Source organism: Lepus europaeus, chromosome 6 (assembly GCF_033115175.1).
Source record: "Lepus europaeus isolate LE1 chromosome 6, mLepTim1.pri, whole genome shotgun sequence".
Lineage (NCBI taxonomy): Eukaryota > Metazoa > Chordata > Mammalia > Lagomorpha > Leporidae > Lepus > Lepus europaeus.
This window is the reverse complement of record NC_084832.1, coordinates 127,493,391-127,781,748: the sequence shown is the minus strand read 5'-3', so window position 1 is coordinate 127,781,748 and position 288,358 is coordinate 127,493,391. Positions and strand designations below refer to the sequence as shown.

Here is a 288,358-nt window from a genome sequence, read left to right as displayed (position 1 = left end):
AACTATCGAAATCAGGTGGCTGTGGTTCTAAGGGTTTAGTTATACATTCCATTGGCCTGTATGGATTTTTTTATGCCAGTAGCATGCTATTTTGATTATTATAGCTTTGTTGTATAATTTAAATATTTTATTTATTTCTTTGAAAGAGAGAGAGAGAGAGAGAGAGAGAGAAGTAGAAAGAGATCTTCCATCTGCTGGTTCATTCCCCAAGTTGCTACAACAGCTGGGGCTGTGCTAGGCTGAAGCCAGGAGCTTCTTCCAGGTCTCTCAGGTGGGTGCAGGGACCCAAGCACTTGAGCCATCTTCTGTTGCTTTCCCAAGTGCATCAGCAGGGAGATGGATTGGAAGTGGAGCAGCAAACTGGCACCCATATGGGATGCTTGCACCACAGGCAGTGGCTTAACTTGCTATGCCACAGTGCCTGCCCCTGTAGTACATTTTTTAAAGTTTTTATTTATTTATTTGAGAGGTAGAGTAACACAGAGAGGGGGAGACCAAGAATAAAGGTCTTTCATCCGCTGGTTCACTCCCCAAATATCCTCAATGGCTGGACCTGGGCCAATCCGAAATAAGGAGCCAGGAGCTTCTTCCTGGTCTCCCACATGGGTGCAGGGACCCAACACTTGGGCCATTTTCTACTGCTTTCCCAGGTCATGGCAGAGAGATGGATCAGAAGAGGTGTGGCTGGGACATGAACCAGCACCCTTATAAAGGGATGCTGGCGCCACAGGCAGACATGTAGCCTTCTGCGCACAGCGCCCCGTCCCCCGCCCTAGTACATTCTGAAGTAGGTTAGTGTAGTGGCTCCTGTTGGGTTCTTTCTGTTTAAGATTGCCTTGACAATTGCTTGACAATAGACTTTGGTAAGTTAAGAAAGTGTACTGTGAATCCCAGCACAATCACTAAGGTGACACAGGAGTTCTCGCACTAAGCCAAGGGAAATAAAATAGAATCACAAGATTACTTATTCCAAAATATAGGCAAGTGAAGAGGGAAAGGGGCAAAGAACAGGTGGGATCAGTGAAAAACAGATACTAAAATGACATATTTAAATGTACCCCTTATGGGTAATACAGCCGAATACAAACTACTTATCTCAGTAAAAACAGAGAAAATGACAGGTTGGACAAAAATAGAAGACTCAGTTTTGTGCTGCTTGCAAGAAATGTTTGTTCTTACAAAGACACAGTAGACTACAGTAAGAGAATGAAAATGTTGCATGCATTTCAACACTCCCTTGAAGAAAGCTGGAGTGGTGATATTTATATTACTCTCAGACAAAGTAGATGTCAAGATCCATGCATTACAGGATATAGACTTTCTGGAAAATGATAAAAAGATCAGTTCATTATGAGAATGTAGAGATCTTGCATGCCACATACCTCACAACAGAGCTTGAAAACACACGATGAAAACAGAGAACTGCAAAGAGAAAGACAAGTTTATATTTATAGCTGGAAATTTCAGCATCCAATAATTGACCAAACAACTAAACAGAAAATTAGTTCAGATACTGAAGATTTAAACAGTGTTAACAACCAATTGGGCCTGTGTTTATAAGACTTTGCAGCACTAACAGTGGAATGCACATTTTTTTGAGTATGTTTAAAACATTTACCAAAAGACACAGAATTCTGGGCCACCAAGCAACTTATCTCAGAATCTAAAAGGGTTCAGATTGCACAGAGAGTGTCATCTAATGACAGGGAATTAATGAGAAATCAGTGATAGGGAATACTGTATAACCTCCAGATATTTGGAACATAAATGTAGAATTCTAAATAGCACATTGGACAAGAAAGAGGTTAAAACTGAAATCAGAGGGTGGATGTTGTGGTGTGGTGGGTGAAGCTGCCACGTTGGATGCTGACATCTCATAGTGCAGTGCCAGGGACTCTGTCTTCGCTCTGCCTTTGCAGCCAGCTTCATGCTAAGGCTCCTGGGAGGGAGAACACGCTGATGCAATTCTGTAATTGCTGCCATGCACATGGGAGACCCAGGTGGAGTTCCTGGCTGTCGGTTCAGGCTTAGCCCCGTCCTTCTCTTGCGGGCATTTGGGGAATAAACCAATGGGTGGAAAATTTCTCTATCACACTCTCTTCCTCTCTCTGTCACTCTCCATTTTGAATGAATGAGTCAATAAATTAGTCATTCAACATTTAAAAGTGATATAGCATTTTAACAAAAGAGAATGAAAATGCAGCCACCACTTGGGATGGAGGCAGTCCCAGTTCCTCTCATAGTTACGTGTCCCACCCCGAGAACCCACAAAGATATCACCTTACACGGCAGAGGAACCTTGTATGGGAATCGCACTTGCTGCTCCTGCTGCCCAGTGTGCAGTTGCACCAGTCTGCTATTCTCTGGCTTTTTTATTGGGATATTTAGACCATTTACATTCAGAATCGAAGCTTCAGAATAGCTGCTCGAGATTGAAGGCTCCTGAGCTAGGGAGATTCTCCTCGATTACCTGAATGCACCCCGAGTTTGTGCTGTGGTCATTGACCCTGTGTGTCTCATCTTTGGCTGCATTTGTTCGACTGTGTCCCACTTTGTATTGAATTGTTTGTATTCTCAGCAAAATTCACGAGTTCTTGCATGTTTTGTACGTATGTCCTTTGGACTCACTGTGCAGATAGTTCTCATGAGTAGACATAAAGTGATGCCCAACATCGTGCGTCATCAGGGATGTATATTAGCCTCCCGAGGCTGACATAGCAAAGGGCCACAGGCTGTGTGGCCTACACAACATCAGGCGATTCTCTCACGTTCTGGGTAGCAGGAGGTGAGTTGAAGAGAGGATTTAGCGGAGCGAGGTCTCCCCCTCCCCCTGTTCTGAATGACGGGGTGGGGAGGAGAGGGAGAGGGGAAGTGAGCTCTCTGCGAGCTCTGCCTTCACAGAGCACCAGTCCTGTCCAGTGTCCTGAAGGTCCTGTCCCTAGATAGAGGCACATGAAGCGTTAGGACTTAAACGTGATTTTTGGTGACCCCAATATGAATAAGATCATGTATACCACTATACTTATTAGAATATTAATTTTAAATAAAACGAGTATTTGTACCAAATGTTGGTGAGGGCGGAGAACTGGAACTCTGATACCAGTGTGAGAATGTAGACTTACACTTCCTTTGTGGACAGTGTGGCAGTTTAGTTAAATACGTATCTACCTTGTCCAGCCATTCTACACCTGGTTATTAATACTTGAGAGAAGTGAGAGTGTATGTGTGTACAGTCCTTTATGTCAGGAGACTTATTTGTTAAATCAAAACTTGAAGACAGCCTCGATGTCTATCATTAGGTGATGGGGTCAACCCCTGTGGTACATCCATACATGGAATATTACTCAAACAGAGAAGAAATGAAATATGACAGAATGAACAGCGGACAACTCTGAGAGTAACTGTGGTGAGTGGGGCAGACAGACTACAGTGCAGGCTACTGTGCTTTTGCTAAGAATTTAGGAAAATGAGGCTCCTCCACAGGAACAGAAAGCGGCTCCCTGGACGAGAGGTCAGGCTGCGGCCGAGGGAGGCGTGATGAAGGGGAGCAAGGACATTGTTGTGGACGTGTACTGCTATTTTAAAAGATGTAGTTACTTATTTGAAAGGCAAAGTTATGGAGAGAGGAGGAGAAAGAGAGAGAAGGAGAAATAGCTTCCATCCATTGGTTCACTTGCCAAAAGGCTGCAACAGCTAGGGCTGGGCCAGGCTCAAGCCAGGAGCTTCTTCCGGGTCTCCCACATGGGTGCAGGGGCCCAAGCAGTTGGGCCGTCTGTCCCAGGCACATTACCAGGGAGCTGAATCAGAAGTGGAGCCACCAGGATTTGAACCGGCCCCCATGTGGGATGCTGGTGTCTCAGGTGGCCTGTTGAGCTGCTATGGCACAGTGCTGGCCCCTGCTGGGTTGCTTTCATAAAGATTTCCAGCAGATCTGGGGCTCCGAGAGGGCAGGATTGGAGGAGAGGGTCTGGGAAGTGACTGCTAGCACCATAGTTCAAAGGTGGCGAGCGCTCAGACTGCACTGGGGATAAAATGCCCAGAGCCCAGTGCGAGGATAGTGCAAGGGCAGGCAGCCGCTACCAGGGGCAGCAGAGAGCAGGAGGGAAGGAAGAGGGAACCGAGACCAGAGGAGTCAGCAGGGTGTGTTAATACACTTGGCCAAGACGATTTGATGGGAAAGCTGTACAACACATGAACTTGATGTTCAGAAAGATGTTATTGTAAGTTAAACTGGTTATTTTCATGTGAATGGGGAGCATGGGCGCTCTGCTTAGGGAATGAGGTTTTCAGCATTGTGATTCGCAGTGTTTATACTTTCCAACTGAGGAAAGGCTTCAGGTAGACAGGGACTCATGTCCGAGAGTGTGTGGCCAACCTCAGAACACACACACACACACACACACTAAATCTTTTATCAGAGTGAAAAAAAAAAGTGCCGTATTATTAAGAGATAATTATCTGGTCCATAACATTTTGATTCGTGATTATAAATGGAGGTTGCAATTAAAGCCGTGGTCTCGAAGGTAGAAGTACCCTCTAATGATGGAACTCTTTGCTGATTCAGGCCTTGGCGCGGGCAGTGTGCGTGTGAGCCTCCCGCCGTGCTGTTCCCTTGGAGCAGATAGTAATTTCAGACGTGAACGCTGTGTCATCAGATGTTCTTATTCACACGCTGTGACCCCGTTAGCTCGCAGCCCACACTTATCAGTGCCATTCATCATCGGGCGCCTGTTGGTCACACACAGCTTTCTTGCCTCGCTGATCTGCTGTTACCTTCGTGGGTGGTTTCACCTGAGCTCTAGAAATATCCCTCCCCGAGACGACTGGAGATGAAGTGTGATGAAACTTCTGTGTATCAGAAGGCTTTCGGATCGAATCTGTTCGTGTCTTACCCGTGCAGTCACCCCCAGACACTGGTAAGTACCATTTGCCTGTCCTGGTACTAAGGTGGAGGAGGCAGATTCCCCACCGGAGGTTTTCCTGCTTTAAAAGTTGGCAGAGTTACCGAATACAGCCATTTGTTTCCCCAAGTTCTCTTTGATGTCAGTCGTGCAGAACTCGAGGTGTGGTTTGTCATACGCACTGGACAGAGAAGGTGGTTGTGGGGCAGCTTGACTGTACTCTCACAGCCGGGACGCGTACTGTCGGGGTCCAGTCCTGGCGTGGCATCGTATTTACGGAGGGGAAATGCACTCAGAGGTGGCTTCCGGACACCAGCGATGGAAACATGCCCTCCCTGGGAGAGCCTGAGAGAAGGACCGGGCTCCAGGGGACGCACGGGGTCCAGCGGGGTGAGGCTGAGTGGCAAGGCTCCGGACAGGAGGACCAGGGGTCCACTCCCGTGGGTTAGTTTCCCTTATTGTAGCAGGCCCAGGGGATCGGACAGTCGGACAGTGGCCTTCCAATGCGGCATGTTCAGATTTATAACATTTATTCTATTCAGGGAAGGTCCTTTCCGTACACCTTACAAAATCCTTACTGGGAACCCTGGTGTGTGAAGTCGGCCCTTGGAGCTGCGGGTCTCTGGCTGCAGCACTGAGTCGCACACACCGCTTGCGTTGGGTAGGGTGTCACTTGACTCACGGAGAAGCGGGTTATTGCCATGGCACAGATCTCCATGGTAACTGGGTTGTCAAGCAGGGATGTTAAAAGCCACACACACACACACAGTGGACCAAAAACCAGCCTCAAACTCAAGAATTAGAGGGAGAGTAGATTACTGTGTCCTTGACTCTTGAACGTGGCAGGGGTGGGGGGGACCGTGAGGGTCACCTTCTTCTCCGTTCCCCTGTGGACGGGCAGCTGGATGGCTCCCGTGTTTTACCTGGGAATAACGCTGCTGTGAACCTGGGTATACAAATGTCTGACAGGGATCCAGCTTTGCGTCTTGTGGGGATATACACAGAAGTGGAGTTGCTGGGTGATGTGATAAATCTCTTTGCAATTTCTTGAGGAACTGTTGTACTGTTTCCATGGTGGCCGTATCACTGTACAGTCCACCGACAGTGTACAGGAGTTCGTTTTTTATGTTGTGGGGCTGAATCTTAACTCCCAGTCTTAGTGAGTAAAGAAAATAGCATTCACTCCTTCTGCATATAGGCTGGTTTGGCTGAAATAAAATAAAATCATTCCTTTACAGAAGTAGAAACAAAGGTGACACAGAAATACTAAAAATAATATACTACTTACTGTCAAATTTAATTATGTGAGAACCTGAGCATGACAAGAAATTATTTAAAAATTAGATTTTTAGAAAAGATTGATTACATTTATTTGAAAGGCAGACTTACAGACAGGGAGGGAGGAAGAGGGTCACTTCCCAGATGGTCCCAAAGGCTAGGGCTGGGCCAGACGGAAGCCAGGAGCCCAGAGTCTCTTCAGGTTTTCCACGCAGGTGCAGGGGCCCAAGGACTTGGGCCATCTTCTGCTTTCCCAGGGGCATTAGCAGGGGGCTGGATTGGAAGTGGAGCAGCCAGGGATGGAACCTGTGCCAATATGGCTACTCCACAATGACAGCCCCTAAACATTGGATTTAAGAAAGTATTTTTCAAGCTGTGTCTAAAACTGATTTCAGTAGTAAAACCCATATTACGACGAAAAGAAGACTTCTCACTGCTGGCAAGCATGCTGAAAGAGAGTTAGAAAACAGGCTTAGAAGCCGGCGCTGTGGTGTAGCAGGTAGAGCGCTGCCTGTAGTGCCGGCAGCCCATAAGGGCACGGGTTCTAGTCCCGGCTGCTCCACTTCCAATCAGCTCTCTGCTGTGGCCTGGGAAAGCAGAGGAAGATGGCCCAAGTGCTTGGAATCCGCATGGGAGACCTGGAAGGAGCTGTAGACTCCTGGCTTCGGATCAGCCTGGCTCTGGCCTTGTCGCCATTTGGAGAGTGAACCAACGGATGGAAGATCAATCTTTCTCTCTGCCTTTCAAATAAATAAAATAAATGCTTTAAAAAAAAAAGAAAGCAGACTTAAAAACTTTTAAAACAAGATTATGGGGCTGGTGCTGTGGTGTAGTTGGTAAAGCCACTTCCTGCAGTACTGGCATCCCATATGGGCACGGGTTCCAGTCCCGGCTGCTCCTCTTCCAATCCAGCTCTCTGCTATGGCCTGGGAAAGCAGTAGAAGATGGCCCAAGTCCTTGAGCCCCTGCATCGACGTGAGAGACCTGGAAGAAGCTCCTGGCTTTTGATCACAGCTCTGGCTGTTGTGGCTGTTGTGGGGAGCGAACCAGTGGATGGAAGACCTCTCTCTTTCTGCTTCTCCTTCTCTCTGTGTGTAATTCTGACTTACAAATAAATAAATAAATATTTAAAAAAAAAACAAGATTATACTTCTTATAATGAAGTAAGTACATTACATTAAAGTTGGAATTATAGAAAATTTAGAGGAAATTATCAATATAAATCAATAAGTTGATTAATTGCAGGTTGCAAAGCTATGAATATCTCATAGCTGAGTTTGTTGGATTAAAATGCACTAATATGAAAATTTAGAAAAGTATATAAATTATGGTCTTCTAAATTCCTGAGTGTTTTGAATGATCTAATAAATACTTGAATCATCATTTGTAGAACTCATCATAGAGAGAAATGTTTGAGAGAGCTTTTTGAGTCTCAGTGGTTTTCTTTTTGGTCTAAAAATCATGGCCTTGGAAGATGTGTCGTCGAGAGCTTTTTCCATGAGAATCCATGGGAGAGAAAGGCGTGACGTTGTCAGAGCTGCTCCCTTCTACCCTGGGAAAGTGAGGTTTCCAAAGAGAGGGAGGGCACCCTGGGCGGCAGCCCTTAGCCAGGAGTAGGTGAGACGGAGGGAGCGTCTAAGGGTGTGTGTCCTCCTGGGTGTGTGATGCCAGGGAGCGTCTGAGGGTGCCTGTCCCCCTGGGTGTGAGACAGAGGGAGCGTCTGAGGGTGCGTGTCCCCCTGGGTGTGAGACAGAGGGAGCGTCTGAGGGTGCCTGTCCCCCTGGGTGTGAGACAGAGGGAGCGTCTGAGGGTGCCTGTCCCCCTGGGTGTGAGACAGAGGGAGCGTCTGAGGGTGCGTGTCCCCCTGGGTGTGAGACAGAGGGAGCGTCTGAGGGTGCGTGTCCCCCTGGGTGTGAGACAGAGGGAGCGTCTGAGGGTGCGTGTCCCCCTGGGTGTGAGACAGAGGGAGCGTCTGAGGGTGCGTGTCCCCCTGGGTGTGAGACAGAGGGAGCGTCTGAGGGTGCGTGTCCCCCTGGGTGTGAGACAGAGGGAGCGTCTGAGGGTGCGTGTCCCCCTGGGTGTGAGACAGAGGGAGCGTCTGAGGGTGCGTGTCCCCCTGGGTGTGAGACAGAGGGAGCGTCTGAGGGTGCCTGTCCCCCTGGGTGTGAGACAGAGGGAGCGTCTGAGGGTGCGTGTCCCCCTGGGTGTGAGACAGAGGGAGCGTCTGAGGGTGCCTGTCCCCCTGGGTGTGAGACAGAGGGAGCGTCTGAGGGTGCCTGTCCCCCTGGGTGTGAGACAGAGGGAGCGTCTGAGGGTGCGTGTCCCCCTGGGTGTGAGACAGAGGGGGCGTCTGAGGCCGCGTGTCCCCCTAGGTGTGAGATGCAAGTGAGCGTCTGAGGGTGCGTGTCCCCCTGGGTGTGAGACAGAGGGAGCATCTGAGGGTGCGTGTCCTCCTGGGTGTGAGATGGGAGGAAGCGTCTGAGGGTGCCTGTCCCTGGGTGTGTGATGCCAGGGAGCATCTGATGGTGCCTGTCCCCCTGGGTGTGAGACAGAGGGAGCGTCTGAGGCCGCGTGTCCCCCTAGGTGTGAGATGCAAGTGAGCGTCTGAGGGTGCGTGTCCCTGGGTGTGTGAGTATTCAGGGGACCTGTGCCACCTAATCTGCACTGTGTGGAGGAGAGCACGGTGCTGCCCTGGCTCTGGGGTCAGTCACCCAGCCACTGAGGTAGGAGGCCTGGCGTGGGGCTCAGCGTTCCCATGCTATTCAGAGATGGTGGATAGCCTGTTGCCTTTGCCTTGGGCCCAGAGGGGTTTGGAGGGGCATCTGAATATTTTCTGGGCTCCAGAGAGAGGGGCAAACCCTGCCCAGCAGCAAATCTGCCTGCGATTCGTGGATAGAGACTGGATGGATGGGGCGTCTTTCAGATCCAGCGACTCCCAGTTCCAGATAGGATGGACAGAGCGGGGGGATATAAGAGCCGTTGTGTCAATCTTTCCCAAATGTGTGCACCAGCACTGGGACTGGAGAGGAAGAAGTATAAACCGACCTTGAGAACGCAGGTTTTTTTTTTTTTTTACTGAGAATTTATAAAGATTAAATGATTGCTATCAGGTAGAATGGAAGTTCAAGACAGAAAGCGAGTGCAAATGAAGAAAATTAAATTGATGTTATTTGCACATTTGAGTTCCTAGTCTGAGAAATCTGTATCCATCTCACGATTTTAACATAAGATCGTAAGGCTTTCGATAACATGTTTGCATGGCAATATTGGAAAGATAAAACACATAAAAGCACTGATTAGCTTTTGGACTGTAACGGAACTGAGCTGACTTAAATTTTAAAATTTTAATTCCTGCCAAATCAAAAGCTAATAGAACTTACTCATGTTTCTGAGGCCTACAGTTGAAGTGCTTTATAAAAATTCAAATCAATTTCAGGGAATAATATTTTTAGAAATGTGAATTTTTCACTGATGCTTGAGAGCCTAAAAATATGATTCTCAAATATAAACGATGCCTTAGTTTGGGGAAAAAACTCAAAATATGTAATAGTTTTATAATCAATTTAAAATGGTTCTAAGTACCATCTTATGCTCATTTATTATTCATTTGCATTCTTATGAATAAAAAGAGGAGTATATTTTCTATTAGTTGCATTGTTTTATCAATGTAAGCATAAGGAATTGCCGTACTTATCTCTGTTTCTGAAATTATGTCCCTGATTTTACATAGCTGATAACATATCCATTTGGGAGCTTAGCTTATTATGATCGTAATTTGAAAAATTCAGTGGGGACTGTCAAACTTGAAATTCAGAACAATATTTATAGATACCATCTGGAAAAACATCGTTTTCCACACTCACCTCCCCCACTTGGTCCTGTGCTTCAGTTTCTGAGGTACTGGCTGGTGCAATTTGCATTATCCTCCGCTTTCTTCCTAAGAAAACTCAATTTTGCCTGTTCTTTAAGTCCACCACAAACAACACGAGGCGCTGACATTTTTAAGCAAACTAATTTGAAGACTGAGGATTGCACAATGGAATTACACAATACGTAACTCGAATTCAGAGTTTGATGGGCAGGAATCATTGTTCCCGGTTCCCATCCATCCTGGTCCTTCTACACTCTCAAGCCTTTTTCTTCGTCTTTGGTTTTCTGAGGTTTGAAGATAATGTGTCTCGGTAAAGATGTCTGGCATTTATTCTGAAGCTCTCTGAGCTTCTTGGATTTCTAGTTGGGTGTCTGATGTTAATTTGGGGAAAAGCTACTCATTATTCTTCCAGTGTTGCTTTGGTCCCTCTCTTTGTCTCCTTTTGTATTTCATTTATGGAGTTATTATATCTTTTGTGCTTGTCCAACAGTTGTTGAATACGCTTTTGTAGTTTGGAAGCTCTTTTGTTTGTATTGTTATGTTCCGAAGCTCCCAGATTCTTGATACAGCTGTGTCCAGTGTACCAATGAGCCTATCAAAGCTCTCTTCCCTTTTTTTTAATAAGATGTTATTTTTACTTACTTTGAAGGCAGAGAGACAGAAGGAGAGGTAGGAAGAGAGATCTTCCACCCTCTGGTTCACTCCCCACTGGCTGCGGTCCAGCTAAAGCCAGGAGCTGGGACCCCTTCCGGGCCTCCCACGTGGGTAGCAAGGGCCCAGCACTTCAGTCATCTGCTGCTGCCTTCACAGGCAGGTTCCCTGGCAGCTGGATCAGAATCAAAGCAGCCAGGACTCAAAGCAGAGCTCTGATACGGATTCCAGCATTGCCTGTGGCTGCTTAACCCACTGTGCCGCAACGCCGGCCCGGCTCGCCTCGGCTCTGTCGCAGTGTTGCTGATCTCTAGCAATTCTGTTTGATTCTTAGAATTTCCGTGTTTCTGTTTACGTTACCTATCTGCTCTTGCAGGTTGTCTACCTCCATTTGAGGTCTTAGCACATCAGCCATAGCGTTTTAAAATGTTTGATCTGATGGTTCCAACGTTCCTGCCATCTCCAAGTCAGGTGCTCACTCAGTTTCTTCTGCTGTGTTGTTTTTCTCGTCCGTATGCCTTGCAGTTTTTTTCCTAACAGGAAAACATGATGTACCCAGTAAGAACTATGGCAAACAGGCCATCAGTCAGGTGGTGGGATGGTGTGGGGGAGGGGAGTGTTCCGTAATCTCAGGATTAGGTCTCTGTGCCCTGGACTGTGAGCCTCAGGATATCCATCACAGTGCCCCTCACCCTTAGGTGAGATGGGATGGCGGAGGGTGCTGGAGTTCACTGTTAACCTTCCCCAGGTAGATGAGGTTCAGATAAAACCCCAGCAGCTTCGGTTTTTAAAACAGCTTCTCCAACCAGCAGAGCAGCGTGCAGGAGCTGGCATAGCAGCACAGTTGGTCAGACGGCTGCCTGGAACACAGGCATCCCATGTCGACATCGGTTCAGGTTTTGGCTGCTCCACTTCTGAACCAGCTCCCTGCTAATGCGCCTGGGAAAGCATCGGAAGAAGGCCCCAGTCCTTGGGATTCTGCACCCATGTGGGAGACCCAGAAGAAACTCCTGGCTCCTGGGCTGCCTAGCTCTGGCTATTGCTGCCATCTGGGAGATGAACCAGAGGATGGAAGATAACCTCTCCCCCTCCCTCCCTCCCTCCCTCCCTCCCTCTCTCTTTCCCTCTCTGTAATTTTGCCTTTCAAATAAGGAAATAAATCTTAAATAAAAAGAACAGACTGCATGGTATAGTTCAGAGTCAGAGTGGTTCTCTTTAGCCCCCATCGAAAGCTAGAGGGTGTTTTTATCTCTGCTGCCCCTGGTGACGCTGACAGGGAGTGGGGGCTTCTAGTGAGCCCGGGAGCCACTGGAGGTTTTACTCTGAGCCTTGTCCGTGCTCAGTGGCCAGCATCTGTCCACTACAGTTCTGTTTCTCTGTTGCTGTGCCCTCGTTGGCCCCTGTGGGGCATTCGGCCTGCAGTTTCTGGTGGAGAGCCCACCCATCCACCCCCTTTGTCGGCCACGTGGTGCCCACTGCTGCGGGCCCTTTAACTGCCCTGGACTTCGTGTCTTGCAGCCAGTCCTGTATCCGGGGGTCTAGGGTCCTGTTCTTCCTGCTCCCAGCACATTGGGCTTCAGGCAGTGAGCATCCGTTTCCGTAAGGGGAACATTCCATTGCATCTGCAGGCTGTGGCCTGCCTCTGTGTATCTCAGACAAAGCAGAGCCCTAGAGCACAGGAGCAAGGTCATAAAATGCCATCCCATGAAGTGGAAACCAGTAAGAGTGTACCTAAGGAGATAAGATACGGAGGTGGTGTTTTTAAATATTAGCAAAAATATCTCCCTCAATAAAGAACATGTCTGAATTATGACCAATTAAGCTTACGTTTTTGAAATTATAATATGGCCCAGTGCTTGAAGATGTAGGTAAGTAATCAGGAACATCAGGGACAGAAATTTGAAAATGAAACCTGGATAATTAACCTTCAAAAATGTGTAGGAGATCGATCCACTGTTGTAACCTCAATCATTGTTTAATCATTGTTTAAAACCCTTTAGCTGGAAACATCCCTAGACAAAGAAGATGAACAGTCAAGTACTTTCTGTTTATGTAAATATCCTTTTGGTATCAGATGGCTTTTTCCTCAAGCTCCTAACTAAGCAGTTCTCTGAAACACAGGTTGATTTGTGGCTCGGCCTTCAAGCACTTTGTGCGACGTTGGGCATCAGTTATTCTTCTACATGGATCTTCCATTAGCAGTGGTAAATGGGACTCGGGGTTTATAAATCAGTCTCAGGAGTTCAGTTACGGTGAACCTGTTTTCCAGAGTCTGATCATCTCTTGGTCAAGTTAGTCAACCTCTTGGAGTCTCTCTGTTCCATCTGTGAGATGTCAATTCACGTTACTCCGTTTATGTCTTGTCTCTTTCAAGAATGCATTGGAAACAGCTTCTAGAAGAACAAATAGAAAAATAATGAAAATAGAAACACTGTAAAAATAGAAGCATTATGCAAAAGTATGCATAGAAAATAAGTGCCCGGGAACGTAGTGATCTGTTGTAGCCTCTGTGTGTTAAAGGACAATGCGGACTCTTCTGGAGGGGCTAAGGGCAGCCTACTTTCCAGGGTTGGTGAGGGGCTTGAATGACGTGACTGGGGTCAGATTTCTGGCACACCACAGGGCTTCTCGGGGGGTAAGTTCCCTTCCTCTTGGGAAATTGAGGAAGTATGCGATTATCCCAGAGCCCTGTCTGGACCTGTGGTGGTGTCAAGCACGGAGCGTGGTGGCGACCTGTGTTACCACTGCGAGGATCAGAGGGGAGAGGAATTTATGACAGCACTGTGTACAGCGTCTGTGAGAACACTGGAACACAGCACTGAGCGAAAGAGCTTGGCATCGGTCTTGAGCCTCTATGGGTTAAACTAGCCCAGGGGGACAAAGCGTTGGAAGGTAAAGTTCAGCTCAACATATGGATTGTTCTGCAACACACTGTGTCCCCCAGTGTGGCGTGTGTTGCGTCAGGGCACAGGGCGTCTCTTAGTGCTGGAGGTGTTCGTGTGTAAGCTAGGCACCCAGTTGGCTGGGATGCTGTTGCGTGGACCCAGGGAGCAGGCGGCTGGGTTGAACTACTTGAAGTACGGATGGCTGGCCGTCATGACTTTGATTTGTCTGAAGAGGCTCATTGAATGAGCCGAATTTCAAACAGTGGTTAATGTCAGGAATGAGAATAGGTCAGTAGAGAGCCGGAAGAGGCGTATTGCTTGCCTCTGCATTCGTCCCTTCGGTCATTTTTCTCTGGTAGGAGACCCCTCAGTGCTCCCATTACTTCAACATGCAGTCTTCCCATTATCTTCGTCCCCTTCAATTACTGTTCCCTCCTCCAATGAATCCAGCTGACAAATTCACGCGTTTCTTTGAACGTGTCTATGATACTATGACATGTGACATTTTGTCTCTGTCCTAGAGAGCTCCTAAAAGCTATGGAATCTCTTCTGTGCTGAGTGTCTTTTGTCTGATGAGATGACTGGTGGCTGGTTGTCTCTGGGTAGCTTTGGGATGGAGTGATCACTTAAAAGACCAAGGTGTGGCTGGAGGGTTTCGAATTCATGTGGCTCCCCAACTCTCTCCATACCTTGGAAGAGGGGACAAGGGCCAACAGTTGAGTTGGTCATCATTGGTCAGAGAGTTACTCAATGATGCTTATGCAATGGAGCCTCTGTAAAAACTTGAAAGGATTAAAATGGAAATGGCATAGAAAATTAATTAATTTGAAAAAAAATTATGTAGGATCTCTGTCTTTAATGTGCTGTACATTGCTATTTAATGCTATAATTAGTAATCCAATGGTAGTTTTTTCACTTTATGTTGCTATATGGGCAAAATGTTGAAATCTTTACCTAATATATACTAAACTGATCTTCTGTATACAAAGCGAATTGAAAATGAATCTTTACATGAATGGAAGGGGAAAGGGAGCGGGAAAGGGGAGGGTTGCGGGTGGGAGGGAAGTTATGGGAGGGGGGAAGCCATTGTAACCCATAAGCTATACTTTGGAAATTTATATTCATTAAATAAAAGTTTAATAAAAAAAAAAACTTGAAAGGATTAGGGTTAGGGAGCTCGTGGACAGCTGAACTAGCACACAGATAATCCTAAAAGGTGTCCCAATGGAGGGGGCATGGAAGCACTGTGTATTTCCCCCTATGCCATACCGTGTGCACCTGTGCAAATAGGTAAACCCAAGTAAATTATTTCCCTAACTTGTGAACAGCAAATTATTCCAGCTTTGAGGAGCAGGGCATGGGAACACTGGTTTACAGGCAATAGGTCAACCTCAAGTCACAGTCTTGGGTTTGCCACTGGCTTATGAAGTGGGGGACAATCTTGGGGACTGAGCCCCTCACCTGTGAGGTTTGACACTGTCTCCAGGTGAACCCCATCAGATGTGAATTGCGTTGCAGGGTGGCCAGCGGGTGCTGGCTGCAGAACTCCTTGGCTTCTGGTGTCATTTGTGTTGGGTAGACAGTCGAGGACAGGTGAACAACCATCGGAGGTTGCTTTTCCTGTCCTCAGAATGTCTGGCTGTATCCTCGATTGGTTTTCTGGCTTCCACGATGGTCTTCTTTTCAGCTGCTTTCTCTCAGATGCATGTGAAATGCCGCTCTGCCAAGCAGCCACTGGGCTGTTTTCTGAAGTAGAGTCTTTGCTTCTGCCTCACTCTCAAGGGTTTCTTCTCCAGCTTACCACAAGAATCAAGCGCTTGGCCAACGCCTTTTCCCTAGACTTTGCACTATTTTCTTTGGTCATGGAAGCTCCTTCTGTGAACTTATTACTCCCTTCTCACCTCTCCTCACCCGTCCACAGGCTTCTCTGGACTCTGAGGTTGGACATAAGTAGATTCAATACGCACAAAGATATCATTGCCCTTTCTTTGAAGTTTCTTCTGGAAGCTTTTACTTATGACTCTATTATTTTCTTTGAGTTTCCTAATGGAGCAATGTAAGTTCAGAGGGATGCCAGGAGCAAAATCAGTCAATCAGTCAGTCAATCAGTATGCTCGCACTAAGTGATGTGATGACTGTCCCGCCAAAGTCTGTAGAGAGGACATGAGGCAGCTACAGTTGCCTGGTCTGCAGCTCTGTATTCACGCTGTGAGCCTTACAATGGAGTCCATGTTGTATCAGTGATGTTTTTGTTTATGGAAGTTATGGAGCTCATGATCTGAATTTTTAATGTCATTAACTTACAGACTATTTAGCATTTTGAACAGTTTTAGGTCTTGTTTTTTATACTGCATAACCTCATATATGTTCAGTAGAAACCAGAAGAGTGAGCAAAGCTGGTGTTATTATTCTCCTTGGACTTATTAATCTGCAGTCTAAGGAACTGAAGGGGTGTTGAGAAGGTGGCGAGACTGTATGATGTATTCAGAACTCAGTTTCAGGTCCTCTGTTTTTTTAGTCCAGGGCTCTTTAAAATTTGAATAGCATTTTGTTTTCACATTCTGGTAGAATCTGTTATTTGTAGTCTTCTGAAGTCTGTTTTAGAATTCATCTCCTCCCAGATCTTTTGGCAAAAACCTGTCATTAATTGTGTGCGTGTAAGTCTTCCATGACAAAAGCCTGAAGAGCTCGCGCTGTGGCCATGTCCAGGTTGTCTGCAGGCACCTCCAGCCCTGCCTTTGGTTGGGACAGAGAGCAAGCAGCAGACATCCCGATGGTCCAGTGCTGAGAGGCGCCGCTCTCACACTGGCTGACTAGGGGGCAGGAACATGGTCTTAGCTGGTGAGTGGTGTCTGGCGCAGCTCCAATCATAATTCTTCCTTCTATTTTAATTTCCATGTCCAAGGGCTGTGGTCTATTTATCACCTGCAGACAAACAGCCTTACTACTTAGAGGCTTTCCAACTTCTTGGAGCCTGATGATCAGTAAATCACGGTGAGCTCTATCCTTACCCAGAAATGCTCCTCCTGCCTCACCTGCAGCGCCTGTGGCTGAGTGCCGGGTTCGTTCCTAATGAAACAACATTCTTCAGTGGGAATAAGAGCAGTAAGTAAACTCTGAATGAAAACCAGAGTTAAAAGTTTATTTATTTCTGCGCTGAGTATTGAAATAAGCACTGCAAACAAATGCATATTCGCTTTTGTCGTGTGAAATAAATGTGCAGTTTTTAAAAAAGAAATTTGTGACTATTACAGCCCTTGTGGAGAAAATCGGGTTTTGTTCTAATATTGTAAGTAAGAGTTTCTGAGAAATAACAGCACAGGAAATGTTTTTCCTGAAAGCTTTTACTCAAGGCTGTTATAATGAAGAGAAAGTGTTCCACCTGTGAGCTAACGAAGTCAAAGTAAGGAATGCTTAATTTGTATAATTTACCAAAGTGGTTTTGGAAATCAGAGCTGCGTTCTTCATAAACACAACGTTCATTAGGCCCGAACGGGAGCTCACATGCAATTACTGTCTCAGGCCTCTGCGGCCCTGCATCCCTGGTGTCTGGTAAAACCCCTCTGAGCATACCTTGAGGGCGAAGAGAGAGCGAGAGAACTAGACCGTTAATGGCTGTGCAGCGGGAGAGCTTGCCTTGAGCAAGGGCCACGCACAGGCTATGCACGACGGGGAGGGAGCCGGTGGCCCGTGCCTGCCCAGAACCAATGTGGCTTCACCCAGTGCCTTCCCCGCTGATAGCCACGTTGTATGGGATGATGAAACAAAAGGCCGAGGTGGCGTGATGACGCGGTAGGACAACTTCCCGTGTTCTCCAGGTGAAAGTGGAGCTGAAAACCTCACTGATAAGGTATTAGATCAAGCGGAGCAGTCTTCCGCTGAAACAAACTTGGGATGTGATAGGAATTTTAACAGGACCGAGGGGAAGCCGGAGCCCCCGACCCTGCACCCCTTGTCTGAGTTCACCGAAGGGAAGAAAGACATTCTTGTTCTCCTGAAGTATGCCTGCTTTTTCTTTCTATTCTTTTATATGAACCCGGTAACCAGTTCACCCAGACATTAAAGGGTCAGGTAAAGTTTACAACTTTTATCTGAGGGAGGTTTTTGAGTTATCCAAAAAGAATCATTTTTTTTTCCTCATGAAAATAAATGCTATTCCAATATTTAGAAATTGGAAAGTTACACTTAAGAAAGTAAATTGGACAAGCGAGGGGCTTGGCGCCGTGGTGCACTAGGTTAAACCTCTACCTACAAAGCTGGCATCCCATAAGGGCGCTGGTTCTAGTCCCGGTTGTTCCTCTTCCAGTCCAGCTCTCTGCTGTGGCCCGGGAGTGCAGTGGAGGATGGCCCAGGTCCTTGGGCCCTGAACCCACATGGGAGACCGGGAGGAAGCACCTGGCTCCTGGCTTCGGATCGACACAGCTCTGTCCATTGCGGCCATTTGGGGAGTACATCAATGGAAGGAAGACCTCTCTCTCTCTCTCACTCACTCACTCACTGTCTGTCACTATCTGTCAAATAAATAAATAAAATCTTTAAAAAAGATTGAACAAATGAGATTGCTCAACCTTGAAAACTCCCTTTGCCCTTTTCCTGGGCTTGATAACATTTCCCTTCAGTCTTGTGGGTCTAATTCAGCAGGGCCCAGGGTCTGTAAGCATCATTCGTAGGTAGTCAAGCCATCATCCCGGATTCCTACGTGGACCTCCAAGGAGGGGCTCAGAGCCTTCCAGAGGGCACAGAGACGGTCCCTGCCGTGGGGAGTGGCCTGGTCATGGGATTCATGATCAGAGAGGAATAGCTCTGTGTGGGAAGCACGGAGAGCTTGGGGATCCAGCGGAGCAACTGAATAATGAACATGGAAAATACGAACACGCCTGCCAAGGATCTCCATGAAACTAGTTCAAGAAAAATGGGAGTGACACATGAGACATTTGATGAATAAGAATGTGCAACCTGCTGCACTTGGCGTGTTGTCCTTCCGTTCCTGGGAGAAAGGTGAATCGCCTTTGCTGCCGGCCCCTGTATCCGGAATCCGTTTCCTCCCCCAGCACTGTCAGTACCCCGAGACGCCCACCTGGAGACACGCGGTGACAGCTGGCAGTCACAGCCCTCGGGGAGCCCCGGCCGGCTGCACTTAGCTCCCGTTCGCGTGAGGAAGACTGTCAGCAGAGTATGTCGGCAATTTTAGGTTATCATTGAAGAACTCTGCTGGCAAGGATCTCTCGTTTAGCTCGTCATTTGGAGAAACAGGCAATGCAAATCCACTCTGGGGCAGGAATAAGCTCATAATTAAGAAGGCCAAAGCGGATGCATTGTGGGACTCTGTCCTGGAGGAGGAATTTGATGAGGCATTAGACTCCACTCAGTAAAAAGGATTATGGAGTTTTAGTGCTTGGGATAAACAAAGAAAGTTTGCCTCTCTTGACTTGGAAAATTAATTGGAAAATAAAGACAACCACCCGAATAACGTGATAGAGCCGCAGCATTTTGTAGAGTGGAAGGGACCTTGAAGAGCTTGCAGCTGCTGAATTGGAGCAGGAAATGTAGCTGGGGACCCCCAGCAGTCAGGTGACCCCACTGGAGCACACAGACGGGGCCCTCTGGAGTTGTACCGTGTGAAGGAGTGAGGTGGCCGCCGCAGGGTGGAGGAGAGGCTGACGCGCAGGGCGGCTGTGGCCGAGCACGGGAAGGAGGCCATTCTCCCTACGCAGTTGCTCGGTTTGGTAGGAGTGGGGGACGTGCACGTGGACTTGACGGGAGCCCTGTCTAATGACAGCAGCAAGAGTGAGAGTCCACTGGAGCAGACTGCACAGGCCTGCCGATGCCGGATGGCAGGGACGCTTGTCACACTGGCTGCTGATGCCAGATGGTGCAGGATACTTGTCACGTTGGCTGCCATTGTTGTATGACTTTTTCTAACAAAACAAAACTTCTTTTTGTAAGATTTAGTTACTTGAAAGGCATAGTTAGAGACAGAAGGAGAGAAAGAGACCTTCCATCTGCTGGTTCACTCCCCAGATGGCCGCAGCGATTGACCAGTGCTTGGCCAAGCATCTTCTAGGTCTCCCACGTGGGTGCAGAGGCCCAAGCGTGTGGGCCATCTTCTGCTGCTTTCCCAGGTGTGTTTGCAGGGAGCTGGATCAGAAGTGGAGCAGCCGGGACTCAGACCAGCATCCATGTGGGATGCCGGCTCAGCAGGCTGTGGTCACGGCCCACCTGGCCGCACCACAGTGCTGGCCTCTAATAGCAGTTAAAGGTAAGAGTGGAGTGATAGGATGTTGGCATCGGCCAAAGCTGCCGTGCTTCTTGGTGGTCTTTCAATACCAAATATCAAGAACTGACACATACGTAGGATGCACAGGAGGGAAAGAAAAATGGCTTTAGGCAAAATGAAGCCATCCTTGGAAGTGGCTGTGACATTTGTGTGTCTTGTCTTCTTGACAGTACTTGGCAGTTTTATGGTCTTGGGCAGCAGCAGACGTCTAAACTGCTCTTACGTGAGGCAGCCGTTTGCTGGGTTCACTGGAAAAGTACCCGGGAAAACATTGGATCAGAAAAATCTCCACTGTGCAAAGATGATCATTTGATTTTACCTTAAAATGTGCTCATTTATTCTGCATGATTTATTTGAAAGGATTTATCTATTTGAAAGACTTAATGATATAGAGAAAGAGAGATCTTCCTTCTGCTTGTCCGGTCTCCAGATGAGCTCAATGGGCAGCAGCTTCATTGGGGTCTCCCACGTGGGTGCAGGGACACAAGCACTTGGGCCATCTTCTGCTGCTTTTCCCAGGACATTAGCAGAGAGCTGGATTGGAAGTGGAGCAGCTGGGTCTTGAACCGGTGCCCATATGGGATGCCAGTACTGCAGGCAGCAGCTTTACCTGCTATGGAACAATGGCGGTCTGTAATTTTGCACTATTTTTAATGTGGAGTGCAGCCCTTGTGTGGGTCACAGTTGGTGGTGTTGTGTAAATATTGGTTTGGGTGCCCCCACGAAGTTCGGTTACCATTAAAGCCTTAGTGCCCATGATGGCACTATTAGGAGGCAGGGAGTGGGGCCTTGGGGAGGTGGTTGGGTCACAGAGAGGCAGCTGGAGGACAGCTCTCTTGTCGCTCCTTGGCGGTTCTCTTGAGATTGTTACGAGAGCCTCTGTCCGGCCTGCATGGGCTCTGCTTCCTGGCCGTCCATGCGATCCTTCCTCAGCACACACTCAGTCAGCCGGCATTCACCACGGACCCTCACCGGAGCCTGCGCCATGCTCTCTGGCTGTCAGCCTCCAGTAGCCAGCTAATAAACCTCTCTCTCTCTAGCACATGTCTCAGGTATTTTGTTGCTGTAACTCTTTTGGAAGACCTCCTGTGAGCTTGGAGTTCTTACCAAATAAGCCTGTGTTGAATTCCCTGGGTCAGGAACTTATTGGAAGGCTGTGCATTCGTTGTGCTGGTGAGAGCTGGGGTGCCTACACAGAGCGGCCCACCCCCAGGTGCCGCCCCCAGCAGTTGCTTGGCCTTGCTTCCTGGCCCCTGCCATTGTGTTGAAAGAGGGGCGAGTAGTCCTGGCTGCGGAGGAACTTGGGATTGATGAGAAATGCCAGTTACTGTATAGGAGGACAGTTTTAATGGCTTTTTTTTTTTTTTTTTTTTTTGCTCAGAATATGTCTGAGAAAGCTAGGGTTTCAGTTCCCAGATGCTCAGGTCAGGTCTCTGTTTCGCTTTATGATGAACCTCTGTAGATACCTGGAAAACCGCATGTGGATTTGCTGTGAATGGTTGGATTTCAAACGCGGTCCTCTGAATTCAGCTAAATGAGCTGCTGCCCTGAGCTGGGTATTTTCAAATGACGCCAGAGAGGACCTGGGAAAGATGAGATATGTCTCCCAGGGAACGATCTTCAACACTTGCCGTTTTCCCGCCGTGGCCCTTGTTTCTGGCGCACAGACTGTCACAGTTGGACATCTAAATGCACTAGGCTTGGGGCCTCCGTGTCCTGTTGAGATTATCAAGTGGAAGCATTCGGTGGCTGATTTGCAGAAAATGGATTGATAATTGGCTGGCGCCGCGGCTCAATAGGCTAATCCTCCACCTTGCAGCGCCGGCACACCGGGTTCTAGTCCCGGTCAGGGCTCCGGATTCTGTCCCGGCTGCCCCTCTTCCAGTCCAGCTCTCTGCTCTGGCCTGGGAGTGCAGTGGAGGATGGCCCAAGTCCTTGGGTCCTGCACCCCATGGGAGACCAGGAGAAGCACCTGGCTTCTGCCTTCGGTTCAGCACAGTGTGCCAGCCGCAGTGGCCATTGGAGGGTGAACCAACGGAAAAGGAAGACCTCTCTCTGTCTCTCTCTCACTGTCCACTCTGCCTGCCCAAAAAAAAAAAAAAAAAAAAAAGAAAAAGAAAATGGATTGATAATCAGTTAACTGTGATTTGGGGGTTGTTTGAGCAAGAATGATGCCGTCTTATAAGGCCAGTGCCTACAGTGCTTGGTTGCTCTTGGGACTTGCTAGGTTTTCAAGGTCAGAACTAGGGAGGTGTGGTGTTAATAGTTCATTCTGTCTTTGGCCTGGCTAAAGGCTTCCCCAGTAGCTGGTGAAATTATTTATGAGTATGTTACTGGGTGTGTGTGTGGGGGGGTTCCAGAAGAGCTGAGCAGTGGAATCTGTGGGCTGGGCACTGAGGAGCTGCCCTGGCTGCAACCCGTCTGTTCAGGGCCCTGCAGAGCACAGAGGCTGAGAAAGGGCAAATTCTCCATCGCTTCCGGAGCTAAGCCATCTGTCGTCTGCTGTCCCTGGGTGCCTGGGCACTGGCTCTGGCCCGCCAGACTCGGGGACTGACCCCGGCGTTCCACCCCTCACCGGAGCACGGCCATCTCAGGGCTCCATCCGTGGACTCGGAGGAGCACTGCGGCCCTTTGGACTCGGACTGCATGCCTCTGTAATTCCTGGTTCCCCAGCTCGTGTGTGGGGCCGGGGGACTTGCTGGCCTCTGTAGTCGTAGGCGCTGTTTCCCACAATGAACCTGCTCTTACGTATCGATGAATCCTACTGGTCCAGCTTCTCTGGAGGACCCAGAAGCCACAGGGAAAGGACAGCTGTCAAAGAACGCAGCTGGGGAATCAGAGCAGGAGAGCCCAGGGAACCCGTGGTCTCTCGTGGCCAAATGGGCTGACTTTGTTTCTGGGACATCTGTGGCTCTTTTGACCAAGCTAAAAAGTGGCTCCCTTCACAGCCTACCTCACAGGCTAACAGTTAGAAAGTACTCAACCTCCAGAGCTCAGAAACAACTAATTTCTATGCGACTCTGGTCTGATAGCTGCCTAAAAATGCCAACTTGTCCTCTGGACATCGTAGTTAAAGTGGATGCCCACTTAGGTGTCTCGGCTTGGACACCGCAGCTCTGCCTGCTGCCTCTGTTCAGCCTCACCTTCCACCCCATGTTGGAAATAAGGAGAAAAAGAGGGCGCTCCAACCTGCAGTCCAGACTTACTTATTTTTAATCTTAAAAATTGGCATGAGCACAGAGACCTTGTGCGTGTTAAAGGGGATGGTGTGAAATTTCAGTGCACGTCTGTGGTGTGGAATGATCAGGTCAGCGTAGCTGACATTTTTCTGTCCCCATCATTTCTTTATGTTTGGAGCCTCTGAGCTCCTCTCTTTAGTTCTGCTCAAGTGTGATAGGTTGTTGTACACTACAGTCACCCCACTGTGCTGTAGAACCCCAGGCTTATTCTTCCTGTGTAACTGTGCTGTGCTACCCATTATCACCACCTCCACCCTTCTCAGCCTCTGATTAACCAGCAATCTATTCTGCTTCAATGTCAGCCCTGTTAACTTCCAGATGTGAGAGAGAACGTGTGCTGTGTGTTGTTCTCTGCCTGCCTTACTTCACTTAACATAATGTTCTCTAGTTCCATCCATTCTGCCACAAAGGTTGAATCGTTTCTCATGTATACACAAACCACATTTTCCTTATCCATTCGTATATCAGTGGACACATTGGTTGATTCTATGTATTAGCTGTTATGAAAAAACTGCAACAATGAACGTGAGAATGAAGATATTTCTATGGTCTGCTGACATCATTTCCTTTGGATCTATACCCAGGAAGGGGGTTGCTGGGTTCCTTAGTAGAGCTACCTTTGTTTCCTGAGGCGCTTCCACCGTGTTGTCCATTATGGCTGTGCTGACGCACATTCACCATGTTCCTTGGCTCTTTTTGATAATAACTCTCTGGCTGGGGTGAGATGACATGACTCGTTGTGGCTTTGATTTTCATTTTTTTCTTTTCCCCCATGACTACTGATGTTAAGTAATTTAAAATACTTATTTATATATTAGAAAGGCAGAGTTACAGACAGAGGAGAGTTGGAGAGACGGAGATACACACACACACACACAAAGGGAGAGAGAGATGGAGACACAGTGTGTGTGTGTGTGAGAGAGAGAGAAAGAGAGGGAGATCCTCCATTAGCTGGTTCATTCTCCAGCTGGCCACACTGGCTGGGCCTGGGCCAGGCATAAGCCAGGAGCCAGTAGCTTCTTCTGGGTCTCTGATGTGGGTGTAGGAACCAAGGATTTGGGCCATGTTCTGCAGGTTTCCTAGGCACATTAGACAGAGCCGGATCAGAAATAGAGTGGCCAGGTCTCGAATTGGCGCCCATATGGGATGCCTCCAATGAAGGTGGTGGCTTAAGCTGCTACACCAAGGACAGACCCCAGTGTTGAGTATTTTTAAAGATATGTGTAGATATTTGTATGTCTTCCTTTGAGAAATGTCTACTCCTATAATTGCTCATTTTAAGTTGGATTATTTGTGGATTTTTTTTTGCATTTCTTACATGTTCTGGGTATTGGATGTTGAGGTGAGCCATTTGTTTCTAAACTCTTGCTTGTCTCCCTCGTTGTGTACAAGCTTCTTAATTTGATGTAATCCCCTGTTCATCTCTCTCCTCTTGATGCCTGTAGTTTTGGGGTGTTACCAGGAAGCTTCTGGAGTGGTCCCACGTTGCACAATCCTTGACAACTTGTTCACTGCATATGGGGTGCCTGTGAGGGCTACAGGATTCCCAGGAGTGAAGCCTCAGTGGTCCGCGGTATCAGAGTGGGCTGTCGGGGCCGCCCACTGGGGGAGGAGATGGGTTCCCGATGGTCCAGTAGGGGTGGAAGGCACCTGTGCCCTCCTTGCAGGCCATTGGAGTCTCCTGGTTCCTCACTTTCTGTGTTTTACTCGCACTGCACTCGCGTTCTCCCCTGAGCCTGTAGCTGGGCAGCAGCTGTCTGTACTGGTTTAGAGCTCTCTTTGTCAAGGGCAACGTGTCTGGTGCTGCTCGCCGGCCATCTTGCTGGAAATCCCACACTTCTGTCTGTGGAAAGTCATACTTTGGAGTTAGGATCGTGGGGCAGAGTTTATCCCAGCTACATAAAAAAGATATATCTGCCTGCGTGTGTGTATTTCTTTGAGTCATCTGTATAATTGCTTTACACTCCTACTTTATTGTGCCAAAATAAATGATAAAACTGGTTTACATTTCCCAACTTACAAAACAGGAGGGATTGAGTATTTCTCCAACTGCTTTAAATCATAGCTAATGACAAGTAATTACAAGTAATCTCTCAAGATGAAAAGCGTCATTTAAGAACATAATTTTTTATTACTTAGTTTTTCATCACTCTAAGGAGGGTGCAAAAATATAACTTACATTGCTGTGAGCAGACTCCTTCCTATAAATCTGTCTGTTGCAAATGAATTTTGTCTCGGGCTGGTTGAGAAAAGTTCAGCTAGGCACGACAGTCTGGGCTGTTACTGCCTTGGTATCTCTTAGGATATAGCAGTTGGAGCACAGTAGTACTTGCTCTGTGTCACAATGCATTCTGGGAGCTTGGTCATTCACCTAATAGCAGATGTAGGTGAGTCTTATTTTAAATGGGCAATAATGTAACAGGGGTTAAGAACCTGGCCTTTGAGGTCAGACTTTATGATCACAGGGCTGTGCGTCCTTTACAATAATGTCTACGCCAAGCACTGGGCCATCTTCCACTGCTTTCCCAGGCCATAGCAGAGAGCTGGATCGGAAGAGGAGCAGCCGGGACTAGAACCGGTGCCCACATGGGATGCCAGTGCCGCAGGTAGAGGATTAACCTAGTGTGCTATAGTTACTTTCTTTGTTACTTTCTGTGATAACTTTCTTTGTCAACCGAGTGTGAGCGGAAATGATAATTTTTAAGATCCGTTCCATAGTCAACCATACATACTCAACCTCTTCTATTTTTAGACCAAGGGTGTGGGTAAAAGTGGCTCCTTTGGTTTGAATCTCAAATGCATGGAGTGTGGAGCAGAAATACACTCCTTTGTAGCCAGCATAACGTAAGTGAGAAATAAAACTGAGATTTGGGGATGTACCTAGCTGTTTCAGAGTGACACAGGAAGCTACCAGAGTGGAGTTTACCACTGTGAAAACACACATGAAATATAGGCTCTGTTTTGGTGATGAACAGAGGGTGAGAAAAACTGGTGTTGGAAGCAGACGGTCGTCGAATGCTGTGGCAAAACTAGCGCTGGCCCCCAGGCCTTGGCTTTGCTTAGAGAAGGAGTTTAGGAGCAAGTCAGAGAATAGCAAAGAGCGGGCAGCAAACACTTCATTGGGACAGCGAGAGACACAGTCCGCAGGCAGAGCAGGCCGTGCTCACAGGAGAGCGGCCCTGGCTCTGAAACGTGTTTAACGTGCTGCGGTCCCTTCATGAAGGAGAGGCACAGTCTAACATCGGGAGGGACAGTCGTGGTGTTTCTGGGAGGTGGGTCTGAGGGTTCCTGTGCTAGCTGCTGGCAGGTGTGTCCTGTAGCATGCCGATGTATGACACTGAGAGAGAGAGAGATGAGCAGCAGGTCAGCCTGGGTCAGCCTTGGCCTCCTAAACCGGTGAGCCTGGCCCGGGCACAGGGTCTGTTTATCTTCAGAGCAGGGAACCAAGCCCGTCTCCTGAGCGTCTCGAGATGGCAGCAGCCACACCGTTACGCCTCCAGGTGGCTGGAGTTAAGGTCCTCGCTTCCTCTCCCAGAGCCCCTGTGGCAAAGCGAACACGGATTCCTCCCCCATGGGGTGGTGGCGATGCCCACAAGAGGTCCCTGTCCTGGACTCCGACTGGAGTTCGTGTGGCCCTGGGGGTGCAGGTGGCGCTGATGTCACTGTTGGACAGGCACTGGGTGCTGAAAACCCCGGAGCCGGGGTGGCCACGCCGGGAGAAGCATTAGCATTCAGGAGAAGCCCCGGGAGAGCTCCTGTTTAATGAAATAATTGTCCATAAAAGCCTCCAGATAATAAACATTTTATCAATATTAAATCTTGACAGAGTCAAAAGACCTGCGCGGGAGCCCGCTATTATCATTTAAAATCCGTGTAACCTTGGGCGAGTGGCTTGACCTTCTTCTGCCTCCGTGGTCCCTTGTGCTAAATGAGCTTTATAACATCTGCCCTTCCCAGCTCAAGGGATCATTATCAAAATAAATGAAATTTCGTCTGAAAGCACCGTGGAAACTGTCAGAAGCTTATGAATACTTTATAACTTATCATCTACTCACTTTTCCCGACATATGTTCTGAGCTTCTTTAAAAAATACCTTTGCATTTCCTGTTTTCCAAAGGAAGAAGCCAGGCAGTCTTGCTGACGGATCAGTTTATGCACGAAAGATGCGACTGGGCTGGGTGAGCTGGAGCCACTGCTTGGAGTTCTCCTGCAGCCGTGGCTCCCTGGGCTGCCAGGTCATTGGCGTGGTGCATGGAGGCGGCCACGGAGGCGGCCACGGAGAGAGGAGGCCAGATAGTTCCCTCTTTCCACCTCGAATGCCTAGTCCAGAGTGGATGGTCCAGTTCTGCAGACTTGGGTGGGGGGGCAGGAGCTGAGTGATGCCAGTGAACCTGGGGAGTGAGAGCTCAGCTTAGGGAAACCCCGTGGGGAAGTGTGCACTGCCCCCCCCCAGGAGGGAGGGGTCTGGTTCTGTGAATGTGAGTGGGAGAAACTGATTGTGCAACCCACGTAAACTGAGGAGGAGTCCTTCCAAGGTTTGCCATGACGTGGTCCACTCTTCATGGGGAGAACAGTGCAGTTATTATGCCAATTTATGTCTACCTTTCAATAGATAACTTTTTCATTTCAGACTATTTGCTATCCAATACTTTTTTTTTAAGATTTTATTTATTTATTTGAGAGGCAGAGTTACAGACAGTGAGAGGGAGAGACAGAGAAAGGTCTTCCATCCACTGGTTCACTCCCCAAATGGCTGCAATGACCAGAACTGTGCCGATCCGAAGCCAGGAGCTTCTACCAGGTCTCCCCTTTGGGTAAAGGGACCCAAGCACTTGGGCCATCTTTTAAAGCCTTCCCAGGCCACAGTAGAGAGTTGGATGGGAAGAGGAGCAGCCAGGACTAGAACTGGCACACATATGGGATGCCAGTGTCACAGGTGGAGGGTTAACCTACTGTGCCACAGCACTGGCCATAACCAATACCTTTTAAGAAGATACTTTATGTTTGAAAATGATTAATTTGAAAGAGTGATGGGGAGAGAGACAGACCGACCTTCCAACTGCTGGTTCACCCTCCAAATGGCTGTAACAGCCAAGTCTGGGTCAGGCTAAAGCCGAGAGCCAGGAACTCCATCTGGGTCTCACACCTGGGTGGCAGGGGCCCAAATGGAGCTGTCTTGCACTGCCTTCCCAAGAGCGTTAGCAGGGAGCTGAATCAGACGTGGGGCAGCTGGGAATCAAAGTGGTGCTGAGAGATGGGGTTCCAGGGTCACAGGTGGCAGCATGACCTGCTGTGCGCACTCAGGCTCCCGTTCATCGTGTGTACACTTTAAGAAACTACGCTCTGCATTTTAAAATGTTTTTTGGAAGAACAGATTTAAACCTGTTATGTCCCTGTCCTATAGATAAGACATCTATAAAAAATTAAATTGAGCAATAAATATACCACTTATGGTAACTTTGACATATGATGCTTTTTTTTTTTTTTTGGACAGGCAGAGTGGATAGTGAGAGAGAGACAGAGAGAAAGGTCTTCCTTGGCCGTTGGTTCACCCTCCAATGGCCGCCGCAGTAGGCGCGCTGCGGCCGGCGCACCACGCTGATCCGATGGCAGGAGCCAGGTGCTTCTCCTGGTCTCCCATGGGGTGCAGGGCCCAAGCACTTGGGCCATCCTCCACTGCACTCCCTGGCCACAGCAGAGAGCTGGCCTGGAAGAGGGGCAACCGGGACAGGATCGGTGCCCCGACCGGGACTAGAACCCGGTGTGCCGGCGTATGATGCTTTTTTAAAAAATATTTATTTATTTGAAGGTCAGAGTTACACAGAGAGAGGAGAGGCAGAGAGAGAGAGAGAGAGAGAGACAGACAGAGAGAGAGAGAGAGAGGTCTTCCATCTGCTGGTTCACTCTCCAACTGGCTGCAATGGCCAGAGCTGTACTGATCTGAAGCCAGGAGCCAGTAGCTTCTTCCTGGCTTCACATGTGAGTGCAGGGGCCCAAGGACTTGGGCCATCTTCTACTGCTTTCCCAGGCCATAGCAAAGAGCTAGATTGGAAGTGGAGCAGCCGGGTCTCGAACCAGTGCCCATTTGGGATGCTGGCACTGCAGGAGGTGGCTTTACCTGCTACACCACAGCACCGGCCCTGAAATATGATGCTTTTAGAGTTTTGAGAAAATTAATAGGTGAATGATCAAAGAGTTTGAAAACATTTTTAAATTCATTGTGAAAATGGCACACACTGCTGCAAAAGTTATTTTTCCCAAATGTTCAGTTGAACAATAGACTATACAGATAACTAATGTGCAGTATAGGGAATGCCTTCATGAAAGTATTTTCTGGAACGAGGTTGTCATTTTATTTTGAGGGATGGGCTATGTTTCACATTGTCAATATTCATAAATAGCTGTCCTAAAAATAGGACGTTGGGTATGTCTGTGCTTGAAGCAGAGTGGAGCCAGTGCGCCTCAGCCAAAGCCGTAGGGTGTCTGTAATGATCTCGGTCGTGGTGTGGATACACACCACTGGGTGGTTCCCAAATAGTATGCTTCGTTCGGTTAGAGATGAAAACGCGGTATAGACCCTTGCTCATGCAAATCACTGGTAAGTGTGTCATAATTGTATGGACTATTCACAAATTTATGAACAAGGACAAGAAAGATTCTGTATGTTTGCTGGGTTTCAAAATAGATACGTGTTTAGCACACCTAAAGTGATGCAGTGAGAACCCATCAGGAGGAAGGAGGTGTAGTGTTCCCGGACCTACTACCAACCGAGGTGATAGCAGATGTGACAGGAGGAGCTGTGTTATTCTCAAAGAGCAAAGACAAAAACAACGTCAAAGCAGACCATATTGTATGAAATCAAGAACAGACTGTTAAAAATATAATGGTACCAGGACCAGCACTCTGACATAGTGGATAAAGCCACCACCTGCAGTGCCAGCATCCCATGTGGGCGCCAGTTCACATCCCTGCTGCTCCACTTCCGATCCAGCTCTCTGATATGGCCTGGGAAAGCAGTGGAAGGTGGCCCAAGTCCTTGGGCCCCTGCACCCATGTGGGTGTGGGTCCCTGCACCCCCCCTCCCCCTCTGTGACTCTTTCAAATAAATAAATAAATCTTATAAGTAAATAATCGTTCCCTTTGAGGCATGGTGCCCCGTTCCACCAAAAGTAGTTGTTGAACAGACCATGAAAGTGAGTGATGTCTGAGGATATCAGATTGTACGGGCCCCACGTCCCGCTTATATATATACACACACATATATATATAGTCATATATATATATATATATATATAGTCCCCAGTGTCCTCCTTAGAGGAAATCTGTATTTTCATTTTTAATGATGACAATAAATGCTGCTTAAGCTGTAGTGTGTGATTTCCAACGTGTTTTAATGCCCTCGTGTAGTTCCGTTGAACACTCGCAGAAGTGAAAACTTAAGCCTTAACGAGTTGAGAAAGCATCTGTGTAAGGCAGGTGGGGAGTCTGAACTGCTCGACTGTGGATTCTTCCTGGGCCCTCAGCAGCCGTGTTGTCCTGTTGCTTTGCTTCTCTGAACTTCAGTCTTCGTGGGAAGAGCAGTGAGGGCAGGATTGCTCCGTGTTCGGGGAGGCTGCTCTTAGGTTTCCCTGGGTTTCTCTGGTTGGTGCTGGTTGCACAGTGGAAGTCTTCCTTTCACAGGTGAAGTGCTGCTTGGCTCTTCTAGCTCCTTCTTCAAAGCAGCCACCTGTTTCTGTTGTTGCTGGGGCGCAGAGCCACTCACTGTGATTCCCACAGGCGGCATCCCTAGTGCGCCTTGTTACACACAGTTCCCGGGGCTCCGCAGGTGTATGGATTTCCAATGTTTTTGCACCACAATAAACTTGTCTTTTAAGGGCGTTTTCCATGAACTTTTAAAAGTACCCTCCTACTCTGACTTGTCTTACTTGTACACTGAAGTGCCCAAACATACACTACTCTCCCACTCCAAGAAGAATTTGTGGGGAATGCATTAGAGAAATTTTCTTTCATTTTTGGAAACTGCTATTCCCTGTTTGTGTCTTCATTTTATAGGTTGCTGTATCTTTATTGTCAATTAAACCCTTAAATTACCACCCAAATTGGGATGAAAGTCAAGTGTCAAAACCATTTACATTTCAAAACTAGATATTCCAGATGTACAATTAATCTCAGAGCATCAAAATTAAAAGAAAACCACATGCGTCTTAAAATCATACTTTTCTTTCACAGTAAGAAAAGTAGCCCATGAAATGAGCTGTGTGTGTGGCAGCCAGCGTTAGCCCAGAGACAAGGCCAGGGAGCCTTGCCCAGAGGAGACTGTTGGGGCTCTCATGTAGAATGAAGGGGGTGTGAGAAAATAAATTATATGGGAGCAAGTAAGAAAATGTAGTGTTTCTGCTCACCTCATTTTCAGGCCGATTATAAATTGTCTTTAATCATAATCTCCAGTCTTAGAAACTCCATCAGTTTATTTTTATCATGTGCAAGCATATTCTTGCTCCTTCCTGAGAATAAATGAGCTGTTTTTGGCCCCAGCCTTTTCATTTTGTAAAATTACCATTCCTTTCGCAATCTCCTGCTGCTCCGTATCACCACAGAATATTTGTTAAGTGCAGGCAAAATTCATGTTTTCGCCCTGCTTGTCAGGTATAATGTGGAAGGAGGACTAATGAAAAACATTCTTCATGCTTATTCAACAGAGACCGTTAAAGCGAAATGAATGAAATGCTCTTTGCCTAAACTGAAACCTGCCCAAATGTTTCTGTAGCCAATCTGCCCCCCACCCCCCACTAAATAAGCTGACCTCCCATTTGTTTATGTACCAGTTCCTCAGATTTCCCCGGGAGCAAGTTATCCGAGGTGGCAAGTTCAGCGTGCTGCGGCAGGATTAACCATCCGGACTGTGAGAGCGTTGGGCCAATCTGGGGCAAAGAACACAGATTCTAATGCAGCTGTCAGCGCAAGTCACTCACCGTCCACCCCAGCTGTCACTGGCTTGGCTCTTGGGTGAGGCAGAGAGCAGCTGGCACCCCGAGTGGAGGAGTGGAGAGGTGGGGTGTGGCCACCCCGCTCCTTCCAGCTGTTTTGTTCCGGTCGTGCTCAGCAGAGCAGGGTTGCTTGTGGTAGGACTCTGCTCACGCCCGTGTTCTGATTGCCCTGAGCCAGGGTGCTGATCAAGGCTGGAAGCTGCGACAGGGTTTACTACGAGGGACGGAGGGGGCCGCTGGAGAGGTGGGAAAGTGGCTCCTAGGCTGCGGCTCGCACACCGGAGAGAGATGGGAACCATGCCTTGCAGGGCACGTGTGAGTAAGACAGAGCGCCCTGCAGGCGGGTGGGTGCTCAGGTTTGGAAGCTGAGCAGCACGAGCCATTGACTCTGGACTGGTGGGAGGGAGGCGGCCTCTTCTGGAGATGGGCCAGCTCAGGATCATCTGTGAGGTAGGAGGCCATTAGAATAGTCAGAGGCATCGGTGGTCCGATCCTGAGCCCTGGGGAGGCCTCTCCAAAGCCAGCATTCTCCCTGTCTCACAGCTGCCTCTGTCCTTGCCTGGTTGACCATCGCCGGAGAAAGAACATCCATGCCCACCGCCCCACCCCCTCCCGAGATGACCGGTCCTCTGTCTCCACGGTCCTCCTGTGGTACCACTCGAGCTGATGAGCCCGATCCTGACTTGACTATCAGGACATCCTGCCACTCTCTACCGTCTCATGTTTGTCCCAGATTGTTGGCTTCCTTTGCTTTCATTGGCTGAAACTTAACACACCCCTGTCTGAGTCCAGGGGCCTCTTGCTCATGGCTCAGCCTCCCTCTCTTGTCACCCTCCTGAGACCTCCCCCAGGAGCTCCCCTGCCTCCGCTCTGTGCTGTACTCTCTCCACGTTGGGTCAGTCCCCGTCAGGACACAGATGTCGGAATTTCTCCCAAATCCCACGCCAGCTGTCTCCCCACATCCTGCTCCCTGGGAACTCCAGTTGTCTTTCGTTTCTGTTCTTCCATAGAGCAGCACCTGTCGACAACATTTGCAGGAAGCTAGACCCAGCGGCCAGCTCTGCCCTCCTCGGCAGGATTGGCCAGTGTAAGTCATTCTCCGCTCTAATGCCGCTGGGTGTTCTGGCTATGTCCTCACTCACCGAGTTATAACACAGGGGGCCCCGGGGTGCAGCCCTTGTACCTGTTCACTTTGCCCTGACGTGTTCTTTACGCATCTCTCCGGTGTGACGTGGCCGTACAGACTATTGCTATGTTGATGACACCTCGCCGTACCTCTCTCCTGATCTCCAGACTCATAGACCCAACCTTCTTCCTCATATCTCAACTTGGGTGTTCCAGGAAGCTTCAGTGGTTCCAAACCAAATTCTAGATACTACCCTTAAAAGTGGTACTTTTGGGGTCTACTCTACCCAGTAAATGTCAAACTCCATCCTTCAGATACACCTCTGTCTGCAATCCCCTGTTCAGTTGATCAGCCGGTCCATGCCTCCTATTTTCAGAGTAGATCTGGTCGCTCACCTCTGCCACCAGCGCTGTGCAGTCAGCGGTCATCCTCCCACTCAGCTGATGGCAGGATCCTGTGTTCTGGCCCTGCTGCCTTTGCTCAGTAGTAGGCGTGGCTGGTGTGCCTTGAAACCTGGTTTTCCTTTTCTCCCGGGAGGATCATGTTTCCTGGGGCTCCAGAGAAGTTGTTGGCAGTATGGCGTGAGTAGAGGTATACGTTCCCCAGGCCCTTCCAGTTCATGTTCCCCTTTGTGCTTTTTGGTTGTCCCCTGTCGCCTCTCTGTCCTTATCTCCCGCTATCCTTGTTAGCAGACGGGGTCCATCTGCTGGGGGCACCACCAGGTAATCAGCAACAGATGCTCAAAGGAAAGCGTTATGTACTTGTGCTACGTAGAGGTGGTGGTGGGAAGAGTTCCCTCGGAAGCTGCCTTCCCCGGGAGCGTTGTGCCAGGGCTTTTAGAGCCAGGGTTAGGGGAGTGTCCAGGAGGGTCCCGGATGCAGCAGGGGGGAGCAGGACGACCCTTCCTGCCCAGCCACACACACCTTTGTACACTGACTTTTCAGAAATGTGACCAAGCCCACTCTTGCAGCTCCTTCTGCTTGTGGCGGTCTGGCCTCCTCTGGGCGCTTGGCTGGTGAGCTAACTGTCCTGGAACATGCTTAGGGAAGCACTCAGGAGATGGGGTGCACCTCCAGCCCCTGTCCCAGTCTGCCCGGGTTGCAGGGATGCCTTCTTGCCGAGATCTATGCTCGTGGTTACAGTGCCGCCCCAGCCTGGCCCCTCACGGTTTGCCTACCCTTGCCACTCTCCACATCCTTCTGGCCTTGACTCTTTTCGCTAGTATATGTTGCCACGTGGGATGTATTGTATTTGTGTGGATATTCTCTCTCCCCTGATTAGAATACTTGGGGTATTTTGTCACTTTTTAAAACAGATCAGTGCCTATAACGGTGCCTGGTATACAAAAGTCAGACAGTGAGTGGGTGCACCTGCAGACTCTGAAAGTGGCCAGTGCTTGTTGTGCTACGAATGGATGTGTAAACCACATGTACTGTGCAGGCAGTACACACAGAACCAGTGCTGGTAGTCAGAGCCAACCAAAAGGCACAGAGCATAAATTCCTAGCTGCTTACAATTAAAATGAGCAGCAGTAGGCGAGGACTTGACTTTTCCCTGTAATTGAATCTATTCATTTCATAAAATACCTACAAGGAAATCTGGAAAGGGTATTACACAGCCCATTAGTATATAATAATCAATGGGTAAAATATACTGCACACTAAATAGACTGGGGGGGGGGAGATGATGTCTGTGGGGTGTGTGTTAAACGGGCGGCCAACAAGCGGTTGTGAATGTCCAGGAGTGTTAACGACCGTCACCAGTTCCCAGTTGTTTGCTGTTTACATACAGCAGCGTTCTCAGATTCACAGTTCAATTAGGGAAGTTCAAGTCTTTAGGGTCAGAAATGCCCAGAACAGTATGATGCTAAAGTGCAAAGTGTCATTAACTAAAGACGTGTAGATACACATACTTACATTCCCATCCATGTATCTGTTTCTGTTTTCTGCAAAATGTTGAATGAAATTAGCCCGATCTACTGGTTTCTCCTATGGGATTTCAGGGGCGCACGCACAGCTATTTGTAATACCACCTGGGAAACCTGCTTGCACATTTTTCTTGGGCGTTGTTCGGGTTGAGACCTGAGCAGTGCACTTTGCCCTTGTGTTGTGTAGAAAGCCAGGCCCAGCAGCGCCAGGAACTTCTGCGTAGAGACACGAGACCAGACTCCTGTAGCCTGCCCAGCCCAGGGTCTGTGTCTGTCCAACACTCCCCAACGCCCAGACACCAACTTGCAGTGTAAGTTTGCAGGTTACCAGGACTGTGAAAGTGGCATCCACCCCTGCGCTTCGTCAGGAGGAGGATTGGCCGAACAAGACAGAGCCTGTTTTGTGAGGCAGTGAGCAAGCAGTGGGACACCTGAGGTCTAGAACTTGCTCTGCAGTGATGACAAAATGCGTCATTTTTCAGAGAACTGTTTTTTTTTTTAATTTATTTATTTGGAAAGCAGAGAAAGAGAGAGAGAGATAGAGATTGAGATCTTTGGTTCTGTGGTTCACTCTCCAAAGAGCCTCAACAGCAAGGGCTGGGCCAAGCTGAAGCCAAGAGCCTGGAATTCCATCTGGGTCTCCCATGAGTGGCAGGTGCTCCAATACCTGGACCTTCACCTGCTGCCTCCCTGGGCACCTAAGAAGGGAGCTGGATCAGAAGTGGAATGGCTGGAATGCGAACAGATGCTCATATGAGTTTGCTGTGTTGCAGGCTGTGGCTTAACCCACTGTGCCACACCTCCAGCCCCTGGAGCACTGTTTTCTATGGTATCTGACTGGCTCCTGAGGATTTTCTAACCTCAATAGAAGACAACGAATATCCAAAGTTCGAGATAGGATAGAAACAGGACTCATTAGCTGAGGTCTCTCCACACCTCAAAGTGTATCTATCACCGGCTCCAAAGCAATCAAGGGGCAGGCAGACCAGGATAGAGCCCCTCGTACCACATCAGGGACTTGCACAGCCTGAACACTGCCCCGAATAACCCAGCAGCGCCCACATTTGACCTGCTTGGGACGTGGTAGTAAGCAAGCCTGCCATGTCGTGTGCACAAGCGCAACTGCTCCTGTTGAGAAACCAAGGTGGGCGCCGGGCAAAGTGCTGAGCCAGAGACTAAGAGGGCATGGCCGTGCCTCCCCAGACGTATAAAACCATCCCTGTTCACCCCTTGGGGAACCAGACAGCAGAACCGCTTACCGCCATGTCCTCCCCCTCATGTTTGACCCCCAGCCTGCGGTAAACCTTGTCTTGGGCTGTGCTTGGGCCTCTTGTCCATCTCCATTGCCTGGGAGTCAGAGAACCCGGGGTGGTATCAGGCTGCAGATGTCCCGTGGCTTGTGTGTATATTGTCGTTTCTAGTTGAGGATCCCATTGACTTATCTGCCCGGAGTGGATTTTTCCATTACGCGAGGGCAGAGCCTGACCAGCTCGGCTCCTCACGCAGAGTTGTGTGCTGAATTTTGGAGAATGCAGGAGGTTGTCTAGGATGTGATGAGAATATCATGTTCACCAACATCCTTTCACTTCATGACAGGTACAATTTTCGAGCACAAATGAAATCCTACGGTTTGTCTATTTACATTAGCAAATTGATCGTTTTTATCTACTGCCTCATTTCTTTTTGGCTCTAATGTGGTCACTTGCTCAGCTATCAACAGGAGCCGGGCTTGGTTGTTCTGAATTCAGGATTGTTTAAAGGCCCCAAATTGTTTCATGCACAGAAACTGTCAATCAAAATGTTCTTAATAAGTAAAGAGAATGTAAGACAAGATTATAGGAGGAAAACACCTGCCCAGTAGCAAGCACTTTAACCTTCTGTATGTTGCATAACAATATTCAAGAGAAGAGTTTCTGTAGTTTGTAATGTACACAAATTCATGGATTTTATCTTATAAGGTCAGATAATTAGTGGTAAGATTTTGTCTACAAATTTTATTTAGACTTGGCTATGTGTCTATTTCCTGAAGTTTTTAGAAGAGGGGAGGCAGAGATCTTCCATCCACTGGTTCATTCCCCAGAGGACTGCAATGGTCAGGGCAGGGCTGGGCCAGGCTGAAGCTAGGAGGCAGGCGCTTTACTCAGACCTGTTGCAGAAGGAGGAGGTGGTAGACGGCACTCCCAGTCACCAACAGCCATCCATCTCCTGGAAGCCAGCGCAGCCACGCCCCTGGCTTTCCCTGGGGAAATGCGACAGGAAGTCCCCCAGCACCTTTGCCTGGGCTGTGGAATGCAGGAAACCACTGTTCTCTTTGCCTGGGTCGGCGGCCATCAGCAGCCACCCTGTGAGGCCAGACCAGAGAGGAGCGGGTGGAAAACTCACACACCCTCAGCAGACGTGACTCCGCCATTGCAGCAGGATTAAGGCTACCTCAACTGATCACTTGTCCCTAAATCACTTCCCCAGTTAATTCTAGAAACTTCTCGATCCTTTCTGCAATTGGAAGCTCTGTCACTCTCCTTCCACCGTCTCTTTCCAAATATCCTTCCCTGGCCATGAGCCCTACCCGTGCTTGCATGGGGAAGCTTCTTGTCTTAGCCTTGATCCAGCTGCCGTTAACTCTTCCCTGGGGACCCCACCCCGGCCCGTCTCTGGGCATTGTGCAGCCAGCCTCCGCCAGTTCACTCTCCAGAGAACACTGCCTGGGGTGTGCATGTTCCCTGCAGGTCCACAGGGGCCCCCTCAGCTCCTTGCACCCCTCTACCCCTCTGTCCACAGCTGGGCTTTCTGCCCCGTGCATCTAATTTCCTCTCCACTCTAGCCACACACATCTCCTCCCCACCAGGGCACTGCACACCGTTAGTTCCAGTGCTGTATTGCAGATGATATTTGCTTACCGTGTTGTGTTTAATCATCATAATTAAAGACCACCCATCGCTGGTGGTATTTCAAATTATGATTGAAAGATCAGGTAAAGATGTCCTCGTTGAACAGTTACTATTTTTGTGGAGGGATGAAAAAGGAGGCAGAGCTGGTGAATGGCTCAAACCCTTCCTGGACTGGGAGCCATTTATCCGCCTTGTGTTTAGATGGCCCTCTCACTCTGTGTGATCACAGCACACAGAGATATGATTCATCAGAGCTGCCACAAATCATTGCTATGCTTAATTTATTCTGAATCTAGGTCTCTATTTATGTATCCAAATGACAAATACTAAACACAGGCAAGGAAAAAAAATCTGTGTTCAATAAATTGAAATATGATTTGTTACATACCTTGTGAAGCTTAGTGGCCTTTAGCTAAAGAGTCTATTTTTGATTGAACAAAGGGCTTAATTATTATAACCAAGACCGTTTCAACATTATCTTCCCTTTGAAATATTAGTTAAATCTTTCAGTCCAAGTAATTACTTATTTGTAAAAAAAAATGGCAACCTTTGAGGCTTGCATTAAAGATGATAAAAATTAGCCATCTAAAACCATTTCAATTTTATGAAAAATAAAGCTGAGTGCCATGTTTCAGCTTGAAAGCTCCGATGATCTTCAGGGGAAATTAGTGATGTTGCTAATAGTGGTTCCCATTTATAAAGCTCCAGAGAGAGGCAATCAGAGAGGGGAAAACAAGATAAATAATCCTTAAAATGGAACAATTAAATAAAGATCAGTCGTGACAAAATCAGAAGATAACGTCCTCAGACTTGGAAAGGCAATGCCTTCCCTTCTGTTCATTAGAGATAGTCTACAGTTTGTGAGCTGTAGCAGCGCACCAGATAGGGCGGTGCTTCTTGTTGATAGTAGATGGATGTGTTTCCAGATGGACTTCTCCTGAAGAGGCAAGGGGGCTAAGGTGGTCATTTCTCATTTCCCCAGGGAAAACTTCAATAATCTCTGGCTCGCCATCATTTTCTTTTTCAAAATTAAACTACATATAGACACCATGAGTATCAAAACTCAGACTGGGGCAGTGCGCATCTATATATTTCAATATATTAAAATACCTGCTTATATACACATCCAGCTGAGTGTAGATATGAAATGAAAAAGTCACCGAGTTTTCTCTCAGTGCACTTATATTCTGCTTCGTGATACTCATGCCTGTATTTCGGAAATTATGAATTGAATATTATATATTGTGAATTTAACAGATGTTGAATGTGTAGCTGTTATCTCATTTACATACACAGATTAGAATGTTCACTTTGTAATGCACTGGCTTGATCTCTTAATTTTGATGATCCGAAACTGTTTTTATTAGATTTACAAGAAAAATAGTCAATTATTTCATAAAGAAATTCGCCCACATAATGCGCATCTATTCATATGTTGAATAAATTTAAAGTGTATATATTGCTTTATTCTCTGTCCCATTACAGAGAGTTGGGATGATAATGTTAGAGCGTTCTTGATTCATATTGCTTTAAAATTCATGCAAATAGGCATAAATACTGGGTTTGCATTTTTGTTTAGCATTTCCATGCATATTTATTTCCACATAAGTAAATATTTCTCACTTTGAAATTCTGTTTCTTTTTCCTGAGGAATTAACAGGCCAGGAAATCAAACTGTAAGCGAAATAAATCCCCCAACTCTGCCACATTTCCTTCCCTGGGAATAAGTAGCTGTGGTGCAGCGTCACCCTTCCTGGGAATACATAGCCGTGGTGCGGCGTCACCCTTCCTGGGAATACATAGCCGTGGTGCGGCGTCACCCTTCCTGGGAATACATAGCCGTGGTGCGGCGTCACCCATCCTGGGAATACATAGACGTGGTGTAGTGTCACCCATCCTGGGAATACATAGACGTGGTGCGGCGTCACCCTCCTGGGAATACATAGCCGTGGTGCGGCGTCACCCATCCTGGGAATACATAGCCGTGGTGTGGCGTCACCCTTCCTGGGAATACATAGCCGTGGTGTGGCATCACCCATCCTGGGAATACATAGCCGTGGTGTGGCGTCACCCTTCCTGGGAATACATAGCCGTGGTGTGGCGTCACCCTTCCTGGGAATACATAGCCGTGGTGTAGCGTCACCCATCCTGGGAATACATAGCCGTGGTGCGGCGTCACCCATCCTGGGAATACATAGCCATGGTGTGGCGTCACCCATCCTGGGAATACATAGCTGTTCTGTACCGTCACCCTTCCTGGGAATACATAGCTGTTCTGTACCGTCACCCTTCCTGGGAATACATAGCTGTTCTGTACCGTCACCCTTCCTGGGAATACATAGCTGTGGTGTGGCGTCACCCATCCTGGGAATACATAGCCATGGTGTACCATCACCCTTCCTGCTCCGGAGTGGAACATCCAGCTCTGGAACCACAGGCTGCGTGCACCTGCTCTGTAGAGGGTTCCTACTGCTCCTGCTCTCCGGGGACTGCCTCCTCCCTGCGTGGCGCCTCCTCCCTGCTCCTTCCCTTCTAGGGGGTCTTGGTGACATACACTCCAACTCTTTCATTCCTGTTCCCCCAGTGCCTGTGTTCTGCACATGCCCAAACCTTGCAGATAGAAGGAATATTTCCAAGTGTGAGAGCTCTTCCAAACAGCCTTGGGTGGCATGGCCCCACAGAAGCCCGGAAGGTATCTCCCCCCACTCCCTCCATCTCCACCCCCCCCAGGTATAACGTCAATCATCTCTTCGCATCTTTGCTCTATTTAAAAGAACGTGTACCAATTCCTCTCCAGAGCTGTGCTGGAGCAGCACAAGCATTCATTTTGTGAATCTACTCTGTATTAGAATATTTTCCTTCTTGGTCATACTGAGGCTGTGGTTAAAATATCCGGACAGTCTGTCCCTTAGTCCCTCCTGATCCTTAAGTAGGCTGTTTTCTGTCTTGTTCTAAGGGGCTCTTTACTTGTCGTCTTTGCTACTTTTTTTTTTTTTTTTTGACAGGCAGAGTGGATAGTGAGAGAGAAACAGAGAGAAAGGTCTTCCTTTTTGCTGTTGGTTTACCCTCCAATGGCCACGGCGCATTGTGCTGATCCAAAGCCAGGAGCCAGGTGCTTCTCCTGGTCTCCCATGCAGCTGCAGGGCCCAAACACTTGGGCCAACCTCCACTGCACTCCTGGGCCATAGCAGAGAGCTGGCCTGGAAGAGGGGCAACCGGGATAGAATCCGGCGCCCCAACCAGGACTAGAACCCGGTGTGCTGGCGCTGCAAGGCAGAGGATTAGCCTGTTAAGCCACGGCGCCGGCCTGTCTTTGCTATTTTTAATGCCATCATTCCAGAGCTCCCTTGCTGCTGCCAGGGATATACGAAGCCCTCTTGTGCATAGGATGGCTGGAAAGATGGTGCAGGACTGATGGGTACCTTATAGCAGCCATCACTTCCGAACTGCACTTTGGAGAATCCTCAGTCACATGCCTTTTAGATTGTCCAATTGTCTGATTCTGTTTTTATCTATTTATTTATTTTAAAGACTTATTTATTTATTTATTTGAAAGTCAGAGTTACACACAGAGAAAAGGAAAGGCAGAGAGAGAGAGGGAGGGAGGGAGGGAGGTTGGTCGGTCTTCCATTCACTGGTTCACTCCCCAGTTGGCTGCAACGGCTGGAGATGCACTGATCTGAAACCAGGAGTTTCTTCCAGGTCTCCCACATGGGTACAGGGACCCAAGCACTTAGGCCATCTTCTACTGCTTTCCCAGGCCACAGCAGAGAGCTGGATCGGAAGTGGAGCAGCCGGGACTCGAACTGGCGCCTTTATGGGATTCCGGCATTGCAGGCTTTACCCGCTACATCACAGCGCTGGCCCCTATTTATTTTACACTGTATTTATTTGAAGGGCATCATGACAGAGAACGTGGGAGATACAGAAAGAGATCTTCCATGTACTGGCTCACTTCCTATATGGCAACAACATCCCGGGGCTGGGCTGGGCCCAAGCTGGAACCTGGAACTCCATCCGGGTCTCCCACATGGATGGCAAGGGCCCAAGCCCTGGAGGCAGCAGCCACAGCCTTGGAGGTGTAGACAGTTGGATCAGGAATGGAGCAGCAGGGAAATCACTTGTATTCCACATGTGTGACACTTCCTGGCCCATTGGATTCATTTTTTTTATTAAACTTTTATTTAATGAATATAAATTTCCAAAGTATAGCTTATGGGTTACAATGGCTTCCCCCCTCCCATAACTTCCCTCCCGCCCGCAACCCTCCCCTTTCCCGCTCCCTTTCCCCTTCCATTCATGTAAAGATTCATTTTCAATTCTCTTTGTATACAGAAGATCAGTTTAGTATATATTAGGTAAAGATTTCAACATTTTGCCCATATAGCAACATAAAGTGAAAAAACTACCATTGGATTACTAATTATAGCATTAAATAGCAATGTACAGCACATTAAAGACAGAGATCCTACATAATTTTTTTTCAAATTAATTAATTTTCTATGCCATTTCCATTTTAACACCAGGTTGTTTTGTTTTTCATTTCCAATTCTCTTTATATACAGAAGATCACTTCAGTATATAACTAGTAAAGACCTCATCAGTTTGTGCCCACACAGAAACGCAAAGTATAAAAATACTGTTTCAGTACTAGTTATAGCATCACTTCGCTTTAGACGACACATTAGGGACAGATCCCACATGGGGTGTAAGTACACAGTGACTCCTGTTGCTGATTTAACAATTTGACACTCCTGTTCATGGCGTCAGTAATCTCCCTAGGCTCTAGTCATGAGTTGCCAGGGCTGTGGAAGCCTTTAGAGTTCGCTGACTTTGATCTTATTCCGATAGGGTCGTAGTCAAAGTGGATTTAAACAGTTTATGAAAATACAGTACACATGCACCAAGAAATTCACTCAGTTGTTGAGATCAGTGTGGTTTTTAGCCATCTGATCACACTCATAACCAGCACCTGAATTAAGAACAAAGCATTGCTAGTGTCCTAAGAGTCCTTTTTAGTCCCCTCTCCTTAGTAACGTGAAATAAGAATATATTGTCGTTTACATGGTGTGAGTCAGTGAAGCCATAGTTGTAACTATCTACCAAATGATCTGACGTAGAATTTTTAAAATTATTTATTTATTTATTTGAGAGGTGGAGGCAAAGAGAGAGGTCTTCCATCCACTGGTTCACTCCCCAAGTGGCCACAGCAGCTGGAGTTGTGCCAATCTGAAGCCAGGAGCCTGGTGATTGTTCCAGGTCTGCAACATGAGTATAGGAGCCCAAGGACTTGGGCCATCTTCTGCTTTCCCAGGCCATAGCAGAGAGCTGGATGGGAAGTGGAGCAGCCCGGACTCAAACAGGCACCCATATGGGATGCCAGCACTGCAGGAGGTGACTTCACCTGCCACACCACAGCACTGGCCCCGACTTCATTGTCTTGGAATATGTTCCCACGATGGGCTGGCTGGGTCGTGTGGTTGATCTATGTTCAGATTTCTGAGGAGTCTCCATACTGTCTTCCATCACGGTTGTAGCAGGTTATATGCCCACCAGCAATGGATTAGGGTTTCTTTTTCTCCACATACTCATTAGCATTTGATGCTTTTTGATTTTTGGATGATAGGCATTCTAACTCATGGAGGGTGAACCCTCATGGTTTTTATTCGCATTTCGCTGATGGCTAGTGTGTTGAGTTTTTTGAGCTCCATATATATTCTGGATATTAATCTTTGATCAGACGTATAGTTTGCAAATATTTTGTCCAATCCTGTTGGGATTCTCTCGTTCTGTTAATTGTCTCCACTGCTGTGCAGAAGCTTCTCAGGCTGATGGAAACCCCTTTGTCTGTCTTTGCTTTTATTGACTGTGGTATAGAAGTCTCACCAAGAAGTCTTTTCCTAGGCTGGTGTCTTAGTGTTTTCTCTTTGGTTTTCTTCTAGTAATTTGATGGTTTCAGGTGCTAGGTTTAGATCATTGTTCCAATGTGCGTTGGTTTTTGTATAAAGTAGGGGTCTTGTTTCATGCTTCTGCATGTGGAAATCCAGTTTTCCCAACACCATTTGTTGAAGAGACTGTCCTTTCTTCAGGGAGTGGTTTTAGCTTGTCTGTCAAAGGTTAGTTGGTTGTAGATGTGTGGAGTAATTTCCGGGGTTTTCTTTTCTGTTCCATTGGCTCACGTGACTCTTGTGCCAGTACCAGGCTGTTCTGGTTTTCACTGCCTGTGGTGTGTACCTTGAAATCTGGTAGTGGGATGCCTCTGGCTTGTTTTTGTTGTTAAGTTTGCTTTGGCTATTCAGGGTCTCCTGAATTTCTGTATGAATTTTAGGATTGTCTTTCCTAGATCTGAGACGGGTGTCCTGGTGTTTCGATCGTGACTACATAGAATCTGTAAGTTGCTTTAGTATGAAGTTCTAATGATATTAATTCTTTGAGTCCACACACATGGAAGATTTTTCTATTCTTTTGGTCTTTTATTTCTTTTTTATAGTGTTTTGTACTTTTAATTGTAGAGATTTTTCACATTCTTGGTTGAATTTATACCAATGTATGTAATTTTTTTGTAACTTTTGTGAATGGTACTGATCTTACAAGTTGTTTCTCACCCAGAGCATTGTTGTGGTATAAGAATTCTTTTGATTTCTCTGCGTTGACTTGATACCCGGCAACGTTGCAGAATTCTCTTTGGAGCTGTGGTAGTCCGTGAGTGGAGTCTTTTGGTTCCCCTATATACGAAATCATGTCAGGGTCATTTGACTTCCTCCTTTCCAATTTATATCCCTTTGATTCAGTTTTCCTGCCTAAGGCCCTGGCCAAAACTTTCAGATCTGTACTGAATAATAAGAGTGAGACTGGGTATGCTCATAGAGTTCTGGATCTTAGTGCAAATGCTGCGGCTTTTCCCCATTCAGTACGATGCTGGCTGTGGGTCTGGCGTTTATTCCACTGGTTGTGTTCAGGTTTATTCCTTGTTTACCCAATTTTTAAAAGTTTTTTTTTTTTTATCATGAAAGGATGTTGTGTGTTAACAAATGTTTCTCTGCATATATTGAGATAATCGCATGATCTTTATCTTTCGTTTTATTGCTGTAATGCATCACGTGTATTGATTTTCGTATGTGGAACCATCCTGCATCCCTGGGATAAATCCCACGTGGTCTGCGTGCATGATCTTTTTGTTGGGTGATTGTATTCAATGTTCTAGTATTTTGCTGAGGATTTTTGCATCTATGTTTATGAGGAATACTGTTCTATTGTTCTCTTTCTTTGTGGTGTCTTGATTTGGAATTAAGATAATACCGGTCTCATAGAATGAGTTTGGAAAAGTTCTTTCCCTTTCGTTTGTTTTGATTAGTTTAAGAAGCATTGGGGGTGGTGGGGTGGGGGAGGCTGGCACTCGCCTGCAAGCCAACATCCCATATGGGTGCCAGTATGAGTCCCAGCGCTCCACATCCAGTCCAGCTCCCTGCTATGGCCTAGGAAAGCAGCAGAGGATGACCAAAGTGCTTGGGTCCCTGCACCCCGTGGGAGACCTGGAAGAAGCTCCTGGTTCCTGACTTGGGACTGGCCCAGATCCAGCCACTGTGGCCATTTGGCAAGTGAACCAGCAAATGGAAGATCTTTATCTCTGACCTCTCTTTTTCTCCCTCTTTCTCTGTGACTGTCTTTTGAATAAATAATTTTTTACAAGAAGAGTTGGGATTCGTTCTTCCTTAAAAGTCTGGTAGAATTCAGCAGTGAAGTGATCAGGTCCCGGGCTTTCCTTTGTTGTGAGACCTTTACTGATTCAGTCTCAGTCTTGGTCTTTTTCTATTCAGGTTTTCTAGATCTTTGTGCTTCAAATTTGGTAAATTATACATGTCCAGAAATCTATCCATTTCTTCTAGATTTTCTATTTTTTGATTATATAACTGTTAGTAATAATTCCTAATTATTGTTTGTATTTATATGGTACCAGTTATAATATCTCCTTTTTCATCTTTTATTTTATTAATTGGGATCATTTCCCCCTTTCTTTTTATGTTAGCTGGGTCAATGGTTTTTTGGTTCTGTATATATATATATATGTATATATATATACATGTATATATATACATATATATATACACACACTTTTTAAAAAAAAAACAGCTCTTCATTTCACTTCTGTGTTTTTTTTTTTTTTTTTTTGACAGGCAGAGTGGACAGTGAGAGAGAGAGACAGAGAGAAAGGTCTTCCTTTTTGCCGTTGGTTCACCCTCCAATGGCCGCCGCGGTAGGCGCGCTGCGGCCGGCGCACCGCGCTGATCCGATGGCAGGAGCCAGGTGCTTCTCCTGGTCTCCCATGGGGTGCAGGGCCCAAGCACTTGGGCCATCCTCCACTGCACTCCCTGGCCACGCAGAGAGCTGGCCTGGAAGAGGGGCAACCGGGACAGGATCGGTGCCCCGACCGGGACTAGAACCCGGTGTGCCGGCACCGCAAGGCGGAGGATTAGCCTAGTGAGCCGCGGCGCCGGCCACTTCTGTGTATTTTTAAAATTTCTGTTGTATTGATTTTATCTCTAATTTCTTGACCACCACAAATTTGAGGCTTGGTTTGTTCCAATTTTTCTAGGTCCTTTAGATGCATTTTTAGATCACTTAGTTGATACCTTTCCAAGTTTGCAAGGTAGGCACTAATTGCTATGGAGTTGACTCTTAACACTGCTTTTTCTGTATCCCATATGTTTGGTTGCGGCGTCATGTTTGTTCACTTCAAGGAGAGTTCTGATCTCCTTTTTTTATGAACCACTGTTCGTTCAGGAGCATGTTGTTCATCCCCATCTGTTTGCATATTTTCTGGAGGCTTTGTTTTTGTTTTTTTTTTGTTGTTGTTGTTGCTGTTGTTGATTTCTAGCATCATTCTATTGTAGTCCAAAAAGATACATTCATGATTTCAATTTTTTGAATTTTTATGGCCTAGTAAATGATGTATTATAGAGAATGTTCCAATGCACTGATTAAAAGAATGTATATGCTGCAGCTGTGGGATATAAGGTTCTATAGATATTTGTAAGTTCCATTTGGTGTATAGTGTGGGTTAGTTCTCTTGTTTCTTTGTTGGTTTTTTTGTCTGATTGATCTTTCCATTGATAAAGTGCAGTGTTGAAATCCCCCATTTTTATTGTATTGGAGTTTATGCCTTCTTTTAGATCCACTAATATTTGTCTTATAAAACTGGGTGTCCTGGCATTGGGTGCATACACATTACTATAATTACATTGTTTTAAACTTTTTAAAAATTTTTTTTATTAAACTTTTATTTAATGAATATAAATTTCCAAAGTATAGCTTATGGGTTACAATGGTTTCCCCCCTCCCATAACTTCCCTCCCGCCCGCAACCCTCCCCCCTCCCGCTCCCTCTCCCCTTCCATTCATGTAAAGATTCATTTTCAATTCTCTTTGTATACAGAAGATCAGTTTAGTATATACTAGGTATAGATTTCAACATTTTGCCCATATAGCAACATAAAGTGAAAAAACTACCATTGGATTACTAATTATAGCATTAAATAGCAATGTACAGCACATTAAAGACAGAGATCCTACATAATTTTTTTTTTCAAAATAATTAATTTTCTATGCCATTTCCATTTTAACACCAGGTTGTTTTGTTTTTTTTTTTTCATTTCCAATTCTCTTTATATACAGAAGATCACTTCAGTATATAATTAGCAAAGACCTCATCAGTCTGCGCCCACACAGAAACGCAAAGTATAAAAATACTGTTTCAGTACCAGTCCTAGCATCACTTGGCTTTAGACGACACATTAGGGACAGATCCCGCATGGGGTGTAAGTACACAGTGACTCCTGTTGCTGACTTAACAATTTGACACTCCTGTTCATGGCGTCAGTAATCTCCCTGGGCTCTAGTCATGAGTTGCCAGGGCTATGGAAGCCTTTAGAGTTCGCTAACTTTGATCTTATTCCGATAGGGTCATAGTCAAAGTGGAGGTTCTCTCCTCCCTTCGGAGAAGGGTACCTCCTTCTTTGAAGGCCCCGTTCTTTCCACTGGGATCTCACTCACAGAGATCATTCATTTAGGTCTTCTTTTTTTTTTTCCCATGATATCTTGGCTTTCCATGCCTGCTATACTCTCATGGGCTCTTCAGCCAGATCTGAATGCCTTGAGGGCTGATTACAAAGTGCAACTTTTGTATTGTTGTGGCTCCTCCCCCCAACCTCCCTCCCGTGGCCCTCCCCTCTCCCACTCCCTCTCCCATCCCACCTTCATCGAGTTTCATTTTCAATTACCTTCATATACAGAAGATCAAATTAGTATATACTAAGCAAGGATTTCAACAGGCTGCACTCACACAACCGCACAAGGTATAGGGTATTGTTCGACTAGTAGTGTTGCTTTTAAGTTTCATAGTAAAACACATTAAGGACAGAGATCCTACGTGGGGAGCATGTACCCAGTGACTCCCCTTGTAGATTTAACAATTGGCACTCTTATTTATGATGTCAGCAATCACCCTAGACTCTTGCTATGAGCTGTCTAGGCTATGGAAGCCCCTTGAGTTCACCAACTCTGAACTTGTTTAGTCAAGGCTGTGTCACAGTGGAGGATCCTTCCTCCCTTCAGAGAAAGGCGCCTCTCTCCTTGATGGTCTGCTCCTTCTGCTGGGGTCTTGTTCACCAGGGTCTTTCATTTAGCTTGTTTTTGCCACCGTGTCATGGCTTTCCATGCCTGTGAGACTGTCATGGACCTTTTAGGCAGATCCGAATGTCCCAAGGGTTGATCCTGAGGCAGGAGTGCTGTTTTGGGCGTTTGCCATTCTATGAGTCTGCTGTGTGTCCTGCTTCCCCCGCAGGATCATTCTCTCCCTTTTAATTCTATCCTTCATTATTGGCTTACACTGGTCTTGTTTGAGAAATCTCTTCGACACTTACCCTATCTTTTTGATCGGTTGTGTACTTATACATCTTATTGTTGAATTGATTGCTTCATCATTACATGATGATCTTATTTGTCTTTTTTAACAGTTTTTGTCTTAAAGTCTATTTTGTGATTTGAGTGTAGCTCTTCCTGCTCATTTTTAACTGCTTGCATAGAATATCTTTTTCCATCCTTTCACTGTGTCATTGTGTCTTTATTAGTTAAGCGTGTTTTTTTGCGGGCAGTATTTAGATTTTTTTAATTCATTCGACCAGTCTGTGTTTTTTTTTTTTTTTTTTTTTTTTGATAGGCAGAGTGGACAGTGAGAGAGAGAGAGACAGAGAGAAAGATGGCCGCTGCAGCCGGCTCATCGTGCTGATCCGAAGCCAGGAGCCAGGTGCTTCTCCTGGTCTCCCATGCAGGTGCAGGGCCCAAACACTTGGGCCATCCTCCACTGCCTTCGCGGGCCATAGCAGGGAGCTGGACTGGAAGAGGGGCAACCGAGATAGAATCGGGCGCCCCAACTGGGACTAGAACCCGGTGTGCCGGCCCCGCAAGGCGGAGGATTAGCCTGTTAAGCCACGGCGCCGGCCCAGTCTGTGTTTTTTAACTGGAAGTTTTAGTCCATTTACATTCAAGGTTATATTGATAAGTAATGACTTGAACTTTGTTTTTCCATAAGTATTCTTTTTGTTTGTTTTGAATTTCCCTTTTTCTTTTACTGGGAGGTTTTCTGCCTTCACATTCCTTCATGATGATTATCTTTCTCTGTGTCTGTGTGTGGTACATCCCTTAGTATTATTTGTAAGGGTTGCTGGGTGGTGACAAATTCTCTTCATGTCTGCTTGTCTTAGAGGGGCTTTATTTCACCTTTGTTTATCAATGAGAGCTTTGCTTGTTAAGGAATTCTGGGTTGGAAGTTTCTTTTTTCTTTTAAGAGTTGGACTGTATCTCGCCTTTGTTTCCTGGCCTGTAGGGTTTCTGCTGGGAAATGTGCTTTTTATTTGATAGCAGCTCCCTAAAGGTTGTCTGGCATTCTCATGCCGATTATAGAATATTCTCTTGATGTTTTACTTTTGAAAGTTTGCTTATAATGTATCTTGGTGAAGATCTTTACTGCTTTTGCCAGTATGGGTTTCTGTGTGCTATCCATATTTTGAATGTCTGTATCTTCCACCAACTTGGGAAAATAGTCTGCTATATTTCTCTGAATAATTTTCTAAGCCATTCTTTGTTCTGTACTCTCAGGAATTCATAAGATTTTTATATTTTGTAATTTGATAGTATTTCATAGCTCCTGTTGTTTTCTTAATTTTTAATGATTTTTTGGCCTAAGATATTTCTGAAGGCCTGGCTTCCAAATCTGCTTTCTTCTGCCTCTCCAGGTCTCTTATTAAGGCTTTCTACTGTATTATTTATCTGACCGATTGAATATTCCATTTTTCATATTTCTCTTTGGCTTCTCTCTTTTTTTTTTTTTTTACTTTATTTTATTTTTTTGACAGGCAGAGTGGACAGTGAGAGAGAGAGACAGAGAGAAAGGTCTTCCTTTGCTGTTGGTTCACCCTCCAATGGCCGCCGCGGCCAGCACGCTGTGGCCGGTGCACCGCGCTGATCCGATGGCAGGAGCCAGGTGCTTCTCCTGGTCTCCCATGGGGTGCAGGGCCCAAGCACTTGGGCCATCCTCCACTGCACTCCCTAGCCACAGCAGAGAGCTGGCCTGGAAGAGGGGCAACCGGGACAGGATCGGTGCCCCGACCGGGACTAGAACCCGGTGTGCCGGCGCCGCAAGGCGGAGGATTAGCCTGTTGAGCCACGGCGCCGGCCTGGTTTCTCTTTAATATCTCAATTTCTTTGCAGAATTTCTTGTCCATGTCAAGTAACTATTTCATTATTTCATTTAGTTGTTTCTCCTTGTGTTGGAGTAACCTTACAGTCATCCTTTTGAATTCCTTTCCAGGCATTTCTTCAGTATCCCCTTCTTCACAGTCACTATCAATGTATTCTGTTCCTGTCTGGGCCTTCCTCGTTCCTATTTTTACATTGCTTTTTAAACACTGGGAGGTCACTTGCTAACTATGTCCTGCAGGGGGGTGTTTTTTTTTTTTTTTTTGGTTGAAAGCTTTATTCTTGGAAATCTGCCTCTGTGGCTTGGTGGAGTGCCCGGGGCTTACATTTCTGTTCCAAGGGTGTATGCTGGGTGGGGTCAGAGAACTCTGGACACCTTTTGTAAGCAGTCAACAGCCTGGAGTGACGTCCAAGTAAAGTAGGGGGAGGGAAGGTCGGAGCCGGCGAATGGGTTCACAGTCCCCGCCTTTCTCTGTGCCCAGGTGCGTGACAATCAGCGGCTTCACAGCCTAGGGTGAGCGCAGGGCACCAGCACCTCCCAGCCACCCAGGCATATGCACTGTGCAGAGCACCAGCCCACTCCACAGCAGGTGCGAGCCCTTCCCCCAGTGTTCAGAGAGCTTCGAGGTTTTGCAACGTGGGCACGTGCCACAGCTTGGGTCCCTCTTCTCTGTGCAGCGTGTGCCCGGAGCCCCCGCCGTCACAGGTGCAGGGTTCCTACTTCCTGCCCTGTGAAACGCCTGTTCCCCTGCACAAGCCGCCTGGTCTGCCCCGAGTCAGGACACAAGCAGCTGTGGCTCCACAGCACAGAGCCTGGTGCTTTGGCTGGGGGAGAGGAGGGAAGCAGTGTGGCCTCTCCACAGAGCAGAATAGTTGCCCGTCCTCCCAGCAGCTCCCCAGGCCATACCTAGAGCCAGCAGGGACCATGCGATCTGCTCAGTGAAAGCTGACAGTGGTGGGGGCTGCAGGAACTTCCTCACACCTTGCCCTGGGAAGATGGCGCTCCCCAGCCAGGCGCCGGCCATGTGTATGCAAGAGCCGTTGGTGGCACGTGCTTAGTAGCTGTCTGTCTGCCTCTCTGGCTCTTCCACAGAGTCTCTGTTCTCTCTGTTCTCCAGTGCAGATTTCTGTTATCTGACCCCCGGGAGCACAGTGCGTGCTTTGTCTGGTATCTGTAGCTGAGGTCCGTGAGGCTTCTCCTTACTCAGCCGTCTCGGAGCTCCCCATGAGTCCCTGTGTCTGAGACCAACGTCCTCAGGATTGGAGAAGCTGCTCCTCACTGCCAGTGTTCTGCACGTGTGTCCCTCTCCTGACTGTGTGAGCAGGTCGAGTGTGGCCGCAGACAGGCAGCCTGTGTTCGCAGAGCTGAGGCTTCCTGAGCGGTGCATCACGGTGGCTCCACCCCTGAGCAGGTGTGCAGGTGCGCTCCCTGCTAGCTCAGGACTGCCCTGCGTCTACACTGACCAAGTCCTGGGGGTGGAGTGAGGTGGTGGCTGTTACTGCTCACTGTCGTGCTCACACACTTCAGGCACTCAGTAGATGACGTGTGTGTGTACCTGTGTGAACATTTACACAAATTCACACGGATAATCTGTGTGTGATTTTAAAAACTGAAAAGTGACCGTCACCACAAAATTAGTCTATAGAATCATAGGTCCTTTTAACCCACCTGGAAAAAATAAGGGTGCTTCCACAGCGGGAGACAGTGTGTGTCACTGGGGGAAGAAGCTGAAGTGAGAGAGGCCAAGTGACTCCATCAAAGCCTGGACTTAGAATGGGGTGGGCATTTGGTCTAGGGGTGAGGCGGCTGCTGGGGGACCCCATCCCACACGGCAGGGCTTGGCTTCGCGTGCCAGCTCCACTTCTGATTCCAGATCCCTGCTAACACCCACACTGGGAGGCAGCAGGTGATGGCTCAGGTCCTTGGGTCTCTACCACCCACGTGAGAGACCCATATGGAGTTCCTGTCTCTTGGTTTCAGCTTAGCCAAGCCCTGGCTATTGTGGGCATTTGCGAGTAAAGCAGCAGACGGAAGATGTCTGTCTGTCCCTCTGCCTTTCAAATAAATAAAATAGGTGAATAAGACTGTAGTTAATAAATGGAGAATTAGTGCTCTGCCGTGGGGACTGGCAAATTACCGTCTACCGGCCAAAGGCAAGCAGCCATCTGCTCTGTAAAGAGCTCTCTTGGAACACACGCCTGGCTGGCATTGTCTGTGGCTGCCTCTGGGCTCCTGTGGCAGAGCCCGGCAGCTGCTGCAAACAGAATGCCCCACAAAGCCCACGCATGTACCATTGGAGCCTTAGGAAAAGTTTGCCAGGCTCTGGTCCAGGGGGACCAGTGTGGGGAGGAGCTGTAGTGGACAGAGTTTGTCATAAGCTTCACCCGACCAGTGTGCAAGACCAAGCGATTGAACCCCCGTGGGCCTGAGCTTCTCGTGTCCGAGAACCTGCGTTTTTCCTGGACTGCCCACTGTGGGTGCAGCTGCAGGCTCAGCTGTGTCCTCAGGAACCAAGCTCGGCCCTGAATACGAGAGCTTATAGCAGGGTTTCCCTGCTGGCTTGCTTCTTCAAAGTTCTCTTGGGTACCAATATAATTCTCGAAGGTGCTCCCCAACACAGCCATTCTTTAGCCCAACATCCCATAAGCTTGAGTCAGAGCCCTCCCTCTCTGTCTGTACCCTTTGTTGAAGACTCCACACCAGTCACAGGGTTAAGTGATCATACAATACATTGTGGCAAAGTCAAGGCAATCCCAAGTCGAAGAGTGAAAGAGATTGACTGGCTCACTGCTTAGACCATGTACTAACCCAGTGATGGGCAGTTTGCATCCAAAGGGGAAAAGTCCTTGATAATTCTGCTGTGGAACATTTACTGTTCTGCCTTCTTCATTTTTTCTGGGCAAATGGGATTGCACGTTACATGCTTGATTTAAGGCTATTTAAAATTCTCTGAATTTGGGACTCTCTCCCCTTCCTTCACAATTCATTATACATAAATTTACACAGAATCAAGAGCAGGTGCAAATCGATTTAGGTCATTTGTTTCTTTGAAATCAAATAAAACCCCTCTTTCACAGAACTTTAGATAAACAAAAGACACCTGCTTGTGATGGTTTTTGCCTGCCTGCCAAACTGGAAAAGAAAAATTGAGTCCTGAGCCATCATTTCCCGACAGCGTGACCTGAGCCGAGTTACTCTCTTCCTCCCCAAATCCTTATATGTAGAACGGAGATGAAAGTAGTAACTTCACTGTGTGCTTGTAAGATTCCATAACTAATGTCTTCCAGGCATCTAGCACGATGTCTAGCACAGAGCACGGGCTCAACAGTTTTAGGCCAGGACACGCTTTCTGGGTTCTTGAAGATGTGCAGTTGCTACGTGACAAAAGCAGTTTCTCTCTTCATATAGAGTAGCCCAGGCAAGGTACCCTTGGTTGATCAGGAAGATTAAGGGGCGAGACCATTATTTACTTTTGCAACCCACAAATCCACATGAAATGACCTTGACCTTCGCCTCACTTTTCCTGCCAGAGACAGACATTTGCTTTCTGCGTCTTTGCTGAGTAAAAGCCTGAACAAGACAAGTGCAGAGTAGCAGAAAACGGACCTGTCTATATAATTTATCAAGAATCCCCCAAACCCTTTACCTGGGAGCTTCTTCACCTGGGGTTCCATAGAGCCGCTCTCTGGGAATCCACAATGCTGCTCAAGTTCTGTGTAACATTCTCTGTTGACGTTCGTTTTCTGGGGAGAAGTTCAATGGCTTTAATGAGATTCTCACTGTGGGCTTTGATCTGGAGATCAAAGGTAAAATTCTAAGCAGTTCCAAGGGCTCGGAAACATTTTATAATTTGGGAGATTTACAGCCATAGCCAAGAAGGCCACACCTTGCCATAGTTCAAACATTTTTCCCAGCTACAACTAATGCAGCAGCACTTAGCGGTGTGTAAAAGACAAGACTGTTGAGTGAAATAAGTAATTACGTGTTCATGGCACTGAGGAGCCAGCCATATGTCTTCAAGTAACACTGTATGGAAGAAAAGTCCACCTGTTAGAAGTAGTAGAACTTCACAATAGATGCTTAACAAGCCAGGTGATGAGGCACCATCAGAAGAGGCCCCGTAGAAGCTGATGCTGAATTTCACAGAGAAAGCTGCTCACATGATTTAACGATGGTGCGTTCTGTCCCATTAACCGCTGCCCCCTCATGGAGCGGCCGCGGCGTTGGAAGTCCTGGTCCGTGACTTCCCTGGGCTGACAGTGTGCTTGTGTTTCCTGCTGTGAAAGATCCTTCCTTTCTGTCCTGCTGATTGAGGTGCCAGTGGAAGGGGCTGGGCAGGACCTGGAAGCCCCCTCTCCCCCACCGCTCCTCCCTCGGCCGCTCTAGTCCTAGGAGGGTGACTGGGGTGCAGCCACCACCCTTTCCGTGTGCAATGGCAGCCCCAGGGCTCATCCCGACCTTGCTGTTTGTGATGGAAATGTGCAAGGTTGTCTTCTTAAGGGCCTGCACAGGCAGAGGTGGGCATCTGATCTAATGTGGTCTTACTCTCCCGCTCTGGGGGAGGGGTGTTTGAGCCCTCTCTGCCCGTCTTTCCTGCCTCCCACTCCCTTCTGGGAAACTCTGTAATGCTGCTAAGGAGAAGTCACTTTCTCTGGGTCCCTCTGGTGTCCTGCAGTGTTGGGTGTGGGTGGTGCAGGCTTCAGTCAGCTGCCTGAAACGACAGCTCATGGCTGCATGTGAAGAAAGAGTGGAACTCTTCCCCCTGACTTGTCCTTCGGCTAAACAAGAATATCCCCATCATCGTGCAACCAGCCCGCTGCTGGGCTCTGTCCCAGTTCATTCTGTCACAGAAGGACCTACTCTCTGAGATCTCAAAACATTTGGAAAACTGCCTCTCACGTGCGAGGGAGTGGAACAGTTGTACACACTTGGTATTTGCTTATCCAGCGTGGGAAGTCCAGAGGCGGCACCTGTTCTAAAGCTGCCTAAGGAGCTTTCTTTTGAGTAAACCTGGTATCAGAAAAATTGAGCGAGTTCATCAGAGATGAGACTTGATGCAAGGCAGTAGGTTATTCAAGAGTTGAGCTATTTGGGAGTGAAAAACGGACATTTTCAAGGTCAGAAGTGCTTTTCCCACCTTGCTAGTTGGAGGCGCATGGTTGAAGTTTGAATGGGGGTGGAGGAAGTCAAGGCAGGGCTTGAGCTCAGTTTGTGGTCTTGGCTTGGATCCCAGGCTTGCTGGATACAACCCTGTCTGTGGCTCCTGGGGGGAGGTCTTTTTTTTAAAAAAAAAAAAAGATTTATTTATTAGAAAGGCAGAGTTACAGAGAGGCAGAGGTCTTCCATCTGCTGGTTCAGTCCCCCAAGTGGCCGCAATGGCCGAAGCTGCGCCCATCTGAAGCCAGGAACTTCCTCCTGGTCTCCCACACAGGTGCAGGGGCCCAAGGACTTGGATCATCTTCTGCTGCTGTCCCAGGCCATAGCAGAGAGCTGGATCAGAAGTGGGGCAGCTGGGATTCAAACTGGTGCCCATATGGGGCGCGGATGGTGCAGGAGGCGGCTTTACCCGCTACACCATAGCACTGGGCCCTTGGTGGGTTCTTCTGATCTGACTCTCCCACCGTCATTGGTTCCTGGGATTCTGAAGCAAATATTTCTTCTCTGTTTAGATGTAACTCTGATTAGTTGCAAGGTCAGCAGTTAGGTTTTTAAAAATCAGAACGTGAAAAAGGAAAAAAAAATGTACTAATTAAGGTTACAGAGCTGTATTTGGAAACATAACAGCAATTATTCCTCTCAACAGGACTTATTTTTTAAAATTCAGAGACCTTGGAAGGAAAGATTGTGGATTAAACGTTTTAATTTATAGGCTAATGATTGAGCACAATAGTATTGCAGGGAGAAGAGGGCACGTTCGGTATCACAGACTTGAGCTTAGGTTGGCTAGATACAAGGGAGGCCAGGGCTGGGTCGGCTGCTCGGTGAGTCTGGGTCTCGGGCAGCCCCACCTGCCAAGCCGATGACACCTGGTGGGAGAGCAGCCCCGGAACAGCTGAAGAAACCCCGCATCACTCTACGTGTGTTCCGTCATTGCCGTGTGGTTGAGTATGGTTTCCATTCTTGTTTTATTAGTGATTTGTTTCTTTGAAAGACAGAGTTACAGAGAGAAAGATGGGGAGTCAGAGAGAGAGACTGATCCATCTTCCACCCACTGGTTCCCCCCGCAGGTGGCCACAACAGTGGCAGCCGGGCCAGGCTGAAGCCTGGAGCCAGGAACTCCATCCGGGTCTCCACTTGGTGGCAGAGGCCCACTCACTTGAGCCTTCTGCTGCTGCTTTCGCAGGTGCGTTAGCAGGGAGCTGGAGTGGAAGTGGAGCAGCCAGGCCGCGGCTCTGTCTGCTGTGCCACAGCGTTGGCCCTGTGGTTCTCGCTCTTAGGGGAAGTCAAGTCCGTCTCCATGGTGGCCGATGTGCTCTGAGACGGAGTCAAGGCCGAGTGGCAGCAGGGACGCTCTCCGGGGCCTTGTCTTAGGAGGGCCAGGGGGCAGCCCCCGCACTGCCTGCAGTCCTACTCCTGGTACTTCCTGCACTGTTGCTCACCAGGCAGCAGTCAGAGCTGGTGCAGCCACTTGGGCACAGGGGGAAGCAGTGGCAAAGATGGCAGAGAGGTAGAGCCGCTCTACCAGGCTGTGCCGTTGGCCGCCTCTGGGCTGCCGTGTCCCAGAGAATCGTCCACCTGCTTAAGTTGCTGTGTTTCCCCTACCTTCTCCCACCTCCCCTCCTCTCTTTGTTTCAGGAGCTTAAGCTATGCTCACCTTAATACAAAGTCCAAACACCAGAAAGTGATACCTGTATTAGAATTCCTGAGAAAAACGGTATCAGTGGAATATGCATATTTGAACCTAAGCATACAGATACACATACACATATAGCTATATAGATGTTTTTATATTCAAAAGGGAAATGAGAAACCCTTAAGCACACACACACAACACACATACACACACACATATATACATATACATACATGTTGATCAACCAATCAATTATAATGTGGCTGTGGAGGCTGGGCAGCCCCATCGCCTGGCACCTGCAGGCTGCTGTCCTGCTGTCGTGGGCAGGTACAGTTTGACGGCCTATGAGCTGGAGGGCTCTGGGAGACTCTGGTCCAAGGCCGACTGGCTGAGAGCAGCAGTGTCAAGGCCAAGAGAAGATGGACGCCCCTTGAAACACCTGGGCAGGAGTAGATCCAAGGTTCCTCCAGCTGTTGGTTCTGTTTGCACCCTCTGTGGGTGAGGTGAGGGTCAATCACACTGGGGAGCGCTGCCGGGCTTTCTCTGTCCACGTCCAGTGCTAATGTCCTGCAGGGCCACCCTGCAGATGGACATACACAGAAGTAACACTTGCTCAGATCACGCGCATCCCATGGCCTACTCACGAGGCTCTGCAAAATTAACCGTACAGCACCCATGGGAGAAAACAAAGTGTTAGAAGGAAAGAGAAGGGGTTTTCAAATGTTCTCAGAAAATGTGGGTCATGAGAACTGTGCCAAAATAAGCTATTTCTTAATTCCATTTTCCCATGAACTTAAAAATTTTTATTCATTTGAAAGGTATACACACACAGAGAGAGAGAGAGAGAGAGATATCTTCTTTCTGTGGTTTATTCCCCAAATGCCCCCAACAGAAGCAGGGAGCCTGAAACTGACCCAGGTGTCTGACATGGGTGGCAGGGGCCCAAGTATTGGGTCATCATCTGCCTCCCAGGGTGCACAGTAGCAGGAAGCTGGTGTTGGGAGTGGAGCCAGGACACACACCCAGGCGCAGTCTAACTTGGGCTGTGTGCACCCCGGCTGGCGTCTCAACTGCTCCACTGAATGCCTGCGCCCCATGAAGTTTTTGTAGTGTACACAGTACAATAAATGCAGTCAGTCGCGTTTGTATTTGAATAATGGCATTAGGCTTTTTGCTCTGTTTTTATTTATTTTTTAGCAGTGGGAAATATTTTAAGTATTTTCTCTAAGGAAGTGGTCTGGTGAGAACATCTTTATAAAGATGTGTGTCATAAACCTGTTTTTAACAAGGAGACATTGGCATCTAACAGTTGGTGTCCGTTACATAGGTGACACGGGGCAGTGTACTAGACCGGGTGGCTTCGGAACCAAAGTTTCCTTCCCACACTTTGGGGGGCTGGGTCCAAGGCCAGGTGTCGGCAGCCTGGGGTTCTCCTGAGGCCTCTTCTTGGCTGGCCCACAGCGACCCTGTTGCTGTCTGTCTATGTAGCCCACATGCCCCTCACCTGGCAACTCTGTATCTTTCCTGTTTTCTAAGGATGGGATCCACAGGGGATCAGGGTTAGGGTTAGGGTGTCAGTGTACTTTAATCATGTCTTTAAAGACCCTGTGTGCACACACAGTCGCGTGCCCGGGCCCTGGGGGCTGAGGCTACAGCATCGGAATTTGAGGAGAGAGGCATAGTTCAGCCCCTGTCAGAGCGTTAAGGATCATGATGGAAGGACGTTTAGTACCATGGGGAGGGGTGGTGCTAAGCCGTAAAGTGCAAAAAACCTCAAGTTCAAAACGACTCACAGGGGCTGGTGTTGTGGTACAGCGGTTAAGGCGTTGCTTATGGCACCAGCATCCCATATCCGAGTCTGGGCTCCCCTGCTTCCAATCCAGCTCCCTGCAAATGTGCCTAGGAAGGAGGCAGGTGACGGCCCCTGAACTTGGGTCCCTGACACCCACGTGGGAGACCCAGGTGGAGTTTCTGGATCCCTGGCCCAGCCCCGGCTGTTGGAGCCGTGTGGGGAATGAATTAGTGCACGCAGGACCTCTGTCTCTGGCTCTTCCTCCGTCTGTGTCCCTCTGCCTTTCCAATAAACACATCTTAAACACAGAGTCCAATCATGAGTGTGTAGGAAGTAATGGATGTTGAACCAGTCACCCCTAGTCTCTCCTAGTATTCAGAAACTGAAAATTCTCAGTAGTGATGAGAGCTGTAGAGCTGAAATCGGCTGGAGAACTCAGAGTGACACATACGTGGCCATTTTAGGAAGAGTAAATTTTCTATATTAAATGATGAAAAAGATGCTCGTATAAAATAAGCATGAAATTTATTCCCATCTTAAATGCACTCCCACTTACTACTAGCTGGCCATTGTTGATGGTGGGCTTATTGTGTAATTTTTTTTTTCTTGTTCCTATAGTTTTCAAACTTGATAATGAGGCAATATTATCTTCATACTGAAAAACCAGTGTTACTTTACAAAAAGACTCTTTGTGGCATGTCCATGTTGGGCAGGGCCACCATTTAAGCATTCAGTGTAAACACTTGCTGACCATCCATAGCCCTAGGCTGGGGGCCACCACCGCAGATACTGAGCAGAGACAGACTTATGTTTCAGGGAGTATCCTTACTTCCTCCCATCTCACCGTGTAGTTGACAAGGTGTGGACACAGGGACAAACAGGCACAGTTGCTCCTATCTGTGAAGGTGTAGCTGACTTTGAACTTGCCCGTGAAGGACAAGTGGGGGTTTGCTTGGTGGGGTGGGGTGGACGTGCCCTACCCAGCAGGGCAAGCTCCTGAGCTGAGGCTCAGCATGTGTTGGGGGTGGGTGAGCTTCACAGTGCGGCTTCGGGTTGGTACCTGGAGCAGGGCTTTGGCAGGGAGGAGGTAAGACAAGAAGTGTGGGCGTGAGTTCTCATTCTGAGCGATGTCACACCACGGCAAGCAGGCTGTGGAGCACTGACGTGTGAAAGAGTGGGGTAGGAGCAGAAACCCACCCCGGGGTCAGACGGGTGACAGCCCAGGGGAACCAGAGTGTCCACTCCAGGTCTGACGGAAGCTGGGGGACCAGTGATGCCATAGCCAAAGGGCGAGGTCAGGAAGAAGCAGAGGTTTGGGGACCCCATGACACCATGTGCCCCAGGCTCTCCACTCCCAACTCTGGCCCCTGGAACACCTTCCGCGTGTGCCTCAAGACCCTGACCCCCACTGTGGCCTGGGCCACTGCATGTGTGCCACGTGGGTCCCAGTGCACAGCAAGCCTGCAGCCTCACTTGCCTCACTGAGCACTTCTCTGGTCTTCGCCAATCCCTGGCACCCACCGGTTCCCTGCCACAGAGTCCTGGAGCCTCCTGGAGAGCAGTGAAGGAAGCCCAGTGTTGCAGGGAGAGACAGAAAATCAGCTGTCACACACACACACACACGGAAGACATCACCTTGGAAAGCCTTGAAAAACCTGCTGTCTGAACTTGGCACAGTTCAGTCTAGTCAAAGTAAACAAGAATCACACTGCCAATTCAAGGCAGTAAGCTCTCGCTGAGAATTACGCATCAGAGAGACCCAGCATTGAATTTCTGGAGGCCAGACCTAGGCGCAGCTCACGACCTGTGAGTGAGAAGAGGCCAGGTAGGAAACAGGCATCTGTGGCGGGGTGCTCCCGCCGTGGGCTGCTGTCGGCACAGACCACACAAACGGCAACAATGCGAACCTGCACAAGCAGCTCCTGACCTTGGCTCCTGGTTCCAGGACCACTCTACAGTGCAGTCAGCTCCTTTGCAATAGGTGACCTCATGTAATCCTCACTGTGATCTGTGAGTTAAGTGTTGGGTCATTTAATCCTTTTATAGACCGTGGTCTAAGCTCTCTGTCTCTGTCTCTGTCTCTGTCTCTCTCTCTCTCTCGCACACACACACACACACACACTCTTGGCCACAAGGTCCCCGGTGGACAGTGCCATGGGAGTGAGCTCCCTTGGGGACAGGGCCATGCAGTTCCTCCTGCACCCAGTGCAATATGTGGCTTGGGTGACAAACGATGAAAAAGGAGTGAATGGTGTCAACAGAAAGTGCCCCCAGTGTGCCTGCGTTATGACCACCTGATGCTCCCTCCTGAAGAGAGTGTACTGTGTTCAGTCGCAGTGTTAACTCTGGATCTCCTCTATGGCCTGAGAAAGAAAAAGGATTCTTGTCATGTGGCGGCACCTTCCCCTTCTCCTGTCAAGGTCACATTTTCCCTCTCCACATCACTCAGTGCTTTTTGGTTTCATTATTAGCTTTGTGCTGAAAATTGAAATTGGAATATTAGAACCCAGTTGGGGAGCACACTAATTTAATTAAATATTAAAAGCCAGCTGGTTTTATGTTATGTGGGCAAATTAGAGAATTAATGATTTGGTACACTTTCTTGTTCCTGTCAAGCTACAAGCGCATGAAGAATAGCTCATTCGAGCTCAGTTACAAAAGGTGAGATTGAAAAATTAGGTGAGCGGTATTGAAGTGTTTCCACCTAGGGTCTTTGGAGACTAGGGTAACTGACTTATTTATAAAATGCTCAGAAGGCACTGGCTCCCGGGCCAGCTCCGGCAGACGTGAGCACCTTAGGATAGGCATCTTGAGAAGAGCCTCCCCGGGGACAACAGACCCACTCCAGAATCCTGGAACCTCATTGCTTTGTGCAAGCAGGTCGGGGGCCTCCTGGCTGCTTGTCACTGTCAGTCGGCTGCTCCAGGCCTGCAGAGAGACCCTAGCCACCCACAGGGTGGACCGAGCTGACAAGGTGCCGTGCCCTGATCAGGCAAGCTCAGAGCTGAAGACGTCCCAGGGCTCGAGGTGTGGTGAGGACACGCACAACAGATGGTGCGGTATGGAGAGAGAGAGAACAGAGGGCACCCGGCGGCCCCGAGGCTGCTGCCCAGCCCTCTGGGCTGCTGGGAGGCCGGTGGCTGCCTTTCCCAGTCTGCTTCTGCCCATTTCCCCTTCACTCCTTTTCTCTGTCACCCTGGAGCCCGGAGACGAGGGCCTGGGAGAGCGTGTGCGTTCAAGGGGCCGGTGCTGTGGAGGCCTGGACGGGGTCACTCAGCTGTCCCTGAGCCTTCTGCGCTGAGACCAAGACTTGGGCACCATCAGCATCGTCTGTGATGTAGTCATGTGTCTGCCTTAGGGAGGACGGTTAAGGCTTCTGTTGCGTGTGCTTAGCCAGCCAGCCCCGAACCAGCGGCTGCACACCACGACTTGTTTGTGCCAGCTCAGTCACAACCTTCTGCAGCTTGTCCCCGTGGGGCTCGAGGAGGTGGGGTTCGCCAGGACGCTAGAGCAGCTGGGCTCCATCTTCCCGTGACCTCAGGGTGTCTAAGTAGAGAAGCTGTCATCATGAGAGGGGTCAGGGCTCCCAGGGTGGTGGGAGCAGAGACTGCCGTGCCAGGCCCTCCGGAGCGGCAGGTGCAGAGCTTGCGCAGTGCACCATGGGCCATGCTCGCTGGTCGCAGACCGGGGTGCCCTGAGATTGGACAGGAGGGGCTGTCCACGGCTGCGTGCTTGGGGATGGGGTGTGTGCCCCTGGGAGCTGTCAGTGTAACTGACTCAGCAGGTTCAGACAACACAGCCTGACTGACTCAGCCCTTCTGCCTGGGGAGCCGCTCGCTCTAACATTGTTCTGGTCGCCGGGTTTTCGATCCTCCGGATGCGGTTTCGTTGTCTTGCACACGTGTTGTTCTCATTCGAGAAGGAAACCCTCGAAGAGCTCCCCACGGCACTGAGGCCCCGGGCTGTCCCGCCAGGCCTGGGCACCCAGCCTGCTGGGGAAGTGAGGCCTGGGACAACTCGGGCATCAGTCTCTCATTTCATCCCGTCTCTAAGGACCAGCCTGTAGTTCCTAGCGTGGTGACCTCACCTGCCCTTCCTCATACATCCTCACGGCTTCAGTGTTGTCTGATTCCTCGTCAATTCTGGCTTAAACACTGCTCACTCCAGGACACCCGCCGGGCTCTGCGTGTCACGGGCTCTGCGCCGTCCTCATGCTAGCCCCGGCCACGCCGTGAGGACGCCGCCGTCTGTGCTTTGGTTTCTGTACTCTTGGCACTGGCGGAGGGACCAGGGCTTGCGCTGACCCTCAGCGCAGGAGTCCCTGCGTTTTGCTGCTGCCTTTATCCCCTCCCCCTCCCGAACCACGCCCCTTCCCAAGCCAGCAGCGAGGCACACACGTGCTTCCTGGCCTTCTGCTTCTCACCGTGGGTGCTTGCTGACTCCCCAGGAAGCTCTGGTTGCTGGGTTTGCACCGTGTGGCTAGAGAGAGTGGAGAAACGCGACTGGGCCCACAAGGGAGCGGGGAGTACTGCAGGGCCCGGGGCTGGGGCTTCTCTGCCCCGGTAGCCCTGTGCTAACAGCTCAGAGTTCCTTAGCTGCCTGGGGTGGCTCGGTCCCACCCAGCACGTGCGTTTTGCACTCACAGCGCCGCTGGGCTGCGGTCACCGTGCGTGTTCTTCACACGGAGCAGCAAGACCGCTTTGTTTCTGGTGGCCTTGGAGACGCGTTCCGGGCAGGGACATCGGTCACAGGTTGTAGTTACGGCAGATGTCCTCACTCCTGCCTCCCATGAACGTCACCAGTCCTTATTCGCGAAGCCTTCTCATGCATCGTCACTCAGCAGGGCGTCTGTAGCAAACCCTCAAGAACAAGGGCCTTCCACAGCCACGCTTTGTCGTCCCACAGTCATGCCTTGTGGAGCCTGTGACACAGCATCCGTCCCAGGCCTCTCCCCGCCTCTGGTGGGTGCTGGCTGTGCTGCTGTTCCCTGGCTTCCTGGTGCGTTATCCTCATCGCGGCCTTCTCCCTGCGTGAACCCATCTCCAGTGTGCATTTTCAGTGGCATGGACGCCAGTTCCGTTGGACCTCATTTTGCTGGATTGCCCTGTACGAGCCCCAAGGGTGAGTGCGATCCCAAGTAGTGAGCCTACGGCCCCCACACAGGTTCCCCCTCCCCCCATATTATTTAAGCTGGTGTTGGGCGGGTTTTCTAGTTACAGCCCGAAGTACTTGATCACACAAAGGAGTTCAGCAACTCCAAACTCAGAGGAAAAATCAAGGGCAAACATGAAAGCGCATGCTGTCTCCTGCGGCCGACGTACTCTCCCTACAATGAGAATTTTTAGGTTGAACCTGAGACAACTGAAATATGCATAGAGTCGGAACACATTGGTCCCCGGGAAAAAATAGGTGGCAGCTTCAGAATTGGCGGCACACGCCTTTGGGCCCAGCCTCTTTGAAATAAGCACAGGAGGAACGCAGGCGGGACACAGGCCGGGTTTTGGGCTCTGGTGTACGTGAGCCCCAGGGCGCCGCACCGTGCTCCAAACAGCTTCGCCGTGCATGTTCGGTCATGATTGATAGCTCACTTCAAAATCTTTGTTTTTTGAAGCAAAGTTGAAACTGTTTTTGCTCTATATGATAAAAAAGACATATTCACTTTTATGTTACCGGCTATAAAGCACAAATCCTCGCCCAAGACAAAGCATGGGTCAGAGAGATATTTCTGCTTTTTTGAGCGTATGACTATATTTTAGGGGTGTCAAAGAAGAGAGTGAACAAGATAAGAGCCCATTTGATGTTTGAAAGACAACGGAACTTAGAAGACGCACAGAAATACGGGAAGTTATAAAGCATGATTGGAAGGTGCTGTCAGATCTAATGAGGTGACAATAAGTTGCTGTGAGGATAACTGGGTGAGCCCTTTCTTGTTAGGCGTGGAGAGTTCAGTTGTGCCGGTCCACATCTCTGGGGATGTCTCTTGGTACTCGGAAGCTCGGGATGTAGCTCCGAGTGCACGCAGCACCAACAGACAGCAGCCCTGGGGGCCCCGTGGAGCCCAGCACAAAGACAGCCGCCCACAAAGCAATGGAGCTCGGCCTTTTGGCCTTGGGGTACATCTGGCAGGGTTCAGCTGAAGTCCGTGCAGAGGGCGTCAGGGAGAGCTCGACTTTAGGGAGGGCCCGGAGCAGCAATCAGACAGAAGGCTCTCAAGGGTTTTGGGAAGTAGGAGTAGGTCGGCTGTCTGTGACACCCCTGGGCACCGCCCACCATGCCAAGGACTCCAGCAAGTCAGAGCCTGGGTGGCTTAGACAGCAGCTTCTGTTGTCACACTTCTGCAGGCCCGGGGTCCAAGGTCACGGTGTTGGCAGATTCGGTGTCTGATGAGGGCCCGGCCCTTGGCTTTAGGTGGCACCTTCCTGTGTCCTCATAGGGTGGAGACAGAGCGGGGACGGCCTCTCCTCGCCTCTACTCAGAGGGGCTCTGACGCCCTTCCCGGGCTCGGCTCTCACGACCTCAGCACTGCCCAAGGCCCCGCCTCCTGGCCCTGTCACCCATGAAGGTTAGGATGCCACATGGCGCTGGCTGGCCACCACCACCCCCTTCCCGTCATGCTCTCGCCTCGGCTCTTTTCCGGGAGGGGGGTCCTCCATCAGCTTCCAGTGATGATGCGTGCATAACGGGAAGGGCAGGGTAGGCTGTCACACGGGCGTCGCTCTGCCTGGCGAGACAGAACTGCTGGGGCAGCGAGAGAGCGTGCTCCGAGAGCCAGCGTCCTCGCGCCTGCGAGGTGTGGAGCTCGCCATGCTGTTGCTGGACTCAGGCCTCCCCACCCCCTGAATCCTGCAGCCATTTGGGAAACAGAGGGGAAGTGCCCCTGTGGTCAATGCATTTGTATCTCAGGTCACCACTGGGCCCCCGACCGTGTGCACTAAAGCAGAAAGCAGGGGTGTGGCCCGCCTAGATGCCAGGAGTCGGGCCAGGGCAGGAGAGCCTGGAGCCAGAGCCGTCCGCGGGCTGCCCGAAACGGCGCTCGCACAATAGCCATTTCTCTCGCACTCCCCTTTGCCCCTCGCTTGGTGTTTCTCCTTCCTCCTCCACCGCGGCCTTCTCTCCTGTTCTCTCCCGTTCTTCAAACGGCAGCAATGCTGCCGCATACTAATGAGGCAGTTCTTGGCCCTACCCCGTGCATTTATTTCCAGACAATTAATTCAACTTTCTAGCATGCAGCCAGAATGTTATGCAGGTAATTTGCGGGCCTGCTTAATTCTGCAGGACCCCGTGGTTCTCAGCCAGCAGGGCTCATTGTGGAGATGAGACCCTCCAGCTGCCGGCCGCGTTTGATTTCCATGGGTAATGCAATCCCTTCGTTACAGCCGCGGAGGCCCGGCCTGGCCAGCGTCCCGCGCTGCACACATCACTTTGTGATTACAAAAGGCTCATGGCTTCTGCATGTTGGCCTCCAGCGCTCGCTGTCTGCCCTGAAGGACACGGGTGCTCATGGCACCATTAGCCGTTGTTCAACGTAACATTTCACAGGGCCGCGCGGGCCCTTTCTGATTCTCGGCTCTTGGAGTCCTGGAGGCTCGTGGAATGCAGCAGAATAGGAGCTGGGGTGCTGGGGAATCGGCTGTGTGGCTCACAGCTAGGCAGCTACTAGGTGTTCCGGAAGCTTCTGTTAATTCTGGGAATGGAATGAATGGGTAGGGGGCGGGAGAAGATAAGCCACCCACACATGCGACGTCTTACCAAGGCAGGCATGATGTCTGTAGCGAAGCGTGGCTTGGGTATGCTGGAGAGAATCGGATGGAGGAAATTGGAGGGACTTCTGCTAATTGAGCAGTGCACAGGACCTGGAGTCCGAGGGACTGGGTTGGCATTCCAGTTGAGCCATTGGCTTAGCTTGTTCTGAGATGGAATGACTTCCGTGGGCCATGTTGTCCTCATCTATAAAGAGGATGTGTTAGGAAATCCTAGGATTTCCATCAGGATTATACAGAAACGGTAACAGGTGACACAGCAGGGAGCCTGGGCTATAAATAACGTCAACAGCAGATGCTGTCCGTACAGTGTTATTGGAAACAAAGGCAGAGTTTTAAGGCATGAAGGTGGAAAAGGGTATACAGGATTAGCAGTCATTTTAAAGCTCTGGGAGGACGTGCTAGAAAATGGGCAACCAGGGCCAGTGCTGTGGCGTGGCGGGTAAAGCTGCCGCCCACGCTGCCGGCATTCCACGTGGGTGCCGGCTGGAATCCCGGCTGCTCCACTTGCATTCCAGCTCCCTGCTCATGTGCTGGGAAATGAGGTGATGATGAAGACAATGATGGTGATGGAGAACATAAGAGAATAAGAGGCAGCCAAGAGCAGCCCGTGAAGATCGAGGACTGGAAGCAGGTGGTGCTGCCTGGACTGCTACAGTAGTGAGGAATTGAAGCTTAAGGGCCATGGAAGTAGGAGATGAAAGTGGAATTCAGACAGCCCAAGACTCCCGGGCTTCATCTGGGTTTTAGGCTGCACAGTGATAGTCATTCTTTTTTTTTTTTTTTTTTTTTAGGTTTATTTATTTTCAAGTCAGAGTTACACACACACAGAGCGAGATCGAGAGAGAGAGAGAGAGAGAGGGAGAGGGAGAGGGAAAGAAAGAGAGGTCTTCCATCTGATGGTTCACTCCCCATTTGGCTGCAATGGCCGGAGCTGAGCTGATCTGAAGCCAGGAGTCAGGAGCTTCCTCCAGGTCTCCCACAAGGGTGCAGAGACCCCAGGACTTGGGCCATCTTCTACTACTTTCCCAGACCATAACGAGAGCTAGATTGGAAGTGGAGCAGCCGGGTCTTGAACCAGCGCCCATATGGGATGCTGGCGCTTCAGGCCAGGGCATTAACCCACTGCACCGTAGCGCCAGCCCCGAGTCATTCTTTTTGACATACCTCTTGTTCTGGACGTTTTGACAAGTGTGTACAGTCACGTAACCATGGTCACTTAGGCTGTCGGCATCTCCCACTCCTAACCTCTGGCAAAACCCCCAAAACTGGCTCCCCGTCCATATTGTTTCGACGTCTGAGAATGGGAACGTGCAACAGGTTGCCTTTTCGGTCTGGTTTCTCACGCGCGTAAGGCACTCGCGATTTACCCGCGTTGTTGCATGAATCATCGTTGAATTCTGTAGAACTGCTGAGCCGTTGATTATTCATCTGTAAGCTGAAGGATTTCGGGGTTATTTGCAGTCATCAATGACCGTGCATCAAGCTGCTACAAACATCTGCACGTGAGCTTTTGGCTGGACACAGCTTTCTCTGGGGCAAACACATAGAATTTCTGGGTCAAGTGGCAGTGAATGTCTAACTTCATGAGATACTATCAGATTCAAAGTGACTTCATCTCTACCCCCGGTGTGGAGAGCTCCCGATGCTAGTGTATCCGAGTCAGCATTTGGCATGGTGTCTGGCTTCTGTTAGCCATTCACATAGACGCACAGTCGTGTTGATTTCATTGTGGTTTTAGACTGCACTTCTCCAGCGACTAATTATTTGGATCAGATTCTCGCTTGCTTGATTAGCACCCCCACGTCTTCGCTGGTGCCATGTCTGTTCGAGTAATTTCCGTTTAAAAGTTTAGTGGATTTGCCTTTTTATTGCTGATTTTGAGAGTTCTTTGTGTGTTCTGGTAGTAAAGCCTTTTTCAGATAGGCAGTGTGCCAGCACTTCCTCTCTGGGACTTGTCTTTTCATTCCCCCATGGTGTCTCACTCAGGGCCTGCTGTGGTCTAGAAGGTTCTGCCCTCTCCAGAATCTCCTATGCTGAGACCTGGTTGCAGAGTCATGGTGTGGTCTGGAAAGCCGGTGCAGTCATGACTGCTGTGTCCTGGTGGTGGGATGCCTGCCCTCATCAGAGAAGTCCCACGGAGGGAGCTTGGCTTCCACGGGAAGGTACGCCCTCCAGAACCGTGGGGATGAGTCTCTGCTGTTCCCAGACAACCTCGCTTGGGGTGTTTTGTTAGACCTGATCTGGAAGGACTTGGCACATCCCATGCTGGGACTTGTGCTACGATGGCCATCCTAGCAAGAATTTCCCTTTAGAGATCGCGATTTTTGGAGCCATATCTAAAAACTCTTTGCTTCATCTATGCAAATGAAAATTTCTACCTTTCTTTCTTGTAAAGGAAAGCATATATTGAAGTGTATTGTTTCATGTTTAGATCCAGGATTCATTTGGATTCTCTGCCTGATGTGTGACGTGTAAACTGTGGTTTCTTTTTTGGCTCCTGTTGTCTGCATGTTCTGACGGTCATTTGAAAAGATGGCTGTAGTCATGGAGTTGTTTTTGCATACTTGTAAAAAATCAGTTGATCATATTTGCATGGATCTATTTCTGGGCTGTTTTTTTCCCATTGATCCATGTGTATATGGTTTCACCAATACCATGCTATTTTGATCATTGTTGCTTTATAACAAATTGTGAAATTAGGTCCTGTGAGTGCTCAAAATTTCAATCTTTGTTTATTTAAGCTTCTCTGTATTTTGATAAAACTTTTTTTTCCTTTTTTTAAAAATTTTTGACAGGCAGAGTGGACAGTGAGAGAGAGACAGAGAGAAAGGTCTTCCTTTTGCCGTTGGTTCACCCTCCAATGGCCGCCGCGGTAGGCGTGCTGCGGCCAGCGCACCGCGCTGTTCCGATGGCAGGAGCCAGGTGCTTCTCCTGGTCTCCCATGGGGTGCAGGGCCCAAGCACTTGGGCCATCCTCCTCTGCACTCCCTGGCCACAGCAGAGAGCTGGCCTGGAAGAGGGGCAACTGGGACAGGATCGGTGCCCCGACCGGGACTAGAACCCGGTGTGCCCGCGCCACAAGGTGGAGGATTAGCCTAGTGAGCCGCAGCGCCGGCCTGATAAAACTTTTAATAACAGCTTATGGACAACTACAAAAAGTCTATTAGAAGATTGAATTGCATTATCTTGAATTTCTAGGACAATTTTGAGAGAATTGACAATGGTACTGAGTTTTCCAATCCATAAACAGACTATATTTTCTATTTATTTTTTCATCAATGTTTTGTAGTTTTTAGGAGACAGATACTGGCTAGGTTTCATTAGACTCATATCTGTATGTTTCATTTTGATTGCAGTTTTGAAGGTTGCTGTGTTTTAATTTTGACTTCCAATTGTTCCTTGCTATATAGTAGTCAACAGAAATATACTAAATTTTTGTATTGACCTTCTATAACTTTGCTAAGTCCATTTTTCAACTCTAATAGACTTTTTTATAGACTATTTGGAATTTTCTACTAAACAATTGAGAAAGTTTTCAAAAATTCTTTTTGAAACAAAGGCTTTTAATCTCTTTTCCTGCCTTATGGTACTGGCTAGCACTTCCAGTTCTGGAGTGAATAGGAGTTGTAAGGGTGGACATCCTTGCCTTGCTCCAATCTTAGAGAGCGAATGCTTAGGCTTCCACACTGAGCAGAATGTTAGATGTGGATTCTATGTAGAACCTCTGTACCAGGATAAGCAAGCACCTGTATTTTAAGTCTACATAGAGTTTTTTTTTTTTTAATCTTGAATGCATGTTGCATTTCTATCAAGTGGTTGTCATTGTACATGCCATAATAATCATTTGACTTTTCTTTGATCTGTTAGTAGCCCAAGTTATATTGATTTTCAAATGTTGAGCCAGACTTGCATTCCCAGAATGCATCCATTTTTATCATACTATGTTACTTATGAACAGGCTGGTGGAGTCAGTTTTCCTATTTTGGTAGATTTTTGTCCCGGTACTCACAAGGGCTATTGGCCTGTACTCTTTTTGTACTGTCTTTGTATGGTTTTTGTATCAGGGTAACCTTGGTCTCACAAAAATAGTGGGAATTGTTCTCTTCTGTTTTCTTGGAAAGATTATATAGCATTTGTAATAATTTTTCTTTCAATGTTTGATAGAATTTTTCAATGAAATGATCTGGGCCTGAGTGTTCTGTGTTAGAAGGCTTTTAAGTACAAATTCAATTTATTTAGTAGATTTAGCATTATTCCACTTGTCTAATCCTCCGTGAGCGAGTTTTGTTAGAAGGTTGTTAGCTAGAAATTGAATTTCCCTACTAGATTTAGGATGTTCATGACACCTAATCCTTGAGTGAAATTTGACTGACTGTGTCGTGTAAGGAATTTGCCCATTTTTACCTGAGTTGTTGAACATTGATGGGTACCGAGTTACTCATTCTAGTTCTTTATTCTCCTCTTAGTGTGGTAGCAACAGTAGAGCTACAGCTCCTTTAGTTCCTGGTATTGCAACATGTGTGTTCCTCCTTTTGTTTCTGGTCACTCCAGACTGAGATTCCTTAAGTTGACTGATCTTTTAAAAGAATCAGCATTTGCTTTCATTTATTTTTGTGTTTTTCTTCCTTTAGTTTTCATTGTCTTGTGCTCTGTATTATTTTCTTCTGCTGCTGGCTTTCAGTTCAGTTTGCTCTTTTTTTACAGTTAAAATTTTTGATTTATTTCTTTGAAAGGCAGAAATGGAGAACAGTGACAGTGAGGAGGAAAATGGGAAGGGAGGAGAGGGAGAGAGAGAGAACACAGAAGAATCAAAGACTGAGAATGAATGACCTTCCATTGGCTGGCTAACTCCTTGAATGGTTGCAACGGCACAACAGCTGGTGCTAGGCCAGGCCAGAGCCAGGAGCCAGGAATCCTTCTGGGTCTCCCCTGTGGTTGCCAGGGACCCGACTACTGAAGCCATTGCCTGCCACGTCCCCGGATGCATTGGCAAGAAGCTGGAATCAGGAGTGAGGCCAGGAGTCGAAGCTAGGCATCCTGTGGCATGTGGGCATACCAAGTAGTATCTTAACTGTTACACCTGTCTCTTCCTAGTTTCTTTTGTTTTTAATTATTCATTTTTAATTTATTTTAAAGGGAGAGAGGAAGGAAGAGAGACCTATCGTTCATTCTCCGTTCTGTCTGCTGGTTCACTCACCAGATGCCTTCAACAGCCAGATCTGGGCCACACTAAAGCCAGGAGCCAGGCACCCCATCCAGGTCTCCCAGGTAAGTGCCTGACACTCAAATCCTTGAGTCTCACCTGCTGCCTCCCAGGTGCAGCAGCAGGAAACTGGATCAGAAGGTGGAGGCAGGACTCCTTCCCAGGTGTCCCCTGGTGTGATTCAGGCATCAGAGCTGCAGCCTAACGCCCGCACTGCAGTGCCTGGCCCTCTGCTTTCTCACGTGTCACTCTAGCTTACTGATTGGAGATCTCTGTCCTCTGTCTCTCCTTTGTAAGCCGTCCGTGCCTGATGAGAATGCTTTGAACTGGCGGTAACCCAGTTAAACATCTAGGCTTGGATTTCATTTAGCTGAGTGGTGCTCCCTTTAGTCGAGTGATTTCCATAGTTTCAATTACACACAAACCAGCAGAGTATCATTTGAATTCTGCTACTAAATTTATTCAAGTGCTGCTTGAACATGAAAAGGAGATTATCATTATGGAAAGAAACAAGTAAAATGAATCCCAGCCACCTTGGTTCTCTCCACTAAACACACAAGGAGCTTCCTAAGGACATTTTCTTGATCACCTGAATCCTGAAAGTGAAAAATTGCAACATACGAAACATAAAAAATGCCACACTTCATCCAGACTGTAGCATCAACAAGAATTTAATAAAGTTAATCAAATAATCGTAGTTCAATTGCACATACATTTAAATTGTTTTCCCATTAAAGAGTGCTTGTGTGTAAATTATCCCAGGGAAAGCCATTTTCAGGTTCACACTTCACCCATTAGAGAGCACAAAGGACATTCTGGGTCCTCAGACAGGGCTCCCTCCTCCCTGGGCGCCTTACCTCGGCTGGGTGGAATCAGGCTAGCACCTGAGTGTATTGACAAGTGAGAGTCAATGATGCCATTTGTTTAGAGCTGTCGTCTAGCTGCTGGAAGGAACTCTTTAGTGCAAATGAATAGTCATGCTGTCATCATGGAAAAGGAGTCGGTGCTGTCTCCGGAGTCGGTGGCACGCGTTTGAGCACAGCTGCATCGGGGCCCAGCTGCGAAGGTGTGATTCGGAAGTGGTCCAGGCTGCTGCCTTCTTCCTGACGTTAGGGGAAAGGATCCAGCCGCCCCTGGAGGGAGGGGGCTGCACACACTTCCTGCCAGAGCTCCGTGGCCCCTGCTGGCTTCGGAGCAAGTATGGCAATGTGGGAAAGCCGCAGATGCCCTGTGGTTTTGTTTGTGATTTTTCTGTTTTCAAGAAGGGGTTGAATTCTCCCTGGTGAGAGGGACCTCTGGGTTCTGGGAGCTGCTCAGTAACCACTGTTGTCCTGAAGCGGATTCTTTTTTCATTTCTCTGCTGTTAAAGGCACCAGGTGAGGACGATTCTCGCTCTGTGTGTGTTGGGAGCCGCAGCCCTGGTTGAACCACGGTGCTAGGATTCCTTTCCTTGCCTAAGGGAGGCGGTGGGTGTCGCCTGCAGGTGTGACCAAGAGTGGAGGGTTCGGGAGAACCTGAAGTTTGGGTCTGGAATCGTCACAGCACCAGTGGCATTCCAGAATCTTGCTTTCTTGCTTTTAACCCCCACAGGGACAGGTGCTAGCATTTCTGGACATGCCTGCTGTATACCAATTAAACTCACGTTGGAGGGGGAGGGCGTTTAGTTGGCACTTCAGTCTCACTTTGGAGTCCATGGCTTGATTGCCATCTCCCGCTCCTGGCTCCAGCTTCCTGCTAATGGAGACCGCAGGAGGCAGCAGGGATGACTCAGTGAACTGGGTTCCTGCTGCCCGTGTAGCTGTGGACTGAGCCTGGCCCACTGAGAGCAGGTGGTGACTGAATCCGAGCGGGGCATGCTCACGCTCTCTGTCTCCATGCCTCTCAACGTTGTCAAAGTGGATGTAAAACGACCAAAAGGAATTATGTCTTAGTGGTGCATGACTCTCTCCCGTCTTCCCAGGATTGCATAGTGGATGAGCCCATTTCATAGTTAGTATCACTGAGGAAATACCCAGGGAGAAAGAAGAGTGAAGTGGTTGGGTCAAGTGCCTTCTTTGTGTTATGTGTCAATCTGCCAGTGTCGGACAACCCCTGGTGAGGGTGTGAGACCACGAGGCCAGAACGAGCTGCAGGGCTGCAGGGCCATCTCCCTTCCCCACCCTGTCCCCTGCCTTTCCCAGTGCCTGGCAGAGCCACCGCTCGTGCTGTAGCACAGAGGGGTCATCAGGCACACGGAGTGCAGTGGGAATGTGGTCTCCGTGTGAAGCTGCATCTGGGTCACAGGTTTTTGAATATTATGCAAAAGCTGCATAGCGTCCCGAGCAAGTGAATGGTGTACGCATTTTGAATACTTGTTAGTAAATATTAAATGATATTTATTCAAATGGTAGTACTTCATTAGGCATAACCAATATCAAACTGGCAATAACTTATGTCTCAAAATGAGAAAAGATCAAGGAAAGGGGAGAGGGAACAGGTTCTGCAGTTTTTCCTTTTATAGAAAGATCACCGTGCAGTGCGAAACCTATTAGCCCTCACTGATGCCTTTTATATTTAAATAAGGGAAGCTCTGAGAAGCCTTCTTGTTTTAATCTTTATTTTTCATATTACTTGAAAGGCAAAGGGGCAGAGAAACATTTGCAGAGAGATTTTGCATCTGCTGGTTCACTCCTCAGATGCTCACAACGTCCAGGGTTGGGCCAGGTGAAGCCGGGAGCCTGGATCTCAACCTGGGTCCCCAGTATGGGCGACAGGGACTCAGGCCCCTGGGCCATCACCTGCAGTCTCCCCGGGTGTGCACTCATAGGCAGCTGGACCAGAAGCAGAGGAGCCAGGACTTGAACCCAGGCTCTCGGATATGGGATAGGGAGGTCCCAGATGACACATTGCTCACTGCCCACGTCCCCTCTGTCCCTTCTCTTGTCTCATTCTCTTCCTCCCTTCCTACTTTCCACTTCTCTGTACTCCCCGTTGCGTCATCTGCTCGCTGTCTCCACACACTCGGGCAGGCTCCTGTCCCTGTCCTCCGTGAACCTTCCCACCATGCTCTCGGCTCCCCTGCCCGGGCGGCACCCACAGCCCTCCTCACTGTGACTGGCCTTGTACTGCCCGCGTCCTGGGCTCAGGGAGTTACCAGTGAGCCTCCTGCCTTCTCAATGCAAGCTCATCATCAGAGTTTCACACTGGCATCTGTGGGAACGCACAGGAGGGAGGAGGAGTGCTCGGTTCTCACCCATTCCTCATGAAAGTGCATGTGGGCTCCCTGTGCTGAGCAGGTGGCAGGGAACGGATGTGAAGAGGCAGGAGCCTCAAGGGCTGTTTGCTTTGTGTTTTCATTTTTCTTTGCGAAATTAGAACAATTCCACAGGAATGAGTATACTCAAGTCAGGTGAGTGCGGGTTTCAAGACGAAATGGCTCCGGGGTGAGTGGAGAAGGGACAGGCCCTCGGCGGCCCATGGCCCGGCCCTCCACGCCCTTCTGTCTGCCACATGGCGACTTCCACGGGGGTGGTGTGGGCAGTGCATGTGCGTGAGTGTCTGATGGCACAGCTGTGGCCTTGGGTCATCACTTCCCCTCTCGTCCTCCGTTTCCTCGTCTGTAAAATCAGACGAGCGAGGCACCACCCCATGGAACATGTGCGCTGGCGGAGGGTGGGCACAGAGAAGGGGCTGGCCAGCCACAGGTCCTGGGCAGGGGTCCCTGCAGGCATTGTGAGGACAAGAGATCCAGGGGAATGACGGAAACTGGCACAGGGCTCTGTGCCTTCCAGGGGGAACTGCGATGTGGACATGAAACACACACAGGTGCATAGAGAAGGACAAATGGCCAATCCTGATGAGTGACAGAGGTGCAGGGGAGGGGAGGGAATGGCTGGATTTTGAGTCAGGGTAGGTGTGGCTGAGGAGTGGGACAGAATGGACCCAGGGTTGTACAGGTGCACACCCTGGGGTGCTGATGAGGCTGCTGCCTGCCCAGCAGGTGTGGGGCCAGTGCAGTGGCAGCACAGGGAGGTGGACAGCGATGGTGTTGGGGTCGAGGTGGCACCGGACCAAGCGTGCCTGTGGCCTGAGACCAGTATTTGCTTCTGTCGTTGGTGCAGTAGGAAGCCCCTGAAAGGCTGTGAGAAGGCACTGATGGAACCCAGCTTATGGGGAGAGGAATTACAGGGGCACAGTGCTGTGAGCTGCTGCCTGTGATGCTGCCATCCCATCTGGGCGCCGGTTCGAGTCCCAGCTGCTCTGCTCCCCCTCTAACTCCCCAGTGATGTACCTGGGAAGGCAGCAGCAGGTGGCCCAAGGGTTTGAGCCCCTGCCTCTCATGTGTGTGACCTGGATGGAGTTTAGCTTGGGCCTGGCTTTCTCCTTGCCCAGCCCTGTCTGTTGTGGCCGTTTGGGGAGTGAACCATCGGATGGAAGATCTGTGTGTTTGTGTCTCCCTCTCTGTCGCTCTGCCTTTGACTAAAAGGGGGTTGATAAGCCACTTACTGAGCATCCTACAAATGCCACTGTCTGGTAGAAGCATGCAGCAGCCATATCATGTCATTCTCAGCACGACTCAGTAACCTCGTGTTTTATTACCTGACCGATGAGTGTGACTCCCGGAGCCACGGCTGGGCGGCACAGGCTCTGCTTCCTGTAGGAAGGTGACAGCAGGTGTTGGGGATCCAGAGCTTCAAGGGAGGTAAGGCCAGCAGGCCCGGAGGATGCCGCATCTCTCCCTGGGGGCTGACACGCGGCCCTTCCTGTAGGGCACCTGCCCCTGGTCCCGTGCAGGAGGGTGCCGGCAGCCACGCTCAGCCATGTCTCAGCACCCAGCTCCTAGCAAATGAACGAGGAGAGCAGTGCCTGGCCTCAGAGCTTGATTAGCAGGGGGCTCCTGGGAAGCCGGAGCCAGCAGGTGTCCTCCCACTGCTGCACGTCCTGGCCGGGCACACTCACACCGCCCTCTCTGCCGAGTCCTGTGGCCCTTACAGGCGTGGCCGACCCCCCGCCCAGGCTGCTATGCCCTTCCTGGCCCGGGCCGCCCGTGGGGGGTGGGGGGAACCTGCGCTCAAGCTTCCTGTAGGGCCCCTCTGTTGTTCACCTCCAGCTGGCCGGAGTCCGTCTGGCCTGGCACACCTTCCTGCTCCTAGAGACACAAATTCCCAGCTCAGGATCTGCTCTCAACAATGTCTGTCTCAGGTACTTGCTCCCCACCCTGCGTCTGCAATGGGTTCTAAGCGCTGCCCGCTGTGTGTGCACGTGTTCACGAGCACGCGAACTGTGCGCATGGCTGTGCTGTGGGTGGCGGGCAGGTCTCCGGCTGTCTTCTCCCACCTGGCAGCTGCTGTCCCTGGGCCACAGCACTGGAGAAACCCGTCTGTGCTCTGCCTCCTTTGCATCTCGCATGCTCGACCACATGCTGCCCAGTGGGAAGGAGGTGGACGTCCTGCACCCTTGGTTTCTTAAGAGAACAGGCCTGCCTCACCCCTGCTCACTTCCTCAGATGGCAGTCTGGGGTGCGCTCTGGGGCCATGGAGAGCCTTCGTCCACTGAGGCCTTGACAGAACAGCCCCCCCCAGGCCTGGAATGCATGGCTCCAGACGTGGCTACGAAGGCACCACGTTCCTCTCTGGTTAAGGTCACCTCTGTTGTTGGTTGCTGTTAGCAGCCTAACAATCATAATTACTGAAACTCTGGTAGGGGATGGGTGCAGGTAAACATTGCTAAAGCTGCATGTTTCTTAATAATTAGTGGGATCTTACAGTACATAAGCATAGGATTCTTATTTGTCTTCATGGAACGTGGTTACCTATTTTTTTTGACAGGCAGAGTGGAAAGTGAGAGAGAGACAGAAAGGTCTTTCTTTTTTTCCGTTGGTTCACCCTCCAGTGGCTGCCGCACCGCGCTGATCCGATGGCAGGAGCCAGGTGCTTCTCCTGGTCTCCCATGCGGTGCAGGGCCCAAGCACCTGGGCCATCCTCCACTGCACTCCTGGCCACAGCAGAGAGCTGGCCTGGAAGAGGGGCAACCGGGACAGAATCCGGCGCCCCGACCGGGACTAGAACCTGGTGTGCCAGCGCTGCAAGGCAGAGGATTAGCCTTTTGAGCCGCGGCGCCGGCCCATGGTTACCTATTTTAAGACCACTTGTATATGATGAAATAATTGTGACTTACAATACCAAACCTAATACAGTATCCACAAAACCAGAGGTGAATGCATGCCGAGGTAGAAAAGGGAAATAGTAAACTTCGGCTTTTGTACAGGAAGTAAATAGTTAATGTGTTCATTTAACATGTGTTCATGGCTTACAGCTTCTTAGTTGCCATAATACATTTGGAAAGAACAACGTTTCATTATTTCTAGTATCGGGGGCTTGTTGATGAGTCACTGATACTTAAGCGTTTGGTATTATCCGGGGTCACAGTTGAGGAAGAGGCTCCTCAGGAGGCCTTCAGTGACCAGACGAGGTTCCTGAGCGGCTTCGCGAGGCTCCTTGCTCGGCCCTGGCCCCTGGAGAAGCCTTGCTCTGTACTTACAGCCAGCTGGAACCTGTCCTCCCACTCGTGTGAATTAGTCGTTTCTGCAACCGAAATACAAGGTATTGCATTTTTATTTGCTTAAACTCACTATGACTCTATATAGGTTAGATACTTGTTTCCAGCTTTTTAAAGATTTATTTATTTTATTTGAGAGGAAGAGATACAGACTGAGAGAGCGCCAGCTTCCACCTGCTGGTTCACTCCTCACATGGCTGCCAGGATAGGCCAAAGCCAGGAGTTTCATCCCGGTCTCCCACGAGGGTGGCAGAGGCTCAAGGACTTGGGCCCTCCTCCACTGCTTTCCTAGGTGCAATATCAGGGAGCTGGATCAGAAGTGGAACAGCCAGGACTCAAACCAGCGCCCATGTGGGATGTTGGCACTGCAGGAAGTGGTTTAACCTGCTGTGCCACAGGGCTCGCCCCTCTAGCATTTTAAAATAGGCAGATATGCAATAATTTTTATAGAATAGACACAGGTATGACAAGGATATTTCAAAAAGTTGGAGCCGAGTGGAATTAAAAGCTATATTGTTGGTGTAAAAAAATTGAAGTATAGTGGCTATGTGGCACACCATACTAACCTGCCATTCTGATACCGGCATCCCATACTGAGTACCAGTTCCCGTCCTGGCTGCTCTGGTTTTGATCCAGCTGCCTCCACAACTCCTGGGAAAGCAGCAGACGATGGATCGACTGCTTGGACCCTTGACACCCATGCAGGAAACTGACCGAGTCCCTGGCTTCCTCCTGGCCCAGTCTCAGCCATCTGGGGGATGAACCAATGGCTCGAAGTTGTCCTTCTCTTAACTCTGCCTTTCAGATAAATTAATTAATTTTAAAAATTGGCATGCATACATATTAGGAAAAAACCACGCATAGATTTAAATAATTGGCATCAAAATGAGCGTATCTTTGAATTCCATGTCCCCATAAACTTCCAAGAGTAGTCTCATTACTTTCAGTAAAAACAGCCCATGGAACCATTTCCAGACAGCCTTTCTCATCATGCCAACATCCTAACACGAGTCTGGTTGGGAACCAGTTCCATTTTCACTTGTCAGATGTGGTGAGATTGCGATGGTTTCTCCCTTGTCACACGGCTAACTGCTTTCATACGCAAGACAAGGCCGAGCACTGCCTTCTTCCCACTCATGGTTGCTTGCATAGTTAACCCTACATCGTGCACACACACTTTTGTTTAGGAATCTTTGTAACCTACTCCTCCATTTGGTGAGGGTTATTTTAATGGAAACAACGTAATTATCACACGTGTTTCCTGAAGTAAGCCTACCACTATTTTGAAAGCCCGCAGTGTGAACAGGTAGGTGCTCCAGGGAGGGAGTGCCCCTGTTGGCTGCTAGAATTGTGGTTCCTCTGCCATGGTTCTGAGTTATAACCTGATGAGCAGAGCAGGTGTGGGTGCAGCAGTCTATCTGGACATTAAATATTAGAAAAGCCGATTCCCTTTCTTGTTTATACATAAAAATTAAATATTAATGATTCTCTTCCTACATCCTAGCGGATTGATTGCCTGTTGCATCCCTTGGAGACAAGACGGTGCACTTCAGAAACTCCGGTGTAGGAGATAAATTCCTTAGCCTTGCATTCACTGCCGCCGTTCCCAAAGTGCTTCCCACCTATGTTTCCACATTGACTCTCCAACCCTCTTTTGAAACCTCCAGAATCCTCTACCTCACCTCCATCTGTCCCAGGAGGCAGTGCACAGTCGCGCAGTGCGTGCCCCGCACCCAGGTGCTGTGTGTGCTCCATCAGCAGCTTGGGTAGGGCCCGAGATGCTGCTTCTCTGGTCTGTGGGTGCCCGGGAGTGGAAGAGACAACAGGATGTCAGCAACATGATCGACGAGAGGCACCTGGCCTGCTCTCCCCAAAGAAAGGGACCACTAGCAAATACCAGTGCCCCGGGGACACAGAGAGCGCTCCTGAGTGCAGTGGGAGGTGACGGAGACATCGTGGACACAGGAACTGAGGAGGGGGCCGTAAGGAACAAGAATGAACACACAGCCTCTGCCATCCCATCTCCGCATTGAGACCAGGAGAGACTTTGCTGGTGAGCAAGTTTGGTTTGGGGAGAGGCTGGGAGCCACACCACTGCATTTCCCCCAGCCCAGCCTGTGTCGTGCCTTCCTCTCTTCACGTTCCTGCTTCACACGGTCATCTTGGGATTCTGCCCTCCTGTGGTTCTGTGACCCAGCCACGTGGTCCACCTCCTACAAATGAGCTGGGTGGCACGGCCAACTCTAGGATGCTGCTTATGGACATGCCCACCCGCTTGTGGCCGCAGTAGGCACCTAGCTGGTCCCACCCAGCTTGGTCTCCAGGAAGCAGCTCCATTTACTGAGGCCCCGCAAAGGCACCAACACAGCCCTTGGACTCAGATGGACACTTCACAGGGGCCTGCTGGTGCAGCCCAGCCACGGTGTGGCCCTCAGACCATACTGTGATGCCTCACTGTCCCGTGTCAACAATGAGTACCTCGCTGCACCTTGCCTGCTCGGGTCTGCAAGCAGCTGTGGAAACTGAGAAGCAATGGCATCCCACAGGACGAGGGGTTCACCACCCAGAGCCCCTCACCTAGGAGAGCTGCATCCCAGCTGGTGGTAGTATCTGCAGACCTTCACAGCCTAGACCACTGAGAGGCTCATCGGCACCGCCTGCGTTGATGGTAGCTGAGGAAGCTGCAGGGACACAGCACTGATGCTCCCAACTGGAGCCAAAGCCAACAGGACCTGCCTCACGGATACCCTGGCATCTGTCAGGACACTGTGAAAGGCACCCTATAAAAACAGTACAGGCAAGTGACTCACCAGATATGCAAATATGAATATGAGAAAAAACACAATAAAACGAGGTAGTACCACGCCTCCAAAACAACACAGTAACTCTGAAGCAACAGACCCTAAGGAAAGGAAATGGATATGTTATGTGGAAAAGAATTCTAATAGAGAGTTTAAGAAGACTCAGTGAAATACAAGAGAATACAGACAATTCAGTGACAAGAAGTTAGGAAAACAATTCATGGTAAGAATAAATTCAGCAAAGCTATGAGATCTTGAAAAAATGAAAAATCTTGCAGCCGAGCAACTCAGATGTGAGAGCCTCTTTGAGTTTGAAAACAGGTCTTTTGAAATAACCCAGTTACTCTCACACTCACACAAAGGGAAAAGAATGAAGAAAGACTATTTCTTTGTGTAATGGCATCTCAAAATTTTTATAAAGAAATATTCACATTGTGGCTATTCTAAAGAAGAGACAAATCTTAGGAGATGAAATAATACGGCAAACTCTCCAAACCTTGGGAAAGAAACCGACAACCAAACCTTGGAAGCTGAAAGGATTCATAGTAGATTCAACCAGTAATGGCTTCTTCAAGGCCTATTATATAGTCAGACTGTCAAAAATACAAGATAAAGGGGGAATTCTAAAAAAAGAAAGAGAAAAATGTCAAGTCACATCTAAGGAATTTCCATAAGACTAACAACAGATTTCCCAGGAGAAACCTTGCATCAAAGGGGAGGACGGTGTGATATATGCAAAGTTCTGAAAGAAAGGAAAGACCTCAACCACAAACATGCCCAGCAAAGCTATTCTGTCCCAACCACACCATTCTTGGAACAAGTGCTTACAGGAATCTACATCTGGAAGGGAAGGAACAACTGCCATCCCCCAAAGATACAACATTATAAAATTCACTATCAAAGCAGGTTCACAAAAGAGAAACAGAAAAGAATCAAAACTTACCAGTATATAATAGTGCCAAGCCACAGACATAAACAAGAGAGGAAGAAAGGAACAGAGGATATAAAAAACAGGAAAAAAAATGAACAAAATTATAGGAAGAAGTTATCATCTATCAATTCTTGTAACGATTTTGAATGTCAATGTATTAAATTCTCCATTGAAAAGTTTTAGACTGGCTGGATGACAAAAGAAGACCCAGTAATATGCTACCTACAAGAAACTCCCTGGGCTAGCAAAGAAAAAGAATCAGGCCGGTGCCGCGGCTCACTAGGCTGATCCTCCGCCTGCAGCGCCGCCGGCACACCGGGTTCTAGTCCTTCCTTCTGTTTGTTGGTTCACCCCCAAATGGCTGCTACGGCCAGCGCACTGCGCAGATCCAAAGCCAGGAGCCAGGCGCTTCCTCCTGGTCTCCCATGCAGGTGCAGGGCCCAAGCACTTGGGCCATCCTCCACTGCCTTCCCAGGCCACAGCAGAGAGCTGGACTGGAAGAGGGGCATTGAAAAAAATCAAAAGATAAATTTAAAAATTTCTTGAAACAAATGAGAATCTATGTATAGCTCTCTCTATAACATACCTGAATGTATGGGATACAGCAAAAGTCCTACTGAGAGGAAGTTAATAGCACTAGGTGACTACATAAAATAAAGACTCCAAATCTCTAACTTAACAATTCAAGTAAAGGAACTGGAAAAGTAGGAATGAACCAGATTCTAAATTAGTAAAATAAAATAAATAACATAATAGATTAGAAATAAAAGAATAGAGGCTAAAAGATTTATAAAAGCATAGCAAAATGAAGGGATTTTTTTTTTAAAAAGATAAAGCAAATAGAAAACCTTTAATTACGCTAACCAAAAAAACAACAAAGACCTAAATCACTGAAATGAGAGATGGGATGAAAAAGGAGACAGTAAAACTAACACCACAAAAATACAGAGGATTATTAGGCGTTAATATGAATGACTATATACCAATGAATTTGAACATTTACAAGGAACAGATGACTTTATGAAAATATATATCTACCAGAATTGGACCATGAAGAAATATAAAACCTGAAAAGACCAGTTATGAGTAATGATACTAAATCAGCAATAAAAAGTCTCCCAACGAAGAAAAGCCCAGGACCAGAGGGCTTTACTGTTGAATATTACCAAACTTTTAAAGAACACTAATTCTTTTTACTTACTTAATTTATTTATTTATCTGACAGGTAGAATTATAGACAGTGAGAGAGAGACAGAGATTAAGGTCTTCTGGTCTTCCTCCCATTAGTTCAGCCGGCACTGTGCCGATCTGAAGACAGGAGCCAGGCGCTTCCTCCTGCTATGTGGGTGCAGGGCTCAAACTCTTGGGCCATCCTCCACTGCCTTCCCGGGCCACAGCAGAAAGCTGGACAGGAAGAGGAGCAGCCAAGACTAGAATCTGGCCCTCATATTGGATGCTGGCATTGCAGGTTGGGGATTAACCAAGTGAGCCATGGCGCTGGCCCTTAACTAACACAGTTAAAGGGAAGTATCTCTTCCGAAAATGATTCTACAATGTCAGCATTATACCAAAGCCAGACAAAGACCTAAAAGAACACAGGCCAAAAATCTCAACAAACTACCAGGAAACTGAATCTAATATCATAGCAAAGAGATCACACAGCATGACCAGGTGGGATTTGTTCCAGGGACGCAAGGACGGTGCAGCATATATAAATCAATAAATGTAACACACTATATCAACCAAAGGACAAAAACAGAGATCATTTCAATAGATGCAAACAATCAACTCGTCTTGATGGAAATGCTCAACAATTCGTTACAGGAGTGTATTTGAAGACAATAAACTATATGACAGTAGCAGACTGGATGGGGAAGAGCTGAAAATTTTTCTCTCAGATTTGGAGCAAGACAAGAATGCCTACTCTATCCAAGCCTTCTCAACATAGTGCCAAAAGTCTTAGGCAAGAGAAACACGAAAGGAGGAAGTCAAATTATCCTTATTTGCAGATGACATTATTTTGTGTACAGAAAAATGTAAATGCAGCAACAACAACAAAGATGACTGTTAAAACTGGTAAATTGCAGGATACAAAATCAACATAAAAATAACATTTTTATATACCAGTAATGAACTTACACAGAAAGAAATCAATAAAGTCATCCCATTCACAACAGCTATCAGGGAAATAAAGGAATAAATTTAACCATGGAAAAGAATGATCTCTAAAAGGAAAATTATAAAACTCTGAAAAAATAAAGTCAAGAGGAACCCCCTACAAATGGAAGGACACCCCATGCTCATGGATTAGAAGCTTTGTTAAAATGCCTAGGAGGGTAGGGTAAGCAGTATCATTAATGTATTTCATATCCACTGTTTTAAGTGTATAAATTTGTTTCCAGGATATATTAAAAAAAAACTGAAAAGAAATAATGCCCAAACTACCAAACGCAATTTACAGAAACAGAGCAAAGAGTCCTGAGGTTCACATGGAAGCAAAGAAAACCTAGAAAGCCAACGTCATCTCCAGTGAAAAGAACAAGGCTAAAGGCATCACGAACTTGTGTCTAAAATGATACTACAAAGCTATCGTAACCAAAACAGCATAGTACTGGCATAAAAACCAGCACAGAGACCAAAAGAATGGATTAGAGAACCCAGGAATAAACCGGTGTATCTTGCCTACTGATCTTTGACAAGTCACCAAAAACATTCATTGGGGAACTCATGGTCTTTAATCGATGGTGTTGGGAAAACAGGATGTCCCTGTACAGCAGAGTGAAACTAGACTTCACGTCTCAATACATGAGGAAATCGACTTTAAATGAACCACAGGCCTTCATCGAAGACCCCAATCTATGAGCTACTGGCAAAAACACAGAGAAACTGCTGCAAGACATCGTGACAGGCAAGGATTGGGGGGGACCCCCAGAAACTTCCATTAGTGAAGAGACACAGAATGGGAGAGAGTACCTGCAAGGTTTCCATCTAAGAAGAGAATAATACCTAGAGTACAGAGGTAGCTGAAAAGCTTCATAGTGCAAGAAATCTGACTAAAAATGGGCCAATGATCTGAGTAGACTCTTCTCAATAAATGATTTGCAAATGGCCAATATGTGTATGAAAAAATTCTCAACACCTCTAATCCTCAGGGAAATGTGTATCAAACTACAATGAGATATCCTCTCGCTCTAGTTGGAATGGCTGTAACTGGAAAGACAAAAACAAACTAGCAAGGATGCTGGGAAAAGGAAGCCCTTTTACACTGATGATGGGATTTTCAGTTGGTACAGACACTATGGAAAGCAGTATGCAGATTCTGCCAAAAACCACAAGTGTGAGTACCATATTATCTAGTCATCCCATTTCTCATTATATTTCTATATCCAAAGGAAATCAAACCAGGCTGTCAAGGAAATCCCACAGTCACCTGTGTATTGCAGCATGATTCACAAAAGCCAAGGTATTTAATCAATCCAGGACTAAATTTATGGATAAACGGATAAAGAAAATATGTGTAATACCATAGGATATTAGTTAGCCATAAAAATAATGGAATTCTGTCATTTGCAGCCACACGGATGGAACTGGAAGATACCACATGAACTAAAATAAGCCAGGCAGGGAAAGACAAGCACCACGGGTTCTCATCCACACATGGAAATTAATAGAGTTGATTTTATACAAGTGGAGAGTGCTTTAGGGTTACTAGAAAGGATAAAGGAAAAGAGCTTGGTTATTGAGTTCAGAAGCATAGTTATGTAAGAGGAATAAGTCCTAGTGTTCGTTAGCACGGTACAGTGACTGTTAGCAATCATTTCCTGCACATTCCCAAACAGCTGCAAGAATTCCGAATATTTCCCATACGAATAAATGAAAACTGTTAGAGGTTGTGGGTATATTAATTGCCTTGATTTGATCCTTACACATTGTACAAATTTATCAAAATATAACACTGTAGCCAGTAATTATGTATAATGATTACATGTCAATTAAAAAATAGAAGAAATACTGATGGGAAAACATTTTGTCAATTCCTTTACCTTGGAGAAGTTCACACAGTGCATATGAGGTTCATAATACTCAACAGTGTGTGTTCAGTAAATACTTACTGAGTGTTTGCTGCGTACCAGGCATTTGCTCACACGGATAGAGGTTCCAGTATCCAGGAACTGAATGTGGGGGAACTTTGGGTCCAGTAGATGACTATGGAAGCCCATGTCAGTACATGTATGAGCATGGTTGCAGTTACAAAGCATGGAGATGCACAATCATGGGTCCGTTTCAGTAACCTGAACACACACATACCTGCTTTCTCTATGTTCTTGCCTCGGGCTCAGGGTTCACACTGATGCTCTAGCCTGCAGTACCACGCTCCTCATCCGTTTGCTGGTGTAATCGTACCCTTTCCTGCAAACTGAGAGGTGCCCATTCTTCTTGGATTTTACACCTGTTATTCTGTGTGCCAGCCATCAGGCACCTAGAAATATTGAGAATGGGATTATTATTATTATTATTTTGACAGGCAGAGTTAGACAATGAGAGAGAGAGACAGAGAGAAAGGTCTTCCTTCCGTTGGTTCACCCTTCAATGGCCACTGCGGCCGGCGCACCGCGCTGATCCGAAGCCAAGAGCCAAGTGCTTCTCCTTGTCTCCTATGCAGGTGCTGAGCCCAAGCACTTGGGCCATCCTCCACTGCACTCCCACAGCAGAGAGCTGGCCTGGAAGAGGAGCAACCGGGACTAGAACCCAGAGTGCTGGCACTGCAGGTAGAGGATTAGCCTAGTGAGCCACAGTACCGGCCGCAATTATTATTTTAAATAGGAGTATTTTTAACAGGTAAGTGTAGTTCATTATGCTTAGAAGAAGTTTAGCAGTATTTATCAACAACTACTATGTGCTACTTTGGATTTTTAATGTTATATAATGTAATATGTAACACTAACTCTGACATACCTTCTTATATTGTCCCCAAGTATTCAATTATATGGTATTTTGCTTACAAATTATAATGTTTATACAATAAAATTTTAAATTGTACTTCCAGAATACTTGCCATTTTTCATGTGTCCTAACAGAGACTTTGAGTAGACGTCGTTTTCGTTCCTTGAAGACAACACATTTTGCACTCTGAATGGTCCACAGTGCTGTCCTTAATCCACTACAAGTGTCCTCTTCAGAGTTCGTGGAAAAGTGCAATCAAATGGAGTTTATTTTGGTGCAGGAAGTTTTTAAAATCCATGTCAAGTTTTTCATACTATGTTTTCGTGTGTTCTTTGAAGGCCACTTGTATGTAGAAATTCCTAATTAGTAATTACATAGGGGCGGGTGTTGTGGCACTGCAGGCTAAGCTGCTGCCTGGGACACTGCCATCCCACCGGAGCACCAGCTCCAGTCCTGGCTGCTCCACTTCCAATCCAGCTCCCTGCTAATGTCCCTGGGGGAGCACCACAAGATGGCCATTTTCTTAGTCATCTCTCACCTGCATGTTGGAGACCCAGATGATGTTGTAATCTCCTGGCTTCATCCTGGTACAGCTGCTGTGGCCATCTGAACCAGTGGATGGAAGATCTCTGTCTTTGTCTCTCTCTCTCTTCAACTCTGCCTTGCAAATAAACAAATAAATCTCAAAAAAAAAAAAATCAGAGGAATTGAAGATGCCTGATTTCAGCTGCAGAAAGATATCAGGAAGACAAAAAGGTCTGTGCTCCCAGGGGTCTGTTTCCAGTGGAGAACTGACAGAACAGACTCTATGGGGCAAGAAGGCAAGGGGACAGACACGGCTCTGCATCCTACCCTGAAGCCAGCCACCCTTGCATTTGCCCAGCTGGCTCCCGGCCGGGAGATGCGATGTTGCTGAGACAAGGTAGGAAAAAGTTCCTGGGGCACCCCGCCAACAGCAGCTTCAACGGAGGGAGGATTCCACAGCCCACTGCTGACTTCAGGTCCAGCCAGGGGAGCTCACTGGGGTCTGAGGGACGACTTTGCTCTGAAGAGGGAAGCCACAGTGCCCCAGGGCTCCTGAGTCAATCAGCTGTGGTAGAGTTGCTGGTAAACTATACTCTGATTGGGCAGACAGCAAGCAGGCCTTGCTGCTGTCAGAGGCCACCAGAGCCAGGCTGGGACAATGTACAGGGCAGAAAGCAGACAGCTCCCCACTCCCTGCTCAGTGACCTGTAACTGCAGGGGTTCGAGCATAAGCCCCGAGGTATACTTCCTCTGTGTGAGCTAGTACCCTCAACTTCTCGGGGCTGGCACCAACAGATTCCCATAAAACATCTGGGCCAGACGGAGGAAGTTCCCTGTGCAGCTCCTGGCTCAGAGTGCTGGGAGCTCTGGGCACAAGCCCTAGCATCACCCTTGCATGCCATGTGAGAACTGGGGTGGAGAGGGGGGAGCCATTCCCTCTGGGCCCTGCAGAGCTGGGGTTGCTAATGCTGCTCTACAATCTTTGGATTAACTTGCACTCACAGTATCTGGAGTGTTCTTGCATCGCTCTGCTTCAGGCAGGTGGCCACTACCATCCCCAACACCTGACTCCCACCCTGGGAGACTGGGTAGTGGCTCCACTGCCTCCTGCAAACCAGGGCTGTAACCATCAGCACTAATACCTGCTGAGACCTAGGGAAGAAGCTGCCTGCATTCCACTTTTCCAGAATTCCAATTTTCCAAAATTTCCTGTTGCTTGTAGCCACCCTGTCAGATGCAAGAGGGTTCAGGTCACAACCCCCTGTCCCGAAACCAGTGCTTGTGCTCCCCCAGCAGGACCAGGGGAAGGTCCTGCCCACATGACACAGTTCTGGGACCAGAGCTTTGGTGCCATGAGTCAGAGATCACTTGAGCTTGCCAGTGGGGCCGGGAGACAGACCCCTCTGTGTCTGTTGGCACCACAGTCCCCCATGTGAGTGACACCCAACTTTCTGGAGACTGAAAACTAGGAAGTCCCAATTCACTCCCCAATTCACTTTTGTACCCCTGGACTGCATCAGTCAGAGACCCAGCTGGCGGTGATTAAAGCCAAAGACACCACTCAGAGCTGACACCTGAAGTCTCACCCGGAGCCGGAGCCGAAGCCACAAGCCAAGTGATTGTTTGCATGACATCTAGACGGTAGATGCTTCTTCTAAATAGAACACAATAGGTCTCTAGAAATAGATGCTGATCTGAAGGAAATAAATGAAATGCTAGAAAACGACTAAATAGAATTCAAAATAAAGATTCTAAGAACTTCAAACCAATGCAAGAGAGTACAGATTGCTTAAAAAAATGAGGAAAACAGGAGAAATGAATGAAAAAAATCACTGAGGACGGACTGGTGCTGTGGCATCATAGGGTAAGTCTGTGCCTGCAGCGCCTGCATCCCATATGGGCACCAGTTTGTGTCCTGGCTGCTCCTCTTCCAATCCAGCTCTCTGCTAATGGCTTGGGAAAGCAGTGGAAGATGCTCCAAGTGCTTGGGCCCCTGCACCCATGTGGGAGACCTGGAAGAAACTCTTAGCTCCTGGCTTCAGAGCAGCCCAGCTCCCACTGTTGTGGGAATTTGGGGAACAAACCAGTGGATGGGAGATCTTGCTCTCTTGCTCCATCTCTATGTCTGTAACTCTCTCTCAAATAAGTAAATAAATCTTTTAAAAAAACACTAAAGAGATAGAGATTAAAAAGAACCAAACAAATTTTGGAGATTAAAACTTCAATCAATGAAATAAAAAATATGATGAGAACTTCAACGGCAGAATAAACAAAGAGGAAAACAATATTTGACCTCATGGGTAAGGCTTTTAAGATAACCCAGACATAGAAAAATAAAGAGAGAATTAAAAACAATACCAAAAGTCTATGTGGAGTATAGGCTGCCAGTAAGTGATCAAGTATTCTTATTATAGGGATTATTGAAGTAGAAGAGAAAGAAAGAGGTGTTGAGAACATGGTAACTGAAGTAACAGTTGAACACTTTCAAGTGTTGAAATAGACATGTACACGTGCATACAGGAAACTTTAAGAACCACCAAGAGGGGCGGCGCTGTGGCTCACTTGGTTGATCCTCTGCCTGTGGTGCCAGCATCCAATATAGGTGCCGGGTTCTGTCCCAGTTGCTCCTCTTCCAGTCCAGCTCTCTGCTGTGGCCCGGGAAGGCAGAGGAGGATGGCCCAGGTGTTTGGGTCCCTGCACCCGCATGGGAGACTAGGATAAGCACCTGGCTCCTGGCTTCAGATTGGCATAGCTCTGGCTGTGGCGGCCATTTGGGGAGTGAACCAACAGAAGGAAGATCTTTGTCTCTGTCTCTCTCTCTGTCTATAACTCTACCTGTAAAATAAATTTTAAAAAAAGAACCACCAAGGAATATTGTAGTTATATTGTCAAAAGTTAAGGATAAAGCGAGAATACTAAGGATAATAAGAGAAAATGTCAAGTTAATATAAAGGAAAACCAATTAGATTAACATCAGATTTCTCGGTGAAAAACCAACAGGCTAGAAGACAGTGAAATGATATATTCAAGGTGTTAAAGAAAAAAATAACTTTGCTGGATACAATATTGTTGATGGAAAAGTTGTTGTTGTTTTTAAAGTGAGGGTGAAACAAGGTATTTCCTAGATAAGGGAACACTGAGAGAACTCACCACTACCAGACCAGTCTTACCGGAAATTCTGCAGGGAATGCTGCATTAGGAGTAACCATCATGAAAACACAGGACAACACCAAATCACTAACTGAGCAGATGTAATCAGTAATCAATCAACAGAATACAGATGGTAGCTCTTATCTGCAAATACTTACCTTGAATGGTAATGGATGGAATTCCCAAGCCAAGAGATTCAGTTTGTCTGAATGGATAAAAAACCAAGGCTCAGCTGTAGACCGCCTACAAAAAATTCAAGTCACAAATAAGCATACTCACAGACTGAAAGTAAAGGGCTGGAAAAAGATACACCAGGCAAATGGAAACCCAAAATGAATGGGAGAAGCTCTCTATCAAATAAAACAGACTTTAAATTAAAAAAAAAAAACTGTGAAAAGAGACAAAGATGGGCATTATACGTTGATAAAATGATTAATTCAACAAGGAGATGTAACAACCATAAATATATGTACACCAAACACAAGATCACCCAGCTATATAAAGCAAATACTATTAAATGTAAAAAAAGACAGATGTCAGTACAATCATAGTGGGTGACTTCAACACCCCACTCTTAAATGGCTGAATCACCTAGGCCAACTCAACAAAGATACACTGGAGTAGAAACATACTATTGTGCCAATGGACCTAACAAACAATTACAGCACTTTGACTCAACAGCAACAGAATATGCAGTCTACTCCCCACCCACAAAACAAATCTCAGTAGATTTTAAAAAAGATTCAAATCATGCAATGTATCTTCTCAGACCACAAAGAAATAAAACTCTAAGTCAACAACAAGAACAGTAGAATGTTTCCAAATAATGACAGTTACATATGAGGCTACTGAACAACCAATGGATCACTGAAGAAATTTAATGGAAAATCTAAAACTTTCTTGAATTAAATGAAAATGAAAACACAGTATATCAAAACCTGTGGGATACAGAGATACAGCAAAAGCAATATGAAGCAGAAATCTTACAGCATTAAGTGCTTACATTAAAAAAAAAAGACTCAAATAAATGATCTAATGATGCATGTCGAGGACTTAGAAAAACAAGAGGAAAACAAACCCCAAATCAGCAGGAGGCAGGAAATAATAAGAATCAGAGCAGAAGCAAACCAAATTGAAACTAGGAAAATCCATGTAAAATATCAGCAAAACAAAAAGCTGGCTTTTCTTTGAGGAGATAAACAAAAACAGACAAAGATCTAGCCAGGGTAACAATGAAAAAAAAAGATAAGCAGATAAATAAAATCAGAGATGCAAAAGGGTACATCACAGCTGACAACACAAACACAAAGGATGGTAAACAGTAAAAAGCAACAATGAACATCTATATGCTATCAAGTTGGAAAACCTTTAAGAAATGCATAAATTCCTGATACATTCAACCTGTGAAGAGTAAATGAAGAATATATAGAAAACATAAACATACCTATAATAAGCAATGAGATTGCAGCAGTAATTAAAGTTTTTCCTTTAAGGAAAAGTCTGGAATCTGATAGCTTTACTACTGAATGCTACAAAACATATAAAGAGGCACTAACTCCAATGCTTTCCATACTATTCCACAATATTTAAAAGGATGGAACTTTGCCAGACTCTCTTTACTGGCCAGTATTACTCTAATAACAAAACTGCCCAAAGACACAACACAGAAAACTACAGACCTCGATGAACACAGATGCAAAAATTCTCAACAAAATACTGGCAAATTCAATCCAAAACCACATCAAAAAGATCATACATCACAATCAAGTGGGACTTACCCCAGAGAAGCAAGGGTGGTTTGACATTCAGAAATCAATAAATGTCATCAATCCTATCATTATTAGAATGGAGTGATGGAAGATGGATGTGGCAAATGAACAAATTTGTGTTAGGCAGAGTATCTCAGAGACCTGTCAGGAGACACAGCTAAACTCACCTTGGAGAAAAATGCACAGTATTTTAAAAGAGAAGATTACATATTACCATTCCACTTGAAAATATAAAAGGAATAATAGTAATTAGAATAAATAAGGATGAAATTAGAAATTAGCAAATTAATGTACAAAAACACTAGCATGCAGAAACAAACATAAGAACTGGCTGTTTACAGTGGTTCAATGAATAACCACCAGAGGGTACCCACACAAACAAAACAAAGCAAGGAGATAAAACACTGGTAGCACATTTCACAACAGCTGAGATACAGAATTAACCCATATGTCCATCAGCTGTTGACTGGATAAAGAAACCATGGTATAGATAAACTATGGAGTACTACTCAGCTCTGAAAACAGAGAAAAATAAAAACAGGAAAAAGTGGACACTAGATATCAGAACCATAGCTATTAGCACTAAATGAATTTATAGATGTTTTAAATTGCATGTGTGATATTATCTTAAAAAACAGGGATGTGGTTTGGGTAAATACATGAAATTATAAATACTAATATTTGATGATACTGCTACAGAAATGACCTGAGTGACCCAGACAGTCCTTTGAGGTTCAGACATACAATTTCAATGTCAAGTCTTGCAGGCCTTCGGGGAACAGGTTATTCTCACACTACCCTATATGTGCAGTATAGAAGTATAGGCTAAGGCATAAGGCAGACACTCCCTTGTGAAGTCTGTCTTGGTGTCAGCTCCATCCCACTGTGGGAAGAAAGCTGTTATGCAAATATGGCACCTTTTGGGGAGTACAGGTCTAGTAGCTGCAATCCAAGCTCATCTTAGGTCAGATTGGGCTTCTGCTCCTATTTCAATCACTGTTGCCTAAAAAATACAATGTATACAAATAGAAGATGACGATACATGGTTTTGAGATGATCAGTGACAGAGGCCGTGGACCACAGGAACAGAGTATGGGGTGTTCAGCCCCTATACCTTGGCTTTGAATTCTACCTCCGCTGCTGTCTGTCTGTGAGGTCTTGGGCAAATCACTTTGCTTTTACACTTCAGTCACTCATTGTAACAATGAGTGCGATAGAAGGAAGGAAGAGAATAAACATGAGACAGAAAAGCTCCAGCCATGGAATGTATCCGGCCGAGTAGTTAGCTGATGAAGAGGATGGCCTTTGAGGTTCAGATCTGCTGGACTCTCCACCACGCCAGGGGAATTCGTGTCATTCAGTGTTCTCTCCATTGCACTTAGAATAATGGTTAATGCACAGTTAACAGTGGTTAACAATGGCTAACACAGATTTAAATATCTGAGGGATGAAGGAATCAATACATTTTGCGTTTTGCAAGCATAGTTTGTTTAGACTGCCTTAAAATAACTCAATAGTTAAGTGCTTCATTATCATACAACCGATGACAGTTCGTTTCTTCTGCTGTTAATAAAAGGATGGCTTCCAAGGAGGGGACAAGAGCACATCTGTCTTTTATATGTGCCATACCTTTAGGTCTCCTGGCAGTGTTTCTCATTTGGTGTCAAAAAGAAAATATGTGTTGGGGAGATTTTTCTATCAATATTTTGCAGTAATAAAAACAGCTGAACAAAATACACTGGAGACCGACAGAGAAGGAAAAAAAAACAGAGCCTAGCATCTGGTTGCATGATTAATTTTTCCTAACACAAATTTGTTCATTTAGTGAGTGCCACATCCATCTTCCATCACTCCATTCTAATAATGAGTTTGCAAGACGAAAATAATTATTTCACCAAAAACATAATGTAGAGCAGGCAGCACACTATATTAGCTTTAAAAAGGCATGAGCCGTCATTTGCTTAAAATTGTCATCAAATTCCTCCAATTTAATGGTCTTAAAAAGCTCCCCCTCCAACCCCCCATTCATTCAAGTGACTGTGGACCTGCACATCCTGGGAGCAGCACTCTGCGGCTTGTGGCTTCCATCTCACAGCGTGCACTTCTTGCACTGTCTCCTGCTGGTATCGTACGAGTTAGAGAAGTCGCCACGCTCAGCCTCGTGGCCTGTGTGAGCACCCCTGTGCTCATTCTTGGTGGCTTCATCTACTCAGAAGCTAACAGAGAAACAACAACTGGAAGCATCTTTCCCCACCCGGTGAGCACAAGAAGTTAACTAGGAACCTGACGCTGTGCACAATGCCAGTACGGCACAAAGGCTGCACCTTCCTTTGCACATGTGTACAGATACGTTTCATATAAATTAATCCTCCATTTCATTATAAGGAAGGAATTATGTCTGCGGTCAAAGGGTGGGGGGGGGTGCGAGTTAATCTGATTTCGCACAGCATGTGAAAAATTAATTGAAAGTCAGAACTCCATAGTGTTTATTATAAAGTAATTTCACACCAGCTCAGGATTAGCACGGTAACGGGTGACAACAGGTCATCACTATGTTAATTGAAAGCGTGTTTTGTAAAGGAGAGAGAAAGAGAAGGAAGGAGAAAGGCTGATTCAGAGACACAGTGTGTAACACATGCGGCGGCAGTAGCTTAGGACAAAGGGCATAGAAGGGCCAGGACCCCCCTGGAGATGGTGGTCGTGCTTGGGCAGCTCGGGCCGACGCTGCGTCTGGGGGCGTGCACTCTGGCCCACTCTCCCCGCCCTGTGGTTTGCAACACTTGCTGGCTGCTGCACTATTGAGGGCAAAGATTCTGATGCATACCCGGCTGGCAATGCTGGGTCAGCAGAGGGAGGGGAAAGCCAGGCCCTGGCCACCTGCTCTCGGTGCTGCTCATCTTTATTCTCAGAGGGTGCAGCTCAGCTCTCAGTGCGGTCAATATGAATGGCAAAGTGAGGGCATCTTCTGTTCACGGACGCATAGTGAATAAAGCCGGTAGCAGCGGACACAGAACAGAACGCAACCTGTCACTTGAACGTCATGCTGAACAGGTGGCCCAGTCAGGCACTTCCTTCCAGTTGAGTCCAACGCTCCGAGCACCTGTGTCTGCAGTGGCCGCTGCCCATGCCACGCATCCCAGGGTGCGGTGGGGCTGGAGGCAGCTGCTCTCGCAGGCAGAGCCCTGACAGCACCATCGTCTTGTGACTTGCACAGTGGAGGGAGGAGCTAATGCGCCTTGAGACCTGCAGATCGTGCCACAAGAGTGCTGGGAGTGGGAGCTCCACGGTCGCCAGCAGTCAGTGTTGAGGTTGGGCTACTGGTTCACTGCGGCTGTACACACACATTACAAGAGTAGCCACGTAAACCAGATGTGCTCCAGCTAGGAGCTGACGAGGAAATCAAACTCCCGGGCAGGCATGGACCATGCGGAGTGTGGGTGAGTGGCGTGGATGGACAGCGGCGGTGGCTCCCCGAGCAAGGGAATTCTGTGACTTTTATTTATAGAGAAGACATCATCTCGTAGGCTTCTGTAGCTCCATGGCCCGAGTGATGCCTGTGACCTTTCCTGTGCAAGTTTGCAACCCTGGGCTGACACAGCTGCTGTACTATGTTAATTTTGACCCAACTCTGCCACAAATACTACCCGAGATCTCTGAGACGTCCTCTCTAAGAAATCCAGTCCTTTTAGATGTAGCTTTCAACACTGAACAACCTGGCGGCTTTTCTGATGAGGGTCAGAACTAAAAATCCAAAGGGTCTCAGCAAACCCACCCAGGGAAGCAGAAGTGGCACAGGGAAGGGGGGAGGCCAGAGAGACCGACCCCGTGCGGCTGGCGGAGCAGGTGCCATCCTGCCATGATCTTTCTGGAAGCTTTGTTCCTCAGCAGGGTGTGGCAGGAGGTCAAGTGGAAGTTATCTGGAAAAAAATCGAATGATGAACTAAGAGAGAATGGGATGCGTTTGGAGTCTGTTTGCAGAGGGCTGGGAGTAATGGCTGGGGGTACAAAGAAACGAGTAGGCAGGTGTGGCCCGCAGAGGGTCCCCTGACCCTGCACTGACACTCTTTGTTGGACAGCTGACCTGTGTACCTCGTCCAATACCTGTGAGGATCAAGGTCATCCTCGTCCTTGAGGCGTGTCCGGAGAAGCAGGTGCTTCTGGGCACTGTGGTGAACTGGGAGAGCAAGGCATGGCTGTTCAGCCCCCAGAGACTGTTGCCATGGGGCGGTGTGGCCAAGTGTGTCCTGTGTTCCCACTTTAAAGAAGAGACAGAAAACAATATTTAATAGGAAAGCTTCCAATTTCTGAGAATAGTCAAGCAGTATCGAGTTACTGTGTGCATCCATCCAGAGCTGGCCGGGCCCCCGACTCCGTTCTCCAAGGCCCGCCTGCTGGCAGATGGGCAATCCTCCTTCAATGCTTATGCCTGCACAACTGGAGTCCCTTATTCTTATTTTCTTAATCTAAAAGTTAAGTGCATATTTTTTCCCTCCCTCTCTGATTAGTGACTCTCAATGCTGTGGTAAAAGAAAAGGCAAAACAGGGACTATGGGTTTTATGACCACATAATTGAAAAGCTTTGAATGGGAAAGCATTTGTGAAGAGCCAATGTTGTATCTTTGTGTTTCTTAGCTAGCTCTTTGTTCCGCAGCCGCAGTTATTAGCACTGGCTTTGTGCATGAGCCTCCGTTGGGCTTAAGCATCCTAAAACCGTACATAAAATTTTGCATGAAAATATGCACTGTGCACTTTTCTCTGTGAAGGGAGATAGCCTGTGGCTTTCACGGACTCCCCGAAGGGATGTGTATCTCTCCCTACAGCTCTGTACCCATTACTCTAGATCACGTGGGTCGTCCGCAATTATTTACACTCCAGAAGAAAACAAAACTGTGCGCTCTGTTGCTTCAGCTCTATCACTTGGGGTTCACAGTTAGAAAAATAAAAATGAGAGGGACTTTTTTTTCATACCTATGGCACAATATCTATAATTACACATGCCAGACCAGTAGGGACAATTATCATTTTTTTCAAAAATTTTTTTGAACTTATGTGAGAGGTAGAGTTACAGACAGTGAGAGAGAGACAGAAAGAGAGGTCTTCCATTCATAGTTCACTCCCTAAGTGGCCTCAACGCCCAGAGCTGGGCCAATCTGAAGACAAGAGCCACGAGCTTCTTCTAGGTCTCCCATGCGCGTGCAGGGGCCCAAGCTTCTGGGCCATCTTCTGCTGCTTTCCCAGGCCATAGCAGAGAGCTGGATCAGAAGAGTTGCCGGGACACAAACCAGTACCCATATGGGATGCCGGCGCCACATGCAGAGGCTTAGCCTGCTACGTCACAGAGCGAGCCTGCCCCAGAGACAATTATTATTAAGCTATTTCTAAACAGATCCAGTTAGTACCTAGAAATTTGATTGGTCATGTATATAAGATTTGGCAAAAATTAAATTTTCCCCAATTTTATATTTTTTAGGTAATAAAGTAGGTGAGTGATTGTCATCATTTTAGCTGCCCCGCATCTAAACCACCTTCTCAGAGTCTGAGAATGCATGGTAGTGATTAAAAGTTAAGTATTTCTGCTGACATTATATAAGATGGAAGGAAAACGGCCAAGGGCTCAACTTTCAATCAGCTTAATCTATGATTACGTTAAGGTGGTCTCCAAACTTTTTTTTCAAGAAGCAAATGTAAATTCTCCCTGGAATATTGTATCATCATCCAAGGCTTCATATTTTTCCAATAGCTTTGCATTAAAAGTTTAGTGCCTAATATAAAAAAAAAAGTTTAAAAATAGTAAAATTTGGGGCCAGTGCTGTGGCATAGTAGGCTAAGCCTCTGCCTGCAGCACCAGCATCCCATATTGGGCACCAGTTTGTGTCCTGGCTGCTCCTCTTCCAACCCAGCTTTCTGTTATGGCCTGGGAAAGCAGTGGAAGATGGCCCAAGTACATAGGCCTCTGCACCTGTGTGAGGGAACTGTAGAAACTCCTGGATGTTGGCTTCCGATCAGCTCAGCTCTGGCTGTTGCAGCCATTTGAAGTGAACCAGTAGTTGGAAAACCTTTCTCTCTGTCTCTCTCTCTAACTCTACCTTGCAAGTGAATAAATAAAATTATTTAAAAAATAGTAAAATTTTTCCTGGAACTAGTAGAAAGAAAATGGAAACAGGTCCATAGTTAATACAGGTATTGGAGTAATGAGAATTAAACGGGTTTCATTAATATGCATTCCAGAAATATCACAAGATGTAGAATTTCAGAAGACAGCATAAGCACATACTGCCAGACCTTAGTGGAATTTCCAGAGCTTATACCAAGAATAAAGAGATCAGTGCTGTGTTTAACTACAGACTAGCTTCAGTGGGTGAAGGAACTACCCACCTGGAATGCAGCTCAGGAAGAAACAGCCTAACGCGCAGGAAGACGTCAGATTGAGAAGTCAAGAGAGAGCACTGGAGACACACGGGACACCAAGAACGAACGGAGAGGGAGACGAGAAGAAGGAATGAGAACGAGATACAACGAGGAATGATGTCAGAAAAATTTCCCAAATGAATGAAAGACATCAAGCACCACATTCGAAGGGTGATGAAGTGCTAATACAGACCAAATACAGAGAGACCCACATACACCCACGTGATCATCATCACCCTGAATACCATAGACTAGAAGAACAACTGTGTAAACTGGCAGGCTGCTGCAGGAAACAGAGGAAAAGGTTAATGGCACCTTTGAAGGAGCAGCACTCAGGCTGAGACACATTTGATCCAAGAAATGCTACAAGGCACAACGTTCCCAGTTCAGCAAAAACAGCATTTAACAAGGGGCAGAACGGACGTTGATTTCTGCTTCTTGTCCACGTGTGCCAACAGGGGCATTATTTGGCCTCCTACTTCAAACAAACTAAGTGAACACTAATGTGTTGAAGGTAATGGGACGTTAGACAATAAAAATAATACTTGGAGAGTGGATCCAAGTGCGGCCAGTGCTGTCACCAGCCCAGCTCGAAGCCCAGGGAGCCTCTGCAGCTACCGTACAGGAAGGGGAGCGCCTCAGAACTGGGTACAGCATCTGAGCAGATTATTTACCAAGGAGACACTCGAACTGCAGACAAGCTCAGCCTTCATCACTAGAGGGGCATCGCAACTCCACGACCGTGCCTTTCTACAAGTCTGGCAGGAGAGCTACGATTCCCAGGGCTGACGGCAAAGGCTGACAAAGGCATGCGAGGACTGGAATGCTTACACAGCGCTGGGGCAATCTACACTGCAAGGCATTGGAAGTCGGACAGTTTCTTAAAAAGTTAACATGGATCAGTACCTGCCATATGAATCTCTCACTCCATTCCCAGCTATTTGCCCAAGAAGAGACAGTGTGTGCTCTTACTCAGACTTGAACACAAATGCTGAGGGCAACGTTATCCATGCAGCAGGCTCAGGGTGATTTGTGGTATATCCATACAGTGGAATACGACGCAGCAAGTGCCATGGATAAACTACTGAGACATGAACAAGTGCAGGATTTTAATATTTATGCTGCAAGAAGCCACACACCCCCAAATAAAATATCCTGTGTGACTCCATGTACATAAAACTAGAAAGTACAAATGACTGTGACCGAGTGGAGAGGTGTTTGCTGGCAGGGAACCTGGCCGTGAGAGGAGACTATGAAAGGGCAAAATGCAAACTCCGGGGATGGTGCATTTGTTCTCCTTCATGGTGGGGCTACGGTGTCACAGCTGTGCTACCTACACTGAAACTTACCGAATTGCACACTCAAAACCGGGCATGTTCCGCATTCTTTTTGTCAATGATACCTTAACCTGCCAAAGAATAAAGTCAAGGTAGGAACATGTTAAAACAGAACAATGAGAGAATTCATCAGCTTGCCTGAACTAAAAAAAAAAAAAAACAGCAAAGAAAAGAGAACATTACCCCAGATGGAACAGATGTTAGAAAGAATGAAGAACAATGATGAGAGTACATCCGTGGATAAATCTAGCGGAACGATGTTTGGTTAAGATAACATCGGGGCGGAGCCAAGATGGCGAATAGTGAAGTCGCACATTGATAATCCGGGAAAGACAGGTTGATATAAGAGGAATTGCAGTGAATACAGGGAAGGGCTCAGGGGAAAAAATGCAGAGGAAACTCCTCTGGATCTAGTGGAGGAGACACAGATGACCTGCGGCGAGAGCAAGGACGAAAGAGCAGGCGCCATTCTCTATATATGTAAAAGGTGCGCGCCCTCAGGGCTGTGCGCGACGTCAGGGCTGTGCACAACAGGGCCGCGCGTGAACTCAGAGCTGAGCTCAAACTAAGTCAAACAGAAAATCCTGACTCTGGTGGGGAGGGGGAGGTGAAATACCAGGAGGTTAGGATTTAATAAAAGGGTAGAAATAATGAACTGAGGTGGGGGAAAAAAAAAAAATAGAGAGACGGTGGGGTGAGAGAGCTCGTGGAGGTCACGTGACTACTCTCCAGAGACACTACAATTCGGTAACCTTAGCAACCCGGTGGGAAACTGAAGGAGAAACCGAACCCACACTGAGCGCAGCACAGATACTTTGGGTGATCTGGGGGGTAGGGGGGGGAAGCAGACAATTCCTATACCCACAGAAGCCAGAGATTGGAAACTAACTGCCATCAATTCTGCTCAGTTGTGTGGTATTACTTCCCTCCTGAAAATAAATAAATAAATAAATAAATAAATAAAGAGAGAGAGAGAGAGAGAGAGAGAGAGATCTACCACGCCTAACCCTGAAGAACTAAGCAGAGCTCTCTGCCCTCACACATCTCAGGTCACCAAGGCTACTCCAACAGCAGACAGCCCACTTAACACAGTCATAGTATAACAAGAAGAAAAAAAAAAAACCATGGTAAGGAAATAATTCAAAGAATTCCTCCAAAATGCCAAGCAATAAACACAGAAACCATGGGAACAAGATCAACGAAAACATTATGACGCCCCCAAATGAACAAAACACCCCAGGCCAAGATTATGAAGATGATGAGATAGAAGAAATGCAAGATACGGATTTCAAAAAATTTATGATAAAAACATTTAGAAGTTTTCAAAAGCAAATTCTTGAACTACAGAAATCCTTATTGGACAAGATAGAAAATCTTTCTCGTGAAAATGAAATCTTAAGGAGGAACCAAAATGAAACGCAGAAACTAGTAGAACAGGAAAGTGTGATAGTGAAGAGAAATCAAAATGAAATGAAGAACTCAATAGATCGAATGACAAACATTAGAGAGCCTTAAAAACAGAGTCAGTGAAACAGAAGAGAGAATATCAGACTTAGAAGACAGAGCACAGGAAAGCATACAGTCAAACCAAAGAAAAGAAGAGGAAATTAGTAATCTAAAAAATATTGTTGGGAATCTACAGGATACTATTAAAAAACCCAACATTCGGGTTCTAGCAATTCCTGAAGGCATGGAGAGAGAGAAAGGATTAGAAGGCCTCTTTAGCGAGATACTAGCAGAGAACTTTCCGGGTTTGGAGAAGAACAGAGACATCCAAGTACAGGAAGCTCACAGATCCCCTCGTAAACATGACCAAAAGAGACCCTCACCACGACACGTTGTAATCAAACTCACCACAGTGAAATATAAAGAAAAGATTCTAAAATGTGCAAGAGCGAAACGTCAGATTACTCTCAGGGGATCCCCAATTAGACTCACAGCAGACTTCTCAACAGAAACCCTACAGGCCAGGAGGGAATGGCGAGACATAGCCCAGGTGCTAAGAGAAAAACTGCTTGCCCAGAATATTATATCCTGCAAAACTCTCATTTGTGAATGAAGGTGAAATAAAGACCTTTCACAGCAAACAGAAATTGAAAGAATTTGTTGCCACTCGTCCGGCCCTGCAAAAGATGCTTAAAGATGTGTTACACTCAGAAACACAGAAACACGGTCATCAATATGAAAGAAGCTAAAGAAAGAAAACCTACCAGTAAAAGACCATAGAAAACTCAAAGCATATACTAGAAAATATCTTTGGGAAAATGGCAGGGCAAAGTTACTACCTATCCATAGTCACACTGAACGTTAATGGATTGAAATCTAAACTTAAAACGCAAAGACTGGCTGAGTGGATTAAGGAACAAAACCCATCTATTTGCTGCCTACAAGAAACACATCTTTCCAACATAGAAGCATACAGACTGAAAGTGAAAGGTTGGAAAAAGATATTCCACAACAACAGAAACCAAAGACAAGCAGGTGTAGCCATATTAATATCAGACAAAATAAACTTTAACACAAAATCTGTTAAGAGAGACAAAGAGGGGCACTATATAATGATTAAGGGTTCAATTCAACAGGAAGATGTAACTATTATAAATGTATATGCGCCTAACTACAGGGCACCGGTTTATTTAAAAGATATGTTAAGGGACTTAAAGGGAGACTTAGACTCCAATACAATAGTACTGGGAGATTTCAATACTCCACTCTCAGAAATAGACAGATCATCCGAACAGAAGATCAACAAAGAAACAGCAGATTTAATCGATACTATTGCCCAAATGGATCTGACAGATATCTACAGAACTTTCAATCCTACATCTAAAGATTTTACATTCTTCTCAGCAGTGCATGGAACCTTCTCTAGGATTGACCACATACTAGGCCATAAAGCAAATCTCAGCAAATTTAAAAGAATTAGAATCATACCATGCAGCTTCTCAGACCACAGCGGAATGAAGGTGGAAATTAGCAACTCAGGAATCCCTAGAAAGAATGCAAACACATGGAGACTGAACAACATGCTCCTGAATGAACAATGGGTCATAGAAGAAATCAAAAGAGAAATCAAAAATTTTATGGAAGTAAATGAGAATAACAACACAACATATCAAAACTTATGGGATACGGCAAAAGCAGTGTTGAGAGGAAAGTTTATATCAATAGGTGCCTATATCAAGAAATTGGAAAGGCACCAAATAAATGAGCTTTCAGCGCATCTCAAGGATCTAGAAAACTGCAGCAAACCAGACCCAAAGCTAGTAGGAGAAGAGAAATAATTAAAATCAGAGAAGAAATCAACAGGATTGAATCCAAAAAAACATTGCAAAAAATCAGCCAAGCGAAGAGCTGGTTTTTTGAAAAAATAAATAAAATTGACACACCATTGGCTCAACTAACTAAAAAAAGAAGAGAAAAGACCCAAATTAATAAAATCAGAGATGAAAAAGGAAATTTAACAACAGATACCACAGAAATAAAAAGAATCATCAGAAATTATTACAAAGAGTTGTATGCCATCAAGCAGGGAAATCTATCAGAAATGGACAGATTCCTGGACACATGCAATCTACCTAAATTGAACCAGGAAGACATAGAAAACCTAAATAGGCCCATAACTGAGACAGAAATTGAAACAGTAATAAAGGCCCTCCCAAGAAAGAAAAGCCCAGGATCAGATGGATTCACTGCAGAATTCTACCAGACATTTAAAGAAGAACTAACTCCAATTCTTCTCAAACTATTCAGAACAATTGAAAAAGAGGGAATCCTCCCAAATTCTTTCTATGACGCCAGCATCACCTTAATTCCTAAGCTGGAAAAAGATGCAGCATTGAAAGAGAACTACAGACCAATAGCCCTGATGAACATAGATGAAAAAATCCTCAATAAAATTCTGGCCAATAGAATACAACAACACATCAGAAAGATCATCCACCCAGACCAAATGGGATTTATCCCTGGTATGCAGGGATGGTTCAACGTTCACAAAACAATCAACATGATACACCACATTAACAGACTGCAGAAGAAAAACCATATGATTCTCTCAATTGATGCAGAGAAAGCATTTGATAAAATACAGCACCCTTTCATGAGGAAAACCCTAAGCAAACTGGGTATGGAAGGAACATTCCTCAATACAATTAAAGCAATTTATGAAAAACCTATGGCCAGCATCCTATTGAATGGGGAGAAATTGGAAGCATTTCCACTGAGATCTGGTACCAGACAGGGATGCCCACTCTCACCACTGCTATTCAATATAGTTCTGGAAGTTTTAGCCAGAGCTATTAGGCAAGAAAAAGAAATTAAAGGGAACCAAATTGAGAAGGAAGAACTCAAACTATCCCTTTTTGCAGATGATATGATTCTTTATTTAGGGGATCCAAAGAACTCTACTAAGAGACTATTGGAACTCATAGAAGAGTTTGGCAAAGTAGCAGGATATAAAATCAATGCACAAAAATCAACAGCCTTTGTATACACAGGCAATGCCATGGCTGAGGAAGAACTTCTAAATTCAGTCCCATTCACAATAGCTACAAAAACAATCAAATACCTTGAAATAAACTTAACCAAGGACGTTAAAAATCTCTATGATGAAAATTACAAAACCTTAAAGAAAGAAATAGAAGAGGATACCAAAAAATAGAAAAATCTTCCATGCTCATGGATTGGAAGAATCAATATCATCAAAATGTCCATTCTCCCAAAAGCAATTTACAGATTCAATGCAATACCAATCAAAATACCGAAGACATTCTTCTCAGATCTGGAAAAAATGATGCTGAAATTCATATGGAGGCACAGGAAACCTCGAATTCCTAAAGCAATCTTGTACAGTAAACAAGGCCGGAGGCATCACAATACCAGATTTCAGGACATACTACAGGGCAGTTGTTATCAAAACAGCATGGTACTGGTACAGAAACAGATGGATAGACCAATGGAACAGAATAGAAACACCAGAAATCAATCCAAACATCTACAGCCAACTCATATTTGATCAAGGATCTAAAACCTATCCCTGGAGTAAGGACAGTCTATTCAATAAATGGTGCTGGGAAAACTGGATTTCTATGTGCAGAAGCATGAAGCAAGACCCCTACCTTTCACCTTACACAAAAATTCACTCAACATGGATTAAAGACTTAAATTTACAACCTGACACCACTAAATTATTAGAGAGCATTGGAGAAACCCTGCAAGATATTGGGACCGGCAAAGACTTCCTAGAAAAGACCCGGCAGGCTCAGGCAGTCAAAGCCAAAATTAACTATTGGGATTGCATCAAACTGAGAAGTTTCTGTACTGCAAAAGAAACAGTCAGGAGAGTGAAGAGGCAACCAACAGAATGGGAAAAAAATATTTGCAAACTATACTACAGATAAAGGGTTGATAACCAGAATCTACAAAGAACTCAAGAAACTCCACAACATCAAAACAAACACTTAAGAGATGGGCCAAGGACCTCAATAGACATTTTTCAAAAGAGCAAATCCAAATGGCCAACAGACACATGAAGAAATGTTCAAGATCACTAGCAATCAGAGAAATGCAAATCAAAACCACAATGAGGTTCCACCTCACCCCGGTGAGAATGGCTCACATTCAGAAATCTACCAACAATAGATGCTGGAGAGGATGTGGGGGAAAAGGGACACTAACCCACTGTTGGTGGGAATGCAAACTGGTTAAGCCACTATGGAAGTCAGTCTGGAGATTCCTCAGAAACCTGAATATAACCCTACCATACAACCCAGCCATCCCACTCCTTGGAATTTACCCAAAGGAAATTAATTTGGCAAACAAAAAAGCTTTCTGTACCTTAATGTTTATTGCAGCTCAGTTTACAATAGCTAAGACCTGGAACCAACCCAAATGCCCATCAACAGTAGACTGGATAAAGAAATTATGGGACATGTACTCTATAGAATACTATACAGCAGTCAAAAACAATGAAATCCAGTCATTTGCAACAAGATGGAGGAATCTGGGAAACATCATGCTGAGTGAATTAAGCCAGTCCCAAAGGGACAAATATCATATATTCTCCCTGATTGGCGACAACTAACTGAGCTCCAAATGGGAAACCTGTTGAAGTGAAATGGACACTATGAAGAACAGTGACTTGGTCAGCTCTTGTGCTGACTGCTGATGTACAATGTAATACTTCATCCATTTTAGTATTTTTTTTCTCTGTTTTGTTCTAGTACTATTGGCTGAACTCTGTAATTAACACACAATCATTCTTAGGTGTTTAAAACCTAACTGAAAAGTGGTCCCTGTTAAATATAAGAGTGGGAATAAGAGACGGAGGAGATGTACAATTTGGGACATGCTCACTTGGACTTGACCCAAATGGTGAAGTTAGAAACGTGCCAGGGGATTCCAATACAATCCCATCAAGGTGGAATGTACCAATGCCATCTCACTAGTCCAAGTGATCAGTTTCAGTTCACAATTGATCACACTGATAGGTCTAAGAGTCAAAGGGATCACACAAACAAGACTAGTGTCTGCTAATACTAACTGATAGAATCAAAAAGGGAGAGAACAATCCATCATGGGAAGCGGGATACACAGCAGACTCATAGAATGACAGATGTCCTAAACAGCACTCTGGCCTCAGAATCAGCCCTTAAGGCATTCGGATATGGCTGAAGAGCCCATGAGAGCATGGTAGGCATGGAAAGCCAAGAAACTGCGGCAAAACAAAAAAAAAAAAAAAAAAAAAAAAAGAAGAAGAAGAAGAAGAAGAAGACCTAAATGAAAGATCTCTGCAAGTGTGATCCAAATGGAAAGAACCGGGCCATCAAAGAAGGAGGTACTTTTCTCTGAAGGGAGGAGAGAACTTCCACTTTGACTATGACCCTGTCGGAATAAGATCAGAGTTGGCAAACTCAAAAGGCCTCCATAGCCTTGGAAACTCATGACTAGAGCCTAGGGAGATTACTGACTCCATAAACAAGAGTGTCAAATTGTTAAGTCAACAACAGGAGTCACTGTGTACTTACTTCTCATGTGGGATCTGTCCTTAAATTAGGGTCCAATGTGAAGTAATGCTATAACTAGTACTGAAACAGTATTCTACACTTTGTGTTTCTGTGTGGGTCCAAACTGATGAAATCTTTACTTAATATATACTAAATCAATCTTCTGTATATAAAGATAATTGAAAATGGATCTTGATGTGAATGCAATGAGAGAGGGGGTGGGAGATGGGAGGGGTGTGAGGGGGAGGGAAATTGTGGTGGGGGGAAGCCATTGTAATCCATAAACTGTACGTTGGAAATTTATTTTTACTAAATAAAAAATTAAAAAAAAAAGATAACATCAACCACATCTTTGCTCCTGGAAATACCTGCAATTGTACACACAACAGCAACACAGAAACGGGGTGTGGATGAACCAGGTACAGTGCTCTGAGTTCCTTTTGTTGCTGCAGAGGAGGTAAATTATATTAGATTTAATAAGTTACTAAGGCAAATGGTAACCTCTGGGAAAGTATGGAATAGAAAATAAATATAACAAGGGCAGAAAATGGCAACAGCAATTCTGAAGCAACACATTTTTCCAACAGAGGCAAGAAAGGAGAGACACAGGACAAATAGCAAGGTGTTGGACTTCAAGGCTCGTATGTCAGCAGTTACATTTAAATCATTGGAGACTAGACATTTCCATGAAAGGGTCAGAGGTGGAACGGAGTAAAACACACTTGGAGCAACAGATCTTAGCCATTTCTGTTTAGGGCGGCTTATGTAAAGACTGAAAATAAGAGCATACAAAGGGATATACCTTCTACACACCACACACTAAAGGGATACACCTTCTACACACTAACCAGTGATAATCCTAGTATCATCAAGCAAAACAAACAAGGTAAGAAGAAGTACTACTGACAAGGAGACACACACATCTGTCATTGCACCCAAGAGCACAGAAATTCTGTTTGTGTGAACTTTATCGTTGAGCTTCAAGACAGATAAAATAAAAGTTGACAGAAACAGAAAAAAAAATCACACAATCATAGAAATTTTAACATATGTTTGTTAATTATTAATAGAAGGCTTTTGGTGTAGTGGTTAACGTGCTGTGGGGATGCCTGTGTCCCATCCTGGAGTGCCGGGGATCTAGGCCCAGCTACACTTCCCACCCGGTTCCTGCTCCTGTGCCTTGCGAGACAACACGTGGTGAATCAACGTGGGGGACCCATGTGGAGCTGCCGGCTCTGCTTCCGCCTGCCCCGGCCTTGTCTGTGTACTTAGGGAGAGAACCAGACCAGTGGATGGGAGATTCGTGTCTACCTCTTTCTGCATTTCAAATAATAAACAAATAACAAAGGAAGATAGAAAACTTAAAAATATAATACATGCAGAGAAAATAGTAAGTAATAATGAATTTGAATCATATTTAACAAATATGACTATGGATGTATGTAGAAAATTACACCCAACAACTTGTTTTCAAATGAACATGGGCAATAACTGGCCTCCAATGAAGTTGTAAATATTTTTGAGGATCAAAATCATATACAGTGTATTTCCTAGAAAATGGACATAGTTAAAAATCAATAATAAAAGAGAAAGTTCTTACACATTTGGAAATTAAGCTAATAAACAGATAAAACAAAACAGTAGATATTCGATAACATTTGTACTACATGGTGATGAAATGGACTCTTAACATTTTGGATGCAGCTACATTATGTTTAGAAGGAAGTTCATTGCCTTAATAGATACACTAGAAAAGAATATGGGTTAAAAATAAATGATCTAACACATGCATTTGCATCCAGGGCAATATTATCCCCAGAGAGACAAGTTTCAGGGAGAATATCTGTTCTCATATATGATGCACAGCGAGCTTACAGTACATAAAATGGATGCAATAGATCTGGGATATTTAAATTTCACAAGGGAGCCAATTAGAAAAAAAAAAACATTTCTAAAAAACTCCTTGGGGAAAATGATGAAAATAACTTGAGAATCACTATTCTAAGCATGCATATTGAGACGTTTCAAAAGGAAAACAAATGAAACACAAAGAAAAGTAGGACAGAAAGAATGGTATTAAAGATCTGAATCTAAGACCTAAAAACTCTTAACCACTTAGAAGAAAACAGATATAAATCTTCCTGATCAAATTCCGTGGTGATTTCATAAATCCAACAGCCAAAGCACAAGCAACAACCAGACAAAGACAACCTGGGCAGCAGCAAATTTGAAGCATTTTTCAACAAAGGACACCATCAGAAAGGCGAAAAGGTGAGGTGGGCATTTAGCTTACGGTCAGACACCCATGTGCATATTTGAGCACCTGGGTGTGATACCTGCTCCTGAGCGGCTGGCTAATACAAACCCTGGGAGGCAGCGGTCAGCGCTCAAGCAGTTGATTTCCTGCTACTCACATGGGAGACCTGGACTGAGTGCCTGGCTCCTCCTTACCGGCCCATCCTGGCTTTGCTGGCATCTGGGGAGTAAACCAGTGGGTGTGTGCTGTCTGTCTCTCTCTCTCTCTCTACTTCTCAAACAAATTAAAAATAATTAAGTGAAAAGACAACTCAAAAGGTAAAAGTTTTCTTTTTTTCAACACATGGGAGGGTACTTCAAGAGTTTAATTTGGGTACAAAATAATTTTACAATTCATGCATATGTTTTTACATAATATCCAATTCCATGAATTTTCTGAAGAACCTTCAAGTATCTGATAAGAAACTTATATCATAAACATATGCATACATAAAACCTCCTACAGCTCAATGATAAAATTTAAATTTAAAAGTGGGCCAAGGTTCTCAATAGATATTTCTCCAAGGAAGATCTGGTGGTACTTGAAAAATTTTCAGGGAAAAATGGAATGAAAAGACAATGCACTTGGCACATTTCTGCTTGGAGAGACTTCATACACTGGAAATGACCAAAAAGACCAGGAAAAGTTATTCCGCAGCAATCGCCATCCAGAAAACGCAAATGAACTCTCCAGTGAGCTCCAAGTGGGTGTCCTCTACCATGGCTCCACTCCGTAAACCGGACAAAAATCAAGTGCTACCAAGAAGGTGGGAAATGTGGAAGTGGGATGTTGAAAGGTGTCCCCACGTTCCATTCCGTCCCTGCTAGCTGTGTCCTCAGGGGACATGCACCCTGGTCCATGACACTACAACGTGGATGATCTTAATGAAAATTATACTAAGTGAAATAAGCCAGACCCCAAAGAACAGACATCATGGGATTTCATTTACAGGAAATGTGCCAAATGGGCAAATCTGCAGCCGTAGAAGGTTGATGAGTTCTTGCTGAGATCGGAGAGGATTAAGGCAAGCAGGGAATAGTGTGTCTTCCTGCAGAGACAACAACTGTGGTGATGGTTGCCTAACTCTGTAGTCACAGAGTGACTACACTCACAACTACCAAACTGTCTACTTGCAATGAATGGATTCTATGGAATGTGCACTATAGCTCCATAGAGCTGCCACTGCTTTTCAAGGTAATATGGTTTCTACCTCGTTCTCCTGAGACGTTTGCTCTTGGTATCCAGCTGCCGTGTTGCAAGGAGGCCTCGTGTTGCAGCACTTACAGGGAACAGCTGTGGTCAAGGCATGCATCAGCTTCCAGACTGACTCCTCATGCATGGTCTTGAATTATTTCATCCCCCGCTCCCCGCTGTGAGTCCTCTCTGTGGATTCCAGAAACTCTGCAGTCTGAATTCCGGAGTACACAGTCCACGATTATAAAAAAAAAAAAATGAAGGAAAAGGAAAACCGTGTATGTTAGAGATGATCAGGAATGCCAGGCTTGGTGCTGTGGTCGCTGTGTTTGCCCCCTTCCAAATTCCCGTTGGGTTCAAGATCTACACCTGTGCAAGAGGACTCGTGGGCTGGGCTCTCTGTTCTTGCCCTCTTGCCTCCTGTCTCGTGGTAACACAGCAGGGCGGTCCCAGAGGCAGGCTCCCCCGTACGGCACCTGCCAGCCTCCAGGGCTGGAAGCAGACGTGTTTCTATTCACTGTGAATTACTCAGCCTGCGGCACTCTGCTTAACAGCCCCAAACGCACTGAGACACCCGGTGTCTTGGAAAGAATAATAAAACGGGTAAATCCACGGCAAGACTGACTACAAAAAGTCAGAGAAGACCCCAGTTTCAGCTCATACACACACTACAATGCTATGGTGTGATGAAGCTTTTTAAAGCAACAAACTTGAAAATGTAAATGCAGTAGACAAATACCTGAAATAGCAGGTTATGCATACTCAAGAACAAACAGCTATTCACTAATTGAATCCCTAAGTAAAAGCCATTCCACAATGAAAACTCCAAGTTAATATATTCACTGTTAAATTCCATAAAAAAATTTAAGAAAGAAACGATGTTGGTTTCAGAAAAGAATTTCTGAAAACTGAAGTATTTTCCCCTCATTTTTGGAAGGCAGGATAACTTTCATACCAAATTCTCTCAAGAACATTGCAAGAAGGGACGATTACAGAAGAAATTTTGAAAATGAATACAGGTATACAATTTTTCATAAAGTATTACAAAACTAGAGCCAGAAATACATAAAGAGGTTGGTACTCAAGACCCAGCTGAGATTCTGTACCAACGCCAGCTTCATTTCAGTCTTTCTTGTAACACATTAACAGAATCAATGAAAAAGTGATCTGATTATTTTCATGTATGTGCAAAAGCATAACTGCTTATATTTTAAAATCTTAGGAAGATAAACAAAGTCTCCTATACTGAAAAAAGTTTTCTAAAAGAAAAACCAAAAAATAAAACAAATATTCAGCAAAAATATTACCTAATAGTGAGATATTTCTCTTTAGCTTGAGATCAAAAAGGCCTACTGTAATTTCATTTAAACATATTTTTTTTATACTTCAGCGTAGAGAAAATGCTAGTTCTATTTGGCACAACAAGCAAGACTAAAACACAGGAAATCCAAATAATGTATGATTCAGCTATTGTAATAAATTTAGCAAGGTCACTGGTTATAAGCTCAAAATAAAAATAATCAAAAACAAATTAGTTTAACAAGTAAAACGCTATTCAAAGATAGAAATTAGCAATGGGTTAGGCTGCTACTTGCAACACTGGTATCCCACACAAGCACAAGTTCAACTGCTGCCTGCTACAGTTCTGATCCAGCTCCCTGCTAATGTGCCCGGGAAAACATCAGAAGATGGTCTGAGTGCTTGCATCCTTGCCACCAACGTAGAACACTTGAGTGCAGGTTAGGCCCTGATTTCGGACCGGCCCAACTGTGGCCATTGCGGCCACTTGGGGACTGAAAGAGCTGATGGAAGATTCTCTCTCTCCCTTTCACTTCTTCCCTCCCTCTCTTATTCAAAAGTACTGAAAATATGAATGACCTAGTAATAAATAAAAAATAGCTGTAAAAATATTTAAATATATCATAGTCATTAATCTTAAAGTTTGATAGTATGAAGAGGTCAAATTGCTGTAAAGCTTCAGACAATGAAATCTCAATTAAATCCTTTTTTGGGGGCTGGAAATTTCCAAGCATATTAGCATATCTTTATGAAAATGCAAACAGGAAAATGAAGCCAGGGGTACCTTGAAGAATGAAGGCAAAGTTCTACCACTAGACCCTGATAGATGTCAACAGTTAACAATGCATAGTGGGAAGTGGTCCACAGGTAAACAGGTGAGATCCAAAGTGAGACATATATCCTTTTCTTTTCAATGATAAATGATCAGTTCGTTGCACATTGGAAAGTATATGAAACTTGATTCCCGCCTCGCACTATTTAGAAAAGTTAATACAAGTAGACTGTAGATATACATGTAAAAGGTAAAAAAAGAAAAACAAGGTCTGGGAAATAAAACAGGAAAATATCCTAACAGCATATGCAAAGACTTCCTAAACAACACTGACAAACACTAACTGTAAAGAGGAAGACTGATAGGTTCAATCACAAATAAACATCTACGTATTCATGTATTTATTGTGTGTTTACCCAGGTTTTATTTCACACATCGAGGCTGTATAAAAAGAATCATTTCATCAGAGGATACTGCAGAAAGGGGGAAAAAGGTGTTAATAAGAATATATGTAATACGGCCAGTGCCGCGGCTCACTAGGCTAATCCTCCGCCTGTGGCGCCAGCACACCGGGTTCTAGTCCCGGTTGGGGCGCTGGATTCTGTCCCGGTTGCCCCTCTTCCAGGCCAGCTCTCTGCTGTGGCCTGGGAGTGCAGTGGAGGATGGCCCAAGTGCTTGGGTCCTGCACCCGCATGGGAGACCAGGAGAAGCACCTGGCTCCTGGCTTCAGATCAGCGCGGTGCGCCGGCTGTAACGTGCCAGCCGCGGCGGCCACTGGAGGGTGAACTAACTGCAAAGGAAGACCTTTCTCTCTGTCTCTCTCTCTCTCTCAGTCACTCTGCCTGTCAAAAAAAAAATATATATATATATGTAATACACATATCAACAAGAGATGTCACAGAATATTAAAACCTTGACAATTTAATAAGAGAACTACAGACAACCAAACAGAAACACAGGAAAAGTTAAGGAGTATGCCATCTTCACTAAATGGGATACCCAGCTGCCCAATAAACATGCAAAGTGTTCATGTGACTTTTGGGATACTATCAAATGACCCAAAATATGGGTCTAAGAGTTTCTGAAGATGTGGAAAGAGAGAATGGATCAGAAGGCTTACTCAGTGAGATGATAACAGAACATTTCCCTGATCTGAGAAATTATGGTACTACCAAGTACAAGAAGCACATAGAATTCGTAACAGATATGACCAGAAAAGATAATCATCATTACACAATATAGTCAAACTTTCCAATGGCAAAAAAAATAGAGAAAAGATTCTTAAATGTGCATGAGAGAAATGCCACATGACTTTCAGAGGATCTCCAATTAGACTCAGAGCTGACTTCTCATCAGAATCCCTACAGGCTAGGAGAGAATGGAGAGACATAGTCTAAGCCCTAAAAGAAACTCAGTCCAGAGTACTGTATCCTGCAAAGCCCAACAAACATGAATGAAGCTGAAATAAAGTCTTTCCACAACAAACAGAAATTGAAGCAATTTTTCACCACCCATCTGGTCTTACAAAAGATGATTAAGGATGTGTTATACACAGAAACACAGAAAGGTAGCCATCATTATGAAAGAATGTGAAGGCAGAAAATCTCCCAGTGAAAGTACAAAGGAAATGCAAAGGAAACAATAGAAATATTTACAGAAAAATGGCAAGGCCAACTAGTTACTTATCAATAGTGACCATGTATATGATAAGCTCTCCAATCAAAAAACACATGCTGGCTGAATGGACTAAAAAGCAAGTCCCATCTGTTTGCTGCCTACAAGAAACATACCTCACCAGCAAAGATATATACAGACTCAAAGTGAAAGGATGGAAAAAGGCATTCCATGCTAATGGAAAGCAAAAAAAGACAGATATAGCCATCCTAATATCAGACAAAATAGATTTTAACACAAAAACTTGAAACAGACAAAGAAGGGCACTATGTGATGATTAAGAGATCAATTAAATAGGAAGATATGACTGATAAACATATATATGAACCCAATCCCAGGGCACCTGGCTATTTAAAACAAATGTTAATGGATTTAAAGGGAGACATAGACTCAATACAATAGTAATACAGGACTTGAACACCTCACTTCATCAGTAGACAGATCAACTAGACAGAAAATCAACAAGAAAAAAACCCAAAGAGCTAATTCCACTATGGACCAAATGGACCTGATAGCTACAGAACTTTTCATCCCACAGTTCCAGAATACACGTTATTATCATCAGTGCATGGAACTTCCTCTAGGATAGACACATGCTAGACCATAAAGCAAGTCTTAGAAGATTAGAAAAAAATCAAAATCATACTATGCATCTTCTCTGACCACAATGTAATGAAGCTGGAAATTAACTCAAGAATCTCCAAATACATGGAGACTGAACAACATGCTCCAATATGAATTGTGGGTCACAGAAAAAATCAAAATAGAAATCAAAATAGTTCCGGAAATGAATGTAGATAACAATACAACATACTGAAACATATGGAATACAGTAAAAGCAGCATTAAGAGGAAAGTTTATAACAACTTGTGCCTACATCAAGAAATTGGCAGGGTACCAAGTAAATGGGCTATCTCAAGGACCTAGAAAAACAATAACAACCCAAACCTAAAAGTATTAAGAGGAAAAAAATAAGATTACAGAAAAAATAAACAAAATTGGAATAAAAAATTCAAGATCAGTGAATTGAAGAGTTAGTGTTTTGAAAAAATAAAATTCATACATCACTGGCCCAACTAACCAAAAAAATGGAAAAGACTCAAATCAATACAATCAGAGATGAAAAAGAAAAATGTAACAGACACCACAGAAATAAAAATAATCATTAGGAGATACTACTCAGAGATGTATGCCAACAAATTGGAAAATCTAGAAGAAATGTATAGATTCCTGGACATTTACAATTGACCAAAATTGAGTAATGATTATATTGAAAACCTAAACAGACCTATAACAAGATAGGGATTGAATCAGAAAAAAAAGACCCTCCAAACAAAGATAAGGCTAAGACCAGATAACTTCACTGCTGGATTCTACCAGACATTTAAAAAAGAACTAATTCCAATTCTTCTCAAGCTATTCCAAACAACTGAAAGGGAGATAATCCTCCCAAATTCCTCTTATGAAGCCACATCTCCATAATTGCTAAATGAAAAACAATCAACAGAGAATGAGAACTACAGAACTACATCCTGGATGAACATAGATGCAGAAATTCTCAACAAACTACTAGCCAATGGAATCCAACAACACATCAAACAGCTCATTGACCCAGATGAAGTGGCATTTATCCTTGGTATGCAGGATGGTTCAACATTAGCAAATCAATAAAGGTAATATATTACATTAACAAACTGGAATAAAAAACCATATGGTTATCTCAATAGATGCAGAGAAAGCAGTTGATAGAATACAATATCCTTGCATGATGAAAACCTTAAGCAAATTGAGTATAGAAGGAGCGTTCCTCAATACAATCATGGCAATGTATAACAAACCTACAGCCAGTATCTTAGTGAATGCGGAAAAGCTGGAAACATTCCTCTGAAGAGATGGAATCTGGCAAGGATGTTCACTTCCCCTTTGGTATTTAACGTAGTCCTGGAAATTGTAGCCAGAGCCACTAGGCAAGAAAACAAAATCAAAGGGATACAAAATGGTTGAGGAAGTCACATTATCCCTGAATGTAGATGATATGATTCTGTATATAGCAGAACAAAAAGACTCCACTAAGAGACTCTTGGAACTCAGAATTTGGTAAAGTTGCAGGATATATAATTAGCACAGAAAACTGAATAGCCTTTGTAAACACAAACCATGCCATGGCTGAGAAAGAACTTCTATCATCAGTGTCTTTCACAATACCTACAAAAAATTAAACACCTTGGAATAAATTTAAACAAGAAACTCAGATCTCTATGATGTAAATTGTAAAACATTAAAGAAATAAAAAGAAGACACCAAAAAGTGGAAAAATTTTCCATGTTCATGGACTGAAAGAATCAATAACATCAAATTTCCATACATCGAAAGCAATTTACAGATTCAATGCATTTGCAATCAAAATATGAATGACCTTCTTCTCATATCTAGGAAAAATGATGCTGAAATTCATATAGAAACACAAGAGACCCTGAACAGCTAAAGCAATCTCATACAACGAAAACAAAGCCAGAGGCATCACAATACTTGATTTCAAGATATACTCCAGGGCAGTTATAATCAAAACATTCTAGTACTGGCAAAAAACAAGACTACATGTAGACCAAAGGAAGAGAATAGAAATGCCAGAAATAAATCCATGCATCTTTAATCAACCTATCTTTGACAATGAAACTAGGACAGTCTCTCTAACAATTGGTGTTGGAAAACTAGGTTTCCACATGCAGAAATATGAAGCAAGACACCTGCTTTACACCTTACACAAAAATCCATTCAAAATGGATCAAGGACCTAAATCTATGGCCCAATACTGGAGAACACTGGGGAGACCCTGTACGTCATTGGCACTGGTAAATACTTCTTGGAAAAGACCCCAGAAACATGGTCAATCAAAGCCAAAATTGACATGAGAAGCTTCTGTACTGCAAAAGAAACGCTCAGCAAAGTGAAGAAGCAACTGAAAGAATGGCAGAAGGATATGTGCAAACTATGCAACTGGTCAAGCATTAACATCCACAACCTACGTAGAGCTCCAGAAACTCAACAGCACCAGAACAATCCCGTTGAGAAACGGGCAACGGATTTGAACAGGCATTTTAATGACAAAATTAAAATGGCCGACACATTAAACAATATTCAGGAACACTAGCCATCAGACCAAAACCACATTAAGGTTTCACATACAGAAATCAGCAAACAACAAATATTGGTGAGGATATGGGAGAAAAGGTACCCTAACCCACTGTTGGTAGAAATATAAACTAGTACAGCCACTGTGAAAGGCAGTATGGAGATCCCTCAGAAATACAAAAATAGATCTACCATATGACCCAGCAGTCCCATTCCTGGTAATTTGCCAAAATTGAAAACGGCAGGTGAAAAAGTGATCTATAACCCTACATTCATTGCAGCTTAATGCACAAGAGCTAATATAAGCAATCAACCCAGATGTCCATCAATTGATGACAGGGTAAAGAAATTATGGTATACATACGCCATAGAATACAACACAGAAGAAAAAATGAAATCCTGTCTTTTGTAACAAAATGGATGCAACTGGAAACCATTTTACTTAATGAAATAAGCTAGTCCCCAAAAGACAGATACCATGTTTTCCTTTATATTTATGTTAAATGCAATATATTGGAGTGAAATGGACATTTTGAGATTTGATGATCATTTACATCCCCTGTTTCTACAGTTGAAGAACAGTGCTTTTTCTCCATACTACTTATTGAACTTTTTACTTAGTGTAGGGCTAGTTTTAGGCGTATAAGAAAAATAGATATTTATAAAAATTAAGAGTGGGAATAAGAGTGGGGCTAAATGAAAGATCTCTGTGAGTGAGATCCCAGCAGAAAGAACGGGCCATCAAAGGAGGTACCTTCTCTGAAAGGAGGAGAGAACTTCTACTTTGACTATGGCCTTGTTTAAATAAGATCAGAGCTGGCGAACTCAAGAGGCTTCCACAGCCTTGGCAGCTCATGACAAGAGCCTCAGGTAATTACTGACATCATAAATAAGAGTGTCAATTGTTAAATCAACAAGAGGAGTCCCTGTGTACTTACTTCCCATATAGGATCTCTGTCCTTAATGTGTTGTACTATGAGAATTAAACAGTACTCAGACAGTACTCTATACTTTGTGTGTCTGTGTGGGTGCAGTCTGTTGAAATCTTTACTTAGTATATACTAAGTTGATCTTCTGTATATAAAGATAATTGAAAATGAATCTTGATGAAGAATGGGATGGGAGAGGGAGTGGGAGATGGGATGGTTGTGGGTGGGAGGGAGGTTATGGGGGGAAAAGCTGCTATAATCCAAAAGTTGTACTTTGGAAATTTATATTTATTAAATAAAATTTGAAAAAATAAAAGCTAAGAAAAATATTCTTCATGGGATGGGACACTTTGAGGGTATGAGAAAAAATATTACAAAGTGGACACAACTACGCACCTGCCACATTTCCTGTATAGCATATTTAATCTTTTAATAATCACTGAATAGCTCAAGTGTGTTCAAACCTAACTAACCACTTAATGCCTGTTACCTTTGGAGTTGTGCACTTGTTAATGTTTTCCTGGCTGTAACACGGAGAACAATGTTCTGCACATATTACTTCATCCAGCCTTGACCATGGTGCACTCCACTGGAAAGAGAAGACGGACAAAGAACATCCTTCCGTCCTCTGTCTTCTCAGCTCCACAGTGAACAGGCACGGTTATTTCTACAGCTACTTCTGTGCTGGCAATCAGTTGTGCTCCTGCGACTGTGCGTGATCCTCGTGGTCGGTTGATGGAATCAGCCTGCACACTGGTGCCACCGCCAGCTGTGCCAGGTTAGACTGGAAAAGTCCTCAGCCCTGGTGAGGGACCTGGCTCAGCCCTGGTGGTGGTCTTTGGAGCCTCTCCCCTTCCCCAGTGGTGCCCTCCATTGCTTTTGGTGGCCTTTTGTCCCTCCAAGCTAAGAACGTATCTGGAAGTGTGCTCCCTAACAAGTTTGAATTCCGAGAAAATGTTAATGGAGGAGTTTGATGCTCCCACAACAGAATGTGTCCCTGCACAGGACTGTCATTTGCTGTTGGGTTCAGAATTCCCCGCGAGACCCACAAGTAAAGAGTATTGAGTTGAGCTTTACTTCATGGGAAAAGAGCCCCGAGGAGCTGTGTCCCCCTGCAGGATAATGAAATTCCCCGGCCGGCGCGTGGTGCTCGGGGACCGAGAAAGGTTATCAGCTGAGCATTTATAATCACAGCCCGCCCTGCTTCCCCTGGCATGCGCTGGGCAGACGGGAGCAGTATCAGGTTGACATTTCTGTCAGAACTGGTATTTGAACCACCGGATGACTCTGACAAATGCCACTGCTGTCGGTGGCTCGGTTTTAATTGCATCTGACTGAAGCTTTCCCTGGCAGCAAGCAGAAAACTTAATTAGTTGGAGTCCAGAGCAGGAACTGGCTGGAGGATTCCCCAGCCGGCGTGTCATGCCGAAATCCACCAGGCTTGGCAGGGCGGCTGGCTGGACCGTGTTCAAAACCTCCCAATACTGTTCATCAATGCAAATTGCTTTGGAGAGCACTTTCCATTTATATATTCACTGCTCAAGTAACTCAGGAGTCCCTGACAGTAGGTCAAACACACAGGCACTGAGGGAAGATAAAAGGCCCCTCTGTCTCAATTCCTGTGAGGTACACCTGCCCCAAACAGGCCTGCACGTGAACACGTGTGCACACACACATGCACACACATGCCGGGACACAGAGGTTGTGTTTAAAACAACAGAGGAGAATGGCAGTCCCATTCCTCTTGCGTCTCCAAGGCTCAATATTTGATCTGAAGGTGTGAACGTGATTTCACGTTTTCGCACCTCCTCTCGCAGTAACAGGCTGTGGTGTCACCGTGCTAATATGCTGCCATCGAAAAGCGGCATAATGGGGGGAGCCTGCTTGCCTTAAGTGACCCTGCCCTTTCACAGGGTGGCTGGGGAGCCGCTGGGCCGCTGTGACTCTCTGTGGGGCTCAGGTGCCACCAGCTGTGTTCCCTCACCCAGGCTAAGCCTTGCAAAAAGGGTTGGCTGAAGGCTGGCTTTTGTCAAATGCAAACGATGACGCCGTGCCTCGTTATAAATAAAATATGACGCCGCTTGACGAGACTGCAGACCTCGTGTCCGGAGGACTCAGCCAGGGCTCGGACCCTGCGCTCTTGTCAGCCGTCTGCTTTGATTCCGCAGCCGCGGTCCTTGCTGCCCGTCAGTGCGGTGATGCCGCGGGAACGGGACATGACCGGATACTGATGGAGTGCTTGGGTAGACGACAGCCTCAGGGGCACTCCGCTCCTCAAAGCTTGAAATGCTCTCCAGGGGCTTCCAAGGACAACAGCTCTAAATCCCTTCCTTGCAGGAACACTCAACACCGGGCCAACGTTAACCTTTTGTACCCTGGAGTCATGTCTGGGCCTGAGAACAGTACTGAACAATATCCAAATGCTTAGCCACTGGACAGAACAAAGCTTGGATCCAGGTATTAGGCCAAAGGATACTACCTGTCCAGAGTAATACTGCTACTGAGTTACGTCTCAATATTTAGCCACGCTCCAGCTAACGTTCAGCACTGTGGTTTCCATAGGCCCATTGCCAGGGGATGCAGGGTAAGACTGATGGAATTAAGAGCTACCCGGCTCTTATCAGAGACCGTGTCCAGGGACAATGAGTCCTTACTGCACCACGGGTGGGCTCCGATGAGCCGGAGTGCAGGACACAGCTGATCATGTTCTGTTTCCAGCCCTCTGCAGACGGAACGGAATGAAAATTGGTACTTAAAATTAGATGAGGTGAGGTTCCACACATCAAGTAAATATAAAGTATTTAACGGAAAAATGCTACAGATGACAGAACAGCACAAAAAGCATCCCCGCCGTCAATGAGTCACCTGCTAACGTGCATTCCTTGCCATTGAACATGGGCCGTGTCGGAAGAAATATGGAAATTGGAATATTTTAATAACTTTCTATATGAAAGATGATGAGCCTGCCTCAATGATTAAGAGGAAGATATGTTATAATGAACTAAAGCCACTCGAGTGTAAGGTAATTTTAATTCAAATCTCCATCTGCTTATGTATAATTAAGACTCATTTAACAAGTTAATGCCTCACAGAGAGGACTGATAAGTTTGGTATTAAAGATCTTAAGAGAAGTAAATTAAACTGTCGGCGTTGAACTGGTCTTTAGTTTTAATTTCTTACACCTGAACCCTGATTTGAGTTTCAGGCCTACTTCTTTATCCTCACCATTCCTTCAAGCAAGAAGCCAGAGACAAAAGGCGGGGGAGGGAGGGGCGAGGAGTGCATCTTCTTGTTTTAATTTTGGAGATCCTCTCCTGTCGAAGGGGTGACAGCCTCCCGACGGAGATGAATATTTATACACTTTGTATCTCTCACTGTATAGCACCTATATGCCATTAAAACGGCGATTTCAAAGCCACCTAGATATTTATGCACAGCTGAGATTGGCAGCGGGACGGAATCTAGGAAAATGCGACGGCAGCCTTTCGAGTGCCAAAGGGACTGTTTTGATCTCCAGCGAGTTTCATGAGCTTGCTGACTGCTCAACTTCCCACCTCAGTTCTTTGTTCCTTCACAGTGACGGCTAAGGGAGGTCCAGCCATCACAGATACGGCATGCGCCTTTTTGTCTGTAGCATAAAAATGTCATCACCAGCGGAAGACTCCTTATTTACCACGATGAATGGTCCCTCTCCCTACAGGCCTGAACATTTCAAGACTAAACTCCAACAGGAGACTTAAGGATCTGCGTGGCCTTCCCGACCGGACTCTCCGCCCGAGGCCAAGGCCATCCACCAAGCCTGGGCGCTGCCCACGCCGGGGACCCCAGAGTGGAGCCTGCTGCTGGTCCCGAGAGCCAGCACGCGTGGCTTGCGCCAGGTCACCTGAAAGTGGCAGCTTCTGAGGACAGCTGGTGGACACCGTGGGTCCTCTCGAGGAATTCTCGCTTCTCATCACCTTCCAGGGTGCGCCGCCTGACTGATTTCTTACTGGAGACCCCGAAAGGCTCCTATGGCTTGGGTGCTTTGTTTCAGGGTCCCTGGAAGGTAACGTGATCTGGGCAGGTGTACAGAGCTAGCAGACAATGGGTCTCGTGTGGCAATGAGCACTTTCCACGTCACACTGCCCTCCCGTTGACCAACTGCCCTCTCTGTCCTTCTCCCTCACACACCCAGGCCCCAGCTAGAGAACAGACAAGCATCTGTTCCATGCTGCCAGTGTCCTTACAGTGACCACTCCTCATCTTGTCTTTCACCACCTAGACACAGACCGGAAGGCAAATAATCATGTGCTCCAACTTCCCAACTACACAGGAAAGCAGCACTCGGAAAGGCTGGCTGTCGCGCCAGGAAGTAGATAGTGCTTTTTCTAATAAGTACATGAAAACAATGAAGGAGATGGAGAAACACAGAGAGACAGACTAAGATATGCTAGTTCACTGCCCGAGGGCCGGCAATCGCCAGGGCTGGGCCAGGCGGAAGCCAGGAGCCCAGAGCTCAGTCTGAGTCTCTCCCGTGAGTGACATGAGTGCAAGTCCTTGAGCCATCACTGCTGCCTCTTGGGGTGCACTTCAGCTGGCGGCTCGACTGGGAGCGGGGCAGCCAGCCGGGACCTGACCCAGGCGCTCGGACGCAGGACGCCAACGTTGAAGTGGCCATTTAACCACTGCGCCACGAGCCCCTGCGGCCAATCTGGTATCCACTGATTTACTGTATATCGTGCAGTCACTCAGCATGTTCATGGTTAACAAACTCACTACCAGATCCTCTCTCAACATCAGGGCTCCTTGTAACTGTAGGTAGCATCCTAACTCAGGATACTTCTCAGAGATGGGAGACTTCGTGATTTTAAAGACGCGAATATTTGTTTTTTCATAGAGACAGAATTTTCATGTGTTAAGAATCTAAGAGTTCAAAACTTTCTGAACAGTATTTTAGCAAAATAATCCAATAGTTTTTCAAATGTTCTTGTTCTATTACCCATCAGGCTTATTCCTGGTTATTTATCCAATAGGAACGCTCATCTAAGTATACATAGATGTATAAACAAAGGTTTACTGCATCATTATTTACTATGCCAACAGCTAACATCAAGAGTAAGGGCTAACCTATAAAGAAAAGAGGTTGGGCCGGCACTGTGGTGCAGTGGGTTATGCCACTGCCTGCAGTGCCGGTTCAAGGCCCGGCTACTGCACTTCCGATCCAGGTCTCTGCTAATGTGCCTGAGAAAGCAGTGGATGATGGCTCAAGTGCTTGGGGCCCTGCCACCCCCGGGGGAGACCCAGAAGAAGCTCCTGATTCCAGGCTTCAGTGTGGCCCAGCTCTGGGTGTGGCAGCCGTCTGGGGAGTGTACCAGCAGACAGAAGATCTCCATCTCTCCTCCTCTCTAACTCTGCCTTTGAAATAAATAAATACATCTTTAAACAAAGAGGCTGTCTAGCTCCTGGCTCTGGAGGTCAAAGGCAGGGTCTCGCACTTGTGCAGTGTGTGGCCAGCGCCTCAATGATGCAGGCGGTCATGGGGAAGAGAGAAGGGGCAGTGCCGGGCTCACTTGTAGCCCACTCTCAGGACAATGAGCCCACTCTCCTAGGGACCACACGAGTCCCTTCGTCAAGGTCGAGCCCCCACAACTTCCGGCCTACCACCACAGTGAGGGTCGAGTGCCACGGGAGTGCCTGTGGGGACCAGCAGTGGCACATGGCCACACTGTAAACTTCGCACAATACAGACACGGCTGCTGTCGTCACCCATGACTGCCGCCCCACTCCAGCCAGCTTTCTGCACTTCACACTTCTGTCGGATGGTGATGGTGAGAAGGCGGGTGAGGACAGACAGAGTTCACCGGGATACAGGGATCTGTCCCACACTTCCCTCCAGATATGACCAGGTTCCCCCTAGCTGTGCTGGCACACAGCAGGCTTGGGAATGCCCTCCAGCCGGGCTCTCCTGGCGACTTCACAGTGTATGGGCAATGGAGGAGAATCAGGGTGTTTTACTAAAGACTCATTTATTTATTTGAAAGTCAGAGTTGTATAGCAGGTGAGAGAGAAGGGGAGAGGGAGAGGGAGATAGAAAAACCTCCCATCCACGGGTTCACTCCCCAAATGGCTGAAATGGACGGGGTTGGACCAGACTGAAACCAGGAGCCAAGAGCTTCATTCGGATCTCCTAAGCAGGTTCAGGGGCCCAAGCACTTGGGCCATCCTCCTCTGCTTTCCCAGGCACATATGGAGGGAGCTGGACTGGAAGTGGAGCAGCCGGGACTTGAACCAATATCCATGTGTGGTGCGGGTGTCACAGATGGCAACTTTACCTGCTACACCATAACACCAGGCCCAAGAATCAAGGTTTAAAATAGAAAAAGTTAGAAAATAATCAAGAGTGAAGTTTTTCAAAGTTTTTAAGCTTATGTGACACAGGAACTAAAAAGACTTTGCCAAAATTCAGAGTAATCCTGTAAATTTCTATGACATTACCAACAATGAGTTGAGAAGATGAAATATTTTAAACTATTAGTAATCAAACAAGATTTGATGAACAATTATAAAGGAAAGACTAAATTATCTTTGCATTCTCTCTATACAAATAGTTACAAAATATTTTTCATATGAAGAGGTGATCATAGACAGTCAGAATCTCAATAGGAGTAGGTACTAAACATACATATTAGTAGATAATGAATACATATATTAAAATTTTTGTGACTGCAAGATTTTCAAAATTTATAGTTGTGTATACTTTCTTTTCATATTCTAAATATTTATTGTGCCCATTTTAAAAAGATTTTGTTTATTTGAATGGCAGAGTTAGAGAGAGAGAGAGAATCTTCCACCCTCTGGTTCACTGATAACGGCTGATGGGGCTATTCCAGGCTGAAGCCAGGAGCCAGGGACCAGGAACTCCTTCAGGGTCTCCTACAAGGCTGACAGGGGACCAAGTACGTGGGCCATCTCCAGTTGCTTTCTCAGGTGCATTAGCAAGGATCTGGATCAGCAATGGAGCAGCCAGTTTTTGAACTGGTGCACATATGGGATGCTACATTCATAGGCAGGAGCTTTACCCACTGGCCACAAAGCCAGGCCCTATGCCTGATTTTGAATTCCTAATTTTTAATTCATAGCTCAAATTTTTAAGATTAGGACATCTAAATGTTTCAGCCACAGGTCCCACAATACTTAATAGAAATACAAATTTTGGGGCTGGCATTGTGGTGAAGCAGGTGAAGCCAGTTTGTAGTGCTGGCATCCCATATGTAAGAAGAATCAAGGCTGGCGCCACGGCTCACTTGGCTAATCCTCCGCCTGCTGCACTGGCACTCTGGGTTCTAGTCCCGGTTACTCCTCTTCCAGTCCAGCTCTCTGCTGTGGACCAGGAGGGCAGTGGAGGATGGCCCAAGTACTTGGGCCCTGCACCTGCATGGGAGACCAGGAGGAAGCACCTGGCTCCTGGCTTCAGATCAGCACAGCGTGCTGGCTGTGGCAGCCATTTGGGGGATGAACCAATGGAAGGAAAATCTTTCTGTCTCTCTCTTTCACTGTATAACTCTGCCTGTCAAAAAACAAAACAAAACAAAAGAATCACACAGGGGCTAGCACTGTGGCATGGAAACTTAAGCCTCTACCTCAGCACTAGAATCCCATATGGTCAAGTCCCAGCTGCCCCACTTCCAATCCAGGTCCCTGATAATGCACTTGGGAAAACAGCAGAGGATGGCTTGGGCCCCTGTATCCATGTGGGAGACCTTGAAGAAGCTCCTGGCTCCTGGCTTCTGGCTCTGGTCTGGCCCCAGCACTGCCTGCTGTGCCCATTTGAGGAGTAAACCAGCAGATGGAAGATCATCCCCCTCTCTTTCTGTAACTGCGAATTTCAAATAAATAAATTTTTAAAAAAGAAGAAGAAATACAAATTCCGTCTTTCCATTCCTTCCATCCTCTGCTCTCCTGTTATCGATGTTCCCTGAGTCCGGCTGACACAGGAGCTGAGACCCAGAGCTCCGCATCAGCAGACAGGAGGTGCAAAGCATGTCACAGGTCAGGGTGTCCCAAGAGGCACAACGGGGAAGCAGGTGGAGGAGGACCTTGCGCTCTGCAGCGAGGAGCGGGAATTGTGCCGCTTGGTGGAAGGTGGCGTTTATGACATCAACCTCCAAATCGGGAATGTACGTATCCTTGACCTTGCAGTTCCACGGCCAGAACCGTAACAGAGACACGCACTCACACACAGAGGCGCTGACTGAGGCGCTGACTCCAACGGCTGAACATTAGAATGAGTAAACACGGGTGACAGGTCAAGACATGTAGGGTACATCAGCACAGTGCAATACTATTCCCTATGAAAAGCCGGACAAACCAACCATAGAGGAAACTCTTTATGGGCCAATATGGACGAGAAGGACTGTTCAGTAAAAGGGGCTGTTTAGGGGTCCTACCACTGGTGGATCCTGAGGCTCACAAGCCCTCAGCTGAAATACTAAAATGCCTCAGTCTAAACACACGTTTCTCATGAATAATTGCATTACAGACCTGACCTGATGTTACGGGGGTTGTTTATAAAGATTCACGTTTTGTTGAAGAAATAGTCACCTGCTTCGTGACTGCTGCTTCCCCAGATACCCCTGGGGATGGCTCAAACTCTGAGTGCAGACATGAAGGGGGCTCCCAAGGCACCGTCCGGGATGCTCTTGCTCTCACCTGTTCATGAGGCGGCCACGGGACCACTGGAAACCAGGCGCCCCACGTAGGCAGGGCCCAGGAAGGAGGGCAACCCGGTGTACCTCTCACCTCCCTGACGCCCGGCAGGCTCCTCTTCACAGCTCCTTTCATGGTACCCAGGTCTGTGTGGCCGTGCAGAAGCCTAGCTGAAAGAGAGAAGACTGGTGTGTTGTGCTGCTGGTGCCCCTCCCATGCCCTCACCCAGCCGCACCCAATGTGCTCCTACAGGCTGGGCGCCCTCCATCTCCATCTGCATTGGCCTATTGCAACCTTAACATGGACACGTCAGAGACTAGAATATCTTCCTCATGCTAAACCCATTCAGCTGAGTGCTTACCATGTTCCCCAGTCAGAAGCCTTGGCAACTTCTCAACAGCTTCCCCTCTCCGATTTTCCCTCATTCTATATCTAAACCCAACACCTGGCCATTCAATTTCTGGAATAGAATTGTTAGGTAAAGTACACAATACCAAGTGAAATGCAAGTTGTATGCAAACAATGGCTACGTTTTAGTATAATCACTCCCTCATACACACTTACATTTAAAAATTTATTCATTGTGTTTTGAAATTCAAATTTAACTAGGTGTATTGTATCTGTTAAACCCACACACTTAGTTCCTGACACCTGTCAAGTCCCCACGCCACACCCATGTGCTCCTTGTTCAAACCTTGACTCCCCAGGGTCACTGGGGTCACTTCCTGATCAGCTCTGTGCTGATCACCAGGTCTTCCCCACCCAACACAAGGACAAACTGTAAAGAGACTGACCTTTCTACAACACGAATTTCATCCTATTTACTGCCCCCTTCCGCCGTGTGCCTGCTAGATGGGCCTCCATCGCCCAGCACCAAACCTCGGGCTGGCAAGCTGGCTGTGGTGCCTGCAGGGCTCAGAGTTGTGCGAACGGGTAGTGAGCCCCTCTGCTACCACCTTGTCTACGAACCTGTGGCGTTGGCAGGTCCACAGTCTTGTACAGGACATAGCTCTACCACGTCGTAAGCATGGGCAGTCTTCTGGTGAGAGGAAAATGCAGTGCTTGCCCTCGTGGGAAACACACGGTGTGGCCGCTGAGTAACGGAAGGCAGAGCGGAATTATTTAACACAGCTTTCTGATTTTTCCTTTTGGCACTGTCCTCATTTCCTTCACTGGGGGACAATGAACTTATCTAGGGGATCTCCATAACAAACTGTGCCCATGACTGTCATCAAAAGGAGGTTCGGATGAAAATATCTGGGCTTGTTCCAGAATCCTCATTTTAAAGACGAGGCAACGGAGGCTTACGGAAGGGCTGTATCTTGCTTCAGATCACAGCGCTGGCAGGGACTTGTCTTTTACAGGACTTGTGGCCCTCAGAGGGTGACAGCCCCTGACAAGTCCTTGCTGCCCTGCGTCCTCACTGGTTCCACCAGTTGCCTGTTTTACACCCTGCTACAGACAGTCAGGGGGCTCTAATGCACTCTGAGTTCATCTCCCCTCGAGAACAAGTTCCGTAATGACCCATGTAAAACATCTAACACAGCCAACAGCTTCGCAAGCTCTCGAGCACATTTTTTGGACTGTTTTGTGCTGTTTCTATGTCTTTGTACATTTCACACAGTACATTTCAATACCTATTGATTTCCTGATTAGTGGTCTGTTTCAAAAATGAAGTCAGACTAAATTAAATGGACACAAACACAATCTATACTGTATTCCCTGACCCCATGATAATGAGAACACCAGGCAAGGGCTGATTTCTTGACACAATTGAGTAGGTTTGCTTCTCAGAGCCCCTCACAAACTCCCCAAGATATGTTGGGAAGTTGAATCTCATTCAATCTATTGCCATCTCCCTCAGAGAGGTGAAGTTGAGTAAATGTCTTGTTTGATTAAGTTCCTTGTTCAAACACACTTGGGGATTGAACATCCAGCATTGACCATGCCTCTGTACAAATTCCAGGCTTCCAGGATTCTCTGAAAGTCTCACACATTAATATATCCTGGAGGTTCTTTAGATCATGGCCACATTTGTGACCACGAACATCATGGGAAGCCCAATGGAAAATGGGCATAGAGAACTTGAGATGGGATGCTGTAGGTACTGGTTAGCTCTAAGACATTTCCATAGGCTCAATGGAGCACTCAAACCAAATCTACCACCATAACTTCCCACCGTGGGTGCCAGGGTTGAATGGGATTTGATCCTTGCATTCACACAGGACTTTAAACAGCAAAGTTTCTCATCAATCATATTAAAAGGGTTGAAAATCACCCTGGCTGAGTTGCTGAGAGGTTGGGTCTTTGGGAAGTGATTAGACTGGATGATGTCATTGGGCAGAGCACCCCATCATGATGGACAGGAGGACAGAGATGAGAGGGTTAAAGTCTGCAACACTAGCATCCCATATGGGCACCTGTTCAAGTCCTGGCTGCTCTACTTCCAATCCAGCTCCTTGCTAAGCAGTGGAAGATGGCCCTGGCACCCACATGGGAGACCCAGAAGCAGCTCCTGGCTCCTTGCTTTGGCCCGGCTTAGTCCTACCCATGGCAGCCATTTGGCAAGTAAACCAGTGGATGGAAGAATGTTCTCTCTCCCTCTCTCTGTAACTCTACCTTTCAAATAAATATTTAGAAAAACCTAATACAATGGCAATACCCAGTTCAGAAATGGGATGAGTCAAAGTAGAATCAAGTAAAGGAAAGGGGTCCACATTGGATGACAGAAAACAACTTCAGCGTCCAGACTTCCGTGTGGAGCAGAGCTGATGGTACAAAATGAACAAGACACCGAGGTTCCTTCTTAACGACTGTGGAGGTTCACGGGAAGAAGAGAAAATAACTGGAGGTCAGAGCACGCTAAGTCTAAATCCAGAATCCGCTGCTTCGTAGCTGCGGGGTTTGTGGCAGGCGACTAGGATGAGCCCAACAGCTTCACTCCCCTGGATGCTCACTCTGTGGCTCCCTGCTCTGGCTGTGTTAACTCATTCGAGTCTCAGTCCAAGGAAATGCTCCGACTGTGTGTGCCACATTGGGCAGCAGCAAGCTGAGGTCACTGCCGAACCATGCAAGGCTCATCAGTGGCCAAGCTGGGAAGCAACAGAGATTGTCAGGCTAGAGTGACGCTGCACAGCCAGCAGGACCCCAGTCTGTAAGTGGTGTTTGACCCCAGCAGCCATGTCTGCTGGAAGACTGCAGACTGTGGGGCTAACGTGAGGACCACTGGACACCCAGGGTCCTGACAGCAGCTGTTTGGTGGAATGGAGGAAACGCCAGTGGTGTGTACGCCATGCTCACAGTGGGCACGCCACAGGACAGACACATGAAGCACCCCCATGTGAGAAGTCAGGCCAGTCGGCAGGCAGTGCCACGTGTGAGAGTTCCCACAGCAGGGGGGTTGTTAGGAAGACACCCTGGGACAATAGGAAGACCCCAGAGAAACACTGACAGAGCGAAGGGCTCACCAGCGTGCACAGCACCAGCAGCAAAGGGGGGCCGGTAGTAACAGCGACGTGCGTGAGGGACCAGCAGAGAGCCAGACTGGGAGAGGGGCAACCGGGACAGAATCCGGCGCCCATATGGGATGCTGGCGCCACAGGTGGAGGATTAACCAAGTGAGCACCTGGCTCCTGGCTTCGGATCAGCGCGGTGTGTCAGCCGCAGTGGCCATTGGAGGGTGAACCAATGGTAAAAGAAGACCTTTCTCTCTGTCTCTCTCTCTCTCTCACTGTCCACTCTTCCTGTCAAAAAAAAAAAAAAAGATAAAATGTAATACCTCTCTGATTTCTATTTTTTTTTAAAAGAGACATTTCTCAACTAGTAAAATTTCTCAACTGGTTAAACAGACACGAGAAATAACATTTTTTAAAAAAATTGACTAGCACATTTGTTTTTAGTGAAAGTAAAATTGGGAACCTTGGAACATGCATTCTGCAAAGTGTGCCCAATTTCTCTGGAAAATCTACATGCTGGTTCCAAGTGACACTTATCAGTAGCAGTACTTCACATGTAAGGAATTTCAGATCCATTTTGTGTCAAGAGGATATACAAGGACCACAGCCATGAGGTCTGCAAAGAATGAGGCAATAATATTTAACAATTAGATCGAATGTTAACTCTCCATGTACTTGTATTCACTGGACATACAATGGCTAAAGGCAGAAGTGATAGAATTTTCAGTTGCCTTAGGTCATTATCTCAAAATTTTTGAATCCAATTTTTAAAATTTTTTTAAAGATTTTATTTGAAAGAGTTACAGGGAGAGGTAGAGACAGAGAGAGAGGTCTTCCATCTGCTGGTTCACTCCCCAGATGGCTGCAATGGCTGGAAATGCACCAATCCAAAGTCAGGAGCCAGGAGCTTCTTCCGGGTCTCCCATGTGGGTGCAGGAGCCCAAGGACTTGGGCCATCTTCTACTGCTTTCCCAGGCCATAGCAGAGAGCTGGATCAGAAGAGGAGCAGCCACAACTAGAACCAGTGCCCATATGGGATGGCTGCACTTAGGCCAGTGCTTTAACCCACTGTGCCACAGTGCCCACCCCCAATTTTTTAATGTGTAAATAGGACTAGTTTTTTTTTTTTCTCCATGTAAAAGCCCTTTTAAAAGCAGCAAGTTGGAGAGATAAAGAGTAAGAAAAACAAGGCCGTCGCCATGGCTCAATAGGCTAATCCTCCGCCTGTGGCGCCAGCACACCGGGTTCTAGTCCCGGTCGGGGCGCCATGTTCTGTCCCAGTTGCCCCTCTTCCAGGCCAGCTCTCTGCTATGGCCTGGGAAGGCAGTAGAGGATGGCCTGAGTCCTTGGGCCCTGCACCCGCATGGGAGACCAGGAGAAGCACCTGGCTCCTGGCTTTGGATCAGCACGGTACGCCGGCCACAGCGGCCATTGGAGGGTGAACCAGCGGCAAAAAAGAATACCTTTCTCTCTGTCTCTCTGTCTCTCACTGTCCACTCTGCCTGTAAAAAAAAAAAAAAAAAAAGTAAGAAAAACGTAACAAAAGGATCAATGTGTGGAAGAGAGATAAATGAATAAAATAATTTAGCTCAATAACACTCATTAATATTCAGATGTCCTTCCAGCAGGACCTACAGAGACACAGGGGACGGGGATGGGGGAGCTTCCCTCCCTGAACCCCAGATCTACGCAAGGAGACAATGAGCTCCCTCTCTGTTCACAAGCAAAGGATAAAGTCCGAGGTCGAACAGTGCGTGCCGGGAGCTGACACTGTGACCCAAACAGCCTGGGACGGAGGTGTCACAGAACAGCAGACAGCAGAGGAGCACCGAGGACTTACCAGCGGCGAGCGGACTGCTGCAGGGCCGGGGCAGCTCAGACAACCCCACGAGGAGCGGCGGGCCAGGAGTCAAGGGGACAGAGGGCTCTGGGTAAGGCTAGGCGTCCGCGTCCCGTGCCACAGCTCGGCGTCGCTGGACAGTCTTCACAGGCAAGCAGCTTCACAAAGATGCAGATGCTGTGTGTCCATGACTAGGGCAGCCCTAAGCCTAGCCTGTGGAGCTGAGTGAACACTTGGTCAAGTTCCCGTCTGCGTGTGTGTGGTTATGTGATGGTTCCCTCTTGGGGCATTATGGTAGTGACACCTGGTGTGCTTACCTAATTACCAGCTAGATAAAAAAAAAAATCTAACCATCTAACAAGCTCACCTTTTACTAAACTGACATGGAAGTATGTGAAGCTGATACCTCAAAACCTAGTCCCAAATGCTCACCTAAAGGCATGTACTTACTTCCAGGGACTGAATTGTGTTCCCTCCCCTCCGCCGCCATTCAAAGGTTGAAACCCGGACCCCAAAATGTTCGACCCTCACTCTCCACTCTCCCATTGTTGGAAACACCTGGTCTCGGGGTTCGCGTATTACTCAGGCACACACTGTCCTCATATGCCAGCTCAGACACTGCACTCACCTCCCTCGACTCTCCTGGCCGCCTTCAGACAGTTTGCAGGCAAGGGAGTGAGAACCGGTGTTGCCTGTGTAGCACCTGCTGGATCCTGTGCCTAGGTAACCAAATCCTGCCAGGAACAGTGAGACAACGGCCTGTACAAAGTGTTTGCAGACAACTTTATTGAAAAAAGTGATAGAAAAAGGGAACATTTTATAAGCCACAGTTAGGAGTCTTCTAAATAGCATCCATTTAGAACTGATTTACATCTGGGAACCACACGGACAATGAAAATAAAACACTCCTCGATAACGTCTCTTACGAATAAGCAATAATTTATTTCTCTTTTATTGTCACAATTATCACAGTTATCTAGCTACATGACCAATGTCACTACAAACCACGGGAGGATTGTCCACCTACACTTCACTGAGACTAAGACAAGGCCATCGGTGTGTGAAATGTACAACAGGTCTGGACAACAGGTGGATTTTCTGCGTAAGACAAGATGTGACAAGTGATTGACCAACAGGTTTGTGTTAATATGTGTTAAGCCAAGAAGCAATCTTAGAAATGTTCTGACATCGAGTTCTTATTAAAGTAGAAAATACATAACCTAGAGAAATAAATCCAGATTTTAACTTACAATAGATAAAGTAGGAAATTAATTGGCTCCTATTTTTTTTTGCTTTCTTTCCTTTTATTTTGTACTTTTTTTTTTTATAAATGAGTAATAGGAATATATCACAAGTTAAAGAAAGATCCCAGCCAAAAAGAAGGTACCAGCGTATGAAAAGGAAATGAAAAATTAGCAGGTATTTTTGCTTACAAAAAAAGTTAGCGTCTCCAGAGTCGGTATAAAAACGCCACCTTGAACGAGGCAATAGAGGGGGCCGTGGCCCGTGCGGTCTCGCCCCCGCCGTCATACGGTGGTGACCGACAGGAAGGCGTTGTGCGCCCTGGTGCCGTCGGGCGACTTGGCGCCGTGCGTCATGAGTTCCTGGATGGTCATCCAGTTGTCCAGGATCTTGCGGTTGCGCTTCTTCATCATCTTCTTGTGGCTCAGCTCGAGGATGCTCACCTCCCTGCGGGCCTCGCCGCCGCTCTGCGGGCTCTCGCGGAGACACTCCAGGCGGCTGCGCAGCATGAACTCGCGCCGCCGGCGCTGCTCCTTGGCGCGCACCAGGTGCTGCTTCCTCTCCTCCTTGCTCCAGTAGCGGCCCATCTTCATCTCGCTCATGGTGTCGTCGTCTGTGGTCATGCCGCTGCGCTCCTCCTTGATCTTCAGCGCGCGCTCCCGCAGGATGCGGTCGCGCACGGGCCGCTTGGTGATGTAGCGCGTGCCGTCGCTCCGGATCTTCACCTTCCACTCCATCCTGGGCTCGCCGGCCCTCGGCGGCTCCCGGCACGAGCCCGCCAGGCTGAGCTGGCTCTGGGCGCACTCCACCGCGGACCTCTGCTGGATCAGCTGCATGTAGCTCTGGTAGTGCTGGGCGTGCGCTGGGATGTGTGCGGCCCTGGAGGCCGAGCCGCGGGATGGGGACAGGTACGGGACGTGCTCGCACGCCGGCCGCTCCTCGCCCTGGCCTGCTGGCCTGCCGCTGCCCAGAACCTTCTCCTGGCCTTCCCCGCCTCGCTCGGCGGCTCTGGCTCTGCCGCACGTGGCCTCTTGGCTGCACAGGTTCTTGGTGTCGGTCAGGTGGCTCACTCTCGGCAGCGAGCTGTCCGGGGAGCGGTCCACGGTCAGGGGCGTGCTCCTGCAGCTCTCGGCCGTGTTGTAGGCGCTGGAGCTGTCCTTGTCCGACTTCTCCGGGTGCTCTAGGATGTCGTCCAGCTTGGCCCTCGGCAGGTCCGCGCCGGTGGGGTGGCCGTGCAGCGCCCACGCGTCTGCGTGCTGGCCCGCGGCTCTCCGCAGCCGGTGCGCCTGCATGATGCTCTGGCACTCCAGCTCGATGTTCCTCAGCTCCTCGTTGAGCAGCTGCAGCTCGTGCTCCACGCCCTCCTCCTCCGGGTCGCACGCCAGCCGGCGGCTGGAGTAGTAGAGGTCGTACTGCCCGTGCGTGCGCACCTTGCACTGCAGCTGCAGGAGCTGCCGGAATCGCTCACAGTCCTCATGCGCCGGGTGGCGGCCGCCGCCGTCCGAGTCCCCGCAGTCCGCGGACACGAGGCTCTCGTGGAACTGCAGCTCCACGCTCCGCAGCGTGTCCTGGCTCTGCCCCAGCTCCCTCTTGCCCGCCAGGGCCGCGTTCTCCTGCTCCGAGCTCTCGTCGTTGCGCAAGCTCTCGTCCGTGCGACCCACGCCGCTGTCCTTCTCGTGGGGGTTGGACGAGGACGTGGCCGTGTCCGTCGTGCCTTCCTCCTCCTCCTGCTTCTTTGGCTGCGAGAGTAAAAGGGAAATAGATTCCTTAGTTTCGAAAACACGCACGGAGGAAAGACAACAGGTCTGGGCACCAGCCGGTCTTCTAGAAAGCTGAGCTCATCTCAGCGGCCATGACATTTTAGGAATGAAGACATTAGCGCATGGCAGCATTTTGTGCAATGAAGTACAGAAAGCAAAAGGTGCCTAAGTACATCTGAGCAAGCACTTCCCCTCTGAGGGTTCGCTTATTTGGGGACCTGTGGGGCGCAGGTGTAGAAATGAAGGACTTTATGAGGGCCCGGGGTGGCGACACCCAAAGGCTACTCAGAACGGCTTAGAGTCCTTGGCAACACACAGCCCTGGAGCTCAGAAGCCACAATCACCTTGAAGTTTCCCCAAGTTTAGAGGAAACGGCACTGACTCAGTGGCATGCTAACACGAGCAAGGCCAGCATCATGAACATTCCTGCCCAGGCCGGGAGGCCCAGTCCCACAGGGAGGTAGATGAGCAGTGGCAGAGAGGCCGTGAGGGCCACACGCCACCTCCCAGTGTGGCCAATCTCCTCCACGACCAGGGAACCACACGTTGGGCGCAGACCTCACTGCCTTTCCAAATCACGTTTCCCAAAGGCAACAGGGGGCTTTCGTACTCATTTTCTACTTTATTTTTTTAAAAAATTATTCATTTTTATTAATAAAGAAATGAAAGGTATCGTCTCTCAGGTACACACACACACAGTGTTATCTTTCATCCACTGGTTCACTCCCCAAAAGCCTACAACAGTTGGGACTCAGCCAGGAGCCTCATCTGGGCCTTGCAGGTGGGTGGCAGGGACTCCGCGCCTGAGCCATCACCTGCTGTCTCCCAGGTGCACAAGCAGGGAGCTGGATCAAAAGCGGATTTGCACCTGACCAGGGATGCAGACATCCCAAGCGTGGCTTCCCCAGCTGTGCCACACACCTTCCCTGGTTTCTACTCTGAACCAGTAACTTTCTTCACACTTGAGTTTTAGTCTACGGAGAGGCAAACTGACAGCTCCCACGAAAATCCAAGCTGCGCTGATCACCAGATCTGGACAAAGTATCAAAATGTATTTACACACACACAAAATGCCACCGTCTGGCAATTTCTGACTTTCACGCAGAACCATCTGTCCTGCCCCAACCAGAGGTAAGTGTAGTCACATCTCCATGAATTAACTTTCTCTCCTGTCACATGGTTCTACGAGGCAGACTGTGTTTGCTTTATGTCTCAGCGTGCGCACACACACACACACAACAACCTAAACACACAGACACACACAGACCTAAACACACAAACACAGAGAGATACATACAGAGACACACTCACAGACCTTAACACACAAACACACAGAGAGATACACACATACACAGGCACACACAGACCTAAACACACAAACACAAAGAGACATACATAGACACACACAAGGATTTCCCAAAGTCTGTAGAAAACTGAATTGAAAGTCAAGTTTTTGGATGCAAACATTTTGAAATCTGTACATAAGATAGGTCTTCAGGAAGGTCACAGCAAATGAGTACCATGTAAAAATGCAGTTTCAAAAATGTTTGGACCAAAATAATCTTATCTTTTTAAAAAACTGTTTATCTCCATCATTTTTGAAAGGCAGAGACAGACACACACAGACAGACAGCTGGAACTTAATCTGGGGCACACATGCAGACGGCAGGGACCCAAGAATGGGAGCCATCACCTGCGGTCTCCCAGCTGCATCCAAAGCAGTGGGGCTCAAACCAGGCACCGGGATAAGGGCTTCAGGCACCCCAAGTGCACCAAGTGCTCCCCCTAAACCTACCTCTTTATTTCCCATTTTCATCAGCCTTGTGGAGTACCTTCAGATACGCACATTCATGTATTTTTCCCCATTCCCAGTGTAATAATTGTGTTAAGTAAGCCTGTTAGTTCCGGGGAGGACAGAACAGGTGACCAGAGGCTTCTGAAAATGAGCTAAGGGAGCCTTTGTGGTGACTGTTGTTTTTCTCTCCACCGTGTTACTCGATGGTCCCTGGTCTTTCCCTAGAGTATTTTCCTCAACACAGAGGTGGATTTTAAGTGGCTTACTGCTCCAACATTAGGGAGAAGTAGGGGAGGCTTGCTGTGCCCGTCTGAGTAGGAGCTGACAGGGCGCCCCAAACGGCAGCCAGTCTGCATTCTGAGCGGTCGCTCTGATACTCGGCACTTCAGGTTACATGTCACTACACGCACGGTTCCACAGTTCTCGTGTCTTCTAATGAGCTTAAAAAACCTTCCATGGCCTACAAGTGCGGAAGTCAGGACACCCAATCTACAGCCAGCAGCACGGGACCCAGGACAGCAACTTTCCATACAGAGGGTTCGCACACGGATATGCGTTTTATAATTTCTAGCTGAGTATCCTTGCTGTGGTCGCTGCTCTATGAGCCGCTGTGGAAACGACAAAGTTTCCCATTCTCCAGCCCAGAAACTCTGGTTGCTAAGGCCATGCTGCCGCATCACTGGTCACTTCCCTTTGGAACGATCTTCGTGGCAGGCCATGCGTCCACCAAGACACTTCTCATGTAGCATTCCTGCTTCTAAGGACAAAAGACTTTGAGAGGAACTATGGAAACTTTTAATTTCTCAGTCTCATGGTGAAGAAACATTTCCACCCAATGAGAATCTAACCTTGGGGACACCTGGTGTTGCCACAGGAGACCTAACGTCTGTACTGCGTGAGGAAGGAGCCACCGACACCACGTCACTTCACCTGCACGCACCATCGCCCTCTGCCTCTCATCCCAACAGCCTCCTCTCAACTCTGCATCACAGCACAACTCATATCTGAGAGAGAAAGCCTGCAGCCCGGCCTGCCTTGCTTGCAAGTGGCAGCTGCCACCCCCCAAAAAAGCTGTATTTGTGGCCACTATTGAGGCCACCCATAAAAATTCTCTTGGACCTACTTTACTGAACAGCAGTCGCCATGGGGCTGCGCCGTCTCTGGGGTGAAGCTGGCCGTGTGTGAGTGGGCTGTGTGTGAGCAGATCACGCGTGCAAACTCATGACTTAGTGCACGCGTGCACGGACACCTTTGCACCATGGGCTCCAGCACGGTTAAGTGGGTGGAAGCCTGGGCCTCGTGCTGCTCAGCTTGTCGGGATGGGACGATAACCACGTCAGTAAACCGCCCGTGGTGTGGTCACACAGTCGCATCAGGCTCACGGACGGCAGGCATCAGGAGGGCTCTGGCATACAACCGCCTGTCCTCTCCTAGTGGGCAAATCACAGAGGTCTAGGGCTCACCTGCCACACCGGGACCTCTGACGAGTTACAAAGCAAACAGGGGCAGGGACTCGACTTTTAAAAACATACAGACAGACGGACAGATAATGTTCTCAGTACCACGTGCGACATCAGAACACATCAAGAACTCGTAATTTTTGGCTGAGTAAAAATAGGACCTTAAGACAAAAGGATGCCAATCATCCCAACCTGAGCAGTAGATGTTGCAGCTGAGGACAAATCTTAACTGTTGGATTATTCAGGGGAACAGAGGTGTGACGGGCTGCAAGGACACAGCACAGACGGATGGCTTCCGTCTCACTAGCGTCCTCCTCTGGTGATGGCGTGAATATTCAAGTACCTACATTCATAGTTCAAGGTCAAGTTTACTCTGGGGCAGGGGTAACCTCAAGGCATACAGTTCACCTCCAGCTGGCATTCTGAGTAGCAACACACACGTTCACCACTCACTATGGGCCATCAGGCAGGAGCAGTGGCCAGGGCCAGCGTCTGGCCACACCTGTCCTGTGCTCACAGCAGCCCCAACACCACCCAGACTGGAAACACTGAACAGAAAGCACCTGCACTTATTCCTGCTGCTCCATTTGCACTGAGCATTTGCTCTGTAAAGATCGCTGTGACGGAGCTGTTTGATCAAGCCCTTTCATTGTGTTCTCCCCCCATTTACGGATCCACATTTGAAAAAGCTGGCCGCGTTTCACATGAGGTGGCTCAGTGGCCGGCCCCACCTGCTCTGCCTCGTTGGCGGTGTGCTGCGTCGCTTCATTATGCTGTTCTTCCAACGGCTCCAAGTTTAACTCCTCTAAGAATCCGTGCCTTTCATCTTCCAGCCAGCCTTCATCCAGCTGCAAAAGAATACATTAGTCCATTATATTATGTTAGCGAGAACTCTGGGCTAGGAGAGGGTCAACTTCAATGGTGACACCTGGCCAGTCCCTTTTATCATAATGATTCTGTTCAGAACACCAGCCTCCTCCAGTTCACCCCCTCGGGAAGAAGAAAAGGTGATAGAAAAAAGACATTGGGCTCTTCACGCCTTTTATCAGTGCTCAGCGCTCGCCTCCTAGCCGGGGACATCTCGCGACACAGAACGGTACCTTCTTTCAAAAGCACACTGTCTAATCCACAGCTGCCAAGTCATTACCTCCAACAGTCCCTGTGTTAAAAGCACTTCGATGGCATTACAGGGCTACGAGACAATCGGGTTTTTTCCATGACAACAACCCCGCAGTGAGATGCCCACACGGTGCCCCCCAGGATGACCCATGCTTCGTCCTCATTTGCACACTGGAAATTTTCAGGCCGATGCAGCCAAGTTAGCAAGACGGCTGCTTGCCACCCGAGTTCATAGTCAACAGTGGCTTTCCCTGTGCAAAAACGGGAAATTCTAAGTTATTCCTCTCAAGGGAAAAAAAAAAGGCGATTCTAGGCTGTGTCTCTTTGGATTCATTTTCGGGTCCAATTGCATGGAGACCACATGGCGACAAGGGTGGATGGCAGAGTGGGCAGTGTGTGCAGGGTTTTGTTTGGGCAGGCTGGGTGCTTAAACACGCACTGAACCCAACGCAAAGTGAAGTGGAAGCCTGGTGATTGCCTTGCTAGTATGACCAGTGCTGACAGTCCACACAGGTACTGTGCTTCACCGTGGCCACGTGGCACTGATCACGCACACGGGCTGTCTCTGCTGATGAAGGGAACTGGATTCCTGGGAGGACCCTGCCAGTGGTTCTACAGCAGCCAAGCGGCAGCTCACAGACACGCGGGCAACCTAAGCTTTCCTAGCAAACACAGTGTCTACGCAGAATCCTGAACGAAGGCCACTTCACGTGCCAAGAGGGGCAAAGGCCTGAGGTGTCCTGTACTCCGCTACGAAGGCCAACCTTTACCTTCCTGGCCACGTGGGACTTCCACGGCCTCAAATGCACCTGGGGCCCAAAGTTTGGACCCCATTTCCCCCTCATCAGGCTGCAGCCTGAGCCACACATCCAGACCCCACAGCAGTGACCCTAGTGTGCAGGTGAGTGATGACGATTCTGTGCAGCAAACACTTGCACCCAGTCCAAGCACTAATGATCCACTTACATTCTTGAATTCAAATGTCACAAAACTGCAGATGCCAGACCCCCGAAGACACAACAGAGAGCGAAGAATGGTGGTGGTTTAGAACAGGGGTGCATCCGAGGGTGCTGGGGGCTAAGATAAAGAGAAGAGAAGGCGGGAATTCATGGGTCTTTTCTTACAGGGTGTCCATGTGTCTGCTGTGACAAGGCTTTCTCTGGGCTGCAGGCAGGCAGAGCACAGCCAGGCCCAGGCCAGTCTCCTTCCCACCTATACACGCACACCGGGCAGTCTGGGGTGAGTCCTGCAGAGACCGACAGCCCCTGGAGCTGGGCTGAGGGGGTGGGAACTGCTGCTCTCCCAAGGAGGATGCACCTGCCCTGGGGCGGGCCACACGTACTATCTCAGACACAGCAGCCACCTACATGGCTCACACGGCACGGCCACACGTTCTCCCGAGGGCCAAAGCGCTCTGTCTCCATGTCCCCAGGGGCGGGGGACAGAAAAGTGGTATCTTTAAAGGTCTGAGAAAGAAAATGAGCACACAACGACAGAACGCTGACAGTGAAGGAAGGAAGGGAGTTATCTAAGAACATCGCGCAGAGGTCTAGGACCGTCCCAGAACGTCTGCAGCTCACGCCCAGGAACCTCGAGAGCACGCCACACATTTTTCAAAAAGTGGAACTGGCATACACAGAGCTTCCACATTTCCCCAGAACAAAAGACTTAAGGGGGAAAATGCGATAATGACACGTAACTGAATGTGATGGAAAAATGGAGCTGATAAAAAGACGAGATTTTCCTTGGTCTCCACCCCCTCCATGTGTTGCCTAAAATGACGTTTTCCAGATATGGTGCTAAAACACGTTTTATTTCCTGGTTTCTCTGGAAATCTGACTTTAGCCAGGCAACTCGCTTCGCTACAGGCACCAAGCTCTTCAGGAATGAGGGACGGACACACTTCCAGCATCTCACGGCCATCGCCTGTCAAGTGTGTGGAGAAAGTTGCACTTGAAAAGCCGTCCCTGGGCCGACGCCATGGCTCAACAGGCTAATCCTCCACCTTGCGGCACCGACACACCGGGTTCTAGTCCCGGTCGGGGCACCGATCCTGTCCTGGTTGCCCCTCTTCCAGGCCAGCTCTCTGCTGTGGCCAGGGAGTGCAGTGGAGGATGGCCCAAGTGCTTGGGCTCTGCACCCCATGGGAGACCAGGATAAGCACCTGGCTCCTGCCATCGGATCAGTGCGGTGTGCCAGCCGCAGCGCGCTACCGCAGCGGCCATTGGAGGGTGAACCAACGGCAAAGGAAGACCTTTCTCTCTGTTTCTCTCTCACTGTCCACTCTGCCTGTCAAAAAAAAAAAAAAAAAAAAAAAAGAAAAGCCGTCCCTGGCCTTGACTTTTGGGGGAAGGCTCAGCAGGGCAGCCAGTGTTCAAAGACAGCACCAGTTCTACCACGCCAAAGGAGACCACTGAAGACACCAGGACCGGGTCACATGCTGTCCAGTGCTGTTCCTTTCAAGTCACTATGACCACTCCGTGGCATTCTAAGCTGAAACTTTCTTTTCTACAACACCCATGGCGACCGAGTTCCCTTCAGCATATCAGGAATTCTACAAATAAATATTTAGCCCCTTTACTCTTTTTCTAAGAAAACCAGACTGGGGAGGTCAACGGTTGGAGAAGTCTCCAGGTAACTGCTGCAATGTCACTTGTGCTTTAAGCACTCCCTCCCGCACAGCCGTGTGGCTTGTTCCTCTGCCCTCGGACCCCGAGACTCCGCTCTGGGCCACGGCACACTTTATGGCGACCATTCAGAATGGTCAAGGACATCGCGGAAATCTATGCGGAAAGGGTGATCTTTCATAACCACTATATTCAAGTCAGGACCCGGGCTGACACTGAGAGGCACTTCCTCGATGTAATTTATAGATAGTGTGTAGCTACTGAGTCTGAAAAATATCAGATCAATAACCTGGGAGACGAATGGCGGCATAACTAACTTCACTCACGCTGCTGACAGCCGGATAGAATGGTGACGCCGCACTGTCCCTCTGCACTGTGACGGGACATGAACAGCAGCACCAGCAGCCCCTTTCTCTCCCCATTACCACTCCTTCTCTTCACGACAGCTCCCTCTGCCCAGACTGAAAAACCCCGAGAAACTGTTTTTGATGGACAGACGCCCTCTTCGCTCTAAGCTTAAAATTCATTTGCTACCCAGGGGACTACCCCACGCTCCACGGAACACTGTGTTGATAAAGTCATCCCAGGAAAGATGTCAGGTGACACCTGGAGAGGCTAAGGATCCTCTCACTGCGGGTTCCTGCAGGGTCCCTCTCTAGGCCAGCTTAGCACTTTTTTTTTTTTTTTAAGCTCAAAACTTAAAGCAAGGATCACATAGAATGAAACATATGAAGTCAACTGTTTTTCATGGTGAATTATTTAAATAGCCAGCAAGAGGAAGGAGAGGCGAGCAGTGTCTGCACAGTCGTCTGCTGCGTGGGGTGCTGCTGCCCGGAGCTGCAGCCTGTGATGCCTGGGACAAAGCTGGCTTAGGGAAGCTCCGGCGTGGGTGCGCCTCGCACACAGCCCTGTTCTGCAGGACTCGTGAGCGTGGCTAGTCACACACCGCAGACAGCGAGGTTGAATGCATGCATGAGTACAGCGAACGTCAAGTTCGGTCTCCAGCCTCTGGGCTCCGGCTCTGACCTGGGAGTCTGGCCTCGCCACGAGCAGCAGGATGGTCTTACACGCGTCACTCGACAGCAGCGCCACGGCCTCCTCTCGATCCTGCACATCCTCCCCATTTATCTAGGAAACAAATGAAAGCGGCACGTTAGTTTCCATTTCCACCAAGCCGCGCACAACAAATGGCAAATACCAGCTCATTTACGGTAAATGTATGGACAATGGAGCGCACACAGGGCCCTTGTCTGCAGCCCTGCGCGGAGAGTGCCTTCACTCAATTACGCGCTTACTGTAAGGGCCACATCGATCCCTGAAGGATGGCGGACATCAGAGGAAGCAGTTATGTTCATAAATGTCCAACCTGCGCCCTGGCAACATACATCTAGCAACACAATTAACCAGCCCCTGACAGGTGACGTCCATCTTTCTCCGCTCAGAGTAATGGAAGTGTCACTCCGAGATAATAGCGCTGGGGGAAGCAGGACTGGAGCGAGCCACTGAGATCCGTCATCCTGCGTGCTGGCTCGGAGCCAATTAGGAGGCCGCGGTGCTCGCTCTCAGCAGGCAGCGCTCCCAGGCCACAGAGCCTGGGGTTTTCACTGAATCATGTCCTACCTCCGTGTGCGCCCGACTCAGGGGCCCCAACACCACTCTGGGGATACCTCTCTGTGCTTAAGGAATCAAACGGAAGAGCAGTTCACCCCCGGCATTCACTCCCCGAAACCACCAAACCCATGGACTGTGTTCAAGCTCATATCTTCAGCACCAGGGGACATCAAAAAGTTTGTGGAAAACCGGGAGTAAGAGACAAGTTTACTGCGGTGAAAAATAATTTCAAAGTTCACGCACAGCTTTTTCGTAATACCCATTTCCATGAACTTTTTGAAGACCTCTTGTACACATAAAGTTGGCACAGGGGTAATCTGACTTTTTCAAAGAATGTGCAAAAGAAACCAAGCTTGAGTAAACTACGTACAGAGAAGATTCCCGTAGCATTTCAGAGGTTTCTTTTTACTTCCAGGTTATAACCACAGAAGAAATGAACTTTCTATGGTTCAGACCTTAAACTATAGCTTTACATCCCAATGTATTTAGCTATGAATGAAATCAACTCTTTTCTTTGGAAATTGAAAATTTATTTTCTTTTATGGACTGCTCAAATATGCAGAGACAATATGAGTTTTGATCCTAACTCACCATCAAAATATGTGGACAAGAATTTCAGCCTAAAGACCTCAGTAATTCCACGTGAAACAAGTATTCATTATGTCTGCAAACTGGACAGATGGGAGATGTGGCTGTACTGCCCATCTTTTTCTCGATAATTAATCTAACGCTGCTCACTAAGGATTTCTGTGAAGTATCTCGCAGTAGGTCCCTGAGCTTTCCTCCCTCCCAGTCTCTGGGACTCTGCACAGACACAATTACCTGCAAACGAGCCCAGGAGTCTCATCCTTGGACCACAGTGAATGATCCTGATTGCTGGAGTCTTATCCAACACAAACACATTTACCACAAAGAAAGCAGACAGCGACAGTCACAAAACCACACAGCCCAGGTTGGATTTCTCCCTGTGATCGACATGAAAACCCCCTTCACTGAACACCTGTGTTTGCAGAGGAGGGATTCAGCTACTGCAAGTTTTATGTTCGCACCTTTTTTTAAAAAAAAATTCAAAAATAAAATTCCTCAAGCTAGGAAACAGAAAAAGCTCTGATTCAAAATGAAGCATCGTGACTGGGAAGGGTAGGCTGTGGTTTTTCAAAAGTGTATTTGCAAAGAAATGCATGGGCCGATTCCAAGGCCGCTTCTTCTCAGAGGCAAGCTTCCCAGAGGTGGAGCCCCTCCATCTCCGATCCCACACTAGGTGCCATTTTTGAAACAATGGCTTCATAATTTCTACTCTCCTTGACCTTTGAAGCCCATGTCCGTTCCACAGTAATTCTAAGCAGTCCCGCCACAGTACACCTGTTTATTTGCCTGTCTCACGAGGACCTACTCACTTCTGGTCCCCTCCTCCATGGGCACCTTTGATCCTAAGGGAACCGAGGAGGGTGATCTCACACAGCCCATCTTCGTCTCTCCTGCCTGAAATGCAAGTCTCACCCGTTTTCTCTGGTCTCCATTCCTCCCCGTTCCCCTCGTTCCTCTGCCTGTCACTCACAGCTCATCCGGGTCCTCATTCACATCAGTGTGAGCTCACCCCTCTGTCCGCTCTCATGAAACGCAGGTAACAGGGCCTTTCTCACGTGCCCGACACAGATGGAATGAGTTAGTAAAGGAAGGGGCCAAACTCTCGGCCTGGCGCGTGGGGAGTGCCCAGCGCTGACACACAGCACCAATGACACCGTTCTTTCGGCTCACTGTCGTCATTGAGAGTTTAATCCCCAGAACAGGCTCGGCTCTGCCAATCAAGTAAACGCAGAGGCCCCACGCACCATGACGACATCCACGGCAGGCAGCGTGACTCGACGTTCCACCTCTTACGGGTTCTTAACTCTTGCAGGGCCATCAGAAAACACTGTGGCTGTGTTCACACAGTCGGGAGCCACCTCCCTCTGTGAGTCTGTAAAGACCTGCACCACGGCCTCCCAAGCCAGAAGTTAATCCTTGTTTGTAAGAAATGTATCTGCTGCAGAAACGTGGCATTCAAATGCACTTTACTGCTGTTTGTAAAATCGGCGCCTCTTCGGCCAATCGACTGGCCAGCGCTGCCGCACTCAGTGTAAGGAGAAACACACACAGGGGCTTCGGTGAAGACGCCCCACGAGGAATAACCGGATCTGAGGCCCGGAATGAGATGGAGCCTCCGGCCTCCAGCCATTCTCACATCTGCAACCCTGGCTTTAGGGCAGGCACCGGGGATGGGCCCAGCAACACGGGAGGGAGACGGAGGTGTGGACACATTCCTGCAGCTTCATGGGAAGGAAGGGTCGTCGCCGCAGGTAACAATCGGCCTCATTTCTGCGCGTGGACACGTGTTGACAGGAGCTTCCCAGGGCTATCACCTCGGCTTCTAAGAGCTCTGTGGGACCTACTCCACTGTATCAGAAGTAGTGAGAATCTCACTTCAGGCCCCAATCTCCTGTATGTGCAACAAATATACGCGTGAACGTGCAGCATATGTGCATTTACGAAACCCTGGCAGCTCAGCGATGTCTCACCATGGCTTTTGGCCTTGAACACACCAATCTTAGAGGATTCCTGTATTACTGTACCAGAGGTAGGCAGGCAGCTAAAATGCTTGGAACCCAACCACTTGTGGGGTTCTTGGGGAAACCCCAAGATGTGTAGGCCAGAGAGGAGAAGCTTCCTCCGAATGCATTTGTATTTCGGGATGGAGAGGAAGATGTGAGGAGAGCATGGAGCCAGAGGTGGGGATCAGAGGGAGGGGGCGCAGCCACGGAAAGGCAAGGAAGTGAAGCAGCGGGAGGGAGTGCTGAGGACCCTTCCAAATACGGGGCTGCGGGGACACGGGGGCATGCAGAAGACCGCCCCGCGCTCACTGAGCACTGCAGGTTTCGGCAGGGAGAGCCCACGGCATGTCACTGGCCCTGGGGCCACGCGCCACAAGGTGCATGCGTGGCTGTGACAGGGAGGATGTGGGAATGTGGTGTGAACACTCAGGCACCGGAGAGATGGTCTGATACGGCTTCTGTTCTTCTTCCTTCCGCTCGGTCCCCAGAGGACTGACTACGATCACTGCATGGGAACTCGCGTGGCACAGGGCCGTGGCTGAGCCATGGGGCCAGCACCGTCAGACACCTGCAGACGCTGAGAAGCACAGGGCCAGCAGAGTTCCCGTGGAAGAGGCTTCCCCGCCTCTTGTGCACGATCCCCGCCCTGTTCCCATCTCCTGCAGGTGCAGCACGTCACTGCACCAGGCGGCCACCAGGGCCATGTGTGCCACGTGAGGGAAACTTCAGCCGCAACACGAGGGCAGGGCCTCAGGAGCTGCCAGAACTGAACCCCGCGCCCTCCCCCATCCCCCTGCCTCATTCTCATCTCCCTGGGAAGGAGGAGCTAACTGATCATTACGGGGCATCCCATAACCTCATGTCGTAGGGGAGCTGCCTGTCTACGGCTACAATTCTGCCACTGTTTTATTTAATATCATTTCAACATCACCCTTAAAGCCCTTTGTCTCCTATGTGTACAGACAGCACTGAATTCCAGGCTCTGTAATGGGATGCGTATTTATTCATTAAGTGTGTGCATCTGTCACTGAATATAAAGCAGAAAACCGTACTGTATCCACCCCGTGGCTCTTTCTCCAATGGGCCAGCTCCGCTACGGCATGCTTTCCTATCTGCCCACAGTACAGCTGGAGTCTGCAAGTCTCAAAGCATACGACGTGCACTTATGCACACATGGGCACTTGCGTTCTACCCAGTTTGCCCATGGAATGAACGGAAGTGACCAGAGGAAGTAGGGAGTGGTCAGCTGGGAGTTAGGAAGGAAAGAGGGGAGGCCATGAGAAGAGGCGTGGGGTGAGGGCAATGGGTGACAGGTGCCAGCAGCAAAGCCGCGGTGAGAAATGGTCACACACAGACCCGGTGCATTGACAACGCAGCCAGACGGGGTCATTCTAGGTCAGGGCACGAAGCTCCGGAGCCTTCAGTTTCTGAACATTTGAATCTACTGCAACATGGCAGTCGTGGCTGGTGCAACGGCCCTCAGGTCAGAAGGTTATATGGTTTTCAGTGTATTTAACTGGGGATCTTAGCAATGTGAGTTATGCCTTAAAATTATGTCAAAATTAAAATAAGAACAGCTCTGAAGCTTTCATTCTCTGGGACATCCTCTAACCCAGGACTCTAGGTTTCCTAATGAGGCTGCACGAAAAACTTTTCTAGATTTCAGTCGTCTGCCCTGTCACTACTTCCACGGTGTTTGTTTCATTCTTGATTGGTCCATTTGCCTGTGTGAAAGACTCCGAAAGCGTATTTGGAGCAGGTTAAGCCGCTGCTTGGGACACTCGCATCCCCCATAAGAGTGCGGTCTTGGTCTGCTCCCAACCCCAGCTGCCTGCGTGAGCACACCCTGCAAGGCAGCAGGTGGTGGCTCGAGTACTTGGGTCCCTGCCATCTGCACAGGAGCTGTGGATGGAGATCTGGCTCTGGCGCCAGCCCGGCCCAGCCCTAGCCATGGACAGCATTTGGGGAGTGAACCACTGGATGGAAAATCTCTCTCCCTTTCAAATACACATGTTAGAAATTTCAAAAGTGTGGTACACAGACCAGGTCTTGGCTTCCTGATCCGTTTTCCTCTCCCTGCTGCATCTGATGTCAGAAGCAACTCCAGTGTGTTTACTGCAGGCCGGCATCTGTGGACCTCATGGAAGCTGAAATGATACACTCCTGCGGTTTTGTTACTTGTTTCCTTTTTAAGATTTTATTTACTTGAAAGAGAGTTACAGAGAGAGGTACATACAGAGAGACAGAGGTCTTCCATCCTCTGTTTCACTCCCAATTGGCCGCAACAGCCAGAGCTGGGCCAATCCGAAGCCAGGAGCCAGGAGCTTCTTCCAGGTCTCCTGTCTGGGCGCGGGTCCAAGGACTTGGACCATTGTTTACTGCTTTCCCAGGTGTGTTAGCAAGGATCTGGATTGGACTGCAGCAGCCGGGACTTGAACCAGCACACATGGGATGCTGGCGCTGCAGGCTGGGGCTTTAACCCGCTGTCCCTCAGACTCGGCCCCCTGGGGTTTTCTAAAACCAGGACCCCAAATGATCACAAACCTGTAACTTTTCATTCTGACTTAACTGGAGCCTTTGCAAAAGTTTCACGAGGAAGGAGCGTTCTGTGGCCCAGCAGGAGGACCTGGTCGGGATGACGAAGGGAGGGACTGGGAGGTTGTCTCCTCCAGAAGTGACAGGTGAGGCGCAGCCGGCAGCGGGCCGTGTGCCCGAGTGGCTTGGGCACAGCTTCCTGAGGACACCGTGACACCTGCCAGGACAAATCACACAGGACCCGGTGCCCCCTGTGCTCAGAAGGCCCCTGACCTCATCAGGAGCCCTGGTTCTCAGCAGAGTGCAATCCAACCAAGCAACCTCCAGGAGTGCACCGGCCGCCAGGAGCCACAGGAGCGCCGGCCCCCTCGCCATAGCTCCAAGTGCTGCACCAAGTCTGGACAGCAGGAGGCCTCAGTCTGCCACTGACTCTCCGACCCTGTTGTGCGGCTGAGGTCGGCAGTGAAGTGGACGCCCATTGGGCCTCTGTTCTATCCGGAGCGTCATCTGGACGTGGGAGCTGGGGAGCCGGGTCCCCTGCAGACACCCTGGGAGGGGCAGGCCCTCAGGGGCTGGAGCAGGTGCGAGCAGGCTTAGGGCAGTGCTTCAGATCCCAGTATTCCCCACCCTGGGGAGCTCTCTCTGCTGTGCTGGATCCCTACCTCTCCATACCGCACCCCCCCCCCCCACTCCCCCGCTGCTCCTTCTACCTCTGTGCTGTCTGTCTCACTGAGTGCAAACTGAATCAGTCACACTTCTGCATAGAGAGGAAGCCATGTTTCCTCCACCTGGCCCCAGCGACCTTGTCAGACTTGAGGTTCACCCTAGAGGACGGGCACATCTGGATCCACGCTCAGCTACCTAATCCTGGAAAAGGCAGTGACTGCTGCTGCGATCGGCGGTGAGAGCCGTCTGTGTCCAGTTAGCGTGGTTGTGCACTGTGCACAACAGTTAACAAGTGACACCACTATCGCCATCGTTTTTTAGGATGTGTCAGGCCGGTGCAGGACGGTGCAGGCAAGGGTTCTGACTCCAGAGACTGTCCCTTAACTACTTCACTGTCAGCTAAGAACTCCTTAAGAAATGGCACCATCCTTACTTTTTGCTTTGTAGCCATTAATATCCAAAAGCAAAGACGAATTCTTTTCTGTAACGCTTCATAAGAAAGAGCGAAACACAGAACGGCGGACGCACACAGGTGCACAGAACAGAGGTCAGGACGAAGACGGCTCACCTGCAGAATGCGGTCGCCTTCTCGGATCCGGCCGTCCCTGGCTGCGATGCTGTTGGGGTCCACCTGCGGGAGGATGCACAGCGCCCACATTCAGAACTGTGCTCCTGAAAGTCTCCCCAAGCCCCTCTGTTGGCCCATGAAGCCATGGCTTTCTCTGTCTACAACCACTGACCATGCACACGTCAGCGGACTATTTTAGCACAAGGTGACCCGACGGCCATTCCTGCATGCCCCCACGCCCTGCCCCTTTTCTTCCCACATTCGCTCCCACTTTTCCCCAGCCCACCTGTCAGCCAGGGTTCAGCTGACCAAGCATAACGGTCACCTGAGGATTCCCTGGACCCAGGAAACATACTTTCCACAAAGGGGGCTTCTAACCCCTGCCTTCGCTGTCTTAGCAAAGCAGACAGCTACAGTGTCAGCTCACACTATGGAAGGGACTTCTGTCCTGGGAGCTCCTCAATTTGTACAGATTTATGATTGATATTACTCAAGAAATGAGAGAAAAAAATCCAGCCCACGCATCTGATCACTCAGCACCACTTTAGAGACAGGGTGAAGCTTCCACTTCAAAGTACTTTGATCACATAGGTATTTCGGGCTCTATTAGGAGCTTAGCGGCACGTTCATGCACCCGATTTGAGCGACGCCTTGCAGGTCACTGGGGGAATTCCCTGTGTCAGAGTTTGCGGCTGGCTCCAAACCATCTCTTTAGGCTTGGTGCATCCCACTCCTTGTCAAGCCAAGTATTTCACGCAGCCGGAGGCTGCTCCTTCCCAACCAGATGTGAGAATGACGTTCTCGTGAGGGCACCACCCACTAAAGGCTTCAGTGGCCAATCAAGAACAGACAGACTCTGGAGGAGACAGACAGCGCTCCCGTGCTCTGCTCCTGTGGCGAGCTGACCATCCGCGAACACTGATGCTCCAAAGCTGGTTATTTAAACAGTCAGCAGAGACGTGGAGAAGGAAGTGAGGGATGACAATTCAACTGTAGGCCAGAATGGCATCACACTGCTATTAAACCGCTGCCCTGCTTCCTCCGTGCCCATGACAAAAGGCATCTCAGCAGGTGTCTCCTCCCGCTCCCTCACCTCAGCCAGGGGGATTAGCACGGCTGTACATGAAACGGCACACAGTCTAGGGGATTTCTCCAGTGCAGGAGACAGCCGTGGTGAATTTGGCAAAATGACCAAGCGTGGTGTACGTTTACAGAGCTGGGCGTGTTCTAAATGCATCAGCTACGCCATCTCTTCCTCCTTCGAAAGCCTCTCTAGACAACTGTGATGTTTCTGGTACAGGAGACCAAAGCTCAGAGCACTAGGCAGTGTCCTCGAACCCACGCTGAGAACACCCTGCACCAGCGCGGGACAGGGAGCCTGACTCCTGCGAATACATGGTATAAAAACATGTGTGTACATAAAATAGGTTCCTGCTGACACGGGGACCTTCACATGTCCATGGAAAATGCCCACCATGAAAAACCATGCATGGATCTCAAACATGTTCACACCAATTTCAATTCTGAATTCCATTTTTCCACAAGCCCATGTGCATGCTCTTCTGTATGTGCGTCTGTATGTAAATGTAATGTTGAATCATACAGAAGTATAATTTAAACAAATGCCTACTTCCCTATTTCTGGTAGAAGGATCTGTGGGGAAGTTTTGAAAAGTCACCTATGGCGACCAGTTTTACTTGATGTAAGCCTTTCAAAGTCATTAACACAAAAGGCGCCTGAGCCTCAGGGCTTCCCCTGGAGAGTGATCACAGGGTTCCCTGAAAGGAGCCGGCAGATCACTCCTCGCCCACTCACATGTACTCAGACCATCACAGAGCTAAAGACTGACTGCTCATCGCGAATATTAATCTAACGCAACTAGCCACTGCCACTAGGAACACAACGAACCAAAGACGCGGTGGAATGGAGGGGCCAGCCGGGGCCATCACAAGCTCCCCTCAACTTCCTGTGATCTCCAGGGATTTATTTAAATTTAGACAACCATCCCATGTCCCCGTCTCCAGGCTGGGGTTCTGTGCTGAAGGCATGCACGTCACACGAGCTGACAATAATTACATTACCTGGGCAGCATAATTTACTTTCCTAATTGAAAGTGACAAGCATTGGAACAGGGCCAATTCTTCACACTCCATCTTCTTAGGGCAGGCGGCTCTCCCCCTGGCGTGCCCCCCCCCGCCCCGCCCCACGCGTCTCTTACCTCGCTCACATAAATGCCCGTGTCGTCTTCATCATCCGTGCGGTAGCAGAGTGTCAGGCCCAGCTTCTCCTGACTGCTAACGCGACACAACTCCACCTCCTGGGAGAGCAACACACAGAGATCGGCGTTCATCTCGGCACAGCCCCACAGAACACAGAGCCCCCACGCCCCTTGGGTGCCCCTGGGAAACTCTCACTGCACCTGCCCGACATGTGAAACCGACGTGTCGGACCACAATCATCACAACCCACCTTCTCCATGCGTGTCTGTGCACTCAGACCAGTGTTTCACAGTTCCACTGTGAACCTGGAGACGTGCATGCTCTGGTATCACATTATACAGCTCCCTAGAAATGACACCGCAATGCATGACTCACAAAGCTGGGGTCTGCTGAGAGACCCAGGATGTGAAAGTGGGCAGCAAAATGTTCACGCACACACCGGGAGTTACTATTTATTTGCATTTTAATAAAATGAAACAAGTTCCAGCAGCAAACGAGATGATGCCGGACTGTGCCATCAATTCTTCTTCTGGGTTCTACACAATATGATAATAAGCAAGGGTTTTATGGAGGTCAGGCCAAGGCTTTCTATTATTCCGTAGAAACTCCTGCCCTTGGAAAGAAATGGGTTCATCCAGCCTGAAGGGAGAGACATCAACGGCGTATGAGGCAGAGGCAATGATTCAAAGTGTGGCAGGAAATGAACAAGAAAATACGTTTCCTGAAACACACAGCTAGGGCGCTGGGAATGTCAGGCCTTAGGTCATGCATCTTGAATCTATTTCCTGATTTATGTGGAGCAAAATAATAATACATTTTGGTGTGTTTCATCTTTATGTAATGAGACGGACGTCCACTGCTCTCCAAAGCAGGTGAGTTCAGGATAAATCACACAATCCCAAGATTAAAGCCCAAAATGATCCTCTAATCACAGAGGAGGAATAGGAGACCCTCGAGCACACGGTCCGATGGGGAAGAAGGCAGTAGATTTAACTTGTGAGGTCTGCGAGGTCTGGGCCACGTTTCTGGTACTCAGACTCTGTGACCGTGTTGAAGTTGCCCATCATGTGTCGTGCTCTTTGTCCAGTACCTACAGGAGGGGTAGTCCCAGTGAGGGTCCTTGATGGAAGTAGGCAGGGGTGTGCCTGTGTGTGTGTGTGTGTGTGTGTGTAAAGAAGGTGAAATCTGAGGATAGACTGCTATGCTCTGTATGTTGTGTCCCTGTAATTCAAATACTGGAATCAGAAGTCCCAAGGCAATGGTATTAGGAGGTGAGCTTAGGTCCCGAGTAGGGAGCCCCATGAATGTGATGAGTGCCCCCAGAAAACAGGCCCTGGGAGCCAGCTGGGCCCCCTGGCCATGCAAGGCCCCAGAAGGTACCGTGGATGAAACGCCGAGCTTGCTGGCGCTCTGCCCTTGCACCTCGGTCTCTGGACCTGTGGGAAGTGAGCTTCTGCACCCATCTAAGAAACACTCACTGACTCCAAACAGGAGGCTTCCCTCCAGCTCACTCTGCGACAGATGAAGGAGTGTCTTCCCCTTAATTGTGCATTTCGGGGAAGTCCTTGTCATGAGATAATAACCATTTATTTTAATGATATGCCATAAACCATGCTATAAATCTTAAGTGAGAAGATTTGCTACAATGAACTCCAGTGACCAATAACTTCACAGTTAAGAGTAAATAAAATTAAACTCCCACATCCCAAGACCAGCACTGTACATTGACAAATACCGGAAACTGAAGAATGCTGACTTCCGATATGCTAGGCAAAGACACGTGGCGTACGCTGAACACTAGCAAGAGGAGGTGACAAGTCTGTTCACCCAGGCCAAGAGGAGGGCACAGCAACGTGATCTGCTATCAGGGCAAAAATGAACACAGCGGGCAGAAGTGTTCTCACAAGTGGCAGTAACGGGTGCCTGCCGTGGGAACAAACCCTCACCAAAACTGGAACACTAGCAAGGATATGTAACCAACGAGCTTCAAGTACAGCAAGCGGGACGCAGTCAGGAGCAAGGGAGTTGCCAAGTTCTCAGAGACTTCTAAGGAGCCCTAAACAATACTTACATGAGATGGGAGCCTTTAAATTGAGGTAACTATGGAGCTGCAGGCTAAGTGAAAATCCAATTTTTTTTAAATTGGTAAAGCAGAGAAAGAGAGAGAGATGGGGTGCAGAAAGCCAGCCAGCCAAAGAGAACACTCCCATCCACCGGTTCAGTCCCCAGATAGATGGGGCTTGGCTGGGGCCGGAGCCAGGAGTGGGAACTCCATCCAGGTTCTCCCATGAGGGTTTCAGGAACCCACGCACGTAAGCTGTCACCAAGGCCTCTCAGGGTGCACATGAGCAGGATCTGAACTCAGGTACTGCAACATGGGAAACAGAAATGCCTGCCCCCATTGACTTTACTGTTCTGCCAAGGCACGGGAGGAAGTCCCAACACGGCGTGGAAACACCTCCAGAGGGGAGCGTTCTCCTTGCGGTGCCTGCTCCGTATTCCCGAGGGCACACCTGGACTTCCGTGTGTTTGGAACATGGCTACCACATTGCTTTTGCAGCAAAGCAGTGAATCTAGTAGAAGGACAAGGGTGGACCCTTCAATGCCACAAGGCAGAACGTCCAGCCCAGAGTCCCTGTGGCCAAGCAGAGAAGGTCCCAAGGGCAGAATAACTTTTCAATATCGCCGTCGGTCCAAGCAGAGCAGTGAGACGGGTCTCAAAGCCAGCTTCTGAGATGTGACGAGCACGGGGTCAGTAGACGCTTCTCAGATGGACCGTTAGCAGCATCCGCTGACCATGGGACCCCGAGGCACAGGCTCAAAACTCCAAACGCACCGTGCTGGGATCGAAGGCACCAAGGGAGACCCAAGTGAGGCAGCCGGGCCCCACAGGCCACCTGATGCCAGTCCCCAGTGCGGACCTGTATTTCTTTCTTTGAAGACATTTGACACACATGCCACGCCACATGTCAGTTCACCAGAGCACACAGCTTAGAAGTAAGTTTCTTTAATCTATGCCAGAAGAACGTACAAGCAGGGCCCGTAGAATCTGCCCCAGGCAGGGCAGGTGCACAGTCGCAGAAGGCAGTCCCCGGCACGGGCTCACCGGACTGCCCTTCCAACTGCCCATGCCCCTGGCTCCTGAAGAGACGGTCCCCATAGAAAGGAACGTTTCCCTGACGGTGCTCACCCACTTCCCTTCGTCCCGGGAAGCTGTCTGACGAGAATGCCCGTGGACATGAGCTATGGGTGCCCAGAAATGGAAGCCCAGCCTGGGTGGGTGCCAGTGCTGACCACTCAGGCACTGTGGCTGGAGTGGAATCCTTACCTCCCATTCCTGGCGCCACCGTGCGCCACCTGACTTAGAGGTGCACCAAGATGCTATGCCCAGGGAGGTGTCTCCTTACAGAAAGCAGAGCCGGCCACTTGCTCTGGTGGCCACGATGCCGGTTAGCATGCCTGGATCTCACATTTGAGTTCTTGGTCTTGATTCCCAGCTACAGCTCCTGATTCCAGACCCCGGGGAACACAACAATGACTCCAGCACCTGTGTTCCGGCCATCCATGTGGGAGACCGGGATGGAGTTCCCAGCTCATGGCTCTACCTCTGGACCTAGCACTGGCTACCACAGAAATCCAGGGAGTGATCCAGGGGGGACCAGTCACTGTCCCTTTCTGCCCCTCAAATAAGAACAAAACTCTAAGAAGTCAAATTATGGTACCTGTTTTTGTGAGAAATTAGAGGCTGTGGATCAAGGGTCGAATGGAAGAACAAAGTTAGCAAGGCTTAACTATGAAACATTTCACGCTCAGAAGGATAGGACTGGAAACCGGCGCCATGGCTCAACAGGCTAATCCTCCGCCTAGTGGCGCTGGTACACTGGGTTCTAGTCCTGGTCGGGGAACCGATTCTGTCCCAGTTGCACCTCTTCCAGTCCAGCTCTCTGCTGTGCCCGGGAGTGCAGCGGAGGATGGCCCAAGTGCTTGGGCCCTGCACCCCATGGGAGACCAGGAGAAGCACCTGGCTCCTGGCTTCTGATGGGCACAGCGCGCCAGTCGTAGCAGCCATTTAAGGGTTGAACCAACAGAAGGAAGACCTTTCTCTCTGTCTCTCTCTCTCTCACTGTCTAACTCTATCTGTCAAAAAAAAAAAAAAAAAAAAAGAGTACCCAAATCCCAATGACAACAATATTTCAGGCCCACGCTCCCCAAATGCACACATATTCACAACAAGAACTGCCATCAGTGCACACCTGGCGGACAAAGAGGAGAGTAACAAAGCCCAAGCTTAGCTCGTGTCTGTCTCTCACATCCTCAGTCCCGGCTCCTGGTCCCCGGCCGCTTCTTCCTTGTTGATGCTGTAAGATGAGGGGTGGCTTTCCACTTCCAATTCCCGATTCCTAGAATCTTGGGCAAATCAAGTGGTCACATTTTTCCAGGCCCAGGATGGCAGCTTCTCACCATGGGCAGTGGATTCCCTGGGGAGGTCCTCTGCGACCCACTCTGAGTAGGTCTCACGCACTGTGTAACAGAGGAAGAGACATTCACCTCCCCTCTCCTGTTAAGAAGGGAGGAAACGCACTGGCGATGCTGCTGCTCCATCTCCAACATCCTTACCTCCAGGTCAGGAATCAAATTGCGAAGCAAAGCGAGGAAGGCCAGAGCTGGAACCACCCATGTTGTGAGCTCTTCTGTGACAGCCAGGGCACCAGGCTGGGACCCAGCCCCGCTCTTTATGAAACAAGGAAAATGGAGACTTTGGTTCCAGCAGGTTTTTCCCCCTCTCCTGTGCTGGTATCTTTGGAGCGGTGACTGCCATTACTTTACCGTGGCTTACCCTTTGAAGATTCCAGAAATCTACGGTTTTCCATGGTTGACTTGAGCCTCGAGCAAACCTGTGCTACTGGACGTTGTGGATTTAGTTCTCGGGAAATTCATTAGCTGGGGTGGGGAATCCCGTTCAGCAGTCACGCCCACCATTGCTTTAATGCCGTGCTTGCAAGTCACAGGCGCTTGGTATTTCTCTTCCAGTGCTCTGTTCCAACACCAGACCTCCAAGCCACTGGCCCTGCTGTCCTTCACAACAACACCGGCCTCGGGCCCAACCTGTCTCCCAACGCAGCTCCGGGTCCGTATTACACACAACCCGCTTTCACCGGCGGCCACAGCTCCCTTGGGCTCTGCCTCCGTGGTACCAGAAAGCCAACTGCGGTTAAGACGCACGCTCCCTTCCTGGGGTCCCCACCGGGGCAGCTGCAGCTCCCAGGGGAAAATGCTCCCGTGCTGAGCACGTAGGCCACTCCCTCTGTGCGTGCTGACCAGCCCGCCTCGTCAGGCCACGTTCCTACCTTCTGAAGACACAAATGCCATCTCCCCCTTCTCTAGTCTCCAGCCGCCCATCCAGTAGGGGACCCCATCTAGGAGGACACCAGACATCAGATGGCTCTGATGATCACAGTCTTCCTTCTGCAGTGGGGATTGTGCGGCCTCTCCCCTGCAGCTCGGCCGCAGTCTTTCTGCCCCGCTCAGTGGGGCCGCCTGGGCCACAGTTCACGGAGAATCTAGAAATGGCTGCACACTCCCCCGGCTCCACGGAGCAGCACGGAGCAGCTCAGCCACCCCTCGGGCTTTTACTTAGTTATTTTTTTGGTACGGTGAGACAGAGGTTCCAATCCTAGCAGGCAAATGGCTCAATTTTCCTGGAACTTTTCACAGAATTATTCCTGCTTTTTCACTCTGTTTTTATTAGATGCTCCCCAATGCTGTGGTGCGTCTGTCTGTCTGTCTCTGTCACACACACAGAATCTTTAATATCAACTCCACAGGGTGGGGCACAGGGACACCTGGGGGTAGCGGTCAGAAGAGACACCAGAGGTGGTCTTGGCGCCCGTCAGGGAGACCACATCTCCAGCAGAAGCAGTGAGCATGGGAAGGCACGGATGCAGGAGTCCGCGGGAGGACCCCGAGCGGTCCGTGTGTGCAGCTGAGCGCGCAGGCCACAGTGGAAAACAAAACTCAGAGGCAGGCAGGGACGGACACACCAGGAAGAGTCTGCGGAGCGTGAAGAAGTAAGGAGCCCATCCGACTCGCGGTTCAGAACGATGAGCACAGTGGGAGCACAGTGGCAACTGGATGCGCTGGGACACAGCCAGGAAGGCAGCCTGGGGATGTTACCGGCTCACGCAAGGGAAGGCAAGGCCGTGAACGCAAGCAGCGCCACATTCCTTGAGCACCACCACCATTATTTCCGTATTACGGGAGGAGACAGCAAGGCACAGAGACAAGTGCAGCTAACTCGCCTAAAGTCACACAGCGAGCCGAAGTCCAGGCAGAGTTTTGTTCCAGGCACAGTGGACGCGGCCACTTCCTCTGGTTCTACCGACGGCTCTTTCTCGCTCTCCATGTTTCAGCTTAGATGCTAGTTCCTGCCTGCTATTCCACCGCCACGGGCCCCCACCCCATCACTCCAGCAGAAGCAGGGCGACCAAGGTACTCTACAACGTCCAGCAATGCGTGATCACTTCCTGGCAACTCTGCCCGCCTATTCAGTAACAGATCTGTCTTCTGTTAGCTGCTTACTTGCTACAACTGCCTGCTCCCTTGACAGTTCCACACGCAGGCTCTTGGCCGCTCTGGGTACTGTGACCTGTTATCAGCCTTAGTGCAAAGCAAAGCAACTCAGGTGACTCACCCTCTTTTTTTTGCATCCCCAGGGCAGGCCTCTTCGCAAGCCCCACCTGCACCCACCAGCTGAGTTAAGCACTGCAGTGAGGCTGGGGGCGGCACAGCACGGCTACTGCTGTGTGAACATTTGTATCCTGGAATAACTGTGTTAGACCGAGCACCGTGTGTGTCTGCAAAGCTGTGCAAACAGTAGATGTGACTTAGTCTCACAATCTCTACCGACACGAAATGGAAGCAAAGAATGACCTGCAAAAACAAAGCACCATGACCCATCACTCGCCTACCCTAAGCCCTCCAGCACGCTTAGTCTCCCCTGCTCAGCCTGCTCATGTGACATCTCCTTCGCACCTGCTATGCGTTAAAGACCACACTCAGCTTTGGAACTTCTCGTGTACCAAACTTTGGGACACACGTTTCGTGAATACCATGCCACGTGAACTTAGAAAATTCTGACAGCTCCTGCAGTGCAGGGCAGTTCCTTCTGGCCCGTCCAGCATTCATTAGATGTCTTTTTGGAAACATGACCCCACACTGCTCTGTGGAATGACTTTTGCCTTCCTGGGCTGTGTGTGTAGGACCGACAGCAGCTCCACAGGCGGCATGTGGCGTAGGTGCCAGACAGAAGTGCACTTATCTCCTTGGCTGTCAGGATCAGTTATGCCTGTTTGATCCAGGTCAAACCCAGCAGAACCAGGCCCCAAGCTTTTGCTGAAATTGTAGGCAGAAGAACACTTGCATTTCCTAGATCATGAGCCACTCAGAGCTCTGCTTTGCCAGAATACACAGAACTGGAGGGTGAATGCCCGCAAGAGGAGATGGAACCCCAGTGATGAAGGAAGACTGCCAGTCAGTGTAACACTTCAACACTGTGGCCAAGTTACATCTCTAACAGTAGACTTTCAGTTACAAAAACCAATAGAAGTCCGTTTTTCCCTTAAGAATGTGCTCAGAGCCTCTTGTTTCTTGGATTCCAGTCCAGGTTGATTTGGGTCAATATTATCAATTTCAGTTAATAGGCGAAGACATTCAGAGCCTGCAGTCAGCAACTGACTTCAGGTGACTGAGCCGCTGTTCATCGACTCAGAAAGGGACACAGGCACTGTTTCTTTCTCTGAACTCCAAAGCTTACTTTTCTAATCAATACACTCCTGTAGCCCTGTGGTCCAGAGCTCATTGTCTGGACTGACTACAAGAAAGACTTGATACTGAGCCATGGGCTGTGTGGTGCAGGATACACAGGTCAGTCAAGAGCTGAGCCAGAGAGGGCTGGCTCAGAGACAGGCACCTTTTGACATATGGGGGGGTGGGGAGGTCAGTGGGACCACAGGCAAAGGTTCCCAAGGCAGTGCCCAGAAATGATGCCTGGAGAAGAGCCAGTTTCTACAAGGTCTCATACCAAAGTCACGGGCAGAAAGCGGAGGAGACTCAGTTACCCAAAACACAGCTTTCCATCTGACCTAAACCACAGAGTTAGAAAATTAGGACAACCAAGCAAAAGCAATGCCTTGCTCTTCTGGTATCCAACCTAGGCCAGGGCGTAAGTACACTTTATTTTTCATACTGATTTTTTAGGAAATTAAGATCATTATATTTTCTAAAGTTATCTAAAAGAGAGAGACTTTTAGACATTCTAACTTCTCCACCATATTTTTTTAGCGCAAGTGACGTACCTGTGTTCACCTGCTCATTTGGTGGCAGACCTACAAGGAGAATCCAGGCCTCCTGACTTTTATTCAGTCACACTTTTCATTGTTATCATGGAGTTCTTGTATTTGTTTTTTAGAGAGACACAGATCTAGAGAGTTCCCACGTGCTGGTTCATTTCTCAAGTGCCTTCAACAATCGGAGCTGAGCTGGGAGCTGGGCACTCAATCCAGGTCTCCCCTGTGGATAGCAGGGTCCCATCACTTGAGCCATCACCACTGCCTCCCAGGGTCTGCTATAGCAGGAAGCTGAAGTCAGAAATGAGGGCTTGGACATGAACTCAGCCACTCTACTGTGGGACATGGGCATCTTAACCATTAGGGCAAATGCCTCTCCCCTCTTGTGTTTTTTTTTTTTTAAGATTGATCTATTTGAAATGCAGAGTTACAGAGAGAGGGGGAGAGACAAAGACACAGAGATCTTCCATTTGCTGGTTCACTCCCCATATGGTGACAACAGCTAGGGCTGGGCCAGACCAAGGCCAGGAGCTTCTTCCAGTCTCCCAGGTGGGTGGCAGGGGTCCAGATACTTTGGGCCATATTCCACTGCTTTCCCAGGCCATTAGTAAGAGTTCTATTGTTCAGAGGTAATTCTCACTTCCACTCCAAGTGTCTGGGGCACAGGGAAGCATGTGTGGGGGTGGTGAAGGCAGGAACCAGGTGCAAGGTGACGGACAGAGAATTCTTGGGAGAGCAGGGCTCGGGCTGAAAACATTTTAGCCTTCTTTCAACCTGTGGTGTCTAAAGGAGATTTAAAAAGAATAAAGTACAAACTCAACTTTTACATCAAAGTCCTAACCCTGCTCCGAGAGGCTCAAGCACCCACTGTTATTTTAGTAACACTGCCTTTCACCCACCCAGCTGTCTTTATTGGATCTCCACTCTCAGCATCTGTAAGCTGCCTTCTCTTTGAATTACGGAAAATTGCTTTTTCCAAAGGAAGAGTTCACAGCGTTTCTTTGAGATCAGCCTTGCGCTTTCTGTAAAGTAAACAGTGGAGAAGAACGGGGCACCCCTGTGCTGCGGCCCTGTCCCGTTCACCGATCGTCCTTGGTTACATTTCCTTTGAGCCAGCCATGTTTTCAGTGAAGTGGTGCAAATTCACTTGAGAATGGCAGAAACATCTACTGTGTTCTTCTGAATTACAAACAGGATATACCAACAGGATGCACCTACTCCGGGTGGCAGAGCGAACACTGTCGGATGCCGAGAGCAAGATCGGATCATCCTCAAGATGACCCATGAGTGCGCCTCCTGGAGAGTTCGGTAAAACGGGACTGAAAGGAGTTCTGAGCGTCTGCCTTGTGGGACGAGCCGCAGCGCAAAGGGTTACCACTGCTTCAGCCAGGGGGAAAACCTGACGCAGACAGCCAACGTTTTGGAATGGAGAAGTCGCGGTACTCCTTGGTCGTGAGCAGTGGGAGAGACAGGAAAGGCCCGGGGGAAAAGGCGGCAGAACGCTGGATCTCGGGACTGCTGGAGCCAAGGAGTATGCGTGGGTTTGTGGGTATGAAGGACGGCCCCAGGGGCACAGCTCAGTAGGGAGGGTGCCCCTGCTGTCAACCTGGGCCCACGGTGAATGAAAGATTCTAGGGCATTTAATAAAAACGTCTTTTGAGCTTGAATCATTTTTGAAGACATTTAAGTTTATCAGATAATTTTTAGTTTTTTAAAGAAATGTTAAAGGTGAACAAATTTCATGTATTTCATACAGATTTAGTGATACTTCCTACCCTCGCCTTCCTCCTGCCCTCGCTCCCACCCTTCCTCCTCTCTTTACTTTTTACAATGATCTACTTTCAGTTTGCTTTATACTCGTAAGATTAACCCTACACTAAGTAAAGAGTTTAACAAACAGTAGGAAGAAAAAACACTGCTCCTCAACAGTAGAGACGAGCGTTATAACAATCATTGAAACTCAACATGTCAATTTCACTCCTATACATTACAGTTCTTGGCACTCCATTAGTTACCACAGGTCAGGGCAAACATCCAGTACTTGTCTTTCTAGGACTGGCTTATGTCACTACTACAATGGTTTCCAGTTGCATCTACTTTGTTGCAGAAGACAGGATTTCCTTCTTTTTATGGCTGAGTGGTATTCCATAGTATATACATACCACTTGTTCTTCATCCAGTCATCAGTTGATGGACATACAGCTTGATCGCACAGCTTAGCTCCTGTGACCGAGCTGCAGAACACATGGGGGTGCAGATCACTCAGATGCTGCTTCCAATTCCCTTGGGTGAGCTCCCCAGAGAGAGATGGCTGGGTCACACGGCAGGTCTGTTCCCAGGCATCTGAGGGATCTCCCACTGTGTCCCTCAATGGCTGTACCAGTTTACTCCCTTTGACAGTGCATTAGGGTACCTTTTCCCCACATTTAACCAGCACTGCTTCTTGATTTCCGTCACATAATTTCCCACTTAGCAAGCTTCACGCTGGGCCTGTGTACGGGAAGCTGTGGGAATCACTTACAGCAGTGCAGAACCACTGGTGTCTTTAAAGGCAGGTCAGCTCAGTTGTAGGAGACAGAGAAATGACAAGGGCTTTACACTGCACACATTACACAGAGCAAGCGTGTACTCCTGAAGACGGAGCGAAGGAACAAGTCTTCCTGTTACTGTATGTTTCACTTCATGCTCAGATATTGGTTGGGAATGTGAATTAATAAAGCATGAAGCTTTCCCCAGGCTCCACAATGACACTGCAGAAATAAAGGGCTTGATTCTGTGATCCGAGAGGCGTTAGGAAACCTGGCCGACACGAGTGATTAGTGAAGACGTTCCGTGTTCCTCGTTCCCGGGTAAGTCCCACGGTGTGCCAGAAAACGTCTCCCTGCGAACGCAGAGTGGTGCCTGCCAAGCCACACGCTGATCCGGAGTTCACGTGGCACTGCACATGGTAGTCCACGTCCTGTCACTTCCCATAGCCCCTAAGTACCCAAAGAACACACAGTATGCCACAAACCCTACCTCTCTCCTCTCCTGTTCCTTCTTTTTCCTGGTTAGTTTTCCTGCAGTCTCTGTGACACACGGCAGGCTCTGTATCTGTGCTCCACTGACAACAACACTCTAACACCATGCGTTAGAGCCAGTTAGGAGCCCTACACATCTCCTGGTACGACTTACGAGAAAGGGAAGATCCACATCTATCTGTTTCAGATATTCTATGGTGAACTCCAGACTGGGCGACGCCCGTGTCCATGTTGACATAACAGAAATCTGTCAGGCCTGCTCAGAGCTCCTGTTTCTACGCAAAACATTCAGGAACTTGGCCAGCATGTGTTCTTAAGGAAGCATAGACGGCAGATTAACACAGAGGAAGCATTCACAGCACCTTGTTCCTACCAGCTGGTGACTTGGGAGAGGAAAGAGACTTTCTAACCAGGCACCGGCTCTGACTACACCTGGGTTCCCGAGACATTTTCTACTGGAGGTGAGAGCTTGCCCCGCCCACAGTAACAGGACAAGTGCAAGGCCTTACATGCAGTAGTACTCGCTGATTTTTCCTTCCTACTCCTTTTCTTGTTCTGTAAAACAGCACTTTAATATAATTGTGTGTATCTATTTCTGATCGAGCCAAGAAAATGGAACTCTAACAAGATTAAAAATAAAACAAAAGGTCAAGAAATGGTCATGTGTAAGTTTCGTGTTTCAGAGACATTTGTTCCTTGTATCCAAAAAACATAAAACCCAGGGTACTTGATGAGTTTTTACCAAGTGGCAAAGCACGTATTTTAAATACACACACTGTCAGGTAGGCACCATCCTCAGTGCTACAAAAGTCACGCAGTACTTGATGGGATGATTTCACACACACACACACACACACACATTTACTTCACTGCACAGATCCTGGCCTGCACCCACAGCATTTATGGTTAACATACACTCATGTTTAACACTGGCCTTAGTCATCAACTATTTCACAAAAAGCAAAATGAGTGATGATACAGACTTTGGTGAACTGGCTAACTTTCCTAAGACCTAAACCCTCTCACGCAGGCACTGACTTCATGTTCTAGGTGGTTTGGCTTTTCTAGCAGCTGGCACAGAGGTGCACAACTGTATGCTTGTATAATCACGTCGACAATCCGGATCATTTAAAAGGAATTTTAGTAGTATTTTATGACATTTGTACCAACAAAATAAATCACCAGCTTAATTAAAAATATCTTAATCTATTTGCTTATTCAAACTCTTTTACAGTGATTTGCCTGAGAGTTTTATAGATTGTTTTTTCTTCGGTGCTTCAAAGCATAAGATGCTTTTCTATCTGTTATTAATGAGATTAATCTGATGATTTTGGTCACTGGAAAATTAATTTCAATCCATCATATAATCTGCAATCTGGCTTATAGCTACATACAAAACCATAGGCCATCAAAATTAACCTGCAATCTATCAGCACCTGCTCACTCCCACATGATGTATGGCAGTGGAGGATGCTCAGTGTCCCCCACAGCTGCAACATGGCAAAGTCAAGTCACAACCTTTCTCTCTCTCTCTCTCACTGTCTGTAACTCTACCTGTCAAGTAAATAAATAAAATCTTTAAAAAAAAAAACAACAAAACTTCGGTGAAACTCAGAGAACAAAACAAGTGAGCAAAGGTGGAAATTTGGAAGAGAGAGCAGGGAGCTCTTCATTTTTATTTTCTTACTTTCCAGAACACTTTTTAAAAAAGATTATTTATTTGAAAGACAGAGTTATACAGATAGAAAGAAAGAAAGAGAGACCGAGAGAGAGGTCTTCCATCCACTGGTTCACTCCCCAAATGGCCGCAGTGGCTGGAAATGGGCTGATTCAAAGCCAGGAGCTTCTTTTTGGTCTCTCGTGTGGGGGCAGGGGTGTAAACATTTAGGCTATCTTCCACTGCTTTCCCAGGCGCACTAGCAAGGAGCTGGATTGGAAGTGGAGCAGCCAGGACTCTACCTGGTGCAGTATGGGAGGCTGACATTGAAGGCAGTGGCTTTACCCACTGCACCACAGTACAAGCCCCAGAAGATGCTATTTTTTAGCGCAGTTTTAGTTCAAGGACAAACTGAGCAGAAGGTATGGAGAGTTCCTATCTGCTCTCTCCTCCCATACGTGCACAGCCTCCACCATCACCCACAATCCCCACCAGAGTCGCGTCTGCTACCATCGCTGAGCCTATGTTAACACGCTGTTATCACCCCAAATCCGTCGCTAGGGTCCATCCTTGCTGCTGTGCGGTCTGTGGGTCTGGACAAACGTGGGCTGACTGTATCACAGGGAGCAGTTTCATCACCCTAAAAATCTGTGCTCTGCCGACTCCCCCTCCCCCCCACTCATCTATCACCCCGGCTGTCTTCAACTACTATTACGCATCTGTGCTTGCCCCATGTCTTCCTACGGGTTCAGAGCTCATTCCTACTAACACTGAATAACATGTCACTGTCTGGATACACCGCAGTCTACATCCACACTCCAAAAAGTTCACCAAAACATGAAGTTTAAAGGTGAGTTTAGAGATGGGAGTTGTGGTACAGCAGGTTCAGGTACCACCTGGAATGCCTGCAACCCGTACTGCAACGCTGAGGATGGAACCCTGCCTCTGCTTCTGACCCAGCCTCCTACCACGCATATCCTGGGAAGGCGCAGGTGGAGGCTTAACTCCTTGGATCCTTGTCATCTACGTGGGAGGCCCGGACGCAGTTTCTAGCTACTGTCTGGGGTGGTCCAGTCCAGTGCGTTGCAGGCATTTAGGGTTGTGAACCAGCGGATGGCAGAGTTCTCTGTTTCCTTCTCACTCTTTCACTGACAGTCCGCCTTTCCAATAAATAAAACACACACACACACACACACACACACCCCACATACACACACAATCTTCTGGTACCAAAAATCTTGAAATCTGTGCCCAGTTTTGTCATAATACCTAATTTCCAGGAGCCCTCTGCAGCCCTCTTGTGTGTCTTTCTAACGACTTTGCAATGATGATGCTTGCTTTATTACATTTTTCTCCTTCAAGATCTCACGAGGGTGCATCGTGCCTGTGTATTTTGTGAAACTGGATGCCAGCTCCTTCTGTCTTTGTCTCTGGGCCCTCTGAGACCTGGGTTTCTCCACCAGGAAGCAGGAGTTTGTTCCTGCCAGGCTCCGGGGCCTCTCACCCTGCTGGGAGTTGGTCCAGGCTCAGGTACCGGTCCCAGGCGGGGATGCAGTGCACAGGTGGCCTGAGCCGCAGCTGCAGATGTCCATGAGGTGGGCGTGACGACCAGGCTGTGCGGCTCACTCCCTGGCGAGACACTGGCCTTCACGCTAGTCTGAAACTCACTGCAGACAAGTTCCTTCGCACTCCCCTGACACGGTGATGTGTGACACTGTCACAGTAAGAGCACAGCTCTGAGCACCCCCAGCTCCACGCCTGCGGTCTCCTCTTAGACCCCACGTGGGAGAGGCCTCGGGACTTCAAGCCCTCTCCTCCTATCCTATTAAGACGCTAACACCGAGGCCTGGATTCATTCAAACCACTGAGACTCTGAAGGATGAAACGTGCTTAATTGCCAAAACTTGTGAGCAACCAGGACGTTCTCAGGTGAACAGATAACTATGAGGGATTTCCACGGAGTTCATGGAAAATGAGTTTATGAACAAACTGCATGGATTTCAAGTATTTCTGCACTAAAATAAATTAATACTAACTTGCTGTAACATGACTGGACAAGATCTGGTTTGAAGCACCTACATGGGCAAGATATCTGTTTGAAAACAGACCCGATGAGAGCAACATGAGTTCTGCAAAACCGGAAGCAACAACCAACACTCAATTTAGGACGAAGTTTGGCTAGAAGAGTGGTGACATCACTGATGCTGCACTCAAAGTTTACGGGACAAGTCCCCGAAGAAGTCACCCATTGAACTGAAGAGCTCATCTCAACAAGAGAGGAGAGGGGGACAGGTAAGAAGGTGCATCCCACACTGGAGTGCTTGAGTCCCGGTTCTGCTGCAGGTTAACTTTTCCTGCTAACACACATGCTGGGAGGTGGCAGGTGACAGCCCAGGCTCTGTAGTCCCTGCCACCCACAAGGCCGCCGCAGACTGTGTCCTGGGCTTCCACTTGGGGCTGCCTGACTGTTATGGGCAGCTGAGGAATAAACCATCAAATGGAATACCTTTGTCTCTGTTTCTTTCTCTGATTTTGCAACAGAAAGGAAAGTAAGTTTTTTTTAAAAGGAGGAGATGAGACAGGGTTGAAGATGAAGCTGACAACAGCAGACCACCTGTGAAGAAGGAATTTATCCAATTTACACCCCACTGGAAGAAGACCAAGAATTAACAGCAGAAAAAACTGCCAACATCACACACATCCCAGTTTGTTTGGCTTACAAAACCTGGAACAAAAAACTAAAATGGAACAAGCTTCTTGCTTGATGGGTGCTGACACTGTTATGCTGAGATCGGTTGCAGTGAAGAGCAGGGCTTCCAATGGACATTTTATCAAGTGAGACAAAGATCCTGAAGGGTATCTTAGAAGAGTTAGAACAGCAGATAAACATGGCTCTACCAGCGTGATCCAATCAGCAAAAATGCCAGTCATTCCAGAAGGCAACTGAAGAACTGAAATGGTCTTATGAGCAAGAAGGAAACTGAAGAGGCCAAAAAAGGGAAGAGAACATGAGGAAGTGTTGTGTCCTTAATTATCAAGGATGGAGGTCTCACACCACAATCATTGATCATTTGAAATCAACCAAAGAAAACTCAAAGTGCAGAGAAAACTGCTTCGTCTGATGGTGCCCGGAGCTTCTGATAGTGGGGAGCACCTCCACACTGGCTGTGGGAGTTAGAATGGCCTCAGTACTCCCTGCTTAGTAACACGAAGATGTGCACATCCCGTGCCCGGGAGGTTCCCCCAGCGAACTGTAATATGCACCAGACTGTGCGTGAAAGAACGCTTGCAGCATGACTACAACCTTACAAAGCAGAACACCTGCGATGTCCACGGATGAACTGATACACGGCGCCATTCTCATAAACATTCCTTCCTACATCACAAGGAGTAGGGGTGAATCACAGCTCCCCCGGCCACGTGGCTGAACTAGCAGCGAGGAGAAGAACGTAGGTTTCAGTTCAGGATGGTGGTGTATCTATAAACATGCTGAGTTCAAGAACATATTCTTTAGAGCTGCACACTTAAGTGGCAACTTGTTGAAGACAGGCGAGGTAATAAAAATCTGGGGTTCAGGATAGCGGCTGCACGCGGGAAGGAGGCGTGGAGGTGGGGGAGAACTGCGGTGTCTTGGCCGTCATCTTTTTCGGAAGCGGGTGCTGGTGACCAGGTGCTCCCTGCTTCTGTTGGAAGGGCCACTGACATCACAGTGGAGCACGGCCACGTCAGACCATGTGAGACCTGCCACTGCAGTCTCCGGCTCTGCCCCGGGTGTAGCAGAGGACAGGGGAGATGAAGCACCTGTCAGCTCTTCGTGACACTGAAAGCATCCAGCCAGGCAAAGGCTCCCTCTCTCCGCAAGGTTAGTGTTGGGACGCGGCCCGGCAGGGATCCACGGTCCGGGCGATCCAGCTGATGCTCAGACGAGGGGGCAGGCAGGGGCAGGCGCCAGACACGAGGTCCAGGAAGGGCTGTGCTCAGTGCAGCTGAGCCATCAGGAAGGAAAATACTAGATTTTATGGAGGAGCAGCACGGCACTTTGAGAGCACGTGTAAGACGTGTGCCAAGGACTCCAAGTACCTTCTAGGAGGAGTTGAGGGCTGATGATAGGAACCCACCACAATGGAAGGAGGCTGTTTTATCTATAGCTAAGTGTTTTCTAAGAAAACTGTGTCTGCAATTAATGATATTCATTAGTAAGGGCAACCCTGTAACAGAACAATGCAGTATGTCTCATGCTATTTTTCAGGGTACCACTTTGCAAATACAAAGTGGCCAATGACTTACTGTAGAAGCTACATGCTCTTGGATTAATCTCCTGGTACAACTTTGCTCAATATCTAGACAAGGACGTGTGTGTGCCTGTGTGTGTCTCTGTGTATGTCTACTTGTTTATAAAGGGGATGCAAGTGTAATATACACAGATAGCAATTTGTGTACTCATGGAAACACACACCCACACCCCCCTGCAAAGCCTGGCCTCTTCCAGCCTGGTACCCACAGGTACCCAGCAGCCCAGGAAGCCGCTTCCTCTGAATGCAGAGATCCTACAAATGACTTCTGCAATGGGCAATGCAGAGGAAAAACTGATCAAACTCAACACAGGAAAGACAAAGCAAGTACGAAACGCCTTCTAATGACAGGGACGACTCGGTCTTGGGAAAATCTTTGTGGGAGGATACGAAGGCTGTATCGAAGGAAGGACTTGGAAAACTGCCGTGAAAAATCTGACTCACGCTGTCAACAGGGTGGACAAACAGCAAAACTTTGAGAACCTTGCCGGGTAAGAACCATTGTGGAAAACTTAAGTGCTACAGGGAAAGTCTTGCAATTCACTGCCCTGCACTGGGAAGTACAGGAAATAGAGTCTTCAAGCCTCGTTATTTGCTTTCTAAGGAAAAAAAAAAAAAGCCATTCAACCTTCAAGAACATGGTTTCCTAAAGTAAACACGGCGAGGCAGGATGGTTTGGCAACGAGAAGCGGAGGGTGCAAGCCTGCTGCAATGAGTCTGTCTAACCAGCCTGCGCATCGCCCTCACGGAAAACAGTCACTGTAAGAACTTGGGAGTTTCCACTGTGAATGGCGACTTTCCTAAAGACGACACAGCGGGCAGCCCAAGCACTACTGTTGCTCCAGTTAGATGGCAGCTCTGTCCTTAGATTTTGTGAGCAATGCACTCAGGTGCCGAGTTAACCACAGTCCCGCCTGTGGAGAAAAATAAAGCAGCGTACTGCGCAGAAGCTGCCGCGGACGCCCACCTGCACACGGTGCGCTCAGACCCCTTCATTCCTTCACAAAAGCAGACATCCCCGCGCATTTAGCGTAGAAACGCTCGCCTCTCCATTGTTCGGAGCCAAGCCTCCTTATCTCACTCAGGGAGGCTCCTATTCCCTAGCCACGTTCCCGTGCAGGCCACAATGCGCTTTCTGGGGGTTTCAGCGGCACACGTGACAGTAATCCCTCGGGTTTTTCTATTTCACAGAATTTACTACCTAGTCTGCTAAATGCCTACAGAGAATTGGTCAAGTTAATGCTTTGCTTTTTAGAGCTATTGCAGTTCTTCGGTTGTGAGCACAGCTTAATGCAAGCTGTCTCTCTATCCTCCTGCACTTCAGGAGTCGTCTGCAGTAAACATCTCAGAGGCAGCACAACCTCCACGCGTTTCGGTGCTATTTGGGTACAAACAGAAAAGTCTTGCAGAGACACACAGGGTGCAAGGGGTGGCCAATCAGGCAGCACCATCACTGCTCTCACTGATTTTAAGATTTATTTATTTCAAAGTCAGAATTTATAGAGACAAAGGGACACACACACGCAGAGATTCTCCACCCACTGGTTCATGCCTCCAGTGGCCGCAATGGCTGGGGCTCAGCCAGGCTGAAGCCAGAAGCTTTTATCTGGGTCTCCCCTATGGGTGGCAGGGGCCCAAGTACTAGGGCCATCTTCTGCTTTCCCAGGCCATCAGCAAGAAGCTGCATTGGATGTGGAGCAGCTGCAACAGGGAGTGGTACCCACATGAGATGCCAGTGTTGCCGCAATGGCTTACCCACTGCGCCACAATGCTGGCCCCAGCACTCATCAGTTCTGACAGGTGCCTGTCTGGACTCCTAGGAACAATTACCACAGAGGACAAGTCATGTCAATGTCACTTTTGTCAGACTGACTTTGGTGATGGGTTGACATAAAGGAAGCTGGCTCATTAACACTCATCAGAAGAAAGAAGTAATTGGTACTTATTTTAAAAGCCCCCAATTACTTATTTGAATCTGTCCTCTTCCATCCCGAGACCTTACTTCCAGTCCTCTTTATATCACACTGGAGCTATAAAAAACGGCCTCTCATTTGTCTCTCATCTCAGCATTTGCTTCCTTCAGATTTGTCCTCCACACTCCTACAAAAATAGGTCTATTTCGTATGCCAATCTGCTCTCGGTCACACGCCATCTACACAGGATCCTCTGCCCTTGGTCACATGCTTTCTACATGGGATCCTCTGTCCTCAGTCACATGTGTTCTACATATGATCCTCTGTCCTTGGTCATACGCTGTCTACATAGGATCCTCTGCCCTTGGTCACATGCCTTTTACATGGGATCCTCTGCCCTCAGTCACACACGTTCTACATGAGATTCTCTGTCCTCGGTCACACGTGTTCTACATGGGGGTCATCTGATTTTGGTCACATGGTTTCTACATGGGATCCTCTGCCCTCAGTCACACGGCTTCCACATGTGGTCCTCTGCCCTTGGACACACAACTTCTACACGTGATCCTCTGCCTTTGGACACACAACTTCTACATGGGATCCTCCACCCTCAGATACATGGCTTCCACATGGGATCCTCCGCCCTTGGACACACAGCTTCTACACGTGATCCTCTGCCTTTGGTCACATGGTTTCTACCTGGGATCCTCTGCCCTCAGTCACACGGCTTCCACATGTGGTCCTCTGCCCTTGGACACACAACTTCTACACGTGATCCTCCGCCTTCGGACACACGGCTTCTACATGGGATCCTCCACCCTCAGATACATGGCTTCCACATGGGATCCTCCACCCTTGGACACACAGCTTCTACATGTGATCCTCAGCCTTCGGACACACGGCTTCTACATGGGATCCTCCACCCTCAGACACATGGCTTCCACATGGGATCCTCCACCCTTGGACACACGGCTTCTACATGGGATCCTCCACCCTCAGACACACGGCTTCTACATGGGATCCTCCACCCTCAGACACACGGCTTCTACATGGGATCCTTTACCCTTGGTCACACGTCTTCTATGTGGGATCCTGTTCCCACTGCTTGCAGTGCAGTCCAAGTTCCTGATTCTGACTGCAGAAGCTTTCCCTTATCTTTCTATCACACATTTGTGCAGCCATGTTGCATGTCCTTCTTCACTTGCCAGCTACATGAACCCTCTGCAGTGCCCCTGGGCTGACTGACGCGCAGGAATGTGATCACACAGGTTCTGCCGTCTCCACCTCTACACTGGGGGCTCCCTAGTGGAGCACAGTGTCTTATTTGCTTTTGACTTTCCATTGCTCATTCAACAATCTGCAGTACAGCAGTGCTCAAAAATACCCCCTGAACTCAAGTGGGTCACAGTGGCCTCAGGTACCTGGAAGGAAAGCATCATTGTATCACAGCAAAAATGGACAGCACCTCAGAATCTTTGACTCAAAAGTCAGAACACAGAAGAAGAAAAACCTAACAGCTGCTTAATTCATCCTGTACTATGGGAAGACTATGGTCTGGGTTTGCACGTTTGAGGACTGGGACCATGGGTGCAATTGCCAATCTTCCACTGCCGCGTGCATGAAGCTGGAAAATTAAGCACTGAGCCAAGTGTCATAGGGTAGGGGATGCATGAAGCTCAGACAGCAACGAAACTGTTAAGTATCTCCAGAGATATTGGCAAACGCCCCTTTAGCTCGCAGTAATCGATGTTTAATAAGGATCTCTCTCTTTCTGTGGGGACTGCCCTCTGTCCTCGCATCCCGTAGTTACCTGTTCTTCTCCATGTGCCTCCTATCCTGCCCCAACCTTCACTTCCCACTGCTGCCAGGACCAGGGCTGCCCTGCGCTACATGAGCACACACGCAGAGACTGCACCACACAACTTCCACCCTTCATGGGCAAACACAGACCATGGGCTCCCAGTCAGACACAATTCACTAGCTAGCTGCACAATTATCCTCTTCTGTATTCCACTCAATTCTGCTTTCTGACCCAAAGATTCTCAGATGAGTTCCACTTCTATTGTGATATAATTACATTTTCCTTCTCACCTATAAAAATTTAAAAAAAGAAAAACCAAGGAGGATACGGAACACAGACCAGAGAGGAGGGATGTGCAAAGGTGGAAGAACTGAACACCCTTTGACGCTGACGTACACCGTCATCTCCTTTCCTGTTGTGCCCAAACCCCAGAATGTGCAGGAGCGCAGTTCAAAACGCCACCACTGTGCTTTTCAGTAACAAAGGCAACTCTTTTGTGGACTGGAATCTGTGAGAAATCTCTGGAAACGGAATGGAGCCGCGACTGCACTGAAGCCTGAAGCTCACCCAAGACAGGACGAGAGCCCCAAGATTTACCTCCAGAAGCCCTGGGCCAGGCTCAGCTTGGAGCTTCCAGTAGAGGCAGTGAGTGGGATGCACAGGAGAACTCCTCCCGCGTTTTCTCCCCACCACCTCACAACACCCAGAGCCAGGGGTCAGCTCCCTGAGCCGGCCCACAGCCCTACACTGAATGGTGTGAGCAGTGCCCCAGTGAGGACAGCGAGCGCAGTCCAGGTAAGACTCTCAGAGGACGGGAAGGGAGGGAAGTGCAGCGCTATGGAGACAAAGCAGGAAGGAAGAGCATTTGGAGAAGATGCGCAAGGCAGCGGCAGGGCAGCCTGCCCTCACTCGTCCTCCTCAAACCCAAACGGGCCGGGCTGAGAACTGAGTGGGCTTTTGAGAAAAGTGGCACAGAATCAAGCTATTCACCGAAAAACACAAGCATGAGCAGGAGCATTGGGCTGGCATCGTGGCCTGGCTGGTAAAGCTGCCACCTGCAAAGCCAGCATCCCATATGAATGCCGCTTCCTGTCTGGGCTGCTCCACTTGCGACGGAAGCAGCTTCCCACTAACGGCCTGGGCAAGCAGCAGGAGACGGCCCAAGTGTTTGGACCCTGCTACCCACACTGGAGACCTGGTAGAAGCTCCTGGCTACTGGCTTTAGCATGGCTGGCCCAGGCCACGGTGGCCACATGGGAGTCAACCAGCAGATGCGAGATCTATCTGTCTCTCTCTCTCTCTTACTCTTTCAAATAAAATAAAAATAAATCTTAAAAAAATCTTCAGTTTTTTCTGGTACAAATGTATTTTTCATAATACATGGAAAATACGTATTATAAAAACTATGCATGGATTTCAGATTTTTTTGCACCAAAACAAACTCATACATTTAATTCCGTTTTCCATGAACATGTGACGGACCCTCATACATACCATGCATGCCAGTCGTTCTACTGCATGTTCTCACATGCTGTCTCACTTACTGCTACAAAACAGGCCGTATTGATATACCTTCTTTGCACAGACGATGAATCCAGGGCTCAGAAAGTTCACACAAGTACTAAACAATGGAGTCTGATCTGTGCCTATTCCAGCTGCTTCCAAACATGCCTCCATGTGATTTCTTCTCCAGTAAAAAGGATGCAATTTGCCATTTAGTGTATGGGGAATGAAAATCTTGAAGTGCTGCTTTGTGATTTAAGGAGGGGGATATTTTTAAGGGATTCTACATGAGGGCTTAATGAATGGAATTTATTTCATATGGTTGGAATACAAGCAAAGTAACAGGTTCAGAAAACCTTCTAGAATCTCTTTCACATAACTGGTCTCCTATCACTCAGATCCTGGATCTCTTGAGCTAGTACACAGTGGAAGCCTATCTTTGCTAAACACTTACGTGTAGGATGTGCAACAGTAAGAAGAACGCCAGTGGGGTGCAGCGCTGGCTAAGCCACCGCTTGGGAACCCCACACTAAGCATCAGAGTTCCTGGGAATGAGTCGTCCTTCCACTTCTGATCCATCTCCCTGCTAATGTGCACGCTGGGTGGAAGGTGATGGCTCAGCGCTTGGGCCCCTGCCACTTGTGTGGGATACCTGGATAGAGCTCTGAGCAAATGGCTTCAGCCTGGCCCGGCCCCAGCTATTGTAGGAACTTTGGGGAAAACACCAGTTAGTGGGTCTGTTGGTCTGTCTGTCTCTCTCTTCCTCTCTCTTTGGCTCTGCCTTTCAAGTAATTAAACAACATTTAAAAAGGAAGAATGCCAACAATGATCCTAAAAACCGTTTTCCACACCCAGCAGAAGCCCCCAAGGGAAACACAGCGTCCCTGTTTTTGGCAGGCATCAAGAACAGAACCTGCCTGTGACATTGGCGGTTTGAAGTGGGGACAGCAATGCGCCCGGCTGTGAGATTCAGACAGCAACGTGCCTATCACGGGGGCTGCTGCGGGTCCAGCTTCTCGAGCTCTGAGGTGTGTTTGCTCACCCACACTTGGTGATCTATGAAGACAACACAAAGGTGCCCTCATCCCAAGCACGTCGCTTGCAAACCTTAGAGTCTGTGGGCAGCTGGGAGACAGCGAGGAAGGGACGTGCTGCTGGCCAGCTGGTTCAGCGAGGCGAGAGCGACACCAGCGCACAGTCCCTCCTCCTTTACCTCGGAGGGGCAGGTGTTATTGACTGCTGTGCCTACAAGGCAGCAAGAGACGAGACCTTCTCTAAAAGCGCCGAGTGGTGTCTCCGCTCAAGGAGCCAACTTTCTTTTGAATTTCCCAACTCCACTGCTCAAATGCTCCTGAAGCCTACTAACGCCATGTGCTTAGAAGGACCTGCAACTGTCTTCCCTGGCAGATCCCCAGGAACACGTCAAAGGAAGGGAAAAATCCTGCAGGGATTAGGGGCTTCCTGGCTGCACCCGGGCCCAGCAGCTGCCAGCAGCCCTGGACTTCCTCACAAACAGCCCCTGGAAACTCGACCCCGCCAGCACTGCGCGCGAGCTTCAGAGCCGTCTGGTGGGAGCCACGCCTTGCAGGAAGTCTTAGTTTCAGTCTGTTTATTAAAGGAAGGTGAAGTATTATATGCTTCTGACAATTACATACTCTGGAAAAGAACACCCCCTCAAATGTAACAGGAGTTGGAAAAAGGAAATACAATAATAAAACCTACTGCTTTGAGGATCACACGAAGTCTTTTGATGGAAGAAATTCCTGTCCGGCGTCTGCCGTTAGCTACCTGAGGCAGGTGCACCTTTATCCTTCTGCACACCCCTTGCCTCTGTCCAGTAAATCCCATGCCTTCAGCCTTCTTATACTCAGAAGCCATCACACCAGAGTTCTTCCTGTTTGAGTCCTCTCTGTTTATCCATTTTTGTTGTAAAGTTCTAAGTTCTATCTCCATCACTTTCTATGTCTTGATTGTTCATGATCCTCTGCTTTGGGAAGAAGAGCTTCGGTACCCAGCATTCCCCTTTACAAGTGCGTACACCCTCACAATTCACAATGCACCTTCTTGTCAGAGCTTCCTGCGGAATTGCTCACTTCCCACGAGGCAGAGCCCTGACGTTAGAAACACCATCTTTGTAGGGGGAAAAAGCAACGGGCCTCCACATGGGGCGGAACACAGAAAACAGGCCCAGACTTACTGCCGACACTTGGCTACTGAAAATAAAATAGAAATATGAAATGGAAATGTCTAGCAAATGTTAACAGTGAAGTGAAAACATGGGCAGAAGGGTGTGTGAGAGGCTGGCCACATTCGATTGTGGCTGCTGAACCATCTCTGCTTAGAACGCCAACTTAAAATTAGGCTGGGGTTCCAAAGAGGAAGCTTCTACAGAACTCGCTTTAACACTAGATACAAACACTACACAGAGGTTACAGTTCCTGCCTACGCTCCTGCTGAACTACGGTCTTTTTACTTTTTATTTGTTTTCTTTTTTTTTTTTTTTTATTTGACTGATAGAGTTAGACAGTGAGAGAGAGAGAGAGACAAAGAAAAAGGTCTTCCTTCCGTTGGTTCACCCCCCAAATGGCTGCTATGGCCGGCGTGCTGCGCCGATCCGAAGCCAGGAGCCAGGTGCTTCCTCTTGGTCTCCCATGTGGGTGCAGGGCCCAAGCACTTGGGCCATCCTCCACAGCCCTCCCAGGTCACAGCAGAGAGCTGAACTGGAAGAGGAGCAACCAGGACTAGAACTCAGTGCCTATATGGGATGCCAGCACCACAGGCGGAGGATTAACCAAGAGAGCCACGGCTCCGGCTCCAACTTTTTATTTGTTGAACTCTATTCAGTGGAGCGTTAAGCCTTTGTGTATTACCTAAATTAAAACTATGTTATCTCAACCATAAATAAAACACACAGCTGATAAAAACCTGTGGGATACAGAAAAAGCAGTAACTGAGAGAGAAGTTTTTAACAAATCAATGCCTTAATCAAACAAATCTCAAATAAACCATTTATCACTGCACTTGCAGGACATACACAAACAAGAATTAATCAAAATCATAACTGGTAGGAGGAAAGAAATAATAAAACATGGTTCAACAAACGAATATAAAAATAATCAATGAAACAAAGAACTGGTTTCTTGAAAAGATAAAGAAAATTGAGAAACCCTTAGCTAAACTAACCAGGACAAAAGAAAGATGTTTCAAATACATAGATTTAGAGATGCAAAGGGAGACATTATGATCAAAACCACAGAAAAACAAAGGATTATTAGAGATTACCATGAATCTATGGCAACACATAGAATCTAGGAAAAATGGACAAATTCTCAGACACACACACCTTACCCACCTGCATCACGAGGAAACAGAATAAAAAGAACAATGACAAATTGTGAGACTGCGTCGGTAGTAAAACATCTCCCAGCAGAGAAGAACCCAAGCCCAGCTGGCTTCACAACTGAATCCTACCAAATCTGTAAAGAAGAATGTCCACCAACCCTTCTGAAATTACGTCCCAAAACCAGAGAGGAGAGGACTTTCAGAAACGCATTCTAAGAAGAGTAAAGCCAGACAGTCACACAACAACAACAAAAAGAAAGCAATGTGCCCACTTTCTTGATGAACATAGATGCAAAAATATTCAATAAAATAATAGCAAACTGATGGGGCCGGCGCTGTGGCATAGCAGGTAAAGCTGGCGCCAGCAGTGCCAGCATCCCATAGGGATGCCAGTTGGAATCCCAGCTGCTCCAGTTCCGATCCAGTTCTCTGCTATGGCCTGAGAAGGCAGCAGAAAATGGCCCAAGTCCTTGGACCCTGGCACCCACTTGGGAGACCCAGAAGCAGCTCCTTGGTTCCTGGCTTCGGGTTGGCACAGCTCCAGCCATTGTGGCCATCTGGGGAGTGAACCAGTGGATGAAAGATGTCTATGTCTCTCTCTCTCTCTGCCTCAGCTTCTCTGTAACTCTACCTTTCAAATAAATAAATAAATTTTTATAATACTAACAAACTTAATCCAACCAGCACATTCAAAAGATCATCCACCATGATCAAGCAGGCTTCACTCCAGGGAGCCAGGATGACGGAACATAAACAAATCCACAAACTTGACACACCACATCAACGGAATAAAGGACAGAGAACGAACAATAAAACCATATGATTGTCTCGATGCAGAAAAGCCGTGTGGTAAAATTCTACAATGCTGCATGATAGAAACTGACCAAACCAGGTGCAGAAGGAACACACCTCAACGTAACGAAGGCGTATGCAACAAGCTGAACGCTACCTTACTGAATGGGCAAAGCTAAAGGCTTTCTTTCTAAGATCTGGAACAAGCCAAGGATGCCTATTTGCATCGCTTATTCAACACCATCCTAGAAGTCCTGGCCAGAGGAACTAGATGAGAAAAAAAAAAATAAAAGACATCCAGATTGCAAATTAGGATGTCAAATTCTAACTGTTTGCAGAAGAAATGATCTCATATACAGAAAACCACAAAGACTACACCAAAAGGCTACTAGAACAAAAAAACTCATCATCACCAGACACAAATCTAATGTACACAATCAGCACCATTGTTATACAATAGTGAATCATTCGGAAAATAAAGCAATCCCACATCCTATACCCACAGGGAAAAAACTGGGAATAAATTTAACCAAAGAGATTAAAGATCTCTATTATGGAAACTCTAAAACACTGATAAAAGAAACAGAAGAGAGCACAAGGAAATGGAAAGACCACCTGTGCTCATGGACTGGAAGAGTCACCCAAACGTGGAAACTGTCCAAAGCAAAGCACAGATTCAAAACAAGTGTTATCACAATCCAAGAGACACGTCTCACAGAACTAGAAAAGATTCTACTAAAATGTGCCTGCAACTACAGAATACCCGAGTGGCTAAAGCAATCTTGAAAAACAACCAAGCAGTAGGTACTGCACTACTTGACTTTAAAACATATTATAGACAGAGCTTACTAAGATGGCAGATTAGGGAATGACGTATTGCGCTAGGTTAGGGATAAAGAGCTAAAAATGTTTAGGAAGTGCACTCTCAGGGGAGAACTGGAGAGAAAACTAACCGGAAATCCGTGAAGAGCAAGAGGAATGCCATGGACGTGTGTGGAAAGCGCAGACGTGCAGCACAAACACAGACACAACACACAATTGCAAGAGCTGCGAGCTGGAGCAGGTGGCAGACTGGAGATGGAGTGAGACTGGACTGTAGCAACCCATGGTGATACAGCCAGAGGGAGAGCGTGGTGTGAGTCCGGACAGGAGCACTGGGAGCTAGCGGTTGCCTGTGGACTCGGTGGAAGTAGAGGGGGCACATTTATCTTGCCACACTTCCCTACAGTAGTGCCCACTGCCTGGATGAGAAAGAATGGGAGCTGGCGCCATGGCTCAATAGGCTAATCCTCCGCCTCCAGCACACCGGGTTCTAGTCCCAGTTGGGGCGCTGGATTCTGTCCCAGTCACTCCTCTTCCAGCCCAGCTCTCTGCTGTGGCCTGGGAGGGCAGTGGAGGATGGCCCAAGTGCTTGGGCCCTGCACCTGCATGGGAGACCAGGAGGAAGCACCTGGCTCCTGGCTTCGGATTGGCACAGCCTGCCGCAGTGGCCATTGGGGGGATGAACCAACGGAAAAGAAAAAAAGAGGCTGGTGCCGTGGCTCAATAGGCTAATCCTCCGCCTTGCGATGCCGGCACACCAGGTTCTAGTCCCGGTCAGGGCACCAGATTCTGTCCCGGTTGCCCCTCTTCCAGGCCAGCTCTCTGCTGTGGCCAGGGAGTGCAGTGGAGGATGGCCCAAGTGCTTGGGCCCTGCACCCCATGGGAGACCAGGAGAAGCACCTGGCTCCTGCCATCGGATCAGCGCGGTGCGCCGGCCGCAGCGCCAGCCGCGGCAGCCATTGGAGAGTGAACCAATGGCAAAGGAAGACCTTTCTCTCTCTGTCTCTCACTGTCCACTCTGCCTGTCAAAAAAACAAGCGAGAAAGAATGGGCACCACTGTGGGTTTGCTGGCAGCAGTGGAAGCCTTTGTGCGCACACAGCACCCGGCTGAGACAGGACACCATCTTCTCAGCAGGACTGGTGGTAGTGGTGGGCAGAGGGCAACGTCCAGTCAGTGGCTCTTGTGTACACGTGTGATCCAGAGATTCTAGTCGAGGGGAATACGTGCAGTCCCCATTGACTCTGAGACTGGCTGGGAAGAGTGACACGTGGCTGGGCACCCACACCGCACTGTGAGAAGCCCCCAGCTTCCCAACAGACCGCAGGCTCCTGGGATCAAGACACCAAGGTAGAGCTGGCTCGGGGAACATCATCCCCTCTGTTGACAGGAACAGCTGGCAAGGCAGAGTGAAATCTCTGTACCCAGCAACTGTGGGAGCCTTGTGTGCTTAGACTGTAGGGACTTGGTGGCTACGTGAGAGGGTGCAGGGTGTAGCTGGGTCTCTGGATGTCACTGGGTGCTGCTCCATGTGATCAGAGGTCTAAAGCTGCCTGGGATGAATCAATGAAACAGGAACTGTGCTCACAGTGAGGACTGCACAGATCATTTGTGTGGTTCATATGGCAGTGAGGATGAGTGTTGACACACTGGGGGTAACATGGGCACTGCTCAGACTGGAGGGAAGGGGGGTGATTACACCAACAGAGGTGGCCAGCCCCCTTTCTGTTAACAACTTGGGAGTTACCCTGGATACTCAGAGCTCCCTAGTTACATGCACTACACACTTCTTGGTGTTCAATGAAAATGCAGACATTCCACTCAGCCACAGAGGTATAGCTCAAAAATAAAAACTATCAGAGGAAAAAACAACAATCGACTCCACAAATGCCTAGAAATAAACGCACAAATTTAAAAAAACAAGAATAAGGAAGACATCATGACAAAGGCAGGCACACAATGACATCAATATGAGACTGTGAAGATGAAGACATTCAGGAAATGCCAGAAATGGAACTCAAAAAAATCAATCACAGACTCACTCAAAAGCAATCAGAAGCAAATCCACTAACTAAAGAAATCTATACATGACATGAATGAAAAATTTTCCTATGAAACTGATATGTTAAAGAGAAAACAAAATGAAATCTTAGAAATGAAGAATTCAATAGATCAAACAAGAACTATGGAGGAAAAGCTTAACAGTAGACTTGGTAATGCAGAACAAAGAAAATCAGAGTGAGAAGACGAATCTTTGGACATCTTTCAGTAAGACAAAAAAAAAAAAAAGAAGAAGAAGAAGAAGAAACTAGAAAACTTAAAACAGTTTGGAAGATGTATGGGATATGATCAAATGACCCAACATAAGGGCATTAGGAGTTCCTGCAGGTGTGGAAAGAGAGAATGGAATAGAAGGACTATTTAGTAAAATAATTACAGAAAACTTCTTCAATTTGGAGAAAGAATGTGATGTACAAGTACAGGAAGAACACAAAACTCCTAACAAATATGACCAGAAAAATCTTCACCATCACAAATTATATTCAAAATTTCCCCAGTAAAACATAAAAAAATGCCAGATTACTTTCATAGGATCTCCCATTAGAATCGTAGCTGATTTCTCATCAGAAACCTTACAGGCTAGAAGAGAATGGTGAGACGTAGTACAAGCCTTAAGAGAAAAAAAAAACCTGTCAGTCCAGAATACTGTACTCATTTATGAATGAAGGTGAAATAAAGACCTTCTGTGACAAAAAGAAATTAAAATAATTTGTCACTAGTCCAGCCTTACAAAAGATACTTAAGGACATGTACAACACATAGAAAGATAACCATCATTACAAAAGAATATGAAGGCAGAAAAATCCCCCAGTAAGAGTACAAAAGAAATCTCAAGTAAATAGGAATATTTATGGTAAAACGGCAGGGCAAAGGTGTTACTTATCAGTAGTCAACTAGAATGTAAATGGCCTCAACCTTTTGTTAAAAGATATAGACCAGCCAAATGGATTAAAAAACCAAGACCCATCTATTTCCTGCCTACAAGAAACATATCTCACCAATTAGGATACACAAAGACTGAAAGTGAAAGGATGGGAAAAGATACTCTATACAACAGAAAGCAAAAAAGTGCAGATGTTTTCATACTAATATCAGACAAAATAAATTTAAACACAAAAACTGAAAACAGATGAAGAAGGACTCTATGCAATGATTAAGGGGTCAATTCAACATGAAGACGTGACTATAATAAGTGTACATGCACCCAATGACAGGGCACCTGCCTATTTAAAAGAAATGTTAATGGATCTAAAGGGAGATATAGACTCCAATACAGTAGTAATGAGGGACTTCAACACCCCGTTTTCATCAATGGTCAGAACAACTAGACAGAAAATCAACAAAGGAAAAACAGAGCTAATTGACACTCTGGACCAAATAAATCGAACTGATATCTACAGAACTACTCACCCCACAGTTGTAAAATACACATTGTACTCATTAGTGCATTAGAACTCCCACCAGGACAGTTTGCCAGGCCATAAAGCAAGTCTCAGCAAATTAAAAAAAAAGGTCAAAATCATACCACGAACCTCCTCTGACTACAATGGAATGAAGTTTGCAATCACTAACTCAAGAATCTCTAGATCATATGCAAACACAGGGAGACTGAACAACATGTACCTTAATGAACAGTGGGTCATAGAAGAAATCGAAAAATTTCTGGAAACAAATGAAGATAATGCATCACATCAAAACTTATGGGGGCTGGCGCCGTGGCTCAACAGGCTAATCCTCCGCCTTGCGGCGCTTGCACACCGGGTTCTAGTCCTGGTTGGGGCGCCAGATTCTGTCCTGGTTGCCCCTCTTCCAGGCCAGCTCTCTGCTATGGCCCGGGAAGGCAGTGGAGGATGGCCCAAGTCCTTGGGCCCTGCACCCGCATGGGAGACCAGGAGAAGCACCTGGCTCCTGGCTTCGGATCAGTGTGATGCACCGGCCGCAGCGGCCATTGAAGGGTGAACCAATGGCAAAAAGGAAGACGTTTCTGTCTCTCTCTCTCTCACTATCCACTCTGCCTGTCAAAAACAACAACAACAACAACAACAACAACAAAACAGTTTCATCAGGCAGGTTGGGAGCTCCCACACCTGTACTAGAGTTTAGATTTATAAAAAAAAAAAAAAAAAACAACAACTTATGGGTGGGGGGGAGGTCAGTGCTATGGCATATTAGATTAAGCCACCACCAGCAGCACTAGCACTGGTTCAAGTCCTGGCTGCTCCACTTCTGATCCAGCTACCTGTTAATATGCCTGGGAAAACAATGGAAGATGGCCCAAGTCCTTAGGCCCCTACTCCCATCTGTGAGAGCCAGAAGAAGCTCCTGGCTCCTGGCTTCAGACTGGCCCAGCTCTAGACGTTGTGGCCAATGGGGAGAGTGAACCAGCATATTGAAGATCTCTCTCTCTCTCTCTGCCTCAGCCTCTTCCTCTCTGTAACTCTGCCTTTTAAGTAAACACATAAATTTTTCAAAAGTATAAAACTTGTGGTATACAGAGAAAGCAGTGTTAAGAAGGAAGTTTATAGCAATTGGTGCCTACAAAAAAAACTGGCAAGTACCAAATAAATGAGCTATCAATGCATGTCAAGGACCCAGATAAACAACAACAAATCAAACCTCAAATTAGGAGGAATAAATAATTAAAATTAGAGAATAAACTAAATTGAAACAAAAAATACAAAAGATCACTGAAAAGCTGATGTTCTGAAAAAATAAACAAAATTGACACACCACTGGCCTAACTAACCATTAAAGAGAGGAGGAAGATGACCCAAATCATTAAAATCAGAGATAAGAAAGTAAATTTAACAATAGTTATAACAGAAATAAAAAGAATCATCAGGAATTACTGCAAACAGCTGTATGATAACAAATTGGGAAACTTGGAAGAAATGGATAGATTGCTAGGTATCTATAACCTACCAAAATTGAGTCATGAAGATTTGGAAAAACCTCAACAGACCAGTAACAAATAAGGAAACTGATTCATCAATAAAGACCCTCCCAACAAAGAAAAGCTCAAGACTGGATGGCTTCACTGCTGAATTCTAACATTTTTAAAGAAGAAATTACAATTCTTCTCAAGCTATTCAAAACAACTGAAAGGGAGAGAATCCTCCCAAAATTATTTATGAAGCCTGAATCACCTTAATTCCTAAACCAGAAAAAGGCACAACAGATAAAGAGAACTACAGAGCAATACCCTTGATGAACATAGATGCAACAATGCTCAACGAAGTATGAGCCAATGGAATCCAACCACACATCAGAAGGATCATTCACCTGGACCAAGTGGGATTTACCCCTGGTATGCAGGGATGGTTTAACATTTGCAAATCAATCATAAAAAAGCTGGAGGCATCACAATACCAGATTTCAAGACATACTATAGGGCAGTTTTCATCAAAACGGCCTGGTACTGGCACAAAAACAGATATGTATACAAACGGAACAGAACAGAAACTCTATAAATCAATCCATGCATCTACAACCAACTTACCTTTGACAAAGAAGCTAAAATAAATCCCTGGAGCAAGGACAATCGCTTCAGCCAATGGTGCTGGGAAAACTGAATCTCTGCAGGCAGAAGTATGAAATTAGACCCCTACCGTACACCTTACACAAACATCCACTCAGAAGGGATCAAAGACCTACATTTACGACCCGATACTGTCGAATTGCTGGAGAACATTGGGGAAACTCGTCAAGACATTGGCATAACCAAAGACTTCTCGGAAAAGACCCAGAAGCATGGGCAACCAAAACCAAGACTGACAAATGGAATCACATTAACCTGAGAAGCTTCTGCACTGCGCAACAGTCAACAGAGTTAAGAGGTAAATGACAGAATGGGAGAAAACATTTGCTAACTACATAACTGATAAAGTATTAACATCCAGAATCTATAAAGGGTTCAAGAAGTGCTCGCTTCTGCAGCACATATACTAAAATTGGAACGATACAGAGAAGATTAGCATGGCCCCTGCACAAGGATGACACACAAATTCGTGAAGCATTCCATATTTTTCAGAAACTGTAATATCTGTGGAAGTCATTTACAATATAAGTCACCTAGCATAATGGACTTTACATAAAAAAATTTCATGCTAATTATGAAAAATGTTACCTGAAATACAGATCTTTATTTCAAAGTTCTGATCTATTAATGATAGAAGTTAAAAAAAAAAAAAGGGTTCAAGAAATTCGATAAAAAAACAAACTGTCCAGTTAAGAAATGGACAAAGGACCTGAACAGGAATTTTTCAAGAGAGGAAATTCAAACGGCCAATAGACACTTGAAAAAATGCTCAGTATCCTACAGAAATCAACAAACAACAAATGCTGGCAAGGGTGTGGGTAAAAAAGCAACCTTACACACTGTTGGTGGGAATGTAAAGTACTACAACCATGATGGAAGACAGTATGGAGACCCTCAGAAATACCATATAACCCAGCCATCCTGGGTTGAGCTAAATTCCTGATAATTTAGACACAGGAAACAAAATCAGCATATGAAAGAGTTATCTGTACTCCCATGTTCACTGCAGCTCAATTCACAATAGCTAAGATTTAGAATCAACCCAGATATCCATCAGTTTGACTGGATAAAGGAATTATGGTATATATACACTATGGGATACTACTCAGTTATAAAAAAGAAATCCTGTCTTTTGCAACAATATGGAACACAACTGGAAACCATTATACTCACTGAAATAAGCCAGTCCCAAAAAGACAGATATTATTATATCTTCCCTGATCTGAGGTGACTAATAGAGTACCTAAAATATAATGTATTAGAATGAAATAAACATTTTGAGATGATTGTTTACAGCCCTTTTCTGGTTTTTCTTCATACTACCTGTTGAACTCTTTTACTTGGTTTAAGGTTTAACTTTGCAATCATGAAGTAAACTGAAAATAAATCTTGGTGAAAATTAAGAGTGACAATGGCAGAGGGAGGAGGAAGAAGGGTTGGAATGTAGGTGGGATGGAGGGAGGGTGAAGATTCACAATGTCCCTAAATCTATATGAAATACATGAAACTTGTATGACAAATAAAATTTTAAAAAATATTACAAAGCCACAGTATAATATTAGCATAAATAACATGATATTAACATAAAAATAGGTCTCTAGTCCAGTGGAACAGAATTGAGACCCTAGAAGTAAATCCACACACCTAGAGCCAGCTGGTCTCTAACAGTTACTAAGAACATGCACCGGGAAAAGTATCGCCTTTTTAATAAATGGTGCCAGAAAAACTGAATATTCACATTCAGAAGAATGACACTAGACCCCTGCCTCTCACTATTACAAGAATCAGCTCAAAATAAATTAAGGGTCTAAATTTGACACCTGAAACTTTGAGACTGTTAGAAGCAAACATAGAAGAAATCTTTCAGACATTTGAATGGGCAAGAATTTTCTGGGTCAGAGACCAAAAGGACAGGAAATTAAAAAAAAATAGACAAATAGTATTTCATCAAACTAAAGAACTTTTTTTTAAAGATTATTTATTTATTTGAAGTCAGAGTTGCAGTGAGAGGGAGACAGAGATCTTTCTGTCAAATGGTTTACTCCTCAAGTGGCTGCAATGACCAGGGCTAGGCCAGGCTTAAGCCAGGGACCAGAAGCCTGGGTGCAGCAGCCCAAGTGCTTGGGCCATCCCCTGCTGCTTTCCAAGGCACATTACCAGGAAGATGGATTGGAAGGGGAGCAGCCCAGACTCAAACCGGCTTAACCCACTATGCCACAGCACCAGCCCCAAATTAAATTACATGACAAAGGAAACAATCAACAGAGCAAAGAGAAAATCCACAGGACAGGAGAAAATGGTTGCAAGCTTAACACTTGACAAGAGGTTAATACCCATAATACATAAAGAACCCAACTAGCTCAACAGCAAAAACAAAACAAGACAAAAAAACAAGGGAGCAATCCAATTTAAAAATGGGCAACAGACATTTCTCAAAATAAATGGTCAACACATAGATGAAAAAAAAGCTTAACCTCACTTATCATCAGGGAAATGCAAATCAAAACCACAATGCGATATCAACTCACTCTAGTAAGATAGACAGATACATGATGTTAATTTACTGTAACTGTGTCATAGTGGGTGTGGTATAGCAGGTAAAGCCACCACCTGTAGCGCTGGCATCCCATGTGGCGCTGCTTCGAGACCCAGCTGCTCCTCTTCCGATCCAGCTCTCTGCTACGGCCTGGGAAAGCAGTAGAAGATGGCCCAAGTCCTTGGGCCCCTGCACCCACATGGGAGACCTGGAAGAAGCTCCTGGCTCTGGATTGGCACAGCTCCGGCCGCTGTGGCCAACTGGGGAGTCAATGAGCAGATGGAAGACCTCTCTCTCTCTGCCTCTCCTTCTCTCTCTGTGCAACTCTGATGTTCAAATAAATCCTTAAAAAAAAAAAAAAACCTAGCAGACTATTTGGATATTTTCACTATAAAGAAATCTAAGTATCAGACAACCTGAGCTATCACCTGCTGCCTCCTGTTGTGCACGTTAGCAGGAAGCAGCAATGGGCAGCAAACCCAGACACTCTGCTATGGGACATGCATGTCCCAAGAGATGTCCTAACCACTCTGACAAACACACAAGCCTCTGTCCCTTCCCTGCAGTGTTCTTCTGACTTTGCTGAGTCCCAGCATCCTCACGTGAGCTCACATGTCGTGGAGGGCTTTATCAGAAGCTACTTCTAGCTCAGGACGTCTGTCAGTCATGTGGGGAGTCCCAGATGCAGTCCTGGGCTCCTGGCTGCGGCTTGGGTTAGTTCTGGCTGTTGCACGCATTTTGGGAGTTGACAGATGGAGGGAAGATTTCTGCCTGTGTTAAATAAATACATAAAACTTTAAGAAGAAATCAAGAGTGAGCGTGAGAGTGAGACAGAGCTACAAACAGGACCAGACTCCTGTGGCTTTCTTCCTCTTTCCGGCACTCCTCTGAAGGAGACACTGGAATCCCTGCCCACATGAAGCGTATTTTACACTGGAGAAGACAGTTCTCCTTGCTCTACTAGGATGAAAACACAATTTTTGACCAAATAGAAGACTTTGATGTAAATATTCACCTTAAATACAGCCTCTCATAAACATCTTTAAGAAATCCACCGAATGAATCCAATGAATTACCGCTAATGGTAGAGCTAGAAACATGCCATGGGATCCCAAATCCCATCAAGGTGGCATGTACCAATGCCATCTCACTAGTCCAAGCGATCAGTTTCAGTTCATAATTGATCATAATGATAGGATCAAGTGTCAAAGGGATCAAATAAATAAGACTAGTGTCTACTAATACTAACTGATAGAATTAAAAGGGAGAGAAGGATCCAACATGGGAAGTGGGATACACAGCAGACTCATAGAATGGCAGATGCCCTAAACAGCACTCTGGCCACAGCATCAGCCCTTAAGGCATCTGGATCTGGCTAAAAAGCCCATGAGAGTATTTTAGGCATGAAAAGCCAAGACACTGTGGCAAAAATAAATAAATAAATAAATAAATAAATAGACACCTAAATCAAAGATCTCTGTGAGTGAGATCCCAGCAAAAACAACAAGCCATCAAAGAAGGAGGTACCTTTCTCTGATGGGAGGTGAAAACTTCTACTTTGATTATGGCCCTGTCTAAATAAGGTTGGAGTTTGTGAACTCAAGAGGCTTCCATAGCCTTGGCAGCTCATGACAAGAGCCTTGGGTGATCACTGACGTCATAAATAAGAGTGTCATTTATTAAACCAACAATGGGAGTCACTGTACACTTGCTCCCCAAGTAGAGTCTCTGCCCTTAATGTGTTGTACTATGCAAATTAACGGTAAAATTACTACTCAAACAGTACTTTATACTTTGTGTGTCTGTGTGGGTCCATACTGTTGAAATCTTAGTATATGCCAAGTTGATCTTCTGTATATAAAGATAACTGAAAATGAATCTTGATGAAGAATGGGATGGGAGAGGGAGAAGGAGATGGGATGGTTGTGGGTGAGAGGGAGGTTATGGGGGGGAAAGCCACTATAATCCAAAAGTTGTACTTTCAAAACTTATATTTATTAAATAAAAGTTTTAAAATTTTTTTTAAAAAATCCACTGAATGTGAACCACAGCATCTTCAGAACACACTGAATGTCAGCACTGTGATGAATTTTACGTACGTGGTACACGGAACTTTCACGTTGTATCTAAATTCCTGGCAAAATAAAGGTGCCTACAGGTACTCTGCTGAACAACCCACGAGGAAGGTTTGATTGATTTCTTTGTTTTCTCAGGAAATACAGTTTAGCGTAGTCATAATCAGCGAGGCACAAGATAGAGTTGACTCCTATTTGTCTTATGAAATTACACAATCAAATTAACAGCAATGCTAACCTCATTTCCTTCAGTAATAAATCTAAAAGAATTGCAGTAACTTTGATGATTGTTCCTGACTTTCTAGCATTTTCTTTCTAGTCACTGTTTAAGGAGAACTGGTTTCTAAGAAGAATCTCAAAACTCAGAGAAATCATTCAATGTAATAAGCACGGGTGTTCAGATTAACAAACTCAGAGTCGGGCTGGCACTGTGGCATGGAGGGCTAAGCCTCTACCTGTGGCACTGGCATCCCATGTTGTCACCTGTTCTTGTATCTGCTGTGGCCTGAGAAAGCAGTGGAGGATGGCCAAGTGCTTGGGCCCTGCACCCACGTGGGAGACCCAGAAGCAGCTCCTGGCTCCTGGCTCCAAATGGCCCAGCTCTGGCCACTGCAGCCATATGAGGAGTCAATCAGTGAATGGAAGACCTCTCTCTAACTCTACCTCCAAATGAATGAATGAATAAATAAATAAATGAAATTCAGATTTTGCCTGCAAAATTAGGATTATACTACATTGGACAAAAAGGTATCAGCGTTACTTCAGTTTCCACAAATTAATTAGAAATTAAGAGAAGCATACATGGTATTGTCCAGCCAGGACATCTCTGAAGGTCAAACAAGGTACTGTGCACAGACCCACTGTGGCCTTGGTCATCCGTAGAGACTGGGGAAAACCAGGAAGCAGCTGCCATGGGGACCGCCTGGTCCATGGGCCGTGCAAGGCACCTGCAGGCTAGACTCAGCATTCAATAGAGAGCAGGCTGAACTTGAAGGTGATAATTTGGTCTGCCCCACGGATGTTATAAATATAAAAATGGTCCTTGGCAGAAAAAAGGTTCCCCAGCCCGGTACCAGGATGAACCTGGGCATTCCTGCCTTAAGTAAATTCACCAGCCTACAGTTTGGGTAACACATGCATATCCTCTTTGCTAAAATGCCAACACGATAACCCCTCCACTCCATTCCTTGATAATCTGCCATGTGTTCATGCTTAAATCATTTAGTGTAATAACTAGGGTAACAGAAGTATTGTAAGAAAAAGACTCTCACCATTTGTCCAAAACTGTTATTCTGCATGAGCTGCTGTCTCTTTTCTTCTAATTCAACACTCGGTCATTTTTCATAAAAAAGATTTATTTGTTTATTTGAAGGCAGAGTTACAAAGAGAGAGATTTTTTTCATTCACTGTTTACTCCCCAAACTGCTGCAACAGCCAGGGCTGGGCCAGGGCAAATCCAGGAGCCCAGAACTCCGTCCAGGTCTCCCACGTGGGTGGCAGAGGCCCAAGTACCCGGGCCATCTTCTGCTGCCTCCCAGGTGCATTCGCGGGGAGCTGGAAGTGGAGCAGCTGGAACCCAAACTGGCTTCCACATGAGATAGCAGCATTGCAGGTGGCAGCTTCATGGGCTACGCCACAATGCCAGCCCCCTTAGGGCACCTCGAAAATCAGAACTACAGCTGTCATGCCTGACAGCTCACTCACTCACCACACGTGCTGCTCAGCATCTACTAGGAGCCAGGGCAGGTGCGACCCTCCAGCATAAAGCTACGTGGAAGTGGCCCCTGCTGGTCAGAAAGTTCATCCCTTTAGAAGCAAGGGTATGGACATCAGTAACCACAAAGCAGGGCACTGTGGCAGAGTGGTTAGGACGCCACTGGGGCACTCATGCTTAGGTGGCGGGGATGACATGGGACAGCTGAGACCGAGGGACGGCCAGGTCTGCCCTTCCCAACAGCAGTGGAGGTCAGAAGGAGGCTCCAGGGACCAAGGCACAAAAGCAGGGAAGCCCCAGCCCCGCTCTGGGGATGGCTGAGCTGTGACGTCGGACCCCAGAACAGCAGGGTGGTGACAGAGCCCAGAGCAGAGGATCTCAGGGAAACGGGAGATGGCGCCACACGGCCTGGTGACCCTAGGAGAGGAGCACCTCATAAGGTCCAGTCGGGCAGGGTGGGCGGCAGGGCCAGGGGGCTGGCATAGGGGGCCACAAACACTCGCCTAGGAGAGATAGGCTGTGACAATGGGGAAGCAGTGCAGAGAGACCGGAACCACACCCTGGACACGAGCACTCGCTGGCTCGACCCCACGTTCAGACCTGGAGCTGCCGAGACGGAGAAAACCGTGGTGTCACCAGTGTGCCTCTCGGCCCTCCCCGAGTCCCTTCTGAACTCCATCCTCAAGTCCCCAAGACATCTTCACACGTAACCTCTATCAGCTGCAAGAACAATGTTCTCTCCCCAAGAACAACGTTGAGGAAGGTGACTTCTTAAACACACAGTTTTACTGTCCCTCTAGTAAGTGCCATAAAACTATTTTAGGGATTTGCTGAACAATTCCAAAACATGACTAAGTGGAAGAGGCCGCTGAAATACAAAGGGTCTTCCAAAAGTTCATGGAAAGCATTTACTAGGACAAAGCCAGGCAGGGCTGTCAAATTATTCTGCAGTTACAAACTTCAGACACTTCCTAACGACAACTTCAGAAACGTGGTCAGCCTTCCCACTGTGTTTCTGCAGTAAGAGATCTCACCCTTAAAGTCCACTCTTCCGTGCACCAGAAGGACCCCTGCATAAAGCACACAGTGAATTTAAAAATGGTGACCACTCCACCCTCACACTGCAGTCTCTCCTCTTCCTCTACTATGCACGGCAAGAGCACACAGCACACGGTCTCTATCAGCTTCGCCTCAGACCTGCCCCTGGCTGCAGATTCTGAGACAGGCTCACCCCTGTGGAGCTAAGAGAGGGTCGCAGGGGGCCTCGCTCAGCCGCGGAGCGACCCCACAGGGATGAAGTCACAAAGGGTTCTGAGGCTGGGTTATGGATCGTGTCAATTTACACCGCATGCAAGAATCCAGGATTTGATAACATGATGACCAGGAGAGAGATGTTTCCATGGAAACCACTAACTTTGTAGTTCATCTCTTATTCTGCCCCCCCATCTTTCTTCTCTCTCTCTCTTTTTTTTTTAAAACCATTTTGGCCATCTCTCGAGAAGTGTTTAACCGAAACAAAAATGACAGCAGTATTAAAACCCCTGCCCTGCTGGGCAGGTGGAGGCAGGGCAGGTGGAGTAAGTGCAGGGACCCAGCTCTTCTCCGGATGCCCAGATGCAAAGGGGAAAGGAGTGAGCTGTTCTGCAGCTGATCTACAGACAGCTCTGGAAGCCTCACTAACGCATACAGCACCTCAGCCCCCAGCATCTGCAAAGACAGGCGCGGCTCAACAAGTGCACCCCAGGGCGTGGTCCCCGGCACGGGTCTGAGCAATCCCATGGTCACTTAAGAAACCAGGGCACAAATCCATGTCAGGGCGACCCCCTGATTGCTAGTTCTCTACCCTTGAACTCTGTGAGACAGAGAGGATACACTGACATCCTCACACGTATTCTGCACTTCCCCACAGGGGGCCGGCTCCAGGAGAGGCACTTTGCAAAACTGACACTTCTCGCCTGGCACAGCACCAGGGTTTGCTGATGCTCTGGGTAAAGGCTGCCAAGAGGAAACCAATTAATATGTGGGACACGCATTCCTATTTGTCCACTGCCTGAGCTGATTTCCAGTTAACACGCACTGGAGCCCCAACATACAACTGTCCTCTCCCTTTCTACCATCACACCTCGCTGGGCCAACTACACAAACTACCTTTTGCTTCTAATTTCATGACAATCAGCACATATAGGGTACTTAATCCAGCCTCTCAGATATGAGGGATATTCAGAAATTTTGTGGGCATACGATCAAAGACACTGTGCACAGATCTGAAATGCATGCATTAAAACTTGGCTTTTAATTCCATTTTCCCCCAAACTCCTGGGAGATGCTTTGTGTGTTACTTAGCCAGATCTCATGACATCAGTGTAAATGATGTTTCAAAAGATTCATTTATATACTTGAAAGGCAGAGACACAGAGAGAGAAGTGGGGTTGGGTAGACAGAGAGAGAGAGATCTATCTTCCATTCGCTGGTTCACCCCCAAACAGCTGCAATGACCGGAGCTGGGCCAATCAGAAGCCAGAAGCCAGGGGCTTTTTCTGGATCTCCCACATGGGTCCAGGGGCCCAATCACTTGAGCCATCTTCCCCTGCTTTCCCAGGTACATTAGCAGCGAGCTGGATGGGAAGTAGAGCAGCCGGGTCTCAAACCAGTGCTCTTATGGGATGCTGGTGCTGCAGGTGGAGGTTTAAACTTCCATGCCACAGCACTGGCCCCATATAAAAAAAGAAAAAAAAAAGACTTGAAGGAGCATTTCTCAGTGTTGACAATCTGGAAGGCACAGAACAACCACTCCAATTGTTTGCTGGCTAACAGGACGTTTTATAGGACCAGAATTCTGCACGGAGGTGGTTTCCGACTCCTCGGTCAGCACCGTGATGCGTGAGTGGCAACAGGCGCAGCACAGCCGGCATCTTCCTCAGACCAGGCAGTGACACACACATCTTTATTAGGAGTCAGCGAAAGAGCTCTATATTTCTCGAAGCCTTTCCCTTTAAATTATTTCTGCAAGAGGTTGGATTTGAGATCTGCCTGTGACTTGCTAAGGGCTACTGAAGATTTATTTCAACCTTTAGCTGGCTCCAGGAAGAAAAAAATGAGCAAAGTTGAAAATCCCGGAGAAGAGCAGCTCACTCCTCGGTGGCTGGCAGCCCCACAGAGCCCGGGCTCCCAGGAAGGGTGCATTATTCCAGCTTTGATGCTTTACCTTTTTCCTCTAAAAATAAAATTAAAATCATTCATCACTTTTAATTAGAGGAAAAAAGTGCCATTATTTTTTTTAAAGAGAACAGCTCTCAAGCTGTGCGTCTTTTAATGCAGACTGGCCCTCTGAGACGGGCAAGCACTGTGCGGAGACTGTAAACCCAGTCAAATATTTTTCTTCGCCAAAGTGGTGATAGGTCACCGTGTGACATGGGTGTCGTTAAAATTTCATAGAGGTCCTGAGCACGCCGGAGCTCCCAGGCGTTCACACACGGACACCACGACCTTCCCAGGAGCACTCCCCGTCTGCCATGGCCCTGGAGGGAGTCACTGCAGTGAGTCAACGCAATAAACTGCAAGTTAAAAGGACCCTAAATATCTATTTACAAGGTAGTCCATCGGTGTGGGTCTGCCGGGTCAAGAGCCCACGTGCTAACAGTCCTCACATACGTTCTCAAAGGCCAATCAGCTTCTGTTCACCGAGTCGACAGCACTTAGGTCTTGGCAAGGACCCCCAGATGCAAGCAGAGTTGGTGTTTCCCAAGCTCAGAAATGCAGCCCCTGCACTCCGGGCTGGTCTGCACAGAGTGGGTTTATTATTCTTGTCCTTGGAGCTGTGGCCAGCCGCACGGCACTCAGGCAAAGATGATACAAGAGCCATGAGGCAAGGAACAGAAGCGCGGGTATTCAGACAGCTCCTCCAAGCCAGGGCCTATGTGCTCCGTCCACACTGGGCACTGCCTGCCCCGACTGGTGCCGGACAGGTCCTGTCCACCTGGCACCATCCAGGTCTCTTCCAAACAATGCCATCCAGGTAGAGTCCAATCAACGCCACCCAGCCTGGTGGTTTGCTCCCTGCCCCGCCTACCTTGTTTGCCTGCTGTCAGTCTCATTCCAGCAGCCACCGCCACGCCGCTGGCAGTCAGAACAGGGCCCTGCTCAGCTCCAGAATCTTCCAACTCCTTGTAAAAGCCAGAGGCGCCTCCAGGCACTCCAGTCTCACGGCAAGGCCTCCTCCTGCCCCCGGAGCAGACCCACTGGCTCCCACTGCACAGCCCTTGCAGGCACCTCTCCCTCTTTTCTGAAAGCCGCTTCCACGAGATAGCATCTGTTGCTCTCCCATGGGCCTGCCCTGATCCCAGGTCAGATGGCACCAGGAGATCCCCTTCCCCGGCCTCCTCTCCTGCCTCTCCATCAGCATGGCCACCATCTCCAGGGATGTCCATGGTGGGCCGTGTCATGGCCACCTCGCTCCCCAGCAGGTGAGCTGCAGTGGGACCGAAGCATCATCGACCCACGCTCAGCACAGAAAGGAGCCTTCTACCTTGCTCCTGCTTGCCTGGCTGATGTAGCGCGTGTCCAGCCCGAGAGGGGCTCTCTCCGGGCTGCAGTCCTCTGTTCGCCCTTGGACCTGAGGTCCTCTAAGGGGCAAAACTGGTCCTTCCTGAGGGTGCCTGCCCTGCCCATCCCCAGTGCCCTGAGCCACAGGGTTAGGATGAGTCTCCTGGGTCAGCACAGCTGGTGACAGCCACTTGCTCGGTCTGCTCCTAGGTGCACCAACTAAGGCGCTGGATGGACACTCCTGGTTCCCTCCCTGTGGGGTGGAGTGTCCGACCCTGCAGAGGGCACAGACGGAAGTGGAATCTGATACTGTCAAGACACGCTATGTGTCGCATCACTGCAATGCATTGTAGAGCCCTGGGTGCAATCATTATTAGCCTTAAATCTGGTAAATTATCCTTGGGGGTCCCCCAGCCTCCAACCCACAGTTACCCACACCTGCTGGTGTCAAACGCATCCTGCCTGGTGACTGAAGGCTGTCTCGGCACTTCCCGCCTCGTTTAGATTTCCCGGGGACAGTCTCCACTGCCGTCATCCACAAAGGAGCCCCTGGCAACAGGAGCACAGGTGACAGCCGATGACCGAGCGCGATGTCGTGAGTGCCTGACACTGTGAGCTGTCTGAGCAGGGCAGCCATCACCCGACGCCGACACCTCCGACGCATGCCATCGGTCACACAAGAGGACGTGGCTCGGCTCCAGCTAGCTCCCGGGAAGCTCAGCAGGTCCGTGTGCATGGTGGTATTTCTGTGACGTGCTGATTAATTAGAAGAATCTTCACTGTTAACTTTCTGAGCAGAGTCAAGTCTTGCTCCCAGGCCCTCGCTCAGCCCATGGGCTCATTTTAATAAAGCTTTGAGGCCAAAACCAAATGAAAAGCTTAAGTGATCCAGATAATTGCATGTATTCATGAACTGACAAACAGTTTAATCTTCAATTACTCGGCAAGTGGCTCAATTTTGCTATTTAGTTTGCACGAGGAGGCAAAACGTCGCGGATATTTTGGTGAACGCCAGGCGCTGCATGGGTTTCCAGGAGAAAACTTCTCCATCGCCGTGCTCACAGACGAGTGACACAGCACGGTCCACCTGGGTGTGGCATCCCTGCGCGTGCCGCCTACCTGGCTGCAGGGTCCGATGCTCACCTGCCGAGACACCCACAGTGGGAAGATGCGCGCGTGTGTCTGCTGGCTCTCCGTGAGCCCATGGAAGGGGCCTTCTTCGTTTTCAGATCAGGGAAGAAGCTTCAGGACTCCCCAGTGGGAAAGGCGCTTGCTCCAGGGGCTCACCGTGGTCTGCAGCATCCAAAGGGCAGAGGATGCTGGGCGCTCTGCCTGTTCACCCAAGCCTCCTTGCTGCCTCCATCTAGTTTATGTCAGCAGAGGCTGGGCCTGTCGGAGGTTTGCAGAGGCCGAGACGAGAGTCGGACACATCCGGTAACTGTGGGGCAAGTGCTGAGAAGACCAACAGGTGGGCTCTTGGAGTTGTCACTTAGCCAAGAGCGCAGGAAGCCACCCCTGTTTCTAGTCTGTGGCTTTGCTCTTTTGTTTTAAAGTTTTACTCATTTATGGGAAAGGCAGAGTTTCAGAGAGAGGGAAGAGGGGTGAAGGAAGAGAGGGAAGGAGGGAGGGAGGGAAAGAGGGAGAGAGGGGAATGAGGGAGAGGGGGAGGGAGAGGGGGAGGGGGAAAGAGAGAGGGAAAGGGACAGAGAGAGAGAGAAAGAGAGAATCTCACAATCACTGATTAACTCCCCGAATGGCTGTGAAGGACAGGGCTGGAGCCTGAAACGCCAACGCGTCCCCCATGTGGGTGGCAGGGGCCCGGGTGCACAGGCCATCATTTTCTGCCTTCCCAGGTGTGTTAGCAAGGCGCTGGATGGGAAGCAGAGCAGTCAGGACTTGAACCGGTGCTCACATGGGATGCAGGCATCACAGGTGGCAGTCTAACCTGCTGTGCCACAGGGCCAGCGCAAACCCACTCTTCAGAGCATGCACTTGAGTCCCAAATACAGAGAACACTGAATTTGTGAGGGAGAGTATACCCAAAGTGACAAAACGTAGCCTGCCAGCTGGAATACCATGCAACAAATCCAAGGAATACAATCCATCCGCACTAAGTTTAAAGCTCTCATTTTAATACAACAGTTCCGACTCTACTTGTAATGCTGCTTAGAAGGGATAAAATGTAGCTGATGCAAGATTATTTATTAAAAGCAACAAAAACACATGCCAATAGTTTCCAACCTTACCCCATTTAATATTCTCCAGTGTAGCTAAGGTACCAGAGCCAACTGCTAACAAGCAGGAGAGATCTCAGCCTGGGTATGTGTTGGACAAGCCAGCTCCCACAGCCACAAATTCGTCTCCCTGTCAGGTGGAAGCCGTCCCACACCTGCTGTGGAGCTGGCGCGGCGCGAGCAGGAGCCTACCTCGTACTCGAAGTCCTCCGTGCGGTCGGCATCGGCGGGCAGGCTGGACAGGTCCTCGTGGTCCTCACAGCAGCCGTGCTCCAGCGGGTGCAGAGAGTGGCAGCTGTGGGGAGGGAGCACGAGGCAGCACGCCGTCAAACCTGGCTTCCCGGATAAACGCGCCGATTTCAGAGTTTCCCACCCGCCTCTCTGCTTCAGAAGAAGACCTGTCGCTGCCTTCTAAGGAATCGAGCCTGTCGGCGAGCGTCTGCCGTCTCGGCTCTCAGCCCGTCCACGTGCTGCTGGGGCAGGAGCTGCGGCCGGGGCCACAACCCCAGAACAGACCCATATACAGTCTTCATAGCCGGGGCGTGGCATTTGTGAACCATGGAGGGCAGCGCTGACACTGCAACAGAGCATTGCAAGTTCCCAACCTGCTGCCTACTGTTTTCTCACCTTCAAAAGGACTGCAAAGCGGACTCACGTCCCTATCCCGCCCGGCCCTCCCCTCTTGGATGAAGGACACAGGCACGGTTATCCAGGGGCCTTCCTGAGAGTCACTCACCGCCAACTCCCTGAAAACCACGGGGTTTCATAATCCCGACATCTCCTGGTGTCAGACAGTGGATTAGGTCAGGGACAGGAGGGGATCCTGGCGCTGCACAGCCCTTAACCTCTGGGAGACATTTCAAGTAATGTACCCAGTGCAATTGAAATTACTATATGAGGGCAATTCGAAAGTCTGTAGAAAGATAGGATTACGTTTCTTTCAGTGCAAAGTCTGAAATGCACGCACTAGCCTTCTTTCCTTTGAACGTGTGTTCTTCAACAACTCTGAGAGTCCCCCGTGCAGCCAATCAGCACAAGTTTACTGAATGGGCGAGGCATTTTTCAGGGGAGCATTCCCTTCCTGCTAAGTGGAGGTGGTTCAGCCCTCACAGCCCCCTCCCACGGCCAGCACATGGGCCAGTCTCTTCTCACCCCCATCTGGGGCCATCAGTGGTGTTGGGAGTCAGCCAGTGTGAGTGACACAGCAGCACACAGGCAGCAGGCGGTGCCATCCCGTGGCTCTGCCAAGGACACCCCGCTCTGCAGATACTATAGGGCAGGTGCAACTTGGTGCTCCTACTAGGGGTGTCTGTGTGTTCCACTTCCTCATGAGTTAAAGGGGGTGCTGCCAAGAACATGCCTTGCGCACCCAGTGACCACTGACTGAGGGCCCAACATATGCGAGGCCTCCGTCAGGTGCTAGACATATGCTGGTGCACAAAGTCCAGTTCCTGTCCTCTTGACCGGGGACAGCAGCAGCCTGGTGCTGTAGTTACAGGGAGCATAAGGAAGCTGTGAGGGCACTCGGAGCAGGTGGATTTACTGCAGTTGGCTGGAAGAGCTCGCCTCTGAACCGAGAGCTGCAGCCATGGAAGGGCAGACGGCAGCCCTGTCCATGGAGTGGCCCAGGCACAACCCTAGGCTTAGAGGCCTGGCCCTGCCTCCTCCAGCTGTGTGATCACAGCCATGTTACTTGCATGTGTGTCATTATCTGTGACAAGAGAGACGATATATGCGCTGTGCTCTGGCCCAGCCCTGGCCATCGTGGCCATTTGAGGAGTGAACCAGCGGATGGAAGACATTTCTCTCCTTCTGTCTCCCTCTCTCTCTAACTCTGGCTCTCAAATACTAAATAGATAAATCTTTAAAAAAAAAAAAGTGAGGTTTGATGTTATTTATCCAAGTTCATTGCTATTTAGTGGGTGGCTACTACTCGCACATGTCAAGGGAACTGCAAAAAGTTCATGGAAAAATGGAATTACAAGTTACGTGAGGTTACTCTGGTGTAAAAGTTGGTGAAATCCATGCAGAGTTCTTCCATACTGTGCATTCTCCCAGGGAGCTTTCGAAGACCCTCGTGTTCACCAACATTACACGTTGGCCTGCCTGCGCGCACTCCATCTCTGCCATTAGAACAGCAGCTCAGAGACAGGGGCCGCGCCTTCGTTGGGAATTTTCCCAGTGCCTCCTTCTAGGGCCTGACGCACCTCATTTGGAGGCAAAAGGCAGCGGATGCGTGAGGTCAGTGACAACAAGAGTGGAGCCCCTGGCCGCCTGGGGCTGGCTTTACAGGGCATGGCTTCTGCAGGCTGCCCGCCCACCGGAGGTATGGCCTGCAGAGAGCTCACATGAACTCTGAGGCCTGAGCGCCACTGCAGAGCCTCAGGTGCCTGGGCAGTGGTCACGGAAACCCCTGCAGGGCGGGCAGGGAGATGGCATGACCAGAGCTGGGCTCGCCAAAGCAGAGACTGGTCTACAGGAGGCACTGAACCTGCAGCCTGAAGAGACCTCTGCTTTTGAGATCAGCGCTCAGCAGTGTGTGAACCCCTCCTGGATCGGCTGCAGAACAAAATGCATCGGGCAGCACAGACTTCCACAGCCGTGCAGTGAGGCTGCTGGCCCAGAGCCTCGGCGTGCTCACATTACGGGAGGCTGGGCCCAGAGACCTCCACTGCCTTCCGCCCAGGCAGCCAGGCCCTCTGCTCATGCTTCCACACACCGCGCAGTGGTTTCATTAGAAGAAGTGCACTTTAATTAAATGGATGTCCTTGGCTCTCCTTTAAAGAGAACTGCAGAGGGGAGGGAGATGAGGATGCGATGCCAGCAGAGCAGCTGCACCCAAGCGGTCACGAGGTGTCTGGCAGCCCTGGCGCGCCCAGCTGCTTCTCTGGCCAGCGCACACGAGCTGCACAACACTCCTGCAAACCAGGACGGCTCAGCGCACCTGCAGCCGAGGCCACTGTGTGGGGCAGCGACAGGCAAGAACCAACAGGCGCAGACACTGCACCAAACACAGCCGCGACCTTCTGGGTGAGCGTCCTCCCTGTGGAGTGCCTGCTTCCCATGCAGAGCTACCTGAAATCACAACTCACAGTGCGGCGACAGAGATGCCCGAGAGATACCTGTCCGACAGCAGGAAGGGGCAGATGTCCGGCACTGGGGGCGTGGGCGGCCGGAGCTTGGCCAGGGCCATGATGTGTTCGAAGGTGATGTCCGTCTGGGTGCTGGCATGCACGAGCCGCACGTCGGGGCCCGCCGCCCAGGCCGGCCTGTTGAGGGGCGTACGTCGCAGCACCTGCACCACGATGGGCTCCTTGGCGTTGCGGAAAGCCTCCACCGCCTCCTCATGGGTGGCCCTGGACAGATCCTTCCCGTTGACCTGCACAGACACAAGGACATGGCTTACACGCAGCCAGGACAGAGGGCACCGCGACAGGTTACTGCAGGACGGGCAGGGACTACATGATGCGCGCAGGCTACATGATGCTGCTAAAGGAACTGTACGCCACCCAGATGCTCACACTCACTACACACTTCACCAACGGACAGAAGTCAAAGAGATCACAGAACCCGTGTGCAGGTGCAATCGGTCCACAAAACACCATCAGCATTGTTCGCAAAGAATTAAAAAATTAAGTAACATAACCACGTCAAAACACATCAGACTCTCCAGGCAAAATGTGAAGGGCAGCTCGCTTTTTACAGCTTTTTTTTCCCCCAAAAGATCAGTGCCTTAAAGGAGATATCAATGTTCCATCAATTTTCAGTGTCTGTACAATCTAATGTCATCTTCCCGTACAGGCCACCTGACTGCTGTTGTGCAATTTACTCTAAACTCTGGCTAGTCAGAGTGTGGTCCGAGAGGCGGTGGCGGCGGCAGCACCCTCGCCCAGCGGATGAGGAGGGATGCAGGATCCCGGCGCTGCTCCACCCGCAGAGTCAGAACTGACTTTTAACAAGAGCCGGGCTCGTGGGTGGGCACGGGAAAGGAGCAGAGCTGTGAGCCTCTGCGTGAGCCCGCTCCGCCCCTCTGGATCCTGACCTGGATGAGTTGATACCAATTTATGGCTCACCTAGGTGGCCCTGGACACAACAGAGAAAGCGGCAGCTCCACAGCAGGGCACAAGCACTGCATCAGAAAAAATTACCTTAGTGTGTGCCTCTCCCACACCTGCCTCCCCAGGGCCCGGGACACGCCCAGCCTTAGCAGCAGCCAAAACACCCGCACGGCCTTCCCTGGGCCCTGTGTGTGTGCGTGTGCGTGGGTGACACACACGCTGCTCTCCAACAGGTGTCAATTCATGCCCCCAGAACTGGTCCCAACTCAGCCTCTTAGTGCAAGTTGTGCTTTCATGAGGAATCTTCCAATCCTGAAATAGCTTCACCCCTCCTCCTCCAAATGAACCGATGTGCTGGTCTTTCCAAATTAGAACAGAGATTTAGTGGCCCAACACCATGGCCAGTGGCTCTAGACAATGCCCTCTCCAGACAGCTATCTATGCCGCCTGCCTGCTGATGAGGCCCTGCAGACTGACCTGCACCAACCAGCAAACCCCCAGAGACCCCTGGGTGCCGAGAAAGCAGCAAAGGGGGTCCCTGAGCTGCAGCCATGGAGAACTGCTGACGTGAATGGGAGCAGACTCCCTCTTCCTGAACAGACACAGCTCTGCTGTGCTCAGAGCAAGGCTCACAGTGGCAGGTGGGAGTCACTGTGTCACGCCAGGCAGAGGCAGGCTTCAAGGCTCGGAGGAACTCATCTGCCCAGTGGACCCTGAGAGAGGTCATGTGCCTTTGAGAAATAAGCAATGAAGTCTCTACGCAGCAAAACGGTTGCCAGGGCAGTGCTGGACCCACTGGTGGGAAGCATGGCAGGAGACCTGAGGGGCCCCGGCCCCCGTGCACTCACCCCGTGTGTCTCGCCTCCCCCCATCACACTTGACCCTCATCACAGAACTTTCAGGGACACCGCTCAGGGTGCCTGATGTGGCAGCCACAGGACAATGGACACGGGAGCCCCGTGGACACACGCTTCCTCTCCTTGGGCTCCTGGGGGATGACAGGTGCTTGCCGAGACCAGGCTGCACTGCTGCCCTGTGGGGCACAGAGTCAGCAAAGGATCAAAGAAATTGCAGAGAGGCAAAGTACAGGCCAGTGTTACCCACTGCGGCACGCTGTGATCCGTGCTCACGGAGTCCCGCTGCCGGGGGCTGCTCACTCTGGGGGTAGTAAGTGCTTGGGGAGATCCGTGGGGCAGGTAAGGATCTGCCCTCTGTCCTGGTCTTTGCCCTTTGCCCTTTGATTTAGCTGCACACCGCTCCTGAAGGGCCACACACACTTCCTTTTCTGACCACAGACCTCAACATAACCTGTTCCCAACCGTCTGACTCCTGCAGGAACTATGTCCACCCAACCTCCTGTTCCCAAGTGCCACCTGCACAGAGTCCACCTCCGGCAGCAGCTGAATGGAAGAGCACATTTTGGAAACGATGTTCACCAACATCTGAGCGTAAAAGGGAGAAAGGGAGACTCGGCGGCTCGGGTTTATTTCTCCAGCTAACGCACGAAGTGTGTCTGTCAATCAGCAAGGGGAGACACACGGCCCCCCTCGTTTCTCCAAGGTGGCTGGGTCCTTCCCTGTGTGACAACCTAGCCGCTGTTCAGTGTGCATTTGGTTTTAGTAATCTCTGAAGCAAGAATAATTTTTTAAAATTATTTTTCAATTAAAAATATTGGCAAGCATTAAATTGTCAACATTTCATCTGAAAGGCAGACAGGAAGGAGTGAAGCCGGGATCGTCCACCTGCTGGTTCATTCCCCAAAGGCCTGCAAGAGCTGGGGCCGGGCCAGAATGAAGCCAGGAGCCTGGAACTCAATGCTGTTCTCCCACGTGGGTTCTGGGAGAACCCAAGGACTGGAGCCATCCGCTGCTGCCTCCCACAGTGTGCGTTAGCTGGAAGCTGGAATTGGAATCAGAGTCGGTGTGGAATTGAGGAACTGTGCTAAGAAACACAAGCAGCCCAAATGCGGCTTTAACTGCTGGGCCAAACACCTGCCCCGAGAACAACGCTTTTAAAACCAAGTTTCCCACAGATAACAATGAATTATTCTGTGTTCCTATAAACAAAGATCGTTTTTGCCAAACTCACACAGTACAAAACTTTGTACAGAAGCACAGAAATGACTGAGAAGTGTCTCAGGCTGGGAAGTCATTAGTCCTTAGTGCAATGCTTGGCACATTCAGAACAACATTAGTGTTCAGTGGGCAAGATCAATATCTATTGATTCTATGACCCACACATTCATTCATTTACAATCACGGCATTTACATGCAAATTCCATTCTTTGCTCTGAGGACAAGCAAATACAATCTTTAAAAGGACAGTCAATACAATCTCAAATATCTGACTTCCCTTTTGGGAGTGATCTTTTCTTCCAGTTACCAAGCCGCTGACCCCTATTTTCATAAGCTATTTAATATCTCTCAAAGTAAAGAACTCCGTGACCTTTAAGGGATCCGCCGCCTCACACGACGCCTTGGAAAGTGGAAGCGCTGATAATACTAAACACTTGAAGTTCATCAACACACCGTTAGCCTACCTAAAGGTCACCATTTTATAAATTATCCCTTTCACAACAGAAAAAGAGAGATTAATTGGGATTTTCTGCTCAGTTATCTCCAGTTAGAGCATGGCAGAAAAATACCCCTGGAGCAACACCTGCAGTTAATCCAACCGGACTGCAGTAAACTAAGAGCAACATGTCATTTTTTCAGGGAGTTAACAAAATATTTCCTATTTCACGGAGCCAAATGCTCATTAGTCTATTTCTTTATCACTCTATTCTCTAGCTCTTTCTCTGTCTCCATCTCCCACGTTTGACACAGACAACATCCATCCTCTGTTTTCTGTTGAGACTGGAGGTGGAGAAGCCGTCAGTTTAAGGCGCCACGTTTAATGTAGGACGTTAAGGGCAGAGACCCAAGCTTTCTTGGTATCCAGTTCAAGGTGAGAAGCTCTTTTTGCTAGAAGAGCACAAGGAAGTGGATTTTCAGGGAAAATAAAGCGGATGAAGCAGTTTGGGAGCAAAGCTGATGGGAGGCTGTGAAAGGTAATTTGAAGATGAAATACGAAAGAAATCCCATGTGTCAAAGGGACTGAGTTGGAGGTTTAGGTGCAGAGGTGTTCCAGGCATGGTGGGGGGGAGGGGCTTTCTTCTCCAGGCTTCCTGGAACGGAAAGAGTGGGCAGAGCAGTAAAACACGCACGCTTCGTGTATCTGATACTTCTGTATCTTGAGAAGTGCGGCCCAAAGTGACTTGGTTGTATGGCCACCGAGAATCAGACTGCAAATGAACAAATCCGTGTGGCTGATGATGGTGAGGAGGCCCGCCCCAGAGTGGCAGGTCTGGACCCGGGAGTGGTCACAGAGCCACCTGAGCTGACACAGAGGAGGAGGCCTGCCCCAGAGTGGGAGGTCTGAATGGGAATGGTCACAGAGCCGCCTGAGCTGACACAGAAGAGGAGGCCCGCCCCAGAGTGGCAGGTCTGGACCCGGGAGTGGTCACAGAGCCACCTGAGCTGACACAGAGGAGGCCCGCCCCAGAGTGGCAGGTCTGGACCCGGGAGTGGTCACAGAGCCACCTGAGCTGACACAGAGGAGGAGGCCCGCCCCAGAGTGGCAGGTCTGGACCCGGGAGTGGTCACAGAGCCACCTGAGCTGACACAGGAGGAGGTGGGCATACTGTGCAAAGTGAGGGGATGAGAACTGCCAACGGCAGGAAAGAGGACATGAAGACACCAGTGAGAGGACGTGGAGGATACACAGTGACAGCTGGGTGTGCCCAGATAGACCACATGTGGGGAGACAAGTGGACCAAGAACTCCCATCATGTCCAACCTGAAGCAGGTCTGAGACGCACACTCAGGTGACCCAGTACGTAACCCTGATGGGGACTGCGTGCACCTACTGGGGATCCCACCTCTGGGAGGTGTTCCCCCCTCCTGCACTGATCAAAGAGCTTCCTCAGGACAAGGTCCTGCAATGCGAGAGACAGCCAAGGGACGCCTTGTCGTAACACACACCCACTTCAAGAGACGCGAAAACACACCAGAGTCTCGTTCCTACAAAGTCCCTGTTTCCCGTTACGTCGACAGCACCATTCTAAGTGGAAGGAGAACAGGCACTGTCAACAGTAAGTGCAGAAGACGCAGCGCAGGATGGCACTGCTGGGGCACACGGGCTCTGTAATCTATGACAAGTGGTGGACGTTGAGGGAAGAATGCCGCTTCTCACACACAAGGGTCACAGCGACGCTCAGGGCCGCGTCAGCTGACGGAGCTATCCACCCCTGGGGAACACCGCTCGGCCTCTCCAGAGGTGGCCTCAGCTTGGATGGGAACAGCTCCTCTCTGATGACTCATCCGAAACCAACCACAATGTACAATTTCATGGGACACCAGGAAACAGACAGAAGGGTGCAGGAGTAACTCACCCAGGGAGCTGTTAACGACGAAGGCGTCCAACGTGATGCTTAAGGAAAGTCAAGGTTTCTAAGCATCTGTGCCGTACAGGAGAGAAGAGGCCAAACAGCAGCTTCAAGAAGCAGCAAAGACAACCCAGGATGAGGTACAGCAGACGCAGAGCAACTTCCCACCCAGCGAGTCTGAAGGTCTGGAACCTCACAGATCTGCATGGCCAGCCTGCTGCGCCAGGTGAGTGTGCAAGACCTCCCACCCGTACAGATGACTGCAAGGAACTGTGTGACCCAAGTCTCCAAGTGAACGCACATCAGATCCCCCTCTGGAAGCCAGAGAGGGGTTGTCAAAGCGTGGTCTACGGTTATTCTGCAGGATGAGGAAACAATAATCACATTGCTGCTAAGATAGCTGGTGTTGAAAATTCAGAAGAACCTCAACTCTACTCACTAGAACACTTGCCGTATACAATCTTAGACAAATTTACAGAATTTAAGCACACGACTTTTCCCCTAAACTTCTCAGGGTTTGATTCTATGTGGACCTCTGATGTATAAATTAAGCAAAACATACTATAAAATTTTTTATAGTAAAACGAATTCACAGACTAGAAATTGTGCAAAAGTATATGAAGCAAACATACAATGCTGACTAGAATTAATTTTGACTTTTTAAAAAAGATTCATTTATTTGAAAGGCAGAGTTAGAGAGAGAGAGAGAGAGAGAGAGAGAGACAGACACTCCCATCCACTGGTTCACTCCCCAGATGGCCAGACTTAGGCTATCTTCTGCTGATGTCCCAGGCACATTAGCAGAGAGCTGGATCGGAAGTGGAGCAGTGGGGACTATGACCAGCGCCCATACTGGATGCTAGTGTCGCAGGCGGCAGCTTTACCTGTTATGCCACTGCTCTGGCCCAGTTTTGCCTTTTTAAACAACGTTGTCAATAGATGTTGGTAGGCGCTGAATTGCAGTGTTGTGCTGTTAGCTAATTTCGCTGTATGAACATCAGAAACGCTGGACTGCATCCATCTCAAAGCCCACTTGGTCCAGAGCTGTGCTGCTGCCTGGCTGTGCCCGTGTTTCCAGAAGCGAACGTGGCAGTTTTCCCATGTGACGTCCTGAGCAGACTCGGCCAGCAGTGCTCTTGTCTGGACACGGGTGGCCGGTGGCTTCATTTCCCATGGATGGGGGTGTCCCTATGTGGCCAGGCGAGGGAAGCTGGCTTTCCCACCCAGTCCTAACCTCCGGCGGTCGGGTCCCTGCCTGACAATGGCCCCTGCCAGTGCGGAGAGCAGCAGGGGTGGGGTCCCTCTGCTGCAGCACAGACCCACTGCGTGGCCAACACCTTCAGGCCCCAGCTGGACCCCGTGTTTGCAGACCCCCGACCTGCTCCCCCCCAGAATAAAGACGGTCGCCCACCCTGCACCTGTAACATTTCGGGATTCATCCTTACCAAGTGAGGAACCTAATGTCCACGCATGACCCAAGAGAACCCAATAACCCAATGTACTGGACACACTGACAGACACCGCGGATTCCCATCCAAACACTTGGGAAGAGAAGTCTCGGATTTCCCACGCTCTTGGATTCTGGAACTTCTACGTTTTCAAAATGCGCTGTCTTGCAAGGGGACCCAAGTCTCAACACTAAGTTACTCTGTTTATGGTCCTTGTGTCCTTTATACACGTGGCCTGAGGGTCACCCTCTACACTCTTTGTCATGCACTTGTGCTCTGGGAGACTCGTCACGTGAGGTCAGGTGTGGGATTTGCCACTCGTGGTGTATGGGTGTTTAACCTGTGTCTTGACATGGATTCCCAAGCAGCTAGAGAAGCTGCAAGGCCCACGGCTGCCTTTAGCAACTGGACTGTGCCACCATGATGACTACAGTGCAGAGCCTCGCTGCCTGACCCCGTCCACTGCCCCAGGACGGCGAGGGCCCTGCGGCGCCAGGGAGTCTGACTGCTCTGGAATCCACGTTAGGACGTCTCGGGAGTGCATAGTCTACAGTGGTTCCTCCTTCTGTTCTGTTCTGATTTCCTGTACATCTCCTGCACTTTCCGGAGTCTTCTGACTCCCCTTTTATGTCTCTTCTAAGCTTTCTCCCTTGGGAATGAACACATTTGAAGAGAACTTTTTACAGACGTGAGCCCTGCTGCGAAGGCGCAGGTTCTGTTATGTCCCGATTCTAGATGAGGAAAATAAACGAGAACGCATACAGCACGGCTTCACCCACCTCTTTATAAACGGGTCTGTTTCACCCCAGCAGGAGAAATGGAAGCGTCTCCCCTTTGGCACCTGAGCTGGCTGTTCTCGCTTTCTCCTGAGACCCATAGTCCACCCTCCACCCAGCTCTGCACCCTGCGGTGCTGCACCCACTCCCCCCCCCCCCCCCCCCACCGGCTACACCCAGGCTCCCTGTGGTACAAACCCTGCTCAATTTGGCTAAGGACAAGAGTCTTCCAGGACTTTATGCAGCACAGCCGGGCCCACTGTCCCCTCCAGGTACACGGGTAAGAGCTGCTCTTCGAACATCACGCAGTCCCCACCCCTCCCCAGCCTATCACAGTTTAACAACAATGCACTGCACATTTCAAAACTGCTAACAGAGTAGATCTGCCCTCATCTCACCACACACAAACTAGGTGTGGGAGGCAACCAACGGACATTCGAATTAGCTGACTCCTTCCTTCCCCAAGGCAGACAAACATCAAAACATCACATTCTGTCTGCTAAACATGTAATGATGATGTGTCAATCAACAATAAAATCCATCAGAGACTTCTCCGTGGCTGTTCCCCAGGTTCTTGACCACAATGCACTCACACCTGTGTCACGTTCCAGCAGGTACCCGGTCGGGGAAAGCGTTTCCTGCCAGGGCCACTTGCATGTTTATAACATCATCCACAGGCCACACAAAACGGCAGCTTCAAGGGAGCCTGTTCTACACTCACTGAGTTCCAAGTCCCTGCCGTCGCCTCAGCAGGGCCAGAGCCAATGATTCTGCAGGTCTGATACAGCCCGTGGGCTGGACGTGGTCCACCCCGGGCTCACTGCTCCGAGTGCACCTTCCATTCCCGCCGGGCACCCTGGGGAACACAGCTGGGTGCAGAGCTCCCCTGATTTAAGAAACGGCAACCAAAAGGCAGCAAAAGCTGAAATGTATTGTTCCTGAAATGTAACTGTGCTACCTAAAGCAGTTGCATCTACAATAAAAATGCTCATTTCTCAGGTTTAGTCAAAGGCACATGCTCTAAGGTAAAGCCACCATGCAAATCTGGGGTATTCGCAGAGCTGGCAAGTGGTCCCTTTGTGGGTGGGGCCTCAGTTTCTGTTTGTTAACTGGATATGGGCTATGGATGTTTGGTAGGAGACAAGTGATAACTCTGTGTGCATTGGTGCTAACCTCTGGTGGACGGAGAGTCTCACACAAATGTAAAATGTTACAATGCAGAAAACCGAGGTAAGCATTTATCCGGGAGGTTGACTCTGGTTAAGAATCATCTCACATCAGGGCACCGGAGTTCAATACCCGACTCCAGCTCCTGACTCGGGCTCCCTGCAAATGTGTACGCACAAGTCACTGGGTCCCTGACACCCATGGGGAGGCCTGGACTGAGTTACGGGTCCCAGCGTCAGCCCGTCCCAATCCTGCCTTTGCAGGCATTCGGGCGCCGACCCAGCTACAGAAGCTCTTACAGGCTCTTCCGTGTCCCCTCTCTCTCTCTGCCTCTCTAACGAGTAACTTAAAACAAATTTGGGGACTGTAAGTGAATGGAACTGATGAATTCTTTGTATTTTTGAAACGTTGTGATCTGAAATTAGGTCAAAATAAAATGTGTCAAAATATTGTTATACTTGCCAAATGTTAAAAATGGATTCCAGCTGCCATCAAGAATTCACAAATACTTGTGTGAAGAGTTTCCTATAGAGCTCGTTTCTGGCTTTTACATGACTTTAGGGAAAGAAATTCCTGCTCTACACGCCACGTCTTACCGCCCAGGAACATGTGCACGGTGCAGCACACACACAGCCCTACAGCAAACAACAGTCTGGTGTCTCCGACTGCCTCTCTCTCCAAATGTTCATCTCCCGAATAGCACCCAGAACCCAGTTCTTCTCCAAACAGAGCTATTTTAAAAGACAGACAAATGGCTGCCTTCTGGCTAATTGTGGGCTTTCTTTCATGTCCATAAAAAGACTTCTAGTATCTCAAGTGAGAATGCAAGCAGTGAACACTGAGTGTAAGGCTCACTGAGAGCCACGGATGGAGCCGGAGGATAACAACTCCTCCTTGACCTTTTCCTTCCTCTGAGGACCGTGAATGAACCTCTCCTTTGAGTTCTGACACTGCAGACCCAGGGACGTTGACCTGAATGAGAAATTCAGGAACTTCCTGCAACTGGCCCACCGACATGAAGACACAGGGCGCACGCAGGGCAGGTGCTCTTTGAACAACCTCAAGGTATTCCATGACAGGGGAGAGGCCTTGCACATCAACAACTGGAACTTCCCCCAGAAACATACTCCACTCACAGTGTCAGCATTTAGTCAGGGTTCTGCATCTCTGAACCAGCTGAGGAAGAAGAACCATGCTCTACGCCCTTGGAGGAGATCTCTTCTCCCCACCATTGGGATGAGAGCATCCGTGGACGTAACATACACAGACCCGGGACTCTGTTGCCCCAGCCCGGAGTCTGGCCTTTATGAAACCAAATAATTGTTAGACATCATAGAAGTGCACTGTAGCACACAGCTGCTAATAGAGGAGTTGGAGACACTGGGTTCTTTGTAAGAGGGCGCCTGTCACAGCACAAAGACACGGTGGCCATCCTCTGCAAGGTGCATGGCACCGCACACGACAGCATTGTGGACCTCACTACCTCAATGTCCTGTGCACAGAACACAGCACCCAGAAACTGCTGTGTTCAGTGGTGTAGATTCAGGGCTCAGGAAACATGCTTGGCGCATACTTGACACTCGATTCATAAAATCAACGCTCATGTATTTCTCCACAAAACCCATGGGAAGGCCAGTGCTGTGGCGCAGTGGGTAAAGCCGCTGCCTGCAATGCCCACATCCCACAGGAGTGCTGCTTTGAGTCCCGGCTGCTCAACATTCCATCCAGCTCTCTGCTATGGCCTGGGAAAGCAGAAGATGGCCCAAGGACTTGGGCCCCTGCACCCATGTAGGAGACCTGGAAGAAGCGCCTGGCTTCAGATTGGTTCAGCTCTGGCTGTTACAGCCATCTGGGGAGTGAACTAGCAAATGGAAGACCTCTCTCTCTCTCTCTGCCTCTGCCTTTCGGTAACTCTGCCTTTCAAATAGATAAATAAATCTTTTTAAAAAAATGGATAAACAAATCAGCTTGTATTTGTCATGGAAGTGATCTGCTTCCAGGCTGATGGCACTGTTCCCACGTCCCGATGCCACTCTGGAGCCCACACACCTGTACTATCCCATCTACCTAACCTAGGGCAGGCAGGAGCCTCCCGGCCCTGGCCCCAGCCCAGCAGACGCGGATCCAGCCCTGCTCCACTCTCCAGCGGTACTTGCCTTTCTCTCTGCGGTGGCGAAGGGCTGGGATCTGGGGATCTCTCATGGGTGGGAGCAAACGCAGCCCCTCGTACGGCATGACTATGTGTGAGCCATTTTCACCCCCTGAACCTGTTTGCTCATCTGGAAAAGGGACACCATTCATGCCAGCACTGTGGATAGGATCAGAAAAATAAGACAGCCGAGGCAGCTGGCCCCGGGCTGGGAGGAGGACCCACAGCGTGTCCTCCCTCCCTGTGCTGAGTGACGGAGACCAGAAGCTCCCTGGAGATGCACGTTACAGTCATGACAATGACTGCTCCATCAGCTGTCACCGAGTGCCAGGAGCTGCGTCGTGTGCTGGGCCTGTCCTCGCCTGGTCACACCCGAGACGGTCCTGAGAGGGTGGCAGCTGTGTGCAGCAGCCCACAGCCTGATGGGAAAAACAACAGCCAGACCTGTGCACACCCAGCTCTCGCAAGGCTCTGCAGTAAAGGTTTGCCATCTCCAGGGGAACGTCGAGGGCTCTCCACCTGGCAGAGTTGGGTGCGATGCTGGATGGGACACAGGTGGTTCATAGCGACCGAGCCTTTCACACATTGCAGAGATGGGAGCCAGCAAGGAATTCCCTGGGTGGAAACTGAAGGAGAAGTCTTTTGGGACCAGAGAGAGCGAGCGGGTACCCTGAATGTGTAGGGAGGAGGCTGGGTGTCAGGTGAGGGAGCTAAGGGTCGGCCTCAGTGCACAGCTTAGCGGGCCACCATGCCACTGAGGTTTCGGGAACCCAACTCTGAAGGCTGCGGTGAGCAGTAACCGGGTGGAAGCTGGGCCACCATCTAGAAACCCACTGGAGGCAAGAGTGGGCACGCAGCGGGGGACAGGGCGGGTGTCGCCGGCCCCCTGGAAGAGGACGCAGGGCCAAGGCACCGTTTTCCCAGGTTCCCTCCACACCTGGGCCCTATCACGTTTTCTACGCTACCCAGGCTCGGTTTCCGCTCGGATCAACTAAAACCACACAGCAGCAACGGGAGCAGCAGCGGACAAACCTTCAGAATGAAAGCACAAAGGCTAACAGATGCTGCCCATCGCCTGCTGACTTCCATTTCTAGTGGTTAGAAATTGAGAAATGGCTTCTCCCAATACTTGGAAACCCTCCTTTTTGGGTTAGAGCACGCCTTGCCAGGTAAGTGTCCCGTCAAGAGCACGTTTCCTCTAACAGACCTGTGTCTTGCGTGGTCCTCCAGCTGCACCACTTATGCCTTTCCGTCCCCATAAACTCAGGAAAGTGCTGCATCACAGGATTCTAAAGGCATTTCAGAACCTGGGGGTTAACAAAGGACAGCAGAACGTGCAGGCCAACCCCGTCTTCCAGCCGCTGGTTCTAGCTCAGTGCCTGTAAGACCAAAGGTATTTCACGGTGGGGTGCAAAGACAGGACAAGCCAGCGCCACCACTTCTGCCCTGGGAGAAGTGGGAGGCACGCACCGCTCTCCACAATTGATGCTGCCATGGGAGTGGATTCTGGAACTTGTTGAGCTCGCTCGATGCACAAAACTGCAGTCAGAAGGCCGAGACCCGGGGGAAATTCAGTTTACTGCCTCAAGTGAAATCACCTGACCCCACACCCACTGCCCTCCCTATAGGCCACCACTCTCCCAGCATCCTCGGTGCGTGGGCTTGCAAAACAAACACCTGCTCTGTAGTAATAAAAAGTGGGTCATTGCCTAAGGTAAAAAAAAATAATAAAGTAAATGCATTTAAAGTAGCAATGAAGGCTGTGAGGGGACTTCAAAAATTTCACAGAGAATGCATACTTAAGAAAACAAAAATACTATGTATGTATTTCAGATATTTTTGCACCAAAATACACTCAGATTTTAACTGTTTTCCCACCAACTTAGGAATTCTAGTATTTTCCGTAAGAGAGCTGGGACGCGCACCAGTCACGCCTGTGACGTGTTCATCTGTAAGCGCTCCCACACACAGTAAGAGCCACAAGGAAATGTGCTCAGTGCTTACTGCTCCGCTCGGGCCCGTCTGCCACCAGAGCCACAGAAATTACGATCCTATTCATCCAGGAAAAGAGTGAAATCTTCACCAGTCAGACTCAGGATCACAAGCTGGCATGTGGAAAGCCCAGAAGCACAGAAGCTGTAAAAACTGGCCAAGAGGCTGCGTGGAATTTTCTTCTTCTGTTTTCTCTCATTAGCCAGATCACAAGGCTACAATTCAACAGCGTATCAGCAGTTGACTACTGCAAGTTATCGTCCTATCTTGTGTCCCCAGGACGAGAAAACAGAAAGTGAAAAAAAGTCTATAAAATGCAGAGATTACACAGCAGGCTCTCCCAGGAGGTCCGTAGTTCTAGAAAAGGATGCACAGGCATATATTCCTTACACATCCTCTAAGCTTCTCAGAACTCCAGGGAAGGGCGCTGGCGCTGTGGCGCAACACGTTAAGTCTCTGCCTGCAGCACCCCACCCCATACAGGCACCGGTTCAAGTCCCAGCTGCTCCACTTCCAATCCAGCCCCCTGATAATGCAGCTGGGAAAACAGTGGAGGATGGCGCCAGCACCTGGGACCTGCACCCACACGGGAGAACTGAGTGAAGCTCCCGGCTTCTGGTCATTGTGGCCATCTGGGGAGTGTAACAACGGATGGAAGCTCACTCTCTCTCTCTCTCTCTCTCTCAATTTCTCTCTCTCTGCCTTTCAAATAAACATATAAATCTTCAACAAACAAGCCCTGCAGTGAAGGTGGTGGGCATTTGGTGCCCTGGTTAAGACACCACTTGGGATGCCAGCCTCCAACACTGGAGTGATGGGTTTGAGTCCATCTCTGATTCCAGCTTCTTGCCAGTGCACGTCCTGGGAGGCAGCAGCAGGCGATGGTTCAGATGCCTGGGTCTTGATACCCACGAAGGAGACCCGGACTGAGCTGCAGGCTCTGGTTCCAACCTGACCCAGTGCCAGCAATGGAGGGCATTTAGGAAGTGAACCTCTCTCTCTCCCTCTGCCTTTCAAATACATCGACACAAACAAATCAACCCTGGTAAAAAGAACCCGAGACCACTTGTTTTTGTCTACAGGAGAATCAGAAAGCTCGGGAAGCAGGTGACTTAAGCTGTCCATGCATGATGCCATGTCTACACTACGCCCCTCACCTTAAGACCCAGCCTGGGGGACAGCTGTCGCACACCTGGGGTGAGGGGGGAAAGCTCCCGAGGGGGAGGAGCCCCTGGGTTTTCTCATGCTTCCGTCTCAGTGGCACAGACGCTGTGGCGTTAAAAGATGCTTATTTAGGTGCAAAACATTCCAAAGTCCATACACATAAGGAGTATTCCAAAAGCTCATGGGAAATGAGTATGACAAGAAAACCCACAAAACTACACACGGATTTAAAATGTTCTCGTTCTGTGCTGCACGGACGCTCGGACGTCCTGCGTGCTGGGCGGACCAGTGAGACGCGCTGCTGGCCTTTCGGGCGCCTGCTACAGGGAGCAAAGCAGACAGGCCACGGAGTGGGTGTCACCTCGCTCACACACTCATCGCAGGCTTCAGCCTCACTGCCACGTGCACACTTATTCCTATACGAACACTGTCAGTCTATTCAGCTGCATTGGAAGAGGGGAAGAAGAGCAGAGGGCCACAGTGCTGCAGATTTACTTCCCTCAAACAATCAACAGCTGTACACTTGTGAATTCGTTTTCCGCAGATAAAAACAATCCTGCCAGGGCCCGGTAAAAGCTCACCATTGTTCCGCGTCTGCACAAATCACTTTGCATCTCTGATGATTTTATGTACATTTAATCACTAAAGATTAATTACACGGCATATGGAAACCAGTGAAACACTGAAGAGATAACTCCAGTTTAAGTGCACATGCGGCTAACTTGTGGCTTTTTGGAACAATTTTAATTAAAAGTACTAGAAGAACCATCGGGATGAAAATATTAGGAGCTCCGGGATGGATGAGCTTAGCATAGCTAATTAATTGTATATTTAATCAAAGCAGCCTTTGGCTGTAATTAATAATCTATTTTCCTCTGGTAATAAATATTGCAGTTCTGTAAAACAGAATTCATAATTTCCAGAATGCCATATGCACAGAGAGCAGCACTGAAAATAAGCATTTCCACAGCAGCGCTGGAGCGGGGTGACGCTGTTTACCTACAGAGGATGTTGTCACTCGCGTTCACTCGTTTTAAATGTCATCTCCCAGCGCCAGCTTACAAACAGCTACCCCAGAGTGCCTTGGACATTTCAAAGGTGCAAAGAGTAATCCGAATGGAGTCGCGAGAAGAATCCTAAATGAAGTCTGCTTCTCCTTGCCTCACGGAGATCTCACACTTTGCAGAACCGGAGGGGGCTCCATCGAGAAGGAGGGCTGGGACAGCGAGACCTGGCATTAAACAGCCCCTTCCTTTCATTTCTTTGTAAATGGCAGGGTGAGACTTGAGATTTCCACCACCTGCAACCCGATAAAACACTCAACGCGGAGGGCAGAGAGAAAACCCTCTGTTCCTTGCCGCGATGAGATAGCTTTCCCTTTAAATGGTCAACGCGTGTCCACACATGTGCATGCGTGTGTACCCACGCACCTTCCATGCTCTGAGAATCAATGTCCAGCAGGGTAGGTTTCTGCTTTTATGAGTATTTTATTAATGCTTGTGAGAGACACTGTACTGGGAGGGAGCCACACGCTTCTGGATCGCTTTCTTCTGTCTTCTTGAAAACGAGTTTAATTCCACGAGTTTTGCATATAAAGGAGACATGGGATAAATTATTCTTAGACAACAGATTTCTCCTATCTTTTGTGGGTAGTATCTATCAGTTGCTTCCTATTTTTAAGACTGTTGCCATGGCACGGAGGAGTCACAGGTTGTTGAGTGAGTAAATCCTTAACTTAAAAGCCATCTTCCCGACCAGAGAGAACAACATTTTGGTATGCATCTGATACAGCTGCTTGTTGCTCTCATCAATTCAGAGCATCAGCTCCATTTTTCTGGAGGTTATGTGGTCTTCACATAAATATGCATGGAAGGAGCAGATACGAATTAGGTTGCTAAAGTCTACATCAAGTGAAATATTTTTATTCAGTCGCACTAGGTAATGAGGTCTAGGAATCAAAGAGTCGAATAAAACACAGAGGCAAAAATTTGGAGGTTTCCCAAAGGCCACCATTAACGTCCTAGGATCAAAAGTAGCTCTTATTAAATACACGGCGATGTCTTTAGTGCTTAATCAGTTTATAACGATACAAGCAATCGTCAGTGAGAACAAAAGTGTTTGAAAGACTGCACAAGAGACCGTTCTGCTCTTTGGCACTGCGTGCAGCTGACAACTCCCGACACAGGCTCGCCAGTGGCTACTGAAGTGGTCTGGGGAGGCACAAAGGAAGATGTGCACCAGGATCATCAAAGCCAGGACTCGCTCCACTGACTGCCCCGTGCCAGGATTCACACCGTACTAGCACAGCACAGGTCTTCGGTGGGCGGGACCTAACAGTCGTGCACAGAACACTCCGCCCGTCCATGGCAGGGGTGCTGCCGCTCTGCAGGGAAGCCACTCAGAGCCTGGCGGTGTCTGGGCTCGCCCTGCAATACCCAGTGCTTCCGAGAGCCCAAGAGCACAGGTAGCCTCCCCTGCTCTGTCCTTGGAAGCCATGGGAGAGCAACCCAACTCTGCTGGTGCCCGAGGTGTAGGCTCTGGGCAGGGGTGTTTGAGAGGGGAGGTCCCACTGCCAGGGGACATTCACAGGGGATTTGAAGGTCGGAGGCATCCAAGTGCTGAGGACAGACGAGCTAGGGACTGTGAAAACCCACAGGTGATGCTCCCGTGGAGACGACAGCAAATGCTACATATTATACATGTGGTGTGCGTGGTGTAACATACATAGCACACATGTGACACACAATACACACATAGTGGACAAAAAGTAACCTGCCTGTGAGACTGAGTTGGAATTCCACAATAGTAGGGGAATTATTTCTAGGGCTTTGCTCCTAGAGCGGCATTCCGGAGGTCTCCGCCCAGTGTTTGAAGGAGTGAGAGCCACAGCATATTCACACATGTGCAGAACGCACGCTGCACAACTTCCTGAGGGTACAAATGCCAAGAAGTAAATACTATGCACAAAAGGAGTGCCGGATCAGTGGTTGGGGGCTTGAATATTCATGTGAGAACCATCATTTGAACTAAGTTAGACCTGGAAAAATCATGCAGGCAATGGAACCTCAATCCCTACGTTTCAACGTGCAGGTGAAGGCAGTGCGCAATCTATTTAGCAATTTATAAATTAATTAGCTCACCAACATTTATCTCCCCGCTCACAGGAGATTTAAGTATTATCTGCGTCTTAAGAAGGAGGTAAATATTGGTTTAATTGATTTTCACCAAGGTCACACGCCAAGTGGCAGAGCGAGGACCAGAAGTCTGCGCTGGCTCTCAGAATTCTTCCTGTGCCACCAGGAGTCACCTCCTCTGTTTCCAGCCCAGCGCTGAGGTTAATTACTTCATCACTGTTCAGGAGGTGGGAAACGGATCATTGAGACCTAAGCATTACGTTGCAGCACAACTGTTCATCAACGAAGTCGAGAGCACGAGGACCGAGCCTGTAACCGCCAGCAGACGGAACCGGGGCCGGAGCCCAGAGGCAGAGCCTGAACTGGTCCTTGGGAGACTCCACGGGCTGTCCTTCAGAAAGCCGAGGGTCATCAGCACATTTTTATCAATGTCCCAGGCTCAACACAGAACAGTGCCCCAGCTAAGAGTTCTGCGTTGGAAGGAAGAATTAGAAACCTCAGTGAAACCTCAGAAACGGTAGGAAATTTAAGCTTTCAAAATAACACAACGACTTTGGGGGGGGGGGGGTGCTGAGACCAGCTGAGCTGCCGCTGACGGCGGCCACTGCGCCCATGGCGCCCCTACCCTCACCACCACCCTCACGGCGGGCACCAGGGAGGGGCAGCGAGCGGGACAGACTCCCTGAGTGCTCACCCGCTGCCGAACAGCCTGCTCACGGCAGCACCACGGGTCCTCTTCGTCCTGGGGACCTCCTGATGCACTGAGGGTGTCTGGCACCAACCCTGGCCCCACTCACTGCACGCCAGTGCCACCAGCGACCCCAGCCTTGCTCACTGCACACCAGCGGCACCCATAATGCTGGTCTCTCTCACTGCACGTCAGCAGCACCAGTGACCCAGGCCTCGCTCACTGCACACCAGCGGCACCAGCAACCCCCATTTAGCTCACTGTAAGCCAAGACCACCAGCAACCCTGGCCCCTCTCACTGCACGCCAGCGGCACGAACAATCCCAGCCTAGCTCACTGCACACCAGAGCCACCAGCGACCCTGGCCTGGTCTCCCTCACTGCACGCCAGCAGCACCAGCGACCCTGGCCTCCCTCACTGCATGCCAGTGGCGCCCCCTACCCCCAGTGCTATGACCACCAGCACGTCTCCAGAGATATAGTGTCCCAGAGAGCTCCAGTGTCTCCTAGAGGAGACGCCACGCCCAGCTGACAACCCTTGCTTTAGGCGTGGTTCTAACCACATCGTCCTTAGGCTGAAGAATGCTGACTGTGACAGACAGTTTATTTTGAAAGAGGATCGAACACGGCAGGACACAGGGCTGAAGGACAGGACTCAGCCTCGGCTTCGTGGGTTGTTTTCGTTTTCATTTGAAATGATAGATAGCCACAATTTCAGCCCAAAATTTGACCTAGAATAAATCAGAACTCAAGAGCAAGCAAGGGCTGGCACTGCGGTGCGGACTGCAACACCAGCAGCGCCATCAGAGCGCTGGTCCCAGTCTCAGTGACTCGGCTTGTGGGCCACCTCCCGGCTGATGCACACGGGATGTCCATAAAAGATGACCCAAGGGCCTGCGCTCCTGGTGCCCACATGGGAGACCTGGAGGGGGCTCCCGGCTCCCGGCTGCAGCTTCACCCAGGCCTGCTCACTGCGGCCATGCGAGGAGCGAACAAAAAAGGACGGAAGATCTGTCTCTACCTCTCCATCACTCTGATTTCAAATAAACAACTAATACATCTAAACACCCAGTCGGCACCGCCACTGCCGCTGACCAGGGCTCTGGCAATGTCCATTCTCCCCTCCCACCAGGACGGTGTCCAGGCATTGCTGCTCATTGTGCTGAGGCTCAGGGGCGGCCAGCTCCTGGCGCTGTCTCCAGGGAGGTGGAATCCGGGCCTCCCTGGAAGTGCCACACGCCAAGGGCTGACCAGAAAGGTCCCTGGAGTCCCAACGACGGCTGGGTCGTCATTTCAGTGACTACCATGCTCCGGGTGTTCTTCGGCGGCCTTGCTTCCTAGTTTTGCTCCATTGCGTGCCTTCCTGTGAAGACTTCCGGAGCCCTAGGCGTGGTAACATGTGTCCCCGCTGCACAGTTGCCTCAACACTGCCGGTAGGAACTGAGAAATCTTCCCAGATCCCCTATGCTCTTCCAGCAAAGCCCTGCTCCGTGTGACGGGCTCAGCACCGGGCCGCACTGCCGGCCTGCCCCCGAATTCAGGCTGCTGACATAGACAGAGGGGGAGGAAGGACGACGCAGGACAGAGGGGCCGTGAGACCTCCCCCAGGGAAGGCACAGCCCGGAACGTTGGCTCTGGAAATGGTTCTGTGCTATCCAGGGCTCTCGGCACGACTCCACAGTTACTGCGGATCTGATAGGAAGAGACGCACACGCTGATTCCTCATTCACTCATTCATTTATAATGCATTTCCTTCTAGATCTAAACAGGACATATACATGTGCACTTCCACAAGGCGATAAAAGTCAATTACTGTGTTTACTCGGTGAAGAACTGCTTTCTCAGCTCCACAGCTCCGAGGCCACACAACACTCAGCTCTTGGCATCTCAGCTCCCAGGGCAGCAGAGCCTGACACAGGAGGCTGTGGTCCACGGGGACACAGCTCCACCACGTTCACCACCACTGCTTCCACTTGGAGAAGCCCTACAAATGAAAAAAATACTGCCCGTACGTTCCGAAACACACAAGAAGATCTTTTGGGAAACTCACTAGTTGTTGAAAACCAACATGTTTGAAGAGTCCACAACACGAAGCATTTTAACAGACACCACTGAGATTCCTGTCTACAGTACTCCAGTTTCTAGACTTCTTACAGCTGGTTCTGATAGAACAGGAAACCAACGATATCCAGAGAACCCAAAGCCAACTGCTACAATTTAAAAGTTAATTAGATGTCGAGACCTCCCTAATATGTAGTGTTACGGCCCCATCGGAGCACAGGGAATATTAATTACAATGGAAAATTGGAAAATAATGTTCTCAAATCTGAAATTAATTTTTAGCTCTTTCTCTCCCTTCGATCTTCATTCGGGAATTCAAAATACACATACCGAGTCGCAGCCCCGTGCCAGGTGTGGAGGCCGCACCAGTGGGCACATCAGGCGGCGCTCCTGGCCTCAGGGCACTTACACTGCAGCCCATCAGGGGACAATAAAGGTTGCCAACGCCCCAGTTACTTCTGTGTGCTGTGGGAGGCGAGCATGGTCCGGGGCCCTGCAAAGAACAGATGCTCACCAGGAGACTGAAAGCGGGGAGGGGCGGCTGTTTTTCTTCCTGTGTAGGTCGCTGCGGGTCTCCCTGAGCAGGTGCGGGTTTGGGCAGAGGTTTACCAAGGAGACTAGGAAGGCCCCTGCACTGTGGAAGCAAAGGGGCTGGAGCTCAGCAACTGGACAGCAGGGGGCGCTGTGGGGACCGGGCTTCTGCCCTTAGTGACAACTGAGCAAGACCTGGGGCCAATCGACCTCCTTCCTTCTCTGCCACCACCTGTCACTTTCTCAAACTATTTGCTGCTCCTGTCGCCACCTGCAGGTAGACCGTCCACACAAGCATAAAACCTCATTCCCTTGAGCTCGGGGCCTGAGACACAGTCCCCTCATCCCAGGTTTGGAAGAACCTCCTCCGATGGGCTATGGTTACTGCACCTGGTTTTCAGGTGAGGAAGGAGGCAACAGTTGTGCATTTCTGTTCATGTTGCAAAATAAACATTCCGAGCAGCGGGACCGGAAGCAAGTGTTTGGCTCCAAACCCAAGCTTCTTTTCCACCAGGCTCTATTCTTGCCCAGGTTTTCCATCCCCAATTCAAACTCAGGACGCATTTCCAACACTGGACTGACAGCATACAACCCTCCTATTTATTTTCCGGTATTAGCCGGAAGCTTGCAAGTCATTCTGCTTAACCTCTCTTTCATAGCTTAGTTTGCATTTTTAAGTCTTGCATTTCTTCTTCTTATTATGTTTGTTCGGAAGACAGAATTGCAGAGAGGGACAAACGATGATCGATGATGATCGATGACAGAATGAAATCAAGAAAGGAAGGAAGGAGGAAATTAATTTCCCATCTGCTCTTTCATTCTCAAAAATGACCAAACCGACCGGATCAAAGCCAGGAGCCAGCGCCCCAGCCAGGTTTCCCACAGAGGTGGCAGAGACGCGAGGACCTCGGGCTATCACCTGCTGCCTCCCAGTGCAGGAGGAGGAAGCCGGATAGAGGCAGAGGGGGAACTGGACCCCCGGCACTTCTGATACAGCGTCCAGACGCCACAACGGGTGGTTAACCTGCTGCACACACTGTCCGCCCCTTGGCGGCTTAGCCTACTTTACAGTATCTCTACGCTGTACGGGCAAACTTGCAGCAGTAAAGACCTCAAGTTAATCTTTTAAACGAATACCTAACACCAACACAGATCCACCATATTCCATTGTTTTGCCTCTCCTAAGACTGGAAACTCATTTTTCACATAAAAAATATTGACAAGTTACAGCCACTTTTCAGTTTTCTCTCCTCCACACAGTATTTTATCTAAGTGGCTTATCTCATCAAGTGTGAACTTTTTAAAATATTCTAAGAGCATACCTTTAGACAGATTTTCTGGTTAAGTTCTGCTTTTGAGATTAAGTTACCGCAAAGACAGATATAGGACTTGGTAAACTGCCTTGACTGAAATTCCGTTTCACAGCAAACACGAAGAGTAACTTAGCAACCAAGAGATGATTCCTGGCTTTTAAGCCTAAAGCAAAATCAGAATGACTTGTTTATTTAAAATGAGTCTCTGTGCCTAGCATTCTCCTGAAGCCACGAATGCTGACTGAGTTGTATTCTGGTAACAAGCACTTTCTGTGGTGTGTCTTCCCAACGTCTCTTAGGCAAAGCAAGCGTGCTTCAGAGAGACTGTAGGTTTGAGGGTGCACAGTCCCCCGACAGGTGACAGTAAGAATAGTAACACCTCCGGCCTGTCCCGGCACGCAGCGGATTTCCTGACACGCCACTTCCACACCGGAATTCAGCCCCGGGAATGAACAGCCAACTTGTGTGATGCAACCTCAGGTCAAGGCCGGGGGAGCACGCTGCAGAACTCGGCCTGCACCAAACACCGGGCGCCACAAGCTCTGCCCCCCCGGGAGATGCTTTCTGTGCCCTCAGGGACCGCCTCTGCCGTGGTGCCTGAAATGGCCCCTTCTCCATTCACTGCCCGCTCTGCTCAGTGACACACACAGGGAGATCCCGCACCAGCACTGACTGCACTGTGCCATGGATGAGCTTATCAGGCCAATGGGCATCAAGATGAAGATTGTAAGAAGACTGGATGCAGAGCCAGCGCCTTTTTCCCAGCAGCCATGTGGCTATCTGAGGCCCAGGCTGGCTGAGGGTTGGGATTTGAGTAGCCTAACGGGGAACAGTCTAGGATGCTCAGAGGAAGGATCCAAGCTAAGAGGCACGAGGAGTCACACAGTGGCCAGGCCTCTGGGCAAACCCGACTCACTGGGGTGATTTTCCCTGGTGTGTGGTCCTGCAATGCAAGAAATGGCCATGGGCCCACAAAGGATGTGAGGACCAAGAGATCTTACCTTGGTGTTAAGGAAACAGAGCCAGAGGGGTCTCGTGCCCAGCCCAGAGCCTCTCAGTTTGCAGAGGGATCCACCTGGCCTTGTATTTCTCTGTCTGAACAGGGTTACAGTGAGTTTGAAGACATGGAGGACAGTAACTAGGGTAACAGGTACACAGCAGGCGTCACATTTACCTGGTGCACATTACGCGCTGCATCAGTGAGAGCTCATTGTGGGGGATGCTCCTTCTGCTTGTGAGGCTTTTTCAGGGAGACACAGGTGCAGGGACATTAAGTGACGTATCTCAAGTACAATGGCTAGTTCACCAAGATTCAGGACTCTGAACTAGGGCACTATGATGAGAAAAGGCACTGAAATCAACAGCTTCAAGTTATTCGGTTGGTCACAGTGCGAGGAAGCCAGACCAGAAATGAACTCTTCAATTGTGCAATTTTTAAGACAGGATGGGTCAAGGTCAAAAATTCAGATATACTGATACTGATTAAATGGATTTACCTATGCGGATCTGCGGCTTCACAGGGGTCCTTTCTCAAGGTGTCCTCTGTGGAGAGCAACACTCCACAGCATCGCTACAAGACCAGAAGTCCCGTGTACAACTCAAGTCATTACTCTCTGTTCTCTAAAACTTCCTTGGTGAACTTCAGGAAGGTGTCCAGCGTCGTACATCCACATCCTGAAGCCATTTTCAGCTATTTAGTCACTTGAAAGATACTTTCTTTTTTTGAGTAGTATCCAGGATAAACTAAAGATAAAAGAAAAGTGAACTCAAAATGCAACCTAGCTGGCCATCAATTGACCACTGGATAAAGAAATTATGGTATGTATACACCACGGAATACTACTCAGCACTTAAAAATAATGAAATCTTGTCTTTTGCAACAAAATGGATGCAACTGGAAATTATTATACTTAGTGAAATAAGACAGTCCCCAAAAGACACCCTGATCTGTGCCAACAGAGCACCTACAAGGTAACCTATAGGACTGAAATGGACATTTGGAGATTCGATGATTGTTTACAATTTGATGACTGCCTTGACTATTGAGGAACAGTTTTTTTTTTCTTCAAACTATTTGTTGAACTCGTTTACTTAGTGTGGGGTTAACTTATCGATCATTAAGTAAACTGAAAAGAGATCTTTGTAAAAATTAAGAGTGGGAATGGGAGAGGGAAGAGGAAGAAGGGTGGGGGGGGGGGATTGTTACTATGCTCCTGAATCTGTGTACATGAAATTTGCATGCCTTAGTTAAATTTTCAAAAAAAAAAAAAAACCACTTAGATAAAAAGATACATTCAAAAGCCAGGTGAAGAGAGCCCTGTCCATATGCATGCAATGCCTGTCCTAACGCACCCTGAATTAAACCACACAGAATTGCTCTTTCCTTTCCAGGGGCCACCTCAGAGCCAGGGTCAGAGAGCAGAGAGAGGAGCAGTCAGAGGCCCGGATGGATGGACCCTGACCAGAGCCGTGCAGGGTCCGAGTCGTGACCCTTTGAACTCGGTCAATGTCACAGTGTTCTTGTGAGATACAGGATGGCCATAAAGGGAGCCTGTGGCTCGGCACGGACAGCGGGGCTATTTCAACAGGGCACACGCTTCTACAAAGGCACGACATGGCAGGCCTCAGCCCTGGACGCCTCTCTGAGGCTCCCAGAGTGCAAGCTGCATAGTGCGGGGAGCCCAGCCGCCTGCTCACTTCTGCTCCCCAGGAACGCGCCCTCCCAGAGTCCCGAGGCACTGTAAGAATCCCAAGCCATCTCGGAAGAGGCGTAGACTATTTTTTGCCTTTCTTGATATTCTTCTCCTTTGAAGTCTGGTGCAAGCTTGTGTAGAGAATGAAAAATAAACTGCTGGTTTCTGGCTCAGTTTAAAAAGGAAATGTGACAGTGAGTGGAAAGCAGTACCCTCCACACCAGTCTTGGGGACGGAGGATACAGACTGCAACCTTGGCAAACAGGGCATGGTACAAAATGCTCAGAACATGGGAAGGTCATGCTTTTGATGCCAGGTGAATTACACCTGCCAAAAATTCCATTTCATGAGTGATCCTCAAGTTGTTAGGTATAGGTATGTTTGCATTTGTGTGCACACAAGTGCACACACGGAACATTTTTAATTCAGCATGAATCTTCTCAAAAAGTTCAATATTTTTCCATGTGTAACCCAACAATTGCACAGCTTAAGAAAGTCCTTAGAGTTGACCCTGGGGCAACGCATCTCTGGGAACGCTCCTGCAAGCCCATGGCCTTGTGGGCAGCTTCAGAGCCAGTGCGTCCGTGCCACAGCTACCACCCTCTCGCCATGCACTGTCAATACTCTTCTGCCCTGTTCTGGTTACTTCTCCTCTTCTGTAAGTATTCAATGATTTCTCTGCTCTGAGATAATCTGAGGCACCATGCAAAATACCACGGACCCAGCCTTATCAGATGGACTTACATGTGTGGTAACTGACCAATCTGAACCTCGATCTTTTTCATCTGTGAAATGGGAGAGTAACACCAATCTCCTAAGATTGCAGCAGGAATAAATCAGATCTATGACAGGAGCTAGTATGGATCCTGCATGACAGGTGCACAATGGTTTTTAACTGAATATGATGACAGAGGCTATGGGTTGCTCACCCACAGCCATTCACCTGTTCTATCTACCGTACAGCCTCAGTGCCCGTAACGGAGGCTACACATCTCCCAAAGTTCTTCCACAAGTTCTTGAGATCATTCGCAGACGCAGACACACACACACACACACACACACACACATTTCTACATCTGTCTGAAGAATTTCTGGGAAAATCTGCTGAAGTGTTTCTAGGGTTTTTCATACTGATAGAGAAAAAATATGACTGAATAAATGTTCTGTCTTCCCATCTTAGGCGTGGCTGTGTGAGGATGCGATGCACAGAGCTGTGGCAGCCGTTGGAGTCAATGACAATACTAAGATAAAGACAGAACAGCAGATCCAAGCCCAGACCAGCTGAACTACTGACTCAGTGGGTAACAATTCTGCGATGCTTGGATATGATCAGTTAAAGTTCTCTATTTAATCTACTTCTGGCCAGTATTATGTTACTTGCAGCTTGAAAAGCACAGGTCACCATAAAACTAAAAATCCCTCTATAAAGCATTGTTAAAAGAAAATCATCCGTTTAAGCCTGGTAAATTGATCAGTATTCACAAACACCTAGCAAATGTAGCACAAAGTAGCAGATACTAGATTGGCATCAGACATGGTGTGTAGAAGGAGAGCTTCTCAATTTAATTGGATGGATAGGGTACGAACACATCATGGATACACAAAAGTGTCATAGACATGGTGTATTCCAACAGCCAAACTACTAGTGCAATAATCCACACTATGAGAATTCAAAGAACTCCTAAGGAAAATTTCACAGAAGCCATGGATTTCAGCTTAATTTGAGGCAGAGTTTGAAGAACATTCTTTCAAATGGAAGACAGAGAAATCCAGGAATAGATGGGTGGATCAGTACCAAGTAGGAAGGCAGGCTTTGGATGATGAAAGACCAATGGCCACACTCAAGTTCTCATCTGCAAGAATCGGGAGAGCACTCTGCAAATTCACACACCCAGGTAATGAATCGGACTTGGTCGTCAAGCTACAGGCTTTTCAGCAAGGAAATACAAGCTGTTTCATGCTCTAGAAAGAGTGACTTGGTAATGCAGCAGGCTAGGTTGGAAGAAACAAAAACCGAGGGCGAGAGCTGCTGAATGAAGACCTCAATACTGGTGGTCAGGGTGGGAAGAGACAAGCCAAGATGATACTGTCATGCCCTGCTCTGATGAGTGACACTGGTGAGGATCTAAAGGCCTTCACTCAGCTCATGGAGAGCAACATCTGCGGGGAAAATGTGAAGCATTAATGAGTGTTGTGGGTGGACTCATTCTGGGGTTCACAGGCTTCAAGGGCTACATCTTTATGTGCAGCTCAACTTCATTTGCACAAAGAAAATGATGCAGAATGGGAGAAAATATCTGTAAACTACGCAACTGATAAAGGGTTAACATCCAGAATCCAAGAAACTCAACAACAAAACAAACAATCCAGTTAAGAAATGCAAAGGGATGGAACAGGGTTTTTCAAGAGAGGAAATCCAAACGGCCATCAGACACTTGAAAAAATGCTCAGGATCACTAGCCCTCAGGGAATGCAAATCAAAACCACAGTGAGGTTTCACCTCACTCCAGTTAGAACAGCTCTCATATAGAAATCAAGAAACAACAAATACTGGTGGGATGTGGGGAAAAAGGTGCCCTAATCCACTGCTGGTGGGAATGTAAACTGGTGCAGCCACTGTGGAAGACAGCATGGAGACACATCATACATATGAACAGAGACCTACTATATGACCCAGCCATCCCACTCCTGGGAATTTACCCAAATCAAAGGAAATTAACATATGAAAGAGTTAACCTGTACCTCCATGCTCACTGCAGCACAATTCACAATTCACAATAGCTAAGATAGGGAATCAACCCAGATGTCCATCAGCTGTTGACTAGATAAAGAAACTATGGTATAGATATACTATGGAATACTACGTAGCTGTAAAAAAAAAAAAAGAAAGAAATCCTGTCTTTTACAACATTATGGATGCAAATGGAAGCCATTATACTTAGTGAGATAAGCCAGTCACAAAATGAGAGAGAACAGATTTTTCCCTGATCTGAGGTCACTAATAGAGTGCCTAAAATGTAATGTAGTAGAGTGAAATGGACATTTGGAAATTGGTGATTGTTTACAGCCTTATCTCTTCTGTTTAGGAACAGTGTTTGCATTTTTTTTCTTTACATTATTTGTTGAAATCTATCTATCTATCTATCTATCTATCTATCTATTTATTTATTTGACAGGTAGAGTTGTAGACAGTGACAGAGAGAGAGACAGAGACAGAGAAAGGTCTTCCTTCCGTTGGTTCACTCCTCAAATGGCCGCCACGGCCAGTACTGCACCAATCCAAAGCCAGGAGCCAGGTGCTTCCTCCCGGTCTCCCATGTGGGTGCAGGGCCCAAGCACTTGGGCCATCCTCCACTGCCCTCCCGGGCCACAGCAGAGAGCTGGACAGGAAGAGGAGCAACCAGGACTAGAACCTGGCGCCAATATGGGATGCTGGTGCTGCAGGCAGAGGATTAACCAAGTGAGCCATGGTGCCAGCCCCTTGCTGAAATCTTATAATTAGTGCAGGGTTAACTATATGATCATTACATAAACTGAAAATAGATCTTTGTAAAAATTAGGAGTGGGAATGGGAGACAGAGGAAATAGAATGGTTGGAGTGTGGACAGGAGGGAGGTTAGCATTGGAAGTATCACTATGTTCCTAAATCTCTATATATGAAATACACGAAACTTATATAACTTAAATAAAAATTTAAAAAAAGCACAGAGTAGTGAACAAGTGCATGAGAGTTCTGGCTCTCAAACAAATAAATAAATGTCTTTAAAAACAAACCAGTGCCCTGATAACAACAAATGAAGGTGCTTTGGAAATGTGATCTCCTACACAAAAGAACTTACTGTCATTGCAAGATTTTATTTTGGTTTTTAGATCCTAATATGAAAGAGAGTCTCAGTCTAACACCCACAATAATTTTTATTTAGTGATGCTTTCAAACCTCTCTCCCACATTCCATCTTCCGCTGAAGCTGCATCTTTTCCTTGTTCTATCAGCCCTGCCCACCTGCAGCTTTCTCTGGGTTGCACAGGGCACCTATCTTTCCTCCTCTGTCTTGCTTATTTTGTGTGGAATATCTGAAACAGAGTATCTTCTTGGGGAGAAGCTGCTAGGAAATTATAAAACACGCACAGAAAGTCTCTATTTGTAATTGAGTCTGACATTGGGAAAAAGTAAACAGCAATGCTCATTTGTTTGTATTATAATCATTTAAGTTAGACTCACATAGAGGTAGACATGCAGTAGCAACCTTCCTACAGAGCACCTGGGCTATCAGATAAAATCCATTCCTAACTACTAATGTCTTCATGGCATTTTATGGTTTGACATTCAATTTAGAATCAATCTCAGATCCCAGCAAGCTCTCTTACTCCAATGAGGATCTATATTCTTAGTAAAGCAGGTAGACCCAGAACAAACAGGGAGGTATGAATTTATCTGAGAATTTCAAATACCAATTAATTTGACTACACACAATTCCCCAGCCATTAGGTGGCTTAGCAATAGCTGTCGACTTGTATGTTTTGCAACCAAGATGGAAACTCAAATGGGTCAAGTGAGCCTCTCACCTTGGAAGGAGTCCAGGGCCATGGTGGCCATCAATGGCCCAGCTACTCTCTCAACAGGTGGGTAAAAGAGATGGCTACCATGACTGAGGAAGGGAATTGCTGACATATTGAAACTCAGGTCTTTGAACTTCTAATCATAACCTGAGTTTACAGAGGAAGAATTCCATACCATGCATCATGAGCATGAAGCATACAGACTGAAAATATGGCAAGAATTATATGCTCACAGGGAGGAACCATCTTGGTTCATGTAAATTAGATCTATCTTCACAAGTGTATGGACGAATGATGTTCACTCCCATGTAATAGGATAGTTACTCAGAGCAGATAAAATAGTCACGTGCATCAAAGGAGTGGTTGTTGTGGAAGGAAAAGTATTTTTAATGTGTGCAGGCATTAACTCCCAAAATGTTCTTAATTTATGCGCTCTCAACATGTATAACTATTATTAATATCTAGAAGAAAGGGACAGGTCTACATCTATGTTTCTAAAGAGATGGCTAAAAAAGAAAATGAAATTTCTGGAATTTCTGCCATCCCGCCTTTCATGAACCTAACCACCTTTTTAGGAGAAATCACTCGTCTTTGTGTCAGCAAAGGCACTTGAGTGGGAAGCACTGCATGAGTGATGACGTCAATGGTCAGGGCTCCCATACAACTCAAAGACCCGCGACTGCAATTGAAACTTCTTCCTGCTCGTTCTTAAGTGAAAATATTGAGCAGCTGGTTAACCTCTTTCATCAAATACTCCCAGGCACATAGGAAGTTACTCAATCATTCTCTCAGCCAAAGAAGCATGTTGAAGGAATAACGGAACTCGGTGAAAAACGCACGGACATGCATTATCATAATACTATCATAACTCTGTGTGCGCATCCACTGGGCTGCATAAAAGGGGAAGAGGAGCTTACTGTGCCGTCCACTGGAGCTCCCTCACAAATCCACAGCATCCTCATCTCCAGGGGGCGGCAGCTTTTCCTTTTGTGAATTCATCAAAAACAGATACCCAAGTCCAAGTGCGGACGTAGGACCTTTCTGTTTGCCATTGCCGCTTGTCAATAACAATGCATGTTAACAATGTGGTCACTGGTGACAGTCGTTCCCCACATCTTAAAATCCTCGTGTCAACTGTGCTGTTAAATCCTTGAACACATTTCAGGACAGGAGTAAAACATGTTCTTTTTCATGTCTAGTTGCATGTGTTTTTGTAAGGAAGGCAAAGAGTGCTTTGGTCCTCATTTTCTTAACTCATGAGAAGCCACACGGACTATCACTTTCCCTTGGCATTCTGACGTGGGACATTTACAAAAGCTTTCAGCCTTTGAGGTGCACCTCTCCGTCAATATGCTTTTAATCATCTTTTAACAAAGCTCTCTTATTTCCCCAGGGGAGCTCCCTAGATATTAAGAACAGTAGGGAATTCTCTCTCTTCTACCCCTGTGTGTGTGTGCCCGTGTGTGTTTCTTTTTAAAGGGCTGAATTCACCGTGTTTACAAAACATGCTACGTTTTTCTTTTAAAATGTCATCACAGCATCCCTGTAGTTGGGTCACAACTGTGTAGTTGTCCCCACCTTTGAGTAAGGGACTCTACAAGACTGCACAGCGCAAGGGAAGCACGCATCCTGTAACACACTAGATTTTGGTTGGTTTCACGCAAATTACCAGCTGGTGAAAGTACTTTAAAATTTGTCAACTACTACAACAGGAATAGCCTCTCATCTTTTACTCCTATGTAGGTAACATAAAAAAATCTTGTCAAATTACACACATGCTACCTTATGGAAAACAATGTTACATGAAAACCCTCAACAGTATAGTATCAAGGGCAACTGCAACACCCTCAGAAATGGAGTGAGACCAGACTGACGCCATCTTAAGACCATGTCAGAACCCCACCAGCCCACAGTCCTCTGCCTGAGCACACTGGTTGTGCAAAGCAGGATGTCCACAGGGTCCTGTTTCAGCAAAACCAGGAAAAGAAAGCACCTTGTCAGATGCATGAAAACCATCCTGTGCCTGGTGACACCAGGGACCAACGAATGACTGCTCCGTAAAGACTGACTGCTGGAGCTGTACAGGTACCCCTAGACTGTGGGTTTCAGAGCTTGGTCTCCTTCCACCAACGCCTCTCCTTGCTGGGAGGTTCTCCATTTCCTACCCAAACTCTACTTCTTCTCTTCTCACCGTTGTATCCGGTCTCATCCATCTTCTTGGACTCATGGACAACCACCCGACCCAACCGAGACAAAATTCCCCCAACAGCATCATGCCAAGGACCCAAGGCAGGAACACATTCCTGGCAGGAACAGACCCCAGAATGAGGAAAGACGACAAGAACAGCCACGTACGTCCTTGTGTTTCCACTCACGTTGGCTCATTCGCTCAGAGAGAAGCAAAAGAATAAAAGGAAGAAACCAATTTAATCTCAAATTCACAATGAAGGGCCACTGTGTCAACACCACCACCGGTTCAAGAAGAAAAGAACATGTCTTAGGTGGCAAACGCGAGGGATGCCCAGATGAGCAGTTCACAATGAAAGTCATTGCCACACACATGGTGAGGGCCCTTGGGGGCTTTTCATCACATCCTCTGTATTTTGCACTCACATTGCAACTGAACACTGGGCCACGTCTGGCCTGCTTCTAACTAAGCTTGCAGTTTTGGGGTTCTGCCGCACGAGCAACCTCATGTGGGTGCCTGAGACCTCCTCAGCGGTGGGAATGAACAAAAAGAATGAAAACTGAGGACGTTGGCCAGCGTCACGCCCAGCCAGCAGCACCTCATACCTCTCACTGCACTTTCCAGCTGCCTGACAGACACGTGCCAACTCCTCTCCTAGCCAATTTCACCTTCAGTGCGGCTGAGCGTCCGCCCACTAATGACCATAATGAAACATGCTTTGTGTGAGAGCCTGTTCATTTATTTTCATTCCCGCGAGTGCCTTCAGAGACCAGAGTTGCAATCACGGCTACTTACTATTTAATTCCCAGCCAAATTTATGGTCACATTGAAAAATGGAGGCAGGCAGCCTGATGCAGGAGGCTTTTGTCTGAAGTGTCCTCGTGGAATCATTATACTCGCATTAATCTTTAATCTGCAATTAAACAATCAGTTCTACGTAAAAGATAGCTGCAAACAGATCTCCTGCCTGCATCCTCCATGGCCTCTCCTAATGGGAGGCGTGGGGGAAGGGTGAGAATCAGGTGTAATTAGGACTACATTCGTCACGGAGCCTGGTTCGGTGGGAGGTAATTTATGGAGGTAGGAGTTCCTCGTGCCAAGTGACTTCTGTCTGTTCAGGGCCCGGCAGAGCAGCCTGCTTGTCCTGCGATGCCGAGGACGGCAGGGGAAGAAGACAGAAATGCAAGAGCGAGGGTGAGGGGAGGGAGGCTGGGCTGATGACTGTTGTGGCAGAAGCTGCAACCTGCCTTACATCTGCAGCTCCCAATCACGCAGCCCCCTCCCCAGGTTCTCCAGCTGCTTACCTGGAGCTGGAGGCCGGCAGGCCAGCAGGAGCGCCCCAGCCATTAACAGGTAGCTGGAGACAGAGAAACTCACGCCTGTCAGGTTCCTTTGCCATCAACAAGGCTGCACCTCCCAGAAACAGGGAAGCAGCTGGCAAAGCGGCGCCTTGCTAACAACACACACAGAGCTGCGGCGTGGACCTCAGTGTGTTGTGCGCCCGGTGAGGAGCAGTGGGCAGGGAGGGCAATGCACGCCCCTCAACCAGGCAAAACCAACAGCGGAAGGAGAGCCAAGGGTGCAGCACTGGTTAGATAAAACCGGCCGGCTGGTTCAGATATGTGCGGCCGCCTACAGCGGTGTTTGCAAAGGAAGGTGAGTGAATACTTGTTCACTCTAAGTCTCACCCAACAACTCAGTAAATGAAAGTTTTTGGGATCTACCGCCAGTCTGCTAGAATGAGTCTTTAGCACAACACACACAGGATGAAAATGAACACTTTCAGTTACTTTTGCAAAGAACATAAACAACTGTCAGACATTTAAAACCAGAGTACAGAGACACAAGTAAGGATCAAAACTGTGCTGGAACCACAATGCTGCGAAGAATGTGTTTCTCACACCACTTAGCCCAGCAGCCACGGACTCCAGGTCAATATAATTGAAGACAGGACAGTAGCAGACACGCATTGATTCCAACTACTAACCACTGCAAGAATTCTAGGGTAATATTTTGTTACACACCTGGTGATTTATTTTACTCTACAGCATCACAAATTTAAAGTTTCATATTGTGTTACAGGAAAAGAGCCGAAGCTGTTCTCCAGAAAAAAAAGAGAGAGAGAGAGGGAGAGAGAAATCCGGGCCTTGCTGCTCTCCCGTCTTCCTTAGACCTGCAAGGCTGTAGCTTCCATCACTATCTGGGTGATGGCTGTGCACTCAGTCCCATCTGCATAGTATCTACTGGGCCAGCAGATCCTGGGCTGGGCAGTGTGGACTCAGAGGGGAAGGGGGGCTTAGGGAGAACCTGTGGGTGGGAGCATCAGATACACAAATGCACCATCATGATAGGATGTAACCACACCGCTCAGGACAATCGAAGGACACCCAGTGCACTATGGGGGCGCCAGGTGTCGTGTGTCTCCAGGTGTGTGCTGGATGGATCCAATCCCAGTTCCCAGCCTGGACACACAAACAGCCTCAAAATGTTCCTTATATGGCAAGTGACAGGTTTATGGTCATGACACCGGTTTTGACATCATCGAGAGCCTGGTTCAACTCTCGGCTCAGGCACCAATTCCAGTTCCCGCTACTGCAGACCCAGGGAGGCAGCAGCGATATTCAAGTGGTTGGGTTCCTGCCACCCATGTGGGAGACCTGCACTGAATTCTCAGCTCCCAGCTTGGATCCGGTCATTTTGAGCATTTGGGGAGTCAACTGGCAGACGGGGGATGTGACTCTAAGCCCCTTGCAGCTTTTCCCTATGTCGGATAATCACACCCGCCATTCTAGCTGGTCAGCTGCACACGTTGAGAATCCCATCTCACTCCCCCACATCCACATTCCACACCTATTCCCACATCTGCTTTATTCCCTCCCCCCTCCATAACCTTTCTCACCTTTATTTCTCTGCATCCCAGTGATGCGGACCTAAGCTGGTCCTCATTCATCTCAGATCAGAACGATGGCCGTAATTGCCCACCTGACTCTGGGCTGAAGTGTTCGAAAGCAGAAGCCACTCTGGTGACGTGTTGGTCCCCAGCCCCCCAACCCTCCCAGATGAACAGCTGTTAGTGGAATGCATGAGCAACCAGACTCAGGAGCGGAGCTTCGTGTGTTCCAATCTGGGCTCCACCATTTACTAACTGTGCAACTCCAAGAAAGGTAGCGGCCCCAGCACAGCGCCCATCTCCAACAGAAAATGACCATCATGGTCGCACCCCACCACCTCTGGCTCGTTGTCCCCCATCAATGTGCTGACTCCCGTGAAGCACTCAGGTCTCGGGCTGGTCTGTGGTTTAGAAAGCGATGAACTAGGAAATGATTGACAAATGCAGCCTCTGACGAGACCCTCGGCCTCCTGGGATCCTACCTCTCCTCTGTGCAACAGCTAACTCATTTCTCCAATTTGGTGGCACTGCCGGGGTTGCACGTCAGCACCTGGCACACGCCAGACCCTGGGGATGTAGCAGCTCCTCCTGGTTGTGATTCCGACCCCCCAGCCTGACACCAAGGACCTGGCACAACTGCTTCCCTCACACTTCTGTCTACTCCCGCCACGCGACATCCCTCACTGGGACTGCACAGCTCCCCACATAGCCGTGGGCCATGGCGCCTCGGTGCCTTTCCCCCAACTCTCCCCACAGCCTGAGCATCCTAACTCAGGCTCTCCCACTGTTCCAGCTTCCACCAGCTGCTCAAATCTCCACTCAACGCTTGCTCACTCTCAGTACAGCTTTTTCTAAACACTGATTCTCAAAGACTCTGCTTCAAAGAGCTGTTGGGCTCACCTACAAAAACCGTGTCTGTATTTATAACTTGGCCACCGCGCAGACTGGGTCCCGTAGGCTAGGGGGGTGGGCACTGGGGACAGCTCTCCTGGAAACAGGACGTGGAGGCTACCAGCAGCCTCTGGAGTGAGGCAGGGCCGGAGTGGGTGGGGGAAACACAACCACAGCCATCAGCAGGTGCACAGCTCCAACCAGATGGAGGCTGCAGCGAGAGACGCCTTCTGGGCACACAGGCAGGAGCTGGGAGCGTGCCCTTGGCAGGGTGCTGAGGTGTCCACCCTGCCTGAGAGCCAGCAGCTCTTACCTGCTCTGGTGCGCCTGTCAGTTCACAGAGGCTCTCAGATCTGTTGTGTGCGGTCACTGACATGCACAGGCAGACAGCTGCCTCTGACATGCAGCATGTGAACCCTTTTACGCCAAGGACCACGTTATTCTCCTTCAGCATCCTTGTATCTCCCTCATCGTGATTTCTGACCCACCCTTTAATAAGTAGTCCTGCTACTGGGTTGGCGACAGGCTCAATCTTACCATTTCAGCTAACTCATGGGACTAATTAAAGCAGATCCCAGTTTTTTTTTTTTTTTTTGCTTTGCCTTGTCCTCCTGGATTAACTGTTCTGAGAGTCTTTGAAAAACAGAAAATCACTTTTCAAATCAAAAGAAATAATGGACACTACCATTTATGTCTTTTAATGTACAGTACCAAGGTACATATAGACTATATACACTTAGTGGTTGCTCAGTAACATTGAGTGTACACAGATACGCTGTGAAAATTTAACACCTTGGGGCCAGTACTGTGGCATAAAAGGTTAAGCATCAGCCTGTAGCACTGGCATGCCATAAGGGCACTGGTCCTAATCCTGGCTGCCCTATTTCTGATCCAGCTCTCTGCTATGGCCTGGGAAAACAGAAGAAGGTGGCCCAAGTCCTTGGGCCCCTGCACCCACATGGGAGTCCTGGGAGAAGCCCCTGGCTCCTAGCTTTGGATCAACACAGCTCTGGCCACTGTGGTCATTTGGGGAGTGAACCAGCAGATGGAAGATCTTTGTCTCTATCTCTTCCTCTGCCTGTAACTCTATAAAATAAATAAATAAATCTTAAAAAATCTCTTAATCCCTTTCATGTCAAGTTTTGGTTGTTTCCAGTGGCATAGAGAAGCAGCTTTAATCTAGTGTGGCCCACAGGAAGGCATCTGAGGTTCGGATTCTACCCCACTACTTAGCAGGGTGATGACTACGGGTCAGGGATTTAACAAGTCAGTGCTTCTGTTTTCTCGCTGTTGGAACGGAAACAATAGCAAAAACTCAATGGATGCCAGCTATAAAGGCAACAGCAACACAGTAAGAAAGGAAAGAAACCAGAGTAGGATCTTGTATTTGAAAAACTCTCACCGATGATGAACTACCTTCAATGTTCCTAGGCAGGCAACATGTGTCCTACAAAACAGACCAATCCACAGAAGTATACCTGTGTTCTTCTGTCACAGCTGATCCATGAATGGCACTGTGGGATATGAACTATTTCATACTGAATTGGGTCTTTTTTAACAGTATAGAATGATGGTGCTATTAAATAAATACACGCTTTTAAGTGACACTGACACACTGATCTCATCTGTCACCTGTCAATTACACTGGAGTTGATTAAACACAGAATTAATTACATTTCAAGAAGTCTTAGGATATTAAAACATTTATTTTAAAAATAAATTGACTTCTAGCAAATTCTTAGGAAACCAACACGTTCTTTTCTAAATGGGGTATTCTCAGGACATTCTCTCAAGGATTTATGTTCATAATCATCACTCTAATAATTGTAATCACAATTATTATGACACCGTTCATCACAAGAGCTAACATACTTTCAGTATATGTCCATTAATCCAGACAACCACCTCCAAGTTTCTGTGTAAAACTGTCACAGCCACAATTATCGTCATCAAACAGTCTCTTCAAATCCGTCAACACTTATCAAATCCCGACTACCTACAAGGCACTCTCCTCCTCTCCATCAAAGTAAAGACTGGGGGCCGGCACCGTGGTGTAGCAGGTAAAGTCGCCACATGCAGTGCCGGCATTCCTAATGGGCACTGGTTCTAATCCTGACTGCTCCTCTTCCAATCCAGCTCTCTGCTATGGCCTGGGAAAGCAGTAGAAGATGGCCCAAGTCCTTGGGTCCCTGCACCCATGTGGGAGACCCAGAGGAAGCTCCCTGCTCCTGGCTTCAGATCTGCTTAGCTCCAGCCTTTGCAGCCATTTGGAGTGAACCAGCAGATGGAAGCCCTCTCTCTCTCTGCCTCTCTGTAACTCTGCATCTCAAATAAATAAATAAATAAATAAACAAAAAAACCTCCCAGGGAAAGGAAACGACACTGAAGACGAAGCCCCTCTGAAAGTGAGCTTCAGGTCCTGCCCCACTGTCCGACGCGGCTCCGGAGCGCACCTGCCCTGGAACCGCTTGTATTCCACGTGGAGGTGTGACAACAAATAGCAAGCACAAGGACGTTCAGCATGTGTGGGTGAAGGGCAAAGAACACGGCACTGGGGAAGGAGACAGCTCTTACTCTGGTCACTGGCAGACTGTCGCTAAGCTGAGCTGCTTACTGCAGATGGCCACCAGGATCCCTTTGTCACTAGCAAGCTTTCTTTTTGCATAACACACCTAATGTGTGTTTTCCATGAATTTTGTGAGGAAACCCCTATGCTCGTACGTATGTTTATTAACATCAAGTTGACACTGAGGCCAGGCGTTCTCCCTGGGTTGCGCCTGGCCAGACACTACACATAGTAGGGGCAGAAGAGCCACCACACCCTCCCTAACGCAGGGCTGCCCTCACGGGCAGGCTCTGCCCTCCCCTCCCCGCAGGCCGGGCTGCACGCTCTCTCAGCTTCACACCGGATTCTCCCCCCCTCAGGTGCCAGAGCTTCGTTTTCCCTGCTGGCGTCTGCTCTCATCCTCTTTTTCCTCTTTCTCGAGTGTTGATTTCTCCTAATAAATCTTTTGTGCTTCAAATCTGTGTGGACGTCCGTTCACTAGAGAATTAAATTAACACTGTTTTAGTTTTTCCCTGCTGAAGCATTGTAGGGGGAAAGAACCCCCAAGGTAACTGTGAAATCGGATCTCTCATTTCACCATCATTTAAGGTGGCACGTGCTTGACTCTCCCATCACCTAGTAGCCAACAAACACCTACACAGAGAGATTTCAATTTGCAATTGTGGGGCTTGTTCAGCGTGGTGGACATCAGAGTTAAAATCGTTGGAAGAGAGCACTGAACCCTCCTCAGCCGCCCACAGTTCATCGCCGAGCATCTCTGATACTCCCAGCATCACTCAGAATGTTCCTGCCTCCGCTGCTCTGGATGCACCAGTTTGGTACCAGGAGTGGGGTTCTTCAAACCACTCCATCAGGAAAGATTACACTGCAGGTGACCCACGTAGGCGGCAGAGCGGATGGAGAAGCGGCTTACCGCTGGGCGGGGCAGGGCTATCACTGAGTGTGCTCCTCTCCCATACCTGTGCATTTTCCCAGAACTCTTAGGTATTTTGCTCCCTCTGCCTGAGGCTCTAGTGACCCACCCTGACTTCATGCTGTGCCGAGGCCACAGTCTGAATACCATTTGTCCCCTTGGCATCTGCCAGGATCTGAACCACAGAGAATTACCTAACGGTACTAAAAGCATGGGGATTCCATCTGACTTGGTGTTGAGCAGTGCGGTTTGCTTAAGTGGTTAGATTAAATCATGACCATTGGTGGGGCTCCAGGGAGAGAACGCTGGTGGCTTTATAAGGAGGGGGCAGCCTCCATGGATTTAGACAGGTAGGTTGGCTGTCTCTGGCTCGGGGCTGTCACTATGAAGTGACACAGCCAGGCGGTCCTCACCAGAGCCTGTGCCGTCCTATTCGGACTTTCTGTCTCCCAAACCGTGAGCTGAGCAGGCCTCTTTGCCTCAGCCCTGTTACAGTGCTGGCGATCTGACGCACCTGCTGTGTGCCTGCGGCTGGGCACTGCTGATCCAGACAGTGGACTTCCTGAGCCCCTAGGCTGAGGGGTGGCCCTGGGCTTGTTCTTGCCAACAGCAAAGGAAGTGATCTGTGCCACTTCCGCTTGGGCTTCGCAGCTAGTGCCAGGGTCTTCTGTTTGCCTGCTCGGCCCCTACTTCTGCTGGGGCATGGGCATGAGAGGGAGGGCCGGTGCCCGTGGCTCACCCAGTGGAAGGCCTCCCCCACCAGGCAGCCGAACCAAGTCAGTGTTTTCCTTTCCTGCAGAAGACCTCAAACCATTCAGGCTGCAGCCGTTCCATCACTACCACCAGTTCATTACTGACCAGCAGCACTTGGGGAAATCTCCATCCCTTGAGGGAGATCTCCATTAAAGCTGCCACGCAACAAAGAGTTTGTCAATTTTCTGGCAAACCCAGAAACAGGTTTTAAAGAACTCTGAGTTGTCGACATAAACAAATATTGCAAACTCCTAGAACCAAATGGCCGGGCTTCATCCAATGTGGGATCTGTAGAACCCAAACCCTTACCTTAGGGGTCAGTTAAACAAGCTCTTTATCAGCACTTCTGTCTGTGGCATGCAAGAACTGGCGATGCACAAGAACTGGCGATGCACAAGGGGCAGCACGAAGTGCAACTGGTCTGACTTATGTGCAGCAAAAAGACCCATCTCTAAAAACTAGGCACAAAATTTCAAAAACAATGGCACAGTGTGCTTCCAGGGAATATACACAACTGTATCAGTATGTTTACATTAACTCAATGTTGATTTTCACTCACAGCAAAGTTACAATGTAGCAAACATGTAGAGGAAGATTCCTATAGAGTAAGCTAACAGTAACAAGGGAAGTTGGTTTTACACACTTGGTGACTGTCAAATTATCTAGGTCTTTTATGAGTTGCAATGCTCCTTTTTATCATTTCGATACAGGATAGGCAGGCAAATTGTTTAGGACAGTAGAGCTGGAGGTACCTGCAAGCCAGCAAACCCCACCCCACCCCCAGCCCCCGTGGAATTCTATTTTCTCACTTGTCAATCAAAATGCCCCCTTTGCCAGGATGCTGCTGTTTCATCAGGGACCCTGGGAAGAAGGCACCGTCGAGGATGGATATTAAGGTCCATGTGGCATTCATGGAGGCGCCACTGAACTCCATGGCTGTAGAGGCACCCTCTGCCCACCCCACTGTATAAAAGAAGGTGCTGGAAGGCGCGCTCTCTCTTCCGTGGGTGGCCCCGATGGGAGGAAGTGCTAGGGTTCTCTCTCTCTCCCTCCTCTCCTCACCCTCCTCTCCTTCTAGACCCAATGCCCACTCGTGATGGGTCTCTCCCCAGGCAGGGCAACCTCGCATCGTGTGTCTATGTGTGTGTGTGTTCACTTTCTCATCTTCTGAATAAAGTGCACTTTACCTATGTCAGCACTAAGAATTCTCTTTGGTCATAAGAGCCTGTAGTAAACATTCATACACTGCACTCTCTCACAGCAACTTCTCAATATTCTTAGCTCATCTTTTTCCCCCTAAGATATTAACCTTTAGTTGACCTTTCAGGCAACATATGATACTAGGAGACTTAGGGGGAAGATCAGTTTTCTTAAATGATTGTCGTACTTCTCAGCGGCAAACATTTCTTGGCCTTGTACACCTTTGTTATGACATCTAGGAGATCAAGCACCCAAAGTGACAGAGGACAGATCAGATAATGCGACCAACAACCACAAAATGACAGCAAAAAGGGAGAAGAGCAAGGGTTACTTGGTTTTGTTAAAATCTGGTATTATTTCTACTACATCTCTGTAGATGAGATGAGGGCGTGTGGAGGGAATTCTGTTCCTCTATTGCGTAGTTAAGCAAAGGGTTTCTTCCTATGTGTGGGTTACATTTACGGAGAAAGAGAAACGCCCACAAAGTTGAAGCAGCATGAATCGTTGTTCCTACAACTGGCGAGAAAGCAGCAGGCAGATGCTCGCCTTGGGGAAGTGTGGCTGTTACTTGTGAGTCAATGTTTGCAGGAGATAAATGGGAATGGGCAACCAAAGTACATCTTTAGCAAAGGAACTTGACATTTTGGTCTTTCTGATGATTTCCCTTTTGGTTAAACTTCAGTCAAGAATATCTACCTTTGATGTTAACTTAGCTCATATTCAAGTCAAAGTTCCAGGGGCTCGGCATACACAGGGCGACGGCACTCTGTAGTCCTTAAAGGGAAAACGCCCCCTCCTCTACATGGGTGAGCAACAGTTTCCTTCCAGTGCCCACGGAAGCACAGGGAAGATTTTCCTGAACGCATTCTCTGCCCACTCAGCCCGAGGGACACAGAATGCAGGCGGGGGTCCTGCCAACATTCCCTGACTCGCTTTGGGTTTCCACGCATCTGATGATTCTCTCTCAATCTCCCCTTTCTTCTCCGCCTTCACTGGTACCTTGGCCATACCTGGGGGTGACCGCATGCCTCACAGTGGTGGTCAACAGTGACCTGCTGCTTCTTCCTCCAGGAGAGGAAGAATGTATGAACCCAGGGTTCATTTTGGGAGTCTCTGTATTTTGTTTCCATCAACCAAATGCAATGCTGGCGCTTAGTAGGTGTTCCGGTTGCGCGTGCTACAGGAATGAGCAAAGATCAGAGCAGGTGAACAACACTTCAGTATTTTAAAGGGGAAGGAGCCTTACAGCCAGATTAACAGCTACTGTATCAGCAACAAAAGAGGAACACACCAGGCATGAGGAATGATCGGTGGGAGAGCCGATTTTCCACTATTAGCTTTAACTTGACCAGAAAGTACGGAGTCCCCTGGAACGTCCCGCTTTCTTGGTTGGGAGTTGTCAGCTGTCACCCAGAGACCGACTAACACCAGGGCAGATGCTGCAGCCCGGGCCAGCTCGGTGCACAGCTCTGTATTTCTGGTTTGTGGGAAGGTAGGAGAGGGCGCGTTCAATCCGCAAATCACCACTGGGCAAAAGGCTAAGCCGCATCATGATGACAAACACATGCAAATGCTCCCCGAGGGAGTACAGAACCCAGGAGCTCCTACTTCCACCTCGCACTCTGAACACCTCCTTACATTTTACCTTCAGGAGAGGAGCACAGTGGAACGATACAGCGTGTCTGCAGCACTGACACAGACAGTCCAGTTGTGATTCCTTAACACCTTTCTACATAGGAGACCTCGGATATTAATTTCAATGATAATGGTTTTTGAAAGAGCATACCACGCCATTTCAAATATCTCCCCTCTCAAAACCAAAATCCTCATCAGTTTTTGAAACCAATACCACTGAAAAAAATCTTCTCTGGGTCAATGTCTTGCGCACTCTCACAGCTAATGAATGGAAACTTCCCACCGCGGCTGCAGGTGCCCTTATATGTCATTGAATGAGACAGGCGGTATTTGTGGCGCGTGTGCCACACTCTGTCAGGAGCAAAGCCATTCTGTGCTGTAATGCAAATGACTGCATTCATCAAAGGAGCTTTGTTAGTTATTCATTGTGTTCCTTATCACCCCTTCCCCAAGCCCAGCTCTGCAGCAGGCAGGAGGTGCGTCACCAGCAGCATCAGCTCCTGTCAAAGGTGCCCTTATCAGGCACAGCACGGGGTGCTGGGAAGGACCTGCCAAGCCCCGCTGCCGCCTCCTTTGTGCGTAGTGGGCTTCTTTGTCCTCATTCTATGATCCGCTTTTCCCAGTGTGGGATCCATGAACACATCTGGAAACTGATACTAGGAACAGAAAACATCTGTGAAAACCCTAGCCTCCCCCTTCCCCCCCTTCTTGTAGTCTGGAGCACATGGCATTGGCCAGGCTTCCCACACAGAGAGCTCACTTGTTTTCATTCTTCCTTTTCTCCCTGAAACGCAAATAAAATTATTTACAGACACCATAAAAGGCGGGGAAGCCTCCTGGTAGGAGAGGCCAGTGGGAACCCAGCGGGGACACGGAGAGTGGAGGAAAAGTCACCCCACGACAGTGAGGCACGCCGGCCCAGGGGCTCTGCTTCATTCTAGAAAACGGCATAGCCACGTTCTACATACCTTCTCTATCCTCTGGGCGCACCTCTGCTTTTTGGACGGGCACTGGAGATTAATCCAGCTGTAATTTCTCCCGCCTTTGCAGCTGTCAAGGGACTTGGGCTGGAGATAATGGCAGTATTAATGCCTAACCTAGGAGCAGAAATTGCCTTAATACAATGGCAATCATGAGGAACACACCCGTCACTGGCCTGAGTGATAGCCCTTGACGTGGATGGCAGTCGAGGCGGCCCACCTCCAGCCGGCGGTAATGAACTTTGGGCTTCTCTGATCAGATTCCCTACACAATAGGCAGAGCATCAAGCCAGCCTCAAGAGTTGCAGCCTCTAGCGAGGATTTAATATGGCCTGATTAAAGATCCCTGGCTAGGTTCACTCTGGCATGAAATGTAATAAAACAAGGCGCAAAATGGGCTGTAATTAAAGCAGTTTGGATAGCATGATTAGATACCTAATAATTAAGGATTTTATCAGAGAGTTGTGCCGGACAATGAATGAACAGCCCACTGATAATGAACTGATAATGGCACTGACACTAGGCTAATAAAAAAAAAAAACTCTAAAAACAGTCACGCATGCATTTTGTGAAAATCCTATGGCATTATAACTTAGGCTACCTAAGCGTCGCTGGGTGAGATGCTGTAATAAACAGGTGGCAGGAAGCTAAAACCACCTGAAGAAAGACATCTCACACCCCTTTCTTCTTCAGCCCACGGCCACAGTGACCAGCGGGGTGCAGGGGAGGGCAGCTAGATCCACAGAGGCTGCACAAGACTTCGGAGCTGGGAGGCAGGTCAGGGGAGGCACTGGAGCCATGTTAAAGAAACCCCAGTGCTAGCGCACACGGCGTCCGTGCCCCCCTCGGGAGAACACATGACGTCATCGCCCCCTCGGGGCACACACAGAGCATCATCACCTCCTCGGGGCACACACTGCATCATCAGAGCGCACACAGCGTCATCACCCCCTCGGGGTGCACATGGCGTTATCGCTCTCCTTGGGAGCAAGCCGAGGCACTGGCTACTATCTCGATTTTGTTAACACAGAATGTCTTCGCACGTTTTCCTTCGTCAACCTATTTATTTTCATAGACACGCACACTTTCTTCAGTTCTTTGCTTTAGGAACAGGGATTTCTGAGGGTGAGAAGTAACCAGTTATCCGACGGGTACCATTTAGAAGGGAAATCTCTGAGGCTGTTTAGTGATGGGCTTTGATGCGATAATTTATCAATGTTGGTCCCTCCTGTAGTAGCCCAAGGTAAGGTTCTGCCTCTCCCTTCAGCACAGAGGACAAACACCACAGTGGAAGCACATGGGAAGGACGCCCTCGTGCCCCCAGTGAGAAAGGAGCATAGTCCGAGGGTGAGCAGTGGCCACTCAACTCACTCACTCAGGGGACGAGCAGAAGCAACCTGATGATGTCACCCACTCCTTCAGCCATGGGCATTGACCCCAAAGGCACCACAGCCTGTCTTCACTGCCACAGATGGCAACTTTTTCTACAAGGGATGACTACATTCACCCAGTGAATTAAATGAAAAAAAAATATACATAAGTTAGCACTTTACTGTCTTTATTTACAAATTCTCCTATGCAAACCCTTTTAAAAAATACGTCTTTAATTCAAGCAAGTACCAATACATGTAAAAAAAAAGCATAAAAACTGTTCCAACCCCAATTTCAGAACACTTATAGGGCTTGGAATCTTCTAAACACTCTGATGCCATTTCTAGACTGCACCCCTGAGCACTGTTCAGTGACTGAGTGCCTGCACCGAAGGCCACGATGTGGAACCAGCCATTCTGCTCCCTGGAACTCGAGTTCTTCTGCCCCAAAGAACCAAGATACGAGAGCCACGCAGTATTTTCCCCAGACCCCAGCACAGCGGAAGCCCAGAAGTGGACCGACGCTCTTGGCATTCAGCTGGTTTTCTGAGGAGAACTGGTTGTACCACCTGCTGAAGGCAGACGGCGAGCAGGTGCATGGAGGAGCTCAGGGAAACCTCTGGAGCTGGCGAGCCATCCCTCAGTTGGAAAATGTACAAGACTACAGAAAGGGGCAGGCTCAGTCTCACGGGAGATGGCCAGGTGCCCAGGGTGGCACTGGGAAATTTGAGAGCACCAGAAATTTCAGCCTCAAAGATAGGTTTGACAGACGCACTGAACTCTTTAAACACTCGCTAAGCATAACTGGCTTTGTGCTTCTGTAGACGACTGGGAATTACTGGAGAATTCTAGCAAGGGAACGCCACAGCTGGACTGTGTATACACAGACGCACTTGGCAGTGCAGTGGCAAGACATCATGAATGGTGAGCTCAGGATCGCGCACTTCTCTTCATGGGGCCCTGAGCAATCTGGCTTGTGCCCCAGGGTCTGCCAAGGACAGGACCCCAAATCCTTTTATATCCATTAATCTCTTCTTGCTAATATTACTGATGAATTATTTTAACTCTTGCACATTCACAGAAGACCATTTTCTGAAAAAACTGACATTACTGATAATTGTGCACTCAACATTTTTTGTGATACATTTTCTTTATAGCAACGAAATCTCACCCCATTAAAATACATTTTTTTTATTTTTTTAAACTTGTTTTGCCAAGTCTGACGTTCACCAGTACCCCATCCCTTTCTTGGGGTTGGCCAGGAGAGATAGTGGAATCCAGGCAGGGGTCACTGCCCAGGTCACTGTGCGCGTGTGCTCAGAGGCAGGCTGGGAACTCTTTGGAAGGAATGACAAAGTGGTGACCAATTTTTTACCTGGATAGCTTCATTTGTTTCACTCAGGTAGAGAGATTAGCAGCATCTTGTGACTAATGATCAATGACTTCTAAGCCATGTCAATACCTTTTTAGAGTTAGAGCATAATGAAAACTTAATGAAGCCTTCCTGGTACATTAACTTCCTATGAGAGATATGCATAAGAAACGCACACTCAGCAGCTGAGTGACTCCAGCTGAGGTTTATGGGTATTCCTGACTTAACAATTTCGCTCCACAAACACCAACTATCTATTCTGTAAAAAGCCCTGGATTAAGCAACTCCGTGGGATACAGAAATGATCTATGACGTGGGTATTTTCCTCAAGGACTCTTTAGTCCAGAAGTTAATTTACTTGTGTTCAATCCTGAATAGATTTGAACAGCAAGGTCAAGCTGCTTAACCCACTGGTCGGCAGAAGAGGCTGCCCTGGCCCAGGGACACCACATGCAGTGTAAAGTGGTCTGGACTCTACCTGTGCTCCCAAGCCATTGGGAACACAGGTAATGTGAGGAGTAACATTTCACTGAACATCTACTATGGGCAAAGCACTGACGTGGAGAAGGAAGCAAAGTCAAAAGGGAGCAGTCTTGCTCTTGAGCATAAAGACGGATGTCTGCTCAACTGAAATACACAGCACCTGCTAGCCATTTACTGTGAGAGTCCCATGAGGAGGAGGGACTTGGAAGACAAGCCTTTCATTCTCCTAGGGCTCTGAGAAGACTACATGAAGCAGGTGGCATTTAAATTGCATCTGAAGAGGAGACGGGATTCCTAAGGGTAAAGAAAGAGGGGAAGGACCCTCGCAGCCTGGATGCTGACATTTTCACGTCTGTAATTGGAGACAATCTGGTGAACGCGCACGGGTATCAGAGGGAGCTCTGGGAGTGTGTGTCCCCTCCTGCCCTGGGCAGCAAGGCGGGGCCCCTGCCCCAGGTCTGCTTGGGGCCATCTCTCAGCCTTGCTCAGGGCACGGAAGCTGAGGCCCAGGGAACTGCAGGATGCGTCCACTGCAGAAGACAGAATCAATGGCGAAGTGTGGACATGGCTGTCGCCTTTGCTGTCCCTTCGTTCGGCAGCACAAAGGTGCCCTGCTCCTGTGAGAGACACCACCCCATGGCGTCCTCACCCAGGGTTACGTGTGTGTTTCACAGCTCTACCCTTTCCTCCTGTGTAAAAGCACCACAGAAAACAACTGTGTAACACTGGTGGTGACAGAGCAACGCCTCTCCCCCCAGCTACCCACACGCACACCCATGAAGGGACTTTCAGAAATCTAAAGGAAGATCAAAAAGCTAAGCTTATTTGGGGACATGAAAATTTGAAGCCTATGCAATGTCTCCATATGCTAATTTTCCAACAGCTTTTTGAAGTCCCCTTACACACATACACACACAGCATATATTTGCAGCACACCCATGCCTGCACACCCTCTTCGTGCACACGTGACTACACTGTCCTGTCAATGGTGTGTGATTCCTTGTAGGGAGAGAGGGAGAAAGGGGGAGAAGACAGTTTTCTCTCCATCCTCTTGTTCTTGGGAAGACTCTAAGAACACTATGGCAGACTCTCTGATTCTAATTTTTTCTTCTCAAGGTAACATCCAAGAGAATTCATCTGTGAACAATTTACTTTCCTCCCAACTGTCTTTGTCCAAGTTGAACAAGAAACCAAACTTTAGCAAACGTTGCTCTGGGAAGCGTGGTCTCCAGCATGCTCAGTATTACGCATTAGTGAGTTTGAAACCACTTACACTTACTTGTCATGCCCTAACTGCAGCCTTTGCACACTGCACATCTCACGTCCAACACTGTAAAGTAGCAGGTGCATAATTCTACCCACTCCTAATACTTACCCAAATATTTCAAGAGTAGGCTATTTACTCAATCCGGGAATAAATCCTTGTCAAAGCTGTGACCAATATATAAATAAAAAGGCAGCAGTGAGAACATGTGTGAGGCAGGCTGTGTTTATGATCTTCTGACAGCAAACACATAAATAGGTTAAATTCACTGCTCATTCCTCAGAGCCCCGGGAATGGCTCTGCCATCTTGGTGACATTGCCGGTTCCTGAGCTTTGCACCTAACAGCACCGTTCAAGTCACATCTCTCAGAGCAAAGGGCATTTCCCCCTCTTCAGTCAGAGCAGGAACGCTGGAACTGCTCCTTCACCACGTTCCAAGTCTCTTAAACTTCTGTGAGCTTAATGAGTAGTACTGTCCACACCCGTGAATGTAGGTGACACAAGTCCCCGCCATCTGCACAGTGTGGCCCACGCCTTGTGACAGGTGAAGCGCACTCAGCTGATGGTCCCTGGGCGGCAACGTGACGCGCAGTAGGTATTGAGCACTCACAACCCAGAACCTAGCTGCTCCCAGCAGCTTCCGGGAATAACAATCTCAGGATGTACAGGTCAGTTCACCGAAGCTGGACTTGTGTTCAGCCAAGGAACCTGGTGGGAAGCAGGACTGGAGCAGCAGCCAACGCGTGTGCAGCTAAGCCTGGAAATGGCTAAATGCAACGTTGCAGTGGCAACAGGGCTTAAACAGGCCCAGATTTCCGACAACGGCGTGCTTCCAAGTTCTGAGTGCTCATTTATATTTCTGCACGCTGCATTGCAGCGTTGGCCAAGAGCGGCATATGGAGTCTGAGCTTCCCCCCAAGCTGTGCATTTTTACCTTTCTCTATGAAACAACCTTAAAATTTGCTACCTCACCCCAGGTCAGAGGCTAGGTCTCAAAGCTTCCTTCCCCAGCACTTCCTCGACTGTTCTGAGAAGTTGGGGTGAAAGGTCAGAGGCACCAAGCTCCAGGATATACTCAGGGAAAAAGTGGTGACAAGCAAACGCATCACCTTCCCTGAGGCCTGCGGCGAGCCAACACGGCCTCAGACAGGTATTTGGCACATCCAGTTCACTGCCCACAGCTGCCTGGATTGGCCTGGATTTGTGGCACCTGCTGTCTTGCCTCTGAACTCAGGCCCCCCCCAACCTGAAGACTGCCTGTTCTCCTGCCCCCACCATGCCACCAAATCCTTCCAAGAGTCCCAGCTGGGACTTCACGGTCCGTTCTCTCCCTAACGTCTCCATGGAGAGCAGCCTCCCGCTGTGATGCTCCTGGCTCCCTCTCCTAACTACCCTTCCCAGCCAGCTCGTGCCCCTATCCCTGCCTCTCTTGCTCATGTACCGGAATATTCCATCACCCTCCCATCTCCTCCCTCCCTCCCATGTGACAGCAAACCACAGGAAACCCATCTCGAGAGCCGCCCACCACTCTGACCTTGCTCGCTCTCAGAGGGATGCTCACCACCTGCCGAGGTTAAACTTCAGCAAGTTTAAGTGCTCGCAGGAGTCTCTCTGATTAGGTGGGGAGGAGCAGCAGGATACTGGGGTGGGGTGGGGTGATGATTTCAGTCCCACATCAAGGGTAAAGGGCTGTCGGGAAATAAGCCTCCACCCTGCCTCCCTGGTAAACGCTGCATGTGTCCTCTCACTCCGCCCCACAAGTGGCAGACACCCTCCTGCAAGGCACGCCCGGACCTCTCTGCCGCAGCCGGGACCCCAGGGAAGCTGCCCTGAGACTCCTCTCCTCTCCAGGGGAGCATCCCTCCTCCCATGTGGCTCTCAGGATTCTCCCCACTCTCAGGGGCGTTACCCACTGCACTGACCTTCCAACCCTTCCCTGTGCAGTCCCCAGGAAACTCTGCCAGGCAACGTGCTCTGCCCTCAAAGCTCTGTATTTCATTTGGGGGGGGGGGGGCTCTACTCTTAAAACCTCCCCACCTTGCTGCCAGGAACCCCCCTCATGTGAGCCAACCACGGCTTTGGTCTCGTACTGTCTTTGACAAGGCATCGGAAGGTTTGCAACCACAAATCAAACTCTGAGTGGCCCTCGGGGTCCCCCGAGGAGACGCAGGGTCTCCTCTTGGCTTTTCGGTTGCTCACTCTGCCCTCTTCACAATTCCCCTCTGGTCTCCCTGAGACCACGCTGCTCCATGTCCTAGGAGCCCCTGGGTCACAAACCTTCCCGAGGTTCCTGGCTCACCCTTAGTCACAACCCCGCCCCCTTTCCTGGTCATCACTTACATTTTATCTCACTCTTCCTTGAGTGACCCTTATGACGCTGAGCCGCCAGGGGTCAGATCTCTGACCTCTGCAGCTCCCTGGGCAAACACAGTGCTTTGCATACAGAACGCCAGCAGCCATTCTCTGCTGAATTTAATTGGACAGTCACTATCAACCACCGGGTTAATTTACTACTCATGTTACCAAAAAGTCACTAATGCATTTCAATTATTTAGGAGCTACATTTTAAACTTGCAAGTCAAATTATTTTGGTTTAATTTAACACAAATGCCATGTTTCTGAAAATGGTACAAGGCACACAAGCATTGATGGAAAACGTCTTGTTTCTCTGAAATTATAGTTGCGACCACACGACTCAAATGGATGCAATAATCTGATCTAGTCTAGCGGGAAAAGGGGGAAAAGTGAGATTATTCATTGCTGCACAGCTTTGTCATAGGCTTGAGGAATTGTCAAGATTTTTCTTTTAGCATTTGCTAAGGGATTCAAAAACTAAGTCTTTAAAAACTAAGCCCCTTCTCCTCTGTGGAAAAGTTTGTGTTGTTCACTGCACTTCTATTCCATTTAAACAGCATCTGGCAGTAAACTACATCTGGGAAAACTGCAGCCAATACTTTTGAGGTCAGCTCTTTTTCCGAAAAAAAAAAAAAAAAAAAAAAAAAAAAAAAAAGACAACACAGTATCTTCAGCTGTGGGACTGGCATCTCAGTTAAAATTTCATAGCTGATGCAATATGATTTAATAGCAAGGCGTTCAAGTGATGTGAAATTAATCCACTTCCACACTTCTTGAGGTCTTCCTTTCACCCAGCAATGGTCTTGGCGCCATGGGAACAATGGAGAATTCTAAGAGGAAAACAACCGGTGCCCATGTGAATAATCAGGAGACCACGTGAGGCTCCGAGAGCTGCCAAGGGGGAGCCGGCATCCAACTCATCAGCATCCAAGGGCCGTGGCTCCCCAACAGCTGCTCTCTCTCTGGGGCCGGCACCACCGCTCGCCCACGACTGTGGCTGGGAGCCCTGGCCTGCTGCTCGGTTCTGCCTTCTCCTCTCAGCTTACATTCATTCAGTGTTGGGGAAGAATCACTTCTTCCCTTCTTGTTTAAACATTCCTCTTATCTGGGGCTGGTGTTGTGGCACGGTGGGTAAAGCCACCTCCTGTGATGCACAGCCAGCAGACACCAGGGGCCGGGAGCTCAGAGAAAACGGGGGTTCAGTGAACCCAGGGGAGGGTTAGTAGGGAAAGGTGGACTAGAGGTGACAGAACCGGCGCGGGGCAGGCGTTTGGTCGAGTGGTGATGCTGCGTGGCACATCAACATCCCGCGGCAGAGAGCCTGGCTTTACTCCGAATCCCAGCCTCCTGTTGAGCAGACCTGGGAGGAAACGGTGATGACTCAGGTACCCGGGTCTGTGCCAACCACATGGGAGACCAGGATGAGGCCTGTGCCAGACCTGGCCGGGGGAGGCGTCTGGGGGCTGAAGCAGCACATGGGCATTCTTTCTGCCTCTTGAATAAATAAAAATTTATAAATTTTTTAAAAAGAAATACTGCCATGGAGGAACCTCAGATTTCGGCAATTTGCATGTAACGCTTAGGGGGCCAGGATAAGGGCCACGGCTATGGAGACAGTGGTTACTGCATTGGGACCTGGAAGGAGTGGATGGGACATATTCCCCTTAGCAGGGGGCAAGAATAGGTTTCCATCCAAAAGCGGTGGGTTTATACTCAACGGTGAATCTGAACGGCACGTATCTTGGCATACATGCTGAGTGTACTGAATCACACAGAACTGACAGTGTTACATCCAAACGCACTATGGGCTTTGAAGACACGGCACGTCCTAGAGACCTCTGCCGTTGGTAGACACAGGGAAAACGGCTACAGTTCTAGCTTCAGGGCAGATTCGGAAGGCGCTGAGTGCACGCCGCTCCCCCAGTTCCAGGTATTAACACGGCCATGTTAGTACTGCGTTTACTTCCACTGATGCACCTGGAAGGGGAACGGATCATCTCACAATGTCCCCGGTGATGACTGTTTTCTCAGTTCTAGAAATACAGCTGTGCTGCGTTTGGATGAAAAAAAATGACCCCGTTTCCCGTGGGAGACAACAACGGCCGGGGATTTCCGGTTTCCACTCTGTGAAGCTTTTGTGCCAGCATCTTTACTGCACGCTGCGATCTAAGGCAGCTCTCGCAGTGTTCCAGGCACTAAGCCTCCTCTCCAGGCTACTCCCTGTTACTCCTATTTTTAGTCTTCCCTTCTGAATTTATATTTTATTTCACTTCTTCAAGAAGCATTGCATATTTAAACATAATCCATCTTCAAAAAATTCCACAGAGAGATTTAAAAGAAAAAAAAAAAACACGAGGGCAGAATACGAATGAAACTTAGACTTGAAAGCATCACTTCTACAGCTCAGGATTTGAGTCCTAAAGAATGTCTAGAGCCCTGCTGTCCAATACAGCAGCCAGGATCCACATGTGGCTGTGGCAATTTAAGCGAGCTCAAATTAATGAAATCAGAAACCCAATCCCTCCGTGACACCAGCCACAGTACAAGAGCTTACCAGCCAGATGTGGCCGATGGCTACTGTACGTGACGGCACACACCGTTCGACTGGGTAGTGCTGGGTAGAACCATTTTCTTCATGAAAGGACCTTTCTCTGGTCTGATTAGCTCCATTTGTCCCACACTTGGACCGAATATTTGCATAGCACCTGACCATTAGTACTGCCGCAAATGTGCACCAGCCAATGTGACAGGTGTTCAGAGACACACTCCTATGGCCCAAGTCCTAGAATAGCTCCCACCACCCTCGTGACCAAGGTCAACACGGAAGAATGCTTCCTGCTTTCCTGTCTCCACAAGGGACCAGATTATCTGAGGCATTCCAAGTACCCCAGAGATTCCTGAGCTGGCCAACTCCCTCCAGGGAATTTGCCACCCACCAAATAATTTATTTGATCTCACTTATTTCAAAAAGAACTAAAAAACCTTGACAGTTGTGACCCTATGGTGTCTGTTAGGCACAGAGGAGCCTCAGGGAAAATAAGGGGCACAGCCCACAGCCTGGCAGCTGCTGGGGGCAGGTTTTATTTTTCATGTAACACATTAAGTCATGCAATTAAACAAATGTTTTTTGAATACTGCAGAAATACCTTGCTGTTCTGCAATTAGTTGAGCACAGAGACAACAGTCAACAGATCCAAGAGAAACTTGGTAAGACTGAGTCTTCCAAAATCACTGTGGTTTTGGCACCAGTTGAGAATAACAGTCAATTTAATTATCAGCCATCATAGAACATAAAACGAGCCATTATGATAGCTCAACAGGAAAGAAAAATCTGACACACAAGCAGTGCGATCTAATCGATGCTGGTACTGAGAATTTACCAGAACTCCTGCCTATCAACAATGTGACAGTGGTTACATTCACCTCACCAAGACCAAACCTTTCAGCAGGAGAGTGAATTCTCAAGCACAGGGAACAGAGTGCCCTTCCAAACATGAGACTGTATTTAGCAAACCAAGCTAATGAAAGCACTGAGTGGAAGAGGGGACTCTGGCACGTGAACTCTCTCCTCAGTACTGGAGGGTGCTCATCTGCTCTCCCAGAGAAGCAATCAATGGAAGTGCGCGTTTCTCTTCTCTTTGCTCTTGCCCATTGATTTAATGAACACGGAGCACCAGTCACACAAGTGCGATGAGACAGAAAGATGGAGTCCCTGGAAGCCACGGGGGGACACAGGCAGCAAACATCCCGATGAGGTGATCATGGCATTGAGAAGTTCAACAACGCGGCTTGGGCAAGGAGAGCAAGTGCAGTCACACCACGACATGACTGTCTTAGCCTCAGCAAAATCAACCTCCAGGTACAATTTGTTACATTTCTACAGGTTAGACATTCATTGTCACATTCTCCTAACATGTGGCAATGACACCATCATTCCATGAAATGACTAAAGTGAGAACAATCTCACCTTAAGCTCAACCATCACATGAGCTTGTCTCCTCATGAAAATCCCAGTGCGAGAATTGTATTACAGCCTGGGGAATGTGTTCAGATATTCTGAGATAAATTAGTAGACAGCAGGCAAGGATACCCCTTTGTAACAGGCGCTTTCCCCTCAAGGGCTGGGGGAATGGCTGCTGCAGCTCCAATGCTTGATCCTGCTCTAGGAATGCGTGCAGTGCAAGGGAAGTGCCGGGTCCAGACCTGCAGCCACACCCACACATTAGAACCATCTGGCTGGGGACAGCTCAGCAGGACCTTGCCAGCTCCCAAACTCTGTGCCATCAGCCCAGGGCTCTGCGGACACCAGCCCAGGTCCACAGGTTCCTCTGCCACACCCACTTTCTTCACGCTCCGCCATGGGCTGTTCCTTAAACAGTTCCTCCGCCCCGCTTCTCACCCCCGCAAAGTCTCCAACAAAGAGCCTGTTTCTGGGACACTTATGCCAAGACAGAATATGCTCAAGGTATTCTTTTTCCTTTTTAACAAGCTAACACAATTTAAATGCCAGGTGAAACAAAGTAACTACGGGCATCCATCAAGGCTCACAGTTTGTAACATTTCTACTTTGTGAGAACTTGCACGAAGAGATGGTTTTTATTTTATCCTTTTTAAAGGTTTAAAATGGAGTGCATTTACTAGAGTTAGTGAGGAGTTTGATTCTTCTGGTTTTCTGTATCACTATGTAATGCGTTAAGTAATTAAAATGCATCACCATATTCAGCAGTGAGAGTACCGTTTTCTAAGCACGTTGATTTCCTTTTGGGAGGATTCAAGGTAACATCAGGCATCACACGACCAATCATTGGCTCCTACCTACAACTACTACTACTTTATTAATATATAGGTCCCTAAGGTCCTGTTAGTCATTTCTTTTGTCTCTAATGCACCATCAAAAAGCAATAATTTATCATAAGATTGTAGAGAAGGAAACTAAACCTATACGAGAAGTATCAACAGAGTGGCTGGCACTGTGGCACAGCTGATTGAAGCCCAAGCTGCAGCGCTGGCATCCCATATGGGCACCAGTTTGTGTCCAGCTGCTCCACTTCTGATCCAGCTCTCTGCTGTGGCCTGGGAAAGCAGTAGAAGATGGCCCAAGTCCTTGGGTACCTGCACCCATATGGGAGACCCGGAAGAAGCTTCCAGATCTGGCTTCAGTTCGGCGCAACTCTGGCTATTGTGGCCATTTGGGGAGTGAACCAATGGATGGAAGATCTCTCTCTCTCTCTCTCTCTGTCTCTCTGTCTCTGTCTCTACCTCTCTCTGTAACTCCAATAAATAAAATAAATCTTAAAAAAGAGAAATGTCTCAAATTATTAAGTGCTTTTCTAAGAACTTTCTGTGATCTCTAAAACACAGAAAATAGCAGTCAGAAAGCTGTGAATACTTCAAAGCCATCCAAATAAACTTCAAAGCGAGTGGCCAGTTACAAAATTATTTTCTGGCTGTAGTGAAGATGAAAACTGAGGATTTGTTACTGGCATACTGGTGATGTGGGACTGGGTGCACTCAGAGATACCAGCAGGACACACAGTGGTCATGCTCACCTGCCACAGACCAAGTGAGAACTGCCCGGCGAGCAAAAGGGGTCACGAGTGGGATATTCGCAGATGGATACTGCAGGATAGGCTTTTTTTTTTTTTTTTTTTTTGACATGCAGAGTGGACAGTGAGAGAGTGAGAGAGAGAGAGAGTGAGAGAGAGAGAGAGAGAGAGGTCTTCCTTTTGCCACTGGTTCACTCTCCAATGGCCGCCGCACTGCGCTGATCTGAAGCCAGGAGCCAGGTGCTTCTCCTGGTCTCCCAGGCAGGTGCAGGGCCCAAGCACTTGGGCCACCCTCCACTACACTCTCGGGCCACAGCAGAGAGCTGGACTGGAAGAGGGGCAACCGGGACTAGAACCCGGTATGCCGGCGCCGCAGGCGGAGATCAGCCTAGTGAGCCATGGTGCTGCCCGCAGGAGAGGCTGTGTATGGATCCTAGTGGTTCCCAGTGATTTCCCTCTGCCTTGTTTGTCATCGGTTATCTCTCTCTTGAAGCCAGGACCCCTGACCTTCATTTCAAGAGGAATAATAGAATGATGGCTTAAAGATTTGTAAGAACATTTTAAAAAGTAAATTGGTATTTAATGTTATTTCAACAACTTTTTAAAAAAGTCTCAGGTACACATAGGTCCTGGAAACCTGAGAAAGAGCGGGTGGCCACAGACTGTGCTGAAATACAAGGGGTCCTCACAAGCCCCTGGAGCAGGGGTCTTAGGAAAGGCACACGTGGGTTTCTAGAGACTTAGGCCCAGAGCAAACGCCCCCCGTAAGTGCATTCTCCCATTAGCTTTTGGAAGCACCTCTGTATATCTGTTGCTAGTGGACCACGAATCTGCTCACCATATGACGACTCTGTCCTACCCTACTTACTGATACGGGTTGGTGACAGTCTACTTCAGAAGGTGGACATGGAAAAGACGAGATTAAGCCTTCAGGTCCAAGCCAATTCAGGAGGACATACTTGTCTACAACTTTCTACCCTGTATTTCATATGCACTAAAATACGGTTTACTGGTTGGGCTACTGTCAAGATCCAACTTTCTCTCAATTCCAATTACTGCAATAAGTATAATGCACCGCAATGCCAAAAACCTTAAAAACTTTTACTTAACTTTTCTAAAATTTACCAATTCCTCAAGGTAGAGACATCACATTTATATATAGTTATTAAAATGGCCACCATTAGCAAGACAGTAAAACTATCCCCTCCTCCCCCATCCTTGCCTCCTTCCTCCCTCCTTCTTCTCCTTCCTCCCTCCCCCATCAGATTTCCTTAGGACCTGGTAAGAGCCTAGTTTGACACAGCAAATACATTCAGCATTTTGGTCACAGTTCATACCTAATTTTCATGGAAATAGAAAAATTAATCCTGTTTAAAAAGGAACTTTTTAAAATGCAAAAATGTAACTTCTGCTCCAAGTTTTCTATCTCAAGTTATCTGTGGGCCACCGAGCCAGCTTTCTGAAATGCTTAATGGATCTTGGGCGCATGAAGGGAGATTATCTTTACTCTCACCATATTGTTCATGGCTCAAAGAACATCCCAGCTGTCAAAGCAAAAACGCAGAGAAATATGATTTTGAGTTATTGGAAAAATGTATTTCCATATATTATTAAATGTGATTAGGTTTTATTTAGAGCTTAAAGTTTCAGAAATGATTTTCAGAGGCTATTCTTTGCTTTATAAGCTTAATAGGGATATTTTCACTGGGAGGGATTCTCATATAAGTGTTAGAATAATTATGAAACCCAAAGGCACCATCATCAGGGAAAATTTAGGTAACGTCCAGGACATTTTATAATGATCATATTAAATTCTTTTTATATTAATGGGCAGCATATATAAAAGAGTCTAACAATTTTAGCCATACTTCACTTTTCCAATGTTGGATATAAATCACATTATATGTGTGTACGTGTGTGTGTGTGTATAAATGCTTATCCTTACACAAATAGCTTATTTCGATTTCACAGCATGAAAGGCAACAAAAGCAGAAATGTGACAGTTCCTAATTCAATCAGCACTTACTTACTCTCACAGAGCACTGTGCATGTGACGGCTCTGTTTCATACACAGCACTTGCCCTGTTTTAGGTCTGATTCTAACCTTCCTGTGTCCTCAGCAACTCATCACTACTATGGAATCCCAGGACCCTTCACTGCCCTTCTCTCCCACAGAACTAAGACGTCCTTGGGCCACAGCTCGCTGTGTGTCCACTTCTACTGCTGACGGTTTTGGACAGCAAGCTGCCTGCAGGCAGAGGTCCTGTCTCACTCCCTGGTGCTCCTTCCCCCAGGCTCGAGCTCACCCAGCATGCAGTCTTCCACCCTGCTATCGAGGGGCACACGCATGGACACGGGGACAGGCTCTGAGGACGCAGACTGAAAACGGCATTCATGCTGCTAGACACTGAGAAAGCAGCGACGTCACAAAGCACGAAAACACGTCATTGTATGCCTGCCACTCACACGGGAGGCCTTGGGCCAGTTCCCAGCTTCTGGCGTGGCCAGGCACAGCTATGGCCATAGCAGGCACTGGGGAGTGAACCAGGCTCTATGTGAGAAGGGGGACCTGCAGAGACGGGCAGATCCCAACACTAGCCGGAGCAGCTGCCTGCGTTTCAACTTGTGAAGCCAACGAGGCGCACACAGGGGGTGGTCTGTGGGCCCTGGGAGCCGAGATCAGCTCCAGACGGCAAACCCTGAGCTAAATCCCGAGGCATTGGAGTTTTTAAAGAGTGTCCAGGTGGGACAGACGTTCCAGGCAAGAGGGGCTTCATGCTGACAAACAAAGACATGGAAAAGATCATACTGTTTTCAAATCAATGCTACAGTTTGACTACAATGGGATGTAAGGAAGAGAGGAGAAAAGACCAGACAGAAAAGGAATCTTTTTTGCCAGCATAGATTTATAGAAAAAAGAGAATTTTTTAAAAAAATACATTTATTTATCTGAGATGCAGAGGGTAAGAGAAACAGACACACAGAACTCCTGTCTACTGGTTCCCTCCCCAAATGTCTGCAAAGCCTAGGGCTGGGACAGGCCACAGCTAGGAGCTGGGAATTCAATCCTGGTCCATCACGTGGGTGGTAGGAACCCAAGTTCTTGAACCACCACTGCAGCTTCCTAGGTGTGAAGGAGCAGAAGCCAGAATTGGGAGGGGAGCTGGGACACCAGCCCAGGCACTCACCACGGGATGCAGGCATCCCAAACCGCATCTTAATCACTAGACCAAACCAACCCCTTAAGATTCACTAACCTAAAACACTCGATGGCTCTCATGGTGACATGGTTTGGCTTTAGCTGCAAATATGGTAGCCTAAGAGGTGTGGGAAAGGAACTTGTTCTCTTCCTTATGCAAAAAGGGGATCTTCTGTAAACACTCTCCAGATACCTGAATAGCATTTGTATTCCCTCCCTTCCTCCCTTACGTCCGTTTCTCCCCTCTTCTTCTAGCTGGTATTTGCTCTGCCTCAAAGGGCCACCTGTTTGGTGTTCCTGGACCGAGTCAGTGGACACACGTGAGGAGCTCAGAGGGAATGAGACCTCTAGTGTTTACAATAACACGATGCAGACCCAGCATCGGGCCACCCTGGCTGCAGTCCCAGGCGTTTTGCTCGCTGACAACGTCATCTTGTCACATGGTGACTCTGAGCCTCATTCTCTGGTCTGTAGAGTGGCAATTCCAAAACCTACTTCACAGTCATTGTTAGACTGAAATAGGGGCTCAGGAGGCGGCTCCAAAACACTCACAGAAAAATGGGACTGGAAGATAATGAGAATTTTCCATAAGTGTTCTGAAGCCCCCTTGCAACCACAAAACCTGACATTTACATCCGCCTCTAATGCTTTACGCCCTTTAAACAGATTGTCTTATTTCACTGCCAACAAAACCCATCAAGGCTTAGATTAACTGACTCCACACTGCTCAGTGAAGTTGAGCAACTCGCAACGAGGGAGGAGATGTATGCTCCCACCAGACTGAAAAGCCCCTGTTCCGCCTTCTCTGTGCAACGCCACTTCTACCTGCTGCACTCTGGTGTGCGTGGCACCCATGGTGCAGTAACACTCTGTGTGCACTGTAACAGTATTTTCAGTATTTCCCATGTTGCCTTAATACTGGGTTCCATAAGTGCATGGGCAAAACCAGTTGGACATTGCAAATAGGAGTCACAGGGCCTCCATGAGGAGTCACTGGGGGATCTGGTCTATTGCAGGAGAAGATGGTAGAGTTCTGCTTATATATTTTTAAGTATATGCATGAAACCTGATTTTTTTATAGTTACTTATTTATTTGAAAATCAGATGGGGGTTGGAAAATTTCCATCAGCTGTTTATTCCCCAGATGGCCACAGCAGGTGTGGTTGAATCTGGCCAAGGCCAGGAGCCAGTAGCTTCTTCCGGGTCTCACAGGTGGGTGCAGGGGAAGGACCCCTTGGACCACCTCTCAGTAATTTTCCAAGGTGCATCACCAGGGAGCTGGACCCAATGGGTAGTAGCTGGGACATGAACCAGTGCCCATATGGGATGCCAACGTCGCAGGCGGCCGCTTAGCCCACTATGCCACAGCGCCAGCCCCCGTGTTTGTTTTGTACCCTGGGATATTGTTCAGCTGAGTACTGAGCACAGGGCAAGTGTAGACTAATTACTTGTGGCTAGTCAATGAGAAATGCTTTGCCCACAACTTTCTTTTACTTTATAAAAATCTTAACACATTCTACTGTGATTCAACCACAAAACCGTATTAACTATCACTCACTCCAACGGTGGGCTTTCATCTACGGATGTATTACTCTTAAGCCATACTAGGATTTTAGAAATGCTCTTTGTTCACATGCTCTTCAAAAAGGTTTTTTTTTTTTTTCTTTTTAAATAAAGGTACCTGAACAGACCCTTAAGAGGCTTGGGAGTGAGAGGTTAGTTCAGAAAAAATCTAATTTCTACTGACATGAGAGCAAGTTTCCAAAATAAAAAATTTCCTACAGCCTTTCCATAAAGCTACATAAAGCAGAACAGAGGGGGAAAAAACCCAGAAAGCTTTACAAGGAGCCAAACCATCAGAAAGCAAGATTTACAGCTTGTTACCGAATGGCACAAATTAGCAATTAGATGTTATATGTTGGAAACACAGAGGAGGATATAAGGCTGCTACTTCTTAAGATTTCTGTTGAAGGAAACAATGAACTCTCCGTAATAACCCTTTCAAAGCTGGCATTCCACACTGAAAGCCACAGAATTCTGACAGAAGAAACGAAGGCAGCTGGAAGGGAGACAGCGACGGAACGGCTCATACTGATGACTTTGGAAATGCATTCAGATGGGAAAGGCACAGCTGCACTTCAATGATCCACGATTCCGAATCTTAAGACAAGATCAACACCCAGAGGTGCTGAACTCCACACAAGTCACAAGAAGAAGACATTTCTGATGAATAACACCTACAATTCTTACGACACTTGCCCCAAGGTAGATTATGGGGAAGAACATGAAGACAATGACGGGCAACTCGGTTCTGAGCACCTGCTCACTCTTCCCATACGAATGGGGACCATGTCAGGGGCGCAGATCTTCAACGAACCACAGCCCACGCGCCTCTTCTCGAACACCTGCTGGTTGAGCTCTTGCACCTTTCTTGCTACGCGACTTGTAGAAATTCAGCATGTGAACATCTATTTACCCAAGAACCATGTAGTAAATGCTGACTGACTGCTGTCAAAGGAGTTTTTGCTACCCATCCATCTTCATACTTAACTTAGTAACACTTGTAATGTTAAGAAACGACCGCGTGCTAATAAGGACACGTCATCCACCGTGACTGGAAACCAATCCACAGATGTCTACCTGATTCAGATCATGAATTTCAAAGCATTTGCAACAACAACAACAAAGAAACTGAAGAGTTTTCTAATGGGATAATCCCACTTAGCCAACAGGTTCATGTGAGTTGCTGTAGTTTGGATGTCTGTTTCAGGGTCCCCTAAAGGCCTTGGCCTCATGGGGGTGCAGCCTGGAAAGACTGCAGACTTGGAGGTGAGCCTGGGGGGTGGTCTTTGCCTCCCTGGGGGTGTGACCTAGGAATATGCTGCAGTGACACGGTTGGCTGCACAACCCACGCTGGCCCAGGCAACTCTCTGCTTCCTGGCTTGCCATGGCACACACTGGCTCCACCACAGCCACTTTCCTGCCTCGCCAGACAGCTGAGCGACCTGAACTCGGACCTGGGAAGCCAAAACCATGTGGCCCAGTAAGTCTTCTTCCTTTGCACACAGCTTCTCTCAGGCACTGCTAAAAGCGCTGAAGAATCAGTTATCTGCACATCTACTAGGTCAGCTTTTGGTAACACGTCTCCCTGGTTTATAATATGGAACCTCTAAAAACCTTTTTCTACATTATCTTACCTAGATAGACAAATATGCAACAAGACATGGCTGATCTTCCCCTAGGCCTACATCAATTACATAAATGGTGAAAATCTAAAGAAATTAAGTGTATAGATTTCAGGGAAATATATACTATGACCCATCTAGTAGGGAAACGCACCTGTATAAATATAATCATTATAATGTGTACTTTAATTTTTAAAAATCCCACATCAAAAACATTTTAACATTTATAGCTTTCTTCCAAAATGCTATTTAACGCAGGTTCAAGGCTTAATGATAATGATAATATTGTATTGTTTTATTTTTTCAATACAATATTATCATTATCTGAACATCATAACTCAAAATGTGCATTAACTTAGTTTTTAAAGCAATGGTATTAATTTTTATTTTTAATATCACAAGTTTAAGTAATTTTCCAAGTAAAAAATGAAAGGCCCAGGAATTCTGAACTCCAAAAGGCCCAGAAAATCTGAACCCCATACCAATAACCTGCCATATCTCAGCTTCCGGAACGTGCAGTCCAACCTACCCTGAATCAACCCATTTCTAGATTATTCTTGCTCATTCCTGCAGGGAAATGCTCTGTGGGCATCCCCAGGCTAGGATCTCAGGAAGGCAATTCTGAGATAGGGTGCAGTGTACAAGACACTCCAAATGGGGTGGGGAGGAAGCAGGATGGAGCAGTGGAAGGGCCACACTCCCCACACTCCCAGGCAGGCCTAGCGACAGCCACGTAAGAACCAAAAAGCCCTCAGCCTTCCCAAGCTGGGCCAGCCTGGCCAGTCCTCACAGACTCCCACCATGCCTCGCTGCCTATGGGCATCCCAAGAAGAGGCAGGGCCCGGACGAGGGGCTCTCTGCAGCTGGGAACATCACTCAGGGCTCACGGCATCCCAGCACCGGGGCACAGGTCCTTCCCGCAGAGTAGGACACAGGGCATTTCGAAACCCCAGGCACCGTAGCTTTTGACATACTGATTACTCAACAGCTACCCCCTACAGAAACCTCTCTGCTCTCGGCTCCCCACCCCGACTTTCTGTCCCACTTCCTCTTCTGTATGCATTCCCAATTTTCCTCCTCACCTCTGTTCTCTGGAATGGTTCTCAATGCTGCGCCTTGCTCCTGTTCCCCTCAGGCCGTAGTTCTCACATTTCACATGGGACACACACACTTTCTCTACCCTACCCGCTGGATGGGCCTTCGAGAGCCCACAGAGGAGCTCCACAGCCTCTCCCCTCCCAGAATTCACCTCTCTCCTCCCATCCCTCTTTGTAAGCCTCACTGCATCCCCGAGTCTCACAAGGCAGAAACCCACAGAGGTTGCCGCCTCCTGAGCACGGCTCCTGCTCTGCTGTGGTCTCGCTGCAGAGCCCACAGCGTCCCATGTTCAAGGCCAGATGCTACTCAAAAACACTGCAGCCACATGCACACACACGCAGCTCATCAGAGCTCTCTCTCTTAAAAATGAAAAACAGACAAAGCATCAGGGCACAGAAGATGCTCTGGGGCTTCGCCTTGCCCCTGTCAGGCCAGCACGCAGGACCCCACCACCATCTCAGGCTTTAGTACAACTTACGGCTAACAGGTCCCCTAGTGGAACTCCATTCACACCTGTCACCTGTTTGCTACCTCGGTGGACAAGCTTCTACCCTTCCATGTTTTTGAGTCCCTCTTTCTTCTCCTTTCTCAAGACCCTAGCACGCTGAGAACGTGTGCATGCCTACAGCACCTGTTAACCTCACCGCTGACGTATTTCTTCACTTACCACATTAGACAAAAATTCTATTTCTCTTCTGCCTCCAGATTCTGCCTTTCTCAAGAGAAGAACTGTCACTCAGGTCTGTGCCGCCCATGGCCAAAGGTCAGAACTTGGCACACCCGAAGCCATCAGCGCTCACCAGAAGTTCATTGAGCAGACAGAACCTCAAGTCTAGAATGGAAGACACCTGCTGGAGGGCTTCAGGAGAAGACGTTTCCCCGGTGCATCTGGAAGGAATGGACACCTCACTCAAGCAAATTCAACAGGAGGCTGACTGTCGGAGAGCATCAGGAGGGGAAGGTGTGGTCCCTCCGGCGAGCCGCTCCGTGTTTCTTGGGCTCCTTGTCTGATCCTCACGGATGTGATGAACCCTTAACTCCCATCCTCCCAACTGGGCTCCCCCTCCCCCCACCCCGTCCTGTGTCCTTCTCCCTGTCTTTCTTCTGCCGTATTCTCATCCCATGACTGGTTCCTAATACACCCTGCACAGGCTGAAAACAATGCAACTTCCAGCTTCCTGCACAAGGTGCTTGGCCCATCTGACCAGCTGTGCAGGAGAGGATGGAGAGGCAGGCAGAGGGACGCAACCCAAGGGGTCACTGTCCGACGCAGCCTGAGGCTGTGGATGAGCAAGGAGTTCCAGGCGTCTCCTTGAGGGTGTGCTGTGGGGTGCGGGCTAGTGGACAGCGAGCAACGAACCTGCCCTCCAGCAGCCTACAACTCAGTGACACACGGAGGCACGGCAAAGGAGCGCCAAACAGAAACCAAATGCCTGGAGAGGCCTAGGTGGGACAGACTCATCTTGTAAACCAATTTTCTTCCCACAGAGACACCAGGAAAACTAGTGATGCTAAGGGGAAAAAAATGTAGCTATGGGAAAGGTGAGTATGGAGGGTGTTCCACAGAGCCGGAAGAGCAGGGAGGAGTGACAGCCGTCCAAACCCAGAGGCCAGCGTACAGAGGAAGGAAAATCACGTGGCCTGGAGGATGTCGGATGTCGTCGGGGAACACAGGGAGAGTGGTAACAGGACAGGAGTCCAGCACCAACTGCGAGGGCTGGCAATGCTCATGTGGGTCCTTAGGTTATAGTCACAGGGAGCCATGAGCACTTCCCAGAACGTGATGCCAGCAGCATCCACCGGCGAAGTGCTTGGAAGGGATTCTCTAAGTCTAGATCTAAGTCTCCCGCGCGTTTTCCTAAGGGTTCAATCAGAAGACGCTCTGGGGACAGGGGTCACCATGAGCCGGTGCTGGGGTTGGGTCGCTCCCCTCGGGAGAGGCTCTCTTCTGGTCTATGATTCTGATTAACGGATGCAAACGTGCAGCTGGGCCACACCACTGGACCTGGAGAAGCCACCCTGTGCTGCCCGACAGCGCCTGCTCCCAAGAAGACAGTCACTGCGGGGACCCGGTCTTCGTTGATTTTCTCTGACACAGCAAGTGAGGACCAACAGGACCCTGGGAGACCACGTGACAGGATTCCACAGAAACCATAGCAACACTTCTGTGAACAGTGCCCACTTCGAAACATCTGTCCTGGGTTCTAACACGTTTCTCAGCCCCATGACAGTCTGAATCACGCCCATCAGTGGAAAAGTTACATTGGATTTATGCATAAAAAACCCAAGCTACAGCGTCAGATGATTTAGGTACTGCCAGGCCAACTCACGGGGAAATAAATCTGTTATTAGGCCAGAAGTGCTTAATCAGCCCTTGTAGCCCTCTCGGTCCAAGCGGCCAATGGGTCAGATTAATAGGAAGCAGCAACTCGGCTCCTGTCAATAGCAGGGCAGGGCTAGAACCGCCCACTGATTCTTAAGAGGTTAATGAATAACCCACTTTGAGTAAAATAATCCACTGCACCTAGCGCACACTCAAGTTGGCAGGCGTGTAAAGCCACGTGAACACGCTTGGGAGGAGGATCCTTGTACCACCCCAAAGCCCGGACTCACGCATCCCTGTGCAGGCTGCAGCATGATTGGTCCAACTCCAGCTGAAAACTATTTCCCATCCCGTCTGCCCACAGAGTCCTGGCTCCTCCCTAGGAGCAAAACCTAACAACAGGACACGTAAACCTGAGCTCCTCTCACACCTAAGTGCATTCCGATCGTCTGCTTGCCGGCTATTTTCGGGACACAGCATCTCGAACAAAAACGGGACCGAGTTCAATGCCATCCCGATCCCGTTATACAGAAATACGCTTTCTGCTCCTGGGAGTGCTTCCGGCATTCACTGCGGATCTAAAATCATTCTATTCCCCAGCTCGACTTTAGCTTGCCTCAGCTGTGAAGAAGTAATAATGAAACAAACAAAAAAGGCAGGCGATATGAGAATCTCAAGTCTGTCAATAAACAGGATTTGGGCAGCCAGGTGTTAATGTTTGCAGGAGCTAATTCCTTCGAAAGAGGTGAGTAGATGCACTGGGCCACTCTAGCAAACAGTTACCTCCGACAGGGGCAGCTCCACACTCTGCATGCACCTGGCCCAGAACCATGCTCCAAGCTGCCGAGGTGCCGTCTCTCCCAACAAAAACAGGAACCCGGCAGCACAGCGCCCTACGGGGCTCCGGTGTATTATAGGAGCTGATCACTGGTCTCCTTTGATATCTTATCTTTGCCATTAACTCAACCAAACAGGAGGCAGATCTGGGGATGAGCTGGAGGAGGGCACCACCTGCAAGACCTCTCAGCTGGGGTTTCCACTTATCTCATAAAAGCCGGTTAAATGGGAGCTGATACTGCATCTCTCACCCTCTTTATTAAGGACCACAAGCACTGAAACTCTGGAGTGGAGGACAGAAAAGCACTCCAAGGAAGAGTGCCGGTGGAGGCAGTGAGCGAGCCATTTATCTGTTTTCCTGAGATGTAGGAAGCACTTGAATGCAAAACTCACAGAGGATTCTTTTAAAAGCCCCTCGCGGAGGCTGCTGTTCCTGAGCTAACTCAGCGGTCCGTTCCCGAGGCAGCCACCCTGCTGGATTTCTCAGAACATAAGCAGCTACACCCAGGCATAACGAGGGAGGGACAATCCTGGTCCCCCCAGCCCCACCCCGACCCACACACGCATACTAGACTTGCACATCCATTGGGGGACTCCGAGCCAAAACACACGGAGAAAAACGACTGAGGAATCTAATCCTCTGCTCCCTCACCATCCACAGAAAACACAACCCGAGAACTCAACTCCGAGAGCCAAAGCAGAGCCGAGTGTTCCACCTAGAGACGGTTTGCGTCAGTCCAAGTGCAGGGGAGTGAGGCAGGCACCCAGTGTGGTTGCAGCCTCTCCTTGCAAGTTTGTAGCGCAAACACCAAGCAAAAGGTACTGCCCCTCGTGTAATTAACAATGTTAATCTTCTTTTTCCTCTCTGTGGTGATAAAGGAGTCATTTTTATATTTAATTAATGCAGAGGATCATTTTGGAAACTGGCTAATGAGCCTCTGATCACATTACCATGAAAATGTGCATTAACGTTGCGACTGAAGGGGCTGTTTCATGTGTAGCGAATCCACTTTGTAATTAGCCCACTGTGAAATGCATCACGTCTGGGTGGGGGGTGGGGTGTGGCGGGAACGGGTAGGCAGCGGGCACTCCACGATGGCTGGGCCACAGACCACCAACCTCCCCAACACCGCCTGTCATGAGCGGTACCATCTCAACACAAACCGGACAGTGGGACGCATCTGGGGCTGACTGGGATGCGCAGAAATAAACTTTATTTTGCCAGACAAGGAATGTGGACCTCAGTATTCGCCCCCCAGGGGAACCTGCCCAAATAATATGGGCAATTAATACAATGCCGCTAAGAAGGCTGGGGACACGGCTTTCTTGTTTTTATTCGAACAAGCCCTGAGAGACATCAGAATTTATACACTTTCTCTAGGTCATACAGGCACATTTCAATAAGCTTCTAAAATGCATTTCTAGTATTAATAGGCAAAAGAATAAAAAAGGATCCAAGAAGACGTGGCAAGAAAAATATTCCTTTATCTCCTTGTAAAAGCAAGGCATAGTATGTATCTTTCCTCCTCTAAATCAAAAATAGCAGGTCTTCCTCTAAACCAAAGCAAAAAGTCCTAATTAATCCAATAATTTCCTCTGGCTAACAAGATTTGGCAAGAAACTTTTCCTGTCTATTCAGAACAGCTGAGATCAGAGAACTATTAAATCCCAGTATTTATGCAGACAATGACACAAGTGGTTTTCAAATGTCAACATTATTCCAAAATGAAAGAGGTATCTCAAAATGTTACAGACAGGATCTCAGGGCTGCTCCTCTTCCTTGATTGACATCTTGGCAGAAGCTACCCCAAATGTGAAAAAAGCATCCCACAGGAAGTCATGGCAAGGGGGAGTGGCAAAGCAACGGCAAATGCCACCCCGGACCCAAGCGGAAAGCCCCCAGCCACCAGCGTGCTCTCCACCCTGCACTCAGCCGAAGGCAGACAGAGCGCAGCCAGACGCCCCGACCGCTCTTTCGGACACACACAAAGCCCAGCCGTGCACCTGCCGGCCTGAGCCCCTCACTCACCTGGGAAACTTCATACAGCAGTTTGTAGTGCTCCTCTCTCTTCTGCAAAGTGCACAAACTGCAGCCCATTCTAGGAAGCAGAGCGCGGGAGCTGATCTTCCAGTGTCCCCAGAACGGAGCGGCAAGGCAACTGAAAGCGAATCACCCTCCAGTCTCCACTACTGTTTTTCATCAGTCACTCCAGTCCAGAAACACAGACAGTCCACGGTCAGCTGCAGGCAGGAGCCGGGCGCCGCGGACAGCATGCCTCCCTCGCCTTCCCTAAGTAGCTCGCACTCACCGACACACACGGAGTTTCCTGGCAGTTCATGGCAACACTCCCCCTGTCTCTGCATCAGCGCACATGACTACACAGATTCCAGCTCATGAATATTAATAGTGCCTCATTGATTATTTATGACAGAACATGTTAGCGGGGAGGGTGTCATAGCTGCAGCTGATGACAGATGAACATTCACTAATTAAGAAGCAAATGTAGTGTGGTTAAACAAAATTCACTTGTGTCAATACCACCTCTGTTGATTAAGGATAGAAGGGTTGAGCACAGGGCATTTCACAAAAGAACATACACTTAATGTCTCCATGGCTAAGAGCTTTTGAGAGGGGATAGGAAATTCAGAAAGGGAGAGAGACTTAGTTCGCATCTGCATGTTTCCCAACAAGAAGAAACATTTCAGCGTTAGAAAACGCAAGGGGCACGAACAGGAGAAATGAGTGAAATGTAAATGTTAACAAAAAGCAAGGGGAAATTTGGAGAACAGAGCACAAAGTGGGGGCAGTGTCACTGAGGTTTAACTCTGAGCCTACAAAAATGACCGGAGAGTTCCTATGTACAGACCATTAATTACTAAAGAAGCATTAAGGCATACTTTCTTCGTCTAAATAAGGAAGCTTTAAGAAAGTAAGAGAACAGTGGATGATACTTGTACAGATAATAAATATTTTAATTAGCACATAACAGCATGTTTGTTGGATATAAATTTGCAGCACTGGAAAGCACGTAGATCTATATTTAAAAGTTAGATAAATACAATGCCTTCTTCCCAGAACAATTTCAAATGCATATAGTATTTATGCTAATTTTATTAAAGTCATATATAATATTTCACCAAGCTGACACTGGCAATATTTAAATTCCAGTGCAATGCACAAGGACTCCATTTATGATTCTATATTTGGAGTTCACAACAGACAAAGGTGAACACAGACACAGAAACCCAGCCTGGATACAGAGAGAGCACAAGTCCCACACTTGATTTCACACTCTCGCAAATACTTGCCTTGTGTGGCAAGCTGGCAGCCTTGTCCCTTCAAGATCGACTACAGGCAGCTCAGGCAGATAATGAAAGAAAATTCCTTTTGTTCCCATACCGACTCACCCAGCACCCCTGCTAATTAAGAAGTATGTCCTTGTTCCAGCACATCTTTTAGCTGGACAGGATGGCAGGTGGGGCCCAAAGCAAAAATAATTACTTGGAAACAACAGCTCTGGTTGGGAATGGCGTTGGGTCTTGAACATTTTTAGCTGCTCAACATTTAGGGATAGCTACCCTGGGTGGGTGGGTGGGGGGTCCAGTTTCCTAAAAGTGCTTTGTCAAACGTGTAGAATCAATAACAGGAAATGGTTCTAATGAGTACTAATTGTTAACAAATTGGCTTGGGGAGCAGCAGCAACACCTCAACCCCAGCAAGGGGCCAGGAGAGGAGCAGTCCACTGGTGCTTATCAGCCCTCTCCCTTGGGATGGAATAATCCGATTTTCTGGGCCTAATTTCACCTAACAGCCTGGAAGAAAGCCAAGCTGGGAGGTCCACATGTATGTGGCTGGGGCCCAGCAGGTGACCCGAGTTCACCAGGACTTTCTGCGAACTGGCAGCCACGCACAGGGGACATCAGCGGACGCCTGATTCCTGCACGGGAAGAACGCTTTCCAGGAGGTATTTGCGGGGACCTTGCAGAAAAGCAATGGTGGCTATGAAAATAAGGTGCCTCCCAAGGCACAGGCATAAACCATGGGTTTCTGATGCCTTCAGTTCCAATTTTCTCTGAGAACCTCACCTGCCATGCCGTGTTCCCACGCTACAGTCCATACTCTCAGAGCAACACCAGCCATTTCTTTCAAAGATTCTGATGATGGAGCTGTTAAAGACAGATTGCTTCTCCGATGTCTGAAAAGTCAGACTGAATGAAAATGCACGCGGCCAGGCAAGGATGGCTCACCCACACCACAAGCATCTGGTGCCTTTGCTGCTGAGAGCTCCTTGGACAAGAGGTTTTCAAAGCCAAGTAGGAAACAATCACTAAAGCTTTGTTGGCGTTTTCCTTTTTTAAGATTTCTTTCTTTATTTCTCTGAAAGGCAGTGATGGCTTAGGGGTAGGGGGCAGATGAGAGAGAGAGAGAGAGAGAGAGAGAGAGAGAGAGAGAGATCCTATAGCCACTGGTTGACTCCCAAATGACCACAACAGGCAGGCTTGGGCCAGGCTGGAGCTAGTGAGGTTGTAGGAGCTCCATCAGCGGCTCCTGGATTCCTTGAGCTGCTATCCTGCTTCCCAGGCACATTAGCAGAGAGCTGGACTGGGAGCAGAGCAGTCAGCTCTCAAACTGGCACTCTTAAATGGGATGTGGGCATCGCAAGCAGTGTCTTGATTCAATGCGCAACGCCAACCCCATGGGGCTTTTGTCTTCTAGTGTTTTGTAGATGAAATTTCAACATTTTTTTTTAAAATCCATGTTTTAAAAATGCATTTTCCAGGAAGGGAAGCATGCACACTGCAGCAAGGGGGCGGCTCCAGAGGCAGCGTCCCTTCCTGCACTTCTCCCTGGGCTCGGTCATGCTCTGCTGGGCCCTCTCTCCTTCTGTTTCTATTTCAGGAAGCGAGAGCAGCTTGCCCCATCATTTATCATGGGCTGCCCTTGGCCCAACTCCCCAGAAGCGTTCCATCTTCGGCTAGCAATGGGCTCACCCCACAGGATACGACTTCTCTACAAGTCACTGGCATATGAGAGTGGGGTTTTCAGTGACCAAGTGCCTTCACCTTCTATTCGAATAATGTGCGAAATTTGAAGTAAAATGGGACAAATGCACTCATCTGAAAAACATTTCAAAAACACACATGGGTTAGATGTTATCTATCCGGGTGAAATTAATCCAGGAAGAAGGATACCCGGGAATGAGAGTCCCTTTCCAAATATCCCTAAGAAAATCTCCCCCAGGAGTGGCAGCCTCGGTCAAGAGTGTACTTCAAGATACAGCTGTTTGTTTCAGCTGCCTTGCCTTGGTGCAAGCTGATTCCCACAAATGCACTGGCATTCACAGCACGCATGTTCCCAACCAGAATGTTCGAGAAGATGCTAAACCGGTCGACGAAAGGAAGAGTCCAGTTTGCCTCTTGCTTTCCCCACATAAACCTTATCACGGAGTAGCTGGAGACTCGGGGAGAGGGAATTTCTCTTCATAGGACTATTCCAGTTAATAAATGAAGGAGCAGTGATCGACCACACCCATGCCTGCAATCCCTAATCAATAGACTTGGGTACTGTGACATGACACAGTCACACGAGCTAAGTGGACACCATGTACCCCTGATAGAAACAACCACAGTCACAAAAAGGCCCTTCCCACAGTGAGCAAGAGACGGGGCTGTAGAAAAGACAGCAGCAGCAGAAGCTGCACAAGCAGCCCAATTCACATGGTAGGAAACACGCGACAGAAAGAGGTGTGCCCCAGGGGGAGGGGGTAACAGCAACAACCAGGCGTTACTAAGCTACGTTTGAGTATGTATAGGATTTGGCTGATAAGTTGCTAAATAAGAGTCAGGAAATAATTACCAAACAGTTAAAATGATGGCCACTTTTTCTTTTAAAAGATTTATTTGACAGAGTTACAAAGTGGGGGTGGGGGGTGGGGGGAGGCGAGAGGGGGAGAGAGGGAGAGAGACAGAGAGAGTATGACAATGAGAATCTTCCATCCACTGGTTCACTCACCACATGACTGTAACGGCCAGGGCTGGGCCAGGCTGAAGTCACGAGCCCGGAGCCAGGAGCTTCCTCCTCGTCTCCCACATGGGTGCAGGGACTGAGGCACCTGAGGGCATCTTCCAGGGTTTCCCCAAGCCATTAGCAGGGAGCTGGATCAGAAGTGGAGCTGCCAGGTCTTAAACCACTGCCAAACATGGGATTCCATCATCGCAGGCGACCCTCTCCCCTTCTCTTTCTCCCTCTGTTATTATGTGACCAGTTATCTATCAGTGTGCAAGTGTTTATATGTATACATGAGGGGACTTGGAAAAATTAACAGAAAAAAGGAATGAAAAGGTAAGTGTAAGGGCCAGCATTGTGGTGTATCAAGTTAAGCCACCATCTGCCATGCTGCCATTCCCAGTGGACACCAGATCATGTCCCAGCTGCTCCACTTCCAATGCAGCTCCTTGCTAATGCCCCTGGGATGGCAGTGGATGATGACCCAAGTGCTTGGAGCCCTGCCATGCATGAGGGAGTCCCAGAAGAAGCTCCTAGCCCCTGTCTCCTAGCACCTGGTTCTAGCCTGATGCAGCCCCAGCCATTTGGGTTGTGAACCAGCAGGTAAAGATCTCAGTCTCTCTCTTTCAAATAAATAAATGCAAATCATAAAAAAGATGTTTATTTGGTGAAAAGATTTGAGTCCATGAACCATTTTTTCATGTGTTTTCGATGAACTATTTGATGATCCTTGTATACACAGATCTCAAAAATTCTTTGTTACACAATAAATTTTTAGCTCCAATTTTCAGCAACTTTTTGAAGTACTCTCATACAAGCTCCACATTTAAAAATTATATTCACTGAACATGACAGTCATTTACTTACTTACGTGTTCTATAAATATTTGCAGGGTACTTAAAGTAGGAGAGGATGTGAGAGCCATATTTTAGAATTACATGTCACCTCATTTAATTCTCACAGCATCTTTGAGATGAACATTTCGGGTCTTATCCTTTACTGATTGATGGAGAAATGATCAGACGCTGAACTGTCCAGTGCCAGGAGACCACAGCCTCGGCCTTGAGTCTAGAATTCACTAACTGTGCAGTGCGACATGAATGAGTATCAGTATTTAGAAGGAGGCTCTGCTGTGGCGCCCCTGTGTCATCCACGTGCTGGGTTGCACTCAGCAGATAACCAAGTGTCAGCTGCTCACCTTCAGTTCCAGTACAGTCACCTCCCGCTGACCCGAGCACGCGTTATCCACTCCTACACGTTTTCCCTTTGCTACACAAGACCCCACTGGAAAGACAGGGCGTGGTATCTCAAGGATGAGGACTGGGTCTCCTATCTGAGCCTTATGACTGGGACTTGCATGGGCTCATGCCACACACAAGCTGAGGTAACAGTTACCTTGCAAGTTGACTGTGACGATGCAACAAGAAAACAGACATGAGAAGGAATTCATGAACCGTGCAGTGTTGTGGCCACAAAGGGGTGCTGGGTGAGCACCGCTCTGCAGTCAACATGCCTCGGGTGGAGTCTCAGTTTCCTCAGTTTGTCTCTATGTTTCAATCTTTTGTTTCTTTGTTTCTGATCCCTAAAACAGGGATAGCAGTAGCATGTACCATAAAGTGATCTTCAAGATGCTGAGATGATAGTAAGTGTTGACACACACCTGACCTGGCACAGTCTGTGCCCAACACGTGCATGCCACCAGTAAGCACAGGCTAAGAATGATTAGCTTTTCAGTTTTCCAAGTTATCTGCCTACTTCTATTGTTTCTGTACTAATAAATCTCTATGACATTATTTGCAATTTATTTAACTAAAATTGCACAGTAATTCTATCTTGCTTCTTATTGTGTACCTAAGGTGCACATACTAATGGCTACTTGTTTTTTTAAAAAAAATTTCAAAGGCAGAGTTAGAGAGATAAATGAAGAGAGAGAGAGAGAGAGAGAGAGAGAGAGACTCTTCCACAGTCTGGTTTACGCCCCACATTGCCTCAATACCTAGGCCTGAGACAGGCCAAAATCCACAGCCTGGAACTCCACACGGATCTCCTAGGTGGCTGGCAGGGTCACAGGCAATCTGCTGCTTTCCCAGGTGCATTCACAGGAAGCTGGATTGGAAGTGGAGCAGCTGGGATTCAAACCAGTGCTCCTGTGGGATGTAGGTGCCACAGGCAGGGGCTTAACATGCTGCCCACAACCCTGGTCCCACAGTGACTTCTAAAGGTTGTTTGTTTCCCAGTTCTTTACATAACAAATAGTGGCACCCATGTAGTATCTTAGTATCTCTCTCTCTCCTTCCCTCTCTCCCTCCCTCCTTCTCCCATACACACACACACACACACACACAAACCTGTGTAAATAACCTAAAGTAATACATTCACAGTGTCAGCTATAGTGTTGCTTGTATATCTTTTAATACATTGCAGGTAACAAATGTGAACATCAGTGGACTACAAACTAATGACAGCACCTGAAGCGAGGCTCATCGCACTATCCAGTAAGCAGCAGAGCAGCAGCTCTTGGAGGAGTATTGATGACGGCACATGTAGCCCGGAATCATATTGGCTTGCTGGATGGGATCACCCTCAGACCGAGGCATTGCATCCTGCTAATTCACAGTGCTCGGCACCTTGGTAGCCAGTATGCAGACACCCTTGGCATGCCACCATCACCAGTGTCAGGTCTGCAGAGTCCAGCAAACACGCCTACATTCTTTCACCCCACCAGCACCGACGGAAGACTCCTATGAGCACAGCAGGAGCAGGGTCTCTCAACATTTTTGAAAAGAAATAACACTCAGTACTTCTGCTACACCACTGGTGTAGCCCCACATATTCATTTAACTCACACGCCCACACAATCGGGACCAATCCTGAACCAGAATGTCACACCGCCTGCCACTCGGGAATGTCACCACCAGGGCAGATGCCTGGGTAACTGGGAGAAGGCACTGGAACACATTAGGATGTGAGCATTTCCCCAAGGACCAGAGTGCAGTCCCAAATTAACTTCCACGCTCCATGTTACGTCCTCAAGCATGGCTGCATAAAATAGATGGAATAAGACAGCAGCAACTGCATCCCATTACTGCACTCCGCCGGCGAAGACAGGGGCGTGTGGCGCTGCATGGGCCCAGTACCTGCATGACCAGTGCCTGCCCCTCCTTAACGTCTCTACTGGCAGGGAAAATCTACACTGAAAATGAAGCAGTCGTAAGATCTCTGTCACAAGAAACAATCAATAGTTCAAGTCAGTCAAAAAATTCGGAGATTTTTTTAAATAGTAACAACTCAAGTGAGTTAGTGTCCAGAGGGACAGCTCCCACCTTCTGGTTTATTTCCCAAATGCCCTCAACAATCAGGGCTCGATCAGCAAGAAGCTGGAAGCCAGAAACTTGATCCGGGTCTGGCACGTGGGTGGCAATGCCTCGCGCACTGTGGTGAACACCTGCTGTTTCCAAGGCTGCTCCGAGGCAGCAAGGTGGACTCAGGTGGAGAGTTGGGACGGGAACCCAGGCACTCCAGTGTGGGACACGCTCATCCCGAGCGGCGTCGCCACCACTACACCACTTACTCACCCTGGACTGGGAGTGTTGTGAAAGGTGAAGGCAGGGATTTGCGGACAAAAACTCCCAACAGCGGTCTCTAGCCCAAACCCAGGCTTCGGCTTCTCGCTGGCTGCTGACATTTCCAAGGCTCCATCCTCAGCGTTAAGCTCCACTCACCCACTGCAAAGTGAAGCCCTGCTGCTCCACATCCCACGAGTGCCCCTGTGCCCAGTGGCGAGGCTTCGGCACCACCTGGGCTTTTCCTGCTCCCCACCCTAGAGACAAAACTCTGCCCCAGCGAACCACTCCACACCCCCTCACTCGCTTCCAGCCCCTCCTGGGATGCTCTCCTGGACTCAGGGACCAACTTCTCCCAGCCTGGGCTTGCACCCAACTCATTGTGAGCTGCAATCCTAGGAGGAGCTGATTGTAGGCTTTTTGGTTTTCTCTGCCAACAAATACAGGTTGTTAAGCCCTTGTTACCCCTGTCCCTGCACCTGACACACACGGGCTAAGAACACCATAGTCCTGCTCCAGGGGCAGAGGTTCCAGCCCTGCTAATGCGTTCCTTGGGTCATTTGGGTACAATTCTCTGATTGCGACCCTAACAGAGTGTGGGTGCTGCTTCTCCACCTGGCATCCATGAACATGGTCATTCCTCCCTCAGGCCTGCGTTCCACCTTCCTGTTCAGTCACTAGGGTGATACACAAGATGTGTGAAGTTCTCAGGACTCACGGAGCCAGCTTTCCAGGGAGAGGAAGCAAAGGGACAAAGCAGATGATCGTTACAGAAAATGACCAGACAGCACCAGGAGCGACAGAGGAAACCCACAGGGTGGTGCAATGGGATCGTCTGCCCTGGATATTCCAGAGCCTGGGACGTGCCACCTGGTCTGCTTCATATACATGGCCACATAAATACTAATGAATCAGAGTACGGCAGAGTTGAGAGGACTGCACGCAGACAGACAATATGTTTTGCACGGTGTTCAGGACTTTAAGTTTCCTCTGGCTCCGAGTCTCTAGGAAGTCACGAATCCACTGTGGTCTCGGCGTCCCCAGACCGACCCCAGCCTGCGGCTACCCTCATCCATCGTGAAAACGGCCCTCACATGGCTGTCTAAGCCATTAGCCCTGCAAATCTACATGCTAACACTGCCCCACTTTCTGTGCCACTGATAACGTGCTTAACTGCACACGGTCCTGGCTTCCTGGGACACCGTTACGTTGAGAACGAACACCCGCTCACATGCCTGTTAGGCTTTGACAGCATCTGCACACGTCTCTGAGTCTTACTGAAATAGCTGCTGTGTGAACGTGACCAGGGTGCAGCCTGAGGCCCCCTCAGTGGCTCCAAGTCCTAACTGTGACACAGGATGTTCACGGCACCCACCACAAGGAGGTTTGTGAACCTGAGCTTGAGCAAGTGCCTGCTCCATGGCGGTGTCCGTCAATATTACCAGCATCTCACGGCTTGCAATGCACTCACACTCAAGCGTCTAAATTCATTACTGTAAAACACATCCAAACAAGCAAGCAGCCATTACTGCTTTGTCTATGTTGTGGCAAATGTCTGGATGCGTGTTTTGGAACATCAGTTCTTCCCTGGGAAGTGCTGCATCTCTTTAGGATAAACAATAGTTGGTGTCATAGACACTGGCAGCAAGCAAGGGGCACACAAGAGCCATATGGCTTTTGCAGGAACTAAGCCAAGATATGGATTGCCTGAGAGCCACAGTGTTGGCCAAGGACTTCCTATTCACTGTACCCCATGCTGGCTTAGACAGCACTGGTTCTTTTTTGCTTGTTTAAAGATTTATTTAGTTCTGTGAAAGGCAGAGAGAGAGAGAGAGAGAGAGAGAGATCTTCCATCTGCTGTTTCACTCCCCAGATGATCACAACAGCTGGGGCTGGGACAGGCAAAAGCCAGTAGCTTCTCCAGGGTCTCCCACATGGGTGCAGGGGCCCAAACAGTTGGACCATTCTTCTGCTGCTTTCCCAGGTGCATTAGCAGGGAGCTAGATCAGAATTAGAAGTGGAGCAGCCAGGACTTAAACCGGTGCCCATATGGGATGCTGTCACTGTAGGCTGAGGCTTAGCCTACTACACCACAGCACCGGTCCCACACCCAAATTCTTAACCATTGTGTGTCGGACAGAATCCTGCAGGAGGCTTGCACACACTCTTCAAAGTTAGCAATGGAGGGCGGGCCTGGAAATATGCATGTTCAAACATCATACAGAAAATTCAAACGTGTGCATTTATTTCCCTAGAAAGATCCCTAGATCTCTGTGTAAGGAATTAAACCACACCGTCTCCTTAATGCCGCATCTTACTACGGTTTCTGATGCCATTCCTTGGCTTGGTCTTCAGTTTGAAAAGGGCACTCACATTGAAGAAAGCACCTCCTGCATCGGAGCTATTTCCTGTCTCACGGCAACTCCTGGGATGCTGTGGTCCTTTTCACAGGACAGGAACGCGGGGCCACGAGGCTGCATGGTTTCACGGAACTCATGCCGGTTAAACGGCAAAGCTGATGTTCGTCGGAGTCTAGATGCCCTTGGTTCTAAGACGCTGCCTTTTGCATAAAGGAGGGAGGGAAGGCAGCAGGACCCACGTCAGTGTCTGCGGTCCTCAGCCCCGCGGTGGTGGTGGGGTGCCCTTCAACCTGAGCCACTCTACCCCTCTGCAGCTGACCAGGTATGTCTTACCCGGGGCTGTACGGATGAGCACACATGGACATGGCTGGGATTCTGCATCTGGCTCTGGGTAAGCCTTAAGAACCCACCGTCCGCTGGCAGGGCAGTGACCAGCTCACGTCCCAGGTGCTGGCGATAGGCAGAGAGAACTGACACCGCACTTAGCTCCCAGGCTGCTGGTCCACCTCAGCCTTGCACACACGTGGATTAGAGAGCAGCGATTTAATAACTGTACCCCCAAACCACGGTTTCCTAGGCACGCCCCTCACTGCCACTGCTCTGATACCACACGCCTTTTAATCTCGAATACCCAAGGAGCTGGTTCCTCATGAAATGAGCTTCAGTCCCAAGCAACTGAGCCCCAGACAGGCTCAGCGTGGTGTGGAAGACACCACAAATAGAGGCAGAATGACACATTCCAAGAGGGAGGATGGATTTATAGTCTGCTCCGTAAGTCGCAGTGCATTATGCAAAATCTTATCATTAAGAGAGAACCCACTGTATTTTAACAGGCTTTACTTTAGTAGGTTAAAGACCACTCATTAAAAATCTACAGTTTTCCTGTGGACCAAATTAGAGCCACTGCCTCACATCTGCTCCACTCAGGATGAATGCTTCCTAGTCGCTTGCTCAAGTCAAGCGATCAGTGAACCCCCTGACCCGGCTGTGCTCGTGGGCACTGTCTTCCTGCCTTATTCACCTCAAGGCAGACGGCACTCTGCAAACCTGGTACTCTCTCCCCTCTCCTGCTTGCATAGGAATTCTACATAAAAAATAAATAAATAAAGCACCATCTAACAGGAAATTACTGGAGAAAAAAACAAAAAACAAAACCGAAAGGTCATGTTGCTTCTGGGCCAGCAGGCTCCTTTTTGGGTCAATACATCTGAATTTTCTCTGCCTCTGTGTGTCCCTGGCCGACCTCTCACCTTCCCGTGATAATGAGAGCTCTCTGCTGGGCTCCACCGGCTTGTTTTCTCACTCAGGGCAGAGCTCAATTTCCTTTTTAAGACTTGTAGTTTTATGTATTTTGTCGATCAACTCCATATTTTAAATCATGAAATAGAACAATACCATCCATTGCATGACTGATACAATGACTTATTTAAAATAAATCATCTTATTTTTCTCTTTCAATTGGTTAAAAATTATGTTACTCTACTCATCTTTAAATTCATTTTATTGATTTGAAGGGCACAGAGACAAAAATAGAGGATTTTCATCATCTAGTTTACACTCGTAGGCTTGCAACAGCTGAGTCAGGGCCAGGCCAAAGCCAAGAGCTGGAACTCAATGCAGGTCTCCTGTGTGGGTGGTAGGAGCCCAAGTCCTTGAGCCATCACCACTGCCTCCTGGGGTCTGCGTTAGCAGGAAGCTGGCACAGGGAGCAGAGGTGGGACTTGAACCAGGCACTCTGACATGGGATCAGACATCTCCAGCAGCTTATTAAGCACCATGTCAAATGCCAGCCCTGTCGTAGGCTGTGCAAGTCCCTCAGATGCACATCCTCCCTGTGTTCAATGGCCTACTTTCTCCTCCTAGTCCCAGGAGATTCCATTTGTCCATCTCCTGTGTCTCCATCTGGGGGGTGATGCACTTGCATCTCAAGGTGAGGGCAGAATGCTGTTCCGGATCATCAGGCCTGGCCACCTCACCCCTGCTCTCGGGCTTTCACCCACCCACCAGCAGCCTGGCAGCAAAGGCACCAGCTTCCATAAATGGCCTCCTCCTGCAAGAGTGGCATGCAGAGACGCCTGCACACCTGCATCCAGCTGTGCTTTAACTGCGTCTCCACCTCATCAAACCAGGACTGGGACTGGCGTAACTACGACCCAGTGACCGCACTTCCAAGTTCCCACATTCAAGCAAGGTACAGGCATTGCAGAGAAACTCCACGCCCTGTGATGCAACGCCAGACCACCAGGGCTCCCAGGGACCTCTTGAGCAAATCTATTTAAAGAGATTTAGCTTCTCTGTATCCCAACTACATTTTCATCAGACCATTTTTTTGGTTAGCCTTTTTTTTTTTTTTTTTTTGACAGGCAGAGTGGACAGTGAGAGAGGGACAGAGAGAAAGGTCTTCCTTTTTTTTTCCGTTGGTTCACCCTGTAATGGCTGCTGCGGCCGGCGTATCGCACTGATCCAAAGCCAGGAGCCAGGTGCTTCTCCTGGTCTCCCATGCGGGTGCAGGGACCCAAGCACTTGGGCCATCCTCCACTGCCTTCCCGGGCCATAGCAGAGAGCTGGACTGGAAGAGGGGCAACTGGGACAGAATCTGGCGCCCCAACCGGGACTAGAACCTGGTGTGCCGGCGCCACAGGCAGAGGATTAGCCTATGGAGCCACGGTGCCAGCCAGCCTTTTAGTTAAGTACTTTTTTTTTTTTTTTTTGAAAGAAGGGAGAATAAAACCATCAAACGTAGAGTTTCGTGTAAGCTGTCCAATAACATGCATGGTGCAGTCATAGGGAGCTGCCAATCTCTTGGGCAAAACCCTCGCCCATTGCAGAAATACTGATCTCAAAGGAGCTATGGCTTCACCTGCTTTAAGCCAGCTGCTCTCTCATCAGCAAACACAGCCAAAGTGGGGGCAGCTGACTCCTAACCAAGCGATAGAGGAGTATTTCTTTCTTTCTTTCTTTTTTTTTTTTTTGACAGGCAGAGTGGACAGTGAGAGAGAGACGGAGACAAAGGTCTTCCTTTTGCCGTTGGTTCACCCTCCAATGGCCACCGCGATAAGTGTGCTGCGGCCGGTGCACCGCGCTGACAGGAGCCAGGTGCTTATCCTGGTCTCCCATGGGGTGCAGGGCCCAAGGACTTGGGCCATCCTCCACTGCACTCCCTGGCCACAGCAGAGAGCTGGCCTGGAAGAGGGGCAACCGGAACAGGATCGGTGCCCTGACCGGGACTAGAACCCGGTGTGCTGGCGCCGCAAGGCAGAGGATTAGCCTAGTGAGCCACAGCGCCGGCCTGTAGAGGAGTATTTCTACCTAGGGAAAAGTATGGCCTGCAGAAAATGCACAGATGGACAGCTTCCCGTGAAGCTGGGAGTACAGATGTGTGCAGACCCCGAGGAAGTCCCCAGCACAGACAGGAAGGGGCAGCACTGGCTTCAGAACAAAGTCCGGGGCCTGACTTCCAGCTCCACAAAGGCAACTGCAACACCGGGCTTCCCCTCTGGGGCTCAGTTTCCCTCTTTGTGATGCAGTTGGCAGCTCCTGCCCAGGTGTCCCGGACGGGACTGACTCCAGAAGTGATCGAGCCTCAGGTCCACCCATCTCTTCCCACGGCAGCTCCCAACTATCAGACAGTTTTGGATGAACTAGTTCAAAACCTCAACAGCTCGAGTCAATGTCAACTCTTTTTTAAGACAATTTTTATTAACGAGAACAGATTCTATGCATTCCTGGATGAGAGGAGGGGGTGGCAAGTAGCAAGGTAAAATGCCAACTTCTGTTTTAGGAAGAGACTCAGGGGTACAGATCTAATAAGATAACCAGTAACTCTTCAAGGTAGAAGCTTTGCTAAGAATGCAATACGATGCGCAAAAGGCCAGAGGCACAGGACTGTCTCACCACAGTGAAATTCTAGGCAAACTGTCCTCCTAGAATGAACTTGAACAACCCATGTAGCTCAAAGTCCAAGAGTGAAACAACGAATATGAAAACAAACCAATAAAAAAGCCCAGCGTTGAGGCTCCACTGTCAACTCTTAATCAGCAAGGAAGAGTCGTTGACCAGAGGGCACGGGGAGGGAAAGGCTTCAGCCCAGACGCCAGCAGGACCCCGAGGACAGGGGCCTGGCTGACCGTCTGCCAGCGCTGTGCAGACACCACACGGACACCAGCAGTTTCCACTGTCTGCACACATGCACGCACACTCACGCCGAGAGTGACAGGTGTGTGCAGAAAAGGCAGGACACCAGGACTGGTGTGCAATGGAGTCGATGACTATTACCGGAATCTGGGACACAGCTCGCCTGGGCGAGAACATTTCTTCTACCTTGTGCCATGTAGTAACAGGCATAGGCTACTCTCTAATCTCTGAATATGAAAACAAGGTATGCTGCGTTGGCTCTTCTGCTTTTACTTTAATGATAAACCCACCACGTCCATAGGTATGGATTACCAAGTGGCATGCAGATCAGTAAGGACAAAATTACTAACAACGTTCTAACTGATAATGCTGTCATCGCCACAAAATACCAAGGTAATGAACCAAGAGACTCTAATTAAAAACAATCAGTTAAATTCATTCGTTCATTCAACAAGTATTTATTGATACACATGGGTACGCTGCCAACCTTAAATAATTAAATAAATAAATCATTAGAACAGAACTCTCCGCAGACACACAGGGTGCTGATCACGGTAGGATACCGGATCACAGGCCTATTTTACGTATCATTCACTTACAAATATGAGATGCATACTGTTATTCTTTATTTGTATTTCTTCACTATTTCTCAGAAAATAGTATCAGGTAGGGTGTACTTGGCCGACAGAAAGAGAACAGGGAAAGGAAGCAATGTTAGCGCAAACGATAGTGTGGAAAAGACGGTGAAATAAGGGAGCCGAGGAATGCCAGGGCAGCAGCACGCAATTTAGTCAGGGGCGAAATGTGGAGCCCCTCCGGAGGCACGGACTTGACAGAGTGTAGGGTCTCTGCTCATCTTTCTGCAGAAGGGAAGGAGGAGCTACTGAGGCTGTCTGTGTAGGGATTTCCAACACGGTTATTGTTCCCATTTCTCAACAGTCTTGCCCTGGAAAAAACTAACGTGAACCTCATGACAGCAAAAATAATGAAAAAAAAAAATAGTAATCTTTTATGGGAGTGTGGAAAATGGATAGAAGACTGTGTGGAGATGATGGGAGGAATGAGACAGAGGAGAGAGGCCCGGCAGGGCGACTGGCACGGGCAGGAAGCCGTCAGATCTGGGGGCATGGGGAGGTTGGGGTCTGAGCTGCAGCTACGCCGTTCGTAGACGTAAGGAGTCAGGAGAAGCAGCCGGGTGGAGAGGGCATTGACAGAGCCAAGTCAGGCCCAGCGATGCCAAGCTGCTTCTCACGACGGCACCTCTCATGGCGCCCAGGTCCTGAGAAGCGAGATCAAGGATGACAAGGGTGTGAAAGCCACCTATGCGCGTTTGGAACTGAGTGAGGCAGTGAGTCGGGCATTCAAACAGGCAGAGAGAGAAGAGGGTGAGGAACTGAGCCTGCGGGCATCCCGAGGGAGCGAGAGCGAGGAAGGGGGCAAGCTCAGGTCAGCTCTGCTCCACATACAGGCTCAGAGGGAGGGGCCGCTGGGAAGTGCCACACGGGGCTGCACGCCGCAGGCAGGGGCCGGCGAGGGGGCAGGCGGACCCCGGCGGGGCTCTCACAACGCTGCAGAGGCAGGCCCCCTGGACGGCACCACATCGAACAACGAGAGAGGGGGTGCAGAAAGCAAATGAAGCTCAGGCTTCCAAGAAGCTGTCACCGAAGAGGGAGCGACAGCAGTATCGAAGGGGACGGCATGGCCAAAGAGCGGGCTGGTCTGCTGCTTTGAAAACAGCAAGGAATCCAAGAGAGAGAGATTGAAGACGCCAGCCAGACCCAGTCAAGGAGACAATGAGGACAAGAGCCACCACAGGGTGCTATGATGGCACCACTTGCAATTCTGCCATCCCTGATCAGAGTGAGGGTGTGAGCCCCGGCCACTGTGCTTCCAATCCAGCTCCTTGCTAAGGTGCCTGGGAGGCAGCTAAATATGGTTCCAGCGCTTGGGCCCTGCCACCCATGTGGGAGATCCAGAAGGAGCTCCTGGCTGGCGTGTTTACCCATTTGCATTGTGAACCAACAGATGGACGACGTCTCTGTATCTCTCTCTGCCTTTCAAATAAATAAATCTTTAAGAACCAGGATAACAACAGAGGCACAGAGGAAAGGCAGCAGGTAGCGGCTGAAGGAAGGTCTGTGCTGCCTCTCAGACAGAAAGCAGTGCTGAGTAGGGCTATGGTGATGCAGAGGTAGGGCACGGATGCGCACCTGAGTGAGTTCTTACCAGGCATCCCCGCATTCAGTAAAGAAGGAAGCCAAGTCAGTTTCCCTGAACTTAAATGCAAGCAAAAACCACCAGTAACAACCAATATTACATTTTACTTAAAAAAAAAAAAAAAACTAAGAACAACAACAACAACAAAAAAAACAAAACACATGTACTCCTAAAGAAATGTGAAGGAACTCCTAAGAGAAATTCCAAGTACTTAGATGCACCAGGTGAGTAAGTTTGCACAGGGACGTGCTTCTTGGGAAATGACAACTCGCAGTGATGAAAATCGGGTCGGGCACAGGCACAACGACTGACGTTCCAGGCTGTGACCTAATAGCCTCGTGGATGTCAGAGCGACCCAGGCACCGCCACCATGGAGTCTGTGTGTGCCGGCTGCTTCCGACAGCTGGCTAGTTTGATTTAAAATTACAATCTGAACAGATCTAAACTCTACTTCTTGCCAGTCATTAACCGAGAGCCATAAAAGTGCCATTAATTCTGCAGTCGTCAGCAAAACGCTCCGTAATGATCTAACACTAATGCACCCCACTCCTATGAAACCCCACAGCAGCAGAGGTTTGCTCTGTAATACTAGCTGGGTTCTCAGAAGCTTAAAATTCCTGCCAGTGCACCTGCTTTGCAGAAGATCATTAGGTAAAAATCCCAAGGCAGCACAAGCAACCTGGCTTCAGTTACCTCACCTTCTGCTAGAGAGGAAAATTAATGTTACTCCACGAGGCTCCCTCCCAGACTGAGGAGCATACAGTCCCTGGGTTGGCCGTCCGAGGGAGACTCGGGTCTGTTCTAAGCTGACCCAACTCCTCATCTTCGTGGATCCCAAGTCCCAACACAGCACACCGACACACCGACTGCAGCCTGCACCAGCTGTTCCACCGTCCTACAGGTCCTGAACAGCATTTCAGCTCAGGAAGCCATGAGCCTGGCTGCAAAGACTGTATCATCGGAACTCGGCTTGATGGCAACTCTCGCAGAAGCCATCCCACTTTCAAAAACAGCTCAAAGCCCCAGCACCAGAAACCAAAGAGGAACTGGAGACAAAGAGAAAAGGAAGACGCCTGACACAAGGTTACTGCTAAATCCTGTTTAATAAAGGATTTTTACTCTCATGTCCTATGGAACATAATACAAATGAGCATAGGAAAATCCTGCTTTATCTCTGAACGGAGCCACATAGCCTTAATCTGCAATCTGCTTTTCTCTTTCTGGCTCCAAGGACCCAAGCAGGTCATCCCTTCAAATTGCAAGGGGAGATTTGTCACATTTGACTGGCTCGGGCTGAACATGTCGGCGAGATGCTCCTCTCACGGACAGCTACCCCTACCCTGGCCACCCCACTCTGCGCTGCACAGTCCCTCTCCCCGGGCTGCTGCAGGTTCTGTCCAGGGAGGTGGCAACAGATCACCACCTCCGTCATCCATCAGAGCTGTCCTCCAAGGAAGACTACAGTGAAATTACTTTG

The 288,358-nt window shown here is 48.2% G+C and overlaps 1 protein-coding gene and 1 non-coding gene across 2 annotated transcripts; one reads left to right on the top strand and one right to left on the bottom strand.

Moving 5' to 3' along the window:
- Nucleotides 1-134,541: 134,541 nt before the first annotated feature.
- PDZRN4 (PDZ domain containing ring finger 4) lies at nucleotides 134,542-270,698 on the bottom strand. Its single transcript, XM_062195536.1, has 8 exons — nucleotides 270,630-270,698; nucleotides 202,517-202,773; nucleotides 199,587-199,689; nucleotides 153,208-153,306; nucleotides 150,990-151,052; nucleotides 144,045-144,146; nucleotides 140,004-140,120; nucleotides 134,542-135,996 (listed from the first exon to the last, which is right to left on the bottom strand). The coding sequence occupies exons 1-8, from the start codon at nucleotides 270,696-270,698 to the stop codon at nucleotides 134,542-134,544; spliced, it is 2,265 nt and encodes a 754-aa protein (XP_062051520.1).
- LOC133762616 (U6 spliceosomal RNA) lies at nucleotides 186,676-186,782 on the top strand. The gene has a single exon (XR_009866290.1). It is a non-coding gene; the product is annotated as a U6 spliceosomal RNA (small nuclear RNA).
- Nucleotides 270,699-288,358: the final 17,660 nt, after the last annotated feature.

Excerpts from the sequence above, each read along its gene's own strand:
- PDZRN4 (XM_062195536.1), bottom strand. The coding sequence starts at position 270,698 with ATGGGCTGCAGTTTGTGCACTTTGCAGAAGAGAGAGGAGCACTACAAA. Across the intron at positions 153,307-199,586 it reads CGGAGGACTTCGAGTACGAG|GAGGTGGAGTTGTGTCGCGT; the intron begins GTAGGCTCCTGC and ends TTGCTCTCCCAG. Across the intron at positions 144,147-150,989 it reads AAGGCGACCGCATTCTGCAG|ATAAATGGGGAGGATGTGCA; the intron begins GTGAGCCGTCTT and ends TTTGTTTCCTAG.